Here is a 288,358-nt window from a genome sequence, read left to right on the forward strand (position 1 = left end):
CTGTATCTGTTTGTATCTGCCTTTAGCGCTGTCACTCTCTATGATGTATAGCTTTATATTGCGTAGTAGTTCAGTACATCTCTTTATGGCCTTGCAAGCAGGCTCTTGGCCAACAATGTGTAGACTTCTCAGTGAAGCTTTTGGAATTTCAAGTGCTTTACAACAGCTGGAGTTGAGCTTTGACTCCACATACGCCAAACGTTGTTTTCACACTTCGACGAAGGCACACATGGCAAGCATGAGCAAGATGGATACTCATATTTATTCATCTGGGTGTAACTGCAAACTCAACATTCTAAACCTGCATTCACTTCACTACACTCTGACACTTACACCACAGATCTACAGAGTCCATCAGGAGCCAAAAGGGTTCTGTCCTTCATAGCTCACATAACTCTACAGGGGTTGTTGGGGAGAGGGTGCAGAGAGCCTCTTAGGTAGCTCCGGTCACCAGGCCCTGATCCCCTACCTTAGACTCTGTCCCCTTCTCACACCATGAGATATTTTTGTAAGTTGGCAGGTCTGATATTATTAGAATAATCATTGAAGCTGTTGACTGAAAGCTGTATACTTGATTGCCACTTTCCATTCATAGTGAACTGAATTATATTCAAAGTGTTAATTCCAGGAGGTACTAAATCCTAGCTTTGAGCATAGTTGTGAGCGGTGCTTATTTTATTTTTAAAAAGTCCCTGTGACCAAACCTATGCTATAAGTTCTTCCCAGCACACTGAATACCAAGGCTGGTAGTCTTAAAACCACCTTGTTCCTCTTTAATTAACTACAAGACACTCCAAGCCCTTTTGTGACAGGTTTAGCATCTTTCTGATCTGTGCATTTGCCCACTCTTCTGGTGCCCCAAAATAAGTACAGGTGCCCCTCTTTGCCTCTTTGCCCCTCTTTTGCAATCACCAACTCAACTTAAGCACTGGTTGTGAGTCTTTTAATGGTAATGCACTGTCTAGAACACATACATTTTGTAAAAAAAAAGTGTACAAGTTTCAGACAGTGGAATGTCTTAAAACAAGGACACATCTCTGCTCTTTGCATCTGCATCTATAAGTAACCGGCTTAGGAGGTGCCACAGCCGTACTCTGGCCCACAAGGAGCTCCTGGAATTCACAGAAGATGCTGTGGATGGATGTTGCATCAAATTCACCTGATAAAACAGAATTTTTACTACGTATTTTAGAAATGGGTTCTCTAGTTGGCAGTAAGTTTGCACCCTATCAAGGAGGGACCCTCACTCTAGTCAGTGTAGGGGAGATACACAGCTCAGATAACCCCTGCTCACCCCCTTGATAGCGTGGTATAAGCAGTCAGGCTTATCTCAGAGGCAATGTGTAAAGCATTTGTAAAAACATGCATAGTAACACAGTGAAAACACCACAAGAGGACTCCACACCAGTTTATGAAAATAGTCAATATTTATCTAAAGCAAACAAGATAAAACAACAAAAACCCAACATACACAAGCAAAGATATGAATTTGTAAAGTAAAAAGAGCCTTAATCCATAGAAATCAAGGGATGCATTGTTTTAGCACAAAGTACCTGGTATGCATCAAAAATAAAGCCGCAAGGCAAGCATGCATCGAAAAACCAAGTGATGCGTCCATTCCTTACTCGCAAGTGAGGCCGTGTGTTGATTCTTTCTCCACCTGGCAGGCAATGTGTCAATTCTTTCCTAAGAGGGAAAAGATGCGTTGATTTATGAACAAACAGCCTTAGGTGCGCGCAGTGATGTTGCTGGTTTTGACGCCCAGGGACGATGCTTGGAAAATCTGGACACACTACAGCGATGAATCCGTGCTGAGCAGGCAATATGTCACTTTTACCAGCAATGCATCAATTTTTCAGCTGCACTGTGGGCGCTGCGTCGATTTTTCTGAAGCTCAGTTCTGATGCATGGATTTTCATCTTGGGTTCACCAGCTTCTCCTTTCAAGGGCCCAGGGACTGGATGCGGCACCACTTGGCAGAGTAGGGGTCTCATAAGAGAGCCCAGGTGCTGTCAAATGAAGTCTTTGTTAGCCTTGAGACTTCAGAACAGGGGGCAAGCTCAATGCAAGCCCTTGGAAAATCTCAACAAGCAGAATACACATCAAAGTCCAGTCTTTGCCCTCTCTGAGACAGAATCAGCAACTGCAGGCCAACCCAGCAAGGCACACACAGCAAAGGGTCAATACTCCTCCAGCTCTTCAGCTCCTCTCCTTGGCAGAGGTTCCTCTTGATCCATAAGTATTCTAAAAGGCTGGGGATTTGGGTCCACTACTTAAACTCATTTCTCGCTTTGAAGTAGGCAAACTTCAAAGGAAGTTTTCTGTTGTTCACAAGGCCTTTCCCAGGCCTGGCCCCAGACACATACCAGGGGGTTGGAGACTCCATTGTGTGCAGACAGGTACAGCTCATTCAGATGCAGGTGTCAGGTCCTCCGTCCCAACTCTAGCCCAGGAGACTCATCAGGATATGCAGGACACACCTCAGCTCCCTTTGTGTCACTCTTTAGAGGGACTTCACAACCAGCCCAACTGTCAGTCTGACCCAGACGTGGATTCCACAGGCAGGCAGAGGCACAGAATGGTTAAGCAAGAAACTGCCCACTTTCTAAAAGTGGCATTATCAAGCAGACAATCTAAATACCAACTCTAGCAAAATATGGCCCTCATTACAACCCTGGCAGTCGGTGTTAAAGCGGCGGTAACACCACCAACAGGCCGGCGGTAAAAATAATGGGATTACGACCACGGCAGAAACCGCCAGCATAGACAGCCACTTTAACACTCCGTCCGCCAGGGTGGTAGCAACAAACACCGCGGCGGTCACCACCAACAGACAGGCGGAAGACAATGTACCGCCCACCCTATTATGAGAGGCCAATCTGCCACCTTTTCCGGGGCGGTACCAATGACATCAAAAGCACGGCGGAAACAGTAGACTGAAGGGGAACCACTCACCTTCCGACACTCCACGAAGAACCAGGACGCCATGGAGCCCGAATTGCAGGTCCTCCCCATGTTGGTGTATCTACTAATACACCAGGAAGTAGAAAGAAGGTGGCGGCGACAACACCATACACACTAACACATCCAAAAACATGACATATACACCCTGTCAACTCCTGGAAGAAGGCAAGGACAAAAGGAAATGAGTTTAACCAGTGATATTTTGGAACATTCAGATATAGCAATCGAATAAAAATAAATCAGTATATACAAATATTTACATTATGTACAGAAGGCCGTACACTGTCCCTTGTAAATGTCCGTGGACCAGTGGTCCCAAAAATCATGGGCGAAGCCCACACATGACACCTGCCTCAAAACAGAGAGAACACTGCAGGGGCATCAGGTCGAAAAAACACAGGCACCTCAGGGGGAAAGGGGGGCACCTCAGCCGGAAGATGGTACTACACCACTGCTCCTCGAGAGGGCTCCATGCCCACTGCTTGGTCCTATGGAGTGCAAAGCCACAGTCTCTCAGGTGGGTGGTTTGCCCACTGCTTGGTCCTGGGGAGTGCAAAGGCAGTCTTTCAAGTGGGTGGTCTGCCCACTGCTTGGTCCTGGGGAGTGCAAAGGCAGTCTTTCAAGTGGGTGGTTTGCCCACTGCTTGGTCCTGGGGAGTGCAAAGCCACAGTCTCTCAGGTGGGTGGTTTGCCCACTGCTTGGTCCTGGGGAGTGCAAAGCCACAGTCTCTCAAGTGGGTGGTCTAGCCACTGCTTGGTCCTGGGGAGTGCAAAGGCACAGTCTCTCAAGTGGGTGGTCTGCCCACTGCTTGGTCCTGGGGAGTGCAAAGGCAGTCTTTCAAGTGAGTGGGATGTCCACTGCGTGGTCCTGGGGAGTGCAAAGCCACAGTCTCTCAGGTGGGTGGTCTGCCCACTGCTTGGTCCTGGGGAGTGCAAAGGCAGTCTTTCAAGTGGGTGGTCTGCCCACTGCTTGGTCCTGGGGAGTGCAAAGGCAGTCTTTCAAGTGGGTGGTTTGCCCACTGCTTGGTCCTGGGGAGTGCAAATTCACAGTCTCTCAGGTGGGTGGTCTGCCCACTGCTTGGTCCTGGGGAGTGCAAAGCCACAGTCTCTCAGGTGGGTGGTTTGCCCACTGCTTGGTCCTGGGGAGTGCAAAGCCACAGTCTCTCAAGTGGATGGTCTGCCCACTGCTTGGTCCTGGGGAGTGCAAAGGCAGTCTTTCAAGTGAGTGGTTTGTCCACTGCTTGGTCCTGGGGAGTGCAAAGACACAGGGGGTTATTCTAACTTTGGAGGAGGTGTTAATCCGTCCCAAAAGTGACGGAAAAGTGACGGATTTACCACCAGCCGTATTACGAGTCCATTATATCCTATGGAACTCGTAATACGGCTGGTGGTATATCCGTCACTTTACCGTCACTTTTGGGACGGATTAACACTCCTCCAAAGTTAGAATAACCCCCTGAGTCTCTCAGGTGGGTGGTCTGCCCACTGCTTGGTCCTGGGGAGTGCAAAGCCACAGGCTCTCAACTGGGTGGCTTCTCCACTGGTTCTGGAGGGGCATTGTGCCCAGTGTGCTTCATCCTGCCAAGGATTGGGGGAATGGATGCATCTCTCCACTGGTTCTGGAGGGGACATTGTGCCCAGTGTTGCTGCACCTTGGGTGTGGCAGTTCCCATTCCCTCACCTGGGTTTCTGAGCCACGAGATGTGCACGGAACAGGTAGCATGATACTCCATGGAGGCAGAGCCACACTCCATCCTGCGGCGACTTAGGCTGCAAACTGCTGGTACTGCTGGTGGTGGTGCCTCATGTGGTGTGTGCAGGGTCCAGGACGTCAACTGCAGCCTTGGACGACTGCCCACTGGGGATGTTGGTGATGTCTGATGTAGTGGCACTGGCTGGGCACGTGGCGGTGCAGATGGCGGTGCATGTGGCGGTGGCTGCTGCGGCAGCTGCGGCAGAGATGCTGCCAGTGCAGCCCGTGGTGCAGGTGTCTGGAGTAGTGGAGGGAGACGCCAGACCGTCTCCGGCAGCCTCGGATGGCTGATCACTGTGGAGGATGCTGGTGACTGTTGTTGTGGCAGCAGAGGTGAAGGGGGTGGTGCAGATGGCGGGCCAGGTGGCGGTGCAGGTGGTGGTGCAGGTGGCAGTCGTTGCGGCGGAGCTGACCCTGGTGCAGGTTGCTGGCCTGTCTGGGGAAATGGTGGTACTAGCCCCTCACCAGGAGTCTTCGTGCCCTGAGGTGACTTGCCATTCCTTTTGTGTCCCTTCCCCACCTTGGTAGTCGCTGCTGGGACCTTGGCACTGTCCTCTTTGGGTTTGGATGAGGCCTTGCTGGGTGGGTGGTGCGACTTTTCCCTGCTGCATGCCGGCCCCTTCTTAACCTTGGCAGGTGACGGAATTCGGTGGTCCTTACCATCTGTAGGTGGCACACTGGCAGCCCTGACGGGTGCCCCCTTCGATCCTCCCGGACTTGCAGGGACCACAGCGGATGGCGGTTTGGTGGCTGAGGTGCTGGCCTGGGACCAAGACATCCTGGCCCTAGGGGAAGGACGGGGGGAGGTGTAGGGAAGAGGTCAACATTAGCTAGGAAAAGTTTTTTTGACGCACTGGGAGGGGAAGATAGAGGGGGTGTGGGAGTGGAGGAAGAGGTAGTGGTTGTAGGAGGTGTACGTCTGCTGAGTTTGGGTGAAGGTGCATGGGCTGGAGGCTGTTGTGAGGTGGATGGCTGTTGGGTGGGGGTGTGCCTGCATTTCTCTACTTTGGGAGGAGGGCTCACAGACACACTGGGAGAGGACACAGGGGACGTGTGAATGGTTGTGAGGCTGGTGATTGCTCGTGAGAGGTGTGTTGTGATGGACGTGCTGGTGATGGAGGCAGTGGCTGATGATGTAGTGCATGCAGGTGTGAGTGGAGATGATACTGGGAGGGAGGAGGAGGAAGAGGAGGAGGGGTAAACAGTGGAGGCAGTGGATGTTGGTATGTGTGCATGGGTATGGTGCTTGTGTGAGTGCCTGTGTGATGATGTGTGGTGCTTATGTTTTCCTGAGCCACTTTTGTGTGTTGATGTGTGTGCATGGTGGTCTGAAGGTGTGTTTGGGATAGGCTGAGGTAGAGGGGATTGTTGTATTATAGTGGGAATTAGTTTAAGGTTCTATTAGTGCTTAGCAACTGGTGGAATGCTGAAGTAGAATGTGAGGTGGGCTCAGTTGCTCCTGAGATCGCCAGGGTTGGATGTGTACATCAGGGCTGAGAATAAAGAAGGTATTCATGTAAAATGTCGTGTTCCTGGCTCCTTTAATGGCAACGAGGATGGGATGTTGTTTATAAGGATCAACCCTGGCAGAGCATCTGGTTCTGATGGATGTTTTTTTTTGTCTTCTTTAATTGACAAATTGATTATTTTAGTGTTGCTGAACAAGATTTTTTGTTTCTTTTTTTTTTTCGGATCAAAGTCGTGTGGACTACGACTCTTTGGGGAAGCGCTAATTTGGACATTTGTTTATAACGGAGTTTAGATTTGCCCGAAGGAAACGAAACGAGAAGAAAAGAAAAACAAAAAAAGGAAGGAAGGAGATATATTTAGAGTGCTGCAATACGTGGGTGGTAGTACAGGTTGCAGTGCTGTATATCGCAACGTAAGCGGCAGCGTGTGGAGGAAGTTATACATTTTGTGTACGTTCGTTATTGCTCTCGCACGTTTGCTGTTAATATGCGCTCAAGCTGGCTGCATCTTACCTCACGTGTTGACACGCAGGGTCCGCGAGGGCACCGTAAGTGCGAACATTGTTGACTCGAGACAGGCTGCGTGGAACACGTCACGACGTTGTGCGAGGGAAACCACCTATAGAAACAAATCCATTGGTTTGTTTTCTTATAAAGACATGGATCGTTTGTTTTAATGGAAGAACATCGTTTTTTTTTTACGCGATTCCTGAAAAGAATTGACTAAATTGTTTTTGTTTTTTTTCTTTCTTGCCGATCGCGCATTGGAATTCAGGACTTGAATGTTATAAGACATTTTTTTTTTGTTTATGGTTCCAGGCGAATTTATCGAAGGACGACGGTGACTACGTTTTTTATGTCAGTTTGTTGTTTTGTGAGAATTATTGTAAATATTAAGTTCATTATAGGAACTTTATAATATAAAAAAAAAGGGGAGAAGATGCAATCTATAGCACCTCCACCTATATTTTTGGGCGCACCGGGTGAACCGAGCATGTCTTGGGAGGATTGGAGAGAGACATTTGAGGCTCATCTGGAAGCTTTAGTAGGGGCTATTTTCACTGATAAGAGGAAGCTTGCTTTGTTAAAACACAATTTGGGGGTGGAGGGTAGGAACATTTTGAAAACATTACCTTCTGCGAGTTTGTTAACTAGTGAAGGTAGAGGTTCGGATGAGGATGAGAACAGTGATGAAGATGATGTGTATACAAAGGCATTAGAAGCTTTGGAGGAACATTTTGTTTGGAAGCTGAACATTGTTGTGGAGCGACATCATTTTATTTCTAGAACTCAAGCTGCTCACAAATCTGTGGATCAGTTTGTAAGTGCATTACGCACATTAGCGAATACATGCAAGTTTAGAGACTTACATGAAGAAATTATCAGAGATCAGTTAATCAATCGTACGAAGTGTTTGAAGATTCAAGAGAAGTTATTAAACTTGAAGAATCCATCTTTGGAAGAAACAATAAGGGTTGCAAAACGGGTAGAAAGTACATCGAAGTATGTAAGGGAATTGAATAAGAAGGATGATGAGGATGCATTGATACAGGCTGTGAGTTCTGTTAAGATTTCTAAGAATGTGAACAAGTTGGATGAAAAAAAGAAATATTATAAGTGTGGAAGTACAAGACATTTGGCGTCTTCAGCAAGTTGTCCTACAAGAGATGCCAAGTGTTTCACATGTGATAAGAGGGGGCCTTTTTCAAAAGTGTGTAATCAGAAGAAAGGGTTATATAAAAGGAGAAGTGTGAATTATCTATGTGATGGTGCACAAACAAGAGTGGAACAAGGGAGTTCCAGCAGTGGTGAGGAGGTAAAAGATGACCATATTGTAATATTAATGCTTAATATCATGTCTATGAGTGAGCAGAAAAATGTTTCTGCATTGGAACTGAGTAAGTACATACCTCCTAAGTGTGAGGTCAGTGTAAATGGTGTAATGGTATGCATGTGGGCTGACTCCTGTTCACCATATACCCTTATAGATAAAACGACATGGGAGAGAGTGGGTTGTCAGGAGTTGGTTAATGCTGAAGTGGATTTGGTGGGCTATGGAGGCAACAAGATTCCTGTTTTGGGGTATTTCCAAGGGAATTTGATGTTTAATCGTAGACAGGCGATTTGTGATGTGTATGTAGTGGAATGTGGACGATGTTTATTGGGCTGGAATGAACAGAAGAATTTAAAGGTAGTGTTGGACCCGAACAGTAAAGAACAAGTTATATCAGTTGTGCAAGAGAATACTGAAAAGTGGAGGACGAGATTTCCAAATCTTTTTAGTAGTAGGTTAGGATGCTTAAAAAAATGTCAACACTCAATTGAGTTGAAGGATGGGGCGGTTCCGAGTGTGCATAAGGTGAGGAGTGTGCCGGTTGTTCTAAGAGATGAGCTGAGAGAGGAGTTATCAAGATTGCTAAACTTAGGTGTGATTGAAAGAATAGAAGCATCTGAGTGGTTGAGCCCAGTTGTTTTGGCCCGTAAACCGAATGGAAAAATAAGAATGTGTGTGGATTTAAGAGATCTAAATGAAAATATTTGGGTTGACAGACATCCAATTCCGAATATTAATGAATTGTTGTGTGGAATTCAAGGGAGTGAAGTGTATTCAACATTGGATCTATCAAATGCATATCACCAGATCATGTTCCATCCTAATTCTCGTCATCTCACGTCATTTGTTACACCTGAAGGGGCTTTTAGGTTTGTACGCATGCCGTTTGGGCTTGCATCTGCTTCGGCAGTTTTTCAGAGGGTTATGCAGGATTTACTGGGAGGTATGAAGTGTGTTAGGTTTTTTCAGGATGACGTATTGGTTTGGGCAGAAAATATGTATGAGCATGATCGTGTGTTAGGAAATGTATGTCGTATTTTAGAGGATGCAGGCTTAACAGTTGAACCGGACAAATGTAAATTTGCACGCCAGAGCGTTGAATATCTGGGACATACTATTTCTGGGAAAGGTGTTAAGCCTAAGGTCAGTCTAATGGAGGCAATTGAAAGAGCACCCAGACCGATCAATAAAGATCAACTGAGGTCTTTCCTTGGACTGGCAGAATATTATGCTAAGTTTGTAAGGAACTTTGCCGATATAGCACAACCACTGAGGATGTTAATGAAAAAAAATCAAAAGTATGTTTGATCTGAAGAATGTCAACAAGCATTTGATAAATTGAAGAAAAACATTGTTGATGCTGTTGAATTGAATCCGTTTGTGTCACATTACCATACGATTGTAGCGACTGATGCTAGTATGTACGGACTAGGTGCTGTGTTGAAGCAAGTGCATAACAGGAAAGAACGCGTAATAGCTTTTGCTTCACGTACGCTTAAAGGGGCTGAAACAACTTACTCGGCTGTAGAGAGAGAGGCTCTTGCCTTTTGGTGGGGTATACAGCATTTTAGAAATTATGTCTGGGGAAGAAAATTTGAGTTGCATACTGATCATAAACCGTTAGTAGACATTTTTACTACTTCAGGAGCAAGTCGTGCATATTCAAGGATTGCAAAATGGTTATATAGATTGCAAGAATATATGTTCACTGTGAAATATGTTCCAGGCGTGATGAATGTTGATGCTGATTGTCTTTCTAGATTGCCATTAGAAGGTATGTGTGTGGAGGAAGAGGAAGACTGGATTGTGGCTAATATTCAAGACATGAAGATAAACGCTATTAATGAAAAGGAGTGGATGAGAGCAGAGTTGGAAGATGTAGAATTGCAGGCAGTGAAAAGGTATTTGAACAGATGTTGGTCTGATATTGGTGATGAAGCGAATTTGGTAAGGAATTACAAGAATGTGTGGTCGGAATTGTCGATTCAGAATGATTTGATTAGAAGAGGTGATAAATTAATTGTACCTCATAGTTTGAGACAGAGAGTACTGGAAATATTGCACAATGGGCATGGAGGCATGTCAGGTATGAAAAGGAAAGCCAGGGAGGATTTTTGGTGGCCAGGTATGGACAGGGAAGTTGAAAGATTTGTCAGAAACTGCATGAGTTGTGCTTGCAGTGATAAAACACATCTGTGTGAAAAAACACCTGTGGTTCCGATACCATTTCCTAAGAAACCATGGCAAAAGGTAGGAATGGATATGTGTGGGCCGTTTGTATTTGGTGATGGAGTAAAACAGTTTTCTTTAGTCATGATGGATTATCATTCTAAATGGCCAGAGGTTGGTATGGTAAGGAACACAAAATCTGATGTAGTGATTGAATTTTGTGAGGAAGTTTGGAAGAGGGTGGGTTATCCCGAAGAGATTGTAACCGACAATGGCACACAATTTACATCATAAGAGTTTGAAAACTATTTAGCAGAGTGTGGTGTTAAGCATGTTAGGACTGCTGTGGCACAACCAAGGGAAAATGGATTAGTTGAAATATTTAATAGAGTTTTATGTGATAACATTCAACTGTCACTACAGAATAGTTTGAACTGGAGATCTGAAATAAAAAAGATGTTGTGGAACTATCGCACTACTCCACATTCAACGACTTTAGAAACCCAATTTGTGTTATTGAAAGGTAGGAAGCCTTGTACTAAAGCCGTTCCCGGGTGTAATGTGAGAAGTGTGTTGTCAGGGGGAAAAAAAACAAGAAAAATATGACGAGAGATGTCTGGGAAAATCAAGGGCATATAATTTTGTTGTTGGTGACTGGGTACATACTAGGTTGTGGCAAGGCACGAGGAAGGGTTCGTCTAAGTGGTCAGAACCTAAACAAGTGGTCGAGGTAAAGATGTACAGTGTGGTGTTGAGTGATGGAAAGAGGTGGAACATGGTTGATGTAGTTAAGTGTTGTGTTAAGGAGAAGGAGGAATGGGAGAAACATGTGCAGATGTGTGGTGGTTAGGCCAATAAGTGTCCTAGGAGGTGGCCACAAAGAGTGACTAAGAGACCTGAATATCTGAAGGATTACCATACTGAATAGGAAAAGGTGTTTAATTATATTTTACTGAAATATGTATTTGGTTAATTAGTTATTAAAGTGTCTTAATTGGTTGTTATTGTAAGGGGGGAGATATGTTGTATTATAGTGGGAATTAGTTTAAGGTTCTGTTAGTGCTTAGCAACTGGTGGAATGCTGAAGTAGAATGTGAGGTGGGCTCAGTTGCTCCTGAGATCTGCCAGGGTTGGATGTGTACATCAGGGCTGAGAATAAAGAAGGTATTCATGTGAAATGTCGTGTTCCTGGCTCCTTTAGGGATTGAGTCGGGGTAGTGGAAGTTGGAGGGGGGAGGCTGGACACAGGGACAATGGCTACCATCAGCACTGAGGCCAGAGCCTGAAATGCTCTCTGTTGGGCCGCCACACCAGAATGAATGCCCTCCAGGTATGCATTTGTTTGTTGCAAATGCCTCTCAACACCCTGGATGGCATTCAGAATGGTTGACTGCCCAACAGTGAGGGATCTCAGGAGGTCAATAGCCTCCTCACTGAGGGCAGCAGGGCTGACTGGGGCAGGGCCTGAGGTGCCTGGGGTGAAGGAGATGGCCACCCTCCTGGGTGAGTGGGCAGGGGAAAAACACTGAGGGGCTGCTGGGAGGGTGGTGCTGGTAGGGGGGGGTGGTGGCTGTACCTGTTGTCGAGGTGGGCACAGAGGTGTCTGCCACTGCCAGGGAGCTTCCATCAGAGGAGGAGTCGCTGTCACTGGTATCCCCTCCTGTCCCTGTCGTGGAGCCCCCCTCGCCCTCCGTCCCACTGGTGGCTTCCCATCCGTGGATTCACCCTCATGGGCCATGTGGGATGCAGCTCCCTCTGTCGCCGGTGCCTCTGCTCCTCCACCAGATGATGCTAATGCATACAAGGACAGGGTGACAAAACAAGAAGGGGGGGATAGACAGAGGACACACATGGTCAATGCCAGCAACACCACTACCTTTGGTGTACACAACACACACTGATCTGCCCTATACACTAGGCCATGCCCAACCACTCACTAAGGTAGTCACCAGCCCTTGCAGTGTAGGTCCTCTCCTTTTGATGGTCAGGTATCAAGTGAGAGAATGGGTAGAAAATGGCTGTGACGTCCACAGCGGTGCGTACCGTCACCGCCGGCGTATATCACCATTGCGCAGTTACCTCATTTCCCCTTGTCTCTCCTCACAGGTCAGGCAGTCGCCATTTCAGGGGGGCACATGGCATGGCACCTAACTGCGTCACAGCACATATTGGCACATATAATGATTCTCGATTTCACATACTGCTTCTGTAACATTAATTCAGACACAGTTGTGCTATCTATGTGGTAAATGACCTTCTGCTCACCGTCCTCCTCCATAGGCTACGACCGCTGAGGCAGATGATGAGATGGCGGCATCCTCCGGTGTACAGACCCCTGGTGGACCTGTCGACAATGGAGGACAGACACATTATAATCACATACAGGCTTGATTGGGCCACAATCCAAGAACTGTGTGGCCAATTGGAGCCAAACCTGATTTCAACTATCCGCCAGCCCACATGTATCCCCCCTCTAGTGCAGGTCCTGTCAGTGCTCCATTTCCTGGAAAGTGGCTCCTTCCAAACTACAGTGGCCATGGCATCAGGGATGTCCCAGACAATGTTCTCAAGCGTGTTGAGCATGGTGTTGTTTGCCCTGCTGAAACATATGCTCAGCTACATCGTGTTCCCCCAGGTGGAGGATTTGGCCACAGTGAAAGCTGACTTCTATGCCCTGGGACATATCCCCAACTTCATTGGTGCATTGATGGTACACATATGGCATTTGTCGTCGTCCCCCGCAGAAATCAATAGGTGTACAGGAATAGAAAAAGCTATCATTCAATGAATGTGCAAATGGTGTGTTTGGCGGACCAGTACATCTCCCATGTGAATGCCAAATATCCTGGCTCTGTGCATGACGCCTATATTTTGCGAAATAGCTGCATCCCTTATGTGATGGGCCAACTCCAGAGGCACTGGGTGTGGCTTATATGTGTGCCCAAGGTCCCCACACAGTATGAGTAGGTGTCTGGGTATGGGGTTGTCCCTAAGGTTTAGTGTGTGTCTAACAGTTGTCCCTCGATATTTGCAGGTGACTCTGGTTACCCCAACCTCTCATGGCTACTTACTCCAGTGAGGAATCCTGGGACAAGGGCAGAGGAACTTTACAATGAGGCACATGGGCGAACTAGGAGGATTATTGAGAGGACGTTGAAAGCCAGATTCCAGTGCCTCCATCTGACAGGTGGCTCCCTGTACTACTCACCCAAGAAGATGTGCCAGATCATCGTGGCATGCTGTATGTTGCACAACCTGGCATTGAGACGCCAGGTGCCTTTTCTGCTGGAGGATGAGCCCGGTGATGGTCTTGTGGCTGCGGTGGAGCCTGTGGACAGTGAGCAACAGGAGGCAGATGAAGAAGAAGTGGACAACAGAACAAACATTATCCTGCAGTACTTCCAGTGACACACAGGTAAGAGACTGTAACTCCCCTTCAAAGTCAGTATACTTTAGTACATTGTACATGGCAGCCTCTCACCCTCTGTCTATGGACACTGACTGTTCCCTTTGGGTTTCCTTTTTTCAGATTTGTGTACCCCATTCTGGCTTCTGCTATGAGTACTGCTGCCCAACAACTGTCATACATTGGTATGAGTAAAAGAACATATACCTTGCAATGCTTTGCTAATGTTGTACTAATACATTTGAGAATCATCAGACTGACTCCAGATTGGTATTTGTTTCAAGTGTGTTTATTTTGGTGCTAATAAGTATAGGGGTATGTTCAAGGGGCTGGGGTGATGGTGGAGGAAGGTCCATGGTAGAGTCCAGTCTCATGGCATCACAGGTGCATTGTCCAAGGGGGCATAGGAAGGGGAGCAATGGCAGTTCAAGGTGGACATGGTAACATAGTGGTACAGAAGGGTGACAATCAGGAGGGTCCTATTTCCTGGCAGGGGTCTTGGCAATGTTCTCTGTCTTCTGCCTGGATCGCAGGGACCATTTGTGGGGTGGTTCTCCTTCTGGAGGGGGTGGTGTGCTGGTGGCCTGTTGGTCCTGTGGTGGGGCCTCCTGTCCAGTAGCGCTGGTGGAGGTGGAAGGCTGTTCCTTGGTTTGGCTAGTGTCAGGGGGCCTTTATTGTGCCACTGCCTCCCTCATGGTCTTGCCCTTATCAGCCAGCACCCCTGCTATGGTGACCAGGATGGTGTAGATTTTTGTGAGGCCTTCCCTGATCCCCATGTACTGTCCCTCCTGCAGCCGCTGGGTCTCCTGAAACTTGGCCAGTACCATGCCCATGGTCTCCTGGGAATGGTGGTATGCTCCCATGATGTGCATCATGGAGGGTCGGTTCCCTGGGCCTGTTGTCCCCCTGTCGCACAGCAGTCCTCCCAGCTTCCCTGTTGTCCTGTGCCTCTGTCCCCTGAACCATGTGCCCACTGCCACTGACCCCAAGTCCCTGATCGTCCTGGGTTAGTAGGGTTGCCTGGGGTCCCTGTAGTGGTGGGCACACTGCTGATTAACGTGTCCTGGGGACTGTGGCATGGGCCCACTGGGTGGGTGCTGTGGTGGTGTTTCCTGAGGGGGGAGGCTCTGTGGTGGTTTGGGACTGTGGCAGGGTAACTGACAGTCCAGAGGTCCCAGATGGGCCAGGTTGGTCATCGTGATCCAGGCGTGCAGAGCTGCTGTCATCACTGTGGGCCCCTTCTGTGGGGGGACTGGATGCAGCTGGCATCTCCTGTCCGGTGACGTTGGGTAGGGGTCCTATTGGGATGCAAATGCATTGTTATTGTATCTGAGTGTGCCATCTTGTGCAATGGGTGTGTTTCCCTTATATATTTGTGTTTTCCCTGTCACCTTGGCCTTGTGTGATTCCTGATTGTGTGAGCTGGGTGAGTCTCTCTACTGGGCATGCTGTGGTGATGGGTGTCCATGCAGGGCTGTAATGGGTGTCCATGCATTGTTGTGGCATGCAGGGTTTGGTATTGGGATGTGTGGGTTGTGATGGTGGGGTGGATGTGAGGTGATGGAGTGATGGGAGTGAGGGTACGGGGGTATGTGATAGCATGCAGGTAGGGGGGGGATGAAGTAGTTAAGATTTGACTTACCAGAGTCCAGTCCTCCTGCTACTCCTGCCAGGCCCTCAGGATGCATGATCGCCAAGACTTGCTCCTCCCATGTTCTTAGTTGTGGGGAACGAGGCGGGGGTCCACCGCCAGTCCTCTGTACTGCTATCTGGTATCTTGATACCACGGAACGCACCTTCCTCTGTAGGTCATTCCACCTTTTCCTGATGTCATCACTGGTTCTTGGGTGCTGTCGCAAGGCATTGACCCTGTCCACGACTCTGCGCCACAGCTCCATCTTCTTTGCAATGGACGTCAGTTGCACCTGTGATCCGAATAGCTGTGGCTCTACCAGGATTATTTCTTCCACCATGACCCTTAGCTCCTCCTCAGAAAACCTGGGGTGTCTTTGTGGTGCCATGGCTGTGGTGTGAGTGATATGTGTGAAGATGTGTGAGGTGATGTGTGGGGTGATGTGTTGGGGTGTATACTGTGTTGTGCGTGGAAGGTGTATGGGTTCTGTGCCTCTGATTGAGTGGGTGCTCCTTGCTTGTCTCTCTGTGCTTGGTCTCTTTTTTTGGTTGTAAGGGGTTGTGGGTAATGTGGGTGTGTGTATTATATTGGATTGGGTGTGTGGGTGTGGTGTGTGTATGCGTGTCAGGTGTGTGTAGCTTGAATTGTCCAATGTGGTGTAGTTTTGTAATTGTGTGTGTATATTGAGCGTGTGTACCGCAAATTGTTTACAGTGGTTGAAAGACCGCCATGTTGATTCGTGGGTCGTGATACTGTGGGCGTATTCCTGTTGGCATGATGGTGTGGGTTTTGCTATTGCCAGTTTATCACTGACCTTTGGTCTGGCGGACTTGTGTGGGTGTCTGTATTGTGGTAGTATTCTCTGTGTGGGTCATAATACCCATAGTGGAATACCGCCGCAGTCACGGTATGTTGGCGGCCGTCGGCACTGCGGTAAGCGGGATTTACCACCAAGGTTGTAATGAGGGCTTATGTCTTTTTAAATTGTGAGTTCAGAGACCCCAAACCCCTATCTCTATCTGCTCCCGATGGCAAGCTGCACTTAAAAGATATTTAAAGGTTGTACCCATGTTGACGTATGGGAGAGATAGGCCTTGAAATAGTGAAAACCAATTTGGCAATATTTCTCTATCAGGACATTGAAAACACACCAGTACATGTCCTACCTCTTAAATACACTGCACCCTGCCTATGGGGCTACTTCGGGCCTACCTTAACTGTGACTTACATGCAGTAAAAGAGAAGGTTTGGGCCTGGCAAGTTGGTACACTTGCTAGGGCGAATTGTGGGCAAGACTGCACAGACAGACACTGCAGTGGCAGCTCTGAGACATGTTTATAGGGCTCCTGTTAGACCTGACAGCATTAGGGTGGTCACCCTCAACCTTTTTGCCTTGCTCCTTCTCCTTTTCTGATCTCATTTTTGCTGTCTTTAGGACTCTGCGCACTTTACCACTGCTAATCAGTGATAAAGTGCTAAAACATGGTGACATTGGTTCATACCCAATTGCCATATTTAATTTACTTGTAAGTACCTAGCAAAGTGCACTACATGTGCCCAGGGTCTGTAAATTAGGTGCTACTAGTGGGCCTGCAGCGCTGGTTGTGCCACCCACATGAGTAGCCCTTAATCATGTCTCAGGCCTGCCACTGCAAGGCCTGTGTGCCCAGTTTCAATGCCAATTCAACTTGGCATTTAAAAGTACCTGCCAAGCCTTAAACTCCCATTTTCTACATATAAGTCACCCCTAAGGTAGGCCCTAGGTAACCCATAGGGCACGGTGCTATGTAGGGAAAGGCAGGACATGTACCTGTGTAGTTTATATGCCCTGGTAGTGTGAAACTCCTGAACTCGTTTTACCCTGCTGTGAGGCCTGCTCCTTTCATAGGCCAACATTATGACTAACCTCATATCCTGTTTGAGTGGTAGATTCTGATCTGAAAGAAGTAACTAGGTCATATTTAGTATGGCCAAAATGGTAATACAAAAACCTGCTGACTGGTGAAGTTGGATTTAACATTACTATTTTAGAAATGCCACTTTTAGAAAGTGAGCATTTCTCTGCACCTAAATCCTTCTGTGCCTTACAATCCACGTCTGGCTGGGTTAATTAACAACTCCCTTGTGCATTTCACTCAGACAACCCCAAATACAGGATGCTCAGTCACAGCTGCACACATCTGCATACTGAATGGGTCTTCCTGGGCTGGGAGGGTGAAGGGCCTGACACGTACATGTCAAAGGACAGTGGCCTGCCCTCACACAATGGACTCTCACACCCCATACTGGGACCCTGGCAGACAGGATGGACCTGGAAGGGGACCTAGTGCACTTCTAAGCCACTCTTTGAAGTCTCCCATACTTCATAGGCACATTTGGGTATTTAACTAGAGCCTCTGACCCTACCAACTCAGCCACTTCTTGACAAGATACCTATTGGGAAAGGAACTCTGAACCAGAGCCTGCAACTTGCTAGGAGAAGCTGCCTGGCTGCCCAAAGGACTCATCTGACTGCTGCCCTGCTGCTCCATCTCTGCAAGGAACTCCTTGTGCAGTGAAACTCAACGCACAGCCTGCCAGAATCGACACACAGTCTGCCCTGCGGTGAGAACATCACTGCATCGCCGAACCAGAATGATGCAGCCAGACTCACTGAGTGGAGATCGATGCAGCACCAGCGTTGCAACTGGAACTCCGACGCACGGCCCACCAGATCGACTCATCGCCAATCTGGAATGACGCAATCCGACTTCCTCCGAGAAGAATTGATACAGCGCCTGCCATACTGCAGAAATTTCCCTGCATCGCTCACCTGATCGACGCAGCTCCTGTGACTTCATCCTGCACGCCCAGGATTTCTCTGCATCCTCCTCAGTGCGTCCAAATACCCTGCAACCCAAAGAGGATCCAAGTCTGCATGCCGGAAATCGACACAAAGCCCTTGTTGCATGGAAAAGCATTGATGGCTTGTCTGTGTGCGACTGGAGAAACCAACGCACATCTCCCCGTTTTCCACGCATCTTATCCTCTGTGGTCCTGTACGATAATTTAGATGCAAACCAGGTACTTTGTGCTCGCAGGGGACCATTGCTGTTTTAAAGAACTAAAGACTGTATTAATCATTACAAAAGTGATTTTTCAACTTGTATTTACCAAAACGTTATCATTTTGACCTTAATCTACTCAGATAAATATTCTATATTTTTCTAAACCTATGTGGTGTATTTTTGTGGTGTTTACACTGTTTTGTTGTATGATTTATTGCACAAAATACTTCACACATTTCCTTCTAAGTTAAGTCTGACAGCTCAGTGCCAAGCTACCAGAAGGTGGGGACAGGATAATTTTGATTGTGTGTGACTTACCCTGACTAGATTGTGGGTCCTTGCTTGGACAGGGGGTAATCTGACTGCCAACCAAAGACCCCATTTCTAACAGCTCCTCATGTGGGTGGCACAATCAGGGCTGCAGGCACACTGGTAGCATTTGATTTAAAGGGCCTGGGCACTTCTGGTGCACTTTACTATGGACTTACCAGTAAATCAAATATGTCAGTCATGGAAAAACCAATCACCAATACAATTTAGACAAAGAGCATATGTACTTTAGCACTGGTTAGCAGTGGTAAAGTGCCCAGAGTCCTAAAGCCCTAAAAAACTGACTGGTCAGAAAAAAAAGGAGGAAGGAGACAAAAAGTTTGGGGATGACCCTGTAAAAAGGGCCAGGTCGAACAACGTTCCAGCTGTTGGGTGAGTGAACATATTCGCTGGGGCTCTGCATTTGTCAACAAAGGCTCGGCCCCTTCAATTCTGTTCATATTTGTACAACAGCAGTGCAGAGACGACTCATCACCTTTACTCTCAAGTCTCTCCTGCATATAGACTAGTCATTTCAAAAACAGGACCTCCTGTAATAACCAATAATGCAAATGGTAGATGTTATTTTTTTTTAATAGGAATGAAACTCTCTTTCATGCAATAACCACTCGCCATACACCACTCTACACTGAAGGTATTTATTAGGACAGGGTTGCAAAACAGGTAATCAACTTTAACATAACCTTTAACATACATCAAAAACATCTTTGAAATGTCATTCCCTTCCTCACCAAACACTTCTCACATCTCACCAAACTTTCACCCCAATGCCCACATACCTTGCTTCATTCTTTCCCCCTTTCACTCACTGGTCTCTCAATTCCCCATTTCCTGCCTTCACTTTCCCTACCAAACATCTTCCAATGAAAACTCTTTGACCTGTTCAAAGGATCCTGCACACTGTCTTCCTTCACTTGTACTCCCTTCATCGCACCACGAGGGATAGATACTCCTGCATGTGACTATCTACCTCCCAAAATACTCACCCCTCCTCCTTCACTTATGTAGTGATCCTGAAAAATTATTTTCCCACCCTGGCTGTGCTTAGGAGTCAGGAAGAAGCTCGATCCACCTCTCCTGACTTCTACATACCATACTCTACACCCTCCAGTTCTCGCCGGCCTTACCTATCCCCTGTCCTGTGCCTCTCTCTAATATGAATACACTCGGAGAAGGCTAGTCTGTGACCGTCACTTCCTCCTGGGCCCTTCATTGTCCCTCACAAAACTCTCAACCTGTAAAATGTGCATGAACATGTCCAATCAGCATTGGTAAAACCAGTAGGTATGCCTTATTAATTAAAATTTGAGAAATCCTTTGTGTGAGGATACGCCCCTTGCTATACTGGAGGAGGCATTGGGCAACCCCAGGGACTTGAGGAGGTTTTATCACCAGCTGGTTCCAGTAAAATTACCTGGCTAAGATTTGTTAAGGTCTTCCTGCAGGAACTTGGGATGTTCAATTTAGGGACTTCACCAGGTGCTGCAGGGACGGTCCCTAAGTCTATAATTAAACACACCTTTTGGTCTTGTAGAGAAATCTCACTTCATTCACAGATGAGTTATGGTTCTTTAACCACCTACTTTTTCCTAGTTCAAGACTCCTTCAAGTGGGAGGACTGCCTAGATGAGATAGAGCCCCTACAGGCCAGGCACCTTTACGTACAGTTTAGGTATGGGACAATGCCTTTTCAGGAATTTACGGCCAGGTGGTCTGGCATGTGGAAGGACAGTGACACTTGTTGTCCGACATGCGGAGGCCCAACTTAGACTGTAGAGCATGTGTTGTTCTTTTGCCTGACCTACATGACTAATAGGAGGAGCTGGCTTATCCCCCTTTTGCCGGAACCTGGGTGTAAGAGAGCACCAAGTGTCCCTCAGGATTCTAAGGTATGATACAAGCAAATTGATGGTGTATGCACTGACTCGATTTCTACTTGGCATGTGGAGAAGAAGGTCAAAGGCTTGTTTACCTCCTGACACAGTAGGTAAGGGTGTCAACCACTCGTGAATGTGTCACTTTATGAGATTTACAATTACCACTTGTAGTATTTGTGTAGGCTAAAAATTCTTGTTTTATGGCTATTGAATTGTAACTACACCTATCAAATGTAAAATACCTTTGGTTGGGTTGCTTAATATTAATAATTCATTCTGTTGTGATTGGTGAGCTAATTATTGTTTTTCAAATTTTGGATTTATTTATTATCTTATGTTTTAGTCTGTGATTTTATTGTGTTATGCACTTTTATGGCTTTGTGCCAAAATAAAGTTTGTATTGATTGATTGATTGAAAACTTATGACAGGAGTAGCAGATTTGCCAGCGTTTGTTTTAACTGTCACTAGTTCCCAAGTTCAATATTGGGTACGGTATATGATTATGTACTGAGGAAACACAAGCCTTTTTCCTATATAAAAAACATTTCTTGTCATTGTGAAAACCCTTTGCTTAGACTCCCACAAAGCTTGAGGGTGTTCAAATCTCCTTCCCACCCTGGAAGGTGATATACTCCAGCTTTTTTCAGCACCATATATTTGGCCATTTCCAGGTGAGAGAGGATCATGGAGGTGGTTGGGAATACCTCCAAACGTACACATTTATGAACAGTCAGTAGGAAACTGCATACGGATCCACCCACTCCTTGTGTGAGGTTTACTAGTGTGTAATTGCAGTTGTGGTGTACAGTTACACATTATGAAATGCATTTACGCCTTTCAGGCATAATTTTTTTATTTTTATTTGGGCCATAAACAGAATTCAAAATGTTCTCTAAAGTTATGCTTGATTCACATCAGGGGCACCTGTTCAAAGCAATAGATTAAAACCTGTTGCATTAAGAAAAAATACAAAATTATTTAATAGATGTATCTATGTTCGCAAAACAGAGAAAAATGAAATCCTAAAAAAAAATATGAAACTTAGATGACCTTGGGCCTGACTTAGAATTGGGCGGATTGGTTACTCTGTCCCAACGGTAACGGATATCCCGTCCGCCGAAATATAAATCCCATAGGATATAATGGGATTTAGATTTTGGCGGATGGGATGTTCGTTACCGTTGTGACATAGCAACTGTCTGCCAATATTTAAATCAGGCACTTTGTGTAATGAATCAGCATCTGTTTTGAAGAATATGGCGTATATAAATATAAGGCTAATATGGGCTAGGGATAACACTGCCAGACATTGCCGTGGTCTATTTTCGTTGCACTTCCGATTCAAGTTTCTCTGTTGTTGTAATTTTTTTTAATCTATGCTCACTAAGGGGGTCATTCTGACCGCGGCGGTACAGCCGCGGTCAGAAACGGGAAACCGGCGGTGTCCCGCCGGTTTCCCACTGCCCAAGGGAATCCTCCATGGCTGCGCTGCAGGCAGCGCCGCCATGGGGATTCCGACCCCCTTACCGCCAGCCTGGCTCTGGCGGTTTTGACCGCCAGAACCTGGCTGGCGGTAACGGGTGTCGTGGGGCCCCTGGGGGCCCCTGCAGTGCCCATGCCAATGGAATGGGCACTGCAGGGGCCCCCTAACAGGGCCCCACCAAGATTTTCAGTGTCTGCCAAGCAGACACTGAAAATCCCGACGGGTGCAACTGCACCCGTCGCACCCCTTCCACTCCGCCGGCTCCATTCGGAGCCGGCATCCTCATGGAAGGGGGTTTCCCGCTGGGCTGGCGGGCGGCCTTCTGGCGGTCGCCCGCCAGCCCAGCGGGAAACTCAGAATGACCGCCGCAGTCTTTCGACCGCGGTACGGTCTTCTGGCGGTTCCCGCCAGGCGGGCGGCTTCCGCCGCCCGCGGAGGTCAGAATGACCCCCTAAATGGTAAACCAAAGACACAAAGTATACAGAAACAATTGTGGCCAAGGTAAAGACAAAGCTAAGGTCTTGTGCAAAGAGTTTTTCCCTATTTGTTTTGCAGTATTCCAAGGTATGAACCAAGGCATGAGTCATAGTGCCTTACAAAAAGTAGTACAGAGATTTATATAATAAAAAAAATGACATAGACAAACAAAAATGTGCAGATTACAGTTTATGAGGGAGCAAAGGAAAAAGCCATAAGAGACATCTTTTAGTGGATTTCTCAACAAAGCAGTAAAACATATAAAAAGAAGGATTCCAGGGCTTTTTGTCTATGGATTAGGAGAGAGTTCAGTTATTTCTTGGACAGATGAACTGATTGAGACTATGAAAAACGTCCATTAATTCTTATTCAGTGAACGAAAGAGTTCAGATGAGAACACGAACAGAAACCGGGTAAGAAGTGCAATTTTTTTATTTTAGTAGAACACTGTTTATTACTCGTTAAATCATTTTGATCTCCGGAATGTTATCTTCCTTAAAAGAAGTAACACTATACTAGGACGTGATGTATGCATGCAAACAGCATACATGTCTATGTAATATAAAAATACGTAAAGGCTTCAAAGCTTTGCTTGCATACGCTGGAAAGGGAAGCATGTTACATTATCGTTTTTTTCGATTTTCTGTAGGTGTGTTTGGAAGCAATAATCACCCTAAAATATAAAATAAGCATTGTTGGACTTTAGCCTTTTGGCAATTGCTGTTTTGTCATGATTTTCAAAAAACTTGTTTAGGAATCTGCCAGCCTTCATCCATCTAAACATAAAGATTGTCTTAAGGCTAAAATGTTTTTTGGTCTAAAATAAACACACATTGCCATAGTACTCTGTGGCACCAAAGGGAACTACCTTGTGAGTGGATGTACTCCTTGTGAGGTCAGCAAGCCGTAACTCACTCTGAAGTCAGCCAGTGGTTGAAATGGGCTGACACATTTTCACTTAATGCATGCTGGAATGGGTGGAATTAAAATGTGATTGACAAAAAAACAAATTAATGGACAACATTTGGCTGAAAACCATGTATTAAACATAATCTTAGTAAACACCAAGGCCCATATTTATACTTTTTTAGTGCCACAATTGCGTCATTTTTTGACGCAAAAGCGGTGCAAAGTTGCAAAATACAATTGTATTTTGTAAGTTTGCGCTGTTTTTGCATCAAAAAGCGGCACAAATGCAGCGCTAAAAAAGTATAAATATGGGCCCAAAGGTCTTGACTAGTACAGACTTAAAAAAAGCCATTCTATCTGGCATCGGCTGCTAGATTCTTGCTTTTGGAAAAGAAGGCAAGAAAGAAAGAAAGAAAGAAAGAATTACTAAAATAGAGAACCGTCATAAACTTATGTTCTGAGTTCATGTGAGCTGCTGCCATGTTGTGAAAAAGTAGCAGCTAGGTAAAAAAGTTCACTTTAAAAGGAATTTACAACATGATTGGCAGTAGAGCACTGATAAAGCTGGAATGTGTCCTGGGTTCTCATCTGGTAGAAGGTGTCCTGCTATCACAACAGGCTCTACAAACAGGGGCAACGCTAAAGTAACAACAATAAAGTAAAGACAAAAACACTGGCACTGAAGGGAACTAGCTTGTGTGTGGATGTGCTCCTTTCAAAAGGACTAAATGTAGTCACTTAAACTGAAGTTAGCCAATGGCTGAAATAGGCTGACTCACTGCCCCATGCTGTATATTGTAGTGGGTCTAAACAAAATGCTAATGACAGAAGAACAGACCAATGGATATAAAGGGTTAGCTGACAGCACATTTTATGTAAGTATAAAATACATATAGTTGTAGTAAAATCAAAGGTATTGCCTATTGTCGGACTTAAAAGCCCAATTTAATGTGATTATCCAAGTGTAATTGCCTTTTTTTCATTTCCATGTATGAAGATTTTTGGAAGTGGCTCAAAACACAAATGTGCGAAAATGACCATGTTGTATGTTTGCTATGCATCTTATTGACTCAGTCCTGGTTAGGACACAAGTCACCTAGCCACCTTTAAGGGGTGGTTTAGCCATCCACCCCGGCTGGCGATTGCGAGATATTAGGAGGCCCTTGGTGCAAAAGTATTTTTGTGCCACAAGTTGATACGATCAGAGTGGCTCTCCACGCTCACAAGGCTCTCCACGACGCAGGCCCTCCCTACCTCAACGACGAGCGTCTCAGCTTCCATGTACCAACCCGCCAGCTCCGCTCAGCCAACCTCGCCCTCGCCACGTCCCCCACATCCATCGTTCCACAACTGCCTGCAGATCCTTCTCCCACCTCGCTGCCAAAACCTGGAACTCCCTCCCTGTCAACCTACGTCTGACCTAGGACCTCCTGACCTTCAGGAAATGACTCAAGACCTGGCTATTCGAGCAGTAGCAACCCTCCCCCTCAGCGCCTTGAGACCCTAGCGGGTGAGTAGCGCACTTAACAAGTGATTGATTGATTGATTGAGTGCTGAAATAGCATTGCAATGTGTTGTGTGACACACCCAATAATGTATGGAATGGATGGTGGGCACAGCTAGCCTTCAAACATGGCCACATGACCTAAAGACACTCTGCATTCAGCTGGCTCATCCAACATAATCCAGGTGCACGGAAGCAGCTGTGCCCACTGCGCTCACACCAGCACTCCCCTGGAAGCCACTGGAAAGAAACACCTGCTCCTCAGGCCAGTCCGCTGGATGTCCATGAAGTTGCTTGTGTGGCAGCTGCCTAAGTTAGTGGTACCACAAACCCCACAGAGGGCCGGTAGAGTAACTTCACACTCAGTGTCCTACCCTCTGGCCTGTAAAGTAGGAATTGCTGACCTTCAAAGGGGACACGAAAACGAGGAGCCGAAGCTTTCTCCTAGTGGTCTGAACTGCGCCTCCTGGGCTTGGTTGACCACTCGACCTACCAGGCCTTGTACCAGTGGCCTTTCTTGGCAAGTCGTATTCCATGGTGCCCAGCACTCATCCCTGCAGTTAACGAAGATCCCACTACCCTACCACTGTAGCGGTTGTTGCTGATGTGGTGAGAGAAACTAAAAATACCCATGCCTCCACTGGAGACCAGACTTCCCCTTCCTCCCGCCAACTCATTCTTACCTCAAACCACCAGCATCATACCACAGGCCACAATCATGGAGATCCACCTGTGGGCCTAACATGGCCTATGCATTTTCCCAGTGCGAAGATGTTATGGTGGCTGTATTGCCTGGTGCTTTAGGTGCTGGTAGTGTTTGGGATAAGTAACATGACTTCGTAAGCAGCCAGTCCAGGCACTGGTGCAGCTTGTGGCCCATCCTACTACACCCTCTCTACCTCCTTCTCATCCCCTACACTATCAGACTGGCATGCCATCTACTAGGCCCCTGCCCCTCCAGTTACCACCAACAGATCACCAGCCAACGTTGTGCTTTTGAGAATCAAGTCTCCAAATTTAAATGTCGAGTGGGCTATTTTTCCCTTTTTTGGGTGTGGACTTTGTGGCCTCTTGTACATCCCATTGACTGGGGTGTGAGCCCTGGTCAAGTAGTAACCAACATTCTTGTCAGGGTAAGGCTAAAGCAAACCCCAAATTAACCTATGCTCACCCTTTGGTAGCTTGGCATAGAGCAGTCAGGCTTAAGTTGAACGCAATGTGTAATGTATTTCTACAACACCTCAAACAGTAAAGCAGTGAAAACACCATACAAAAGAATCCCACACCAGGTTCGAAAAATAGAAATTAGTTTAATAAATAAAACAAGACCAAAATGAAAAAGTCCAATAAGGAGAACTTGAGTTCTGAATTTTAAAAAAATAAACTGTAACTTAGCGCTTGGAAACCAAAAGCACCAACCAGGGATATCTGGTTGCGCCAGATAGGGACAAAGCCAAAAAAGTCCAGGCCCTTCGCAATTTAGCGCAGGCCAGTTACAGGGACCCAGTTGGGTCTGCTGAATTAAAGTACTTTCAATCCGGGTTGCGGAGCAATACATTGATCCCAAACCACTCAGTAGAGGGGATGTGTTGATGTTTTCCACACAACAACAGCTATGCATCGCTTCCTAGATGCAGTGAGGCTGCGGCATGGGATCCTGAGTCGCCAATGTTGTGGATATATTGGAAAGTTGAGGCAATGAGTCAACTCCAATGAGAGCAGACACTGCGATGTGGAGTTTTGTCATTGTTGAGGCTGCTGTTGATGGGGATGCTAGGATCTTGTGCTGAGAAAAGTGCACAATTTCAGTTCCAAAGGTGGCACACTGGTTTCAAGATGCATATGCAGTAGGATGTGATTATGGTTGTGCCAGTTCTGATCCACACAGTAGGAGTGATGCGTCGATTTTCTCCACTCATCAGCGGCTATGCAGCGATTCTGCTCCCACTGCAGTGGATGTGTCAGTTCCACTGAAGCAAGGAGTTTAAGCCCAATTCCAAGGGTCCAGGACCGGGCTGGCACCACTAGGCAGGACACACTCACAGATGGCAGAGTCCAGGTGCAAGAGCAGGGTGGTTAGGAGTCCGTTGTGTCTCTGAGACTTCAGATCAGGAGATCAGGCAGTTAGCCCTTGTTGTCACTCTCGGTTCTGGGTTGGAGAGATTCAGATCCAGTCTTTCTCACTCACAGGCAAGAAGGCAGGAGGTACAGGTCAGCTCCCCAAAGCAGGAGTCAAGCAAACAGCAGTAAAGCAAAGTGGCACGCTTTCAACAATACAGCAGTCCTTCTTCCTGTCAGAGTATTCACAGGTCCATAAGCATACTAAAGTGTTGGTGTCAGAGTTCAAGTACTGATACCCAGTTGGGCGTTTGAAATGGGGGAGACTTCAAATACATGGGTTTGAAGTGCACTGAGTCACTGACCTTCCTGTCCTGGCTCCAGAATCACTACAGGGGGTAATGCAGCCCTTTGTTTGTGGACGGGACAGAGTCTATTCTGGTGCAAGTGCGGCTGTGCCCAGCTCCTCCCTCCCATCCTGCCCAGGGTCCATGAGGCTACACCTAACTCCCATTGTGTGTGGCTGTCTGGGAGGAATACATAAAGCTCAGCTGTACCTCCCACCCCAGACAAGTGATTAGAGCCAGGCAGCAGGCATAGCATGGCTAAAGTAAAAATAAATGCCAACTTTCTAAAAGTGGCATTTTCAGAACTGCATTTTAAAATCCAATTTCACCATAAATTAGGATTTTAAATTGTGACTCCAGCGACATCAAACTCTAAAAGTCTATTTCTTCCAGATTGTGAATTAAATTTATAAGATGTAATAAAAAAATCCCTATGTTAACTTACAGGAGAGATAGGCCTTGCAGTGGTGAAAAACAAATTTAAGAGTTTTTCACCACCAGGACAAGTAAATAAAATTTGAATACACTGCACCCTGCCCTTGAGCCTGCTGAGGGCGTTTCCTTTGGGTGACTTATAGGTACTAAAATGGAAGCTTTGGGCTTGCAAAAAGTTTACTTTGCCAGGTCAAAAGGGCAGTACAAAACTGCACACATAGGCAGTACAATGGCAGGCCTGAGACATGTTTAAAGGGCTACTTAAGTGGGTGGCACAATCAGTGCTGCAGGCCTACTAGTAATTTTCAAGCCCTGGGCACATGTACTACACTCCACTACGGACATAAAAAGTAAATTAATTATGCCAATTAGGGTAAGCCAATGTTACCACATTTTAGGGAAAGAGCACAAGCACTTTAGCACTGGTTAGAAATTGTAAAGTGTGCTGAATCCTAAGGGCAGCAAAAAGAAGCCAGCAAAAACAGGAGGTCTGAAGGCAAAAGGTTAGGGGATGCTAGGGCTCACAAGGCCCAATCCTAGATGGCTCCTAGGGTCTCTGTTTCGGCCACTACACCACATCGATAATCTGCCATCCCAGGCCCAGATCCTGGTTTTTCACAAAGACAGACTTTGAACACATCTTGCAGAGAGGATTTTGGAAACTCATTATCCACACAAGACTCAACTATTGTGCCACAGTCAGTGGATGACCTGATCTGACCGTACACGCTTCCCTATTATTTTCGATTATAGATCGTTATCGTTTTCACTGACAGGCCTACAGCTGGGAATACTCGCTCAGGCTACTACTGTGGCTTTACTAGACCACCACCTGGCCACCTATGAGTCAACGTTAGTCATGGAGCGTATAGTGTGTGTATGTGTATATAAGCACCGTCGGAAACATTGTGCTGTGTTCATAACCGCATGATCCCTAGATGAAAATCAATAAAGTGGTTTTGAAAAAAAAAATACACCATAGGATTCGAGACAAAGCCAAAGCAGAGCAATCTGGCTTTGTGGATCCAGCACCAAATAAATGCAGGTGCAATTAAATAGCAGAATATATCAATGTGTACATTTGTAATCTCACGAAATTATACTTCGCACAGTTTGCACATGGAAGGGTGTCTGTTGTATAGATTCACTTGGGAGGATGAACATCGAAAACAGTACTTACTCATAAAAGACACTGCTCACTTTGGCTCTGTGCTGTGATGCAAATCCTATTTTGTGTTTAGCATGGCTCAAACAAGGCATCTTTAGTACATGCATGTGCAAGGACAACTGCAGCGTGCAACACAAGTTACACATGCCACACTGCAATGTTTTGCTATTTGTGCAATGCAGTGCTGAGAATTTCTGTGCATCGTTTGGAGGTTCCTCAAATCTGGGTAAATCTTGGCCCTTGTTTGCTAATAGCCACTTTACAGGTGTAAAAAAAAAAAACACGACGCCAAATTTTTTTTTCAAAATGCTTACATAAAGGCGGGCTCCACACAGTAATTGTTAACAAGAGGTTTATAGTACATATAACATATTTTCCTAATACCTCCTTAGAGGTTATAAATGTTAATGTTTTTTTACTTTTTTCTACTTACCATTAAAAAGGCTTTAGAACAATTGCGCGGGGCGATGCATCTTCCATATAGTGCCAAGATATTAATATTATTATTATTGCCATCAAAGTCACCATCGCAGCAAAATTCCTCCCTGTTCTGTCTACTTTGCTGGGTCAGCTGCGAGGAACAATGCAGAGGGAGTCATTATTGTAACTAAATTAGGCCGTTTGTTTTCTTTTTCCCTCAAATCGAATTGTGTAGGAGCAGCTTTATTGCAAAACAGACATTAACATTCCTGCAAGACCTGAGAGAGAAAGTCATTTCTATTTTATCAGCGCACTAAAGCTGTCGCTCTGCTCGGGAGCAGGAAATATTGCAGTGGTATTTATAGCAAACGCTGCTCCTGCAGCCAGTCTGGATAGACATGTTACTGCGGTCGGAGGAGCTGTCACACTGCTCAGCGGAGCGGAGAATTTTGGGGAATTTTAGTGAATTACTGCTCCCATCTTGACAAGTCTCTCAGTGAAGCCGCGTCTGGAGCTGTTTTGCGGTTTCGAAATAATGATTAAAGACCGAGATCACTTTAAGGGAAGATTTAAATGCTGTGTTCAGGCTAATCAGTCTCACTCGCAGGGCCTGGCTGGAAATAAACCTGGGGGCTCCCAAGCGAGAGGTGGGGAATTACTGTGTATGAAGAGAAGTGAGAGGGGCGAAACCGCCTGCGGAGGATTGTTTCTGAGGTGGGTGTGAAATATAATCAAGATGAAAGGTGAGGCACGGCCTGTAAGGGAGAGGATTCAATGCAAGCGAAGCATTTAAGTACAGTACAAGCAAAATAACATGTGACCTACACACAATAGAAAGTAAATAGGGAATACAGTGCAAATACCAGGAAGATGGGCCTATAAGGACCGGAAGTGCGTGGCTTGCGTAGTCAGTGCAAATACCAGGAGTGAAGACCGGAAGTGCATGGTTTGCGAAAGCAGAATGTAGGCTGACGAGGAGCGGAACTGCATGGTGTGTGAAGTCACTGCAAATAACAAGAAGATGGGCTCAAGCATACAGGAAGAGCATGTTTGCGAAGACTGTGCAACTTCCAGGAAGGTGGGCGCATGGGGACTAGAAGCGCATGATGTACTTCGGGACATACATACAGTGACACTCCTTGTTAGTGTAAAAGGTCATTTATTTAGGACAGGATTTAAACACAACATCAATTAACATTTTTAACTGTACATCAAACTTTTAACCAGACCTTAACTTTTACTATTCCTTTTCCTTCATTCTTTCCCTTCAATTCTCCTACCGTAGACGCTCCCCTATTCCTCCCAAGCCTTCCTAGCTTGTAACCTACCCCCCCGCTCTGATCCTTCACCTCCTTGTTTTTCCCCCTGGAAGGGTGGACAAGCCCGCATCTGGCTCTCCACCCTCCCCATCTCCTGCTATACACAACCTACCTCACCTGCCCTAAATGACAGCTAAAACTCCCAAATCCTACCCCCCCTTTCCTACCCTGAAACTGTATACGCCTCCCCAATCCACCTTGCTACTAAAGCTGGGTGGGTGGTCAAACGCTGCCTACGTCTATCTCCACAGTCGGCGCGGACAGAGGCCGACCCCACCCCTCCACCCCCCTTATAAGGGCCTGTCCTAAACCCTCCCCCACTTACCTGGCTGCCAATAGGGCGCCTCCGCGCCACTTCCTGTGTCCCGAAAAAGCCCGCGGAGAGACTAGACCGGGTCTCTCTCTCCGCGGGCCACCTCCATCCGGACATACATACAGTGACACTCCTTGTTAGTGTAAAAGGTCATTTATTTAGGACAGGATTTAAACACAACATCAATTAACATTTTTAACTGTACATCAAACTTTTAACCAGACCTTAACTTTTACTATTCCTTTTCCTTCATTCTTTCCTCAAATAGTTCCCTTCAATTCTCCTACCGTAGACGCTCCCCTATTCCTCCCAAGCCTTCCTAGCTTGTAACCTACCCCCCGCTCTGATCCTTCACCTCCTTGTTTTTCCCCCTGGAAGGGTGGACAAGCCCGCATCTGGCTCTCCACCCTCCTCATCTCCTGCTATACACAACCTACCTCACCTGCCCTAAATGACAGCTAAAACTCCCAAATCCTACCCCCCCTTTCCTACCCTGAAACTATATACGCCTCCCCAATCCCCCTTGCTACTAAAGCTGGGTGGGTGGGTGGTCAAAGGCTGCCTACGTCTATCTCCACAGTCGGCGCGGACAGAGGCCAACCCCACCCCTCCACCCCCCTTATAAGGGCCTGTCCTAAACCCTCCCCCACTTACCTGGCTGCCAATGGGGCGCCTTCGTGCCACTTCCTGTGTCCCGAAAAAGCCCGCGGAGAGACTAGACCGGGTCTCTCTCTCCGCGGGCCACCTCCATCGGGACATACATACAGTGACACTCCTTGTTAGTGTAAAAGGTCATTTATTTAGGACAGGATTTAAACACAACATCAATTAACATTTTTAACTGTACATCAAACTTTTAACCAGACCTTAACTTTTACTATTCCTTTTCCTTCATTCTTTCCTCAAATAGTTCCCTTCAATTCTCCTACCGTAGACGCTCCCCTATTCCTCCCAAGCCTTCCTAGCTTGTAACCTACCCCCCCCGCTCTGATCCTTCACCTCCTTGTTTTTCCCCCTGGAAGGGTGGACAAGCCCGCATCTGGCTCTCCACCCTCCCCCATCTCCTGCCATCCAGCAAAACCCATGAGGCGTTTTGCTGCCCCACCCCAAGGAAAAACAACTTTTCCCCTTCCGTATGCGCCTCTACCTGCCCCCCCCAACTTCCTTCTTTCCCTTTTCTTTTCCTTTTTTAAATTTTTTTTTTATTCTCTAATCCACAAATTCACCCCCCACACGCTTTCTAACATCAACCTCAGCTCTGTTATGTAGAACTCATTCCCTATCTGGGATAAATGAACCCCGTTGTCACGGAACAAGGCCTTCTCCTGTTCTTTTATGTCCCCGTGTCTTAAAACCTTGATCCCCTGAGCCCAACAGAAAACTCTCATGGCTCTATTCAACTTCTTCCGAGCCCGCTCAATGGCTCCGTGGTTGAGAGCCCCTCTCCATGCCCTTCTTGGCACAAATTCAGTCCATACCAAGCATGTTCCACATAGTTTCTGCTTCAAGAGTTCCAAATCTCTCTGCATCAGTTGTATCAGAGTGAGCCCCGATAGCTTCACTAAGTCATTCTCCCCCAGATGGATCAATAAAAGGTCCGGACATCCCCACTGAGGCATGTTACCCATGATAAATGGTAGCAAGCTTCCCCATCTTATACCACTCTTGCCCCACCAACGCACTTCATGCTGTCTGCTGGGCAGTCCCAATGATCTGCCGTAAATTTGCTTCTCCGCAAATTTTGCCGCCCAATGAACGAACGAATGGCCGACCAAACACGTTGTCATCTTGTCTGCCTGCGGCCCAGCCACACATCCTGCAAAGAAAAAACACTCTAAAGGCTGTATTGTTGTGCTAACCCCCCCTCCCCACCCTCCCACCTGCCTTGTTTTCTTCAGGGCCTGACATACCTCTTGCAGCACCTAGATTTCCATCTCCCTATGGACTTAATCTTAGCCCAATCCCATCCTAAATGTGCTGCCGCAGTCGCTGCGCCAATCCTGAATGAATGCGTTCCATAGTCCCCGGCACACCGCCCTATCCGTCCAAGTGCCGTTCTCATCACTTGTAACAGCTGATAACTGGTTATCTTCCTCCCTGATGCATGACTAAAAACCCCTGACTCACCTGCCCCGGGACATCTTGTCTTGAAACTGATCCACTCTGCTACCGGGCATGCCATTTCCACACCCCCTTTTTCAAGCCATACCCACTTGCCCTTGCCAAGCTGATCCGTCTTTGACCTCCTAAGCCATATCCCCAGCCTGTCCTTATGCAGGCACACCTCCTTCCTTCTCACTCCAATCTCTTTCCCCACCCCTAACAATTCAGATACTCGAAAAGCACCGAAAAACATCCACACCATGCACAGCCGAAACAAACCCCCTTCGTACTCGTCTGCGCAACACACCGGTAGCACCTGTAACAGTTCCAGCAATATTTAGAATGTGATGGGTGCTCTCGTTGGTCTATCCCCGCTGGCCCTGACCCTGCCCCAACCTTTCAACATTTTCCCCAACAAATCATTTCTCGCAGGATCAAAACCAAAAAATAGTTTCCCATAAAAAGAAACACCTGCTAGTTTTCCCCCTATTGTAGCTGGGGATAAACCCTCCTTGATCAGAAAAAGCACAAAACGTAATGCCCGTGCTTCTAAAATCTGCAAGCCCTGCACCCAGAAGTTCACCCCACATGGCTCAAAAGATTGAAACTCCAACCATGCCAGCCTGTAATTTCTCCACGTGGATACCGCTAATGACATCTCCACCAGCCCTGTGATCATCATGCCTCCCTCTCCCAAATGTCTGCCGGGACCATGGTCTTGCTCCGTTCCGCTCCAGGTGCCAATTCGCGAAAACGCCGCCACTGTGAACGAGATAGGGAGTCTGCAATCTCGTTGTGAACCCCAGGTTTATGCGCAGCTTTAAATATAACATTCAAAGATAAACATTTAAGCATAAACTGACGCAACAAGCGCAAAACTCTGAGATCCCTCGCTCTCTGTCTGTTGACTAACTCTACCACCGCCATGTTGTCAATTTGAAATTTCACCGTCCTGTTGGCTAGCTCCTGTCCCCACACCGCCAGTGCCACTAGAAGGGGAAAGAACTCCAGAAAAGCGATACTTCTCCCTTGTTGCAGCCAACTTACCGGCCATGTCTCTGCACACCACCTCCCATCCCAGTATAGACCAAAGCCTGTTGCTCCCGCTGCATTTGAAAAAAATTGAACCTGCCACACCGTGTCCTGCTCGCCAAAAGACATTGGTACCCCATTAAACTCCTTCAAAAAGGTCTCCCAAATTCTGATGTCTTCCCGCAAGGCCAGGGATACTCGTATTCTATGGTGTGGAAGCACTGCACCTGACATGGCCAGCCCCAAGCATCTACAAAAAGTCCTACCGCTCCTTACTACCCTACACGCAAAATTGAGGTAACCTAACCGCCTTTGAGCCGACCGTAAATCTATGTTACGTAATGCACGCACTTCAGCTAGGAAAGCCAGTATTTCCTTCACTTTTGCTACTGGTAATCTGGCCACCAACTCTCTTGCATCCAACTCATAGCCCAAAAATGTCAAGATCTGCAGCGGACCTTCCATCTTCTCTGGGGCCAAAGGTACTCCTGCCTGCTGTGTTAATCTCTGGAAACTGACTAAAGCCCGCTCACACTCCCCTGACGAGGCTGTTCCCAGAAATAGAAAATCGTCCAAATAGTGAGTCACCGACCGATGGCCACTTGATCTCACGAAAACCCACTGCAGAAAGGTACTGAAAGTCTCAAAATGCGCGCAGGATATCGCACAGCCCATAGGCAAAACCATGTCCACATATATGGCGCCATCGAGCTGCATGCCCAGCAAATCAAAATCTACTGGATGGATAGGAAGCAGTCTAAAGGCTGATTGAATGTCGCATTTTTGCCATTTCTGCGTTCCACCCGCACTTCAGTACTAACTTCACTGCATCGTCTACTGATGCGTATTCCACCTTTGAATCCTCTTGTGCAATGAAATCGTTAACTGACGTGCCTTCAGGCCATGACAGGTGGTGAATCAGACGAAACTCTCCCTGTGCTTTTTTGGGTACCACTCCTAAAGGAGATATCATCAGAGAGTCACTTGGCCATTCAAAAAATGGGCCGGCTATTCTACCCAGGTCTACCTCTTTCGCCAATTTGTCGCGCACTATCTGAGGCCGTTCTTTGGCAGACCGCAAGTTGTCTGCCCACCTTCTCTCTCTAGGACCCAGATAACCTACTCTAAAACCTTCCCTGAAACCCCACTCTAATATTCGCGCTTTGTCTGTGTCGGGATATATGCGCAACCAAGGCAGCAAAAATTCCAGTCAAACTGGCGTAGGACCGCTTTGGCGCAGGAGCGCCATGCGATCCCCTCCCTCTTGCCACTCTCTACTGCTCTGCGGGGCTGGAGAGGGTGAAACATTGAATGACTGGGTGACGACCCCCGCACTTGGAGCAGTCATGCTTAAACCTGCACTGAGCTCTGGAACAAAAACCTTTGTTAAAATTCCAGCATGCCCCGGAGGTTGACCCTGTAGTTTTTGTGTTTGCACCCGCCCCCCCCGGGATGGGGTGTGCCTGAAAGGGTTTATATAAAACTGGTAAACTGCTCGCCGTATGCGTGGAAGCCGCTGTCTGAGCTGATGCCATCCATTGCATCCACAACTCTGAATCTACGTCCCCCCAGGGCTTTTCGGGATTTACGCTCACCCGGGCTCTAAACTCCTCGTCATAGCTGAGCCATGCAAAGCCTCCAAAATGCATTTGAGCCTTTCTGATAATGTCCATGTACTTAAAAAGTGCAATTGCCCTGTCCGGGTACTTTTCGCAGTATATAATGGCGAATATCAAAAAGGCGGACGTCCAATTGTCCATCGTGATGGGAACCCTGGGCCTGCGCGCCAGTTCCCATTTCTCCTCCTTAGAGCCCTCCTTGGCCTGTATGTCCCTATGTAGTAGTTTGAACACATCCACGTATTCGTGTTTCCATATCTTAGTTTTTGTTTTTTCGGATATGTGTGACCCAAGTGGCATGGCTAAACCCATATATGGAAGGCGTTTCTTGTGACCTCCCCCCTCCTTTTCTTCCGCTGTTGCATCCGCCCCCGCCGCCTTACTGTTAGTGGTCGTGTCTACTGGAGCAGCGCCTACGTTTCCTTTGTTCTCAACCGTTCCTTGAACGGGGATAGGGGGTGGTGTGTCTAAAACTGAACCTTGCCCTACACCAATAGATCTACTCGTACTTGCCTCCTTCGGCGTCCCCCCTGCCTCTCCCCACACTGACCACCATTTCTTACCTCCTGCGTTCTCTCCAATGCTCCTCGGGACTCTCCTTGGGTTTCTACCGCATGGCGCGGCTTGTCGACCTCCCGTGGACCCATCAGTTACGATCGTATCCTGTAATGCATAAAACGAAGAAGAGGTTGCGCCGCTCTTGCGCCCTCGCCCCCCCCCTCTCGGGATGGCGCTCACCACCGTATCCCGAATCTCACCATCTTCCCATTCATCCCCTTCATCCTCGTAGTCCAGTTCCAAAAACTCTTCTCCTCCCCAGTGGCCCATGTGTTGGGCATAACCTTTTGTTTTGGTTGATGCCGTCTCCGACTCATCCGCACCCACATGGTGCACACCAACTTTGCGGCCCCCTCGCTCCCCCGGGGTGGAAAAGGCCGCCGCCGACCCTTCCAGTACTTCGTCCCAACGTGATTGGGCCGTACTGCGCCCAGTTGGTGTGGCCCTTTTCCTGCCAACCTCAGTCGATGGCATTGTGTTTCTGCTGCCCCCGGGACCGTATGCGTCACCAGGGTTCCCCGCGCCGACTTGCCCCTCGGCCGCACCAGCCTCTTGTCTCTGATTCCCTTCTACCTGCGGAACCCAAACCCAGGTGCCCCCTCCTGCCCCTGGCTGTTGCGCCCGTTTGTCCTCCCTGACCTCTCTGGCCCTTGCGGCCGCTTCGCTGCGTGCGCTCTCCTCTTCTCTGTCCCTGCACAGTTGGGCCCACCTGGCCTCTGTCTCCAAAACAACCCTACGCTGTTCTCGTATCCTGGCCTCCAGGTCCCAGGCCTCTGCTTGGTCCCGCCTCGTCTGCTACTGTGATTTTTGCCCCTCTGGCCTGGCGGGGGGTTGCCTTGGCTCTAGATGCCCCCCCCCTGATTTTTCCCGTGTATTTACCTTTTTTCTTCACTGGGGGCCCCGAGGCTGTGGCCCTCGTCCTTGTGGTATGACAAGTCTAATGGTGCAGCCTCCCCGCTAGGGCCGGGCAGGGGCTGCTCGGTCTCTTCACCCCAGGGCCGCAACCCCCCCTGTCGGCCGTTTGTCCCTCCGCGCCCTGAGGGGCAGCCCCTACTGGTGCGCCGCCTGCCTCTGCGTTCCCTGGCAGTGGATCTTGCGTGCCTTGCGCCTCCCCGCTAAACATCAGTGGGCTATGCGCGCTGCAGAGCTTTTGTTGTGTACTTGCCTCGGTGCCGGGGTCCGCGGGGACCCCGTCCCTGTCCCCGTCCGAGTCCTGAGACTCGCATGCCGCAATTGCCGCCGCAACCCGGCTGGACGCGGCCCTTGTCGGGCGTGACATCCCCACCCACGCCTGTTCTAAAACCCCTGGTCTGAGCAGGTCCGCCCGGCCTGCCTCTCCCAGAACGCGAAGCGCGGTCCTCACCGCCTCAGCATCGTGACTGGTTGCCATGGCAGCCCCTTCACGAAAAAATTCTTTTTATTCTATTGATTTTTTTTTTTTTTTTTGTATCTTTGTCACAATTAACAGGCTCCTGAATTTATTGCGTATAATACAAAGTGAAAGAGAAGGAAAAATATATATATATATATTTTTTTTTTTGGGGGGGCCCCGCGGGCCTGATTTAAATTATGTGCCTTCTCCCCTTCTTATCTTATGTAATTTGATACTGCGCCCATATATGTAGTTTTTCTTTTATATTTTATATATTTATGTGTTATTATTATTATTATTTTTATTTATTTTTTTGGACCCTTTGATCTATTTTAGGGGCCTCCCTGGCCTGCTGCCCAAAGCGCGTGGTCCTAGGCTCCCCAGCCCCTTCTCCGGCCTGGGAACCGGGAGCCCGGTCCGGCGCCGAAATGGTCCGCGCTTACGCGGTCTTGCGAGCCTGCCACCACGTGGCAGCTCGTATTCCTAAAACCTGCCTGCCTCCTCGCGCTGCGCGCAGCTCCCGGCCGAGCCTCTCACAGGCCGGCGCCGCCCCTTGTCAGGAGCCACGGGTGCCTGCCAGCCGTCCGCTCTGCCTTACAGGCTGCTGCTGCTCCTACCTGGTGCCTGGGCCTGCCTTTCCCCACAAAATCGCGGGCCTCCCTCACAGCCGTAATAACCTCCTCAAAAGCTGCCTTCAAACGCTGCCTACGTCTATCTCCACAGTCGGCGCGGACAGAGGCCGACCCCACCCCTCCACCCCCCTTATAAGGGCCTGTCCTAAACCCTCCCCCACTTACCTGGCTGCCAATAGGGCGCCTCCGCGCCACTTCCTATGTCCCGAAAAAGCCAGCGGAGAGACTAGATCGGGTCTCTCTCGCAGCGGGCCACTCCAAAAGCAGTGTAAATAGCAGAGTATAGGCTGGGGTGGAAACGAATCTCATGGTGTGCGAAGTCTCTGCAAATAACCGGAAGATGGGCCCACCAGGAGAGGAAGTGCATGGTGTGCGAAGACAGTGCAAATAACAAGACGATGGGCTCAAGTGTGCAGGAAGAGCATTAAATGAAAATTGTGCAAATAGCATGAACATTAGTGTAAATATTTAAGGAGTGCCTACTGTGAAGTCAGGATCATGCAAATAAGGAGGAAATGGGCTCACAAGAGCAAATATTTGGCGTGATTAATACCAGCATAGTAGGGGTGCCGTGGTCCACCTGTGCCCCACTTAGGGAACAAAGGAGAGAACAATTTGGGTGCAGTGCTGCTTTCACAGATTTGTCTTCAGTGCTCCTGCAACTGCTGCTTTAAAGATAGCTGCTCACTGACTACCATAGAAACAAGAGAAATATGTCCACTGAGGAACACAAAGTGCATGCGATTAATGCCGTGGGCAGAGGAAGTGCAGAGTGAATATAATACCAACTACTGAAATACAGCCTCATGTGGACGGGAAGCGTATGACGTAAAAAATATGTATGCAACAGAAAGATGGCCCAAGAAAAAAAGGAAGCAATAGACGTGAATGCAATGGTCATAACAGAAACATGGCCTCACAGACACAGGCAGATGGTTGTGCAAAGACGGTGGAAATAATCGGGGGGGCGGGGACTCACAAAGGAAATACATAGGGTGAATACAGTATGAACAACACAAATGAAATAAGGCTAAGGAAAGAAAATGCAAGGTCACCTATAATATGAAAAGGAGGTAAGAGAAAGATGCCTCCAGGATACAGTGTGAACGCAGTGTCAACAGAAATAGGACCTTTTCAGTAAGGAAACACATAGCCGCGCATAAATGTACTTAGCAGGATTATTGCCTTAGAGGGAAGGAAGTGATTGTCATGAATACGTTATGATAAAGATAATGGTGTCCTCCTATGTAGAGGCGATGCATGGGGTTGAATGAAGCAAGAACAGCAGTAACTTGATCTGAAAAGACAGGAAGTGCGTTCTGTGAATGCTATACAAACCTCAGAAAATTGTACCAGGATTAACACGAGGTGAAGCAGCATAAATACTGTACGAAAAGCAATAGCATGTCCTAATCCTCTCCCACTTGGATGAAGGTGACACTATGCTCACTGGCTTGCAACGTACCACTCTGGCATCCCTGAAAAAGCATCCTACAAACTGTGGCATGTCTCAGCAAGGGCCTGAAGAAATTTGACAACATCAACATCACTCAATGATAAAGGAAATTGACTAGCTTGGGTTGTCTTCAGCACTAAATGCATCACTTACGAGGCCATCAAAATGCCCTCCCCCAGCATGCTTTGCCAAGAAGCTTAACACTTTAGGTGGGCAGAGTCACACCAAGAGCAGAGACATCACCAGCCTGGAAATAAAGGAGTTCAAGAGAGTAAAAAAAGGGAAATCTGGCCTTCTCCATCTGTGCACACACAGGATCTGAAATAACATCCCTAACAATGTCAGTAGTGCCCCAACTCTACTGCAAATCAGGAAAAACTGAAAAAAACAACTCTTAAATGAGTACTGCCCACCTCCACAGCACTAGTCACATGATACCTGTCTCACTATTAATGTTCTGAGATGTTTTGGGATATCATCTTGGGTCTGACGCTTCATTGCTTTCCAGCTTGTTTTAGATCTCTGAATTACTACTACATGCAAACATTCATAGCCTTACGTGAGCAATTTAGTCCCTGGTGATATCAGCGTATGTAAACTAAAGAATGTTCTTACGTGGGCAGGAAGTGCCCGTATTGAATATGATATGACAAACAGCAGAGACTTCAAGTTTCACTCACATTTGAAGGTTCATTTATCTATCAACCGCCACTGAAAAAAGGACAAAATAAACTAGAAATAAGACTGTTCGCAGCTCTGCTGTGTGTAGAGCAGCTCATGAGTACTGGAGAGCAAGTAGAAGGCCCTCCCACCACTGGGGAATATTTCCTTCCTACTAATCTCTCTTTAGGAGGAGCATCTCTGGGCACATGAGTGCTCTACTCCAGTACATGACAATGATACATGATTTTCCACATTTCATCCGACCAGGATTTTTTAGCCAATCAGTGCAGCTGATAAACACCATTCGTTTATTTTAGTGACTTTTTAAAATAAAAATCTGTTTATTGAGTAACTTACAAACATAACACAATACCAAAGCAGAAAAAAGCAGAGAAAACATTTCCATCAAGCTTCATTTAAAAAAATATCCCCACTGTGGTAGGCTAAAAAGCAAAGGAGTGGGAGACAGCAGGGCCGCAAACCATTCCACAAACATATTCTGCAAAAACATTATCGAACATGACTGTTGAAACCTCCAAACCATTGAAGCACTTGTTTATAACATGACTCTTGAAGCATATGAAGAAACAAAGAAATAACAACAAACATAAAACTGTTTGTCAGTAGTTCATGCTTCACAGACTTCAGCAACTCTTTCCTTCTTTGGGCTAGTCTGCTTAAGTACAGAAAAACAGCAGTTTCCAACAACTAGATTTTAGCTTTTTTCGCTGCACCACCTCTAGTAACTGTTTTTTCTCTTAAAAGACTATCTCAGTCCAAATATAAAAGACCAAGTGCCTGTCCTAAACCCCCCATGGTCGGATTCTAGAAGTCCTATACAGTCCACCATGGTCTTGGAGTCGGCATGTGGGAAATTATACAAGACAGATGTAGAATCTTTGCCTCTGGAAAGGGAGGAATCCCTAAAAACTGAAAAATGTGACGCCTTGGAAATGTTCTACTGCCTGCCCCAGTTTCAGAACTGATATCTAACACAATTTATAAATTCCTCACAATCAGGCATTGTCTTCTCTTGTGACCTGACCCGCAGTTCCACAGCGAACAATCAGTGGTCGAATCCCAGGACCTTCAGTGTGACCGACTTTCCCTTCATCTTCTCTTGGTGGGTTTCCCTCAATAACACTTTGTAATCAGTGACATTGGTTGTTCCTCTCATGTCCCAAAAAAGGTTAAAAAAATATAGACTCTCCTTGAGTCTGCAAAGCCAGTAGCCCATCAAGTGCCTCCTGTGGATTTCTGTGTCTTCAGAGCACAGTCGTGTAGAAGATGAGGATGGGAAAAAAAATAGTTGTTCCTAGTCCCCTTCTGTTTTGCTTCCTTAGGAGGCATGGCAATTCTCCAGTAGCACACTGAAAATAGTGAAATCTGTTGGGCCCGATGATAATCAGTGACCCACGAGACTCCTCACAGCATAACAGTGCTCACTCAGCACCTCTGCAGGGCCAAAACCCTCAGCATCATGCCAGGCAATTCTCAGCATATGCTACTTTTGCAGGTTGCATTCAAATGTGACTTGCTCTATATGGCAGCAGATGATGAACCTTCTGGAACATTTCATGAGCTCGAGTTTCCACTTTCGGTTTGACCCTCATTGCAGTAGCTGCCGTTGTTGATCTCAGAAAAAATGAAGGGACAAGGTATCAACAGCATAGTGAGGATGTCACTGGCCCTGGTTCAAGCAAGGAAAATACCGCCGTACATCCAGTGGCTTAGTAGTAGTATGAAACACTCATAATTTGGGTGCAGTGGGACCTCAAACCCATCGGGCCATGGTACTTCAGCAGTTGCTGCGTTATTGTTAGCTGTGCCTCTGGAAGTTGCCTCTGTTTATCTCATTTAGCAGCATTTGATGGAGCAGTTCCCTTCAGTACTGCAAGCCAGAAATGTTCACCTATTCAATGTTCCTGTTATCTGCCCTACATGTCCTCATAATGTAGCGATGAGTCACAGAAAGAGATACATGCAAGAAATCTTGCAAGGAGATGTGGGCAGTAGGGATGGGTGATAAATTCCGCTCTGCTGGCAGAGTTGGTGGAATTTTGGCCATTCGGCATTACGATCGTAATGCGTAGTTCTGTGCAAATTCTGCCAACTACCGGATGGCAGAGTTTTTTCTCGCAAGTGGTTTGCCAACAGTAAGTTAGTGAGCGAGATTTGGTGTCCCCTAGCGTGAATTTCGCTCGCTAGGAAGGCACCTGGGGATGTTTTCCCTATGCAGACAAACACAACTTTTTGCAGGGAGAAATCTGCCTTTCGAGTACAAAATCTACATGAGTGGCAGCAAAATGAACTTGAGAAGCAGTGCTCTCTGGTGTGCCGCATGGTGACGCTGGATTTTTCAGCATAGAATGTGCCCCTGGTGTTAAAAATCGGAGCGAGCAGCATGATGTGTCTATTTCGGCCCATTTGCGGAGCTCCACGGAATCTCGCACATTTTTCGTGTAAGTGTGCAGAATTCCAAAGAGGGAAACTCCTGAGGTCCAACAGCTCCTAGTAGTCAGCTGGCCAGCTTGCACCACTCCCTATTTTAGCAAGGTTCTGGCGTTTATTTATTTATTTGACTTTTTTTCAAATTTCGACATTTTCACTTATTCTCATTGTCATAGAAGGGTGGATGATGTCGCTTTTTGAGTATGCACTCTTGAAAGTTTTCAAAAACTCAGCCAAGTGGCGGTTAAGCAATAACTGGCAGTCCCAATCACCATCTGATGTGGGCAAAGCTTCCCATTCCTCATGGCACACATGCCCATTGGTATTTATTCCGCTATTCATACAAGTCTGAGGAGGGCAAGCTTGGAAAGGAGGCAGAAAACTACACACTGCCAACACCATGTTATTGTTGGATGCCGGTCTACCCAGTGATTATGTTGTAAAACATTGAAGGGTAGTATCCCTCCCCCTACACCTTCTTACGGGGGAAGCTGTGGAGAGACTTTGACCAGGCGTTGCAGTGGAGCCAGCAAGAATGAGGAAAACACAAAGCAGTTGGCAACAGTATTGGCAACAACGTACTCTCAGCTGCGTCAGCCTGCCAGCAAGCCCTGATGACTGGCACTAGCTGTGCCCACGACTGGGGAAGGGGGAATTAGATGAATGTATGGACCAGGGATGAGGCCGTGGAATAAAGAGGCTTAAGAATTCATGCTGTTTTCTGTCTCAACTGAAACAGTATATTATACTCAAACCAAGATACTCAGGCCTAGTTCTAGGAAACCAGAGCAACGCATCAGATGGTGGTAAATACCACATATATATATATATATAAATATGTAGATGCAAGTCACAAAATTCCTTCCCGAGGATCCTGGGGAGCCACAAAAATGAGGGAACAGGTGCCCAATTCTCAGAGCCATATACATGAGTAAGTTCAATTCACTCATTCAGATGGATTGATTTACGAGTGGAAACAATTCATGAATAGTGAATGAACATGTTTAAATTTGTTTACTACTCGTTCGGAATGTTTGTGAATACCCACAGACCTCTCCATGTCCCAGGCCGGATTGGGAAACCAAAAGCAGCCCTGGCATAAATGCAGATACCTGCCCACGCCTGCAGTCTGTCTCTTTCCATCCACCCATTCTCTCCCCATCCTCCTCTCCTCTCTCTATTCATCCTCTCTGTTCACTTTGTCTCTACCTTCCTCCTCCCTCGTTTTCTCTCTCTTGAAGTCTCAGGGGCTCCAGCCCAGTGGTGGAAAAAAATAGACCTGTCCGGGTATGCAATGACCCTTTTCTGGTAGGAAAGGGTCATTGATACAACGCCAAATCATCTGGGGTTTAAACGAAAGTGTCAATTTGAGGAAGATATAGCCCTCTTTCACAAACGTTAAGACGCCTTTCTGCAATTGCACACTATGTGCAGTTGCCCATGAGGAAAAATATGCACACGAATGCAAGTGTGAATTCGCAACGTTTGTTTCTGAACTAATAAGGCTTTCAACCGTTCCTTTGGAAACTGTGAATCCCCGAACTTCAAAATCCTGCTCCTATGCTAGATAGCAAACCCGTACCTGAAAATATTCACATTTCTCTGTTAATCGGTCCCTGGAGCTACGATCGGAGCGCCCACAACCCTTTAAGCAACTGTTTACCTTGCTTGAAGGGCAAGTTCATTGCACACATGCAGGTCTCACCCTTGACAAGATTTCTCAATGAATGCTCCATGACGTAACCTGTTCACGTTTATATAGTTAGCCACTTAGAAAGCTTCGTTTTTATACAGATCTACCAAGCAAACCGCAGGTTTGCCTTTTCATGCCAGCTACAAATATAATCAGCGTTCTGCTTTTAAAGGTAATTGATTGCTGCTGTGTGAGGACTGTCAAGATAATTTTATTTTCTGGGAATGTACTCCCAGCCACCGAGGCGAGCCATTGAATACTTTATATAAAAACACTAATTCGGATGAAAGGGAACTTTCATAGATCATAAGACCACACATCTTGACATGCCACCAGCGAGGAGTTTGGTAAGTGGGTCGACAGAGGTACCCCAGAAGACAACTGTAAGTGGAGACGATTTTAGGGGTACCTCTCTCAGGGTACCACCAGGGTGTCACTGCTGAGCACTAGATTTGCAGTTTGGGAGTCTCTTGGTATTATCCTTCCAATGGAGACAAAAATAGTTAAAACAAACAGGATGTTTTTGACACGAAGTAAAAGTGTTGGCGCTGACACCGTCAATTAGGGCTCTATATTCTTAATATGACATAGGCCCAGTAGCAGGCGCCTGTTCCAAAATGTGTTCCGGAGGTGCACACCACTCAAGAATCTATGGTCAACCCGACCGAACAATGACGAGAGTACAAACACTTCTCAGAAGCACCAAAGCAGGAGTACAACAGCTGCTCAGGGAGTTAAACATGGAACTACTTTCCACTAGACATACATTTGATGGACAATCCATCCCTTTGTAAATCTATCTTGAAATCGTACTTCTTCCCTAGTGCTTAAATTTCTTTGTTCAAGTAATCCGACCCATAGGTTTTGTAGAGGTGTTTGGTGTAGCTTGTGTGTGGTAAACTTGCGCTGCATTCAGGGGCTCTTGTAAAGCCGCTACTTATGCTGCATCTGTTTGAGGAAAGGCGTGCACTCTCACTGCTTGTGATGACGCAGAAAAGAAGGTTCGACATATATTCATGTACACCGTGTAACCGACATATATATATTGAAGTGTGATTTTAAGTAAACAAAATAATGTACGAGGGAAATTGTGCCCTCGGGGTAGTTCGCCATCATTATAAACGAGCTTTATTAATCATGAAGTATTAAAATGTACTAATCCGTCATAATCGCAAATGTATGCCATGATTTCTTGTTTGAAAACTGTTTTTGCTTAGCTTAAATTTAGTACAGGCTTTGGCCTAGTTGCTTGGTTTCAAATTCTAACTGCGTGATTTTTTTTTACTGAACTAATGAAACATATATTCTTGCTTGAAGTTGTATTTTTCCAGTAGAAACTGGCTGGTACACTTATCTCCAAGGTTTCGTGCTAGGCCGGTTACATCCCTTTTGATACAAGGTCAGTCTCTGCAGGTGCGGACAATGAAGGTACAGATAGTAAAATAATTGGCAAACCATGATACAATTTGTGTTCCAAGGCGCCAAGGACAGTGTATGCATAAATGGGCACTAGTAAAAGACAATTTTTGATTGGACAATTTGAAGCCAACCTATGAACCCTCCAATGGAAGACCCTACAGAATTTGGAATGTTTCTCACTTAAAGCCACCGGACAAAGAGAAGTCAGCCATTTTCCTCGATGCCAGATTGAAGCCTGATGCCAGACTCCATTTTGGACGACACCCTGATGCCCTTTTCTCTATCTGAGAGAAAGAGACTTTGAGAATTCTCACCCTAGAGACTTTAACTTTGATTTGCCCCCGTCTTGCCCATGCAGTAACTTTGCCCCATTCTCCTTGCCGCTGCAAGGAAACTTGCCCTTAACTTTGCCCCATTGAAATTTGTCCCATGCTGATCAACCGGTACCTGAAGGACGAAGACTTTTCTTGAATGCTGATTGTATTTGGTAAATATGAAAGGATAAATGTATTATTCATTGTGTTTTTCCTTTTAGGTACCAACTGCTATTTTGATAGGATCCTAGCTAGAAGTTTTCTAAATTTGTGTTGACTAAATTCGTTTTGCATGAAGTCCCACATGCCAATGCTAATTAGAGGTTAGTTGAGGTATTCATTCAATGTACCATGAAGAATTGAAATCTTGTTATGCTGACCGAATGTACGCAATTAGTCAGATACAGTTAGTCACATTGGTGATTTGCATTGCTATAACAGAGTGTATCATTATTCAGATTTTGCGTAGATTGCGTTTCTTCCGCCGTTATAGACAGCTAGTAATGTTCATATACATATATCAATTGGTTTTGAGACACATATATATCGTGCTAGCTTTGTTAATATAGGGAAATAAATTCACTAACTTTTAATAAACTGGTGTGGTTATTCATGACTGAAAGGTCATGGTGCGCCGAAATACAAACTGTTATTGATTTCTGATGTGTTGTATTGATCTATTAATTGAGTACTGACTACCGATTACAACAGTTATTGATTATTGATTTGAGTGACTCGACTATTGAGGATGAGGAGAGCCCGACTCGGTTAAAAGATTCACTGACCTCCAACGTGTCCAGGTACAGGTAATTTATAAGGGCTGGACGCGTTATCAGTAGATGGTAGCAGAGGATGGTTTAGCCCTTTGGGACCTCATCCGAACAATAGACAGAGTCAGGTTAGAATTTTCTTTGTTAAAACAAGTTGGAGAGATGATGATGCCCTAAGTCCCCGATGACTTTCCCGGGATCTCGGAGCTTGGGAATGAGGAACATGGAGGTATGAGAATGGTCTCAGCATTTCTAGTGACGGTATGAGTGAAGTTAGGGTTTCGCGCTTGCACAGCTTATCGCCACAGATTAATTGAGAAGTTTGTGAGGATTTTAAGGGGGGTTAAAAGATATTAGAGGAGTGTTACTCCAAAGGTGTGAGAGTAGGGAAGTCGTCGAACTTCACGTGTGTGTGGCGCTTTGAGCAGAAAAATTGTACACGTGGTTGTTGATGTTGAGACGGGCCCTGCGAGGTCAAGAGACTCCGGAGTATGTTGAAAAGTGTATGTGACACTTGTTTGATGTTGTGATCTGGTCGGTTTAATAGGTTGATCGGGCGTGGTCAACAAGTTGGTATGAATGTTGCAGAGTGAAAGAAAACTTCGACTTTGAGATTTGACGAATTCTAAAGTGCACTAGAATAGTTCATTGATCAGTTGAGAGTAAAGTTTGCGGGTCAAATTTTGCTTGCGAAAGTGGGAAACCGAGAAAGATGGAATAACTGCCGAGGCTAGTGAAAAATCCCTAAGGTTTCTGAAGCGATTGTATTACCTTTCCTGTAGTAAACCGACAGATCTGTTTTATTCTTTTGGTTAAGTGCTCGCGTTATATTGCAGAAATTAGTTTATGAGTGAAGCCGAATGAAAAGAGGACAAGCCGCGGGACTTTGTCAGCCGCAGTGTGTGAGTGTGACGTCACTAGGAGCCGCGCTGGGATAGGTCAGTTGGCGAGAAGGGTCGCGCACGGATTGGACGCAGTCCGTGAAGCGCAATTGGAAGGGGAAAGGCAAGCGAAGAGTATTCCGGGAATTAAAGTCACTTATTAATTACATATTTTAGAAAAACAAAAGACGGAAAGATGAAATTTTTCAAAGCATTTAAGAGTGCCATGAGGGGAGATGTTTATATTACAGCGAATGTGGGAGAAGAAACACCGCCTGAGGGTACACCAGCTTACATCGTCATTGAAGAGAAGGGTGTAGCGCCATGTCTTTGGCTAAAACAATGGTGCAAATTAACAGAAAAACATGGAAGTGTAGCGTTCCCTATCCCTGGGTCGTTTAACCTAAGGGTTTTAGAAAACCTGAGATTTGCGCTATACGACATGAAAGTACCTCCAAGGCCGGCACAGTTTGAGGCATTAGCAATTTGGGAGCTAATAGCTAGAAACCAACAACAAAAGAAATTTGAGACAAGAATAAGAAAAGTAGAAAAGACACTATCGGATGCTAGATGGGACAGTACACAAAAGGTTTGGAGATCAGACGTATTACAGGGAATTAAATTGTTCCCAGCGATTACCGAGGAAGCGGAGACGGAAGGAAGGAAAGCCACCTGTAAGACAAACAGGAGTCAGTCCAGGGAGGGAGAGAGCAATAGGAACTCGAAAAGGTGGAGACGAGTCAGATGATGAGGAATTCATTATACAATTGCTGAATGATCGCCCACCACCATATGTGGAAAGCGAAAAAGGCTCGAGCATTAGTACTGCCCCTCCAGAGCCAATACAGGGTAATGTAACACCAAATTTGAGGGTATCTCAGAGACCGAGCAGCTCTGACATGCCTTTCTCACCACGAATACCACGGATTCAGAGAATGTACCCAGATGTGCCAACATTGAAACCTGCTGATAACTATCAACCACAGGTTCAAAGGCACTATTGCGATGAGCATAATGTGGGAATGACTTCCGATTCAATGGCGCAGGGAGGACAAAACTATCAGAGACCGACATTGATTCAAGCTGAATCAACACAGTTCTCGATGCCCCAAAAGCAGACACAAGAAGTGCGAGTAGTAGAAAGCCAGTTAGGTATGCCAGCAATGATGAACCACAATGTGGGGATTAACATGGCACAGAATTCGGGGAACAGACAGAACCCAGACGCAATATCTCTACCTATCACCGTAGGTCCACCAGTACCACTGTACATACAAGCAAATTCAAGCACCAGCGACCAAGGGTTAATGATACAAAATGGGACAGGGAAAAGATGCATAGAAATCACTCCAGAGACAACTCCGATAGCGGCACTGCCAAATGGATCTGGGTCCTTGTCGGAATTTAGTCCAATTCCAATTTGCGCTCCGTCAACCGTGGTAAGGTCACATCCACCACTATTAGTACTGTTAACCTCACAGACTGAAGCATTACAGAAACCGTCGATGGCAGTTGATGTAACTGCTACATTGATGGGACTAAACGCGCAACAGTTGACACAATGGTTCAACAGCCTGAACTCCCCCAGAGTACATCAAGCGGGAAGGGAGAAGAATACCTGAATAAAATAAGGTTGGGTATGGAGGCAGATGAACTGATAGAAGGGACAATGGGTTTGAACAGATTAGAATCATACACAGAGGAAGAACTAAGATACATGTGCCCTAGGATTACAAGAGAAGTGAGCAACATACATAAGAAATTACAAGAAATTGCAGACAGAAACGGGATCGATATAGGTAAGACCAAACATCTAAGCAGAAGCTACAGGTTAGACTTTGAGACAAAAGATTTTGAACACATGAGATCCGCAGGGATGAAAACACACCTTAAAGAGATACTGCAGAGTGCACAGGTTTGGAGATGTTTAGACAAGTGGGAAAGCAGATGGGTCAAGAAAAAGGATAAAAAGAAGAGAAACACTTCAGAACGAAGTGAGAAAAAACAACAGAATGACGATCTGATAACCATGTTACCAATGAGAGAGACAGCAGGGGGAAAACTTGTGCATGTACCATGGCACAGGTGCGATATTCAATCCTTTACGGATGACTTTCCCAAATTGAGAGAGAAGCCGATTGAGTGGTATCAACAAACGGATAGATTTGTGAAGCTCGCGAAGTGTCTCTGGGAAGACCTGAATACCTTATTTGAAATTGTGGTTCCGGCTGATTTGTGGGAAGATTGTAAAAGGGCTGTAGGTTGGCCGACGAGTGAACCAGAGAGAGATAGGGACACAGGTGCGCCATCACCTATGGTAATGAGTATGTACCACAAGGTGATCGAGCACTTGAAAACCAAGGTTGCGTCGAAAAATGTGGATTGGCAAAGGATTGACAGGACCGCTCAAGAGGTTAAAGAATCTATACACGCGTATTATGAGAGGTTGTTGAAAGCGTTTAAAAATTACAGTGGCACGGAAACGATTGAACCAAAAGACATGCTCCATTTTGTGTTCAGGTTTGTGGAAGGGCTGAGACCCGAAATTAGCCAGATGATTAAATCGCATTTGATTTGTTGGCAGTCAAAGTCGATCGATGAAGTGTTGAATTATGCAAAATACTGCAGTGATGAGATTGAGACAAAGCAGAAAAGATTGAAGGAAAAGGTGATGGTGATGCAGCTCAGAGCAGCTCAGACACGTTTACAAGGTTTGCAAGGGTTTCAACAACAGATGCCGCAGCAGCAGCAACAGGGAAATGTTATGTTTCAGCCGCAGATGAGAGGCAGAGGTCGAGGAGGTTTTGTGAATAATGGTCCTGATTTGAATACCGTTATGATTCCAAATGGTATACAGGCAATGAAGAAGGTGATGCCATGTCACACGTGCGGAATTGTCGGGCATTGGAAACGGGAGTGCCCAATGATGGTGCAGGAAGGTGTAGGTCAGCAAAACAATGATGTCAATGCTTTTCAGACTATGAGAGGACCGAAACTGAGAGGTCCGAACCCAAATTTTCAAAACAATGTGAACCAGATGCAGGGTCTACAACCCATGCAACCGCAACAGGTGCAAATGCCTCGTGTGCAAATGACACAATTGCAGCCAATGCAACAGCAGTTTCCTATGGTACCTAATCGGCAAATGCAAATACCCTTAGCACCAATGAATCAGCAGCAAGCAATGCTTCCTCAACAGGTCACGGGTCAGGGAATAAGTCAAAATGACACAGTACATCAATTCCCACTACACAGCGAGAATGGAATAAACGATGCATGGGAGAGTGAAAGTTCAGATGAGGAGGGAAATTGTGTGCTTGCAGCATCCTTGGAAGTTGATCAAAAGGGCCCGTATGTGGAGGGAAGAGTTATGGGCCATCGCGTTTCATTCTTGGTTGACACAGGAGCTACACGTTCCACTGTTAGGAGCATTGAAGTACCAAATTTGCCACTTTCAGGGAGAACAGTTCAAGTAGTGGGAGTGGCAAACAGGTACTTGACGAACCCAATCACAGACCCAGTACAAGTCAGAATTGGTAATCATCAAGGGTCACATAATTTTGTGGTATGTGACTCAAGCCCGATATCACTGTTAGGGAGAGACCTATTGTGCAAATTGGGATGTTCGATTATGTGTTCGAACAATGGAATTAGAATTCAGACGAGCAGTGATGGGGAAGAAGAGGACAGTGTAGAAGGGGATGAGATGGAAACTGTCGATGAAGAGTATCCTCTGATTACCCTTTTTCCGATGATCACTGAAGCAGATATTCCAGCTGAATTACGGGAAACAGTCGGAAAAGAAGTGTGGGATATGACAGGAAAAGAGGTGGGATTGGTGAAAGGAGTGGAACCAGTGAAGGTGACTGTAAAACCCAATGTAACCTTTCCCCAGACCCCACAGTACCATATGGCACAAGACACCCTCATGAAAGTCGCCCAACTCATTGACGAGTTTGTAAAACAGGGAGTACTGAAAGAAGTGTTAAGCAGTCCATGTAATTCACCAATTATGGGACTAATAAAACCAAGTGGAAAGGTCCGAATTGTGCAGGACTTGAAGAAAATAAATGACATAATAATCAAATGCTGCCCTGTAGTGCCAAATCCAGCTGTGATAATGTTTCAAGTCCCTTGCGATGCCGAGTGGTTCTCAGTCATCGACTTGTCACAAGCATTCTTTTCAGTGCCTCTTCATGAGGACAGCCAATTTCTCTTTTGTTACAAATTTTTAGACAGAGTCTACAGTTGGTGTCGAATTCCTCAAGGGTTTTCGGAGTCACCGTCAATTTTCAATCAGATTCTAAAGAAAGACTTGGAAGCGTTAGAATTGCCATTCGAGTCAACCCTAGTACAGTGAATTGACGACTTACTGATTGCATCCAAGACAGAAAGTGACTGCACAGCCGACACCATTGCCCTATTGAACCATTTGGGAAGGAATGGACACAAGGTGTCTCCTTCGAAATTACAATTCTGCCAGAAAAAAGTGAAATATTTGGGTCACCAAATAGAAAAAGGGTCACGAAAAATTATGAAGGAAAGAATAACAAGTGTACTTCAAATGAGTCCCCCAAAGACGAGGAGGGAGGTGAGGAAGTTTTTGGGAATGGTGAGCTACTGTCGCCAATGGATTCCCAACTTCTCAACCCTAGCAAAACCTTTACTGAAACTGACCCAGAAGGATGCATTGGATGAAATTGAACTGAAAGGAGAAGAGATGGATGCTTTTATTGAATTGAAAGAATGCATGTGCAGGGCTCCAGCTTTAGGTATGCCTGACTACACAAAGCCTTTCACATTGTTTTGTCATGAACGTGATGCATGTTCCTTGTCTGTCTTGACCCAAGCCCATGGTGGCGTAAACAGACCAGTAGCGTATTTTTCAGCTACTTTGGATCCGGTCGCAGCAGCACTGCCAGGGTGCTTGCGTGCCGTAGCCGCAGTTGGTATCAGCCTCACTCAGAGTGAAGGAATAGTGATGGGACACCCTTTAACAGTCATGGTCCCTCACTCAGTTGAGATACTTTTGACACGTTCCCGAACACAGCACATGACTGGTGCTAGACTCACAAGGTACGAAACAATAATTCTGGGATCACCTAATGTGCAGCTGAAAAGGTGCACTACGTTGAATCCAGCAACCTTGTTTCCCAGTGAAAATGCTGAAATTGAGAACGCTGAAGACATCGAGCACGACTGTCTTCAGGTGACTGAATTTTGCACCAAACCAAGACCTGATATCAAAGATACCCGATTGGAAGAAAATGATCAAATTATTTTTGTTGATGGTTCATGTTTAAGAGATGCACTGGGTGTATTGAAAGCAGGATACGCTGTATGCACAGTAACAGGTGTTTTGGAAGCATCTTGGCTTCAAGGTGTTTACTCTGCACAGGTAGCAGAATTGGTAGCCCTTACTAGAGCTTGCCAACTTTCTGCATTGATGAAAGTTTCCATTTACACTGACAGCCAGTACGGGTTTGGAATAGTGCATGATTTCGGACAATTGTGGTCACAGAGAGGCTTCATGACCTCTTCAGGGTCGCCAGTGAAAAATGGCAAAAGAATAAAAGAATTGTTACATGCCATTCAACTACCATGAGAAGTAGCAGTGGTAAAATGCAGTGCACACTCGAAGGGACAGGATTATGTTTCTTTGGGAAATGGATATGCGGATCAAGTCGCAAGGTTTTGCGCATTGAACTGTATATTGCTTAGGGATGAATGGAATTTGATAAGTGAACCAGAACTCGAACCAAGCGAAATATTTGCTCTAAAGGTGATAGATACGATGGACGAATTGAAATCCCTACAGAATGATGTTAGTCAGGATGAGAAACTTTCTTGGACCAAATCACAATGTGTAAAGAGACTAGATGAATTATGGGTTTCAAGTGAAGGGAAATTCGTTCTTCCAAATAGCCTTTTGACACAGATAGCCAGATTATACCATGGACAAGCTCATCTTGGGAGGGATGCCATGATTAGGTTGTTCAAAACTGATTGGTTTAACCCTAAATTCCGTCAAGTTGCTGAAGCAGTTTGCCACCGTTGCGTCATTTGCCAACAGATGAACGCAGGGAAGGGAACAGTAGTAAATTTGAGCCACATTGGAAGAGCAGGGGGTCCATTCAGCAGGATGCAGATGGACTTCATTGAGATGCCTGTGCATGGAGGCTTGAAGTATGTGTTGGTGGTTGTGTGCATTTTTAGTCACTGGATTGAAGCATACCCTACACGCAGAAATGACAGTCTCACAGTTGCAAAATTACTCTTGAGAGAGTTAATACCACGTTTCGGATTCCCGATCTCTTTAGAATCAGATAGGGGAAGTCACTTCAATAATGAAGTAATAAAATTGCTTTGTGCAGCACTGAACATTGAACAAAAGCTGCATTGTAGCTACCGCCCTGAAGCATCAGGTCTAGTGGAGCAAATGAATGGCACATTGAAATCAAGAATGGCGAAAATATATGCATCAACAAACTTGAAATGGCCTGACGCATTGCCTTTGGTACTAATGTCAATGAGAAACACCCCTGACAGAAAGACTGGACTGTCCCCACACGAGATTCTCATGGGCAGAGCTATGAGACTTCCAGCAGTTCCTGCAAATGCGCTTTTGAATATTACAGATGATATGGTGTTAGACTACTGCAAAGGTCTAGCTGATGTGGTTCGATCTTTCTCTCACCAGGTGGAGGCAACCACCTTGCCACCGATCCAAGGTCCAGGACACACCCTGAAAGCAGGTGACTGGGTCGTGATAAAGAAGCACGTGAGGAAGTCGTGTTTGGAACCCCGTTGGAAAGGACCTTTTCAAGTGATTCTGACGACTACCACCGCTGTGAAGTGTGCGGGAGTTCCCAACTGGATTCACGCCAGTCACACAAAGAGGGTGTTGTGTCCCACAGATGAGGAAGTTGAAGCGCTGAAACTGCCAGTACCTGATAACAGAGTGCCGAGCGCTGAGGCAGAACAAAACAGAACTAGAAGCGAACAGGCAGAAATAGAGGAGGGAGAAATATTCTCTGAGGACGAAGCAACTGATTCGCTTGGGGAAGACCAAGGAGGAGCCTCAGATAGCGACGAAGCAGCTGAAGGTAACAAAGAGCCTGAAGCAGCCGAAAGTGACAAAGAGCCTGAAGAAAGTAACGGTGACAAATGGCTCGAAAGAGGTGAAGAAGCAGGAGAGCCTGATCAGAGGAGGGCTTTCCCAGAAGCAGACGATACAGAAAAAGAAAAGGAAAACCTGATTGACTCCCCAGAAGGAGGGGACAAGGCAGAACAGAACGAAACTGCTCAAACTTCTTCAGAAGAGATCGCAGGTCCATGAAGTGGACCTAGTGCAAAAAGAAGACCAAGCATATCACCAGTAAAACTAAGAACTAGAGAAACGTTGAACGACAGTGAAGGGCCAAGAGTGAAAGAGAAAAGAAAGGAAGTGTCTGTCGTAGTACCAACACCAAGTGAAGAAAAGGACTTGGCCAAAGAGGAAAGTACCAGTGAGAAAGAATCAAAGAGAGATGCAAAACTGAAAAGAAAAAGGATACCGAGCAGGAGGTATTCCGATCCGGCGTGGTCATACGTAGCCAATAACGATTGGTCAGACGAATTCGTATCCCTCAGTCTTGAGAACGAAGAGGCAGAACTTAATTTTGGAAATAAAAACTTTATGGACTCTGTTGATTGAAACCATTGATCACTTGATTGATTTTTTAACCGGCTAAGACATTGCTAACTTGACATTGCTAACCTGATTGACTTTTCAACCGGCTAAGACATTGCTAACTTGATTGACTTTGAAACCGATTTTGAGACAACGCTGCTAACCGATAAGAGACTAAGCTGCTAAAGAAACTGTGTGAACATTGAACTCGTTCAGCTTTGTAAATACCTGCAACTTAGAAAAAAAAAAAAAAAACGCTTTGATAAATTGTCTTCAGCTTTCTGATTCTATACAGATCATGACTAGCTTCACTACACAGGGGCGTAAAATGAAGTATTGTAAATACATGTGTATAGGCTTACTGATCGCATGCGTACTAATAATTGTAGCAATAGTTCTTGGAATGCATGGTAAAAGCGAGAGTGAGACGAATGATGCTTCTACTTCTAAACCTATTATCGTTACTGAACTAACAGCTCTGAAGAGACTCGAGCAAGACGAGAGACACTTGCATGATAAGAAGGAACTTTCATCTAACGTTTTCTATCGCTTGCTGAGTGAGTATGTTGAGGCCATGGATGCGAAAGATTGCTATGTGTGTACACAAATACCTACCTCAGTAGTGGAAGGGGTAACGTATCACAGCATGCCTCTTACGTATGGAATTACATGTAGTATAGTAGCTTCCAGATTTTATGCTCAAAGAGACATTCATTATTTCTATACTAATTACGATGTTACTTTTGCATATGTCCCCATAGTAGGGTACCTAAGTAAGATAGCTAGAGATTGGTCTGCCACATTAATGAGGGAATTTTTCGAACCAATGTCACCTTTCCACACAGCTCACGCACATAGGGAGAACCTTACATTCTTGCTTTCACCAGTAGAAATAGAATTTTTAGACCGCACTGACGACAGAAAGCACGAAATGAGGGAGAAATTAGAGAAGGAATTGCACGAAAGGACATCTGTAGATAATTATGCTTTTGCCGCAATAAAGACACAAGGGAAAATAGCTTTAGATACATTGCATGTGGGTAGGTTTTGTATACATAGATTTCCATCATATTATGACACAGTTTTTGTGGGAACGAGTGAATGTAAACACACATACGCATTTCAACAAAAGTGGACGTTCATGCTGAATGGACAAGACCCAGTTATTCCTGGAGTATATTATATTTGTGGACTCAACGCCTATTATCGTCTTCCTAAAGGATGGTATGGGAGGTGTTATTTGGGAATATTGTTCCCAAAGGTTTACCAACTAGATGACTTAAAGAAATTTCCAAGGCTGTCTGAATCACATCGTGTTCAGAAAAGGGAGACAGCTGCTGGTGTGGTAGGAGATATATTTGGAGCTATGATTCCTTCAGTAGGAGTCATATTGAATTCAATCAAAATACGAAAGTTGTCTACTATTGTGGATAACATGTTAACAAAGTTTTCGGGAGCTATAATCCTGATGGATGCTGAACTCGCTGCAGAAAGAGCTATGACTCTTCAAAATCGGCTTGCCTTAGACATTCTTTTAGCAAAGGATGGCGGCGTTTGCAAAATGCTTGGCACGCGTCACTGTTGTACCTATATACCCGACAACAGTGGAAAAATTAGAACAATGCTTACAAATTTAACTAGAGAAAGTGTAGATTTAAAGGAATTGAAAGAACCCGGAGTTTGGGAGAAAATTGGAAAAGGATTTGCTTCTGTGGGAAATTGGCTCAGCAACGTTTGGAACGGATTGTTACTAAAAATAGTAAAGGGAATACTAATAATATTAATTTGTCTATTAGGTTCTTGGGGAACATGTAAAGCTTTCAAAATGTTAAAAGCAAGGAACAAAAGAAAAAGAGAAGAGAAAATAGAGAACAAAATGGTGGAAATTTATAGAGAGAAGTCAAAAGGGACTAAAAGAAAAAGGGAATTGACTGAAGTGCCAAATTACTATACAGAATTTTAATGGAATAAAATTTGTGGGTAGATTTGATGTGATGACATAATTAGTCATCAGAGGAGGGATTGATGACGCAGAAAAGAAGGTTCAACATATATTCATGTACACCGTGTAACCAACATATATATATTGAAGTGTGATTTTAGGTAAACAAAATAATGTACGAGGGAAATTGTGCCCTCGGGGTAGTTCGCCATCATTATAAACGAGCTTTATTAATCATGAAGTATTAAAATGTACTAATCCGTCATAATCGCAAATGTATGCCATGATTTCTTGTTTGAAAACTGTTTTTGCTTAGCTTAAATTTAGTACAGGCTTTGGCCTAGTTGCTTGGTTTCAAATTCTAACTGCGTGATTTTTTTTTCCTGAACTAATGAAACATATATTCTTGCTTGAAGTTGTATTTTTCCAGTAGAAACTGGCTGGTACACTTATCTCCAAGGTTTCGTGCTAGGCCGGTTACATCCCTTTTGATACAAGGTCAGTCTCTGCAGGTGCGGACAATGAAGGTACAGATAGTAAAATAATTGGCAAACCATGATACAATTTGTGTTCCAAGGCGCCAAGGACAGTGTATGCATAAATGGGCGCTAGTAAAAGACAATTTTTGATTGGACAATTTGAAGCCAACCTATGAACCCTCCAATGGAAGACCCTACAGAATTTGGAATGTTTCTTACTTAAACCCACCGGACAAAGAGAAGTCAGCCATTTTCCTCGATGCCAGATTGAAGCCTGATGCCAGACTCCATTTTGGACGACACCCTGATGTCCTTTTCTCTATCTGAGAGAAAGAGACTTTGAGAATTCTCACCCTAGAGACTTTAACTTTGATTTGCCCCGTCTTGCCCATGCAGTAACTTTGCCCCATTCTCCTTGCCGCTGCAAGGAAACTTGCCCTTAACTTTGCCCCATTGAAATTTGTCCCATGCTGATCAACCGGTACCTGAAGGACGAAGACTTTTCTTGAATGCTGATTGTATTTGGTAAATATGAAAGGATAAATGTATTATGCATTGTGTTTTTCCTTTTAGGTACCAACTGCTATTTTGATAGGATCCTAGCTAGAAGTTTTCTAAATTTGTGTTGACTAAATTCGTTTTGCATGAAGTCCCACATGCCAATGCTAATTAGAGGTTAGTCGAGGTATTCATTCAATGTACCATGAAGAATTGAAATCTTGTTATGCTGACCGAATGTACGCAATTAGTCAAATACAGTTAGTCACATTGGTGATTTGCATTGCTATAACAGAGTGTATCATTATTCAGATTTTGCGTAGATTGCGTTTCTTCCGCCGTTATGGACAGCTAGTAATGTTCATATACATATATCAATTGGTTTTGAGACACATATATATTGTGCTAGCTTTGTTAATATAGGGAAATAAATTCACTAACTTTTAATAAACTGGTGTGGTTATTCATGACTGAAAGGTCATGGTGCGCCGAAATACCAACTGTTATTGATTTCTGATGTGTTGTATTGATCTATTAATTGAGTACTGACTACCGATTACAACAGTTATTGATTATTGATTTGAGTGACTCGACTATTGAGGATGAGGAGAGCCCGACTCGGTTAAAAGATTCACCGACCTCCAACGTGTCCAGGTACAGGTAATTTATAAGGGCTGGACGCGTTATCACTTGTACAGTACCTGTTCTGGGACTGGCAGAGACGCTTGCAGTAGAGCTACTGCCTGTGCTGGGTATAATGTCGAGCACTCTTCTTATTTCATGTTTGGATAATAGGAGGTTGGAGATGCAGCTGTGAGTACCATGTTTGTGCCTCCGTCGTTACGTTTAGGCCCAGTAGTAGTCAATGCCCTCTATTAAACATTTTGCCAGACTGCATTATAAGGAAGAGGTCCAGAAAACCTGTTTTTACACAAAGGGAACCCGTTATGAACAAAGACTTAAAGATCAATACATTGTGAGTAATTGCTACTATAGTTATGTATGCATTGCAAACCTTCAAAGGCGTGTCAGTGCTTTTATTTCACATGTTTGTTCTTTCTCCTGACAACCGTTACCTTTTGAATCTAGTCTATCCATATTCCCATCACACTAAGGGAACAACTTTTACTCTACCAATGACAAAATTCACATCTCTGTAATAGTGTGACAACAACATTTGGTCATTTAGGAAAAGATGAATCCTTTCATAATTCAACGAGTCCAGGTTTTTCTTTTTGCATTCAGTGATTCCTAGTCCTGTCTGTTATAATAATTTAGCCCACAATGCAATGCAAAAACCTGGACTGGTTGTGCTACTCATGCATGGATCTAGGGATTTGGAGATCACCGATGAAGGGAAAAGTGCCTTTGCATTAATCTTTCCCTTGCACAGATTGCTGCCCAGTAGTTGTGAATCGGACCCCTTTTTTATCACCGACATACTAGTTGACTTCATTACATCATTGACTCTCAGGTTTGAGACTTTGAATCAACTGTAAAAGCAATTGTAATCCGAGCTTGATAAGAATAGTTCACCTGTTATTAGCTAAGACTTCAGCTATCAGAAACATTAGGGTCCGAAATCATTTAATCTCATTGGCAGAAATAATCGGTTAGCCCTATTCATGTGGGACTATCATCATAATTTATCTCACTGGAAGGATTCATTTATTTTTTATGAAAACAGACTGTTGGGCCATACCCCAGAGAAGTGGGCGGCTGGTGACATTTGAAAGTGGACAGGCATAAAAGTTGGGCATGACTTTTAGGTAGTGAATAAAGCAAGCAAGTTTAATGGACAAACGTGGGGTCCAAGGTAAGCCCTTCTCCCAAGAAAAAAAAGAAAAAAAGATTGACAAATGGTGCAATTGAAAGCAAATGAATTTAGTGAAAAAGCAAGGTTGATAAAGCAGTGGGAATGTACAGTCTTGAAATACTAAACACATTCATAGCTGCCCCATGTGTTACTACATTAATACGTTCAGCAGTCACTTTATTGTGTAAATTGTACAGCACAACAACTTCAGACTCTTTAAAGTGTGTGCTTGCCCAGTGTCTTGCACTGCATGCGGCATCAGCTTTGGAAGAAAATGCTCTAACCCTGCATCAAGAAGCACACACAGCTGCTGGCTGCAAGAAATCATTCAGAAATATGTGCAGATAAGCTCTTTAAGTGGGATGAAAAAATTGGGGTCTCTCTAAAAGGGAACATGTAAAATAAAATTCTGTGATTCCCATAGTATGCCATCCGGTCTGTATTTTGGTTTCTCTCTGAGATGCCATTGCATCCAGAAATATAACAGAACTACTGACATACACCTACAACCTGTTAGTGCTACTGGCTTTGGCAATGGTTGTTAGCTGTTTAAGATGAATGCATAAAAACAATGATTAGTTATAAATAATTAACGTTGGAAATGTTTCAATTCTGAAATTGTGAGACTGTGAATTAAATATTATTGAGGCCTATGGAAGGAGTCTGGCCTTCAGTTATGTGTTCTTTAAGTTAGATATGCATGCCATTTTTCTCTTCACCTATCATCTATCTGCACATTTTCAACATCCTTTCCTTCCTCTTCAGCACCCTCTTTCCCCTCTCCCCTGAATGCACTCCCTCTCATCTCCCTCATTTTACCACCCCAAACATACACTGCACCCATTCACATTTAAGCACTTTATTTCATTTTGCTTTCACCTTATAAATATTTTGACCTCTACACACCCCTTCACACACATTTACACTGAATTTAATTTGCAATTGGAATACATGACCATTGTTCTGTGTGCTCTACAGAGAGCACAACCCACTGTCAGGCACTTTGTTTTGCCTTCAGCCTCTGCACCGGCACTCTCAATCAAAGCCCCTTATAAACACCTGGCATTAGTCAAAGTATGCACTATTCAAGAGTAGTACCATGCACAGAAACACAGGATGATTAGACAGCTTACTCTCACTGGGGAGTGCAACATTTAGTAAAACACATGAAATAAGAGGAACTAAATGGCTGACACACATTACACACATTTTAACATTCATTGTTCGCATACCAATCCATGTTTGTGGAATTAATGTTACAGGTATGAAGATGGGGCCAGTTTTAACACCATCCAGCTGATAACTGCCTTTACTGCAAGCACATCTTTATCCCTTTGTGCTTGACTCGGATATTTGGATTCATTTCGCAAGGGAGCAAGAACCGTGCTCCTCGTCTGGAACAATTTCACGAGAAACAAATACAGCAGCTCCACTTCTGAAGGAGCTTGCAATCAGCAGCCAGGGCCTGGATTGTCATAAGAGGAAGCTTAGTATGACAAGGGGAATCAGTACAACAAAAATAACACAAAATTGGCATCATAACCCTTCCCGTTACTGAAGACAAGGCACTAAGGGCCAGATGTAGCAAGCATTTTGCAAGGTGCAAACTGCGAAAATCGCAGTTTGCGCCATGCAAAATGCCGAATGCGATGCTCATTCACAATTTGCGAGTCGGTACCGACTCGCAAATTGTGAATGCGACTCGCAAATAGGAAGGGGTGTCCCCTTCCTAATTGCAACTCGCATCGCTATGCTACAGTTACCACCAGTGTCACACTGGTGGTAACCCATTCGCAAAAGGGAAGGGGTCCCCATTGTGAATGTTGCCAAAAAGGGTTTTTCCATTTCCAATGGACCACTGCCTGCTCTGAAAAACCGAAACCAAATGGTTTAGATATTTTTTTTATTTTGCAACTCGTTTTCCTTTAAGGAAAATGGGCTGCACAATAAAAAATAAAAAATGCTTTATTTAAAAAGCAGTCACAGACATGGAGGTCTGCTGTCTTCAGCAGGCCACCATCCCTGTGAGTGCAGGGACTCGCTATGGGGTCGAAAAATGCGACTCACCTCATTGATATTAACGAGGTGGGTCTTTGCGACCCCATAGCGACTCGCCGAAGGTGTCTGCGACACCATTCTGAAAATGCTTTTGCGACTCGGAAATTGCGAGTCGCACCAACTCGCAATTTCCGAGTCGCAAAAGCATTTCTTGCTAAATCTGGCCCTAAATGACACATGCTTGCATACACTCCTACTACGTGATGAATGGGGAAAGTGTGGGATCTATGCCTGTTAATGACAGATGGCTGACCTCACACAGGGATGAAGATTCAGACACACAAAATCATGATGCTAAAAGCATCAGTGGCCTATAGTGGATACTGCCATAGACCATAATGGAAATGAAGGGCTTTAGAGCAGTCTGCCTTGCGTTGTGTGTCACAGTGTAGAAAGTTGATTTACAACCTGGCTTCTGTCACTTGCTTCAAAGCGAGATGGGGCACGCAGCCTGGAACAGACACCCAGACTTAAATGCATCATTTGTTTAGAGATATGATCGTATCTCTAAACAAATCAATCTATTTAAAAATGTTACTATGTGAATGTGCAGGAATTTCAGAGGGGCACAGCCCCTGAGCTCTAAAAGAGAAACCACTCCTGCCCCAGAGCCCAGAGGTGGAGCCTGCGGATAGGAGTTTGTGATGCAGGACTTGGGACATGACCATCTTTGCCTTTCTGAGTTTGATAAAGATCTTTTCATTCATAAATGTTCTCAGCTCAAATTTGTGTGCAGAGGCTTTATTCTTACACCTTCCTCCATTTGGACTCCACCGACTCCCTTCATTTAGAATTCACTGTCAAATGAACATAGTTGTTTCTCCATTTTTAACCACTTGAGCAGTTTGCCAAAAATCGTTTTAGGCTGTGTATGTCCAACATTTTAAAAGAAATGCTGACAGACCAGGAATAGAAATCAGTATTACGAACACAATTCTTTGATGTGACATTATCGAAAAGCTGAGAGCAACTAGTTGTACAAATAAAAAGCATTCCATTCCTGGAGACCACTTTCTCAAACATTTCTTGTTTTGTACTTGATTGATCGTGTCATCTTTTCCATTACCAATATGCCCCCGGTCTTTGAGTACCATGGGTCCAATAAGGGCTTTATCACTAATAGCTAGAAGTATACTGCGAGCCATGCTGCCAATAAGAAGAGACTAGTACGCATACTTGTCACAGAGCTCAAATTATATAAATTGTCTTGTGTAGCAAAAATATATTATTAGTGGCTTGGAGGCAGGGAGGATATGGTAATATCTTTAAACAGAACATCTTGATGAGTGTGCTGGCCCACCTTTATCCAACGTAGTACCTGGGCCACTGCAGTTACACAAAAAAGGTTGCTGAGTTATGAGAAATATTTTACCTATCCCGGTTAAAATTAAGTATCACCTACATAGGATCATCTGAGTTACGTGCCACCATTGGTGCATGTACAATGGTAAGGTTTCTGTAATTTTCTGAGACTATAGAGAGTATTTGATAGATCTTTAGATAGAAATATTTGATAGAACTTGGACAAGCTATTCTTTGGTTCAGTAAGTTCAAGAATGTTCTCAACAAGTGTCAGAAGTCTGAAACACTTTGCCTTATTTTTGTTGTGTGAGGGCCGGGGTTGTCATTGTAAATATCAGTAGTATTCTGCCATTTCAGGATTGAAGGATGTCTTCAAGTGTTCATATTTAAGGGGCATGCTTGTGTTGTACAGCTGGTTTAAAGTCAAAAGGCCTTGCACAATCTAACTGTGAATACATACTGAACACAAGTCAGTGTAAAGCCAAGACTGCTAAAGATCTGGATGCTTCAGGATGGGTAAGAAGTTAGACCACCTTGGCAGTTGGAGCTGTGAAGAGTTATAGTTTGATCTGTCAGACGTAGGAAGATGAGCAGTGGTGCTTATAGGAATGTAGGATCACATGTAATTTACTTGGGTTAATAGTTTTAATGCCTTCAAATGCCCAATGGGTCTTTCAAACCCAGTTCACAGCTATTGTGTATTTTTGAAGGTCAAAGTCTGCAAGATCTCAATTTGATGAGGCTCTGCAGAGGGCCTTACTGCATCGGATTATATAGTATTCCTATGTATGTGTGACGGGCTGGAACCTGTTCGCCCGCACTCGGACTTCGCTTGTGCTGACGCTGCCACTGGTGGGCCCAGGCAGCCCAGTTTACCTTCCCGTGATTGGCTGGACGCTTTGGAGTGGCGGGATGTCAGGAAGTCAAAATCGCCGCTACCCGAGCGTACGGCGTTCGGTGTTTGTGAGGAAGAAGTTGGAGGCGATAGAGGAACCGTGAACCATTACCCAAAGGAGGAGTCTGGAGGAAATAGGACGGACGCCGTAAGCAGAGGACGGAGCCAAAGTAATAACCGGAGGCAGTTGAAGTATTCGTATCCTGGAGGAGACGGCTGGAGACGAGCATCGGATGCCCCGAAACCGAGGAACCGGGAGGACGAGCTGCTGCATCCCACCACACTTCCGGAGAAGCGTGGTAGTACAGGTGCGTGGGACCCCGACCCTGAATCCGAGTGAAAGAGGGGAGAGAGAGAGAGAGACAAACAAGGGCACAAGCACAACACAAACGAGGGGAAGGGGAGGGAAAGGAGCGGAATCGAAGGGGAGGGGTAGGGTCAGAAAACTTACCACTGAACACTGTAGAACACAATAATAGCATAGGTCACCGAAGTCACCGCGCACAGGATAACGAGCACTGTAGAAGGAATAAAAACACAGAAAGCATATATGTTAACCATAAGAATCACTAGGAGAACTAGTACCTTGAAAAGAACAGTGGGATAAGACAGAAACAAAAGAAAGACTTACAGTAAGATCAAATCGACAGAAGTGCCTAGTCCACTTACCGCTACTGTTCTCTTCTTTCCGCATGTGCCTCCCGGGGAACCCCTACGGAAAAGGAACAGAAAAGAAGAGAGTGAAGACCAGACCATGGAAAACACCCTACCACCCTATACCCAGCAGTTAAACACAATAAATACGTACCTGCACTTGTTCACCTCTATCATTCAAAATAAAACTTCTTTGTTGTCACACCTGGAACTCTGTCGGAGTGTTTCATCCCCTACCATCCGGTCACAGTATGTAAGAGTATCCATAGCCCTCGAAAGGCTTAAAGGGCTTTTCAATTGTTTATAAAGTATTTACTCTGTATGCATGATTTATACTGTGCTTTGGGAAGCAGGGGCATAGCATGCATGCAATGTATCCTTATGCAGATAAGGGAATGGGACCTGATACCCTCCTTGAGGGATGTGAAAAGACAATGATTGAGAGGTGTACACTCTGACTATCGAGACCAGAATATCGATGAGACACAATATCAAGGATAGAATTTCAAAAATGAATATAAGTAAGTAAGTCAAGATGTTTGTTGGACCTGGCCCTTTTTGCAGGGTAATCTCCAAACTTTTTGCCTCCTTGATCCCATGTTTTCGGACCTGATTTTGTTGGCTTTAGGACTCGGGGCATTTTATCACTCCTAACCAGTGCTAAAGTGGCATATGCTGTCCGTCTAAATTGTACTGGTGATTGGTTTATCCATGATTGGCATATTTGGTTCACTAGTAAGTCCTTAATATAGTGCACCCTGTGTGCCCTGGGCCTGTAAATCAAATGCACCAGTGGGCCTGCAGTACTGATTGTGCCAACCACATGAGTAGCCCTGTAAACGTGTATCAGACCTGCCATTGCAGTGTCTCTGTGTGCTGTATTAAACTGCCATGTCGACCTGGCCAGTGCGCCCACTTGCTAGTCCCGAACCTTCCCTTTTAGTACATGTAAGGCACACCTAGGGGAGGCACAAAGTAGCCCCATTGGCAGGGGTGCGGTGTGTTTGAAAGGTAGGACATGCACTGGTGTGTTTTACATGTCCTAATTGTGAAATGTTGCCAAATTCGTTTTTCATTATTGCAAGGCCTATCTCTCTCATAGGTTAACATGGGGATTGCTTTGAAATATTTCTCAAGTGTAATTTCCCATTGAGAGCAGAGAGAATTTGGGGTCTCTGAACTCACAGTTCAAAAATACATCTTTTAGTGAAGGTGTTTTTTAATTTGTGTGTTTTAAAATGCCACTTTCAGAAAGTGGGCATTTTCTTGCTTATCCATTTTGTGCCTCTGCCTGGCTGTGGAATACATGTCTGGGTCAGGATGACAGTTTGACTGGTTGTGAATTCACGCTAGACAGTCACATATAGGGAGCTGGGGTGTGCCCTGCATATACTGATGGGTCTTCCTGGGCTAGAGTGGTGGGAGGAGTGGACACTTGCACATGAATAGGGCTGTGCCTGTCCTTACACAATGCAGTCTCCAACCCCCCTGGAATGTGTTTCCGACCATGGCAGGAAAGGCAGGGTCTTGGGCACTGCAAAGACTTTCCTTTGACGTTTACCTACTTCAAAGGCAGAAATGTGTGTAAGTATTGGACTGCTGACCTCACAATTTTAGAACAGTTTTGGATCAAGAGGAGACTCTGCCAAGGAGAAGAGCTGATTTGCTGTGAGGAGGAGTAGTACTCCTTTGCTGTGTGTGTTTTGCTGAGCTGGCCTGCAGTTGCTGCTTCTGCTTTGGAGAGAACAAAGACTGGACTTTGCTGTGTATCCTGCATGTGACATTTCTCCAGGGGCTTGGACTGAGCTTGCCTCCTGTTAAGAAGTCTCAGGGACATCAATGACTTAATCTGCCAGCTCCTGGGTTCTCTTGCTGAGGACCCTGACTTACCAAGAGGTGCCCACTCCAGTTTAGGCCCTTGGGAGTGAAGTCTGGCAGAAAAACAAGAAAAAACAGGCACACCAATTCTGGATGACTCCCGAACTGGCAGCGCTGCCCGAATGCTCTGATGCATTCAAAGCCGTGGTCCCTGGTGAAGTGCGACAACTGCGACTGACAGCAAGCTCAACAATACTGCAGCGCCTCTGAAGTACTGCAACATTGTGATTCCTGAGTGCTGTGTCACAGTTATCTGTGACACCCAACCCCGCCAAAGTGCCTGTGGCACAGTAGTGTGACCGCAACACTGCGAAGCTGCCGCATTGTGTCTTAACCCGCTGAACTCAACAACCCTACTGGATTGTAAGGAACCTCCTGACGCCAACTTCGCCTCACCTCTGCTGCCTCCATAATGAACCAGCGCCTCACCTCCCCTGCTTAGCAGTAAGGAACCAATGCCTCACCTCTTGCATAGCAGCATGGAACCAGTGCCACACTGACTCCAGCGACGCCTTACATCCCGGACTCCTTGCTACATCTTTGACTCTGCCTCATTTCTAAAGTACTGTACCTAGGGTCCGTGTGACTCCGTGACTGGTGCTGCACTCCCTCGTGAGTGGTGTAGGACTGTTGGGAATGACTCTGTCATGATGCTGTGAAAGCACCAGTTGGAGCTATTTTGTTTCTAAGTGCTTTTTTGGGATTTAATCTTTAAAAATTCAAATCTTTGCTTGTGTATGTTGGATTTTTGTTGTTTTAGTCTTGTTTTACTTAGGGAAATATTGGCTATTTGTCTAAATTGCTGCAGTGTCCATTTGTAGTGTTTTCACTGTGTTACTGTGTGTGGGTACAAACACTTAACACATTGCCTCTAAGATAAGCCTGACTGCTCGTGCCAAGCTACCAAGGGGGTTAGCAGGCGTTATCTTAGGAGTGTGCCCCCCTTACCCTGACTAGACTGAGGGTCCCTACTTAGACAGGATGTAAAATGACTGCCAACTAGAGACCCCATTTCTAACAATTTTCTATACCTAATTCCACACATATGTACCTATGCAGCACATATATCTTCATAGTACATAGATGTGGACTTAGGAATAGTAAATGTATACTTCCTTATATGCACTTACCTTTCAATATTTCATCCCTCAATAGTCTGTCCTCAATATTAGTGTTCCTCAATATTCTGGCGGTCGATCTTCAGCAGTACAGTCTAATTGGAATCCAATATGCCCATCATAAGCCAGAACCATGGAGAAACTGCATTGTATGCACCAGGCAAATCCTTGCTTTTGTATGGGAGGTTCTTCGGCTTTTTTGGCTGAGATGTTCCTGAGTATTTAGATTTGTTCTCTCTTTATTGCATAATGTGGGAGCATTATTTGTAAGGAACACCATATGCTGTAACTATTATACAAATGCCCTCTCTTTCTAGTTTGCCCAGACGGTGAAGGCCCTTAAATAATTGTTCTATAAGTTCCAAATACATTTGCACTGTGTTACAGGAGTTCTAGTCAAGTAAACTCATAACTGTTTGATGATGTGTTGTTTCCACACAAAATATCAGGTGGCTGACGAATACTAAATCATTTCCTGTTTTTGGTACCCCAATCTACCCCACTCTACCATAATTGATCCCACTCCACCAGATTGAGGTTGATTGGGTGGGGTGGATTGGGGCGCAAAAAAAAAAAAAAAGTAAACTTTGCACTAAAATAGTGCACTACTCACCCGTTAGGGGCTCAAGGCACTGTACGCATACTGCTGTGGAACCCCTCCTGGCTCTTCCCTGTGAGGCACCCACTCCTGGACAGCCCCAGGGTGAAGCCAAGCATCCAAGCACTGTGAGGGCCGTTGTGGAGATTAAGCAAGCTATTTCCCAGAGTTACAGAGTGGGACCCATTAATTAGATTAGGCACCGAGGTGAGAATTATCTGGTCCAAGGGAATTGAGCCTAAGACCCACCGCAGTGGGAATTGAACCCTGGTCCTGGACTAGATCTCTGCATCAGGGTCTGCTGCTCTAACCATTGTGCCACACTTCTCCGAATGTAGTGGGGTAGGGTGGGGTAGATCACAATGGGGTAGATTGGGGTAGAGTGGGGTAGATTGAGGTGTATTGGAGTGGAGTAGAGTAGAGTAAAGTGGAGTGAGGTGGCACGGTGTGGGGCTGCTTGGAGTGGAGTTGATTGTCATAGAGTGTAGAGGGTAGATTGGGGTAGAGTGGAAGGGTAGATGGGTATAGGGGAGAGTAGGGTAGAGGGAGAAGAAGTGGGGTAGAATGGGATGTGGTAGATTGGAGTGGGGTAGATTGGGGCAGATTGCAGTGGAGTGGGGTAGACAGGAATGGGGTAGATTGGGATAGACGGAAGTAGGCTAGAGTGGGCTAAAGTGGAGCAGAGCAAATTAGAGTGGGTATACTGGGGTTAGATAGATTGGGGTAGAGTGGAGTGGATAGTAGATTGAAGTAGAGTCAACTGAGGTAGAATGGGATAGTTTGAAGTGAGGTTGATTGAGCTAGAGTAGGGTAGATTGGAGTGGGGCAGAGTGAGTTACCAGGGGGCAGATATGAGTGGGGTAGATTGGTGTAGATTGCATCAGAGTGAAGTGGTGTAGTTTGGAGTGGGGTTGATTGGGGTAGAGTGGAGTGGAGTAGATTGAGGTAGATTGGAGTGGGGTAGATTGGGGTAGAATTCAGTGAGGTGGAGTGGGGTAGTTTGAGGTAGATGGTGTGAGGTCGAGTGAGATAAAGTGGAGGTAGAGTTGGGTAGATTGGGATAGTTTGAAGTGGTGTGGGACAGATTGAAGTAGGGTAGAGTGGGGAGGAGTGCAGAGGGGTAGATTGAGATAGGGTGGAGTGGGGTAGATTGGGGTAGTTTGGGGTTGATTGGGGTGGGTAGATTGGGGTAGAGTGGATTGTGATAGGCTGGGGTAGATTGGAGTGGAGTAGATTGTGGTACAGTTAGGGAGATTGGGTTAGATTGGAGTGGAGTGGAGGGGGACATTGGAGTGGGGTAGATTGGGGTAGAGTGGTGAGGGGTAGATTGGGGAGAGAGAAGGGGTACATTGGTGTAAGTTTGAATGGGGTAGAGTGAGGTAGAGAGGGGTAGATTGGGGTAGATTGTAGAGCAGAGGGGTAGATTGGAGTAGGATTGATTTGGATAGATTGGAGTGGGGTAAATAGGAGTGGTGTAGATAGGGTATAGTGGTGTGGGGTCGTGTGGGGTAGAGTGTGATAGATTGGGTAGCTTGGGGTGGGATAAATTGGGTAGAGTGGAGTCGAGTCGAGCGGGTTACATTGGCATGGGGATGATTGGGGTAAGGTCGTTTGGAATGGTGTAGATTTGTGTAGAGTGGGATAAATTGTAGTGGGGTAGATTCTGGTGGACTGGAGTGGAGTGGGGTAGATTGCATTGGGATCAATTGGGGTAGACTGGAGTGGAATAGCTTAGGGTAGAGTGGAACGGAGTAGATGAGGTAGAGTAAAGTTAGGTAGACTGTGAAAGGATGGAGTAGAGAGTGGTAGAGTGGGGTAGAGTGGAGAAAAAAGGATACAGTAGCTTGGGGTTGATTGGGATAGAGTGGATTGGGGTTGAATTAGGGAGATTGTGGTAGATTGAGGTAGATTGTAGCACAAAAGATTGGAGTGGAGTGGGGTAGATTGAAGTGGGGTAGATTACAATGCAGCAGCGATCTCCGTGGAACATGGAAATGGGCCATATTCTTGATAATTGTTTTAACTGTATGAAATTATCAGTTCACATAGATGCAGCTGGTCCTATCCGCAGGCTGCCTTCCAGTGACCTTGTTATTTTTCAGCCAATGTTACAGAATCTCCATTGTTCGAATTTGAAGTGGAATCATTGAAAGTACACTGGTAGCGTGGTTACTGCTGCTGACTAAAAACAGCACTGCCTGAAGCCCACCCACAGTGGTGCATTAATGGAGGGGTTTGGCTTACAAAACTCAAGTGGCGTCGCCTCAACATCCTCTTATTTTGGGCAAATCACATAATCTACCAGTACAAAAAATGAGTGTGAATATGTGTAATGTAGCTAGTGCTCATATAAAGCGCCCAATAATTTCAGGCCAGGCCGAGTCCGTGCTATATAAAAATAAAAAAATAGGACCTCAATTTACAGATAGAGGATGTGGAGAGACACTAATTGATTTTAAATCAATCTGTACTTTGTCCATGCTCCACACAAATACATGCAAGTCACATAATAAAAGTTGCCTTGCAAGTGCAAATGAATTAGAAGGCAGCAAAACAGAGTAATAAGGATGAAAACAACAGTAAGTAATGGGCGGGCATAAAGCCTTTTTTTAGAGAGTTTTTGTTTTAACGATACAATGGGCCATATTTAAGAAAAGTGGAGCTTCTCTCAGTTCAGCACCACTTTTCTTGTACCCCTCTCTTAGCACCTACCTAACCCCACCAGATTGATGCTAATCCTGCAAAGCCCATTGAGGCCCATTGTATATGGTGTGCCTCCTTTTAACGCCTGCTCTGAGCAGGCATTAAAAGTGCCAAAAAAAAATGACACAAATAAATCCCTTAGATTTCTTTGCAATTTTTTCCAGCACCCCCTAACAGGGGAACACTCCCTTTACATACATTATGCCTAGTGCAGGCATAATGTATTGCAAAGAGTTACAAAGTGGCGCATTGCATGCATTGTGCCACTTTGTACATTTGGTACAGCGATTTTGGCCTTGTTGGGCCACATTAGCATAAAATAGGCATTTGCAATGCAACGGGTCTTGCATTTCTATGAGTTAGAGCTATTAGCAGTTGTAAATGCCCAACCGGTCTTTTCTTGCCACATTAAATGGAAAAAAGAGCACGATCGTGCTTCTACAGTTCACTCGTAGTGAAACCTATTGGTAAAAGTGCAATTATCTACGTAACCGGCAAAAGTACAATTAACTATGTTACAGGGTTGATGTCATGGAAAGCGCTCGACTTCTGCCAAGCGAGATCACGCTACGAACAAAGATAAAAAGTAGTCCACGTACCGGATGGAAAACAGCGAGCCTGGCATGTTTTCAATACTTCGTCGCTGCGCTCAAGGAGGGCTAACCACCGGAAAAGGCATGACGCATGCATGCCTTCCACTAATGAAAGTAAGCAGATTTTAACAGGCAAGCCCACGAACCAATGAAAGACACTAACGTGACATGGATGGTGCTCCGAGCCCTTTTCTAACTCCTAAAGCGTCTCGCAAGTGAAACGCATGCGCAAGCGCATGCGGCACAGGCTAGACCATCCGTAAAAGTGCAATTATGTACGTAACCGGCAAAAGTACCATTAACTATGTAACAGGGTCGATGTCATGGAAAGCGCTCGACTTCTGCCAAACGAGATCGCGCTGTGAACAAAGATAAAAAGTAGTCTACAAACCAGACGGAGAACAGCAATCCTCGCATGTTTTCAGTGCTTGGTCGCTGGCTCGAGGAGGGCTAAACACCGGAAAAGGCATGACATATGCATGCCTTCCACTAATGAAAGCAAGCAGATTTTAACAGGCAAGCCCACGAACCAATGAAAGACACTGACATGACATGGACGGGGCTCCGAGCCCTTTTCTAACTCCTAAAGCGTCTCACAAGCGAAACGCATGCTCAAGCGCATGTGGCGCAGGCTAGACCATCCGTAAAAGTGCAATTATGTACGTAACCGGCAAAAGTACAATTAACTATGTAACAGGGTCGATGTCATGGAAAGCGCTCGACTTCTGCCAAGAGAGATCGCGCTGCGAACAAAGACAAAAAGTAGTCCACAAACCAGACGGAAAACAGCGATCCTCGCATGTTTTCAGTGCTTGGTCGCTGCACTCGAGGAGGGCTAAACCGGAAAAGGCATGACATATGCATGCCTTCCACTAATGAAAGCAAGCAGATTTTAACAGGCAAGCCCACGAACCAATGAAAGACACTGACATGACATGGACGGGGCTCCGAGCCCTTTTCTAACTCCTAAAGCGTCTCACAGAGAAACGCATGCTCAAGCGCATGTGATGCAGGCTCGACCCTAGAAATTATGCTAATGTGGCACAAAGAGGCCCTAGGGGCTCTTAAATCTGCCCCAGTATGTCGTTGCCAAGGGACAGTGCATGCGAGCTGCCTGCTGGCTCGACCTTAAAAGTTTGCCTCATGTCATCATGCCTGGTTTTCAGCCAACAACAGTTTGCATGCAGGAATTTGTGGTTGGCCGTTTGTTTTCCGTGTATGTATTGTACTACAAGTCTAAACATGGGTTGTTGGCTGAAAGGCCGGGACTGGATCACAGTGCCCCTCGTGTCAAGGGGCCAATTTACAACCGTTTTAATTCTATAACATCTATTTATAAGAGTTACCATTTATTAGAGAACACCTGGAGAAATCTGAGAGGCGCAGCACAGAACGCTTGAGACACGAGTCAATAGGGATATTTCCCTTCCAAAATGTGGTTGTTCCGTCTCATGACACCCTCGTTTCACGCCCCTCTCTCCCCTGGTTTCCAAAATTTGATTTAAGACGCATCAATTGTTTCTTTAGTGTCCATCTGCTGGTGCCAGCCGGTGTGTGAAAACAAGGCCTCGGAGACAGTGCGCAGCTCCTATCACTGACTTTCAAGCCGGCACACTTTCAAGCTTTCCACATCCGATTCAGACTGCAGCCAGGATATGGCCCAAGGCAGCAGATGAAGCGCCTCGATCTTTACGCTTCATTCTTTGCACCCAACTTGCCTAAAAAACCCTTTCTCAGTGATTATGCACAGGGCAACCAACATGTTACAATTTCCTTATGCAGCACGTTGTGATCCCGCCAAAAGGCCTTCAAGCATCAGAGATTGTTCACTGTCAGACCATGGTAAAACAGTGAGGTGATCTAGTGAGGCATTCTAGACAAAACATTCATAAAAGGCCTCTCAACTTCAAAACCCAATAATCAGGGCTGAAAACGGACGGAGAAATCTTTCTAGCAAGACGTACTGTTAGAGGTGCAGCAGAAAGGAGGTGTATTCTGACAGGTGGTGACAGGGACCCACTCATGGGCGTCAATTCACCAAAATGTCAAGGATAGAACTGACATCACATGCCACTTGATCTTTAGGCCCATATTTATACATTTTGCTGCAAAACTGCACTAACGCAGTTTTGCGACAAAAAGTTTAGTGCCGGCTTACGTCATTTCACAATGCCAGCCGGTTGCTGTATTTATTGAATAACACAAGCCAGCGCAAAAGTTGGGCTAGCGTCTTTTAAAAAAGATGCTAGCTGGGTGGGGGTGGTGGTAGGGAAGGAGGGGGTTTTGTGCATCAGAAAATGACACTAGCCTGGTTAGAGGCAAAAAAAGCCTCTAACCAGACTAGCGCCATTTCCTGGCACACAACCACTAAAAACATGACCCCTGTCTTAGGAAAGACAGGAGTCATGCCCACCACCACAATGGCCAGCACAGGGGACAAGTGTCCCCTGGGCATGGCCACTGCGCCCTGTGCCATGCAGGGTGCCCCAAGTTAGGGCCCCCAATGGCAAAAAAAATATTGAAAAAAAAATTCTTACATGGACTTGCCTGGCATGGGGGTCCCCATCTTCTGCTGTCTCTCTAGTGGGTGTGTCCCTGGGGCTCTGGGGGGCACCTTTGGACCCATTCCATGGTGTTTACCCATGGAAATGGGTCCACAGGTCCCCTAACACCTGGTCTGACCCAGTCATGAAATAATGGTGCTAAGCAAGCTTAGAACCATTATTTAGCCCCCCTGCCCCACCCGTGCGTCATTTTAGCATGGGGGATGAATATGGGGCTATGGGGATAGCACCATTTTGTGGATGGGAACGCCTACCTTGCATCTCATTGATACAAGGTATGTTCAATCATCCAAAAAATGGTGCAAAGTCCTATATTTTGATGTTAGAGGTGTCTAACATCAAAATCTAAATATGGAGTTAGGTTTGCTCCAAATTTGTTTTAAAAAAATGAGGCAAATGCAGCTCAAAAAAGTATAAATATGGGCCTTAGTCTTAGTCACACATGCTTACACATACACAAACATTCACACATTCTCGCTCACATAACCACCACACTCTTACCCGCAAGCCTGCATACCACATACATTTGAAAACATTTTTACTTACCTTAGCTGCCAGATAGAGTGATAGTCCAGTGAATTGTACTCCATTTTTATTACACATATAGTAAATACTATTATTCACTATTTGTGTTAGAAAAAAATTGACAGCAAACCAGGAGAGTGGAGCCTCAACTGACGTCCATTAGGACTAGCTATCCCTTTGTTTCAGGCACTGATTTTGCCCTCTCTGAGGTAAGGGGTCGCAAAGGCAGTGTCCGAGTTCGTAGCTGCGACCCCTGGCGACCCCTAAATGACGTCCATGGACCCATAGGTTATCCTCTGTTAATTATATAAGTTGCCCCTAATGAAATTGACGAGGAGGATAACTACTGTAACAATAATGAATTGTTCTTATAATTATTATTTTTTTGTATGTAGGACTTCATGCTTCACTCCACTTTCTAACCGCAAATTACTGATTGACTGTTCACACTTACAAGACTCAAACCTACGTGTTCTACTTTCGGCATGGGCCTGGTTAATACACTTTTATCTTAAGGATTTTAGAACAATAAAGGTTTTTGGGACCGTCCTACAGCTGTGAGATGCTCTGAGGAAGCTAGAGGAAATGAGGTTGACTACAAAACAGTCACTTTTGAGATCTTTGGCGAGAGTATCGTCATGAATTCGATTTGTGAGGTATTGGAATTTGGTACAAGTAGCGGAGTCACAGCAATCGTTATTAATTCCCTATATATAACAGCTACCCATAACTCGAGATGTAATACTTTTTGGTAGCTAGATTGAATGCCAGTGATAAGAACTTGATGTCTGCCATGTTTCAGTGAGGCTTAGTAGGTCTAACTGCTTAGAAGTTAAATGATCTGCTGGTCATCCATAGTGTTTGCCCACAGATGTAGTGTTGAGTAGGTTGCTGCTCAGTGTGTAGATAAAGACAGTCGTATTAGAAAGTAAACCAGGAGAGCCCGGGTGAAGTTAATATATATTTGAGATTATGAATGGCCTTAGTTTCTACATGGTTAAATCTGGTTAGTACATGGTTAAACCTGGTTAAACTTAGCGGTGAGATGATTTTCATCCAGGTCCTAATTAGCATGTAACTCAACATAAGGCTGTGCCAATAGAGGATATGTTTAGTAGTTTGGTGACTGAGGATGACCCCAAAATAGTGGTATTGTATGAGCAAGTAGTGTCCAGCAGTTAACAGCATGTAACAGCTCAATGTCCTCAAATCTCAACCTTTGCTGAATGGCCCACAGCTCCTGCCAGGGAGAAAGAATGTGCTTCTAGAGTGCAAGGGTGGTCAGAACACCATATATGGTGACTGCTTCCATAAGTAAAACTATGGTTAAGGAAACCTAGCTTTTCTTACCAGGAAGTTCTAGGTGCTGTGGTCAAATAAGGCCCCTTAACAAAGTTGTGGGCCCTGTCCCATCCCTATGCATGAGCCTGATGAAATATCAGCTTTCTGGTTGCAAGGTGTTTGTGACATGGAGGGTAGGGAGATTTGCGAGTGTTATCCTCACCTGCAAAAAGACTGACAGTGAGACAAATGTGGCCAACATAAGAGTAACCACCTGAGATGAAGGCTGATGACAAAAGCACATCTGAGCATCCTCCAATGGTCTGAGGAAGCCTGTCTTTTTTCAGGTAGGGAATTCTTGGCGCTGGAGGCCAGTGGGGGCCACATAGTCACACAATGTGGTCCTGCCCAGCATTGTATTTGTACCTTGATGAAATGTGAGCAGTCAGACTGCAAAAAGATTATCCTAGGAAGGGTCAGGACATTGGCAGATGTAATCCTCACAGGGGTCAGACCGCCATGCAAATGCTGGCGGAAACGTGGGTTGTAATCCAGAGGGCAGCGGTGCCCTGGCAGATTAAGACTGCCGGCACCGCCAGGCCATCAGCTGGTGGCAACCTGGCGGTACTGGTGTCGGGCTGTGGCAGCTCCGTCACAGTCATAATGTGGCGGACGGACCGCTCTTGTTGGCAGCAGACTCATAATGAGGCCCTAAATCTTTGAGGATACTGACATGTAACTGGATCCTCAGAGAGTAAATATTCTTGTGGTTGTACCTATTATATCAAAAGAGAACACAATACTAATGGGCAGTGTTGAACACATGGAATATTTCAAAAGAACAATATACCTCCACATTTGTACCTTAAAGTCTGTCAAGTCTGTCAAGATATGCTCCTATAAGAAGGGCAACCAAAATGATACCCCGAAGGCATTTCGTGCTTCTACCAAGTCACGGGTGGTCAAGCCTACAGTGTGAACATACATACGAGTCAGGGTCTAATACCCATAAAGGAACTTCCAAGTTATTGATAATTATGAGAGTTACAACCCTATTCACAGTGTTAGGTGTACCACTTCTGAGACATGAATAGTCAGGCAATTTCAGTATCCTACTAGGTGATATTCACGTAGGGTTTCCAATGCTGGCGGATCACTCCACCGTGTCTCTTTACTTCCCTCACATGCTACAGTGGGTAAAACATGGGTAAAACTCTACTCAAGTAACACTACAACCTCTCTCAGGGTGAAACACAAGCAAACCTCAATTTAAACTTTACTCAACCCTTTGGTAGCTTACCATAAAAGCAGTCAGGCTTAACTTAGATGCAATATGTAAAGTATGCAGCACTTAAAAACGGTAATAAAGCAAACACACAACATAGGGAAAAACCCACATATCATGCAGCGTTGCTAGTAATGGTCACCCTGTCAGATGGCCAGAGGGACCATAGATACCATAGTTCACATACAGAATATTTAAAACAGGGCATTATGGAAATCCGACATTTCATTCATGCTGTTTCTGGTGATAGTGAGGCGGGTTATAATATATGCCTCTACTTTTAAATTATGTATTTTCCACATTACCACCTGAAATATTCCTCAAAATGGTTAATTTTAAATCTGTTTCTGAATGCTTCTTTTCCTACAAATGTTGAGCCATAGGCGCATATTGTACTTGACGTTGAAATCAAGACTTATGTTGCACAGTTCTTTTTTTAATTTTCTGATTATCCTTTCCAACATACACCATTCCACAGGGACAAATAACACAATACACTACATTCCTTGTATTACAATTAGTGAATTCCTTAAGTGTTGGTTTTACATTTTTGTTTGAAAATATTCTTTTCCATCAATCATGCTAGCACATTTGTCATGTCCTTTAATTGCGAGGAGACCAAGAAAGCTTTGCATCTCTGATTTTTGTAGTGTTTTCATCGTGTTAAAATGCACAACAGCCTGAATATTTCTATTTCTCTTAAGGGCAAATAATGGTTGTTCATGAAATTCTGTAAATCCAGAAATGATATTTCAGTTTTTTAAATCATATTTTAAATCACATTTCTGCTTCCATTAAATGTGGTGACACAAACCAGTTTGGTGCTTTCCTTCTTGTTTTTCAGTGATAAAAGACTTTTGCACGGTGAATACCAGGGATGTTTCATTGCTGTTTTTAAGAGCTTCTTGGGAGATTGTCTTGTTTTTAATTTCTGCAACAATAGATTTGAATGATTAAAATAACCCTCCTTCCAGTTCAAAAATTCTTCTTATACTCAGAAACTGGCTGTATGGTGAATTATCTCTTAAATTCCATAGTTGGACGATGGAATAATGTAAGAAAGAGTTGCGAGCAGTTTGTTTTGTATGTAAGGTTGTGTATATCTGTCCTGCTTCATGTTTTATTGGCACATCTATCTAAAGGATCTCCTTTTTATTGTGTGACATGGAACATTGAATGTCAGTACTCGTTGGCTAAGCCAACTGAGAAATTGTGAGAGTTTGTCTTCCGGGCCTCTCCATATCAATAAAACATCGTCGATATACTATAGCCATAAAAAAATTCAATGTTTAAAGTGGGTGTCTTGAAAGACCCACTTCTCCTTGTATAAGGCCATAAACATTATGGCCATCTCCAGTGCAAAGGGACATCCTATCCCCATGCCTTCTATTTGTAGGTAGAGCTAATGTTTTAAACAAAAAAGTTGTTTTTCAGACAGATATTGGCCATTTGCTGGATGAATTCAGATGGAACTAAATGGGGCTTTTCTCTTGTTTCAAAAATATTCCATCACCTCTATTACAGACTCTTGAGGAATATTAGTGTAAAAGCTCACAGTATTTAATGAAGCTAATATATCTTCTGATTCATTAGATTCAATATTTTCCAATTGATTGTGTACTTCAAATAACTTGGAATGGGAATCCCTCTGAAATACCTTTCTAAAAGTGGCATTTTTTAAATTGTAACATAAAATTTTACTTTACAATTAAAGAGGAATTTTAATTACAATTTCGCTGACACTCAACGTGAAATGTTCACTTGTTCTCAAAATGGCAATCCAATATTATCTGGTTGGAGAGGTAGGCCTTGCAATAGTGAAAACGAATTTAAGATTTTTTGACTACCAGGACATGTAAACGTTAAAGGTACATGTTCATCTTTTTAAATACACTGCATCCTGCCCACTGAGCTGTATAGGGACTATTCTAGGGGTGACATATTTATTTTAAAAAAAGATTTATGCCTGGCAAAAAGGCTTTTCTTGTCAGCAAGAAGTGTCAGTATAAACTGCAACACAGGCTGCAATGGCAGGCCTGAGACCTGTTTCAAGGGTTAAGTGGGCAGCACAATTTGCTGCAGGCCCACTAGTAGCATGTCATTTACAGGCCCTGGGTACATGTAGTACCAGTTTACTAGGGACTAAGGGCCTGATTTAGAGTTTGGCCCGGGGGTACTGTGTCACAACAGTGACGGATATCCCGTCTTCCAAAATCCAAATCTCATTATGTCTGTAAAACTTTAAATCAGGCCATGCAAATTGGGTGTAAGACAATTTTACCATATTTTAGGGAGAGAACACACACACTTTAGCACTGGGTGCCAGTGGTAAAGTGTGCGAGGTCCTAAGAACTAACAAAAATGGGTTCCAAAAACAGGAGGGTTAAGGTACAAAGGTTGGGGGTGACCCTGCAGAAGGGCAGCATTAAGCAGTGCTCAGTCCTTTCTTACAACAATACTGATATAGCCCAAACTCTATTGTCTACTAGTTTTAAAGTATAGGTGTTATTGTTTGGCCAATTCCTGTATATAATTTAAACATTCTAGGGAGGATTAACTGCTGAGTTAACCTTCTTGATGCTTTAACCTCTGGTCTCCAGTCATATTAGTCACTGCAGCAGTAAATTGCATTGGCAGCCCTTCAGCAATGTATTATATTGTTTTTCACTTATTAGAGAACAAACCTGTATGTGCATACTTCAAGTAATAAAAAAACTGTGCCACCTTTTATTTTGCATCTCCTGTTATGTTTTAGAACTGGACCTTTATTTTCATTTTACACCGATTCCATACTGTTGACCTTTTGAAGCACCTTCTTCCATTAAGAAGCAGCCTTGTAGAACTGAATTTTATACTTCATATGTATAAAGTTTATATTTTTTAATAGGAGGCAGTGTAAGGCTCAAGGCATTAGAACAAAAGAACAACCAAATAAAATAAATGGTATTTTTGTGAACTAGCATTCCACTTTGTAAACAACTGCTTTGTTGAGCGGGGGTGGCTCCTCCACAAGAGCGGGGGAGCGTCGCTAGCTACAAAAAATTCCCCCAGAACTGAAAAATAAAATGGTAATACAATTTATTTGTTACCATTTTATTTTTCAGCACCCCATCCTGAACGGTGTGTCAGGACTGGGTGGGGCAATTGCTGCTGAGTGGCAGCAGGGAGATGTGCACTATGTTTAAAGTGTGCATGTCCCTTTGGCCGGCCATCTTGTAAAGGCCAGCCAGACATGCGCACTTTAAACTTCTCTAACCCAGCTGTCTTAGGATAGCTGGTCTGGAGAAAGCACAGGCCTCCAGTGCTCTTGTGAGTGCTGAGAGAGGCTGCTTCCTCCAATTCTGACGCTTCTTTCATGCTGGTTACCAGCATGAAAGCAGCACCAGGATTGGTTAGTGCAGTTTCCTGGGTCCCGTGTTGGAGCTTCCAAAAGAGAAGGAGAGTCGATGAGCGGAGAGGAGGATGATGTAAGGTAAGTGCCATATTTTTTATTCTTATTATTGTAAGCCCCCCCCAACCATTATTAATAAAAGCCAGTTACCACTTGTGTTGCGAACAGGTATGTGGAGATGCATGAATTTTCATGAATAATACAGTTATACATTTTCCTGGCAAAGAAGGAATTATTATTATCACCTTGTTTGAACTATATTTAAATACATTAGGATATATCACATGATAAGAGAGAAGCCCTTCTCCAGTGCATCAATTTGCTACATTAATACAATGGAACCAATGGTTTTGCCTCATTAGTACAATTGTAATACTTGAAGACAATGATGAACAACTGAAAGGTGTCCAACTAATATGTGAAAAGAGTCTACAACTGTGCATCATCACGAAGCACGTTTTCTTCAATAAAAGTTGATCATTTTGATCTGAATGTTTTTTCGTTAAATCAGTAAATTATGGGATGGAAGGTGGAGTACGTGACAAAAGCAATAATATAATTACAAAGAAACACCATTGTTCTACAATCATACTTATTTAGTGAAACTAAATATACTGTACTCATGCAATGAGAAACCAATATTTTAATCCACATTGGAACTAAATTAGTGACGAAAAGATGTGTTTCGTTTTCATGAGTCAATAAATGGAAATGTTTCTACTTGCCATGCTTTACACTTATTTGTCACAAACTGCATGTACAGTCTATCCCATGAAGCCCATATGCTTAACCAGCTACACTCATTGAAGAAAGAAAATGTATCCAATTCTACCTAAATAACACAAGCTGGGGGACAATGTTGCACAAACAATCAAAGCAGAATTGTAAAATAGACTGGATAAGAACTCTTCACTTTATTTAATGACCAGTGAAGGTATCCCGCCTGAGCGGAAAGGGGATAAGGCTAGAACTCAGAAGCATTCCCAAAGGTCTGTATTTAATACAGAGATTCCCTGATCTCCACTCCTTCATCTTCGTTCTCCCAGTCTTATTACTAACGCCTGTGCCAAAATAATCATGTAAAGTGTGCTATGTAAGATGAGTAATAAGTATTATTATTAGAGGTGCTAAGTCATGTGAGTCACAAGGTTGCAAGTGTATCTTTTGTACTTTTTCCAGGAGCAAAACTCAGAGCATTCGATGGGTGGTCAGTAAGTAGTCCTCTGCTGCTTTTGAGCTCTATCACTGTAAGATGAAACCTCCAATGGTCAAGAAGGATGATATTGATACTATCAGAATGGTGCAGAAGATGGACCTGTGCTTGGTGTCTAGGGCGCTGGCTGCAAGGTCACGTCAGCGAACGTCCTCCAACATTATTTTGTTGTTAAGACTTGGCAGTCGAGTTCTCCATCACTCACTTCAGGGTACTGGACCTGTTTTTGTTTTATTTTATTTTATTGACTTTTAATGGGTTTAGTGGTGTGTTGTGTATGCATCATCTCTTGCCTTCCTGTATTCCACCGCCTGATAAGTTATTTGGAGATGGTACGCTGTTTAAGACATATATGGTGCAATTTTGATTACAATTTATGTCTAGACTCTCAGAGTTTACCTCTGAGTAATCTAAAAGAACTTTCATTTTGTCCCAGGAAGCATTGAAGTCTGTTATACTCTTACCTAATTACAATCGTCCTTTGTTCGGACAATTTGACATTTTCATAGTTCACTTTTCATCTGTTTCTTTTAGGAAACATGTCACTCAGTCAGCCCACACTGGTACATCAGCTCTATAGCAGGCACTAGGGACCTGGTAACTTACATTAAGTAATTTCCAAAGGATAAAAACATGTTTCATTAACTAACACGCCTCTGCATCCTGTCCTTGGTTAAGATAAGATTTAAAGGAAGTTGTAGCTGTGGTAAGCGTTAGTCAAATACTAGGCCAGACCTAATTAGCTAGTACATTTGGTCATTCAAATTGATACCAAATCAAAGAACAGAGTGTAGAAAAAAGGAGGGCCAATCTCAGTCTTTCACAACACCTGTGGAAAAAGACAAACCTGATACTAGTTTGAGAGAAACTATAGCGGTAAGGAGCCTACGGCATTCCCTATCTAAAAAGCAAAAAGAGAGAACGGGGAGAGACAGGACCTGTCTTTACTGTAGTCAAACAGGACATTATGTACTCCATTTTCCCCAGGTAAAGAGAAACCAAAAAGTTCGACCTTGATGGTAAGGCAGGGTTTGAGCACTCTCTCAAACAAATATATAAAACCAAAGTTAGATTATATAACTGCATTAATTGGCCTCATATATCAAAAAGCACTTAACAAATCATTCCCCAAACAAAACTAAACGTATATATAGTCAGACCAAAACCTCTGAACTCTCAGAATTTATGTTTGCATTATGTCTGGGTATCAAGGGGTTTTTGTGGTGTTTTCTCATATTCAAAGTTCAGAGCAACCATATGGAAACCAAACAAGGAAAATAAAAAGACAGCAAACTAACCATAAGGGGGTGCAAACCTCCCACCCATTATTCCCAAAAGCTGTGGCCAATTACTACAATAACAGATTCTAATTGTCCTTATAAGTGGACAAATAACTCTTCATCCTGATTAAGCCCAAGCGGAGTTAAGGAACGAATGTCTAATATTTCTCTGGATTCCAACTGACGCAGCTTCTTCTCTCTGTCTCCCCCATGTTCCTGTTTTGGCACTTGATCAATTACATAATAATTCATGAGTTCCCATTTGCTACTGTGTTTCTGTTCCATATGCCTAGCAGTAGCATAACTCCTGTCCAAATTTATTGTTGCTCGGATGTGTTCTAAAATCCGCTTTTTAGTCTCACACATGGTGCTGCCTATGTATTTTAAACCACAGGGACACTCAATGACATACACTGTAAATCGGCTTTTGCAAATCAAATATTGTCGAATCAATCTCACATCTCCATTACTCACCAGATATTCTTTCTTATTCTTCCCAATTTTGCACGCTTTACAGTCACTACATTTCCAAAATCCCGACTTCTGTAACCAATTCTTTTTTTTAAACCTAAAGTGACTGTGTATCAACTTATCACTTAAATTGGGTGCTCTCCTGAATGTCATTTGTGGATATTGTCCCATAATTTCTCCCACTACAGGGTCCATTAATAATATTGGCCAATGATTCTCCAACATTTTGCAAACTTGTGCAGCGCTTTGTGAGTAAGTAGTTATAAACCGCAACTGTTTTTGTGTATCCTGTTTAAGGGGATGACCTGTGTTCTGAATTAACTGTTCTCTAGAAAACTGATTCAAGCATTGTTTGGCCTGAATTAGACTTTTTTTTAAATATTGTCTAGCTTCAAATCTATCTTCAGATGATTTGAGATATTTATCACATTCCAGAGGTTCCGAACAGATTTTCTTTATTCAAAGAAATTCACCATAGGGAATATTCCACTTTGTTTTAGGGGGGTGAAAGCTCTTTGCATGTAATATTGAATTAGAAGCTGTTATTTTTCTATGTAATGTTGTCTGAATTGATCCATCTTTTATATAAATTTCTGTATCTAGGAATGTCACCCGTATAGCAAGAATTTCATATGTAAAATTCAAATTTGCTCTATTAGTGTTCAATATCCTAAAATATGCCTCAAATTCTTGTTCTGTACCATCCCAAATCAGGAATAAATCATCAATAAACCTGAGCCAAGTCACCACCTTTTGCTGATATATGTCATTTTCTTCTGCCCATGCAATCCGCTGTTCAAACCAGCCCATTGTTAAATTAGCAAAATTAGGAGAAAAGGAGAAACCCATCGCTGTACCCTTCGTTTGCAGATACATTTGTTGATTAAAAAGAAAATAGTCATTGGTAGGACAAATATTAATCATCTCCAATAGCATATCATTATGTTGGAAGAAACGAATGTGTCTTTGACTCAAGAAGAATTTACATGCCTGAATACCTATGTGATGTTCAATGTTTGTATAATGTAAAACCACATCCATGGTTACCGATCTATAGGTATTCTGCCAGGGTATGCCTTCCAGATGTTGCAATAAATCCCCTATATCTCGCAAATAAGAATTCAAATTCCTTGCTAGAGGTGCTAGAAAAAATTTAATGTAATATGACATCAGTTCTAATAAAGATGCTTTGGCAGATATTATCGGTCTTCCTGGAGGATGTGTTGAATCTTTATGGATTTTGGGGAGGAAATACATAGTTGGGATTATTGGATGTTCCACTTTTAAGTATTTAGCCTCATCCTGATCAATAAGACCTGAATCCTCCCATGTTGTGATGAAGGATTGGATCTTCTCCTTCAGTTGTGTTAATGGGTTATCACCAATCAGTATGTAACACGTTGTATCTGCCAGTTGCCGCATGGATTCTTTCACATAATCCTGTTTATTTTGTATCACAATATTACCTCCTTTATCTGCTGGCTTAATTTCCACAGTGGTATCCATTTGTAATTTACGAAGCGCCTGTTTCTCCAATAAAGTTAGGTTATCCTTATTTTTGTGCCAGCACTTTTTATATAAATCATGAATTACTATTTCGGCAAACAAATCAATCTTATTACCCACTGGTAGTACCAGATAAAACTTGGATTGCGGTCTTTTTCCCGTGAAATCTGCTCCCAAAGGTACCACAACTTCAGTCTCTTCAAATGGTTTGTCTCCTGGTGTTATAGCTAAATTCCCCAAAGTCATCAAAGTTTCTTTATCTGACACTGTCAAATTATACTCCAATCCTGGTGAATCTTTTTTCTCCTTAGTCTTAGCTTCTGCAAATGTCTTCGCAAGTTTTATTTTGAGTATATATTTATATAAATCTATTCGTGTTTGTACCAGATCTAAATTGGTAGTGGAGCGAAAGTTTAATCCCTTTTTCAAAACAGTTTCTTCCGCCGGGGACATTTCCCTAGTGGATAAATTAATTATATGGAACTCTTGAACACTGCTGCTGTTTGTGCTCTGGTTTTTCTTTGTTTTCCCTCTTTGTCCCCTTCTTGTGCGTTTGTTCTTCTTGCGCCCCGTCCTCGTAATTGCCTTTGAGCTCGTAAATTAAAGTAAGAAAACGAACGAACAACTTCAGAGTACGGTTTTCTTTTTGTATTTCATATGTGTATATATATATATATATATATATATATATATATATATATATATATATATATATATATACATTCACTTAAAAAACTAAAGGTTACAGGGATGTTGTAGTTAGGTTCTGGATTTACTCGCACAAAACCATAGACTTTCAGTAGTAAAAGTTAGAGGTATTTCAAGTAACTATAACTCGGCCCTAAGGAAACTATAATTTGCACCCCTGCCATGCACAATTTGTTCTTCAATAATTTGACTGCTAATGTTTCACTATATTTTTAATAATGACATTATAGAAGTTTTCATGAGTTCTGTAATATATGGGGTGATTAGCCATGCATGGTGAGGGCATGAGTTATAGTTACCTTAGAATGTGAGTTATAGTTACTTGAAATAACTATCAAAATGGCAGAATTTCTATGGTTTTGTGCGAGTAAGTTCAGAACCTAACTAAAAAGTCCCACTAACCTCTGTTTTTTTAAGTGAATTTCTATGTCTTTTAAAATTCTATTTTCTAAATAAAACTTCACTGTAATCTTTGTTTTTTTCAATGATGTTCTATGGCTTTTTTAACATGAAGTAATACTGTACATGAATCCAACCATCGTCACTCATGGCCAAAGACCATGCGCTGTGGGGGTTGACTGTAGGGCCTGGGGCCAACCCCTGTAACCACCCAAATCTGTGCTGGGGGGGTTGGCCACAGGGCCTGTCTCTAGGTGTGATAAACATTGTGAGAGGGAGCCACTGGGGTTTCATATTGGGGAGGGGGGCTACACGCCCTCCGTCCCCAGACGATTTTGGTCCCAGAGACCCCATAACCCAGGGCCCGGCTTAATGCTTATGCAGGGCCGGCTCTAGAGCGGTGTGACAGGTACCACCTGACTTCATATAGCGACACCATGTTTGCAAGTTTATTATGGTTTCAAGTGCACCTGCTGTAGCATTTCTTGCCTCCAGCAGTTTTCAGGCAACAATAAAAAATTCAAAATAATTCAGTGATTGATGTTCTTCCTAGAAAGAGATCAGAGTTTTGTCTAGTGGAAGGTTTGAATCGTCATAAGATAGAGCTTGCACAGAGGGTTAATATGCCTGCTGCAAAGAACATCTGCCATGCAGATCACAAAGTGCATATAATGTGAATAGGTTAGCCAGCTACTCCTCTTGTCAGAGAGATCCTTTTGTTGCTTGCAGTTTAGAAGTGAAATTCCTAGTATAGAACAGTGAGCAATTAGCTGTCATCAAAGAACTGCATACAAACCTCAAGGTATAGATTAGAGTGTTATGATTTTTTCCCCAGTCTTTCATTAACCTAATGTTGCGAAGCGGGTTCATTTGAGTAGAAATCAATTCTTATTATTAAAGAGAACCCAGCCATGGTGTTACATTTTAAATATTGAGTTTATGCTTCTCCGTACCAAGCATTCTTAAAATATACTGCCTACCAGGATAGATGATGTGACTCTTACACCTTGTAGACCTCTGTCCTATGTAACATTTCCTATACACTGATGTACACACTTATGGTTAATGGTATCTGTTTAATGTGTGTGTGATGTAAAATGCTCTGACATCCTACACTGATATGAGTGGTGCTACAAAAATAATTAAATGCATCCGAGAGAGAGTGGTTATGGAGATTTACTATTTAAAGAATAGTAGTGAGGGAATCCGTGGCAGAGGTGATCATTGGGTGGCGCCAACAAACATTGTTGCACCGGGCACCACCAGCGCTAAAGCCGGCCCTGTACATAATTTATGTTTTTGGGGGAAGGACCCCATCCCCCAGGCCTACCCTCAAAATATATATTTTTTGATGTGGTAGATGGGCCGCACAGCCCCCCTCCGTGGGCTGATTGAGGCCCTGGGGACCCCATCCCTTGGGGCCTGGCCATAGGATATGTTTTATTTTCTTGGCGGAGGGGTGCTCTGCATCCCCCCCCCCCCCGGGCCAGTCTAACCATGTCCCCTGGGGCACGGACATGTCACCTGGGTACCCTCCAGAGCACCTAGTTACCACTGTTTGGGACCACAGGGGGAGCATGAATGCCCCTGATGTCCCAGCCGCTCCCTGCTTCTTGCAGGAGCCGGCATTGCTGTCACAGACAAGGAGCTGCTAAACATGCAGCTCCCTGTCTGTAAGAGCAGCAGGGAAACAGAAAAAAACTCCACTCCCAGCAAGCGAGAGCTATTTGACTCTGGGAGCAGAGTTGTGTATGATCTGACTTGGCAGAAGCCTTCAAAGCTCCCACCAAATTAGAGAAAACAGCTATGTTCTGGGGGTGGGCACCCCAGGCCACATCAGGAGCCATCCTTGGGGGTGGCAGTCCGTAGGGCCATTATTGGCTCCACAAGGGTGGGCACGCAGCCCCCTTCCAACCTTTCAAGCCCCGTGGAGGTGGTGGTCCACCGTGCTGTATGGGTGGGCCACATGGCACCACTTTCATCAAAGCAAGTTGCCCAAGGGAGATGGTGGCCCCAGGGCACATGGGGATCCATGAGGTCCGCCTGTTAGTAACAATTTGACCCCAGAGAGGCTGTTGTTCCTGGGGACCAGGGGGTCTGCCACCCCATTTCAAAGATTTAGCCCTAGCGAGGTGGTGGACCCCAAGGTCCCCCGCTTCCTTATTTCAGAAAGCCCCAGTGAGGTGGTGGTCCCCGGAGCTCCACAAGCCTCACGAAAGGGGCTCTGTGTGTCCCCCTACTTTCTTTTATACAATGCCCGAGGGACCTCGCCCACCCTTGGACCATTCAGAAAACAAGCATGGGAGCTTGAGCTTGGGTTAAATAAAAACATTTTTCATGATCCATAGTTGCCCCGTGACTCTTGGTGAAATTAAAAAGAAGCACCATAGCTAAGGGTTCAGGGTGTCCCTACTCTAACGCTTTTCTTATTTTTTATATTTTTTTCAGGGACTCAGCTGAATCAAAGTTCCAAAATGGCTGCCAACACTTCCTTGTTGAAGTGTTGGCAGCCAATCAGAACGCAGAACGAGATCTGGAGGGTTTGCAGACCCTTCATGTCTGCGAATTCCATCAGAATCACACTAAATACCAAAATACAAAGTAGAAAGCAATACTAAAGTGGGTGATGCTCATCCCATAATACCATCAGCAATGTGATTAGAGTCCACTTAACCTACTATACACACTATTCATGTAAATTAGAGAAGCGGTGCCAGCATATAGATGAAAACATCAATAACATCCCAGTATCTGGACTTACAACTAATTGCCATACAAAGTTGCAAGTGTAGGTCTACAATGGCATGCCAATATCAAATGTACATACAGACATTTACCACACAATAATTACATTTACGTTCCCATATATGGAATACAATCACAACAGGCAGAAAGCATTCAAAATTAAAGTCCATAAAAACATTTTGGGCCAGATGTATCATCACGGCCCTTTGCGATTCAGAAAGAGCGATTTTTAAGAAATCGCTATTTCCGACTCGCAAAGTGCCATGTATCACATTTGTGAATCGGTAATAGCAATTTCTTAAAAATCACAAATGCTATTACCGAATCTCAAATTGTGATACCGGCCCCATTCACAGCTATGGGCCTGTTGGCCCATATCGGCAAATTTTTTGCATTTCCAAAATTGCGATTTCTGGTTCAGAAATCGCAATTTTGGAAATGCAAAACCCCAGTGAGCTGGGGGGCTAAGGCCCCTCTGCTGCACCCCAAATTCTTTGGGGGGGACATGTAAGGTGCACTCATGCCAAAAGAGCATGTGTGCTTTACATGTACAATTTAAAAATGCATTTTAAATGCATTTTTAAATTTTGCACATGGTTACCACCAAGAATTAGCGATTCCTAAATGCCAAAATCGCATTTAGGAATTGCTTCATACATGTGCTAAGAAATCGCAAATAAGGAATCCTTATTTGCGATTTCTAAGTTAGAGAGTCGGAATTTTAGACTCTCTAAACAGGGTGGCAATTTTAAGGAAACGCTGTTTTAGTGATTCCTTAAAATTGCGTTCAGAATGTATTTCATACATTCTGAAATGGCATTTTGCATTCGCAAACGGGCATTCGCACTGTTTGCGAATGCAAAATGCTTTCATACATCTGGCCCTTTATTCTTAAAAAATAAAGTATCAGTCATGTGAACACACCCAAAAGCGATAGTAAATGCATACATCTTACCAATGTGGGCATATTTTCCACTTCAAAGATACAAGGAGTCAACACAGATATCCATGCCCACGATAATCATCACAGAGATCCATGCCCACAATAACATCACACATCCAGACCCAATGTAGATACCTGAGTGAAAACAAAAAAACAAAACAGATGGTTTCAAATGGGTTAAAAAAATCCCTTTTTCTGAAGATATTTGAGATTCACAGAAGAGAAACATCCTGCCAAATTACCACACTACTGTAAATGTACCACCATTTCTTCATCATGATTCAAGCCCTGAGGAGCCCGGGTATCAAAATCCACAATGCATCTGGATTTCAACTTGTGTAATGCTTTCTCCCTGTCACCACCCCTAATACAGGATAGAATGGTGTCAATCACAAAGAAGCGAAGTAAGCTTGTGTTACTGAAATGAGTAGCTGCAAAGTGCTGTGCTACTGGATATTGAATTTCCTTGTGACTTATCGCTCTTAAGTGTCATTGTAGATCATTCTACCAACATATAGAAGATTGCAAGAGCAAAAAAGAGAACATATACAATACTCTGTGTTGCAAGTGGTGAATTTCCAAATCACAAATTTCCCCTCACTATTGGGGACCATGAAACCAGAGACATCCAAACTGTTAATGCAAGCCTAACAATTCCTGCAACAGAGAAAACCTTGCAACTGTTTTTGGGTATCACACTAGTGATATGGTTCTTAATTAGATCATCCCCCAAGGAATGACATCTTCTGAAAGTTACCCGGGAGCAGTACGTCTGTAATTTCCGAGGGTATCAGTGCGCAACACATGCCAATGTGTATTCAAAATCCTTTTCAACATGCATGCCTGATTGAAGTACATACTAATGGATCTGATCCCCTCATTGCCCACCTCAGGTGATTCTGTACTGGGGTATAGTAAACTCTGTCTGATAACCTCCCCCAACAGCTTGTTCAATTATTTTACTGGGGTAACCCCTTGCATTAAATCACTCTGGCATGATATCTTTCTCAAACTTGTATGCCTCTGGGGTATTGCAATTTCTCTTGGCTCTCAACAGTTCACAATATGGAATGCTATAGACTAAGTTCTTGGGGTGGGCACTAGTTGCATAGAGAAGACTGTTACCTGCAGTAGGTTTGCAGAACAGCCTAATTTCCAACTTGTCACTTGCTACCATAACCTCTATATCCAAAAATTCCCCCCTATGCTGGCTGGTGTGTCCTGTGAAGTGTAGGTTGTACATGTTTTTGTTTAGGCTTTCAATAAACCAAACTGCAGAGTCCTTATCCCCCTTCCAAATGATAAAGATATAATCAATATATCTTAGCCACAGAACTGCACATTCTGTAAATTTTGTGTAGCTTCTAAGCACCTGCTCCTCCCACCAGCCCATAAAAAGATTTGAATAGCTGGGTGTGAAACAAGTGCCCATCGCTGTCCCTTGTCTTTATTTGCACACCTTGTCATCAAATATCAAGAATTTGTTACTCAGGCAAAAGTGGATCATATACAAAATTGCATCTCTGTGCAATAAGTAGGAAAGAGACCTGGCATTAAAAAAAATTCTACATGCCCTTACTCCGGCTTCATGCTCTACACAAATGTAGAGGCTGGTAATGTCAAGATAAACCAGAACATGATTTTCTCCCCGATGTATATCTTCAATAATATTCAGAAAGTGTGTAGCATCCTTCAAATAGGCAAGCAATGCTGACATACAGGGCCTTAGATAATGGTATTTGTACCTGGATGTGTTCTTTAACAGAGAGCCAATGGCAGGCACAATAGGTCTGCCAGGTGGATTATTCATATTTGTGTATAATTTAGGAACTAGGTATAGAATGGGAATCTTGGGTTTGGCACATTTTTAAAAAAACTCTTCCTCTCTCCCTCCAATCAGTAAACATCTCAAAGTAAACCTGTTCTGTCCTCCTGGAATCAGACTTGGTGGAGATCATATAGCATGTTGCATCAGCCAGTTGTCACCTGCCTTTATCCAGGTACATCTTTTTTTACATTAGAACCACATCCACTTCCTTGCCTGACTGTTGTATAAAAATGTCTGGGTCAGAGTCCAGACTTTCCAGGGCTCTAAATTGACTTATGGTCAACCTTTTTTTTTACCCATGGGGTGCGTTTGTATAGACTCTTCTTCTGATCCTAATAACCCCTTTCTCAAAGACATTAATTGCCTCATATGTAATCAGGGGTAGGAATGTTAATTTTGGTTTAAATTAATCCGGGTAGCTTAAGCCCACATCTATGTCAAAATTGAGTACATTCACATAAGGATTTTCATGACGTGATTGTATATCCTCAAGTGATGTTAAACTATGCAATATATCTGCATCACTGATTGCCAAATTACTGATCACATGATGTTCACAAGAAACATCAAAAGTCTTAGATTTGGTGCAGAACCATTTTTTCTGTTTCAATTTCCTAGTAAAGTGGAACAAATCCACCCTACTCTGGACATAGTTCAAATCAGTTGATGGACAAAATGACGGACCAAGAGACAACAGTTCAGTCTCTTCCACAGTCAAAGAGTGATCTGAGAGATTTACCACATTCGTGGTACCTGAGCTTTGCACCCCATTAGCAATCCCATGGTGGCCTTGGTTTCTTCTCCACAATATTTTCTGGGCCATCCTCTTTCTCTTCCTTTCTCATCCTCGGCCTCTGCACCTTTGATAGTCTCTGTACGGTGTCAATTCTGTCCTGTTTTGGTTTAGGAGCTGAAATTGCTTTGAAAAGTTTGGTGGGAACTTCTTATTTCATACATGCCATCATCGTTTCTGAAGCATCAGAGCCATTGCTGTCTGAAATTTCACTTTCCATTGTAGCCACAGCATTCTTCTCAGGGATTGGAACCTCAGGAGATTGTTCCTCAATATAAAGATGGTCATATTTCTTGTGAAAAGTTAGAATACGCTTGGCCTTATAACCCCTGTGATCTCTAATGAATGTCTGCTGATTTTTGTTTGTAATCTCAGTTTCCAATTGGTCTAATTTTGTTTGCAATTTCTTCAAGAAATGTTCCAAGAGTTCTTTAGTGACTTCATCAGATAATTCACTCTTCACTTTCTTATTTTCATTGACAAGTTTGGCCCTGCCTTTATTTACATATTTGACAAAAATGCACATCATGGTAATGGAACAAATCTTTGAGTTGTCTGCCCACTCTTCCTGCATCTCCGGGTCAGGGTTTTTAAATGCTGGAATCGTAAATATGCACAGGCCTCTGGGCACCCGTTCCACCTCAATATATTTTTCCAAAGATACAATTTCCCACAACTTAGATAGTTCTTTTTTACATAATTTCTTATAATATCAAACTTCATTTGTACTGGCAAGACTCCATCAACATTACTCCTTTTGTTAGAATTCCTATGAGTGGAGGAAATAGCAGAAGCCATCCTTGTGAAATTTACGAATAGCCCTGAACAGGTGAACTGATTAAAATCTGAAAAAGTTACAGCCACTGCCTTAAAAACAAACACTTAATATTCCATGTTCACAGCTCTGCCACTGTACTAAGCACCCAGATGCCAATGCAAACAAATAGGGTCAGAGTATCCAAGTAGAACTGACCGCATACTCCACGTGGCCATGGCCCGGGTCCTCCAATTCATACGTGATCACCATTGCAACTGCTTCGCCCGTGCTGGACTCTGTTAGTTTGTCAGAGCTGGTGTTGACCAGTCATACACTGTTCTTCCTCACGCGCTGTATCCAGCTGTCAGGTGTCAGGATGAAAATGTCTCTATTTCCAAAAGTACCATGCTCCAAGCAAGACGGCTGCCTCAGAACTCAGTTCCACATACTTCACTTCACCAAAAAGGCTGGTGGTCTGAGGCACAAATGTGATGGTCTGAACATGGTTCACTGAAACAGGGCCTTCAGGGAGTAACTTTACTGTAACTTTACTGTTATGCTTTGTAAATGGTTCCAAGATGGTTCCCGCTTACACCATCAGTTTCCAGCCTGTGTAATTGTTTATCCTTTGCCTAATTTTACTATTTGGTGTATTTCACTTCGAGGTTAGCTGAACTCCTGTAACCCGGGACAGCTCCCGCCAAGCAAAAGCAAATAAACGTGGCTTCATGATGGTGGGAGATGTTCTCAAATATGCATTTAGGGAACCAGAGGAAAACATTGGTCCCAGAAGCAGAGAGCTGCTATTTAAAGCAGCTTCCTGCTTCTGGGTGCAATGTCGGCTGTGGGGAGCCAGCTAGGACTGCAGGGGCCTTCAGGTTCCCCCCAATTTCCTGTCACACTCTCTCTCTTCCATCCCATGATGGGATAGAAGAGAAAAAGAGAGAGATAATCATTACAATTGTCTCTCCATGCAATTACTTCAAAGTCTTACACTGGCATGATGTTTGGGATGAATATTATACTTAAGTTTGGATACAGTGAGGAACAGAGTCACTTCTGGCCTAATGGTCAAGATCTTGTGCTGTCACTCAGGAGGCTGATGGGTCAAATCCTAGTATTGCTTGCCAGTGTGTTTGTTAATTCACTAGTGTTTTCACTGGTAAACCTTCCTAGTAATGGAACATTGACATTTCTTTCCTTTCACAAGCTTGTGTTGAATGTCAAAGGTATGCCTTCAAACAGCAGAGTAAGGAGTCACCTTTGGTGTAATGGTAAAGGTCACAGACCCTCACACTGAAAGTTGAGGGTTCTAGTTCAGGTATGTCTGTGGTCATATCCATGCTTCCATTTGTTTTCAGCTTCAAAAGTTTAAGATTTATAATGAAAGGTGTTTTCACTCTTTTTAATTGACCGATACATTTTTCTTTTCAATTTGTCCAGAAATATCTCATTGTAAGTATATCATTCCTCAAAGCCTAAAAAACTCTCTGTCTCTCTCCCTCTCACTCTCTTTCTCTCTCTTTCTCAATTTCTCTTTTTCAATCTCTTTCACCCATTCAGACCTTCACGTAACCACTAACAGACCCACTCAGACACTTAAACCCCTACTCACAGACCCACTCATACCCACATGCACCCACTCACAGTCCCGTTCAGACCCTCACACAACCACTCACAGACCCACTCAGACACTCACACAACCACTCACAGACCCACTCAGACTGTCACACACCCACTCAAAGACCCACTGAAAACCTCATGCACCCACTCACCGACCCATATAGAAACTGACGCACCCACAAAGACACTGATTCACCCACTCTCACCTCGAGAACAACACTCTCACAGACACTCTCTCCCCCAGATACATCCTTTTACACCTATTCTCACACCCAGGGATACAGGAAACTGCCAACTCCCACTGCACATGGCCAAAGGGCCATATGCAGGGTGGGGTTGGATGGTTAAGGGGCCAACCACCGCTGCACATGGCCAAAGGCATACATAGAAATTCACTTAAAAAAACAAAGGTTACAGGGACATTATAGCTACGTTCACATTTTCAATGTACCAAACCATAAAAATTCACCTGTGACAGTTAGATTTATCTAAAGTAACTATAATTTGTGCCCTAAGGTAATTATAACTTGTGCCCTCGCCATGTACTGCTAACTACCCCATAATTTACAGCACTCATGACAACTTTGATAACATCATTGATAATGTAATTGTAAGATCTGCAGTAAAATTATGGATCAGATAAATGTGCATGGCAAGGGCCCGAGTTATAGTTACCTTAGGGAAGAAGTTATAGTTACTTTAGATAACTCTAACCATAACAGGTGAATTTCCATGGTTTGGGACTTTTAAAATGTGAGCCTAACAATAACGTCCCTGTAACCTTTTTTTTTTTAAGTGAATATATCTATATATATATATATATATATATATATTTATCGCCATAGATACATAGATGCATATGTCTCTCTTACAGGGAGCTTCATTTGGAGGGCAGTACCATGGATATACTGTGGGAGTACTGTGGTAATCCAAACAATGGAAAAATTAGCAAACAATGTGGGTTGGGTATGCATGGGTGACGTGTAGGTGTAGTTGGTTGCCAACAGGGGGTTAGGCCCTGCCGCCGTACCCCTCTGCACACAGTGAAAGGTATTATTACCATACCTAACTATAATATCACTATAACCTTTGTTTTTTTCAATGAATGTAGACACTCCCCCCACACACACACACACACTTATTAACTGAAAAAGCAAAGGTTAACGTGACATTATAGTTAGGCGACAAGGAGAGTTTGGTCAAGGTTATAAACTAACAAAATACTGAATTTCACTAGTTATAGTTAACACAATTAAGTAGAAATCCTGTCATAGGTAACTATAACTCACACCCTCACCATGCAGTTGTCATCAATGATGTAATTTCAAATGTTGCAGTGATGCTATCAATGTCATAGAATATGTGGTGAGGTTTGTAATATGTGAGGTACTTAGCAGTGCACAACAAGTGTACGCGTCACAGTTTAGGGCACAAGTCACAACTTTCCTTGCTTGGAGCAAAGTTATATTTTCTGCCAGCAGTCTCCCAGGCAGGGAACAGCTGTGTTCTGGTGGATGGGCCCCTGTAGCCGATCTTCAGTAAATGCTGGTGCTACGCATGGCCCCTCCACAAAAAATGTTCTAGCTCCAGATGATGGGGCCCCTGGGGCCTCCCACAGGCACAGAAAGGGGGCCACATGCCCCCATCCCCTTACCTAATCAATTAGCTCCAGGGACGAGGTCCCTAGGGCCTTTGCAAGTCTTGGGGAGGGAGGATGCACACCCCCTCCCCTACATGAAAATAATCAGCCCTAGGAATGGTGACCCCAGGACCTAAGAAGGCACAGGGAGGTGGATTTGCTTCCCCACACATTTTTTAAAAGCCCTAATAGGTTTTGGGGGTCTAATACTGCTCAGGAAGGGGGGATGCAGATTCTCCTTCCAATATAAAATAAAAAGGCCCCAGGGGATCAAATTCCCTGGGGCCTAAGAAAGGCTTGACGAGAGGGGCTGCCTGACCCTTCCCCTCGAAACAATGTGATCCCTCAGAACAACTGTGGGACAGCACCAAACAAACACTTTTTAAAAACATTTTTACTCCCAGGGAATCTCTTTGGGACGTCTCCTACAAGGATACCATGACCCCTTATTTAATTTTTTTTCAAAAACATTTCAGGACATGAGATCAATCCCGGACCCCCTCAATGCCCTCCACAACATTTCTTTTCATGCTGTAACCATACTCCGATACGAAAAAAGCCCCCTCGGACAAGCAGAGAACTTTTTTTTTTATGTTGCGGGAATACAGGATTGACGTGAGAGTCCCGTTAACCCAGCCATCTAGATATACAAACTTTTTGAAGCTTATTTTCTCATAAACTAATGAACGGTTTTACACCCAATCACAAAAAGAACACTTTCTGCACTAAGATCTAGCTTTCTGCCAAATCTTGTGTAATATTTGGCATGTGGCCCCTCTTCTAGAGCTACTCTTGGGTCCCAGATTTATTTTAAAGGGAGGGGGATAATTACCCTACATAGTACATCACTCATGATATTTTCTATAACATTATTGATACAATGACTGCAACATCTGAACATCATTGTGGTTAAAACTGTGCATGGTGGGGGTGCAAGTTGTAGTCACTTTAGGGCACACATTTTATTTAGATGATATGAGCATCCATGGAAAGAAAAATTGACTTACCTGAGGCTTAAAAATCTTTTGCATAAGTGTTCAGTAAAAAGGGTTAGACACTTTACCGCCTCATCAAGATGATGATTGCAGTTTTGATTCAGTATCTAATGTGAAGATACTCAGAAGACTAACCATTTGAAAATGAGATATTGTACTCTGGGAACAGTTAAAAGAAAACTTTGAAAAATGATTAATTTGATATTCAACCTCAGTCTGTAAGACATGGCCAATTTTATCTGTTTGAAAAGCAAATGGGAAGCTTCATCCTTTCAGGACCATAGAGAATTGAACAACATTACCATCACAAATGAATATCCTTTTCCATTAATTTTAGTTTTCTTGGATCGGACTAAACAGCTATGGTATTTTCTAAATTGGACTTGAGACAAGAATATTATTCAGGTAGTTGAGTGAAAATAACTTTTAATACTTGTTTAATACTTGTTATGGACACTTGGAGTTTCACTCCTGCTGCATTCCAGCAGTTTATTAATGACACATTATGTGACATTCTAGATCTGTAAGTGGTAAACTATTTTGGTTATATTCTATTTTAACACATTACCAGAACATTGAAAGCACATAGAAGTATTGAAACAAATGAGACAAACTTGTATGTCAATTTGGAGAAGTGTTTTAAGGTATCCTCAGTATCCTTTTTGGGGTTTCAAATTTCCGCTACTGGTTTACAAATGTGCAGTAATAGAGTCCAAGGAATGAAAAAAGAGATGTGCAGATGTTTGTGATTTTCAAACTTCTAAAGAATCTTTATTAAGAATTTCTCTACGGTTGTCACTCCGCTTGGTCAGCTCACCAAGAAAATAGTTCAATTCAAAAGGGGTTGTGAAAGGGGATAAAGCTCTTAGGCCCAGATTTATACTTTTTGACACAAAACTGCATTTGCTCAGTTTTGCGTTAAAAAGTATAGCGCTGGCTTGCACCATTCCAGGATGCCAGCACAGTGCCTAATTTATGGAATGGCTCAATCCAGCGCAAAGGGTTGGCTAACATAATAAAAAATTACGTTCGCTGGGAGGGGGTGGTGGTATAGGAGAATGGAGTTTTGCACCCAAAAATGACGTATGTTGGTTAGAGTAAAAAAAGTAATTTCTTGATGCAAAACCATCCATACCATATGACTCCTGTCTTTTAAAAGCCAGGAGTCATGCACACCACCCCAGTGGCCCAACCAGGGGACAAGGGTCACCTGGACATTACCATTGCACCCAGTGCCATGTGGTGGGGGGGGGGGCATTTCAGGGCCCCCAAAGGCACTTTCATTTTATTTTTTAAATACTAACCTCTACTTACCTGGAATGGGGTCCTCCATCCTCTGTTGTCCCTCTGGTGTGGGTGGGGGTGTTCCTGGGGGCTTTGGGAGGGCACCTGTGGGCTCTTTCCATGGTGTTTGACCATGGAAATGGGTCGACAGGGCCCCTAATGCATAACCTGACCCAGGTGTTAAATAATGGTGCTAAGCAGGCTTAGCGTCATTATTTAGACCGGCCTCCCTCTCGTGCACCATTTTTGCACTGGAGGATGAATAAGGCGCCAGGGCCTTAGAGTCATTTTTTGGATTGGAACGGCTCCTTGCATCTCATTGACGCCTGATGGGTTCACACATCCAAAAAATGACTTTAACTCCAATATTTTGGCACTAGACTAGTCTAGCGGCAAAATATAAATACATAGTTAAGTTTGCGCTGAATTAGCATACAAAAATGATACTAATTCAATGCAAACAGAGTATAAATCTGGGCCTTAATGCCTTGAAAGTAACATTTGCTACAGAACCTATCTTGATACATCTGGATTGTTCATTGTCATTGTTGGAAATGGCCTTTCTGCAGGGTTATCCCCAGACTTTTTGCCTTCCTCCTCCTCTTTTTCTGACCTCATTTTTGCTGGCTTTAGAACTCTGCGCACTTTACCACTACTAACCAGTGCTAAAGTGCATATGCTGTCTCCTTAAAAAATGGTGACATTTGATCATACCCAATTGGGCTAATTAATTTACTCATAAGCCCCTAGTAGAGTGCACTATATGTGCCCAGGGCCTGTAGATTAAAAGCTACTAGTGGGTCTGCAGCACTGATTGTGCCACCCACTTAAGTAGCCCCTTAACCTTTTTCAGGCCTGCCTTTGCAAGGCTTGTGTGTGCAGTGACACTGCCAATTCGACTTGGCATTTAAAAGTACTTGCCAAGCCTAAAACTCCCCTTTTTCTACATATAAGTCACCCCTAAGGTGTGCCCTAGGTAACCCCTAGGGCAGAGTGCTCTGTATGTAAAAGGCAGTACATGTACCTGTGTAGTTGACATGTCCTGGTAGTGTAAAACTCTTAAATTCGTTTTTACATTACTATGAGGCCTGCTCCCTTCATAGGCTAACATTGGGGCTGCCCTCATACATTGTTTGAATGGTAGCTGCTGATCTGAAAGGAGTAGGAAGGTCATATTGAGTATGGCCAGAATGGTAATACAAAATCCTGCTGATTGGTGAAGTTGGATTTAATATTACTATTTTAGAAATGCCACTTTTAGAAAGTGAGCATTTCTGTGCACTTAAATCTTTCTGTGCCTTACAATCCACGTCTGGCTGGGTTTAGTTGACAACCCCTTATGCATTCACTCAGACACACCCCAAACACAGGATAGTCAGTCTCACTTGCATACATCTGCATTTTAAATGGGTATTCCTGGGCTGAGAGGGTGGAGGGCCTGCTCTCACACAAAGGGCTGCCACACCCCCTACTGGGACCCTGGCAGACAGAATTGAACTGACAGGGGACCTGGTGCACTTCTAAGCCACTCTTTGAAGTATCCCCCACTTCAAAGGCACATTTGGGTATAAAAACAGGGCCTCTGCCCTACCACCTCAGACACTTCCTGGAGAAGAAACTGAACCAGAACCTGCACCCTGACAAAAAGAACTGCCTGGCTGCCTAAAGGACTCACCTGACTGCTTTTTGAAGAGGACTGCTGCCTTGCTGTTGCCCTGCTGTCTTGCTGCTCTCTTGCCTTGCTGCAGAAGTGCTCTCCAAGGGCTTAGATACAGCTTGCCTCCTGTTTCCTAAAGTCCCAGGACCAAAAAGACTTCTCTCCTGCAGCTGAAATCCCTGTGCGGCAAAAATTCGACGGACCGCCTGCTAAGAACGACGCATAGCCTGCTCACGGTGAAAAATTCACTGCACGCTGAGTCCGGAACGATGCAGCCTGACTTCGCAACAGAAGATCGACGCAGCGCCAGTGACGCAACCGGAACTTCAATGCACAGCCCTACTGGATCGACGCAAGCCGAATCAGAACGACAAAGCCCGACTTCCTGAGAGGATTCAACGCTGCGCCTGCCATGCGGAAGAAAACTCCATGTATCGCCTACTGGAATCGACGCAGCCGCTGTGACTTCACTGCGCAAGCTCAGGATTCCACAAATCGTCTCCGGGTTGTATAAAAACCCTGCAACCCGAAGAGGATCCAAGTCCACACACCGGAAAACGACTCAACGTCTTCCCCGTGTGGAAAATAACGACGCAAGCCTGTGTGCGAAGGGGCAAAACCGACACACACTCACCTTTTTCCAAGCATCTCCTCCTCTGCGGTCCCTTGCGAGGATTTTGCAACGCAAACCAGGTCCTTGCCCTGCAAGAGACACTTGTTGTTTCTACGAGAACTTAAGACACTTTTTATTGCTTTTACAGTAATCTTTTAATACTAAAAGACACTTGATATCACTTTCAGTGATATCTCTATATTTGCTATTTCATCTTTAATTATTTTGACCTGCATTTATTCAGATCAATATTATATATTTTTCTAAACACTGTGTGGTTTCAACCATAAAAATGCTTTGTACTCCTGGACATGATTTAATCCGGTGTGCGTTCTAAATCTGCTTCCCAGTTTTAGCACCCTTCTAAGTTCATCAAATTATAGATAGCAAATAGATTAAGTTAGACCTTCCTAGAACTTGGAAGACCCACCCAGTAGTCCATATCTCAATAGTGAAGCCAGCACACACTATTAGAAGTGCCCCATGCCCTCTAGTGATAGTTGCCTGGATTTGAGGTAGAGACAATTCTGGATTTGTTAGTGTGGGTTTCTTGGTGGACTGGAAGGGTTGTGGTGGTTTGGATCAATCCTAGGCACCCTCTTTTCGTTCTCATGTCTCACATGTTGGTTCAACAGTTCATTCACAGGTTCTTTAAGGAACCTGGTCCAGTAAAAAAAAAAAAGTTGTGTGTGTGTGTGTGTGTAGGGTGGAGTGGAGGGAAGGGGTTCAGGAGAGACATACCTGAGTTGATGAGGTTGTGATGAGCACACCTGAAATGGTGCTGATGATGGACCTGTTATTGTCAACTTAGACATCTCTTGCAAGGTGCATCGGCCAAATATTCACTTCTGGGGCAGTTTAAAAGCTGCTATATATATCTTGAATTCAAAGAAATGTTACTTTGTTGTAAGGCTTGTGTATTGAGTTTTCCACCTCCAGCTTCCAGGTCTTGCATCTACTTTTGTATTTTGCCAGTGTGGGGGAGGGGGCATTTACCAATAGGGTGTCAGGGAGTTCATAGCACCTTTTGCAGTGCCTTTTTTGTAGTAATATTTTTTTACAAATCTGCTTTGTTCCTCAACCCAGCACTGCACTCAGGCCTTCTTCAGGTGCCTCATTATGTACCAGGGTCCAAACTACACAGTCAAGGTCTTTGAAAAGTGACTGTTAAGACTACACAACATACACGTATTGTTACTTAAACTCTTTGTGTAATGTTCATACAGTGGTTTGGCTGTAATCTGTAATAGCTGTCATTGAAAGAAGTATTCCCCCCTTGTTTCCAATGTGTTACAATTACCTTAATTTTAAAACTTCTCTCCAGAGATGGCAAATCTTGTCTTTCCCCCTTCTCCATTACCTAATTCTTTCCTATTTGCCATACTGTGAGTAGTTTTTTTCTGTGCTGCTTGTTGGACTTGGCCATCTCTGCAGGGTAACCCCCAAACCTTTTGCCTTCACTCTCCTGTTTTTTTAACCTGTTTGTGTTGGCTTGTGTGACTGCACACTTTACCACTTTTAACTACTACTGAAATGCTTGTGCTCTCACCTCCAAGCATTGTACAATTGTCTATTACCCAATTGCTATATTTAATTTACCCAAGAGTCCCTAGGACAGTGGTACTATGTGCACTCAGGGCCTGTTAATTACATTTTACTTGTGGCCCTGCAGCAATGATTGTGCCTCCCACTTAAGTGGCCCTTTCAAACTTGTGTCAGGCCTGGCATTTCAGCTTGTGTATGCAGTTTTAAACTTCCATTTTGACCTGGAAAAAGAAACCTTTTGCCTGGTCCACACATTCCTTTTTAATACATATGTCACTCCCAGGGTAAGCCCTGGACAGCCTAGAGGGTAGGGTGCAGTATATTTTAAAAGTTGGAAATGTATGTTTAAGTTTTACATGCCCTAGTAGCGAAAAACTCTCACATTTGATTTTCACTGCTGAATACACACGGGAAAACATTGAAATTAATGTACTACATTCAATAAGAAGTAACTTCCAAATGTAAATAGGTGACTGACCAGGTCATGTTTTGTCTCTTTGGAATTGTAATGCGAAATCCTCTCTTATGGAAAAGGCGAACTTTAAATTACAATTGTGAAAATGCCACTTTTAGAAAGGTGACATTTTCCTCCCTTACCATCTTAGTGACTACAGCCTATGTTTGGGTCACATAACTAGGTGTAACTGTCAGTTGACCTTTGTGTATTCCTTCTAGATAGTCACTCACAACAGAGAGATAAGATGTGCTTGGATGGGCCAACACTGTTAGGATGGGAGGGTGGAGCTGAGCACAGTCTACTTACACTTGAATCGGCTGTGTCCTGCCTCCACACAAAGGGCTGCAGTTGGTTTGGAGCCAGGGCAGGTGAGGCAGGAAACCTATGCACTTCAAAGCAAAACCTCTAGAAGCTCCTCTAACTTCAAAGGAAGGTCCGGGTATAAATATTGGACCGTAGACACCAACTCTTCAGTACACTTCTGAACCTGTAGAAACTCTGCCAGGAAGAAGGACTGCTGTGCTGCTTAAAGGACTGCCACTTTACTGTGCTGCTGCCCTAAAGTACTGCTGCTCTGCTGTGCTGACCTGCTGCCTGCTGCTGTCTTGCCTGGGTGAGAAGGACTGGACCTGCATCTGTTGAGCCCAAGACCCCAGAGTGACTCCAATGGCTATTGGGCTGCCATCCTGACTAGAGCCTCAGAGACAGGAGGCTCCAACAACCTTGAACCCAGCACCGGGACTCTGCCATCTGTGAGTCGTACCCTATCAAGTGTTGCCTCCTCAGTCCTGAACTGTTGGAAATGGGCCTGAGGGTAGTCTGCCAGCCCACCTGTGGATCCAACAGAACTGACCCATCTTCTCTGCTGTGCAATCCCAATCAGAACCAATGCATCGCCTCTGCTGCAAGGATTATCTCAGAGAAAGGTCTCCCCATCGATCTTGCAGCCTGCATCTAAAACAACGGATGTGTGAAGCTTTGCCAATGCATGCCTTCCCATTGCAAATCCCTCATCAATGGGGACCACCAGCTCCTCAGAACCAAAACATCACCTCAACTGCGCTGTGCATCCTCTGCACACAAACTCGCAATGCTCCACAATCAGGATTTGTTACCCTTGTTCAGCTGGCCTAACTGGGTTCCTGTAGCCTGACACACTCCATCACGTTTGGCCTGAAGTTGTTACTTTGTCCTGGTCTAGCATGACCAGATATACACAGTTGATTCTTTGTGCATTTTGGCGCTATATTCACTGAAATCTTTAAAACTGCATATCTCCTGTTTAGAGTTTTGTTGTATTCACATTTACTCTATTTTTCTAAATTGGTCTGAGATTTTCCTTGCATTGTGTTTTCATTTTATTATTGTTTGAAGAGCTGTATAATTACTTTACACATTGCCTCTGAGTTAAGCCTGACTGTTTCTTGACAAACCGCTAGAGGATTGAGCACAGGTTAAATCTGGGTTTGTTAGTGGCTTCACCCTAACAGGGTTTGTAGTTTTTTACTTAACCCCCCTCAACCAGTAACTCAATCTCTCACACTTCTACAGTATTATAGTGCAGGAGTTTTGAGCCTTACAACGTGAGTCCAGATCTGTGTCATTTTGATGTCTGAAAATCCCAGCTCTATCAATTCCATAGCCCCAATCTCAATTTCTGCAATCGTCCCTGCTACATCCAGACCCTTAGCTGCCTTCCTGGTTGCTTCCTGACACCATTCATCTCCACCTGCCCTATCCCCACTCATCACTTTATAATGTCTAATATCACCTCCACAGTGCATCTTTTGATTTTAGGGAGGCTTGGTGGTAGACGTTTAAGAATGCCTCCTCCAGAATTGTCCCTCTGACTGGACATTCCAGCTAATCAAAAGACAAGGCAGACACTTTCAACTTTTCTCTGGAAAAGTCATAATACTGTGACCGGGTTTGCCAGTGTGCCAATGGCCGAAGTTGTTAGACTTCATTCAACAGACTATACTGAAAATTAAACCTTTACAACCTCTTATTCTACATGGATGAAGCCCAGATTAACATCAATTGCATATCTCACTCGGATTAGTTAGGAGCTCTAATGCTGCTAAAATTCAAGCCATGAGAATGACAGGCATTGCTTGAACTCCAGTTTTCTGGATTGAAATCAAATTGACTGCCTTTGTTTGGGCAAACCTTTCATACTCTTGTATGCACAATTATTTGAAAAACTCCACTTGTGCCTATTATTTTGACAGGACTTCTTTTTATTGTGCCTTCTGTGCTGTAATCAGAAAATGTCGAGACTCCTGACAGGTACTAGTGGCTTTCCTCTGTATGCAACACCTCAGCAGGAGTTGTTATCTAAGTTTGTGAAACAGAAACGTGAAGAAAATGGGGTAGCCCAAAGGACTACAAAACTCATGCGTTCTTGTGTATTTATTTATCCATTGTATTATATGATGATAGAGAATTGTTTAGAGTTTTCTAAATTGTCTTCATCCGCTCTATTTAGAGTTGGGCAGACAATCATGTTTCCGCTGGCGATTGCCCCTCTGGCTGTGCAATGGAAACCTTCAACTAACAGCCAAACGTACTGAAGACCATTGGTTTAAGTGCCTCAGAAGCAAATGTTGATACATACTTTCTTCCTGCTCCAGGAAAGGTCTGGCAGCCCTTCACAGATACAAATAAAAATTACCACCGGACCCTGGGGGAAAAAAAACAAAAAAACAGTGGGTGTCAAGGCTGTTATTTTTTTTTAAACTAACTCATTATTTGGGAGTTTGTATTTGAAAAAAATGAAAAACAACGTTTGAAGAGGTACCAGTATGTTTCACATGGCTCTTTCAAATCCATCGGAGGAATTGCCCTTGCCTGCTCTGCTGTTGCATCCACTCCTTCGAAGAATTCTCCACCAAGCAGAGATTTCTACATATGGCAGGCTACAGACCTCTGGGCAGTAGGGTACTGCCCTCCTGTGCCCTGGTGGAATGGGACACAGCTCGCCAAACCTTAAATAACCCCCTCATCCTCCAGCTTTACCCTACATTTATGATTCTCTTTGAGCGGTGGTAACGTTACAATGCTTCTTCCTTCCTTGGTATTCAGCCATATCCTCTGCTGAGATTTCCAAGTTGTGCCAGTTGTGAAAACCACCTTGCACGAAGAAGACACACACCCCTGTAAAATGGATTGCGACCAGAAACTCATTTTACACGTGTGTCGTGCTATTCAAAGAATTCATCATTTTCTGTCGACCCACGACAGCACAAACCAGCAGCTAACGGAATAATGTTTCTGTAATTAAAAGTTAAAGAATCCACATGCCAACTCGTCTGCTCCTTTTATATAAAGTCGAATTCCTTACAAAATGATAATCTCACGAATAAATTCTGTGGGTTAAGAGCCATCGCTGCGTTTCTTTTTCTTTATCCACTACAGAGTGTCACCGTTCCGACTTGTCTGAAAACATTATGGTCAGTTTCTTCCCATTTTGCATCCTCAGAAGCAAGAGCTACCATGTTGATGGCCGCTGAGTCCATCAACACTGATGGACCTTGAGCAGAGCTGTGCATGACCTGTCTCAGTTACCACAGGGGGCCTGATGGCGACCACTCAAAGGTCAAGGTCTCAAAAACCTTTTGGTCCCATTTCTGCTCAACAATTTCTCAAGAAGCGCCGAATCTCTTACCCCTTGGCAACTTCTCGGTATGCACAGAAGTAAGCCTGAGAACCGAAATAAATTCAGGCTATAGGCTCATCTATAAATACTAGAGACATTCCATTTGTTTTCCTACAGGATCTATTAATAGATCTGAACGTTCATAGTTATATCAATCCTTTCTGCCTTTTCTTGGAATTACTTCCTTTCCACTCGAAGAGCTAAACCTGCGAGGAATTGAAGTGTGTCTTGATCTTTATTGAAAGTGACAAACAGCTGCTACCAGATCCGCACATTCCTAGAAGGCACTTTCAATAGTCATCATGTTGTTCTGTACTTTTAAAGTAAATAATGTAACTGAAGTTTGTCAATCTGATTCACATTCCGGCCACCCGGACCTCAGTCACGAAAGTACTGGAGCAAGGTGGTTAGGGAGCAACACCGGGTTGCTGAACAACAATAGTGTGTTCTCTAATAAGTGTGTGCTATGCAAATAATTTTCAATAACAAAATGATTTTGATTTCCTGACCAACATCTTTTCTGGATTTAGCATCTACATTAAATTAGCAATTTGCAGCCGGATGTGTTACTTAATCACTGTTAGTAATTGCCATCATTTTATCATATAACATGTAGATCCAACCATAGTATCTTTCATAGTAAAATTCGATCTTAATTAGATGATCCTGATTTTGACGAACTTTTTTTCTTTACGCTAATCAAAAATGTTATTGCTTTAATTTCTCTATTTTTTAATATACTTATTTGATTAGTGATTCTGTAAGATTTGATCGCCCATCCCCAGACCTTGTTTCCAAAAGCAAACCTAAAACGTTTTTATATCACTCTACTTTTGACACTTGTGACTTGTGCATTATGCAACTTGATTTGTGACTTGTGCATTATGACCAATAATGCCATCTAGGTGTTTTCCGATGACTCTTACAAAATAGTCGATAATTGGCCTTGTGGTTTAGTTTCATGTCCCCGGTTCCTTGCTAGTACTGCACCGTTATCTATTAAGTATTGTATACACTCCATACTTATAGAATATGTGAAACAGAAGTATCTGAAGAAAATCTCAGGCTCTTAAACTCTTCAGTCATCTCGAAGCAGCTTTCTACAAATTAAGGGGGTCATTCTGACCCCGGCGGGCGGTGGGCAGCGCCCGCCGGGCGGAGACCGCCAGCAGACCGCACCGCGGTCAAATGACCGCGGCGGTCATTCTGACTTTCCCGCTGGGCGAGCGGGCGACTGCCAAAAGGCCGCCCGCCCGCCCAGCGGGAAAGCCCCAGCAACGATGAAGCCGGCTCCGAATGGAGCCGGCGGAGTTGCTGGTGTGCGACGGGTGCAGTGGTACCCGTCGCGATTTTCAGTGTCTGCTATGCAGACACTGAAAATCATTATGGGGCCCTGTTAGGGGGCCCCTGCACTGTCCATGCCTGTGACATGGGCAGTGCAGGGGCCCCCAGGGGCCCCACGACACCCATTCCCGCCATCCTGTTCCTGGCGGTTTTTACCGCCAGGACCAGGATGGCGGGAAGAGGGTCGGAATCCCCATGGCGGTGCTGCAAGCAGCGCCTCCATGGAGGATTCTTTGGGGCAGGGGTAAACCGGTGGGAAACCGCCGGTTGCCCTTTTCTGACCGCGGCTTTACCGCCGCGGTCAGAATTGCCCATGAAGCACCGCCAGCCTGTTGGCGGTGCTTCCGCGGCACTCTGCCCTGGCGGTTTTCAACCGCCAGGGTCAGAATGACCGCTTAAATCACTCAGGGCTGATATGAACCTAGTTACATTCTCACGTCCTTCCAGCATCCAACGGGCCTAAGATACAAAGTGGCACTTTCTTTTCTGCCTTTGTCTTAAACATTCTGCAGTTTGCATAATGTGACGCGGCCTTCATTTTTAATTACAGACGAAAGGACTCTTTGCCGTGAGCAGGCTTATATGACACCATTGCTTGAATCGGCTTTGACGAGTGATGTATGAAGAATGTCATAGAACAGCTCAGGACCAATGACTGCAATTAGCCGTCGAATAATTCCAACCATTATTCAGCTGAGCACAGTAGCCAAGAAGCACTCTTCAACATGGAGCAAGCATAGGCTAATGCTTACGGTGCAAAGGGAGTCAGAGCTGTAACTCGTGTGTGTTCTTTGTCTCTTTTCATTGAGCAAAATCTAGCACCATTTATTTCAGTGTTCGGAAATGTACGAAACCCATTAAGAATCGACGACGAAACATAGGCGTGCACAGAAATGCCAACCCCATAGTTGAATAAGCAAAATCCGTTGGGCTACGAGTATGTACATCTACACTTGAATATTACCTCTACACTTGAATATTACCTCTACACTTGAATATTACTTTCCTGTCTGTCTTCTTCATGTCAAACCTTCCGTGTTGAGCGCCCGCTCTCTGTTGGTAGAACTTGTACCAAAAATAAAATTTGATTATTCCCACTCCAAGGTGGCTTCCTCTTTCTGTCAGACTTTCTATGACTCCTCAAAAGTAGAAGCTGTTCATGCCAATTTCCTGTATTTTATTTTCTGCACAGCTATGCCCATGCTAAACGTAAGTGCAGTGCATGTTTATACATTTTGGGGCATATTTACAAGCCCCTTCCTCCACCTTGTGCCATTATTTTTTAAGCTAAGGCGGCGTTAAGGAGGCCTTCCTCACCCGCCATTCTTACAAAGTGGCACAATACATGCATTGCACCACTTTGTAAACCCTTGCGCCACATTATGCCTGTGTCACGCATAATATATGCAAGGAGAGTGTTCCAACGCAGGGAGGCCCAAAAAAATGGCACAGTGAAATTTACATTTCATTGCGCAATTGTTTTCCATCATTTTAACGCCTGCTTTGAGCAGGTATTAAAATGACACACCCATATTAACCTATTAGTCTCCCTGTGCTTTTTTTTTTATGCTAGTGCAGCAGAGCACCACAATAGTGTAAAAAATGTTTATGCTATTGTGCTAACATCTGACCTGGTGCACCATATTATAAATACAGCACTACCATGGGGTTGTTTTATGGCAGGAGGGGTATGCAAGAAAAGTGGCACATCAGAATCAATGCACCACTTTCTCGTAAATCAGCCCCTTTGTGTTTTGGCTGATATATTAAAAAGAAGGGTCACGGAGTCTGCTATAACGAATTCATGCACTTGTGGATAATGTACACTTGGTATGTCACCTTATATCAGACCTGTATTTGGTGCACATTTTCCTCAGTGATAATTGAAAACCATAGCACTTGCTGAACAGTGCACTGTGGGCACCCAATTTCCAACTCAGTAATTGGGTTGGGGAGTATGCTTTATAGGCATGACAGCCACTTGACTTAAAAATGGTGGCTGTCTCACGACATATGTGACCAGTGTTTTATTTAACCAAAAAGAGAACTTCTGTCTTGCTGGCAGTGTTTCTTGTTACAGTGTTGCAAGTTGTTTGCCCTGTGTGTTCCTTCAATGTCAAAGAGACCTGAAAACAGGAAGGATGTGGAGGTCAATGTCTCTGGTAGTGAGAAGGAGGAGATCGTAGCATTGTGCGACTCCAGATGTAGTTGTGTATCTTTATTAACGGCCCCAAACACCGTAAACAAACCACACTAATGACATTGACTACCTTTATCCACTCATGCTCCTAGAATGCCTCCTCGACATTTACACTACTTATAAATAAAAGATATACATTAAATCACCCCATTAAGCCCACATCTTCCCTACATAAACAAAGGTAATCATCTTCCCTATTTACACATAAATAAAGCTCCAATTTGTAAAGCAACTTACCCATAAAGAGATAAAAAAAGAATGTTGAAAGTACTGTGCCGATCGTAAATATGCAATGTGAAAAAAAACTGTAACTATATATTTCTTAATACATTATTAGATAGCTAAAATGTGTACAGTTTGCTACACACTTGTTTCTGAGCAAACATAGGGCCTAAATACGAGTTTGGCGGTCGGACCGCCAGTCCGCCATGTTGGCGGCCGCCAAAAAACGACACGTTGGCGGTCAACAGACCGCTATATTACAAGTAAAACATACAGGCTCGCCAAAAGCCAGGGAAAAATCTGACTTCACCGGGACTCCAGAGGGTGGAAAATAGGCGGGATAACCACCGACACCACCAGCCCTTCAACCAACCACCAATTCTATTACAACAGCCATGGCGGTCTTCCAATTGCGATGAGAACTGCGGAGGTCACCACAGTAATGCACAACTCCACATTGACTGCGTTTGAAGACAACACAGCTGACACACATCCATACACTCGACACACCTACAAACCACACTATAAAATGCACCCCTTCACACACCACAATCCTTTGTTTCTCCACACCGAACACAAGCCAGAGCACTGCCCTAAAACATCAAAAAACATAGAATCAGCACCCACTAACTTGCAATAAGCACACATCCTACATCCTCAACAAACTCCCACCACACATATTTGCACCGCTACACTCCATTTACTAACTGTCACCTGCTAATTACACAGCACCAGACCAGTAAATCTATTTTTCAAATTCATTTCAACGACCATGTCACCACGGAAACATCCCCGTTTCACTGATGATGAGTTAAGAGTCATGGTGGATGAAATCATCAGCGTAGAGCTACAACTATTTGGAGCCCAAGTCCAGCAAACTACTATCACTAGGAAAATGGAAATGTTGCAAAGGATAGTCAACAGAGTGACCTCTGTAGGCAGCTACCCGCGCACAAGGGACGACATCAGGTAGAGGTGGAACGACCTCAGGGAGAAGGTTCATACCATGGCGTCCAGGAACTGGCTTGATGTACTGAAAACTGCCGTCGGTCCCCCACCTCCTCCCCTACAACTGAAATAATGGGAGGAGAAGGTCTTGGCCATACTGCATCCGGAGGGCTTGACAGGAATACCTAGGGGAGTGGCGTCGGGTAAGTCACAGGAACAAAAATTGACCCAAAATGTATTGCCATGCATGCTCACTGATCATCTCTTGCCACCTACTATGTCACCCGACTCAACAGACCAGTGTCCATCTGTCCATAGAACCATGTCTGGCCTCCAACATATCAGGTAGACTCATCTGGAGAAACAACATCTGTGTATAGTGCGTATAGTACATGGATTGACAGCACTACATGTCCCAGCGGGCACTGTACCACATCACTAAAACCAGCACTGTGTAGCATAATCAAAATTACCTTGTTAGTCAAATTACCATCGGAGTGTACCCACCTGAGAGGATGACATCAGTATAGTGTGTTTGTAGTACAGACAATGACAGGACTGCTAAGGCCAGGAGGCACTGGGACTCTCCCTACACTCTGCCACAACTGTGCGCTCTGCTACCATGACCACTCTCCATCTAATCAGCCATACAACTGTACTCACCCGAGAGGATCACAACTGTATAGTGTGTATGTAGTACAGGTAATGACAGGACTGCTAAGGCTGGGAGGCACTGGGACTCTGCCTACACTCTACCACAACTGTGTGCTCTGCTACCATGACCATTCTCCAACTAGTCGGCCATGCAACTGTACTCACCAGAGGGGATAGAAGCTGTATTATGTGTGTGTAGTACAGGCAATGAGAGGACTGCTAAGTCCAGGAGGCACTGGGACTCTCCCTACACTCTGTCACAACTGTGTGCTCCGCTTCTATGACCATTCTCTTTCTAGTCAGCCATACACCTGTACTCACCTGACAGAAGAATAACTCTACAGTGTGTGGAATACAGGGTTTGAAATGAATAGTACTCATAGGAAGATCCCTTACTGACAATCCAAGCAACAGAACACTGTATAACTGTAATAATACCTTTACCTGAAAACACACTCATGACGTGTACACACCTGAGAGAGTATAACTGAAAAACTGCATGTAGTACAGGGTCACATGACTGCTGAGGCCAGGAGGCTCTGTCTACCAAATCCAATTACCCAAACCACTCTGCATATGATCAATTAACCCTGTTGATATACTTATTACATAAGTCCACACACCTTAGAGGACAGACAATGTGAACTGTCAGTTGTGTCAAGAGCAATTTCAGAAAAAATTTGAGGAGGACCAGGACATTCAACCCCAAACACCAGCCAACTGTCCAGATAATATTGTGCCTCAGTCCCTGAACCCATAATGAACGTGATACACCTGAGAGGGACAAGGATTCAGGTCATGGTAAACTCTGTGATGTGGTAACACACCCAGATCCATCTAGAACTGACATGCCACGATGACAATAGTGTAGACAGGAAGGACGGCTCAAATTGTCTGTTTAGAACTTTCCACACAGACCAAAGCCTCCAAAATGTGGCTGTGGTATGCCATTGGCAGCACTGACTTGCAAACTGCACTGGCCACAGGATGACAACAATCCACATTAGCCAAGGTCCTGACAATGTCTGCATGACAAATGAATAGCTTTCAAGATGACTCAAACAGCATCCTGCCCAGCCAATGTCCTGCCTGCACTGCTGGTAACACATGAGTCTACTACCATCCCTCCAACAGCTAAGGATTCCAGACAGTCTGAGGCTAGGTCACTGGACAGGAATTGGTATGTGGCTACAATGTCAGCTCATTACAAATGACAATGGGGGTCATTACAACATTGGCGGTATAAGGCGCTTACCGCCGTGCAGAAGACCGCCAATACACTGCTGCGGCGGCGGTAGACCGCCACAGCTATTATGACACACATCACGGAATCCGCCAAAATTCAGACACCCACACAACACCGCCACACCAAAGGTCAGCGATAAACATGCGGAAACAAATCCTCCACCTCCACGCCAACAGAAACATGCCCATGCTATTACGACCCACGAATCCATGCGGCGGTCTTTCAACTGCGGTATTCCATTGGCGGTACACACCGCCGCGCTCAAAATACACACACATCTACAAAACACCGCCACATTGGACAATTCCAAATACACACACCTGACACACATACAAACAACACTCCCACACACCCAACACAACATAAAACACACACCCACATCACCCACAAACCCCTACAACCAGAAATTCTGAGAGAAGGCCAGAGAGAGATCACAGCTATTGACAACCCCATCACACAGAGGCACACAACACCATCACCCACACAACATCCACGCACAAACACCACATACCACTACACTCACCACACTCATCACCACATACACCACCCCACACCTCACACACACCACCCCATGTCACGCCAAAGACACCCCCGCTTCTCTGAGGAGGAGCTCAGGATCATGGTGGAGGAAATCGTACGGGTAGAGCCACAGCTATTTGGCTCACAGGTACAGCACACATCAATAGCCAGGAAGATGGAGTTATGGCGCAGAATAGTGGACAGGGTGAACGCCGTGGGACAGCACCCAAGAAATAGGGAGGACATCAGGAAGAGGTGGAACGACCTACGGAGGAAGGTGCGCTCCACGGTATCCAGGCACAACATCGAGGTGCAGTGGACTGGCGGTGGACCCCCACCTCCTCCCCCACAACTAACAACATGGGAGGAGCAAGACTTGACCATCTTGCATCCTGAGGGCCTCGGAGGAGTTGGTGGAGGATGGGACACTGGTAAGTCAAATCTTAACTATCACATCCCCCACCCTACCTGCATGCTATCACACACCCCCACCCTCACACCCTCCCCTATCACCCCAAATCCTCACTAATCTACCCATAACACAAACCACCCATCCCAACACCAAGCCCTGCATGACACAACTAAGCATGGACACCCCTCACTAAAGCATGCTCACTGCACATACCCAGAACACCCCCCCCAACCATCATCACACAAGCCCCCACACAGGAATGCTTGCACTGGGGTACACAAACACCCACCCATTGCACACCATGAAAGACACACATGCAATAATCATGTACTCATACCCCTGCAGAAACCCGAAGGACTGTCACCACACCAGAGGGTCCAGACAACACCACTCCACCCCCAGAAGAGGCCCACAGTGACAACAGCAGCTCTGCCCCACTGGATTTTGATGACCAGCCCGGACCATCGTGGGCCTCCGGACAGTCGGTTCCCCTTGCCCAGCCACAGCCCAACACCGAGCTGCCACCCTCTGGTAACAACTACACAGCACCCACCCAGTGGGCCCAAACCTCCCTACCCAGGACAGGTCAATCAGCGGTGTGTCCACCACTACAGGGCACCCAGGCTAACCCACCACTCCAACAACAACAGGGACCTGGGGGCAGTGGTAGTGGGCACACGGTCCAGGGGACGGAGGCACAGGAACACCGGGGAACTGGGAGGGCTGCTGTGCGACAGAGGGAGGACTGGCCAAGGGAACCAACTCTCCACGAGGCCCTTTCCTCCATCATGGGAGCATACCACCACTCCCAGGAGACTATGGCGACGGTCCTGGACAAGTTGCAGGAGACCCTGCGCCTCCAGGAGGAGCATTATATGGGCTTCAGGGAGGAACTTAGGACCATCGGCTCCGCCCTGGGCACCATTGTAGGGGTGCTGACGGACATTCAAAAGACCTTGAGGGACACCGTGGCACTCCAAGGGGCCCCTGACACTGGCATGGACGATGAACTGCCCACCACCTCCGCCGGCGCTAGTGGACAGGACACCCCGCCACAGGACCACCACACCAGCACCCCACCCCCTGCAGACGGACAACCACCACGCAAGCGGTCCCTGAGATCCAGGAACAAGACAGAGCAAGATGGCAAGACCCCCGCCAGGAAATATGATTGTCCTCCCACTGTCCCACTTTGTTACCCTGTCCATATTCGAACTGCCCAAGCTCCACTTCCTATGCCAAGATAGGCAGTGCACCTGTGAGACTAATAGACTGGACTCTGCCATGGACATTCCTCCACCATCACCCATCACCATTTTACAACCCCCCTTCATTTTTTGAGCACTTAAATAAACACCCTTGAAACACCAAAAATTCTGGAGACAGTCTATGATTTGGTACTTTGTATTATCAATCACAGTGTTATAATGGGTTACCCATTGTAAGGCTAACATACCTATGTCACACATCACAAGCCCTTGAAGGATGCAAGCAGTTGACACGTAGTTTACCACACTTGTGAAACTGAAATGGAAGGGTACAACTCAATTAACAAATAGTGAGTGAAATGTAGGTACAGGATAGAGGCAGACGTGTGAAAGTTAATGTAAAGTTAAACCAGAAAATTTTCTTACCTGTGTGTCACTGGAAATATTGCTGTATGACTGAATCTCTGTTGTCGTTTTCTTCTTCCTCAGCTTCATCCTCATCACTGTCCACAGGCTCCACAGGCTATACAGCTGCTACAACACCGTCATCTGGATCATCCTCCTGCAGAAAAGGCACCTGGCGTCGCAATGCCAAATTATGGAGCATTGAGCAGGCGATGATGATGTCGCACACCTTCTTCGGTGAGTAGAATAGGGATCCACCTGTCACATGGAGGCACCTGAACCTGGCCTTAAGGAGGCTGAAAGTGCGTTCGATAACCCTCCTAGTCCGCCCATGGGCATCATTGTACCGTTCCTCTGCCCTGGTCCTGGGATTCCTCACTGGGGTCAATAGCCAGGAAAGGTTGGGGTAACCAGAGTCCCCCAATAGCCATACACGGTGCCTCTGGAGTTGACCCATCATATCAGGGATGCTGCTATTGCGCGGGATGTAGGCGTCATGCACTGAGCCAGGGAACATAGCATTTACCTGCGAGATGTACTGGTCTGCCAAACAGACCATCTGGACATTCATAGAATGATAACTCTTCCTGTTCCTGTACACCTGTTCACTCCTGCGGGAGGGGACCAGAGCTACATGGGTCCCATCAATGGCACCTATGAAGTTGGGAATATGTCCAAGGGCATAGAAGTCACCTTTCACTGTAGGTAAATCATCCACCTGAGGGAATATGATGTATCTCCTTACGTATTTCAGCAGGGCAGACAACACTCTGGACAAGACGTTGGAAAACATAGGCTGGGACATCCCTGATGCCATGGCCACTGTTGTCTGAAATGACCCACTTGCAAGGAAATGGAGCACTGACAGCACCTGCACGTCAGGGGGGATTCCAGTCGGATCGGTGACATCAGGTCTGGCTCCAACTGGGTACATAGTTCCTGGATAGTGGCACGGTCAAACCTGTAGGTGACGATGACATGTCTTTCTTCCATTGTCAACAGGTCCACCAGCGGTCGGTACACCGGAGGATTCCGCCATCTTCTCATATGTCCCAGCTGACGGTGCCTACGAAGGACAACAGCGAAGAACCAGTCATTAATCCTCCTGGTGTGTACCCACTGTTACACACAAGACTACACCAGACACAAAACCCTTCCTGTATGTGTGTTGAGTGTAGGCCTGGCTATGTGTGACGCAGTAGTAAATGAAGCCATGTGGGCCCCTGAAATGGCGGCTGTCTGACCTCTAAACTGGGACAATGGGATTGTGGGGTAACTGCGCTGGCATTGCACACCGTTGCTGTAGGCGGTCGTAGACCGCGGCGCAATGCTGCATTGGTTAACATTGGACCCTATGGGTCCCAGGAGCCAATGAACAGGTGCGCTGGCGGTGATGATGCGCACCGCCGCGGACGTCACCGTCATTTTCTATCTGTTCACTCACTAGATACCTGACCTTCGACAGGAGAGGACCTACACTGCTAGTGCTGCTGTGACTTCGGTCTGGAAGCGACGATGGCTGCTGCGTCTGGGGAAAGGGCCCCTGCCTTCACTGCACAGGAGTTGGAGAAACTTGTGAATGGGGTCCTCCCCCAGTACACGCTACTCTACGGTCCTCCAGACCAACAGGTTAGTACACAAGGTGCACGTTGTATGGGCTAGGCCTGGGTGGAGAGGGCTGGGTGGAAGAGGGAAGGGGGCAAAGTACATAGAACAGTTATGCATGGGAATGAATGGGCCACATGGCCAGAGTAGGGAGGGGGCCACTCACATTGATGGTGCAGTTGGTAATCACTGTACCTCTTCCTTTGTGCATGTCATGTAGGTCAGCGCCCACCAGAAGAGGGACATTTGGCGTGCCATCGCCAAGGAGGTCCGGACTCTGGGGGCCCACCAAAGATGGGGCACCCACTGCCGTAAGAGATGGGAGGACATTCGCCACTGCAGCAAGAAGACGGCGGAGGCTCAGCTGGGGATGGCCTCCCAACGTGGGAGGGGTGCCCGTTGCACCATGACCCCCCTGATGTTCCGGATCCTGGCGGTGGCCTACCCGGAGTTGGATGGGTGCTTGAGGACATCACAGCAGACACAACTGGGTGAGTACAACCTCATTCAGTGGACTTTGTGTGCAGTGGAGGGGTCTGGGTGGGGGAGGTGGGCTGTGGGTGTCCCTAGGCCAGGGCGAATTCGGTAGGCAAGGCCCCTCCGTAATGTAGGCCATGTGGCACTCTACCCCACCTCAGCAGAGTGCCAAGTTGAGGTATAGTTGCCCCTGTGGCATTCATGTGCGCAGATGTCCACCATTGCCATGTAGGCCATATCCCAGAAATTGCATGTGCAGAGGGCAGGAGCACGGCGTAATGCAGGGGGCTGCTGCATCTGTCTTGTCCGCCAACGGTAGCGGAATGCCATGCACTAAAACTCTCTTTCCTCTGTCTCCCCCCTTTTTCCTGCTCTCCCTGTCCTTTTGTACATCATTATCATCAGGCGGAGGTACAGTGGCACCGGAGCACGAGAGAGCTGCATCCCACATGGCCATGGAGGGCCACACCACAGACTCTGAATGCACCAGTGGGACGGAGGGCGAGGGGAGCTTCACGTCGGCCACCGGATGACCAACCAGCGACACGGACTCGTCCGCCGATGGGAGCTCCCCTGTGGTGGCGGCACCATCTGTGCGCCCCACTTCTACAGGTACAGCTGCCACCTCCCCTACCAGCACCGCCCTCACAGCAGCCCCTCAGCGTTCGCCCCGTGCCCGCTCACCCAGGAGGGTGGGCATCACCTTCGCCCCAGGCACCTCAGGCCCTGCCCCAGTCACCCCTGCTGCCCTCAGTGAGGAGGCCATTGACCTCCTCAGGTCACTCACTGTTGGGCAGTCTACCATTTTGAATGCCATCCAGGGTGTAGAATGAGAGTTGCAACACGATAATGCATTCCTGGAGGGCATTCATTCTGGTCAGGCTGTCCTTCAGAGAACCCTGCAATCTCTGGCCTCAGCACTGATGGCAGCCATTGTCCCTGTGTCCAGCCTCCCCCCTCCAACTTCCTCCACCCAGACCCAATCTCCTGTACCCCAGCCCATCCCAAGCACACCTACAGACCAGCATGCACACAAGTCAACACACACAAGTAGCTCAAGCAAACATAGGCACCACACACACCACAGGCACTCACGCAAGCCTCACCCACATACAGACACAGCAACATCCACTGTCTCCACTGTGTCCCCCTCCTCCTCTTCTCCCTCCTCCCTCCCAGTCTCGTCTACACAAACACCTGCATGCACCACATCTACAGGCACTAGGACTCGCACCAGGACACCCAGCACCACAAGCCGCTCACCTGCACTCACCACCTCCACTGCCATTTACACGTCCCCTGTGTCCTCTCCCAGTGTGTCTGTGACGCCCCCTCCCAAAGTACACAAACGCCGGCAATCACTCACCCAACATCCATCCACCTCACGACAGCCTCCAGTACCTGTACCTGCACCCGCACCCAAAACACCTAAAGTGACACCTCCTACAACCACCTCCTCTTCCTCCACTCCCAGACCCCCTCCAGCTACCCATCCCAGTGTTCGTCAGAAACTGTCCCTATGTCAAATGGATCTTTTTGCCCCCACCCCCCCCCTCCAATTCATCAGTCCCGTCGTAGCGCCTCAGCCAAAAAGCCTCCAATACCAGTGGTGCCTGCTCAAAGTTTGTGGAGTGCACCGGCCACCAGGGTAGGCAGTAGGACCCGGAGCCAAGGCACTGGCAGCCCACCCCCTGTAAAGGCTCCAAAATTGGAGAGTGGACGACAGGACCGTGTTAAGACTCCTGGTGGGACAACAAGTGACATGGGTTCGAAGGGGATTGGTGAGTCAGCTGTAACTCCAACAAAGGCGGGGAAGGTCCAGAGGAAATCTGCCCAGCCTGTTGTGAGTGTCACGGTGGAGAAGTGCGCCATCATTTCCGGCGGTCCAGACACAACCACCAGCACCGTCGTCACTGGTCAGGAGACCACCGCCACCGCCGGAGTCACAGCCCAGGAGGGCCCAAGTATCCTCACTGGTCCAGAAACCACCGCCAGAGTCACAGCCCAGGAGGGCCGAAGTATCGTCACTGGTCAGAAGACCACCGCCACCGCCGGAGTCACAGCCCAGGAAGGCCCAAGTATCGTCACTGGTCCAGAAACCACCGCCAGAGTCACAGCCCAGGATGGCCCAAGTATTGTCACTGGTCCAGAAACCACCGCCAGAGTCACAGCCCAGGAGGGCTGAAGTATCGTCACTGGTCAGGAGACCACCGCCACCGCCGGAGTCACAGCCCAGGAGGGCCCAAGTATTGTCACTGGTCCAGAGACCACCGCCAGAGTCACAGCCCAGGAGGGCCCAAGTATCGTCACTGGTCCAGAGACCACCGCCAGAGTCACAGCCCAGGAGGGCCCAAGTATCGTCACTGGTCCAGATACCACCGCCAGAGGCACAGCCCAGGAGGGCCCAAGTATCGTCACTGGTCCAGAGACCACCACCAGAGTCACAGCCCAGGAGGGCCCAAGTATCGTCACTGGTCAGGAGACCATCGCCGGAGTCACAGCCCAGGAGGGCCCAAGTATCGTCACTGGTCCAGAGACCACCACCAGAGTCACAGCCCAGGAGGGCCCAAGTATCGTCACTGGTCCAGAGACCACCGCCAGAGTCACCGCCCAGGAGGGACCCGGATGCCACATCCCCGCTGGGCAATGATGGAACGTCATGCCACCCACCAATGCTCATTGTAGAGAACGTCATGCCACACACCAATGCCCAGTGTAGAGATCGTCATGCCACACACCAATGTCCGTATCAGAACCGCCATGGCAAAGCACCGCTGAACAGTCCATTGACCGCCATGGCAAAGCACCGCTGAACAGTCCATAGACCGCCATGGCAAAGCACCGCTGAACAGGGCAAAGACCGCCATGGCAAAGCACCGCTGAACAGTCCAAAGACCTCCATGGCAAAGCACCGCTGAACAGGGCAAAGACCGCCATGGCAAAGCACCGCTGAACAGTCCATAGACCGCCATGGCAAAGCACCGCTGAACAGGGCAAAGACCGCCATGGCAAAGCACCGCTGAACAGGGCAAAGACCGCCATGGCAAAGCACCGCTGAACAGGGCATGCACCGTGTAGGAATGAAAAGGCCGCTACATCAGGCATCCTTCTCCCATGTGCAGCTGGGACAGTGACCGGACATGAACTTTCACGGGGAGACTCATCCAGTCTGGGCACCAGTCCCCCCCAGTACCAGTAGAGAACTGCATCTACTTGAGAGACTGTGGCCTTTTACTCCCCAGGATGGCACAGTGGGCAACCCACCCACTGGAGAGACTTGAGAGACTGTGGCTTTGCACTCCCCAGGATGGCACAGTGGGCACTCCACCCACTGTAGAGACTTGAGAGACTGTGGCTTTACACTCCCCAGGATGGCACAGTGGGCAACCCACCCACTGGAGAGACTTGTGAGACTGTGGCTTTGCACTCCCCAGGATGGCACAGTGGGCAAGCCACCCACTGTAGAGACTTGAGAGACTGTGGCTTTGCACTCCCCAGGATGGCACAGTGGGCAACCCACCCACTAGAGAGACTTGAGAGACTGTGGCTTTGCACTCCCCAGGATACATCAATGGGCATGGAGCCCCGTCGTGGATGTAGCTTCGCATTCATCTGGCTGGGGTGCCCCCCCTTCCCTTCCCCCTGAGGTGCCTGTAGTGTTTCTATCTGATGCCCCGGCAGTGTTCTCTCCGATTTTGGTCAGGTATAGTTTGTGGGCCTCGCCCATGCATTTTTGGACTGTTGGTGCACGGACATTGTTGTGTACATATCTGCACTACTTCTCGGATTGTATGTGTAAATAAGAGTGATTTTGAGATTTATATATCTGTATATTTTTGTATGACATGTATATTGGCATATTACAATGTTTGACCGAATTTCGCATTGTCTTTTCATTCTTCCGGGGGGATTGTGGGTTGTTACTGTGATTTTTGTGAATGCATTGGTGTGTATGTTGTAATATGCGAGGGTGGGGGTGTTTGGTGGGTGTCCCCCTAACTTTTGGCTCCCCCGTGTCGTAGATGCAGTACTCACCGGTGTCTTCGGCGCCTACGTAGCTGATGGTCGTAGAGGAGCAGAAAGACAAGGGCAGGTAGGATTTGTAATTCGGCCTCCGTGGTGTCCTCCTTCCTCGTGGAGTATGTTGAGGTGAGCGTTTTCCCATAGCAAAAGCTGTTTCCGCCGTGTTTTTATCCAGTGTGAATCCGTCCCGGAAAAGGTGTCGGATTGGCGGGTTGTAATAGTGTGGGCGGTACATTGTCTCCCGCCTGTCTGTTGGCGGTGACCGCCGCGCTGCTTGTCTGTACCGCCGTGGCGGGCGGTGTGTTAAAGTGGCTGTCTTTGTTGCCGGTTACCGCCAGGGTCATAATTCCCTTTTTTTGTCCGCCGCCCTGTTTGCGGTATTTCCGCAGCTTTAACACCGTCTGCCAGGGTTGTAATGACCACCAATATGTGTACTTGTGACACAAGGCAAATCAGCAGTTACAATGTGCACATGGCCCTAGTCCAATTTCACTGTCAACTATCAGAGGTCACAATACAACCACTAATACAATCTCTCCACATCAACAGATTGTGCTTCCACTGCAACTGGGAATGCTAATACCAACACTAACAGGTCTTAAAAGGATGAATGTCATCACAATGTGAAAGTAGAAGGAATGGATTGCACAGGATGACATGTTACAAGGCCACATGATCACACACATGAGACCATTGAACCAACACACCACAGCAAACAGGTCTATTATGTAGCTCAGATTCCTGTTCTCTCACTGTCCATGCAGCCTGGGACTCATACACCCCAAAAATGCGACCAACAGTACATGGATCAATCCATGTCCATTTCACATGTCAGATCATCAACAGCCACCTGCCAATGACACAACTCTGAAATGCCCATATGAGGATAGCATGGTGAAGACACCTGGAAGGAATGGGTGACATACAGAGAGTTAAGGTAGGTAAGGGCATAAATAAGACACAAACCTCATTTCAAACTTCAGTTGTTTTACTGACAGTGCAATGTTACTGCCCAAAACAAAGAAGATTCTCAAGAGAGTCACATCTTCAAGCTATATAAAGCCAGCAAACCAGGGCTGTAGGATGCAAAGCATGAGATGCCCTTTCTCATGGTGACAGAGATACCCTTCTCAACAAATAGTGACCCCTATAGTTCCCCATGCAGTCACACTAATCACATAACATCACATACTTACACTCAAGTGAAGTACTGATTGATGACATCTGCCCGCATGTCTCCACCTTCATCCTCATCGCTGTAATCCTCACTTGGCATTTCAGGAAGCTCACCCGTTGGCACTGCTAGCTCCCCCTCATCAGGGATGTATGGGATGTTTCTCCTCTGAGCAAGGTTGTGGAGCATGCAGCAGGCCACAATGTTCTTACACATTTTTGCGGGTGAGTAGAGGAGCACTCCATCAGTCTTGTCAATGGCCGGAAACCTTGCCTTTCAGGAATCCAAAATCCCACTCCACGACATGCTGTATTCTTCCATGTGTCTCATTGGAGCAGACTTTCCCTGGCTTAGTTGGGTTCCTCACCGGTGTCAACAACCAGGGACGGTTTGGGTATACAGAGTCTCCTGTAAGAGAATGCGAGGTGTGCTACCATGAGTCCAAAGCATAATCTCACAAGCAACAGGCATAGCATACAAACAAACATGACATATGTTACTTACCAACCAGCCAGGCCATTTCTGGGTACAGTCGTGCCATCAGCTGTGGAATTGTGCTGTTCCACATGACGAAGGCATCATGGACTAACCCTGGGTACCAGGCACAGACTTGGAAAATGTAGAGGTCTGCCAGACAAACTTCTTGGACATTGATGGAATGGTAGTTCTTCCTCTTAAGATATACCTGTTTATTGCCATGCAGTGGAACCAAGGTTACATGGGTACCATCAGTGGTTCCCACAACATGTGAAATGTGTGCCGAACCATAGAACTCAGCCTTCACATGGCCAAAATCCTCATGTTGAGGAAAGCAGATGTAGCGGTCCAGGTGTTTCAACATTGCTGAGAGAACATCCTAAACATAGGTTGAGACATACCAGCAGTTAGGGCCACTGTATTTTGGAAGGACCCTCTGGCAAGGAAGCACAACACTGACATGACTTGTGCAATGGGAGTTATGCCATTTGAATGATGGATGGCTGGCATCAGATCTGGCTCCAACTGATGACAACATCTGCCTATCCAGGCGGTTAATTTGGGTGATGTGTCTGTCCTCCATGGCCTACACGTCTGCTAGCGGACGGTGCACAGGAGGTTGCCTTATCCTTCTCCTCCCAGGGTAGCTATTTGGGAAAAACAGGAAGTTGTGGATATCTTTCATTGCGTACTTTGCATGTTACATTTTGCATGTCATATACGAACTGTGACATGTCATGTGAGTCACTGAAAACAAGATACACAGCACTCATCAAGACTAACATTTCTCATTTTGGCAACACCTTACCCCCTTGCTTTTAAACATATGTGTATACATCCTCTATCTGGACAGCAACAATATGTGCATCTAACTTGCAGCTCTGACTGTGATTCAATGCCCAAAATCCTGAAATGCCCATGACGAAGATGGTGGTGACTCTTCCCCAATCTATGTTGTTGGATGTGCTGGACCACGTAACATTATGTACTCTGAAATGATTGACCTACAAAACAGGACAAGGCCAGCACTCAAAATTCACCAGGATATCACTTTTCAAACTTGTGACACATCTAAAATTGTGTTACATTCCAATGTATGTGTTTAAAATGGCGACTGCCTGACCTACTTCACTGGACATTAGAAACCCCAATGACCGCCGATGGAAGTCGTCATGGAGGTAGTGGGATGCAACCGCGGTGGGCCTTGCCATTGGATAACATTTCTGCCTGTGGTGTTCTTGGGCCTATGGCAGTGTCCTCCAGCGGTGACGGTCATGTACATGCCGGACGTGACCAACACCTTTAGCTGAATCCCTCACTTGACTCCTGAAACTGCTGCCAGTAAGACCTCATCTGCCTGAGCTGTTGTATACCGCCTCTGGGAGCAATCATGCCTCGTCCAACAGGTGATATGGCCCCTGCCTTCCTGCCAGAAGAACTTGAAGCTGGTGGATGAGGTACTACTCCTGTATGAACAGCTCTATGGTGCAGGTAAGTGCCCCATGTGCACATTTTTCTCTGGGCACCTACTCATCTTAGTTTTAGATGGCCTAGGTTTAGGCCCAGTTTGGCAGATAGTGTCCTCAAAGCCTCGTGGGGGCTGACAGTGTGCAATTATTGTTGAGTCCATGGGCATGTACCTATGTCAAGTGACAGGTTTCAAGTCCTGAGACACTGTGGTGTGTTTGTAGTGGGTGTTTCCTGACCCATATTGTGTTGGATGCACATGATTAGGTGAGGTGTCATGACATCCATCCCCAGGCAACCCTTGCAATAAAATGAGTATTGTGTGTGGTCACATGTGATTGCAGGAGGTGTGGATGCATGTTGTATGTCTCAGTTGATCACTATTTGAACTCTTTCTGTGTTTGCACAGTGATCTTTGGCCACACCCGACCTTGTACTGTTTTTCTGCAGCCAGGTAATGACTCACAATGCCCCCCAGCTTTGCACATAGACAACCAATGGCAATTGGCTGTATGCTGCATGATGTACTGTAATGCATGTCATTTATCAGAGATGGTGTTTTGTGTAGGTCTGCCTGCTCAGCTTGCAGAGACGGAGGCCTGTCTATCATTGCTCACAGCAGAAGTCAAAATCTGGTTTGGTATTGATTCCCTTTTGCAATGCAAATGTGAGACTGTGCCCACACCCTGGACCCCCGCACAGCATGTGATGTTGCTACATCATGCCTCACTGCCAATATACAACTTATTGAGTCTCTGTCCACTGATTAATATGGGAATTCCATTGGGGACAGGCCGGTGATCTGTGAATGATGTGCCAACTCTGACAATCTGTGTCATATAGCCTTGACAGGTCCCTTGATTCCACAGCCCCGTTGTCTCTTTCATCCAGCTCTGATGTGTCATGTGTATGCTCCTTGAAAATGTGAACATTGTACATCTGCAAACAGTGTGTTGTTAACTGATTTGTCATGATATCGGACTCTGGTTCGGGCAAAAAGCTGGACATGCACAATACATGGCTTGCCAGTTTGTGTGATGTAATGCATGGTGTTCCTGGTCAGTGTAATGTGGCTAGCTCATGTCCCACAAAAGTCACAGTTGGCCTACCTGGTCAGTGCAGAGCCAGAGCTGGGGTTATGTAGGGCACCCTATTGGGGAGCATTTGTTGTCAGGTCCCTGTGTCCAATGGCTGCTGTATGCCACTAGTGGATATGATGGTCAAGACATGATGTAATTAGCTTGGTGCATTGGCATGTATGTGACTCAGCCATTTTGTGGGTCCACAGCCGGCGGCGCACCCACTGTCAGAAAAAGGTGGGAGGACCTGAGTCGTGGGCCCGGAAGACCGCAGAGGCCCAGCTAGGGCTGTCCTCCCAATGAGGACGGGGTGCCTGCCAAACAATGACCCCCCCTAATGGCCCACATTTTGTGGTGGACAATGCCGAGTTGGATGGGCATTTGGAGGCAGCACAGCAGCCACAAGGGGGTTAGTACAATGCTAATTCATGCCTGACCCTTTGCCAGGATATTGAATGAGGGACAGACTTCTCCCCCTGATAATGTGGGATGTGGCATGTGTCACAATTCACATTGATGTAGAGGGGCCATGTGTTTCCAATTGGTGTGTTCAACCTTTTGGAGCTTGGATATGGGACTAAACTATGGGGCAAACACAGTCCAATTGCACAGCAGAGAGCACAAATGACTGTGCTTAGTGTGCAAATCTTTTGATTTCCCTACTGTGGTGGTGTTATGTTCCAACAACAGATCACTACTCCCAAATGCTACAATCCAAAGGTAGGCTGTGGCTCATAGTCCACTGCCATGTGTCTGGGGTTATGTGTAGGCTGACATCTGCAAACCATGTGCAAGTTTTATCAATTGTATGGTGGGTGCTGGTGCCTCACAGCAGTCTGTGAGGCATGGCTGTCCATCATACATGTGGCATGCTCTACAAGACAAAAAGGTGGCAGCTGTAACATGCTAGTTTCCCTTGGTTAGAGGGAAATGTGAGTTGCCATGGGTAATCTGTCATCAGTGTAGCCAACATTTCAGTTGCCTACTTGTTAGCATGTAATCCATTCCCACTAGTATACATGACTATGCGTTAAATGTACCCGTGTGCTAGCTAAGCAGATGGGAAGATGTCTGGAATCTCTAACATAAATGTCCATGGTGTCCTGCTGCCGTAAAGATACATCTGCAATGGTTGTCGATCTACTATGATGGCCCAGACAGGACTGTCAGATTGTCAGACAGATATATTCATGCCAGATAGTATATAATTTGTCATTTATATCTGCAGTATCCATGATGGACATGACAAGTGGGGCCAGGGTGTGGATCCACTTCATGACCATTTGTACCCATGATGTGGAATGTTGGTTGTAGATGAACAGCACCTGTGTGTTGTTTTGAAATTGTGTACTGACTTTTGGGATGCATCATGAATTGACTTGAAGTTATGTTTGTGTCAAATGTGTTTGAGCTCAAGGATTCCTCCACAGACAGATGCCATAGTTACCATGGCTGAAATGTGGATAGTGATGTAGCTTCTCATTGTGCAACAATGTGATGTCCTTCAGTTAGTGGTTGCAAGGTTGTGTCCCTCCTTCCTGCATGGTACAGAAATGGGTGTTAGACCCTGGTGGGGGCTGTCCTGGGCCTTAAAGGACAATTCTTCCATATAATCAGGAGACTTCTCTCCATAATGGTTAGGACCTGACTTCATTGTTGCTCCTTACATCACCACATATGGGACATATCTGAGTGGCCTTGCTACTACTTCCTGGACTCATTTTGGGCAGGTGACAGTAGTATGACTGTACATTGTTGGGATGTGTCCATAGTGACATGGAGGTTTCCATGTCTCCTAATCTAGGTATGGCATGTTTGTACCAGTGTTGTCTGCACTTCCTTAGCAGCATCTCTTATTGTTGATACATTACATCAGTGCAAGTTGGATGTGTTTGTAGGCTTGTGTCTGTGTAATTGGTAGGGTACCTTACAATGGGATCCAATTGTTGCCTACTGGTTCACTGGGGTGTACTCTATGTAACACAGGTTTGGGGTGTAGTAGTTACGTAGTTGTGTTATGGTTAGTGTGCTATTGCAGTTGTCTGAGACAAAGTTTTTCTCATGTGTTACCTTTGTAGTTCCAGATGGCATGCATGGTTTGGTACGGGCACATGATGGTGCCACTTTGCTTGCACTTCATGCAAGGAGCCACTTGACATGATGATATGTTGTGTCTCTCAGAGTTGTGATTGAAGTGTTTTCACTTCACTTTCTTTTGGCAGCATTAGCACCAGCAGGAGAAAGAGACAGGGCAGAGCAGAGGGGGGAAGCATCTCACCACGGGACCTCCTATCATGACACCACCAACACCAAGGGATCTAGTGGCCCAGAGGGTGACGGGAGGGCTACAGGGGAGACCAAACATTTTTCATCTACATTGGATTCCTCCTCCAGTGGCCACACCCTAGTGGTGGCAGACCCATTGGGGATGCCCCCAGTTCCATCTTTGTTCACCATCCCCATTCTATCACCACCATCCCCGTTGCTCCCACCCAGTTAACCATGCCTGCTCACCCTAGAGGGTGGACTCCTACTTTGCTGCAGGCACCTTTGCCCTGGCCCATGTTACCCCTGCTGCCCTCAGTGAGGAGGCTATTGACTTCCTGATGTTGATCTCTGTGGTTGAGTCTGCCATCATGAATGACACCCAGGGACTGGTAACCCAAATGCAACAGAGCAATGCATTCCTGGAGGGCATTCACGGTGCAATGGCTGGCCTGCAGAGATCTTTTCAGACACTGGTCTCCACACTGATGGCAGCCAGTCACCCCTTATCTTCCATCCCCCCTCCACCTTTCTCTTCCCAGTACAAATCCCCCTTCCCCAACCCACTCAAAGCACACACAGACGTTCATGCATCCACTTCAATAGACAATGGTAGAGCACACAAACACAAACACCACAAGACACACCGGCACGCACACAGGCAACATCCACCCGCAGACACAGCAACAGCCATGACTTGCCCTGACACCCACCACCCCCAGCATCACACACATGACATCTAGCACTCCTATAGACACCACATCAACAGCCACTGATACATCCACCACACCCATCCTACCCACAGACACCACCCCTGCAGGTGAATGTCTTCCTTTATACTGTATGTTTCCGCCTTCTGCTATGTGCAGCATAGATATCGTATATGGCATCTGTAAGGAATCCCTCTGATAGCCTTGTCTCTGTGAGATGTAGTTATACAGATTATGTAGGACCCCTGACACAGGTATGTTCACAAACAATTGATAAGGAGGCAGACTTGTGGCAGCAATTATGTAAACAATTCCCAACAACTGTACATTATGTTCCTGTCACATGTAAGTGAGAAAGGGACATGATCTGAATACCTACGTACATCACTTGATTGTGATGCTGATAGTGATGCCTTCACAGAGTGGCACTGATAAGGCAAATCAAAACTGTATAACTATAAATAACGCAGCAATTTTAAAAGAAATAATAAAATACATGGGGTAAAACAGAGCACGCTCAGTATGTTAGAAGTCACTAGGTGAGTGGGACACAGGTCTGCAAGCCAAAAGGTTAAGCTAACCGCCTGAGTACGAATAAAAGCTAAATTGGATTTACCAAACCCTCCCCATTGCCGGAACAAGGATGCTAACATGCTACAGAGGGTGCTTTAGTCGAAAATAAAATGCTCTGGGCTAAAAACAGGCTAAAATCTAATTAAAAACTATGTTAAAAACATACAAAGAAATGAAAATGTCGACCATGAAAAGCACAGCAGGCCTAATGCGAATGGAATTAATAAGGCAATTAGGCATGATCGTAATATTTTTTAATAGGGCCAATGGTCAAATCATTTAACTATAATCATATCTTAAAGAATGTCTCTGAAGTCATCAAATGGGAGCACATCCAGGAATGACTGCACATCATCAGATGTCAGATCCATCATAGGATTGTCAGACGGATCCACATAGCGCAGAAGACTCAAGCACAGGATCACCCGCAAAGGCAGCATATTCCATAGTGTCTAGTGGAGCCAAATAGTACACAAGAGGTGAATCATAAGTAACCGCATTCTTAAGGGGCACAACTGTGAATGAAGATTCATTGGGAACATCTGCAGGAGGCACTGGCTGAATAGCAATACACACCAAAGGTAGACACTCGAAGAGGTACCCTGTGCAATGAAAGACAGGCAGCGTGCACCACAGGACTGGTCAGAATGACAATGACCAATCATGCTCCAATTCCTCCAGCAACAGAGCACCAAAGAACTTCATCATGTGATCACGACACAGGTTGGCTGGTGGTAGTAGCTCCATCATTCAGCTTAGCTGAGAAGGCACAACCACAGCATATTAGGAGCAGCAGCAACAGGATCTCTCCAATCAGTGCCAAAGTCCCAGGAAAGCCACCAAACACACTTGCAAAGAGTGAATGGAAAGCTGATGGAATGACTCCAAAGACAGTCTGGAAGATGGAAATGAATCCAACAGGCTTAAAGAATTGTACAATCCCTGCAGTGCTCAAAGAGTTGAATATTCTGAAGACCAGCTCTCCAAAATTATTGTGGAAGATGGTATTTAATAAGGATTGTATCTTGGCTGATGATCTTGCTATCTAGAGAGCATACGTCTCTCTGGCCGATGTCACCGCCATTTTTTTTTGGAACAGTAGCACCTTTAGTCTGCTCAGCTTGCCATAATGTACATTAGTAGTATCAATGTGAAGCCACATTTCTACTACTCTTATCTCATATGTCTGGGGGAATAAAACACGTCCGCAACAAGTTACAATTCGAGAGACTGAAATTGCATAGGCAGTTCCTGGTCTCATTCAGCTACAGCTCTGATCATTCAGGACCACTAACTTCCATTTGAAACTATATGAAATGCTGGACGAATCAAAGGGACGGGAGTACAGAAAGCGTACCAAGCTTGCAACCCCTGCATTCCAAAGGCTGTGAAGTGACCCCTGTGTGCAGATCATTGAATGACTAACAGTAGCCTCACATTCAGTTTACTGCTCTCTTTCGCCGTTCATACATTTGAACTCGAATGGCAACTCCCACTCTTCTTTCGTGTTGCTGTCTTCTAGCCACTCGTATCTGCCCAAAGCAAAATGTTTCAAACATTTTGTGAAACGTAAGGTGGAAATTGGCAGATTTATAATGCCATGTATAAGCCATACTGTCGATGGTGTCTTTGCTATGGTGAGCGGCAGCTTTTCTAACTTTTCCATGTTGAGCTGGTGTGACTGGCTTCCTTTTTAGCCATTATCTGTTGCTCCCTGGACAAATTAAAAACAGCAAACAAGTCATTGTACAACACTGGTCATGTATTTCCATGGGACGCGGCCACATGTCAGAATCTATAACGTCCAACCCAACTGCATGATGGAACGCAGCTGACTTTGCCCATGTTGTAAAAGGGACGTCATTCTGAATGATATCAATCGCAGATGACATATTCTATTAAGAGTGTATATTCTGTTGGACATTCATGCCATTATTGACAACAGCTAAAGCCTTTTCCATATTTTCCTTATCTATCTGCCTTAAACGTGCAGCAGCTTCAATTTGAGAAAGTTTCCAGATTTCATTGTATATACCATACAAAAATCGTTTAGAGCGGAGCTTTCTTGGGTCTAGCAAGAAATCTTGGAAAGCCTACTTCCTCTGATAGGAGAGTTAGATGTTCCTTAGCTGCTGCTAAGGTATTAGTGTATAATCCCTGTTGGCACAGTTTACCCACACTGTATGTGGTGACTATACACAAGTGTTGACCAGAGACTTAGCAAAGGTCCAGGGGGCTAATATTGAAACCCCCTAAGGAATTAATGCACCTGGGAGCCATTTGTGTCTATTGTCCACAATAAACACCCACTGGGACTTGAAAGTGTGTAATTATAGGTACCATCCTGAATCCAAGCATTTAAGTCCTCCTCTGTGACATTTAGGAATGATTGCCAATTGGCGAATTTGGGAAGAATGGGCGCATGCATTTCTTTTATTTTTACTAACCCCAGGCAGGATGTTTGTTGAACCGTGTCATTTCAAAATATCATTTGGACAGGAATAAGGCATGCTGTAAGCAAAACTTCTCTACCCTGAATTTGTTTATCTTGTGTTTCCCATACACTTTTCACATCAATAGCGCTCTTACAGTATTCATAACCTTCAGTAGCAAGTCTGGAAAAAAAGGAATCTGAATAGATCAATTTGATGTCAGTTAGCAAAATCTTTCGCATTTTGGAAGGTGGTAATTTGAAATATTGTGAGACTGCATTTGCAGTGTCATGCCCGGAAAAAGGATGTAAGTTTGTCTACATATGTTTTAGGACTCCCCACACTTGGTATTGACCAATGTTTCCAATGTGTGTAATTAAATACTGATCTATGTCTCTTTGCTCGGTGCTGATAGTAATGTCCCAAATGTTTATAACAGAACATTTCCCCATAATTTGCTGTGTTCATGTATACATCATCACTTTCAAATACAGTGTAATCCTGCAGCTCAGTAGTCAACTGTTTGAACATCACAGGCATTAGAAACAACATCAGGTGTAACTATATCAGTCATTGAAGTTCTGAATACATATGGAATTTGTCTGACCTCAGTAGGCCTGTAAATATCAAAAGGAACTTTATCCCAAACAATTCTATCTGGAATTGGTACTGTTGAAATGTACACAAGGAACAAGTTTATTCAGACCTTATGTGAGGAAAGATATGGTGTTAGAACTTCATCTACTGGCTCGACAGAAAAAAGTTCAGGAAGATAATGACCATTTATAAAGAGAAAAAAAAAACAGTCACAAAACCAATCTATAACAGAAAGGCAAGTAATGTCAGAAATATCCACAGATAATACCATGGATAAACCAAATAATTATTTTTAAGCCATATTTACAGCTTCGCGTCTTTAAACCAACTTCAGTTTCAGATGTAGATGAAGTTGTAGAAAAGTCTTCAATGTCAATAAAGTAACTACAAGGAGTCTCTGCAAGCACAGGAGCTGGTGCATTACTGGTGGTTGTATCCACTTTGCATCGAGGTTCATAGTAGATGGTGTTGTCAGTTTGCATTGCATTGGAGTAAAAACAGCCACATCTTGGACAGGAGCCTTCAAAGTTTCTTTGTTTCTGAGATTATCTCTCCTTTTGGAGCTCTCCAGATGTGGAGAGTCAGCTCTCTGACTTCGTCTGTCTTCATTTTGTTTATGTTGATCCCAGTGTTTTTTAGAACCCTCTTGTGCTTGTTTAGTACCGTTCTTAGGGGCAGTACTCTGAATTTCGGGCTTTTTTGGCTTGACTGCCAAACTAACCCGTTCTCTACTAGCACAGGTGTCGAAAATCATTTTCTGTAGTTCAAGTTCCTGTTCCAACTGTGGAATCTCCCGGTGTTGGTGGCGTATAGCCAATGCTACCCTTCTTCTTTAATATTACTGAGTATTATTGAGGAGACTGTGTCAAGTTTACCAATCAGTTTCATCCCCAAATCCAGGGTTGGAGCAGCCCGTGCTCATGTTTTAAATTTGTTTTAACACTTACGGTAAATTGGCAAGTGTCAGGGTAAATTGTAGTGTAAATTGCAGTGAAGACTGTACCCCATGTGGTGCAGTTGTCCAGTGAGGGAACCATGCTGAATGGCAAGCACATTGTGAGAATTCCACGTTTATCTTGGGGTCCTGTATGTGGAAACAGTGTTTCCAGCTGGTTCATTTTTTATGCTATTCATAATGGAATTTTCTCATTTTCTGTGGGCACTTTGCCCATGATAGAATGTACTGTTTGTGGGTTAATCCCAGTAACGGCCAATTGGTGACCAGCTGGTGCAGCACGTGCTGGGGCGGTGTTCAAGGTCCGCATAGCAAATTAAACTAATCATGTGTAAATTTGTATTAGATCATTGTAAGGAGTGCGTACATCAACTATTTGCATAGCCTGTACGCTAGGATGTGGTGTGTATGTGGCAAACATGGGCCTCATTGGTCCGTCATTACTTAAGAAACCTAATCTCACTGGTTGTATTACAGGTGGTTGGGCACCATTGAATACATTTTGATGTTCTTGATAGGAAAGCGTATCCCTAAATACCGGTAAGCTTGGTGCTGCTGTGGTGCGTTAGCTATTTTATATGTGTGAAATGTATGTGTTCTGTCATATTCTTCAGGAAAAGTGACCCAGGAATAGAATGATTCTGTTTGGTAAGCTTCATTAGCCTCTACTATAAATGTGACATCCCCGCCTTCATCTGTTAAGCATGGGCTTTTATGTGTTGTTTTAATGCATGTCTGACATTTTCTGGAATGTCTGTTGTGTTAGCAATGTTGAATAATGGGAACAGAGAAGGAACACCAAATGGGGAGAAGTCCATTTAAGAGTTCAAGCTTGAACAACTTACAGCTTAGTTAGGTGCTCCCTATTTAGCTGCAGAGGATTATCCCTACAACCACAGATGTCTCTGCATAATGGTACTTAGGGTGCCTGCGGTGTGTGAGACAATGATACTCAGGATATCTGTAAATTAGTGCCAAAATACCATCTTTGGTGGTGCCATGTCGTAGTTGGACTCTCGCTCCTAGGCGAGATGGCTGGTTTAGGGATGACATCACTTTTGTTTGTAGGTGACTAGGTCACTCACAACAAGTCGCAACTGTTGCCCCAAACCTCCCGGCTCACAAGCAGTACCTCATCAAAAACCCTAACAGTAAAAGGTGAGTTCTAGCAGCCTTACACATGGACTCTAGATTGCAACATCGCAGGGAAGTAGTGGTGGAAAGAAAGTTAGCCTTTTCTCACGCTAGCAATACGTTTCAGTCACACACAGGCAATGAAGGAGATGCAGGAAAGTTTTCAAAAGGTTTATTGAAAAGACTGCAATTTATGGTAAAATGCATGAGCTGCAAGGATTATGATAACTAACAATAAAAGTAGCATAATTGTGAGGATGAGAGTCGTGAATACAAAGACCCTCACCATCTTGCAATAAACATGAAAAGTGAAATTCCTAGCATGGAGAACATAAGCTATAACCTAATGAGAGCTTGGTGTGATAAACCTAATCTGCCAGTACCATGTCCATGAAAAGCATCAACAACCCTCGTTACCTTGAAATGAGGTCTCTAGGTCAGACTCTGTGGTGACACGAAAGCTGAGTTCTGCGGCGAGGTGACTTGCAGCAAAAATGGCATAAATGGCATCTGGAAGGAATCCCTCTGATAACCTTGTCTGTGTGACATGTATTTATACAGATCACATAGGACCCCTGACACAGGTATGTTCCCAAACAATTGATAAAGAGGTAGACTTGTGGCAGCAATTATGTAAACAATTCCCAACAAGTGTACATTGTGTTCCTGTCACATGTAAGTGAGAAAGGGAAATGATGTTACTACCTATGTACATCACTTGATTGTGATGCTGATAGTGACGCCTTCACAGTGTGGCATTGATAATGCAAACCAAAACATCTTTATAATTATAAACAATGGCAGCCATCTTAAAAGAAATAATAAAATAAATGGGCTCAACAGACCACACTAAGTAGATGAAAAGTCACTAGGTGAGGGGGGCAGAGGCCTGCAATTCAAAAGGCTAAGCTAACTTCCAGAGTCCCAATAAAAGCTAAATTGGATTCACTACACAGTTTCCCATTTTATCCCACTACTCATAGTAATTGTATGAATGCTTTCGTCACACATTTAAAGCACTCTACTAAAGCAATTCCTTCGGGATAATACACTGAAGTAGTTATGTGAACAATACTGTTTGTTTCCCAAAATAACTTAATGCAGACAGTTTAACTATCTGCTTTGTTTACAATTTCAATCTCCAACCATTTTGAAAAATGGTCCATGTTAGAAATGCGGTCTTTGGTTGGCAGTCAGGTTACCCCCTGTCCAAGCAACGACCCTCACTCTACTCAGGGTAAAAGAGAAACATACTCAGTTAACCCTCCTTCACCACCTTGGAAGCTTGGTACAAGCAGGTAGGCTTAACTTCAGAAGCAATGCGTAAAACATTTGTACCAACACACACAGTAATACAGTGAACCACTACAAAATGACACAACACAGGTTTAGATAAATATTAAATATTTTATCTAAATAAACAAGACCAAATACGATAAAAATCCACAATCTAAAGTTAAAAATACAAATTTAGCACTTTAAAGCAAGAAAACAGTGATCTGAGGTGAAAACACTGCAAGTTGGTAAAACATGGCATTGTAACAGCGTAGTTTCCTACAATGCAACGCCAATAGTGCCATTCACGGAGTCGGTCGAGCCCCAGTTACTTTACCTTCAGAACAGGTAGAAAACTGTCCGGTGCACGGAGTCGGGGAGAGTGGCTTCGCTGGATCTGATACGGCATCGGTTCCGGTGCCAGGGGGCAGGAAGACTGCGGCGTTGTGCAGCGATGTTGGGCCCTCTCTACAGGGCGGTGGAGGTAAGGCAGCATCGGATGCGAAATTTGTCCCTTAGTTCCAGCAGATGGCAAATCCGGCGGTGTTATGAAGCTTTGGGGCGACCTCACGTGGTCGCGATGATGTCACAGGGTCACAGGCGCTGCAACAGCATCGGATCGCCACAGAAGTTGGACTTACGACACTCCGGTGTCAGCAAAGTCGGGCAGGATCAGTGATTGCAGAGACGCGAGGCCTACAGGGTCTGTGGACTTTTACGAGGTCCATGGCCTCGGGGCAGGTGGCATCACGGTTCCAGGGTAGTGGCGTTCAGCTCACAGGGTTGTCGAATTCGTACTCAGCGAGGTCCATGGTCTTAGGGCAAGCGGCGTTGTGGTTCCGGGCAGCGGCGTCCTTCACGAAGTTGCACAGTGTCGGCTGACGCCTGTAGACAGTTTTTTCTCCAGGAGTTCTCTTCCAGGGGTCCAGGAACTGAAGTGGCACCCTCTGGTCCGCTAGAATCCACAGCAAGTAGACTCAGGTCTGGTTGGTGAAGCCTTTGCTGTCCGTGAGGCTTCAAAACAGGAGGCAAGCTCTACTCCAAGTCATTGGAGTCACTTCACAAGCAGGAAAGCAACAAAGTCCAGTCTCTGTCCCTTTGCACAGGCAGAAGCAGCAAGGGTTTTTGTCTCCAATTCTCAAGGAAGAAGTTTGAGTTTTTGCCTCTGCTCTTCAGCTATTCTCCAGGCAGAGGTTCCTCTTGAATCCTTGCACAGAGCTGTCTTAACAATGCTGATGAGCAAATGGAAAGAAGTGGATAAACTTACCTTTCCACACTTTTTGACAATGAGATCTCCAATTCAAGGATTCTCTGAGGAATTTCCCCCAGTAGCCAAGGTGGATTCCTAGATGGATGGGCTATACTCATAAGGGACAAATATATTAGAAGAAGCTACTCGGTCAGACTCATTGATTAAGAGGCTTGAGTTAGAGGTCAAAAGTTGCTATGCTGTAGCCACCTTTGTGGTTCATGCATTGACCTATACAAATTGTAGGTTGTGATTCATGGTAAAGGAGTTTTAAAGGCTGGCAGAGCATGTCAACCAGATGGATGATTTTTCAGCTGCACTGGAGCAGCAGCAGTGATACTAAGTTCAACAGTGACTGAGAGGAACCGGATGTGAATAGGAGCTGGAAAGAAGCCTTCTCTCAGAAGAACCTATTGATCCATCTTCCCTCTATGGGTTTGAAGCTGTTCGCAACACAGCTAGAGACCATGGTGAAAAAGTCAGTGGAGGACAGGAAATTGATGCCCCAGTGGAACTGCTCTATAAGAAATCGTTTTTTGCTTTTCGAACAGCATTTGCCTTGTCCTTCTAGTCAATGGCAATAAACCAAACGTAAACTGTCTACCTCAGCATCCACTTCTACTCTTCCTCCAACGGGATCACTCTTCCACCAAAGGGATCACTATGCCACTAAGATGCCTGTGTGGGGAAAATTGATAGTTTTCTGGAGAGGTAGACATCCTCTGTGTGTTGTACATTTCCAATAATCAATCATAAGTTATGGGTATAAAATAGTTTTTCAATATATCCCTGGCAAGTGTTTTAATGTTACCCCTCTTTTGAGGATTCCACAGAAATCCATGCACTGCTGTAAGGGATCCAGAAGTCGCAGGAAAAAAGGACAATAGTTCCAGCACCACCTTCTCAGATGAGAGAGGGATTCTGCTCAATTTTAGTTCTGGTTCAAAAGGCTTCAGGTGACAACTGGTCTATCTGGGATTTCAATTATGTCAATAACCATGTCCTCCATGTAAGGTTCAAGATGGTGTCACTCTTTAGTATATTACTATATCTAAGAAAAAAAGATTTCCTTGCAGCTTTGGAAGTTCTGGACATGTTACAATTCACAAGGATTCTCTATGATTCTTGAAGTTTTGCATCCAGAGCAGACATTTCCAATTCTGAGTGCACTTATTTGGACTCACAGCATCTCTGAGTGTATTAACAAAGATGCTATGGCCATTTGTAGATGTGATTCATGCAAGAGGAATTAAAAAATATCCATACTTGAATTATTGGCTGATGTCTTCTTCTTCTATTAAGGTCAGCCAGCATGTGAAACAAATCTGCGACCTATTTAAAGATTACAGTCAAGCTTAGTACCCACATAGGACCTCCAGTTTGAAGGAGCGTGATGGAGAATAGTCTAGGGGTAGGAGTAGCTTCCGGAGCTGAGGAAGGAGAAATAGATGTCATATCTCTCTTCTTGCAGTGTTGGCTCTGACAGTCTTTAAGTAGCTAAGGGGACAGTTACTGATGGACACAATGGTGATCATTTGTCCTTGGACCTGGTTGTATCTCTATCCCATAGTGAGTCACCTTTTGGGGTTATGGGATACAGCGATGCAGGAGTTCCTCTAGTGGTGTCTGGACCAAAATAATCTAGCCAGTGGTCTTCCTTTAGAAACCCTTCCATCCCAGATTATAACAACAGATGCAAGTTGGACTGCCTGGGGAGCAACTGTAGGGCAGTAGGCAGCCAAGGGGGGGAGGGTGTATTGGCATGAAAAAACATATCCTCAAACTGGAGAGAGTTAAATATTGTTCAGAAGTCCCTATAGCATTTTGCCCCAGATGTGAAGGATTAAGATGTTGAAATTAGGATGAATGTCGTCTTTGCTTATATAAATCACAAGGGGTTTCTTGAGTACTAAATCTTGGTATAGTAGCACAAAAGGTAGGAATGTGCGCAGAGAACAATCTCACCCCTTCGTCTGCAGTATGTCTTCTAGGGAGGGAGAATAGGCTTGCGGACCTTCTCAGTAGGGCCCCCTCCCTCACCCCAAACACTCTGGCACAGTCGGTGTTTTGTTTTTGGGGAATCGCATCCAAGGAGGGTGGAAGCCCAGACATTCCTGAAGCTAAAGGTATAAATGTATGTCTGTCCTCTTATCTCACTCATCCTAAGGGTTATTAGAAAAATTCAGGAGGATCAGACAGACGTTATCTAAGTGGTCCAAGGATTGCAACGCCATCCTTGGTTTGCTATTATCCTCCAAATGGCTATGAACAGTGCTTAATTTGAGCTGCTGGTTGCTAGTGGGGCCTACCGGCACTCATTTTTGGAGATTCACAATTATTTTTCATCATCAGACGTTTCCTGTTAGCAAGAGAGAGAAAAGCAAACAAAGGAGTAAGAAGAAGAAAACCATCAAAAAGGGAGTAAGCAGAACCTGCAAGAGTGCGATAAAGGGGCAGAGAGTGTCTTGTGGTGGATTGAAGTGACCTGAGGTGGATTCAGGACTACTAAGCCTTGGTATTCAGTGTGCTAACATGTAATAGCTCTGGCCATGTGTTTCTGAGCACAGCTTCCACACCCTACCCCAGAACATCCCTCTTTAGTTTTGGGTTTATTGAGAGACAGGTTTGTACTGGGTTAACAGTCTCTAATTTGAGGTCCTATAGTGCCGCCATTAAGGCATTCAGGAATCCCTAGTGGGACTTATTAGTGCCCTTGGTTATAGAGGAGTTTATTTTTAAAGACACTGTAATAGATTTGCTAGTCCCTTTTTGGGATTTGGCCATAGTATTGCAGGCTCTGCAAAGGGAGCCCTCTGAGCCATTGAGGAAGGTGGACCTCAAACTCTTGACCTGTAAGGTCCTATCATTGGTGGCTTTTTCTTTGGGCAAAAGGAAAGGGAAGTTGGGAACTATGCTCAGTTCTGAATTCTTTTTAAGATTCTACCTGGAGAAGATGGTATTGGGCCCTAGTCTGAATATTGTGCCCAAGGTGCTTTGAGTCTTTCACTTTTCTTATAATTTAGTGTTGCCCAAATACCATCCGAATCTTTCTTCCTCTGAGAAAGAGGTGCTCCACATGTTAGATGTTAGTAGAGCATTGGAAATTTACTGAGTTAGAAAAAAATATTTTATTAGTGACCTTGTTATACATGACCTTTTGTTCCTCAAGTAGAGGTCTGAGGCAGGCAGCAGCAATGTTTGGCACATGGCTGAAGCAAGCTATTGTCCTAGTGTGTAAGGAGTGTCCCTTCCCTTTCAACACAACTACAAGGGAAGTCAACAAGGAGTTTAGCAACAAGGGGCATCATAGATGAACAAACGCAATGCAATGACTTGGTCTACTCCCCACATGATTATGGAGCATTACAGACTACAGTTCTGGAGGTAATGTTTCATCAGCTTTTGGTTTAATGATGTTAGATGCGGTGTCAGAGTAATAAAGAAGTGAGTAAATTTCAATTCAGTGGCATGACTAAGTTTGGAGTTTTTTCACTGAATTGCTTGAAGCTAAACTAAGGGCTTGGGTATTAAACCAGCATATAAGGACTTGAACGGAGAAGACAGATCAGGAGATAATGGCCTTGTTACCTACCAGTAATCTTCATTACTCCGAGACTTGATCGTCCTTGTCACAGTTCTTGCTTCCCAATCACACCCATTCCTATTTGTGCAGTTTTGGCTTCAGGGATGATGGATATCAAGATGTTGAAATGGACAGCTTCCACTTTTGAGGAATCATGGGAAGTGGGAGCCATATTAGAATGGGAGCTCAACATTTGAATATAACGAAGAAGACCATGACACAGAATATTGAAGATTACCAGTAAATAAATGGATCACATGCATAAGGGGAGAAGTAGATACGTGGATGTCTTTAAATGACAATGTATATGCATACGTTTAACCAAACCTTTAAACATTATTGAGGAGTCTCATTTATGCAACTTTGGCCTAGCGGAATTGACTTAAAATCTGTGTTGGATGACAATGCAGAAAATGTGCATACCCACTCATAGCAGAAATCACTGAAACATCTACATTCCAAATGTAGGTAAGATTTTTCCTGCAGTGTGCTATGCATTCGTATCACCACTATAAAAGGCAAAACTCCAAAGAAGAGGAACTTTACGCTGAAAGAGACAGACTGTGTAGTGGTTCATCGTGGTGGGAGAAAGCAGTCTGTCATCTCATATAACTGCAAGTCAGTGATATTTGAATGTCTTGGGGTGAATCAGTGCACCATGGAAGAGTTTAAGATGTGGCAAGACAAGAAGAAGTATGTGAAGGAGAGAGGTACCAGGATCTCCTTGCCAGTTCTTTTTCCTGCTGGTGGACCATGATCACCTCTTTTACTTGCTCCCATCGAGCTGGAGCTGATGACCATCAGTCACACATAATGCATTGAATTTCCATTTTACAGGCAATAATTATATGGCCTGGTAGATTTAACAACATTCAGCACCTAATACTCCTACCACCACATCCTTCCCTTCTGCTGCTCAAAAGTATCCCCTGTCAGCCTCTTTTCCTTAATTGCCCGGTTTTATTTTCTCATTTTACATCCCGTGCCCATTTCAGGAAACTCCTCCCTTACGCTGCATCCACCTCACCCTCCCCTCTCCATCTCCCATGTCCTCTCCTTCCCCTCTGTCTTCCCTATTTTTCATTCCCACAATCCTGCTCACCCAGCCTCTCTATATATTCAGTCTCCCTGTTTATAATATTTTCCCACCTTCTTTGTCATCCGTTTCCCTTATCCTCTGGTCTCCCCATTTTCCACACCATCTGGTAGGTAAATTCAATTTCCTCCGTTCCAAATTTACCCTTGTGGCCATTCACTTTATAAAGTCTGGTCTCCTCTATGTATAGCACAGGGCATTTACAAAACTAATGTTGAAGCTGAAGCTGGAAAAGTTTTTTCCATGCAGAAATACTGGAAGCAGATCCTAACCTCATTTCCCGTCTACCATTTGTGATTGCCAGGGTCGTAGCTCCAAGAAGGCTAATACATGTATTTTTTTGAAAATAGTTTGGTACATGTGCTTTCAGTCGGGTATGTGAGGTGTCACACACAGTCTCTCCTCCTCGACTTTAAAAGTCTTCAAAAATGTTGGTTATTTTACAAAACATTGTTTTTTCTCCCATAGTGCTCTAACCAATCCACATTTGTCTCCTTTTCCACTGCCCTTTTAGCCCTTGATGCATTGAAGACATATGGTCATAGTTCTGTGATTGTGCAATTTATATCAGTATGCACTCAAATAATTTTTTTCACAATTGAGAACACCACGCAGACTGAAATCATCACTCCCGGATGTTAGAAGTGAAATTTTGGGCAAAGCAGGGTTTGTCAAGTGGTTGAAAACACTATAAAAAATAATTGCAAGATCATTAACTTATAATTGGGCATAGACGAATGTGTGAAATATAAACATTGAAAATGGCAACATTATGAAGTGTATAAGTTGAGGAGTAAATCCAGAATTGTTCTGGCACCACTATCTGTGATACAGACAGACATTGAGGCTATTGGATCATGAACCAGGGTACTGGAAGCTAACTACGCAGAGCTTGAAAAGCACATGGCACCACTGGAAAAGGACACCGAACAGATCCACGTCCAACTACAGGCTGCCATCCTTAATTGTGAAGATTTGGAGAACCGTTCTCAGTGGGATAACATTTGTATTAGAGGGCTGGAGGAAGGAGCAGAAGGGCCGACTTGGAGACATTCGTGGTTGGGCTTTTTTCCATCCTGTTGGTAGAGGATCGTCCAGAAGTGAAAGTGGAACGTGCACAGTATTTTAGGATGTGACACCCGCCACTCTGATGAGGAGAATGCAATTTAAGCCGGTCACAGATTGCCTGCAACAGGAACAGGTAAGGTACAGATGGACATATCCATTCAGATTTCAACAATAAACTTCACCACTTTATGGACCTGGAAGATGTGGCAACTTGTCCAGGGATCACTACTTCAAACGGCAGTGATGAAACTGAAGCAAGAAATGACCGACCTACGAGCCACACACAGGCAATGACAAGTGGACAGTTGCAGCAGCAACGTAAAGGACGACGAATGGGCAAGTGAACAAAAGGCGTCCGCAAGCACAAGACACTATGAGCAGGAGGCTAGTCCAGAGAGGACTATCAATCCCAACCGAATAGAAAAGGGAACATTAAAGGACGGAAGTTGCCCCAAAGCTCCATTATCAGAACAATGGATGGAGACTCCTTGGAGGAAGTGTTGACCCTGTGTGGCTCTCTCCATTTGATCGATATATAGGTCCCTAATAACTGTAGCCTATGTCTCGTTAAGCATCTACTTTATCTTCAGCAGTAAATGCTGAACTGGACCGAAGTCCCCAGGAAATATACTGCAAAGGTTAAATTAATCTGTTAGTGAGGAGCCTTGGCTCCTCAGTATGCTACAGCTTTTAAGTTTTAAATGGTTTATTATGGTATGTCAGGGGTGGTGGGCTAGAAAGGAGGGGAATGGGGGATGGGGCGGGGGAGCAGGGTCAGACGCAATAGAGGGGAGCGAGCCACTGTTCAACATCATCACCTACAGGACCATTACACTTTAGAAGGAAGATTCTTCCCCTATATATGGCAGTCACACTAGGTACCTGGAATCTTAAAGACCTCAATTCCCCCCACAAACACAGTCAATTCTGGAAATATCTACTGGATCATAGGTTGGACATTGTGGCCCTACAGGAAACGCAATATGAAAAGATCAGAAGACCACAGGTTAAAACATAAGACTTACCCCTTGATTTATAGATCATCAGCCACAACCAAGCATAATTGAGTGGCCCTGCTGTTTCACACTTCACTTACGGTTCACACAACACAGGTTAAGAGAGACAAAGAGGAAAGGATATTGATGATCAAAGGAACTGTTGACGCTGTACGTATATGCTCCAAATGCACACCAGTCAGAATTTATAACTGCATTTCTTAATCAGTTGGCTGGGTTCGCCGAAGGGGAGATAATAATACTTGGAGACTTTAATCTAGTTTGGAACCCCGAGTTAGATAGTACCCATCGACAAAGTTCACAAACAGGAACATTTGTTCATTTCCTGCAGCAAGAAATCATGGTGTTAGGGCTCTTAGATGCTTGGCACATAGCCCACCCCACCACTAAAAACTGCACATATTTCGCTCATTCCCATAGGACATATTCCCAAATAGACTATATATTTGTGAGCCAAACACTACAACTGGACATATATTCAGCCACTATCCATGCTATCACGATATCAGACCATGCATTGGTAGAAGTCACACTGGACTGGCCGGGACCGAGATCTGCTTTCCGCAGATGGTTCTTTCCGACCCCACTGACAAGAGACAGCATTCTTCGTAACAAACTTAGACTAGCAATCAGGGAATATTTCAGACAGAATGACCTGCAAGACACCACTTTGTCCAATACATGGGATGCTTTCAAGGCAGTGATATGAGGGAAATGTATCTCACTAATGAGTAGCCTTACGAGGCAGAAAACCAAGAAGCGATTAAAATTGGAGGCAGAACTCATAAAAGTGGAAAAGGCCATAAAGAATCCCTTACTCTTGCACTCTAGTGGAAAGTCACAGCACTAAGGGGTAAAGTTTTAGCTATTTATGCCAATAGAGCTGAGCTAACATTATGACGCCTCAGACAGACTACATACGAAAAGGAAAACAAAATAGGTACAACTCCAAAAAAAAACAATAAAAAGACTACATTGGGACAATCCAAGCCATACCGGGGACAATGATTCACATAGAAGAGGGTAAGGTGAAAACCTTCAGAGCCTTCTACAAGACATTATACTTTGAAGACCGGGGATCCTGGCAATTGCAAAAACACTGCCTGGCTAACACTAAGCTACCTAAACTCTCCCCAGCACAACAGGAAGAACTTGAGGAACCCATTAGACTGGACAAGGTTCAGAAGGCTATAGACTCTCTCAAGCTTAATAAATCCCCCAGCCCAGATGGCCTGATGGTTCATTTTTATAAAACTTTTGGAACCAACCTAGTCCCCCATCTGACAACTCTTTTTAACTCCTTCACATATGTAAGAGCAGTCACCCCTTCGATGGGTGAAGCCTTAATAATAGTGATACCCAAAGCTGGTAAGGACCTGACGACCTGCTCCTCTTACAGACCAATAGCCTTACTTAACCTAGATGTGAAAATATACACAAAAATACTGGCTAATAGACTTGAGGACCTTATGTTGGACTTGATTCAACCAGACTGGTCAGGGTTCATCAAAGGCCGCCAGACCCCTGATAATCTAAGGCGGGTGATACACCTAATAGAAAAAGTGAACACAAAAAAGATACCAGCAATTCTCTTGGCCCTGGATGCTGAGAAAGCTTTTGACCATGTAGATTGGTCTTTCCTATTCCAGACACTGAGACTATTAGAGTTTGGGAAAAGAATTAGGGCTCAAATTCAGGCCATATATGCTAACCCCCGCTCGAGAGTCCTGATAAATGGTCATGCCTCTGAGTTCTTCATGCTGGAGCGCGGTACAAGATAAGGGTGCCCATTATCTCCACTTTTATTCACCCTAAGTATTGAACCCCTTGCAGCTAGAATCAGAGAGTCACTGGAAATACAGGGCATACCTTTTGGGACACTAACCCATAAAATCTCACACTTTGCAGATGATGTGCTGCTCACTTTGAGTTCCCCCCATACATCGCTGACAACAGTCCAGGCTGAGCTAAAATAATTTGAACAGGTGGCAGGATTTAAAGTAAATCTTACTATGTCCTTCCTACTCAACCTGATGATTGCACCAAGAGAAATGGGAAACCTCATCAATAATACACCCTTTCACGTATCTAAAAAGGAGATTACTTATTTAGCGGTCAACCTTACACCGAGAGTAGAAGATCTCTATAAAGACAACTACCCCCCACTCCTACACCGACTAAAATAAGATTTGAAAGCCTGAACTTCCCATATATATTTCATGGTTAGGACGTATAAATGCCATCAAAATGACTACCACGTCTTTTGTACCTCTTTCAAGGGCTCCCAGTGGAATTCGATAGGCAGTTTTTCACAACGCTCTGAACAACGATTATAGAATTTCTCTGGCAGAAAAAAAAGGCCAGGATCTCAAAGAAACTATTGACTCTACCCACTCCGGAAGGATTATCACTTCCCAACTTCCCGCTATACCATAAAGCAGCACAATTCAGATTGAACACTGGATGGTCACTACAAGAATCAGACAAACACTGGCTCCAGATGGACAGAGCGGTTGAGGGGAAAACGATTTAGGAATTAATTTGGAAGCCAAGGGCAACTCGCCCCCCAACGCATACTTGAGTACCCCGACTAGAACAACATTGAAAGTGTGGGATGAAGTGGCAGCTAAACATGATTTGACATCCTTCCCCTCCCCGCATACCCTGATACATTTTAATAAAGAGTTTCCCCCAGCCCTCACCCTGGGACTCTTTGATGCCTGGAGAGTAGGGGGCTGTTGCACAGTTTCCAACTTATTCCACTGCAATGACACTCTCACATTTGAGAACTGCCGCTGGAACTTTAACCTATCGGCAACTGAGCGATATCACTACAAACAACTTATGCACTGGGTATCTGACCCCACGATCAAACAAGTGGCCACAAGGGAATTATCCTAGCTCAAAAAGTTTGTACAGAAACATACAGGAACCAAGGGGACCAATTCCTTCCTATATTTGCTGTTGACTTCCACAGGCACACCCCGTGCACTAAAGCACAGGAAACTCTGGGATCAAGCCCTGGGGACGAAGATAACTACAGAGCAATGGTGGACCCTAGCAAGAGATCTTAAGAAATTTAATAGATCAATGGGCATTCAGGAAGCTCACTAAAAAGTCATCTATGACTGGTACCACCACCCAGCTAAGTTACAGAAGATTTTCCCAGGGTCATCTGATAGATGCTGGAGGGGCTGTGGCCTGCTGGGGGACTTCCGTCATATATGGTGGGACTGCCCCACAATTAATCCATACTGGGTGGAAATACTTGCTCAGATGAAAGACATCTTAGGATACCCTCTCATGCACTCGCTAGAATTCACACTACTGAGCCTTCGGGACCACACTCTCAAACACCAGACTGTAGGGGACAGATCCATTATGTGGCTATGTTTGTGAGCTGCCAAGATGGCCCTGGCTGCAGCCTGGAAGGGAACATGTGCCCCTTCAGTATCACAGGTGCATGCGCGCCTATGGCAAGGCTTCACCATGGAGCGTTTGACAGATGAAATTACAAACATGCGCAAAGATTTTGTATTCATATGGGGCCGTTGGAAGATATCTATCTGTTGGCCTCCCTCTATTTTCCTGCCCCACACCCACAACAGCTCTCCATATGTTCCAGATATAAGATCCCCATACCCACTGCACCACCACAACACAGACTGACTACTATAAGGTTTTAATCCAAACATAGCCACAGCACCACTCAATAGAAACGACTAGTATATGCTCCACCTCGACATGCCTAGTTTGTTAGTTATTAAAGTTTTCACCCTTTCTCCCCTTTGTAATTGGTTCCCCTTTTAGTTTTTGGATCCGTACTGGTGATACTACCATGTAATGGTTCCATACTCAACTCTTCCTCCCTACTTTCTCAAAGGGCTTCTTTACTGACTAATTAACGGGGAAAGAGGGGATGTAGATTACAGTACGGATTCTGTTTATTACGTGAATGTATATGCACTGCAGATGATTACGGTAATGTACTTTTCATATGCAATTACGATGATATGCTGAGTTGTACAATAGCATAATTTTGACTAACATAGTCATGGACTGTCGCATCGCAAAGTGCCTCTTTGTAATTGTATTAATCAATAAAAATAAAAAAAACTTGAAAAAAAATAGTAACACAAAATTACAGAAACAAAATCATTTTGTATTATGTTAAGTGGTTTTGAATACATGTGACAAATTGTCATATTGTTCTTGTGCTCTGCTGATTTTTGCTATTGTACTGACTTGCCTTTTGGTTTTGTTAGTTTGTTGTGTTCTATAGTGCTGTGTGGGGGATTTGTTTCTGTCATTTAGAGTAATGCAGAGTCCTTTAACAAGTGCTGCTGCATTTACAGACAAAATCAGTGAAAAACACAATTGGTAATGTAGAAGATGCTACAATATCACCACCAAAGCCGTGTTTATTAACATAATATAAATCAGTCACGAACAACGTGACAGATTAAAGCTTTAAACTGTAATTGCAAAACATAATGTGTGAGATCTAGACTACAGCCTGACTAGTAAAAATACATTTTTAAGGTAATTTGCATTTTCAACAGGTGCTTAATGTTGGAAATCGGGTTACAGGTTATGGGGAGTGAAACCCTGATGAAGCAGCAACCACAATCTTTGTCAGGGTGAAACACAAGTGACCCCCAAATTAACCTTTGCTGAACTCTCTAGTAGCTTGGCATAAACCACTCAGGCTTAACTTAGAGGCAATGTGTAAATATGTATGCAGCACTTCAAACAGTAATAAGTGAAAACAGAACACAAGAAAAAAAACATACCAATTTACAAACATCGAGTAAAATGTATTAAATGAATTGACATCAAAACAACAATACTCAAATCAGTAGAACCAGAGATATGTCATTTTAAAGACAAGTGAAAATAGCTCCAATAAGCGCAAAGTACCAACTGCGGTTACTTGGTGATGCTACATCAGGACAAAGTCACAAGTTCAGGCCGACTTCGATCGAGCGCGGGCTGGCTACAATGACCCACTTAGACCCACTTAACAAAGTACCTTAAATCCTGTTTGTGAAGTGATGTGAAGTCCTGCATCGAGTATGTATCGTATAGCAGGACAATGCAAGTGGCTTGCATGGAGATACGTTGCGCAGTTGTGGTTCCAGGGATCTGTGATGGGTGATGCGAGGTCCTCACGTGGAGATGCACAAGGCAGCAGTGGTTCTGTGAAGCTATGATGGGTGATGTGAGGTCCACGCGTGTAGATGCATTGCACAGTGGAAATTCTGATGAGCTGTGAGGCGGCAATGTGAAGTTCTGCAGCAGGGATGCAGTATACAGAGGTTGCTGTGTGGAGACTTGAGAGGAAATGTACCATGTTGTTTTTTCTGATGCAGAGTTTTGGGAGGCAATGGCTAGCGCTGCCTTGGTTTTGCTGGTACTACATCTGGGCTGGTAAGGCCCCTTCAGGCCTATTTCCAAGGGCCAGGCCCCTCGAGTGGTACCACTTGGGAGCACAGGACTCATCGCAGGCAGAGTTCAGGTGTAGAGTTCAAGGATGTCAGAGCCTGTTTTGTCCTTGAGGATCTGATCAGAAGGGCAGCTAGCTAGCCTTTGAATACAATCTGGTGGTCATAGGTTCAAGATGCAGGACCAGTCTTTCTTACTAAGGCAGGAAGGCAGCAGGGCATTATGAAAGCACAGCAGGTCAGCAGAGTGGCAGTTCATGCAGTAAATCAGAACATCAGTCCTTCTTCTGAGTCATCCACAGGTCAAGATGGGTACTGAAAGGTTGGGAGTGAGGGTCCACTATTTAAACCCAACCGCCACTTTAAAGGAGGAGAAGATTCTGGAGGTTTCCACTTTCCACCACCCTGATGTGTCAGGCATCCTCTTCCTCTGTGTCCTGGCCCCAGCTAGTCTGGGGACACAAAAGACTAGTGACAAACACTGTGAATATGTTCAGACAGGACCTTTGTGATGTGCAATTGCTCCTCCTCCTCGTTAAGTCAGAATGGCCCATCCTACCAACACGTATCTTTCCTTTGTCTCACAGTCTGGCGCAACTCACTAAGACCAACTGCCAGCTACACCTAGGTCGGTGACCCAGAGACAGGTTGCAGGATCAAAGGGCTAGAACAAGAAAAAGCCAATTTTCTAGAAGTAGCATTTTCAGAATTGCGAGTAAAAATAAAACTTTACCATTAAAGAGGGTATTTATTTACAATTCCTTATATATCACACCTGACCTGTCAACCTGTTTCCAATTGAAAGTTATCACTTTTAAATGTAATAAGGAAAACCAATATTATTGTGGAGAGGTGGGCCTTGCATTTGTGAAAAACAACACCAGGACAGGGAAAACTTTAAAGTACATGTCCTACTTTTTAAATTCACTGCACTATGCCCTATGGGCTGTTTATGGGCTACCCTATGGGGACTTATATTATTAAAAAGGAGGGTGTAGGCCTGGTGCAAGGCTTATCTTGTCTGGTCAAAATGGCAGTTTAAACTGCACGTACAGACTAAAGTGGCAGGCCTTGGACATATTTACTACTTGAGTGGGTGGCACAATCATGTAGTACCACTTTACTAGGGACTTAAAAGCAAATTAGCTATGCCAATTGGATGTAAGCTATTGTCACCATGTTTGAACGAGAGAGCACAAGCACTTTAGCACTGGTTAGCACTGATTAATTGTGAAGAGTCCTAAAACCAGTAAAACCAAGGTCAGCAACAACCAGGGGCTGTAAGGCAAAAAGTTGCGGGAAAACTATGCCAAGAATGTGGGGTCCAAACCTTAATGATTATGCAGACTTTTTATTGCAAGACCATTGTAAAAAATCATTTGAAAAAAACAATAGTTCTGGTGGTTACAAGCTGGTGTGATAGATAATATTTTCTTTTATTTTTTAAATTAACATACACCAAATAAGAAAAGAAAAACAAAACATATGATGGTCGCCATATGCCAAATGCTTGAGAATAAATGTCTCACTGAATTTTGCTAGTGTTGCTTTTTTATAAACACACCTTTTAAGGGAACTTGCATTTTTTATTATTTTTTGTTGGAGACAAGTATAAATTGTCATGCAGCCAAGCACCCGAACCACAGCCAAGTACCATGGTACACTAACATTTAAATACTTTTTAGCATAAACTTTAAAAAGACAACAGAAAGTAAATCAACATAGAACTGGGCATCTGCCACGCAGGCAAAATAAATAGCCAGTATGTAATGTTATATAAAAATAAATAAAATGTTAAGAGCATGCTTTGAACCAGCATTTTCACTGTAGTGAAGGCAGAAGTGAACAATATGCATAGGCTTTGTGTGGTCGACAGTGAAAGGAGCAAATTGGTAAAGAAGACGAACACATAACTGGATTCTGGGGTGGGCTGAAGCAAAATGTGAATGATCACCAAACAATGGATAAAGTCCACTGACCAAAAGCCTCTCTATAAAAGTATATTGCACATACTTTTTTGAAAAAACAATAGATGATAAAACAAGAATTGGCGACAGCGCTAGAAGTATTTCAAAGGACGAACCTAGAAACATTTGGGTGCACTGATCTGGTCAAAAACAACATTTCCCTACAGCACCGAAGCCTAGTCTAATTACAAAAATGAATGCATAATTTCCTTGGAAATGTGCAACCTGTTATCTGGTCCTTCATCGTTTCGTTTTACGTGTTGTAGTGCGCTTATAATGTAACCCCACCTCTCTCTGCAAACGTTTCTCCATTCCTTCTATGTATATAAAAATGTGTATTTATAACCAATTTATCTATTTTACTTTCTCCATTTAAACATAGATTGTGTGTACATACAGCATACATAACAGGTGACCATTATGTGTAAGGTAGATCTACTGTTGGTGTACTTTTATATCACACGAGCTTTTATTTGTGTTACTTTCTACTGATCGAGTAATCTTAAGTAGCGCACTGACATCATACCCTGAAATTGACGGATTTGGGGAGAGCATCCGTGGCTTGAGTTCATTGTCCACTCTCAGGTCTTGGTTTAGCAGAGAAAAATCTAATACACCCCCAAAATTGTCCACAAATGCCATCTTTACAACATAAGAGCCAGAACCTCATAGTAAACCGCTTCTCACACTGGTAGCCACAGAGAAAACTTGCAGAAAAAATACTAACGTCGTACACACTATATTTATATAAAGTGCAAACAAATTAGGCAAAGTACTTCAATCTCAGGATGAGCTACTGGCCCGTTCCCCTCAGGGACTTCATTTTAAATTAAACGCTAATCAGATAGACTGGAGAAGCGCAGCCCACTAATCACATTTAGATGTAAAGTAAGTGCACTTAGATGGGGAGTTCGTCTTCTGAGTAAATCTCCAATAGTGATGCGAGCCGAGGTTCACGCAAGAAGGGAGTAAAAATCAATGCTCACTTGACCTGCCAGATCAGTGGGAAAACGCCGCAGATGCAGGAGCTCCTTGCAGAATTAAACTTCTTATTGTGTGGATATTCTATATCAATGCGGGTAAAAAACGACAGAGGCATAGAAATGAAGATGTGGTTCTGAGCTAGAGACGAGAGGAAGTTGGTGTGCCGCACTGGGTTTTGAAACGCGCCCCTTTAACCTGAAAATCAGAATTTGTAGCTGAGCAGATGTGTGATTGTAAGGTGAGGTGTGCATATGTTTTTGTCTGTGTATCCTATCTCCTCGGGCACGATTCACAGAGTAGTGATGAAATGAGCCTGCATCTACGCAATGATGTCCACTGAATGTACATAATGCGTATGTTGGAGTGAATAACAGTAATGAGTACAGATGCTGAAATCTACGAGTATGGAAGCAGAATTGTGGAATTTCCACATTTTGACCTGGATCCGCATCCATTCTTCATACGGAAATTTACTCCGTGTGAACTAAAGCAGAACATGAAAGCTTTTTTCACATAAAGTGACTTCAGAACTGCCAGTTCAAGTGCAAGGGCAGCTCCTCGACAGTGGTGGAGGGGCATCGCCCACCGGCTGAGCCAGCAGATGGAAAATAAATCGATCGCTTGCTATCGTTTTATTTTTCTTAATTTTTCTTCTGCTGGCTCAGCCAGCAGAGTGTACAGGGAGAGACAGGGCTGGGCCATGGGAGAAGGGAGGGGGGAGGAGGGGAGAGTGCACTAAGTGTGCATGTGTTCCAAACACACATGCGCACTTAGGTTTCTCCAACTCGCCTGTATATGCAGCCGGACTGGAGAAAAAGCACAGACCCCAGGCTTTTGTCAGAGCGGCACTCAGACCAATCCTGATGCTGCTTACATGCTATGTTTAGCATGTAAGCAGTGTCAGGATTGCTGGGGAGCTTGTGCTGGTGTCCCAGCGAATGCTAGGACAGCACAAGAGCAGCGAGGTGGCTGTGGTTGTCGGGAGATGGGCGGCGCCAGGGAAACGTTGAGTGTTTTCTTTAAAAAAAAAATATATATTGTTTCCCCCCTCACCCCTTTTCATCCCCCCTCAAAATCCCATTGACATATTGCTGTTCAAGTGCTCATACTTTTACATCAAGATCATGGCAACACCTTGTCACTTGGCCTCCCAGACTCAATGGTATCCCCCTTCCCTTTTAAGGGCATTCTATATGCCACAGACGGCATTAACAAAAAAACAATATGTACAAAAAATTCACCCTGATGGAACTCCACTGGGCTCAGTTGATAAAATCAGTAGCATAACTTGGAAGCCGTGAGCCGTGGTGCAAGTTTCCTTGACTGCTGTTGGGCTAGTAAAATAAAGCAATGATTGTGGTTCAATGGGCTCCTCGCGGCACCAGGCACTATGTCCCGGTGACATTGGTTCTACTGCACCGATGGTAACTAGGTCCCTGTCTGAAATGCTCCATCTTCAAAACCAGCTACATCATCTAAATAGCCTTGCTGGACGATACCCCCAGCTATGTGGCTTACAAGCTCACCAGCTCCGGTGGCTCTTGGGCACACTCGCAGCCGGAACACTATCAGAATGGAGATGAAGAGGTGTGAAAAGATAAAAATAAGCAAGATGACTTCTTTGTCTATGCAACTAATATTTAGAATGGCATTCCCCTATTCAAAAAGACTGCCCCAGCACTAATCCAATTTAGGAAAGAGCTGAAGACAAAACTTCTCATGATACAACAGAAGTCCATTTTTGCTCTTAGAAACCAGCTAATCCACCATGCACACATTGACTATATCTTTGTCTTTGACCCTTGGAGCACTGTTTTTAGACTAGGTTCACACTACATAATTGCCTCATACATACATACATACTAATAGAGGAGGAATCTTAGTCAAGTCAATCCAGTGACCAGCATCAAGTGCTGTATTGTCTGAACAATGGTGTGCAGCAATACATCACTGTCTTACATTCCATGTAGGACAGGCAATTTGAGGCAAAGTAATTTTATTCCAAGACATATTTTTGATTTGTGAATGATAGTTTGGACCGGATAAATATCTCAGTAAATCTACTTCTGGTCATTGACCATCAGAATGTAAATTGTTGCTTGAGACATTTAATCACTGCACAACCACACACAACATTGGCAATGCCTGATATTATCACACCTGTGGTTAGGCCCATATCTGAGGTGCAACATTTGAAATTTTCTTCTGATGTTGACCAGCAATGTTGACACAACTGTTGGATGTTCATTATGGAGACATGCGAATGCTCTGTATGTATTAGAAGAAATTATAGCAATGGATTTGCACACATTGCATGACCCATCTACTAATAAATGTTGCCACCAATGTGGTATATATATGCACAATGAGTGAGTACATAATGGAATGCATTAGCCTTGTGAGGGAAATACCTTATGTCGCAATGACAAATAATAGTGTTATGTTCTTTTCACCCACGTGACTCCTCTTAGACTTCACTCTGTATTTCCTTGCTGCTTTCCATCTAGCTGTTAAATTCCAAAATGTCAAAAGTTATTTTAGGAGAAAACACTGTATATTAGAGTGCTTCACAAGTCCTGATACAAATATATGCACAACTCTTTCATAAGCACTAGTTGCATCACATGTGATAATATTCATTTTTAGGCACAGATTAAGTGATTTGTCCAGAATCACAGGTTCTTGAAGCGAAGCTGAGACTTGAACCTAGTTCCCCAGCTTCAAATTCATCCACTATAACTACATTTCACATCTGCCTGGAGCATTTTTGTAGCTCCTACCAGGTAGGAGTGCACATTTTTGTCCCTGCCCGTGCACTTGTGTCCCGGTAATACGTTCCCCAAGACACATAATTGGAGCCAGCCATGAGGGATAGAGACCCCAGAGCCCTCTCAGGCTCAGGGACGAGGGTCACGTGCCCTCCCTTATATATATATGTTGGCCCCAGGAAATGGGAATCTGGGGCCTCACTAAGGGGGCTGCACATCCCCTCCCCTTATTTAAAGATTTGCCCCAGTAGATGGTATCACTGGAGCCTTATGAGGCTATGGGAGGGGGCTGAGCACAACCCTCCTATCTGAAAAATTTGGCAAGCTTTGGGGGATAGGGATCCCATACCAAAATTGGCTCAAGGGGGCCCATGCATGGCCTTCCCCCCGAATAAAGATACATGTCCTGAAATTTCTGGGACCTCCCACAAGAGCTAGGGGTAGTGTATTCCTACACTGCCCTTTCATATCGTTTTAAAAAAAAACATTTTCATGACAGGAGATTATGTCCCAGAAATCCAGTAATGGCTGTGCAACATTTGTTTTTATTAGGGGTAGGACAAAAATTCTGCTCCACCGGTGGACTTTGTAGAGTTTGTTCCCACTTTGCATTACGTTTGGAGCATGGAGTTCCAGCTAACCTCCATCAACCACCACAAGGCAGATTTTTCCTCACATGTGGTTCACCAATGTCAGTTGGCGAGGGAGAATTGTGATCCCCTACCATGATTTTGAGGCACTAGACTGCCTCCCACCGAGATTTCTCAACACAGGCAGTTGTGGCAGGTTGCAACCATGCACGTTGAGAAAGATGCCACTTCAATAGAAAATCTACTCAAGTGCCAAAAAGAAGCAGAGCCCTCTGACTTTCCACATGATGAAGTTTGCGCTGATTTTACAGCACTAAACAAGCTCCCATCGTTAAACATCAGCACAAGCAGCACAATGTGTCTGAAACCACCTGCTCGTGCAACTCCATGGAATCTCACTGAGTTTTTATCTAACTAAAATTCTAGCTTCCTATTGAATTTGTAGTAATTCCTTCCAGGCGTTTTGGCTATTGCAAGTTCCAAACATTCATAGAGAAATTGCATAGAGATTTTGAGTTTTTAGACCCCAATTTTTCTCAGACCCTGCTTGATGGATCACCGTGAAACTGATAAGGAAGGAGCTCAGCAAATCAGCAAAAAATATTTTGCTAAGTTTAGTGAAGATTCGTCAAACAATGTCAAAGTTACTAATAGACCAGAGAAGCCATTCTTATGGAAACACCTTCCTAAATAAAACTAACCAGTGATGACCACAACTGAGTTATTATTAATACATATATATCTTTCTGATTCCCATTTGCAATTTACAAATTTACAATTGGCAAATCAGTCTGAATAGTAAACTGTAAATCAGGTGTCACAAATTGTAAATGTCTCTCTAACAGCGAATGATGACATCACAAGAAGGAAGTAACTCAAACCTATCACATTACAGCATACAATAGATCACAGGAGAGGAGCTGAGTGTGAGCCAAGGTGAGAGAAAAAATGGCATGTTGGAAGATAGAATGATGAATGTATGGCTGATTGTGACCAACTTTTTGTAAAAGGGTTAATTATTCTCCTTTGAGCTGCAAAGGAGAGAATATGGTAGAGACTACAGGAACGGATAAATGAGAGAAGACCATTGAGATTTCTGCTTCCTCAGACAGTCAGTACAGTCAGTGAAATCGGCACACCAGCAACTCCCCAACAACCACCAAGCTGGTACCTATGTTACGATGCCCACTATAAAAAATTACAAATGTCACCACCATACATATACTGTTCATCATTATCCAGTCCACAATCATGTCACAGTTAGCATGAACATTGTATGAATTGTATTTTAACAGCTATTAGTTATCCCAGCGAAGTGTTTAAAGGAACTCTTTATAAAGTGTTAACTAACAGAGGGTTCTTTATTTGCGCACATTATAATTCCTAAAACCATGGATCATTTGAACTGTTGCTTTTTACATCAGCATAAATGCCCTGTAGCACATCCTTGATACAATGTGTTTTCTGCCCCCAAAGACATAATGCATATTAATAAAATGCATGAGTTGCTTAAGCATGGAGTATTGGACACAGAAGAGTTCAACAGGTCGCAAATTGGTCTGCTGCAGGACTTCGCCACCAGTGCTTGGAAGAACAACCATCCAACCTCGGATATTGTCCACTGCAACATGTGGATTATTTCCACAGAGAAGGCACCAAAGAGTAGTCATTACCCCCGGAATAAATGTGGCACACGAGAAGAAGGAAGTTAACTCTGGAAAAAGGAAGTTCATGGTTCTCAAGGAGTTTGTTAATCGTTAAGTGCCAGCTATGACAAACTGTGCAGACACTAGATAGTAAAGTCGATAGTAATGGATTCATCCAAACGTCAAGGTTTTGAATCAATTAATTCCTTGACAGAGGAAGTGACTGAATAATCTGGTGCCCTACATGATGAAAGAGCATAAAGATTCTGCCAGTGAATATGCTGACCAAGCTTCAAGGATATTCGATGGGGATTCGTGGGGTGGTTAGACGATAAACAGGTAACAGCCACTGATGTTCTGTAAACAAGCAAAGTGGAATGACACACTGCAGCCAGGATGGGGCTAAGATATTGGTCCAGGTGAGGGCTGCCCTAGAAGAGCTTCCCACACTGTTAGTTCATGATTCAGAGCAGAGAATGCCTGTGCAGGAAAGTAAGGAGGCATCAAGCCTCAGTATAAAAATACAGAAAGTTTAACTGTTGCACATCTCATGTTGTTTACTTTGTGTACTCTCAGAGATTTATCATCATAGAGTGTGAACAACAAATGGCAGTTATTGCATTTTTGCTGATATGTGGACATGATCCTGTGAATAAACACAAATCTGCTTTTGTTATAGATTAATTCAGTGCTCATGCCTCATTGTTTAATAGAATGGCATGTTCGTACCTCAGAAGTGATTCATGTGAGATCTGTCCAGCGTGCCTTTCCTTCAGCCTCCTTTCTGCATGCTGCTCAGGAATTTGAAGTGTGTGGTATTAATTGTCATCTGAATTGTATGGGGCAATGAGAAGTCCCTTTTAGTTGGCAACATTGCACAACAACAGTGATTTTGTATCCAGACTCAGTGGCTTACTGATAAGAACCCCAATGATATGTAGGCAGGTGAATCTTTTAAATGCAAGCCAAAACAAGTGCTTAACCACTGTCCTTGCAAATCTTTGTCAAATGTTACACCTATTTCCGTGGATATCACAGCATTGAAGCAGATATGTAGGCCACAGTGCTTAAACATTAAGACATTTCCAGGTTTCTTGCAACGTGGTCTATAATCAAGCACCTCAGCACTCTGCACTGCAGACTACTTATATGTTAAGTGAGTGTTTATTTTCTTTTGTCTGCAGTAGCACTTGGGATACAAATCAGGGTACGTGTTCCAATCATGGAACATATAATTTATGGAAAATACATTACTCTCTAAAACTTCAGCATGACCTGCTGCATTTCTACAGGGAAGCTGGAAAAGGCAACGTATTTGTAAATATTTGTCGACATGGAATACAGGAATTTGCGAACGAGTGTTGCTAATAGGATGAATTGCTAGTTAGACGGTTTACTGTGCTTTTTGGGATGAGTACACTTTCGCCTTATCTTATTTTGCGTACGTAACGTTTTGTGAATGACTGATTTGCGATTTACAAATCGATCTCACATCCTGTCTCAACAGTTTTTTTAGAGCTCAAAATCCTTGAGTAAGACAAAGGTTGGAGCCACACCTTATCAAAACACCACAAATTTAGATTATTGAATACCTGATTTCGGAAGCAATTAAGATGTCGTGAGCTAACGACACTCCCGAACCGCCGTTATTTCCCTGGGGGAGTTTATTTGGCGACTGGCACATTTCTTCTTCAGAATGTGCAATGTGAACATGCAGGGAGCAGTTTGGTGAGATTTTTCATCTTTTAAACTCAGTTTTTTTCACAGAGTTTACTTCTTCAACCCTGCTGCTCCCTTTCTCACAGAAATGTCAATGCCATTTTGTAGGGATCACTTCTCTTCTTAAAATTTTTGTTTTTTTTTGGTCCTTGGCCACGCGCTGTATTACCCACTATTATTTAAATTCATGTAGGGACCTCTAAATTCTTTTTTTTTTTTTTTTTTTGGGCCATTTTGAGATGTTGACTCCGAAATCATTTTAGATTCTTCTTTCTGGATTTTCTTCTATAATTTTTGACATTCATCCTTCGAGGTGGCCTAACCGACGGAGAGAGAACATCAATTAAAAATACTGTATTAAGTCTACATTGCATCACTAAAATGGAGATTCCTCATACTTCAAAAGTATCTGTATCCTCTATATCTAATTCTAACGGTCATAAAGACTCCAGGGGTAACAAAAGAGCTAAAAAGGACCCATCCTCTCCAACTAAGTCTCCATTGCCTCTTACGTTGGAAGACATAATGGATGAACTCAAGTTAATAAAGCCTTTTGTTACGGAAACAAATATTGCACTACAACGAATTGCAGAGAAATGGTCATGTCTGGATTCTCGACTCTCTATGTGGAGCAGAGGATCAGCGACATACAAGACGCTACTATTAAAGTTGATAATATGTCTAAGGAAGTCACACTACTTAAAAAACAGACAGAAGATTTGGAAATTCGTAATCGGTGCAATAATCTTCGCATTTATGGCATTCTGGAAGGTTCAGAAGGCCAAGATTTAATAACATTTTTGCCAACTCATATTCAGAAGATTGTTGGTCTGCAGAATACCACGGTCCTTAACATTCAGAGAGCCCATCGTATTGGTCCTTCTTCTACATCTAAACCAAGAGGAATTATCGCTCTCTTTCTAAACTACTCAGATTTAATGACAATCTTGACCGTCGCCAAACAATGCACACAAATGTTGTGGTTAGGCCAAAAAATTTCTTTAGTCAAGACGTGGCCACGGCGACAGCCAAAAGAAGGAAATAATTTCTGGATCTCTGACCAGCTTTAAGATCCATGAATGCTAGATTTGGCCTTGTTCATCTTTGTTTCTTTAAAGTTACCTTCAAGGACTGAACAACTACTTTTGAAAATCCCTCTGATTTGAAACAATTTACATATACCCACAAAGGGGAGGCAATGGACGTCAGCAAGACTTGATTGGTTAATGTTGGATTTTTAAATAATTTATACTTTCTTTACAGGTATTGAAAACATTGAAATGTCAAGCAAAGAAAATCCCTTTTCCGATTGTGTCTATATTCTTGTATAACTCAGCATCATAGTGTTCTTTCCCTTGTTGGTAAGTCACATTGTCAGTTGTTTATACTGTAATGTATTTATTCTGTTTTAACATCTCTCTCCCTTTTGCTATATAATTATTTTAAATCCTCTGGGGTGTTGTTTTTGATTGGCCTCTGGTTTTCTTGCTCCTCCCTTTCTTCCTTGCAAAATATATTCTTCTTGTCAGGATAATTATGACTGAAGCCTTTTGGCTTTTCGTCATCTTGTTTTTCTTCTATCAATGGGGTGCTTTTGCCACCTCTTTACTTCTCCATCTCTTTCGTCTTCTCTTCTTCTCCTTTTGTCTTTCTTTCTTCTTTTATATTTTGTTTTACCTTACAATGCAATGTTGGCATCCACAAGCACCTCAACTGGATATGTGTTCAGAATTTTCCCTTCTACCTTACTCTATGATTCATATGTTTTATATATCTTAGATTCCGTAAAGGGTCTGTTGTCTATATGTCTTCCCCCGGTTAAATGACCAGTCTTCGTATTATTTCATGGAATGTTAATGGTTTACGTAATCCGGTTAAGAAACAAAGAGTGCTTCAACATCTCTCTAAATTAAACTGTCAGGTAGCTCTTGCACAAGAAACACATCTTAAGGAGCAGGACTTTAAAAGTTTAAATAGAAATTGGGTTGGTCATGTTTTTGGTTCCTCTGAAGTTCATAACAAGAATGGGATATTAATTTTGGTTTATAAATCTTTACATATACAAGTTATAGAAGAGTTTAACGATGTTACTGGTAGATGGATATTATTGACAGTTGAAATTAATGGGGTGCTGTACTCCATTTGCAATGTCTATGGTCCAACTGGAGTAGAGCCTCAATTTTGGATTAATTTTTCTTCTTTATTATTATCTTGCAATTCTGACAATCTTGTGGTAGGAGGTGATTGCAATCAGCTTATGGATCCTTTTGTTGATCGTCGTTCTCAAACTCGTTATATCCCTAATAAAATGCAAAAAGCATTTCATCAAGCAATCTCCTCTAGAGGTTTACGTGATATATGGACAATTGCACATCCAGATGTCATAGAATTTACATTTTATTCTACAGTACATCACTCATATTCTAGAATAGATTATATATTTGCTACACAAAATATTTTACAGTCAGTCTCACATACTTACATTGGGTCTCTTCTTATATCAGATCATGCCGCAGTAATTATTGATTTGAACTTTCCAGGTACTTCCTCATCTTCTAAGCTCTGGAGATTTAATAACGTCTTATTGCAAGACCATTTATTTATTGAACAATTTACAATGTTTTCTAAATACTTTTTTAGCCACAACTTATCTTCCGATACTCAGATGAATTTTATATGGGATGCATTCAAAGCTACTGCCAGAGGTTTTATGATAGATTATGTTGCCACTAAAAAGAAAGAACATTCTAAAATTTCCTCTCAATTACTTGCACAAATAAAGCGTCTAGAGCATGAATACTTCTCCTCTGACAAACCAGATACTCTGTCCAGGTTGATTGATGCTAAATTACTATACAATAAGCAATCTTTGGATAGTGCATGTGGTACTCTGCTCAAAATCAATTCTAAATATTATGGGGGGAAAATAAGGCGGGTAAACTGTTCGCAAACTACTTAAAGATTAAAAAAACAAAAGTCTAAAATTACTGTTATCACAGACACATTTGGAAACAGACACACTAATGACTTAAAAATTCTGGAATGTTTTGCTGATGACTACACCACATTATTTACTCCTGAAAATACTTGTAATATATCTGAGGTTGATGCTTTCTTCCACTGTATTCCTAAGACACATAAAGTAGACTTGTCTCTATTAGACTCTGAATTATCTGAGTTAGAAATTAAAAATGCCATCACCAAACTTCCTAAAGATAAGGCCCCGGGTCCTGATGGCTTTTCAATTGAATTTTACTCAACATTTGCATCAATTTTAGTTCCAAAGTTATTAACACTTATACAATATTTCTTATTGCAAGACCAAGCAAAGGGCCCTTTTCCTGAAGCTATGTTGTGCTTGATTCCTAAAAAAGATAAAGATTTATCCAAATTTGGTAACTATAGACCCATATCCCTTATCAATGTTGACTGTGAATGTTTTGCAAAAGTCCTTGCCTTACGTATTAATCATTTTATCCCAGATTTAATAGACATTCACCAGTCAGGTTTTGTTAAGGGGCGGTATATATCAGATAATTCTAGGACTTTTCTCAATATTCTCCATCTTGCTTCTAAGTCCAGGGACCCTATAGCTGCTATTACTCTCGATGCTGAAAAAGCTTTTGATCGAGTTTGTTGGGATTTTATGTTTGGAACATTAAAATGGCATGGTTTTAGTCCTCATATTATTAAACTCATTAATATGTTATACGCCTCACCTTCTACATCTATTTTATTCAATGGTGAACAATCCCATTACTTCCCCCTACAAAGAGGTACTAGACAAGGTTGTCCTCTATCACCCCTTTTTTTTATATTAGCCCCTGAACCCCTTCTAGAGAAAATACGTAGGTCGTCTGATTTTTACGGCTTTAAGTACAAAGACTTAGAGATTACATTTGCAGCATGTGCTGACGATATTCTGCTCTTTATCTCTAATCCTCAACAGACTATTCCGGATTTTTTTTTCTTATTACAAGAATATTCAAATATCTCAGGATATAAGCTTTAATCAATAATTTATAAAGCGCGCTATCTACCCGTTAGGGTTTCGAGGCGCTAGGGGGTGGGGGGGTGGTGCTGCTATTGTTCGAAGAGCCATGTCTTGAGGAGTCTCCTGAAGGTGAGGAGGTCTTGGGTCTGGCGTAGTGAGGTCGGGAGTGCGTTCCAGGTCTTGGTGGCGAGGTAGGAGAAGGATCTGCCGCCAGAGGTCTTGCGCTGGATTCGGGGGACGATGGCGAGGGCAAGGTTGGCAGAGCGTAGTTGACGTGAGGGAACGTAGAAGTTGAGTCTGGTGTTCAGGTAGGTGGGTCCGGTGTCGTGTAGAGCCTTGTGTGCGTGGGTGAGGAGTTTAAAGGTGATCCTCTTGTCCACGGGGAGCCAGTGGAGGTCCCTCAGGTGAGGGGAGATGTGACATCGGCGGGGTATGTCGAGGATCAGGCGGGCGGATGCGTTCTGGATGCGTTGGAGTCGTTTGATGTCTTTTGTTGGGATGCCTGTGTAGAGTGCGTTGCCGTAGTCGAGTCTGCTACTGACGAGGGCTTGGGTTACCGTCTTTCTGGTTCCTGTTGGAATCCACTTGAAGATCCTGTGGAGCATACGGAGGGTGATAAAACAGGAGGATGAGACTGCGTTGACCTGTTTGGTGAGGGCGGAGTCGAAGATGAAGCCGAGATTTCGTGCGTGGTTGGCTGGGGTGGGTGGAGGGCCTAGGGCGGTGGGCCACCACGAGTCGTTCCAGGCCGATGGGGTGCGCCCGAGGACGAGGACTTCCGTCTTGTCGGAGTTAAGTTTTAGGCGGCTGTTGCTCATCCATTCGGCGATGGATTTCAGTCGACAAATCAGAGGTTTTGCCATTAAATGCTTATTGTCTACCCGACGTGTTTAAAGATACTGGTTTTACTTGGAACTCTAAACATATTAAATGCCTGGGCATATCCTACTCCAATTCTATTAAATACACTATTCACAATAATCTCAAAGAAGTCGAGTCAAAGATTTTGAAATTGACAGATGGTACCCTCTTTATTTAACTTGGTGGGGAATATTGGCCACATTCAAAATAATGTTGTTGCACATATTACATTTTTATCCATCTATGCTCCCAGTTAAACTCCCATCTGTTTTTTTAAAACCATAAATACACTATTTATGAAATTTTTATGGAACAAGCGTAAATCTTGTATATCTTTAATCAAACTACAAGAACCTAGAGATAATGGAGGTGTACATTTTCCATGCCTTAAAATATACCATTCTGCATTTGTTTTAAAACAAATATGGATGTCCCTCTATCCCACTTTTCACAATGGAACCTTTCTATGGAGTCAATTGGAACACTCACAAATTACACCATTTACTCTTAGAGATGCAATTCGGCTTTCAAAACCCCCTAAATCCCTTCAACCTCTGATAATCACTCATTCTTTCTCTATTGCCAAGCCATTACTTATTGCCTCTCACTCCTAATCTGAGAACCTTAGGCAAAATCCCATATGGTACAACAAGGATATTAAAATTCCTAATAAAACTTTAGCCTGGAAGGAGTGGATGCACAAAGGCATTATAATGCTGGATCATTTATTTTTAGATAATGCTGTACTTGCATTTCAAGATATTCAACAGACATTTCATATTTCCTCTCATTACGCCGTGCAGTACCAATCTCTCTCCGCTATCCTTTATAAATTGTTATCTCATACTTTGGATACTCCCTTTTCCACACAGCCTATTTCCCAGCCTTATAATTTCGCCTCACAAGTCCCAGCATCCTTTATATACAGAACTATTACACATACCAGTCGCGTGAGACCAAAGTCTAAAATAGAATTGGCATGGGAACAAGATTTCAATAAAGTTTTTCCTATATCTACATGGAAACAAATACGGTCAAAACTTCATACAACATCCCGTTCAGCATCTACAACCCAAACATTATTTTATTTTTATAATTGATTGTATTATACTCCTATGTATCTTTATAAATTTAAACTTGTTACAGACAATAAGTGCTGGTCTTGTTCCAAAGAAAATAGCCATTATATGTACATGTTTTTTAATGTCCTCCAGTCCATACTTTCTGGCAAGTTTGGGATAAAGTCAATAAAATTTTGTCCATCAATGTACCCTTCAGTATATTACATATTTTTCTGGGTAGTACCTCATCTATTTGGCATTCCCAATCCATATTTAGTAAACTGGCTGATTTACTCATTGCTAGTGCACTGCAAATTATAACTTCTAATTGGAAAGATGCCACAAAAATATCTGTTGTAGCTTGGTGGAATCTGATTTGCTATAATCACAGTATGGATCGAGCAAATGCTAATACTACTCAACTGTTAATTAAAGGAGACAAGTTATGGCTTCCTCTTACATCTTTTCTTTCACAACACAAGATCCTTCATACTACTGTTAATACTGTTTTTGAACCTCCTTGAATGTCTTTTATTTTGTTTGTGCTCTTTAACTTTTTTCTCTTTTTTTCTTTTTATTTACAATTAATGGTTGCTCTACTGAGAACAAGTGATCTTCATTTTGCATAGTTTTTACTTTTCTTTTCTTTTTCTTTTCTCTCTTCTCTTTCTTCTTTACTAAAATATAACAAAAATGCTATTATTTTATGGTACAATACTTTATTCTGATTGTGTATAAAATTGTTTTTATAGGCATAATTATCCTTATGATTTTTTTTGTTCCAATGTAGTTATCTTATTGTACTAATGTTTGTTAACTTATTCAATAAAGCATTATTAAACACAAAAAACCCTCAACATTCACTGTAAAAAATCGCTGAAAGGACACAACCTCCACTATTCACAACCTTCGGCCATGTGCAGTGTTGGGTTGGGCTTGTTTTCAGGAGGGCTTGGTCAGCAGCCTGGCCCTGCACCCAACCTCCCGTGGGGTTGAACACTCCCCACAGACAACCACCATTTTTTTAGGTCCCAATTCCTGAGAGACTCCTGATCGCAGTGGCCCCTACAATTTTGTTTGGAACCCAGGCGAGGACGTACCCCAACCCCACTAGTGCCAGGGGGTCGGGGTACCACTCTGCTGCTCCCTTATTTGATATTCTTTCTAACATTTTCAGGACTGACAGCCTGATTTACATTTTGGCAGATGGGGTGAACTCTGTCAAAGCAACTGAGTATGCTAATCCGTTCCCCTGACAGAGTCCTCACCAGCCAAATTTACAAATGACTGCCAAGCCGGAGGTCATTTCTAAAGCATTGCCAGGACCCATTGTCACAGCCAAATTTGATTTAATGTTGTTCAGCTCTTTTTTTCTGTTTTTTTTGTCTGATTGTCTCTAAGCAAATTGCATGGGGAAAGTGCATTTTGGGATCTCCTTTTTCTCTGCTTTATGGATCAACCCAAAACTTTCCATAAAGGAGCTGAGGTGGATTGATTTTTCTTTTGGAAAGTTTTGCAAGGATTTGTCAAATAGTGACAACGTTATTAGCAAAACCAAAAAACTCTCTTGCTGTGGAAAGTCTGACATAAGTATAACTACACAGTGGTGACACTCTCGGTATTAATATTAATGTTCAGATCCTCCCCTGACTGTCAATTGTCTGCCTCAGGCAGAAACAGAGAACCCACAGAAAGAAAGAACACAACAACCTGCAGGGGAAATGGAAGGGAAATGGTGATGCCAGAGCAACTGGGGGAAAGGACTACAGGAGTTCGGGAGGGTTGGAAAGCAGACAAGGCACAATTGCTACAGTCAAGAAGGTGAGGGGGTACTTGATGTTAGTAGTTGCCCTGAGACCATTTCTCAGAGCATTCAAACTGCTTCCATAATGTCATGGATGCCAGAGAGAGCTCTTTCGGAGTGTTTACAATTGACATAATCACCTCCTTGAAAGCAGCCACTGGGAGGACGGGGTTGATCATCACAGGGGGGCTATCGGGTTTTGGGGGCAGAAATGTCCCTTGATTCATAATTCTTCCAGGTGGGCATTGGGATGAGAAGTGAATGTAGGGCAGCAGCTGAAGGCCCAGAGGGAAGTCTGTAGATATGGAGAGGCAAGTCCAGACAGTGTTGAGGCCTGCTCTTGGAACTGCTCCAGGAACACTATTTCTTTTCTTGTTCTTGAAGGCCAGGAGGACAAACTCAATCTGTCTTCTACTGACTGGTGGTGACCACTTCCACAAGCCACCCAAGAAGACTAGAGCCTTCGCCCAGAGTCTCTTGGTGGAAGATCTCCTAATTATCCGGGTAGGTGCACTACACCTGCTCGTGATTGGTTTCTCCTTGTTGGTGGTATCAAGGCATTGGGCCCACCTCTGAGCTGAGGATCTCCATTCTCGCCCCTGGTTCTGCTGTCGTTTTGACTGACCAGACCATTCTGCTGAAAATAAATAAACACAAAAATAGATACTTTGTTAAATCATGTTTTCAACAGTACATGTCCTTCATATTATTGCTGACACTGGGGTCACTTCACAGTTATTCCTTGCTTTCATCTGAAGAGGATGTCAATTAGAAGTCCTTTCATTTAGTATTTCATAATGCCAAAGGTATTTCACCCAATTGTGTGCAAAGTTAGTTGAGTGCAAAAATGAACACCCATTGGAAACGTAGGTTCACAACAGGTTTAACACACAGTTTGCCTTAAGGTAAACAACATTTTAGTACCAGCCTACAAAGCAGCATAACTTATGTAAAACAGGCTTATATTTTTAACCAACAAAGTTCAACACACTATTCATTAAAGTGTGAACCTATTATGTTAAATATCATATGCATATGTTGTTTTGGTAGTAATGTGAATTGTAACATTGACAGCCTTTCCCTAATGGCAATAACCAATTATTTGCCAGGACAAAGAAAGGAATCAGCATGCATGTTATTAAATATGCACTTTATAAACTTTCAATGGTTATCAGATAGCTCACAGTGAACACGTGCCCGTACAGCACTCTCAAAACTCATGTCTACCTACATATCTAATAAAAATGTTCATGTACTTATTGCCTCACTGCTGCTCAAACACTTCCAGCTAAGCATGGGCAGTCAACTAGACAGCTTCAGGACACTCCACTACAGTTGTGCCAATGTGGGAGTGCTGTGTATATGACTAGTTGGACAAACCCATAATTTACTGAGCCTTAATACTAACCTTGAGTGGAACTGCAACTCCGCAAGTGGAAGTGAGAATTTGGCGACTGTGTTATTCTTATAATGCAAAGTTCCAGCCAAAATCCGCCAATCACCATACGGCAGATTTTCTTTCCAGGTGAGCAACATGATGACAAAGGGGAAGATGCAAGGCTTTAGAATGAGAGAAGGTGAGGCCAAGCAAGATTTGCTTCCCCGTAGTCAATTTCGGCCACTAGGAGGACTTACAGTGAGATTTTACTAACATAGGCAGGTGCAAGCAGTCATGGTCAGAGGGCTGCTCCTCAAGTAGATTTTTTACTCGAGTGGCATCAAAATCAACTCAAAAATAGTTTTTCAAGTAGGTATTCTACCTGAACAGATGGTTCATGTATTTTTTTTAGTTTGTAATACTTTTTATAATTTCATTTAGTTTTTTAACAGGACACGCCATAGAGAATCCAACTTCCTATCCCAGTCCAGAAGGCTCCTCCCACTGCTTTGTCCATCTCTTGGTCAATTTTCATTTGTATTTGAAGGGAAAGGATCACTCTCTCTGTCTTCAAACCCTGCTGAATTTATATATAGTGTGGTGTAAGGGAGCATCTTTGGTGGTAGGCAGCAGATTGTGCACCAGCACAGGCAGACAGCAGGAATGCACCATATATTGGTAAACATGGCACATTTCTACCCTCTCCCTTTGAACCAGCACAGCAAATTGACTTGATGCATTGCATTGCGTGAAAGATTGATAATTCTGACCCTTGGTCTTCATCCAGTGGATGAATTCAGTCATGAAAAATAGCATTATTTTTTCAGACTTTTGTAATGTAAAGTAACTCCTTTTAACCGTCCCTAATTATAATGTCACCTCAACGTTTGTTTTTTCAGTGAATTTCTTGTTTTTTTTATCATATTAATTTATCTCCCTGTGCTGCGCACAGCTTTTAACTATGTGTGGAACGGTTTTGAGTGGTCCTGCACCCAACCCGTCCATGGGCAGCCCACCCCCACTGCACACAGCCTTGTGCCTAACCCCCTCTAGGCCCAACACCCTGTGGATGGCTACTCCCCAGCAGATTCCTATCCCACATGTTTGACATTTAAAAAAATATATTTTTTGTGGTATCACTGTACTCCTGTGTACTCCTGTTGTACCTCAATCAAGAGTCTCCTCCATGGTACTCCGGGACCATTCAGACTACACCCGGTAAAGCTTGCATGGTCCTGCAGGATTACCGCAGTACCACTTGGAAGGGTCATGCTTGGTCCTGCCTGAGTACCACAGTACCTGCAATATGTTTTTCTGTTTTGACCCATTGGGTCCCTCTACATATATATATATGTATATATATATATATATGTATTTATATATATGTAACATGGTGGTGGTCACCACTAGGTACTTACAGAAAGGACCATGTTTCCGTAGAAAAAGTGTTTTTGGCTTGCCTATATCTTTGTCACCATTGAATGATTCTTCACAAAATCTTCCTGATGATTCTCATTGTGCATGGAAAATTTCAGGGAGATCTGTTAAGTGGGGGTCGAGAAAAAGGGGGGGTCAAAAAAGTTGTGTTTCTATGTTAATTCCCATAGTACTTTTAGAGAGGACTACAGCCCGAACCGCTGGACGGAAATACACCAAGTTTGGCAGAAAGCTAGCTTTTGGTATGCAGATTATGATTTTACTTATGTGGTATAAATCAGTAGTTTTTGAGAAATGTAAGCAAATCCAAAGTTGTATTTCTCTGGCCGTGACAACTTCACGAATAATGACAAACTCGTGCAGGGAAATGCACAGCTCTGATTGACTACCAACACTTTAACCAGGAAGCATTGGCAGCCATCTTAGGACTTTGCTTCGGCCGAGTCCCTAAAAAAAAAAGTGAAAAACATAAGGGTGCCAGGGTAGAGATACACCACCAGGGCAATAAAGATTTTTTTAAACATTTTTTGGAGTGAATCTGTGAAATTAAAAAATTTCCGGCAAAACATTTTTAGAAAAAGAAGCGCAAGCTCCACTGCTTGTTTTTTTAAAGCCCCCGGGTGGGCCAGATTCAGGGGGCAAAGTAAAAAATAGGAGGGGGACACGTGGAGCCCGCCTCCTGGGCTTGCTGCAGCACCAGGGAGCTCCACCTCCCCTGGGCAATTGCTATATTCAAAATGGAGGGGTGCTGGGGGGACCACCACCTCCACAGGGCTAAAATAGAAAAAAGAAGGGGGTCCAATTTGGACCCCTGCAGCCCTAGAGAAAACCATCTACCTGGGGCTTAAATGTATTGGTTATCGGGAGGCTGCATGCCCTCCCTGCAGTCCTGAGGACTTCCATCTCCCCAGGGCTTCAATACAAATCTGTGCAGGGGGGCTATGCCCCCTCAGCACCGGTGACCACCATCTCCCTGGGGCTAAAATAGAAAAATTTAAGACAGTTCCATTTTTGGCCCCTGCAGCTGTGAGGACCACCCCATCCCTGGGGTTTAATTGTACTGGTACGTGGGGGGACCACACTCTCCACCACAGCACTGGGGACCGCCACCTGCCAAAAGCTTCATTTTAAAGCTTTATTCTAGATTTTTGATGCATAAGAACAAAGACAGCACATCAAGTATGAGTATGCAAACAATGCAAGTAACTCAACCAGACACAATAGACTAGTACAATTAGGATACATTGAAAGTTATGGTGAATTGCAATACATAAGGGCAACGTAGGGCACTAAAGTTCACCAAAGTCAGCAACAGGCAAAGATTTGAAATAATGGAATGAACATTATCTGCTATAGGAGGAGCGGTCACCAGGGTTTGAATATATGCCCTTAGAAGTTGCCATATATCCTTCAGGCGAGAAGCTGGAGGTTGTAGAGAGACATATAGTTGACTGGTGGTGTCACAATAGGTGAGGTCTCTTAACCAGACCATCTCCGTAGGACGGACAGCACTATCCCACTGCAAGGCAATCCTACGTTTAGATAGCAGCAGTGCTATAGCAACAAAGCAGACGTTGGAAGTGGTTTCACATACCTTAACAGAGACTGGAGGGGGTCAGGGGTAAGGTCTTGATTAATCATACAGGAAAGAGCAGAGTAGATGGCACCCCAGTATGTAGAGACAGAACAACAGGACCAGGCCAAATGTAGAAAATCGGCTTGTTCTGGTTTGGTTGGACATTGGTGAGACTGTGTAGGATCTAGTCTAGAGAGAATGAGTAGGGTGGTGTATGAGCAATGTATACATTTTACATTTATGACAATAGTTGTTAGATGCCAGTTTGACCTGTGTGCAGCTATAATACCAAGTTTTGTCTGGCAGGGAGCAACCCAGATCCCTCTTGCAGGTGATCCTCGACTTTTCCGGCCCACTGGGTTTTAAGTGCAAGGATGAATGATACAGACAAGAAACTAAATGTACAATGTCAGACGCCGTAATGATAAGGGACAATGGGGGGAATCTGTTGGTTACGTGCGGTATGTGGGTAATATTGTGCGCAAGGCACTGTATAGTCTATGCACAGTGAATCTGTCCAGTGCTGAGGATAGGTGCCCATCGGTCACGTTCGAGGCTAAACATAGCCTGGAGCCTGCAAACAGATCCCCGACTGTGCATAATTGGAGAGAAGCAAGATTACGCTGAGTCAGCTGCTTGCACATGAGCAGGAGCCACGGATTGCTAGATAGGGGAATGTCTGGTAAATTAAGGGTGTAAAAACCAAGGTATTAGAGTAGTTTTGACCATGCCCAGCAAGATGTTGGAAGAGTTTGTATTTCCGCAGGGGTTTCTTGGGAGGCCACTAGGCAGTATGATGGAAAGAGATTCAGAAGGGGTCTGTGATCGCTCCGGTCTGAGGTATTGAACCCTGCTATCCGAATGATACCAATAGTAGGCAAAATGTGTTGGGCAACTAGGTAATAAAGATAGAAGTTTGGGACGCCAAAGCTTCCACGTTCAAATGGGAGCATCAGTGTGGACCAATGCACCCGGGGATGCTTACCCGCCCAAATCAGTCATGTGAGGAGTCCACGCAGCGAGTCAAAGAAATGCTTGGTCAAAGCAATGGGAATGTTTAAGAATAAATAAAGGAATCTTGGAAGAACACCATCAGCAGGATACAGGTGCAGGGTTATCTATTGCTCAACTTGAGTGGTGAGATTATCAACTGCCAGTCCATAGTTGCGCCAAACAACTTTGGAGCTACACCGGTGGAGACGAATACCAAGGTATTTTGTAGAGTCATCTCTCCAGACTAAGGGGTATGAGAGCTGGCAGGGTACCATAGCATGAGTGAGAGGGTATAATTCAGATGTGTTCCAATTAATGGATAAGCCAAAGAAAGCTCCAAAGCAGACCACTTCTTCTATCAGTGGGGGAAGATTGGTGACCGGGTCATGGACAAATAGCAGGCTGTAATCTGCATACAGGGAAGCAAAGGGGGGCCGTGGCAAAAATGGAGCCCTCTATGCATATGCCAATCCTGAAAATGGCAGACCAGACGGTCCATACAATTGATAAACAAAAGAAGAGAGAGTGGAGCTTCTCTGGCTCGTGCCATGGGTTAAAGTAAATGAGTCAGACAATGCTCCATTAACCCGAATCTGGGATGGTGGGGACATGTAGAGGAGAGCTATAAGGTCCCGGAAGCTTTGTGGAATACCTAATTTATATAGCGCCGCATAAAGAAAAGACCGTTTGAGGGAATCAAAAGCCTTTTTCTGCATCAAGCAGAACTTTGGCTGCAGGAAGTTCTGGAGATATCTGATTAAGCACAGCAAGAAACGTACACAAATTAGATGAAGTGGATCGGTGAGGTACAAATCTTGATTGCATGGTGGCTATTATACTTTCCATTAGTAGGGACAGAATTGTGGTGAGGATTTTGGATAGGATTTTATTGTTGTGGTTGAGTAATGACAACAGATGATATGAGGTGCAATGCTTGGGGGAGCTTCCCAGACTTAGAGAGAAGTGCAATCACCACCTCGTGCATAGAAGGGGCGAGTATGCCCTGATCGAGAGACTCAGCATAGACCTCTATTAAATACGGAATAAGAACCTCTTTATATGCCATATAAAATGCACCCATAAAACAATCGGACCCGGGGGCCTTTGAGCTGCCAAAAGAGTCAATAGCCTGGGACACCTCCTTGGCACTGATGGGCGAGGCCAGGAATTGCTGCTGCTCAGTTTGGAGCCACACCATAGCAACCTCAGCCAAGTAATCAACAAGTTCAACAGAGTCTGCAGAAGTGTGCATTATGTGTAAAGGTCGGTAATGCGCCATGAAAGTAGACAGGATTTTGTTGGTGCCTGTAGCTATTTCCCCATTGTCCATCTGGAGAAAAGTAACATAGAAGGACTGGAATGATGGGCATGGCAGATGTACAAGTGGGCGGCCAGGGTGTTCACCCTCCTCATAATGCCTCGCTGTGGCATATTTGCTGACATATAGCACCTCTCGATCAGCAATATCTCGAAGGTCCTGCGTCAAGAAGCCTTTCCATGGGTAGTTCTGAGTTGTTGGGGTCGATATAAACTGTTGATCCACCGCTTGTAAGTCACTCTCAATTCAGGAAAGATCTTCCCTAATAGAGCAGAGTACCTCAGCGTGCTTAGCAATGCGCACCCCGCTGATGTAGGCCTTGAAGGAGTCCCAGAGTGTTGCATATTTTTGAGTGGTACCCTTATTTAGAGTGAAATACTCTGCTATAGCATCATGGGTTTCGGAGCGGAACACTACAATCAATTAATGATTTTGAGGGAAAGAGCCGTATGTGGAGAGGGGGAGTCTGGGTCAGAATATGCAGCATAGCTATCACTGGGGAGTGGTCTGATAGCATACTGGATAGATCGCCACAAGCCAGAGGGAAACAGCTGGGGTTACATACCAATGATCAATTCAGCACCACACATTATGAGGGCTGGAGCAGAATTTATGAGAAGCAGCAGTAGGGTTGCGGCATGCCACACATCAGTGAGGTGAAAGGTTTCCAGCAATGTGTGCAATGTCTGAGTAGAATGGGGTTTAGAGATTAAAGTCTCCGTCTAATAGGATATGTTCACAATGGAAACGTTTTCTCTGTGCCAATAGGTCCTGGAAAATCACTAGGAAGTCTGTATTTGGTGCATAAACATTGACCAGTAGAAGGGGAACACCAATCAGAGAGACACAAACGATTAAATATCTCCCCTCAGTGTCAGTTAATAATTCATGGCACACAAAAGGTAGGTTCTTATGAACCAGTATGCATACTCCCCTGGAATAGGACCTATAGTTAGCAAAATATCGATTCCCCCAACTGCGAAGCAAAAGTGCAGGTCACATGCAGTGACTTGTGAGTTTCTTGTAAAAGGCAAACTTGATGCCATGCCTATCTAAGCATGTAAGGACCTGTTCACCCTTCCTGGGATTGTTCAGCCCACTGATATTCCACATTGCAAAAGAGATGTCAAGGGCAAAGTCGCTCATGGGATAGCATGTCAGAGGTGTGGTGATGTAGCAATGAAGATAGACCGATTGTCGTACTGTGCTTTATCATGTAGGTAGGTAACTAAAAAGAACAAAACAAACAAAAAAACATCAAAAATAGTATAAGCAACATCCACCCCCCCTCCGACACCAGATAAACAGAATTCCAGTGAGATCCCCAAACCCAAGAGTAACTCAACAAACAATAAGGCTGAGTATACCTTGGGGATGTAGCAAAGCTCCAATTAATTTACACTCGTACAACCATATGAAAGAAGAGTTAAGAAACAATAGTCAATATGTGTCCGCCTGTGGAAAGAAGAGGTTAGCAAAAAGCATTTCAGAGGGAACAGCAATTAACACTGGACATAAGCGTGCAGCAGTCCACTGAATAGGCATATCAGCAGGTAAATGCCATTGGCACCTAGACAGCGCGTCTCCAGCGAGGTGCTGCGCAACACCGCCGGTGAGCAGTGTGCGGAGTCCCCCGACGGGTGCCTCTGCAGTGGTCTGATCTAATTTCTGCTGTTTGTCAAAAAGTGCTACATCCCCTGGGGTGTTTTGCCGTTCAGTTTGACGTACAAACGTGTGGCGTACAGGATCCTATAGCATAGGCCCTCCCATTGCAGCAAGTTGTTTACATCAGCATATTTACGTAGAGCCTCCTGGACCATAGGAATTAAGTCTGGGTATAACACTAGAGTCATGCCCTGATACTGTAGCGGGCCTATTGGCAGACTTGGAAAAGAGCAGCATCATGGTCCCAATAGTTTAATAAGTGAGCAATAATCGGGTAGGGAGGAACTCCAGGGATAGGACGTGGGCCCAGGGAATGATGCGCCCTCTCCACCATGAAGGAAGAAGTGAAGGCACCTCTGCCAAATAGTTCTGCATGGAGATTTTTTATAAAGGTTCACATGGGTCCAGTATTGGTGGATTCAGTCACACCTGTGATACGGATATTATTGCGCCATAAGCGAGCCTCCAGATCTTTATTTTTCACTGCCACAGTCTTCAACAATCACTCAGCTCGCTCCACGCTTTGGTCAGGGCCACTATGCCGTCTTCAATGTCTGCAGTTCTGTGGTGCCTAGTCTGGTGGAGTGCTCATCTAAGCGCTTGTGCATCCAATACAGCCACATCGTAAGGGTATCAAAGAGTGTATCTATGGCCTTGAAGCCCGCCTTCAATTCTGCCATTATTGCTGTGGCCCCCTTCTGTGGGGTGATGGAATAAATGCCATCTGCTAGGTCCATGCCAGGCAGTTCCTCAACCCACTGGCATCTATGGATTCTGGCTGATTCAAATTAGATTTGTTACTGTTTAGGGTCACCCCCCCCCCCCCATTTTGCTCCAAATATAAAGAAGAGCCTGTATAACGTAGGGCAGCAAAAAAAGGGGGGGTGAGTGCAATCCCCAGGAAGGGAGAGACCTTGGCAGGGCACAGCCATAATGTTGAGTGCAACAGTAAGTCACACGCTCCAGCAAGTAGTCAGCCACACAGCAGGATGCCTACAGCAAGTATTTTTAATGCAGGAAGCCCACTGTGTGTTGGACAATGGTCCCATAAAGTTATGCCGGTCTGTGTGATTGTCAATTAGGGACCGAGTCGCAGGTGCCCAATTTCCATGGCACTCTGTGCTGTAAGGACCTGGCATCCAAAGTCACCCCGTGGCCTCACCTGATCACAGTGCCATGCTGCCCGGGGGAGGCTGGCCCAAGGCTCCAGAACGAGGCAGCAGGCCTCCATGCCGCAACCTGCCTGGGCTGCACAGAGACCTCAAGCCGGTGTGAGGCCCAACTGCACAAGCCCCAGCGGCCCACACCTGCCCAGGCCCTGGAGCACGGGCAGGTAGAGGAGCTGAATCCCCCACGTGAAGATCAGCAGTAGCAGGGTGCAATAGTGACAGCACAAGGGCAAGCAGCTGACTGCACTGCGGCCCCACCCCCTAGGCTCACCAGCCACCTATGTCGCTGCAGGGCCTCTGGGGACCACATTAGTCCACAGCAGCTGGCCACCTGAGCCTCAACACCCCAGTGTAACTCTGGGAGATGCCCAGCAGTCAGCTGGAGGATCGAAGGTCCACAGGGACAGAGTAAAGGTAGGAGATGATGGCAGACAGCATTTAGTGGTATTGATATCTTGGGAGCTTCACAGCAGCACAACCATCTTGGTTGGCAGTTTGGCCATGCCCCACTGCCGGGGGCGTCATTAGAAATCTGTGCATAAGACCTGTGTGGCCCTCCTGCAGTCCCAGTGACCACCACCTCCTTGGGGCTAAAAGAAAAGAATGAAGGGGGTCTGTTTTGGACCACCGGCCCCTGGGACCACCACCTCTCTGGGGCTATTGATATTGGAGAGGGGCCCCGTGGCCCCCCTCATGGAGCCTGTAATGGCCTGAGGACTGCCACCCCCCAGGGCCACTCCTGCTATGTCCCAAGGTGCACACTCCCAGGACATAGCTGTTTGCTTTTGCTTGGTGGGAACTGACATCTCCCACCAAGCAAAAGCAAACAAATTCCACTTTCTGTCAAACAGCTCTCACTTGCAGAAAGCAGAGTTTTCATCTGTGTTCCCTGCATGCAAATATGCCTGCAGGGAAGACAGATGAAAACATTGCTCCTGCAAGCTGGGAGCTGCTATTAAAAGCAGCTCCCAGCTTGGAGGAGCAATGCTGGCTCCCGCAGGACACAGGGAGCTGGCTAGGACCACGGGGCCCTTGAGGCTCTCCCCACATTCCTGTCACTCACTGGCTCTCTCTCTTTTTCATCCAATAATGGGATGGAAGCGAGTGAGATTGTCATTGCAATGGTCTCTCCATGCAATTACTTCAAAGAGTAAGTCTAGCAAGATGTTTGGGATGAGTGTTATAGTTTTGTCTGGATGCAGAGGAAAACAGAGTCACTTATGGCCTCATGGTCATGATCTTGTGCTGTCTCTCAGGAGCCTAAAGGTTCAAATCCTTTTATTGCTTGGCAGTGTGTTTGCTTATTTACTGGTGTTTTGGCTTTTAAACCCTCCTAGTTATGTAACATTCACATTTCTGTCCAATCACATGTGTGGGTTTGACTGTCATAGGTATGTCTGGGAGCATCACAATAAGGAGTCACCTATGACCTAACAGTTACAGTCACAGACCCTCACACACAACCTTGAGTCATTGACTGTTGTAGATTTATAAACGCATATTGTTAATATTGGCAAACATTTCGGGAAACTGTGATCTAGAGTGAATCAGTTTATGCTCTTGGTTGGATGGGAGATGTGCTTTGAATTATCATTTCTCCAGACCAAGACCACAAACACCTGAACGCATTATTTTGTCAATTAAAAATCATTAAATTCAATTTGTGCAAACATGAGCTGTATTCACAAGTTATTTTCGACTGTACACATGTTTATGGCTGAAAATACCTACATTTACCCATGCCAAAAATTCACAAAAGGATTCCAGAGATGAGTAAATATACGTACTACAGAAGATTTCTCCATCACAAGTGTGGAGAAATCCACAAGTGACTTAGTAGGTATCAGCCCTAGCAACCTCTTAGAGACTTGGGCCTGGTGATGCCCTGGTTACTTACTGGTAATCTTCATTACTCAGAGTCCTGGTCTCACACTTTAGATCCTTCTCCCCTTCAGCACAACATGTTCTCCAGCAGAACATTACAAGTTCTCCCAAGATGGCCGACGTAACCAAGGCACCACCACACAAGGGAAACAAACTATATCACATCCTGTACATACCACGCAAAAAGGAAAATAATCAGAAATTCAACAACATTTTACCCCAGAACTCGGAGTAATGATGATTACCTAGAAGTAAGTGGGGCATTGCTTCCTTGTCCATCTTCTTGGATGCAGTCTTCGCGCTTGAGACACAACCCAAACCAAAAAAATAATGAATTTCTACCACCATCACAGTAAAACACCAAAACATTTGAAATGCAATAATCCACAGTTTATTACATGATACATAGGAAAGAAAACAAATACAAAACAGGTCAAGCATCAGAAACTGCTGACAGCACACTGTTTCCAAAAGCTATTGAAAAATTCCCATCCAACTGTAGCTTATAGGGAGAGAAAAGCGTGTGAGGAGACTGCCAAGTAGCTGCAGCATAGACATTCTTTAAGGATGAACCTTTAAAAGCCAGCCAAGAAATTGAAAAGCTCCTGGTGGATAGCACCTGAACCTGTGAAGAATCAGCTAACACAGTGACCTTAGAGGCACCCATGATAGTGGACCTAATACACGAGAAATAGCTGAAATAAATGGGTGAGAGCCCTTATTCAGCATCCCAAAGTTGACTGTCAACCCTCCAAAAGGCAGCAGTACGCTCCAGATAGATGGTAAAAAATCTACAGATTAAGAGAATGCAAAGCAACCTCTTCTGCTGAAGAGGGATCAGGAAATAAAACAGGCAGCAAAATATCTTCCATGCAGTGAAACTGTGAAAGAATCTAGGACTGGGTCGCAGAACAACCTTGTGCAGTAAAAAATGAATACATGGAGAAACTGACAACAAAGCCCCAATTTCCCCTATTCATTTTCATGGACACACTGCAACCAAAAGGAGCACCTTCTCAGTAAGGAACTTGAGAGGAACAGTGGTACAGAGGTAAGTTGTTTCAAAAGGAGGAACAGACAGGACCTGGAGCACCAAACGCAAATCCCAGGGGAGAAACAGAGCATGTGAAGCCAGCCTCTGCAGAAAGAAACTGTGAAGAAGGCGGGAAGTAAAAGGAGCCACTTCCGATATACAATCCCCCCCTAAAAACTTGGAAAACAACCCAATGAGCCCTCTGAGTGGAAATGGCCAACGCCAATAGAAAAGAATCCTGCAGAAAATCCAGAATGTGCAGGAGAACACCAGAAGATGGATGCAATCCATTCTCCTGACACCACCTTGTAAAATGAACCCAGTGACAATCATAAGACTTATGAGTTGAAGGCCTGCGAGACAATGGGGCTGCCTCCACAATTACCAGAGAACACCCCTGTGCCAACAGCGTCAGACTCTCAGCAGCCAAATGCCCAGATGGAGGCACTACAGTAAATCCTGGGAGAGATTGGTTGACTCACGGGGAGGGGTGTAGAGGAAAAACCCAAGAATGACAAACAGTCAGCTGAAGGAGTAGAGGGTACCACGATCTCTAAGACCACCCTGGAAGCACTAGAAGAATCAGAGAATGGTCAACCAGTAGTTTCTGGAACATCCTGGCAGTCAAGAGGATGGAAGGGAAGCAGTACAACAGGTCCTCTGGCCCGAGAATCGAAAGAGCATCTGTTGCCTGAATGGGGAGATGGAACTATGGAGGAAAATTGAGAAAGCAATACATTGTCCTCTGTGGCAAACAGGTCCAACCACGGGACCCGATCCTCCAAAATATTTCCTAAAAAACTCAGGGGCAGAGACATATTGACATTTATGAAGGGAACTCTGAATTCGCTTGTTGGCAGGCCCATTCTCCCTCACCAGGAGATAAACTGAAGTCAGAAACAGAAGGTTCCACTCAGACCACAGCCCAATTTCCTGAACAAGCAGAAAAAGGGAGTGAACCATCCTCCTCCCTTGATGACAACAGTAAGACTTCTGCACTCGATTGTCCGGGCACAAACCCCCTGAACTTTGATAAAAGGGAGAAAATGAAACACAGCCCCCCTCATTGCAGCCAAATCTTACCAATTGTAAGAGTGAAGAACCTCCCACTTGTCTCAGACCCTCTGAGCTGTGTGACTCCCTAAGACTGCCGCCAACCTTCTCTGCTAGCATTGGTCAAGAGGACCACAGGGATGTGCGAACACAAAGGATACACCCTGGTGAAATTCATAAGATTCAACCACCATTGCAAGTCCTGAACAATCTGAGGGGAATCTGAGGTTTGTATGCTCGTGAAGCCAGGTTCCAGTTTTGACAGATATGAACTACCATGGGGTAGAGATGTATGTAAGCAACTCCAAGGAACCAGAGTCAGAATCGATGCCATCTCACCCTGGCTCCTGAGCCACTGCCTTGCTGGAGCCTCCATATGCACCACAAGAACTGATAGGTGACACATCAATCTGTTTAAACAATACTGAGCAAGGAACACAATCCCCCAAATCCATCCAAAACATGGCTTCTGGAAACTACAGACACAGGGAAGGCAGTAGATGGGACTTGGTGTAGTTTAGCAGAAAGCCATACTCCAGCAGAGGGGCAAATACTTCTTCAACATCCTGCACACCCTTTAAGAGAGAAGAAGAGGCAATTAACCAGTCATCGATGTATGGAAAACCTGAATAGCTGTAGAATGTAAAATACCAACTAAAGGAGCCAGAAGACTCTGGGTGCCAAAGCGAGTCCAAATGAAAAATCCAGATCCTGGAAATGCTAGTTCCCCTCAGAAAACATTAGAAACTGCTGATGGAAAGGAAAAATGGAAACATGAAATCTGCATCCTGCATGTCCAAAGATACCAGATATTGGCCTTTCTGAGCAGAGGAAATATGCTTTTGAGGGTAACCATTTAGAATGTGCGCTGGAACATAAATGATTCAGGGACTTCAAATCCAAAACTGTGTGACATTCCCCGGACACCTTGTGTACTAGAAATAAAATGGAGTAGAGGCCCTTCCCCTGCTGCCTCTGTGGTACAAGAACAATGGCTTGCTTACTGAGCAGTTGCTGAATGCCCTGAAAAAGCACCTGAGACCAAACTGGGTCTCGTGGGAGAGGAGTGCTTTGACAGTGCTGCCTCAGAGGGTCTAAAACTTACAGTGGCTACCCCTCAGACACAACATGAACCACCCATGTATCCGAGACGCCCTATTGCCAGTAGTCTTGAATGTCCAGAAGGAGCCTCCCTACTGGGGATGACCCCAGATAGTCATGCCTTGGGAGGAGGAGTAGTGGAGTAAGAGGAGGTGGGCTGGAGCCAGGTTTGTCAAAGCTTGGGGTGCCCCAGCCCTGAAAGGGCTTCGATGTCCTTTGGTTAGGTCTTGGTGGAAAAACCCTCTTATATGCAAACTCTCGGCCCCTAGAAAATGTGCGAGAAGTCATCATCAACATTTTCCACTGACTTCTAGATCAGATCCTCCAGTTGCTGACCAAACCCCTTGGGGAAATCAAATTGGAGCTTCATAAGAATGCCTTTCTGCACCACATCAGCATTCTAGGAATGCATCCATACATGTTGCAGGGCAGCAATAGCAGTTCCAGAGGTAGCTGCAGAGGCACAAAGATTGTAAAAAAAAAAGGTCTGAATGAAAACGAATCTGTTGTTTCACGAGCCATAAAAGTGATGAACAATCTGACCATTCCATCATATGGTCAACCAAGGCCTGAGAATCCTTAAAAAGGGATTGGACATTGTATCTGGTGTAGGTGTTGGCATGAATAGAAAAACTGGTGGCCCCATAACAACATTTAATTACGCTCTCCACTTTCTTTTCTGCTGCGTTTGGTGGGTAGATCCTCTGACACCACCTTACCTGGGGTGGACAAACCAGCCATCAGATTGTCCACTTTCACCACTGGTGGAAACTCATCAGCAAACTTATCAGCAGGATACATATGTGAAAGAAACCTGGGAAAGGACATCTTGTTAACCTCTTTCCACTCATGGGACAAGACAGACCTGATAGTGTTATGTAAGGGTACAGTCTCTGGCCCAACATGCTGATACTGAACCAAAGTCATCCTCATCAACTGAAGGGACTTGTGAAGGAAGGATGATTTAAATTATCTCTCCACTGTGTATAATGTGCCTGTTTTCCTCATCAGGGTCCACACTCTCTTCCACTTCATGTCTCAGGATGTTTGGAGAAGACTGCCCGTCACGAGCCCTTAAAGCTGTTTCCACTGCAGTCTCAGTCATAGCCTGGATAGAGTCCAAAGAGAGCGGAGAGGGCAGAGAGGAGGGCCCAGCCTTCTCAGAGGTAGCCTCTATATTCTACAAGGAAGGAACAACTTTCTCCACAATGAACTCCAAGGATGTCAAAAGTACAAAGGGAAACCGGCCAAAAACGTTGTGTTCTCGGTTGCAGATCTGCCAACTCACATGGTGCCTCTGTGTGTCACACGATATCGGCTCCCTTCACACTGTCACCCGGTAAGGAGCTGATATCACATGGTGTGCAAACGATAAGCTGGAAACCCCTTCAGAGAGCAAGTTTCCAGCTATTTGTTTTGAGGTTAACAGCCGATGTCCATGACGAGGTGTGAAACTTTCTAAAAACTTTGGCGGGACCCTCGCTAACCTTTGTTTTGGGCAAATAGCGTGATATATATTATGGGCTGTAAATTTTTAAAACAACAGAAAACTGTAGAGCAGTTCTCAAACAGCAAGGAAGGAAAAAATAACATACTTACCTGAATATGTTCTGCCGGAAGAGAGAAGGATCTCAAGAATGAGTATTGCATTAACGGAAGACAGACAGACGAGAAGGTAATGCATCTGTCGCCAGAAATATTTTACCTATGTATGTGTGAACAGTCATTATGAGGCGATGTCTTCACAGCGAGATCTCTGACCCCTAATAGACTTTACTATCTAATGATCCATTACTGATAGCAATACAGCATCCTGGCGGCCAAGGCCTGCCAAGATAACTCACGCGACCATACGCACGCTCTCTGGTCACTTGATGGCTCCAAGTATTCTTAATGCCTCACCTACAGGCTTCTATTGTTTATTGCTTCAGTCAGTTAAAGCCTTTGCCCTCCGAGGAAGTATTTAATTTCCACTCACGGTGCCCTCTGGCGAAAAGTAAATTACTAACTATCTTTGGAAGCTCGCAGTATGTGAAATATATGAGGTGAGCTAAATTGTCTCCTCTAAAGACTCTGTTTAGTACACCACTGAATATTTCATTTAACACATTTTATGTGTATAATTTTGTAGAGTGCAAATCAGGATTTAAGGGACACTGGAGCGCAGTACAAAAACAATTATAATGAAATGAGTAACAAATATTCCTTGAGAAGGAATTAGTGCGCATATGAGGTGTTAAAAAGTATATTTTTAGGGTTGACCCACAGATTGTTTAATCTGTATGATGTCAAAGACTTGTTGTGGACAGTAATAATATATACAGTTGCCTGTGGGTCAGCTCATTTAATTTCATTCGTTGTTTTTCTTATTTTTCTTGTTTTTTCTTAGTCAGATGCTTTCCCTTTCTTCTTGAGTTAGTCCCTCACCTGGGACATCACTTCTTTACCATGCTTTTGAATAGCTCTTTGCATCTTTTCACTGCATACATCCAGGGAGATTTCTCTTTCCTTTTATCACTTCATGTGAGAGCATGTGCCTTCTTGCTCTGTTCCCCCTCTTCTATGTGCTGCTTAGAAAGTCACACTCCGACCCTTGCTCTCTCTTTGGTGTTCTCCAGGGCACGTCATAAAACAAGAAGTAGGGGGACTAACTAAGTTAGGAAGTATGCAAGTGACATCATGGCATGTGGCATCCCAGCGCAACATCAATAATCGGCATCACAGGAAGTGACACCACAGGAAGTGACATCACAACCCAGGACCTCACCGGATGTGACATCACAAGAATTGACATCAGATCTTAACACCTCACACATATGTTTCACAGGTCTATTATGAGTACATTTGAGTGCATTATGAGATTTAAAAATTTAGATTTTGTGTTGGGTTGTGCCAAAAAAGTAACACTACCCCAATGCAAAATGTAGGCCTCAACTTATAAAATTATTTTTTATAAGAAATTGCCTCAAAGAAATTGGCAACAAGGAGAATCTAAACAGTAAATTAGTTCTGCTTAAATGGTTGAAAAGTCTGCATTTTAAAATATCTTATTGGGTTAAGGCACCTGCTGCAGAGATCTCTGTGTGCCCAGTAAAGCTCAGGGAACAATAATAATGGTAAGGTAAGCTTGGAGGGTAACAAATTAGCTGGAGAGATCTGTGCTTTCCCTAGTCCCAGTTTTGAATCAAATTAGCATAGAGGGTTAATGCGTCTCCTGCAAAGCACATAATCTAACATGCAGGTGACAGATTTTTATTTTAGGTGGATTAGTAAGTGGGTTTCAGTTTTTAACACAGAGATGCTTTTGTTACTTGGAGTTTATAAATTGAAATCTTTCTTATATAACACAGCGAGCTGTAGTGGACATGTGACTCCTACACCTTGTAGCCCTGACTGTCTTATGTAGCACATCCTGTACATTGATTTACACATTTATATGAGTTCTTTTTAATGTATAATATGTATCAGTGATGTAAAGTATTGTGACACCCTGCATTGGGTTAAGCAGCGCTATAAAACAAAATAAAGCAACATAGTGGTATTTAAATTGTTATTTGTTTAAATACTGGAACAGACCAACATTTCTGACATTCTTACAATCCTCACATATCTCTTATATACAGTGATTGAACAAAGTAAAAAGTGTGCCTCTTTTAAGTATCTGCGAAGTGTTAGCAATCTGTGAGACTTTGTTTCCACATCCCTTTTTTTTGCAGTTAGTTGTGAGGCTCCGATAGCTCCTAGCCAGGATACTGAAACAAAAAGAGGCCTGATGGCCCCTTCAATTCGGCCCTAGTTATGGGCCCAGTTGGAATCTGAAATAGGAAAGCACCCTCACCACACAAATCAAAGCAGGCACCATGCAGGTGCTGCTATACATGTCCTGGTGCCTGAAAATAACACTGAAACAACTTCAGCATATTTCAGTGGGGTATCAACTGCTAGAAAGAGGAAACAGAGTCCACACGGTGAAAATAGTCTGAAGATGCTGTCTACCTGCATGTACCCTCGACTTGTGCCCTGGTGCTCTTCAACCATCTATCCAGTTTAGTTTCTTTACTCTAGCTTCACCAACTGTAGCTCCCTTACCCATCCCTTCTCACAGCCACCAATTGGAAACAATGTGTACGTGATTCATAAACATCCCTACCAACCTCTCCCTTGACCCCTCTTCCTATACAGTTTTTTTTTTTTTATTACATTTTTTCTTTTGACTTTCAGTAGGGCTCAGCAGCTGTATCTTGTTGCTGGACCACTGTCTATAAAGCTGCGTTTACACGCTGTTAAAAAAAAAAATAGATATTGTGCCATGATTATTGTTCAACGTCTTGGATCTATAAATACATGCATGTTGATACCTGCACAAGCATATGTCATCATGATGGGGCAATCATTGCTTTATGACACATACATATGCATGCGCGCTTAGAATATCATCTTCTCTGGCATTATTATTTGCTTTTTGGGTCAGCACAATGATAACCATTTTGTATCTTTCTTTCTGTGAATGAGAAACAGCAGTGGCAATAAAGCACTTGGAAAGCCAAAAGGCGAGGCCTGTTGGCTTTGCCAATGCTTGTGTGGCATGGGAGGTATCGTTTCTTATGTAGTAACACATGGTCACATGTAGCGAGTACAAGTAGGGATAAAACTAATGAGGTACCATATAGTACGCGTTAGGCAATTGCATTTTGTTTCCAAAGCTAATATGGCTGGGGCAACGTGATTTTCATGAAACCTTAATATGGTGAGAACACCCTCTGCTGCAATGAAGAAGAAACTCATACAAAGTACTTTAAGTGGTCACCACACTAGAAAGGTTGTCAACAAAGGTGAAACGGCATTGTTCTGAACAGAAACAAATACATAGGTTCAAATCAAACTTCCAACTAAATGCAATACCTTTCCAGAAAGACACACACAAAACAATAAAGCAATTTGGATCGCCATCAGGTTAATCCTGAAGCACAGAAATCTTGCAATTAAACTCTGCCTATGTAGGATGAGTCCAAGAAGGAATAGGTATAAAATGCAAGTTATGCAAGCAATGCTAACCTGAAACCTTACCTTCGTAATTTCAGTTATCTAAAGGTGTACTGTCTTTAGATATCATTAAATGTTGTGCATCAGAACCAATTCCCGTATTCTTCTATGTGAAATACGAATTAGAACGCATACAACATATCTATTTTCATAGAAACACACTCACACACACACCCTTAGGGCTAACTAGGGCCTAACTTAGGGGTGTTTTGCACATAATAAAAATGAATGTTTGGGCCTGGCAAGAGGGCACAATTGCCAGGTCAAAATGGCAGTTTCTACTGCACACACAGGCTCTGGACTGGTAGGCCTGAGATGTTTGAAAGGCTATGGTACAAGGTGGCACAATCAGTGCCGCAGGCCCACTAGTAGCATTTGATTTATAGCAGTGGGCACACCTAGTGCACTTTTGGGCACTTATCAGTAAACCAAATATGGCAAACAAATGGAGAAGCCAGAGTTACCATGTTTTAGACACAGAGCGCTTGCAATTTAGCACTGGTCAGCAGTGAAAAAGTGCACAGTGTCCTAAAGCCAGCAAAAATGAAGTAGAGCACACAGTCAAAACAAGAGGTCAGAAAGCAAAAAGTAAGGGGAAACCAGCCAAAAGATGCAAGGTCTAACAAATGTCATTAGTAAAAGGCAGCCTATGACCTTCTGTTTAAACAGTCTATGTGCATCAGCTAAGAGCAAAAACATGTCTAAAGCAATAAAATAAAAGGTGAATACCTCCCTTCATTTGTTTAGAATGAGTTCTCTATCCAGTGTGACAGACATTGCTCTTCTAGCTTTGTGAATGAAACTCCGGTATTATGAGCCAAATAAATTCAGCTTCCTGGCACTTAAACAATGCTTCTATGCCCTCCTTCTTCTAGGAATTCTCTTGAAACTCAGAAAGAGTGAGTAACTTTATGAAGAGCTCAAGGAATAATTTCCATCTATCTGCCTTCTCTGTTTTGGGGCATTTTCCCCTATACGTTAGACCAATCTCCTCTGATCCATAGCCCTGGGTGAATAATAGTTATTTGTTCTGCAGTTATTAGTGATTCCACTTTTATAGTGCAGTCTGTCAATTAGCTTGCAATGCCAGTAGGAGCCACAGATTCTATGCTTCCTAATTCAAGGTGACTTCTGGAAAATCACTAAACTGCTCATTCCTTGGTTGAGCCAAAATTACAATGTTTACCAATTCACATTGTCTTAAGTCCCTGTTTGCCTCTTTTAAATGATTCACAATGTTGACAAGTTCACTTTGGCAGTCAGTGTTCTACATATTCACCAGATGAAAGTGGCCTAGCTGGCCAAGATAGGGGCTCAAAAGACTTACAAGATCTCATAGCCGACCAGTTAGATTTTGACATTGCATGACGATATTATTCCTCTTGACGTACACTTCGATGAGGACCATGTTGGGGCATCAGATATAATGGCATGGGTCAGATAGTTAATGCCTCCATCATAAGGTTTGTAAACATAATAGCCTCCAGCCAGGTTACAGAGTATTCTTGCAATTATCCTCCTTATGCTAACTTCACTACATGTATTGTGAAGGTAAAAAGAAAAGAAGTTGATAATTCTTAACTTTCCCGAACATCATCAGGCCATCATACAACACCTTTTGCTGGGGAGAGTGGATCTTCTTGTATTAGAAGAACCTCTGTTTTGGCTGGCACTTCACTGTAGATATTAAGAAAATATTGTTACTTCTTGTCACCATTGAGACCCCATGTTGTGCTGGGAAATTTCATGTTTTAAGCCCTAGGTACAGTGGAGGCCCACAATGTTCAGTAATGAGGGGGGGCACACACAAGCACACTGTCTTCCAGAGTACTTTTGGAATTGGGACTGAACCTCTGTCTGAAGGACTACTGCCCAGCTCAAAGGACTCATCTGGACTGCTCTTCTGCTGTTGCCCTGCTACCTGCTACTGCTGAGTGGCATAAAGGACTCACTGGATTGCATTTGCTTCCTGACTTTGGCCTCACTGCTGGACTGCCAGGAGGAACTGCCATACAGCCTATTGGCTTCATGTTCTGGCCTGCTGTCTGCTCTAGTGCCCAGAGGTGTTCTACTGGGACTCGCTGCCACAGAATTAGCCATGGGTCTCTGAGTCTGGCCACTGCAGTCACTTCCAACCTAGCTCTTGGTGAGCACTCACCAATTTCCCTTCACCAGAGTGTGGTGAACAAGGGTTGGGCTGCTGACCTCTGCATTACCTCATGCATAGAAAATGCTTCAGTTGCCATTCCTGGTCAAAAGCACAAAATGAGTGCTTCATTTTCTGCCTGTGCATGCTGAGTGTTTACTGGCGCTGACAAGGAACAGCTTGCCTGAGTCTCCCCACCTGCGTGCCTGGAAATTGGACGTGAAGGGACCTGATGCGCAAACTTCTCCTGCACTCTGCGGATGTTGTAGGTAGGATTCCACACCTTCCTGACTCCAGATAAGTGAGTCCCTGGGTGGGGCCCACCCTCATATCTGCAGCAGCCTGGCTGCAGCCTCCAGGAGTGCTGAGGGTGAGCTGGACCCCTGGGGAGGTTGGTAGCTACCTCATGCTCCTTTTTTAAAAATAAATGTCTTTATTAGTTTTTAAGAATAATAAACAGAAAACAGTAACCAGCTGGGGAAGGTCACATCACCAAGTCTTGTCAAGTGAAGAGTATGGCAGTGCAAGACATAATCACATTCAAGAATGTAATAAAAAGCAGCAGTCACATAAAAAAACATATTGTGGATGAGTAGAATTGAAATGACAACGTGTCAGCATGTATAAAGGGGAAGAAGGCAGATTAATCTGATGATTTATGATCAAGGGTGCAGAGGTAGTCTTGGAATGGCTGCCAAATATCTATGGGTCAAGAGGTGGGAGGTTGTAGAAGGGCATAGTTGTCACTAACACTGTCGAAGTAGATCATGCTTAAAGCCACTCTGAAGAGGAGGGAGCCTTGCAACCACCCCAGTGCAATGCAGTCTCCCGTTTAGCCAAAAGGGACATGGAAGCAAAACAGTTGTCGAATGCAGGATGTCTTTGGTATAGCCCAGGAGTGCAAGTAGGGGGTCAGGCATCAGTTCAAGATCTAGCATGATGGAAAGGTGTGTGAAGACTGATGCTCAGTTTTCAGAGATCCCCGGACATCTCCAGGTCAAGTGTGCGAAGTTATCACCAGGAGAACAATACTTGGGCAGTGTTTGGACCTAGTCGAGTTGAATTTGGCAATGTCTGATGGAGAGAGGTAACAGTGGTGGAGGAATTTGAAATGCAATAATTTGTGCCTATAACTGATAAAAATGTGCTGAGTTTGGGAGCAGCATTATGTCCAAATTTTGTCGGTAAGGGAGATGCTCAATTTCCTTGTCCACACCTCCTGAACCTGGACAGTCGCGTCAGGTATCATAACAATGCACAGATGGTATAGCTTTAAGATCAAACTGTCACTTTTCATAGCCATGACCACATGTGTTGAGATCAAAGGTTGTTATGGAGGCGCCGAAAGACAAAAAGGTCCATGTAGGGCAAAGTCCTCATGTGTGGGTCAGCAGTGGGCTGCACAACATGGCCTTCGGGAAAGAGGTCTCCCATAGTAAATAAATTATGTCGGTGAAGTGTACACTGCACTAGCATCTCCCAAGAATGAGGGAGCCATGGGTTATTATGTAGGGGGAGGGCAGTAGAATAGAGAGGTCCTCCACCCAGTGTCCGTCGCAGTCAGCCAGAGCCCAGCAGGTTGTGGATACGGTTTAAATATCATGTGGAAGTAGCATAAAAACCCTAGGCAATATTTATGAATGTATGAGCCCATACAATTCAACACGCTCAGGCCTCAGTTATGGGAAACAGGCATCTGGGGGATACCACCAATGGTAATACTGACACTGAACAACAAGATAACATAGCTGAAGTCAGGCACCCCAAAGCCCCTGCGGTCCAAGGGGAGGGTAAGTGTATCCCACCAAATCAGCAGGCGATCACCAGCCCAGATCAGGCATAGGAGGTAACTATGCAGAGTGTGGGAAAAAAGTTGTTGATTGGGGTATTGAGATGTTTAAAAAGAGGTAGAGAAATCAGAGGAACACAACCATCTTGATAATGGCCACCCTCCCGGCCATAGATAACAGGAGTTTAACCCATTGGGTCACCAGGTTGTCCAGAATGCATCAGCGCTTTCCGTTGTTAAGTTGCAGAATTGGATCTTTGTCTCTGTGGAGCTGAATGACTAAATATTGGGTACCATCAGCAGTCCATTTATAAAGATACTGCAAGGGCACAGGCTGGGCAGAGTCAGTTAGCAGGAATAGCTCTGATTTGGGCCAGTTAATATGCAGTCCAATAGCTGACCATACGGAGTAATTTCCTGCATGAGGGTAGCAAGATTGTCCAGAGAATGACAAATGAAGAGCAGAACATCATCTGTATAAAGTGAGAGCAATAAGGGCCTACGGGTTAATTGAAGTCCCCTATGAGCATGGAAATCTTGCAAGCAAAGGACCAGTAGGTCCATCACATTGATGAAAAAGAGGGGGGACATTTGACATCCCTGCCTAGTATCACGCATGATATGAACAGCATCAGTGAGCGAACCGTTTACCCGGAGGCAGGCCACTGGGTTGGTGTATAACAGCATGATCAGAGAAACAAAAGAGGAGTGGATTCTCAGTCGGCCCAGTACCACCTTTAAGAAGGGCCATTCCAGAGAGTAAAAGGCCTTTTCAGCATCCAACAAGGCCACAATTGCAGGAATAGAAGGGAAGATCCTGTGGAGGACAGAAAAGATGGTGCGCAGGTTGAGGGAGGTTGACCAGTGAGGAACAAAGCCAGATTAGACAGGTGATATGAGCTGCTCCGTTAAGAGGGATAGTCTGGTGGCAAGAACCTTGGCCAATATTTTGCTGTTGAGGATTAGAAGGGAAAGGGGCCGGTAAGAAGCACCTAGGAGAAGGTGCTTGCCTGACTTCAGCAGTAAAGTGAGGACAGCTTCCCAGAGCATGGGGGGAAGTGCACCAATGGTGATGGATTCATTGTACAGTGCCAAAAGATTTGGACCCAGCTGATATTTGAAAGCTTTGTAGAATACCCCCGTCAAGAAATCCAGTCCCAGTGCTGTGGAGTCATTGAGGGATTCAATGGCCTGAACCACCTCCTCCAGCATGATTTGTGCCCTAAGGATTTGGCGTTGTCCATTTGCAACCATAACAGTGCCACCTCATCAAGGTAAGCAGAAATTGCGGGTGGGGTGTCAGGCAGGCAAGTGGCATATAGACACTCGTAATACTGTCAAAACTGCCAGGACATTAGCACTGCCCACGATGTGTTCCCCGCCATCCGCTCTCAACTCAGTAACATAGTTATGAAATCTATTTGGGTGCAACAACCATGCAAGGGTGCGACCTGGGTGCTCATCCTCCCCAAATCGACGTGTTCCGGCATTCTTTGCCAAATATGCAAGCTCCCTGTTTGCGAGGTCAAGGAATTCTGTTAGTAATTCAAACCATTGTCATAGTCTGAGATCTCTACCGGTGCAGTCGGTACTGTTGGTGTTCCCTAGGATTGCCTTGATGCATTTCAGTTAAGCACAAATGGCACAGAAGATGCTTGAGTATTTATAAATGCATACCCCTCATATATAGGCTTTGAAGGCCTCACAATGGGTGGCCTGTGTGGAGACCGTGCCAGTGTTCAATGTGAAATATTCCATTATTGATGCAAGGACCTCGCCATGGAACACCGGGTCACAAAGAGCTTCGCCATAGAATCTCCAGGTGCACTGTAGGCTGCAATCATAGGGGACCCATAGCTTATGAAGGACAGGGTTGTAGTCAGATAGCATCTGGGGAGGACAGCCATCTCAGAAACCAACAGGTAGGTATTGACAGAGAGAAACCAATAGTCCAGCCTGGACCAGATCATGTATGGAGCTGAATAAAACAAGTATTCCGGGGTGGATGGGTACTGGGCGTGACAAGCATCATGCAGCCCATAAGTGCCAATGATACAGCAAAGACGTCCTGAGCATGAGGTTCATCACTCGGTTGTGAGTTAGTGTTGTCAGTGTGCAAGCATTGAGGCATATTAAAGTTATCCCCAAGTATCACATGATCAATGTCTCATCGTCCAAGATGGGTGAAGTAATCCTGATAAAAAACAGGGTCATCCACATTAGGGGCATATACTTTTAGTAACATACTACGGCTGTCCACCAGGATGCCCTGCAACAGCACATATTGGCCATCTGGAACAGTGACTTGCCGGAAGGGGACGCATCTGTGTATAAGAATACATGTGCCACAGGAGCATGAGCTATAATAAGAAAAATACCATTGGGGTCCTTATCTTTTTTGTGAAAGGAGGGTCAATACTGGGAGACAAGTGTGTTTCCTGGAGGAAAGCTAATCCCACTCCATGTCTATTGAGGTAAGATAGTGCCTGCTTTCCTTTGTGTAAATTGTTTAGTCCACGTATATTCCAAGAAATAAACTTGAGGTCAATTTTTCTACTCATATGCAGAGGGCTAGTAACAGGAGATAGGGGTAATGTAGTGGTGATGAAGCAGGGGTGATGATGTGTAGGCTGTTAGAAATTGGGTCTTTGGTTGACAGTCAGGTTACCCCCTGTTCAAGCAAGGACCCTCACTCTAGTCAGGGTAAAAGAGAATCACCCTCAGCTAACCCCTGCTTACCCCCTTGGTAGCTAGGCAGAGCAGTAGGCTTAACTTCAGAGTGCTAGGTGTAAAGTATTTGTACCAACACACACAGTAACTTAATGAAAACACTACCAAATGACACACCAGTTTAGAAAAATAGGAAATATTTATCTAAACAAAACAAGACCAAAACGACAAATTCCACAATAACCAAGTCAAGTTATCAATAAAAATGCAAAAAGAATCTTTAAGTAGTTTTAAACACACACTAGCGCTGCTAGCGTGAAAATGTACCTGGTGGGTGTCAAAAATAACCCCGCACGGGTGAGTGTGTGTCAAAAAGGGCTTGTGAGGCGTTGATTCCACTCACGAGCGGGGCCGTGCGTCATTTCTCCTTTAGCCGGGTCGGGCACGTCGTTTCTTCTCTCTGCAGGAGAGCGATGCGCCGATCCGGTCAGCACTCTAGGATCCGGGCAGGCCTTGCATTGTTTTTCCACGCACAGAGGTACTTGAGTTGGAAATCCAGCCGCACGATGATCTGAAAACCCCGCAGCGTGGGTTGTGATCTCCCAGCCACCGTCAGCGATGCTGCATGCCATTTCTCCTGCTCCGTGTGTCGATTCTTTGATTGCATTTCCTGCGAGCGTCGTTTCTCAGCTGCTGAGCTGGCGGCGTGCCGTTTCTTCATCCACAGATCAGACTTGTGTCAATCTTTTCCCCGAACGGCACTCTGTGCGTGGATTTCCTTGTCTTTATGCTGCCAGCTTCTCCTTTTAGGGTCCCAGGAACTGGATGGGCACCAAAGGGCAGAGTAGGAGTCTCTCCAGAGACTCCAGGTGCTGGCAGAGAGAAGTCTTTGCTTTCCCTGAGACTTCAAACAACAGGAGGCAGGCTCTAAATCAAGCCCTTGGAGATTTCTTCACAAGATGGAAGGAACACAAAGTCCAGTCTTTGCCCTCTTACTCTGGCAGAAGCAGCAACTGCAGGATAGCTCCACAAAGCACAGTCACAGGCAGGGCAGCACTTCTCCTCGGCTCTTTAGCTCTTCTCCAGGCAGAGGTTCCTCTTGATGTCCAGAAGTAATCTAAAGTCTGTGGTTTTGGGTGCCCTTCTTATACCCAATTTCTCCTTTAAAGGAGGCCTATTTCAAAGTAAAATCTCTTTTGAATGTGAAATCCTGCCTTGCCCAGGCCAGGCCCCAGACACTCACCAGGGGGTTGGAGACTGCATTGTGTGAGGGCAGGCACAGCCCTTTAAGGTGTGAGTGACCACTCCTCCCCTCCCTCCTAGCACAGATGGCTCATCAGGAAATGCAGGCTACACCCCAGCCCAACTGTCAAACTGACCCAGACAGGGAATCCACAAACAGGCAGAGTTACAGAAATGGTATAAGCAAGAAAATGCCCACTTTCTAAAAGTGGCATTTTCAAACACACAATCTTAAAATCAACTTTACTAAAAGAGGTATTTTTAAATTGTGAGCTAAGAGACCCCAAACTCCACATGTCCATCCGCTCAAAAAGGGTATCTACACTTTAATCAGATTTAAAGGTAGCCCCCATGTTAACCTATGAGAGGGACAGACCTTGCAACTGTGAAAAACAAATTTAGCAATATTTCACTGTCAGGACATGTAAACCACATTACTATGGGCCTGATTCCGACTTTGGCGGGCGGCGGAGGCCGCCCGCCAAAGTCCCGCCGACAAATGACCGCACCGCGGTCAAAAGACCGCGGCGGCCATTCTTACATTTCCGCTGGGCCGGCGGGCGCTCTCCAAAAGAGCGCCCGCCGGCCCAGCGGAAATGCCCCTGCAACGAGGATGCTGGCTCCGAATGGAGCCGGCGGAGTTGCAGGGGTGCGATGGATGCAGTGGCACCCGTCGCGTATTTCAGTGTCTGCATTGCAGACACTGAAATACTTTGTGGGGCCCTCTTACGGGGGCCCCGCGGCACCCCCTACCGCCATCCTGTTCCTGGCGGGAGACCCGCCAGGAACAGGATGGCGGTAGGGGGTGTCAGAATCCCCATGGCGGCGGAGCGTGCTCCGCCGCCATGGAGGATTCTGTAGGGCAGTGGTAAACCGGCGGGAGACCGCCGGTTTACCCTTTCTGGCCGCGGCTGAACCGCCGCGGTCAGAATGCCCTTGGGAGCACCGCCAGCCTGTTGGCGGTGCTCCCGTGGTCGGTGACCCTGGCGGTCACCGGCCGCCAGGGTCAGAATGACCCCCTATATGTCTTACCTTATCCATACACTGCACCCTGCCCTTGGGGCTACCTAGGGCCTACCTTAGGGGTGTCTGATATGTAAGAAAAGGGAAGGTTTAGGACTGGCAAGCGGGTTCACTTGCCAAGTCAAATTTGCAGTTAAAACTACAAACACAGACACTGCAGTAGGAGGTCTGAGACATGAATACAGAGCTACTTATGTGGGTGGAACAACCAGTGCTGCAGGCCCACAAGTAGCATTTGATTTATAGGCCCTGGGCACCTCTAGTGCACTGTACAAGGGACTTACTAATAAATCAAATATGCCAATCATGGATAAATCAATTACATACACATTTTGTAAAGCAGCACTTGCACTTTAGCACTGGTAAAGTGCCCAGAGTAACAAAAACAGTTATATCAGAATCCAGCACACATCAACAACCTGGGGAACAGAGGCAAAAAGTTAAGGGAGACCACGCCAAGGATGAAAAGTCTAGCATAGGCCATGTGAAGTGATGCAGCAAACATACAGAAGAAAACGATTTAATATCAACCAGAACAAAACATTAAAACCCTCTCCCCCACTAACACAAGACACTGAAACATCCAACTGATCCCAACAAAAGAAAACCAAATAGAAAACAATCCCATTGAGACAACTTTGGTTTTCCCCATGACGGAGTAACAACAACTCGTCAGGCAGAGGCCTGTTAAGAGAAGAAGTCATGAAGAGTTAGTGCAAATCAACCACAATCATACAACAGTGGAGGATGCATATACATATTCGAAGATTTAAATGTGGCAAGAAATGAGAGTACAAAAGCAACATCACATGCAGGTGACAGTCATGTATTGATTAGCAGTCTTCATGGCTAAGGAGGATCCGGTGTGGGTGACCGCCGGGAGGCCACCAGTCTGGTATGTTCCAATAACTCCAGGCACGGAGATGAAAGTTTAGATGACAGGGCCTTACAGACGGTGACCACATCATAGGATGTATGAAAGATACGGGAATTCCCATTGTGTTCTACTCATAAACATGCATGAGAAAACATGGCCTAGCGGAGTCCCAGCTGCCTGAGAGTGTTCTTAACATCACCAAACTTCAGACGAGCCTCCTGGGGTGAAATCAGGATAAATCGAGATGGAGGCTCCTTGGTATTGGGGTGGGCCCTGTTCCCGATCAAGACGGAAGACAATGTCTCCACCTTTATAGTTAAGGAGAAGAGCAGTGAGATAGTTAGTTGGGGCACCCACTTGAGTCTAGAGTCCCAGGGAGCAGTTGGCACACTCCTCAGCGAAGGTGGGGGAGAAGCTGGAGCAGTTGAAGAGGTCTAGGACAAGTTTATCTGCCAAGGAATCAGGTTGGCCAACATCAGTGGTCTCCACGAAGCCGACAATGCAGATTTGATTTCTCTGGGAGAGGGCCTCCAAGTGCTCACACTTAATTGCAGCTTCTTTTTGGATGCGGTCTGTTTTATCTAGATGTTTCTACATGGCGGTGGCACTGTCCTCCAGGCCCAAGATACTCTCCTCAGTGCCGTTGAATATCACCCCCTAATGATCCAGGTGCTACCCTAGCTTGTTAATGCGGCCAGCAAAAGTTTCAAAGCATGCTTCCATAGCACGGAATCCCACCTTTAGCTCAGTCATAATGGCGGACATGTCATTGTGGGGGCTGTGTCTGGGTCACAATCAGCAGTCTTGTTTGTGTTGGAAGAGGGGCCCCTGCCCCTCCCCCCCAGTCTGGTTTCATCAGAGGTGAGTGTGCACTGCTTGGAATCCATCCTACCCATGCCGGTGGTCCTGCACGTTGATGTGGTAGTGGTGAATGGTGGACACCTATCTACCAAGACAGAGGGACCTTATAGTAGGGTGCCAGCAGTAGGAGAGTACCCAATCAGGGCCCATGAAGCAGACCAACCACAGAATCCTCAGTGAAGGTAAGGTCCCTAGGCCCCTGGGGGGCCCTCCACTAGCAAACGCAAGCAGCGTAGAGCCGCATAGTGGGAACCGTGGGCGCACTAGGGTAGGTGTGGGTTGGAGGCAGTACCACTGCACCAGGACAGGAATGTCCAATATCATTAAGTGAGTAGCAGAGATTGCAATCAGCAGTGTTTGCAATTGTCATGCCCTAGTATAACTCATGCCTGTGGCCAAGGGACCCATGGACCAGCTAGCTGTACGTCCAGTGGCCTAGTGGACCGCGTCAGGGATCAGGAGGCCAGTGCGACAATGCCATGAGGAGGGAGGCATACAGCAAGCAGTAGGGGGCATACAGCATCAAGGATATCAGGTGTTGCCTCCAATGAGCAGGTAGGTGGGCAAGAGCCTAATGAGATGCCACCCAGAAGAGTAGAGGTCATATACCTGCATGTGCGATGTCTGCAGCAGGCCACCCCCACAGTAGGTTGGCGGCTCAAGGCCTCCGATGCCACACCACAAGGCCTGGCCACCCTCTTCTCACGTATCTAATGCAGGTCACATGGGTCACAGCCCAGATGACTGTGGCTGTATGCTGGTGATCCAATTTCAGCAATCCAGGGCAGCGGAGGGGCATAACGGGAGGCAGAAATCCAGCTGCCAGCCCCAGCAGGGACGAGCCGCATTGTGTAGCAAGTGGCAATGAGACGTGACCCCATCACCGCTCATGAGGCTGAGGAGGGCCGGCCTGTACCAGGCACGGAGCCGACAGGGAGTACACCTGCCCCTAGCCTCACAGAGATGCTGGAGGCAGAGACGGGTGGCACGCAGCACTGGTGAGGTCGGGTAACCTCAGGCTCACTTGCGGGCTCTGCTACCATGGGGCCTCCAAGGTGGGCCAGGCCACCCAGCCACCCGCTAGTGAGGGATCCATCGACAGACTGCAATTGCAGCAATAATTAGCTCTGGCAACTGTCCCAGTCCTCAGAAGAGATCTGCAGGCCATCCCACTCACCCAAATGGTGATAATTGCACAGTTCCAGGCGATTATAAGGCTGTCTCCACTGGAGCCTCAGAAGCTGGTGGCCATCTGGGAGATGGTTGTGGCCACCCCCCCACCCCACACTACGTTGATGGCAGCCCACTGGGAGGCAGGAGGCTGCACTGGAGTAAGCTGATGCACTATGCACTCACAGGCAATGGGCCCTTTTTAAACCTCACATGTTGGGAGTTGCCGAGTGGGTGCTCCCACCACCTTTACCATGGGGTGCTTGCTCCATGACCCATGTTGTAAGTCAGGTCCTCAACAGAGGCACTGTTTGCCACAGGGTGGTGGCTACTCTTTATCCAAAATGACCATATCACTTGCAGTAGGAGCGCAGGTGCTCCTGCGGCCACGTTTTATACCAGCAAGCCATTTTTTTGCAATCAGGCTTCCAAAGACTACCATAACTCCGCTAATAGGAGCTAAGGTGCATCCCCTTGCCAGCCAGAAACCCCATTTGTAACATAGTTGTATCTACAATATTCGTGCACAAAAGGGGACTATATTCCTGGTCATGTTGCCTTGCAAACACACTGCTCGTGCAAGCACTGAGCTCATTAGGAACAATAATCTTACACTGTTTGCTTGCAGGGAAAGTCTCAGCTTCCACCCCTAGTCTTTAGTCTAAGACTTGCTGCTCTTTCACAGCGTTTTCCGAAAAGGCACGTAAACGGGCAGAAGGTAAAGGTTCCATATTGAAATATGAATTTTAGACTTTATTATTCCTTTGTAGTTACTGTAACACTATTTGAACGAAATTGGTCCCAAAGTGTTTTTGACTGACGCAGCAACGCTGGATAGAGAAACATGGAAGTCAATTCGAATGTGGAGTACTCTGCTTACAAGTAAATATAATCGATAGAGTCAAAGATATTCTAAAACAATACACATTGCAGGTAAGGGCGCCATTTTCAGTGCTTTCTAATAACGATTCAGGTGCAAATGTGACCCTGCACCCAAGTTATAAGAATCTGGCAATATTTTTTTCAAGGAAAAATAGAAAGACGCAAATGTAATTAAGTGTGCACACTTTAATTCCGTCCGTTGTGCTTTATTCCTACCTGCCGAACTCCGAATGATCCGGTACTACCACCTGGTACATACTGTACAAAGTGCAAAGGGGCAAGCAGGATAGCCTGTAACGAGGCCCTTATTGTGTTTTTACCACCGACATAATGAAAGGTGCATCTGGTTAATATATTCCCAGTAGCAGGCACTTTCACATGTATTCTGTTTACCTAGGTATTTATAATCAAACACATTCAACGGAGAAGCGATAAGCATAACCATGCTCCAGGATGGAGAGAACACGCCATAGTGCATGTACAGCCACTGTGAGTACTTAAGTGTCACTTCTGACCTTGCACAAGCAGGATCTCCCCCACTTACCCTGCTCGGGCCTCATGGCTATCTCAGTCCTTTCGCACAGTAGCTTTGCCTCTCAGTTTGATGCGTTGCAGACAGTCTGCCCTTCATTCAGATTCCTTCCTGTCAAAGTGATGGTGACATTAACAAGTACACACAGTGGGGGGCTCTGTGCCAATTAACCATTCCTCGTTAGCCTAATTAGGGGACACATGTTTTTAATCACAGCTAAGAATGCCGAGTGATTGAAGAATTGATTTTGAGCTTTTGAAGGCATCAATGTCAGTGCGTTGAATTAAATTCAGCAGATGTAGCGGAAAAAGAAGAAAGGGGACGTTTTAAGCCTATAATGACTCTAGATTAATGAGCTTAATATTAAGGCTGATGCATTAAAAAAAGGCTGTTGCAGGAACAATTTGATCTTCATGTGTTTTGATTTTCCTGTTAGTTTCCAGTTATCGATTTCATTGGACTTGTGCTTACTGGTTATGCTGGAACAACACAGCTGTGATTCCGCCTGCATGAAAACGACAGTGTGGGATGCATGTTATAACACTTTTGCAATGTATAACAAGACTTACCCATACAAACATACATAACTACTATTTTTAGATTAATATAAACATGGACCGAATTTGTGTGTTGATGTCAGTGATGCTAGCATGTCCTTTTTTAGGTTGAGCATAGCAGCGCGCAAGCGCTGCTTTTCCGACGTGTTGGTATGTATCCGGGCTTCTATCTACGCCCACTGCACGCCCATCATTATCACTGGGTTGTAGGCTTTCCTTTAAAAAATCCTTTCTTTTCGTTGATAATTGCTTTAGGTTTGTCCATCCTTAGGGCGGTTTTTTTACCGCCTCGGCCATCGGCCCTGTTACATGGATAATTGCACTTTTGCCAATCACGTTCACTGTGAGCGAACTTCTTTCTCCTTTTGTGTGTCTCCTTCACACTCACAGTGGTGCTTTGAATTGGCTTCATTATGTCAACTGTTTTACTTTTTATTTTCAGTGTGTGTGGCAAGAAAAGTCCAGTTAGTAGTTTTCAACGCAAATAGCTCTAACTCGAGCAAACGTGAGACCCATTGCATTGCAAATGCTTGTTTTCTAATTAAATCAATGGTCGCCTTGTGTTAATATCACTTTTCTGAGTGCCCATTTGCTTCTAAGTACTCCTAATTTATGCTGATCAGGACAGTTAAGAGCAATGAGAAAAGTGGATTACTCAGGATCACCCATTTTTGTTAAGTGGGCCAGGATAGTAAATTAGGTGTCTGCACCATCGAAAGCTTAGCCATTTGAATGGATTGGCAGAAAGTCAGTCCCCACAATCCGCTATGACTAGAAGAAGTGTACCAAAAGCCTTTGCACACCAAAGTTCAAGATATAAAGATCTTACCGTATACGGTTTATACAAAATAGCATCGAGAAAAAGACATGCATGAATCCACCCTCTAGTTCTAAGGCCACCTATGCTGCTGACCTCATTCAGATGCACGAGAAAGGTGCAGCCTCTCAGGTTGTGTTGGGGATGGCCTCAGCAGGGTCATTCAGGACTGCAACTCTGTTCTTTCACTGACACAGGTCCTTATCTACAGGCTTCCAACATGTCACGTGAGGTGTCTGCCAAGCAGAGTCACATGAAATGCCATTCATGAAAGCCACTTACTGTACTCCTGGTATAATTTGCCTTTTCCCAACAGCTAAAAAAGGGTGCAGAATGACACCTACAGAATGTCAGTACCAGCAATTCCAACATCTGTAGTTATTGATATTACCACTAATCCCCCAGGTGCTTCCCTGTTCTGGAAACAAGAGCGCAGGGAGACCCGTTGACAGCAGAGTCCTTTGGGCTTGTACAATCAATCAATCAATCAGTAATTTGTTAAGCACGCTACTCACCCGGAAGGGTCTCAAGGAGCTGGTGGGGGGGGGGAGGTGCTGCTACTGCTGGAAGAGCCAGATCTTGAGGCGCTTCCTGAAGGTCAGAAGGTTCTGGGTCAGACTTAGGTTGATGGGGAGGGAGTTCCAGATTTTGGCGGCAAGGTGGTGGGAGAAGGATCTGCCGCCAGTTGTGGTCCGGTCGATGCGGGGGACAGTTGTGAGGGTGAGGTTGGCGGAGCGGAGCTGGCATGTCGGGATATGGAAGTTGAGACGCTCGTTGAGGTAGGCAGGTCCGGCGTCATTGAGAGCCTTGTGAGCGTGGATCAGGAGTTTGAAGATGACCCTTTTGTTGACGGGGAGCCAGTGGAGGTCTCTGAGGTGGGCTGAGATGTGTTTGTGGCAAAGGAGGTTGAGGATGAGTCATGCTGAGGGGTTCTGGATGTGCTGGAGTTTCTTCTGGAGCTTGGCCATTGTTCCCGCGTAGAGGGCGTTGCCGTAGTCCAGTCTGCTGCTGACGAGGGCGTGGGTGACCGCTCTTCGGGTTTCAACGGGGATCCATCTGAAGGTCTTGCAGAGCATGCAAAGGGTATTTAAGCATGAGGATGAGATGGCGTTGACTTGCTGGGTCATAGAGAGTGGTGAGTCCAGAATGAAGCCGAGGTTGCGTGCATGTGTGGTGGGCGTTGGGGCAGACCCCAGACTGGCAGACAACCAGGAGTCGTCCCATGCTGATCTGTTGGAGCCGAAGATGATGATCTCGGTCTTCTCCGAGTTCAGCTTGGAGAGACTTGCTTCCATTCATTTGGCAATGGCATGAAGTCCGGTGTGGAGGTTGGTCTTAGCGGCTGCTCCTGATGTCGTCTGTGCAAGCGATCATGGTGGTATCGTGCTGTTTTTCTTGAGAAAGCCAGACTGGGAGATGTCAAATAGGCTGTTGTCCTCCAAGAAGCGGGATAGTTGGTTGTTGACTATATTCTCGATGACCTTTGCAGGGAAGGAGAGTAGGGAGATGGGTGAGATGGGTCGGTAGTTTTTGAGTTCTTCAGGTCGGCTTTAGGCTTTTTGAGCAGGGCGTTGACTTCGGCGTCTTTCCAGATCTCCGGGAAGATGGCGGTCTCGAAGGAGCTGTTGATGGTGGTCCGGAGCTGGGGAGCGATGATTTGGCTGGCTTTATTGATGATGTGGTGGGGGCAGGGGTTGGCGGGTGAGCCGGAGTGAATGGTGCTTATGGTCTTGGTGGTTTTCTCTTCATTGGTGGGGGTCCAGGCACTCAGGATGTTGGTGTGGATGGGTGCATTGGGGTCGACCTTGGCAGTGGTGGTGGTGGGGGACGGCGGTGTGAAGCTGCCATAGATGTCTGTGATCTTGCAGTGAAAGAAGGTGGCGAGAGAGTTGCAGAGGTCTATGTGAGTGGGGGTGTCGGCAGAGCAGGATTTGGGGTTGGTGAGTTCCTTGATAATGCTGAAGAGCTCCTTTCTGTTGTGTCCATTGTTGTCAATTCGTTCTTTATAGAAAGATCTTTTGGTGGTCCGGATAAGCTGGTGATGTTTGCGGATGGCGGATTTGAGGGCGGCGTGGTTGCTTTCTGTTTGTTCTAGACGTCAGATCTTTTTGGCTTTCTGGCATTCCTGTTTGGAGGCCTGAAGGTCTGTGGTGAACCAGGGAGCTTTTTTGTTGGCGCAGGTGTTGGTGGTTTTCCTGAGTGGAGCACGGGTTTTGGCACATTTGACGAGCCATTGCTTGAAGTTGAGGGTGGCGGTGTTGGGGTTGCTGGTGTTGGGTGGTAGGGTGTGGGCGAGGTTGGAAATCAATTGGTCCTTGGAGATCTTTTTCCACTTGCGGGGAGGGATCTGATGCTGTTGGCGGTGGATGGTGGGTTTCTGGAAGGAAAAGTGAACACAGCGGTGGTCGGTCCAATGGAGTTCGGTGGTGTGAGTGAAGGTGACGTGGCTGCTGGAGGAGAAGATGGCGTCAAGTGTGTGGCCGGCTGAGTGGGTGGGCATGGTGACCAGTTGCTTGAGGCTGAGGTTGGCAAGATTGTCAAGTAGGGCTGAGGTGTTGCTGTCGCCGGCGTTCTCCAGGTGGAAATTCAGGTTGCCAAGGAGCATGTAGTCCATGGAGGCAAGGGGGTGGGTGCTGATAGTGTCGGGGATAGTGTTGCAGAATTGTGGGGAGGGGCCTGGAGGTCTGTAGACGAGGGTTTCTCTCAGGGTGGTGCTGACGTATATCTGGAAGTGCAGGTGTTCAGCGGCATCTAGGGCGTCGTGGGTGTCGGTTGAGATCCTGATGGAACTTCTGTGGACTAGGACGATTCCTCCTCCTGGTTTGTTGGTGCGGTCTCTTCGGGTGATTTTGTAGCCCTCAGGGATGGCTATGGCGATGTCGGGTTCCGATGAGAGGTTCATCCAGGTTTTGGTGAGGAAGGCGATGTCTGGGGAGGTTGATGTGAGAAGGTCCCAGAGTTCGACAGCATGCTTGAGGACAGAGCGGGTGTTGAGGAGGATGCAGCTGAGGTGGTTGAGGTGGGTGACATTGTTGTGGTGCTTGGTGGCTTGAGTGCAGGTGAAGTGGCACGTTCGGCAAGAGAAAGGTCCATGGGTGTGCCTAAGGGAGGTCTGGAGGCAGACGGTGGGGTGACCTGGGTTGAGCGCGATGAGTTCTGTTGCGGTGTAGCGGCGCCTGGTGGTGTGGGAGGTGCGAGGGGCAGGGGAACTGCACTGGGTGAGGTCCAGGCACAGACGGGCTTGCCTCTGGCCCATCCGCTGCGTGGCCGCTTATTGGCCACCATTAAGAAGCGGAGGTGGGAGGGAGGAGCAGCTGAGAGGCGGGAGGCGGTGGCAAATGGGGGCGCAATGGGGGCGGAGCCGCAGGGGACGCAGCAGCGGGACAAGGGAGAAGGAAGAGGTCAGAAACAGAAAAAGGCAATAAACAGAGACAAAACAGGGAAGGCACAAGACAGAGTTTTACAAAACCAGAAAAAGGCACAGAAAAAGGGCACAAAAAACACTAAGATAGATTACAGGACAGACACACAATACATACGGCAACCACTATGCAGGATGCCCTGTGAATGACCTGACCACTATATTCCAACTTTAGAAAGAGAAACCCCTGATGTCAGTGTATGAGAGGTATGTGAGTGACTCAACTCCTTGGTGCTGCCTCAACTATTCCAAGAGCAGATGGCCAGACTGGACAAATGCAGTCTCCTCTCCAGCCATATTCGCCATCTGCACACTGCTTAAAATTTGGTGTGCTGGTTGCCCATGGTTACTGCATTCTTGAAAGAGCACAACATTGTTGTTGAATTTCTCTTTTTATGGGAAATGAAGTTCATAGGCATCTTGCAGACGGTGTAATACACTACTGCATCGAATTAGGCCATAGTAAATACCCATCTAAACTCAGGGAGAACACTGTTTAATGCCACACTTTACTTCGTAAAGAGAAACTTTTCATACACGCAAAATCTGAAACTCTGTTCCTACTGCTAAGGCTCAGTTCTACAGAAAAGCAGACTCAGACTGGTAAAACAAGAGAGGGTTGTGGAGGCCAGGGAGTTTTAGTAGCTGCCATCATAGAGGTGTTTGTGAGGGAGGGGAGATAGGTTGGTATTTGGAGATCTCATCAGAATCAAGGATGTGACTTTTGACAAGCAGAGAGATTCTACCTGTTATTAAAGAGAATGCTTGTGAGGTAGGTAATGGCAATCTCCATGATAAAAGTGAGGGGGTAAGTGTAAGTGATTTGATGACTGAGATAAAGAGCTTGTAGTTATATAAGAGGTCACTTTTAGATCACGTAGGATGCATGTCACCAGTTTGATTCCAAAGAGTTAAAAGTATTGAGGTATTTGAAGGAAGGGGAAGAAGGGGAATGGGAGGTTTTAGAGTTTCTGGGTCAGAGGTGACTATGTTATGCCAGGCTTTGTTGCAAGTACTATTATTATTTTTATTATTATTATTATGATTACTATTATTATTATTATTATTATTATTATTATTATAGTTTTTGCAGTTATAAATGAAACGTTCATAGATATCAGTGAAATGTGCGGACGTTTGAATGAAAAGAAATAATTAGGTTGGGGGTATTTTTAACTGCACTTGCTCACACTTTTTAGGAGCTAGACTGATACAATTGAGAAGGTCAAGATTTTTCCAAGGATGACAGCCAGTAATGGTCAATGTGTTCTGGTACTCCTAGCACTGAAATCAATCAACCTCCTGGCAGTATTTGAGTCTCTTCAGCAGCATTTGCTGCATAACCTAAAGGGAATGGTGGGAGATTATGGAGACAAGGTGAAAATAAAAAAAATTAAAAAAAAACACTTATCTTACCTCCGTCCCTGCCACCTTGCTTGTGCCTCCTCTTGTGGTGTCCCAGCATTCACTGGTAGGACACCAGCACAGGCACCCCAGCAACCCTGGTGCTGTTTTCATGCTAAACGTAGCATGAAAGCAGCACCAGGATTGGTCTGAACAGCTTGGAGTGCCACTCAGACACAGCCCCGGAGTCTGCAGTTTCTGTAGCCTGATTGTTAAACACAGCCGGGCATGCCGTGCTGAACCTGGATGCCAAATTATACTCTAAAATCCTGTTGCAGAGGATGTGATGCCAGAGCTGACACATCCAGACCAGTCTGGCTTTATGAAAGGTCGCCAGACTCATGACAACTTAAGGCGCGTCATACACTTAATGGAAAAGGTACAAAAGAAAAAGGTCCCAGCACTCTTATTGGTTTTAGACGCCGAGAAGGCGTTTGACAGGGTTGAGTGGTCTTTTCTAGTAGCAACCATGAGACAGTTTGGATTTGGGGAACAACTTATTTCCATGGTGATGAGCAACTATGCCTGCCCCAGATCCCGCGTGTTGGTCAATGGGGTGACCTCTGAATTCTTCGATCTATCCCAAGGCACAAGGCAGGGATGCCCCCTTTCTCCTCTGCTCTTTGCACTCAGTGTTGAGCCCTTGGCGGTACGGGTGAGTGGGTGCACAGAGTTCCCAGGCATTACATTTGGTGCAGACTCCCAAAAAATGTCCCTATTCGCAGAAGATATTTTATTATTTGTCACTGAGCCCCGTACATCTCTCTCAGCCATAAAAGAAGAATTGACTCAGTTTGAACAAGTCGAGGGGTTTAAGGTAAACACAGGGAAATCCTATCTCCTAAACCTGACACTGCCCGAGGGTGTGATGACTCAGATAGCCTCCCTGACCTCATTTACTTGGGCTGAGAAAGATATTACCTACTTAGGCATTTGGATTGTTCCCCAGGTAGCTGGGTTGTTTAGAGCAAACTACCTCCCCCCCTGATTAGGTCTCTACGAGAGGACTTCAAGAGGTGGTCCCCGTTATGGATATCCTGGCTAGGGCGCATCAATAGTATTAAAATGGCGGTGCTCCCCAATTACTATACCTCTTTCAGAGCCTCCCTGTTGAGATCCCGCCAGATTTCTTTGCGGAGATTTGAACACTGTTCACAAAATTTATTTGGCAGGGTACTAGAGCCAGGGTTTCATACAGGGTACTGACGCGCTCCAGAGAGAGGGGAGGGTTGGCGCTACCGGATCTCCTGCTATATTATAGAGCAGCACAACTACACGTCCTAGCTGAGTGGTCCCTCCGAGAGTCGGATAAGATCTGGCTGCATATGGACAGAGCGGTGACAGGCAAGACCTTGTGGGATATTCCATGGAAGCCCAAGGGGGCAGGACCACCAAACGCATTCCTTAGCACACCCACCGCTACTACCCTCAGAGTGTGGGACAAAGTTACTAAACTCTATGGGCTTACATCCTTCCCCTCACCACACACCCCTATCCACCTTAACAAAGCATTCCCACCAGGGGAACTACCAGGACCATTTGATCGATGGAGAGAAGGGGGCTGCTTATACATTGCAGATCTATATCCATGGAAACCACCTTAGGACCTTCAATAATTGCTGTAGGGACTTCCAACTCCCCAATCTGAACATTACCATTATACACAGTTAGTACATTGGGTCACACAGCCACATATAAAGGAAGCAGCCACAAGGGATCTTCTACCAGTGGAGAGACTTGTGCAAAGGGGAGGAGCGACAAAAGGCAGTATCTCTACGCTATACTCTATATTAGCTACAGCACAAACAGCGCCAACCCCTTGACACATCCCCTTTTGGGAGCAAACCCTGGGTATCTCGGTGGAGGAGGAACAATGGCGCTATCTTTAGCACGATATACACAAGCACAACCGCTCCATGGCAGCTAGAGAGGCTCACTATAAACTACTCTATAATTGGTACCTGTATCCTGAGAAACTTAAGAAGCTTTATCCCCAGGTTCAGATAGATGTTGGAGGGGCTGTGGCATGTTGGGAGACTTTAAACACATATGGTGGGACTGCCCTTTGATCCGCCCCTATTGGAATGAAATTCTCTCTCATTTGAAAGAGATGCTGGGATATCCCATTTCGATCACGATGGAACATGCCCTCCTGGGCCTTCGAGCCCAAGAACTACAGCATCAAACATACGGGCTATCTTGTGGCTGGCTTTAGGGGCGGCGAAGACAACTCTAGCCTCCTTCTGGAAAAAAGCGGACCCACCGCCTATAACTCTGTGGCTCACGCGATTATGGAAAAGCCTTGCCATGGAGCGTCTGGTTGATAAAGGGGAGGGTACACGTAGACGTTTTGATTACGTATGGGATCCCCTGGTCGGGTTCCTTTCCAGGGGACTTCCCCTCACGACTTGTAGCCCCAAACTAAGGGCCTTTCACCTCTTCCATATTTAGAAACCGGAGTCTGAGACGGGGGAGACTAGAGAGGACCCCACATAGGCCCAGAGAAGGGGACAAGCAAACACCGACTTCTCTTAGCTACTCTTGATTTGACCAGAGACGGATGGTTTGTTGTATGTTAACTTGTTTAATGTTGTTTTTTTACACTGTTTCACTTATGGTACGAGCTGGCTATACTTACAACCTTGCATGATGATAAATGTCCCTTAAAGTAGAGTATTCTTAGTGCACAATGCAACACATACTCCAACTGAGGAAAAAAGACAAAGGAAATGGAGTTGTATGGAATAGCCTATGATGCTTCTTGATTAAGTATGCTTGTACTGTATCATAAAATGTCAATAAAAAGAAGATTACAAAAAAAACCTGCACTATACGTAACTCCACTGTGGCCAGGCTCTTGTACCAATCCTTTGACACTCAAATAACATTCTGAAGAATCATCTTTAAGCTAATTTTCTCCCTCAATGGACTGACCCTCCCTTTTCTGTTTTTTATCTTTTGAGGACTGTGTTGTACATGGACTTACTTCAGTGGTGTGCTCTCTTCTGTTATCATTGTAGGCCATCCAATAGGCTTTTAGAAAAACCTGTGTGCCAATTCAGGGTTACAGTCTCAATACCAACACTGGAAATCTGCTAAAGGTGTCTTCGTGCTATCCAAGCCCAATAGACAGTCACAGCATAGTGTCTACATGCACATAAACTGTCGGGGTGCACTTCTGCAGAGTTTGTGTCATTGCAAACTCAATTTGCAATGCATGAAGCAGCTTTGAAAAACGCAGTAGTTGTTTGCAGTTCAGTTGATTTCGTCACGGGGTTGAGTTGAGCTTTCATGTCAGACATATACACAAACTGTTTAAGCCTACTTCTGGAGTCATTAACAGTGCATCGGTGGGAGTTAGCCAACAGCATGTTGAAGGAGTTGAACACGAATACGGCTGTCCAAATCCTTTTAATGGTGACAGAATCTACGGACGAGAGAATTAGATGGCCGTTAGCATAAACCGCTCATAATGCCTTAAATACTGATAGTATCAAGTATACCTGTGACCTGTGAAACAAATGAGTCGCAATGGCATCTGTATTGCAGCACCAAAGCATGGGTGGGTGACCCATGGTCCTGAATATGTCAATGAGGATTCCTGAGTGCGCCTTTTGGACCCTGTCTCTTTTTGCAATTACATCATCTTTACTGCAATGCCGTTTTGTTAATTGTAGCTTATTTTTTATGGAAGTTATATTTCGCCCGCAACCACCAGCAGTTATCAATGGCTTCCAAGCTTAGAATTTGGCAAATTTTGAGTAATTTGCAGCACGTTTTTGTAATTCATTACTCCAGCATGATGAATCCTGCGGCCTTCCACTTGCAACCGCGCATTACACCACGGCGCCCGCCTTCATTATTTTAAATGTAATTCTGCGGGTGGGGAGAGGACTATTTAACACGTTCACCAATTCCGCCAAAAACAATTAATTTGCCCTCGCAGTTACAGTTGCGTATGTGCGTTCACTGATGTATGGAGCTGTCCAGATGCTGACAGAGACTTAAAGTCTCATTACGTGCAAAGAGTTTCCTATGTTATTAGCAGATGCCGGGAAGGAATGATGGCCTGGGTTCCGCCGGACCCACCCGGAAGCTATTCCCTCCCATCGGGAGCTAGGGTTACGAGTCGTAGATCTGTAATGCTATCATACACTGCTTTCAATATTTCTAAAGTCAAGCAAACTCTATTAGTCCTTCTTCGAGCCTTACGGTAAGCGGAAAGAAACAAGTTGAAAACACTAATGATCCTGAAACGGTACTTTCAGTAGGTGTCGTTATAATTATCTTTAAGCATGACTTGTGTTGTGAGCCTGGTTTTGTGTAACTGAGGGCAGTGTCATCTTAAGAATTTTGGGGAGCCCTCAAAAGACGTATTTTGGAGGCCCCTGTTTGCCACAACTTTTAATTTTATTACCCATTTGTTGCTAATACAAGCTCTATGTGCCTACCAACACTGAAGTATTTGTTTAATGTTTGAGATACACAAATACATAGAAGCGAGCTTTCGAGAAAGTTCACTTTTAAAGGAGGCCCCTTGGACGGTGGGGGCCCTAACCAATCGCCCACTTTGCCCATCCATGCCTTAAAACGTCTCTGACTGGGGGAGTGGTCTACTAACCTAAAATACACCTTTAGGAGAGTTGGAGCTAGCACTGTGCTCACCCTGGTGTAAAAAAACACATACAGGCATGTAAGGGTAGATTCAGTGTTTCATTTGAGCCAGTGATGCCAGGTGGGGGACATCGGCATTTAATTTTGGGTGTGGCACTTACTTTTCCTTTTCAAATATATACCGAGTGCACGAGAGGGAAAAACGCACAGATTGGGAATACAGAGGAATAAAAAGATGGTAAAACCATCACAAACAGAAAGCCGGACCCTGAAAGATTGAGATGAAGGGGCAAGGAGTGTCTGGTAGTGAAGTAAAGACTTCCAGCATCGGGGTTTAGTGAGCGAATGTCTAATTGTACCGGTTTCTGAGCAGAGTTTTGGACACCAGCAGTCTTTCATTCACAAATTAAGCACTTGGGGGCATATTTATACTCCGTTTGCACCGAATTTGCATCTTTTTTTCGACGCAAATTCGACGCAAAACTAACTCCATATTTATACTTTGGTGTTAGACGCGTCTAGCGCCAAAGTTCATGGAGTTAGCGTAATTTTTTTGCGTGAACACCTTCCTTGCGTTAATGATATGCAAGGTAGGCGTTCCCGTCTTAAAAAATGACTCCGATGCATATGGGTCGTATTTATACTCCCGGGCAAAAATGACGCCCGGGAGTGGGCGGGTCTACAAAACCCGTATTAGTGCCGGATTTTAGCGCCTGGGTCAGTGCAGGCGTTAAGGGACCTGTGGGCTCAGAATGAGCCCAGAGGTGCCCTCCCCTGCCCCCAGGGACACCCCCTGCCACCCTTGCCCACCCCAGGAGGACACCCAAGGATGGAGAGACCCACCCCAGGGACATTAAGCTAAGTCCAGGTAAGTATTTTTTTTTATTTTTTTTTGTGGCATAGGGGGGCCTGATTTGTGCCCCCCTACATGCCACTATGCCCAATGACCATGCCCAGGGGACAGAAGTCCCCTGGGCATGGCCATTGGGCAAGGGGGCATGACTCCTGTCTTTGCATGAGTCATTTCAATGGGGGATGGGCGTCGTAAAAAAAATGGCGCAAATCGGGTTGTGGCGATTTTTTTTGCCTCAGCCTGACTTGCACCATTTGTGGACGCCCATACGCCATTTTCCCCCTACGCCGGCGCTGCCTGGTGTACGTCGTTTTTTTTAACGCACACCAGACAGCGCCGGCGGCTAACGCCGGCTAACGTCATTGCATAAATACGGCGCCCGCATGGCGCTTCAGAATGGCGTTAGCCGGCGCTAATTTTTTTGGCGCAAAACTGCGTTAGCGCAGTTTTGCGTCAAAAAGTATAAATATGGCCCTTGGTATATTTACTAATATTTGCACACACGGTTGCAGGCTGAAGCAAAATTTTGGACCATGCTCACAGGTCGGTTTAGTGTGTATTAAACAGACTTTAGGTTTTTGTTTGAAATGGGGTTTTTGGTTGACAGTCAGGTTACCCCCTGTTCAAGCAAAGACCCTTACTCTAGTCAGGGTAAAGGAGAATCACCCTCAGCTAACCCCTGCTTACCCCTTTGGCAGCTTGGCAGAGCAGTAGGCTTAGCTTCAGAGTGCTAGGTGTAAAGTATTTGTACCAACACACACAGTAACTTAATGAAAACACTACAAAATGACACAACACCAGTTTAGAAAAATAGGAAATATTTATCTAAACAAAACAAGACCAAAACGACAAAAATCCGACATACACAAGTTAAGTTATGAATTTTTAAAGATTAAACTCAAAAATAGCACTTAGAAACACAAAATGCTTCAAAGAGGTGTTAACACAGCATCGTGACGGAGTAGTTCCCAACAAACCGACACCAGTGGCGCCGGACACGGAGTCGCATAGACCCCCAAGTACAGTACCTTTGGTAAAGAGTGAAAACAAGTTGATGTGCGAAGTTGGGGATCGTGGCGTCTGTGCGAAATGTTGAATCCGCGCACTTCGAGCGGCGTCGGTCACAGCGTTCCAGCGAAGATCACGGAGTCGGTTGCAGGCGGCGTCACTGGATTCAGCAGCAGCGGTGGTCCGAAGTCGTCCAAAGTCGATTTCCTTGGATTTCCACCAGCTTTCCTTTCAAGGGCCCAGGGACTAGATAGGACACCACTTGTCAGAGCAGGAGTCTCTACAGAGACTCCAGGTGCTGGCAGGGAGAAGTCTTTGCTGTCCCTGAGACTTCAAACAACAGGAGGCAAGCTCTAAATCAAGCCCTTGGAGATTTCTTCACAAGATGGAAGGTGCACAAAGTCCAGTCTTTGCCCTCTTACTCTGGCAGAAGCAGCAACTGGAGGATACCTCCATAGTCACAGGCAGGGCAGCACTTCTCCTCAGCTCTTCAGCTCTTCTCCAGGCAGAGGTTCCTCTTGTTTCCAGAAGTGTTCTAAAGTCTGTGGTTTTGGGTGCCCTCCTTATACCCAATTTCTCCTTTAAAGTAGGCCTACTTCAAAGTAAAGTCTCTTTTGAAAGTGAAATCCTGCCTTGCACAGGCCAGGCCCCAGGCACTCACCAGGGGGTCAGAGACTGCATTGTGTGAGGACAGGCACAGCCTTTTCAGGTGCAAGTGACCACCCCTTCCCTCCCTCCTAGCACAGATGGCTCATCAGGAAATGCAGACTACACCCTAGCTCCCTTTGTGTCACTGTCTAGTGTAAGGTGCAACCAGGTCCAACTGTCAAACTGAACCGGACAGGGAATCCACAAACAGGCAATCACAGAAATGGTATAAGCAAGAAAATGCTCACTTTCTAAAAGTGGCATTTTCAAACACACAATATTAAAATCAACGTAACTAAAAGATGTATTTTTAAATGGTGAGCTCAGAAACCCCAAACTCCACATGTCCATCCGCTCCCAAAGAGAATCTACACTTTAATCAGATTTAAAGGTAGCCCCCATGTTAACCTATGAGAGGGACAGGCCTTGCAACAGTGAAAAATGAATTTAGCAATATTTCACTGTCAGGACATATAAAACACATTACTATATGTCCTACCTTAACCATACACTGCACCCTGCCCTTTGGGCTACCTAAGGCCTACCTTAGGGGTGCCTTACATGTAAGAAAAGGGAAGGTTTAGGCCTGGCAAGTGGGTACACTTGCCAAGTCAAATTTACAGTTAAAACTGCACACACAGACACTGCAGTGGCAGGTCTGAGACATGATTACAGATCTACTTATGTGGGTGGCACAATCAGTGCTGCAGGCTCACTAGTATCATTTTATTTATGGACCCTGGCATCTCTAGTGCACTTTACTAGGGACATACTAGTAAATCAAATATGCCAATCATGGATAAACCAATTACATACAATTTACACCGAGAGCATATGCACTTTAGCACTGGTTAGCAGTGGTAAAGTGCTCAGAGTTCAAAAGCCAACAGCAACAGGTCAGAAAAAATAGGAGGCACGAGGCAAAAAGATTGGGGATGACCCTGCATAAGCAATAAAAGTCCAGCACATGGGATCTGTGGCTGGTTCTCATTTGATGAGCAACATGCAGTTCCCTTTATATCGATCATATGTACTATGTCAAAGGGGGGTATGTTTAATAAAAATGTTCTTGCAAAAATCTTTACTACCCACTTACAATGCTTACCATTTTGAGGAACATCTGTATTAAAATACTGGCCTGCCTCTATCAACTTTCCTATTCTACTGTCCAACTTCATGTTGTCAAAACATTTGAGAAATTTGTATCAGAAATTTAACATGCAATGAAACACTGATTATTTTAAAAGCTGTCAGAATATTTCAGTAATAGAGACAGACAAGTCTGGCAGGAACAGTGACCTTGGGAACAAGACTTTATGATTAAATGTACATTTGTGTAGTAATATACATTAGTGAAGTGGATGGGCCTGAGGTCGACTGCTAGGTAGCTGGCTTCAAGTTCTCCATTTATCCACCATTGGAAGAGTTTCATGCTGACCATGTAACAGATCATTGATCCACCATATCAAAGGTGTTTGCAAATGCTGAAGATAAGGTTTAATATGAGGCCCTTTCACCACTTCTCCTATTTTGAAAGCATAGAAAATATGCTGTCCAGTGAAAGAGAAAGCATGACTTCTGGCACCATCTAGTGATTTGGCCACATATCTGGCTTGTTGTTAATGTTGATGGCAGGTTTACTTGCAATTAAAAATCTATAAATAAACCGTGATGAAGGAGGGTGAGGTACTCGAAAATGCTGGGCCTGTGGACCTTAAGCCTCCTCTGTCTCCTTTGTGACAGTCATACCAATGATTCCTATTCCTAACAACCACGTAATTGGGATGACCCTCAAGCAGTGTGGTGTATGTCAGTAGCCATCAACAATCTGACAGCTCATACTCACAAACAGACTATAATATGTGTGTGTGTGTGTGTGCATGCATGCACACACATGGGTATGTGTATGTGTGTAGCGTTATAACCTATTGTAGCAGTGCCTACACAAGAATCTTTGTATCCAGACACTTGATCCTTAACCACATTTTACTCATATCTCCTTTAGCACAATAAACAGGGGATATTTGTACAGTGGGGCCCAGTATAGGGAGGCTTGAAGGCTACACACCACAACCAATCTAACTTCAGGTACTCTCACCCTCCAAACTTTCACTTAGGGAGTTCGCTTACCTACCCAAGAATGACTAAAGCTAAGAAAATTCAACAAAGCAGAGCCCTGTGAAGAGAGGTGAATCATTTATCTATGACCCCGAGGGGTCCACCAGCATTAGGTGAAGCCTTTGCATCTTGTGTATAATTGTGGCACTTTTCTAGATGTGTACAAGGCATGAGTCAATCCCACACTACAAAAGCAAAGCATCACAGTTACACCAAACTCATTGTCATCGACGAGGGCGGTGGGCATGTAGGATATTCAGCTGTTTCTTTGGCTGAAGAGAGGACTGAGTAAGTGTTAGTCCCTTGGGAAATAACCTGCTTGTGTGCCAGGATGGTGCTGTCCTGATAAATCCTTGAGTCACTGAGGGTTCTGAACTCCCTCTAGAGAGGACCTTACAGATTAGAAGGAACTTACTCAATCACAATGACACTCATGCAAGGCCAATATGCCAAGCAACACACCCACTCAGGATTAATTCAAGAAACGGTTTCTCCTTAGATATACTCAACCACCCTGTTGCAGTCACACAATGAGCTACCTGCATGTATTATAAGCCACAGCAGGCTCTTTCCTTGCTCAGCACATATCTTCCTGGTCAATTAGCAGTGACACCCACCATCATTTAATAGACACACTGATGTTAGCACCCCCTGAAGGGCTTAACTCAAATGCATACATAAACACATACACAGACACGACCCTGTTCTCAGTATGCACTCACCTACTCTCTCCTACAGAGGTACAACATACCTGTGCATCAATCCCTGGATCATTTTGACCAACTTTATGAAAAGTGAAGAGTTTTACCGGCTATTGGCACAAAATAACATCACAGAACACCACATATGAAGGAGTGATAATGGTTAAAATTACATCACAGAACATGTGCTAATAAATAACATTAGAGAACCCGTTTAATAGTACGAAAATGTTGCAGCACAATGAATTAGGAAGAGACATACAAAAGCACGTGCCTGTATTCAAACATTGTGCCAGTGAGGAATAGACTTGAAGCTTTCTGATTTGAGCCTAGGCACACTTTCTGTAAAACCATTAATCCAAGAAAATAGTTTCCCTCAATTTTGCTCAAAGAAAAAATATAAAGTACCGTATACCCAGCCAACCACCTATTGTCTTTGGGCTATCTTGTAGTGCTTTCTCACAAACCACAACTGCTAGTAGCCCTAGATAAGTATATGAGTGTGTGAGCATTCACCATATTATGTGATTCTATACCGTCCTCTTGCTAGAAGCTAGTCACTTCCAGTACAGTAACCAGGTTGTTTGAGTCTGAGCCTCGTCCACTCCTGCAGCTCATAAACTTGTGTCTCCATGATGGAGGATGCTTGTGACATAGCAGCATGACTTGCAACATCAGACGATGTTTCTCGGCTGAGGAGGAGACGGGAGACGATTTGAAAGCGGGGACACTGACTTTCTAAAAAAGATCCAATGTTTTACCTCAAAGTGGATGTTGATAGGAAGCACGTTGAACAGATGAGGTGCAAAAGCATGTTTTAGGAATGTGAATCATCTTTTGCTTGACGAATCAGAATGGAGGTTTTTTTTAAGTTTTTGTCGCCAAGGTTATTTAGGGCCGTTCCGTGGGCGATTTATGGGTGAAGCAGAGAGCCTGAGAGCAACATGGGCATTGACAAAATACCAGTCAATTATTCTCAGGAGTTGGGGTGATGTAAATTTGGGTGCCCGCCTTTTCCAACATGAGAGGAGGTATCTAATTTGAGTCTTAGGATGTGACTGACATTGTGGAACACTCAGTTTGAAGATGCACAAGGTCACCCATGCTTCACGGAGGTCAGTCAAATAAGTGACCCAGTGCATCCTGGGATTGTATTCCTGTGTTATCTAAAGAGGGCGATGAAAATCCTCTAACACAATGAAGTACCAGTATAAAAGCTCTATTATAATAGCTCTGAAGGCTGAAAACTATTCAACGTGTATACCCACCAAGTCTTTGTGTATCCACTTATCTCCGGTGACACTTGTTTCATTACATTTTGAGACATATTGACATATCTTTGAAAGCCATGATGTTGTTTTCAAGGGAAACCGCACGATTTGACCTAGTGTCTCCTTGCTTGCTCCTTCCTTACCATCTGTTTCTCTCTCATTCCCCCAAGGCACGAATGAACAAACAGAAGACACATTTGTTGGAAAAAAGGCTGCGGTTTACATAAAAACGTCAATAAAAAATTAATCTATACAACACAAGACATTCTTCAGTCAATAGCAATTGACAATTACATTGATTTCCCCATGGAACAAAAACATTTACAGAGCTACTGATGTTGTTTGCTGCCTAAGGGGTGACTAAGGTATCATTTTGCTAAATTGCTTTATCCATCATGGATACCGACACCATGCACTGCCCAGGGCTTTGGGCGAGCTTTAGCATACACGTTCCTGAGTGCTTCAAATTTGTCATGGCCAGCCACCTACCTGGTCATTCAATTAGGTCACACTTTCACAATACGTGGACTACTAGGATGCAACAAATCCCCACGGCTGCTTATTCAATAATTCTCAAACTCAAACGATGAGATTTCACGTTGAAATGAGTGACTCGCACCATCACTACGATTGACATGAGTAGGGTGCAGTAGTCTTAGAGAAAAACAGCATTAAAATACTTCAAGCGGATAAACTCTAATAACCTCATGAAGTGGGCGGACGGAATCTAATTTTTGCCTGCAAAGTTTTATAAACTTTACAATCTTCACACTTCACAAAAGTTCCAAAGTTTCCTAAACATCAAAAAACGTTGCCTCTTGATGAACGTTCTTGCAAAAATGCATTATTGAGGTGTTTTCCCGTGAAACATTGTTTTGTATAGGTCTTTCCCAATCAAGGACATTTTGCTTAGCAATATTTTTGCAAAAAGTACTATAGTGGCATTTCCCCTCAATATCTTGTCAACTTTGCAGTCTTTGCAAGGATTGCAAAGGATGCAGTGCTTTGAAAAAATGGAAGAGGCTTGCAGAAAGAAAGCTCCACAGTCATTCACATGCCTAAATTGTACCTTCAAAACAGTCAAGATGCTGTATCATAATGGGCTGAGTGTGGAGATCTCTTCACAAAAAATGACGTCTCAGACATATGTATGTGGAAGAACGACTTTATTGTAGTTACTCATTCCAAACACCAGGAAGCAACTGACGAACTCAGTCAAATCATTGCATTCCATACAGAATGCAGAAGACACTGCCTAAACATTCTATTTACAGGCAATCATGACAATACATTACAGTACACTTACCTAAATATTACCTTACTTAAACTTAACATGTACCTCCATAAACAATATAATTAATAGAAATGTAAACAATGCATATTTTCATATGCGTATGACTAGATTCAAAATATATATCAAAGTGAACCGTATAAATAATAGACATATAATAATATACACTTTGATGTAAGCATCATCTCCACATTAAACATGAAAGCATATAGGTGTTCACCTAAATGTCAACATCATATCAAGTACGAAAACATAAAGGTTTCTTATCACTCTCTTCTCTCTGACCTACTTTTGGTAAACTCCTTTCTGAGATGACCTTTCATTACTCCCGTCATGCTTAGTCTGACCAATATTTTGTGAGCCCCCTAATAGTCACTTTGACAACTCTACTTAAATTCCACCATTCATTTCCATTTATCTTTACAATATTGCCTTTGACTGCTTCTACCAAAACATCTTCCCTGAACTTAGAAAACCCTTTCGTTACATTATTAGGTTCTTGAATTCGTACCCAATTACCCACCTGAACTTTCGTTTTGCAGTTTTGACACCATGTTGGCTGTCAAAATATCATTTCATTTTCTGTTCAAACATTTCTGCCTTGGGATGTATTTCTTTATCAATAACAGGTTCATGTTCAGAACTAGATTTTTGTTCTTTCAACAATGGGGGCCAAATCATACACGCTGGCAAGCGACCTCTTAAAACTTCAAACAGTGTTTTGTCTATTACACTGTTTGGACTACAATGATGAGAGAATATCATGCTGACTATTGCTTTACCTACATCCACTTTGTTCCTAACAGCCCTCTGTATGCACTCACTAACGTATGGTTCATTTTTTCAACCAAACTGTTGACTCAGGGGCAATATAAAGCCAGCCTTTCATAGTTATGCAGCATTTGGTCAAGAAATCTGTCATCTCTTTCTAAATGAACTGAACTCCATTGTCTGAAACCAATTCTTTAGGGAAACCTTCTCTAAGGAATATTTTCTTGAGAAAAGAGATGATGGACCTGGTGTTCGGTTCATGAACAAACTCCACCTCCCACCATTTGCTATAATAATCGATAAGCACCACCGCATATCTCAGGTTGTAAGGAAGCACTCTGGATGGACTGATAAAATCTGTGGCCAATTTTGACCAGGAGCTTTCAGGCAACCCTACAAGATGCAAAGATGGCATTTCCACTTTGAGTGATTTATCGCTAGTTGAACATATTACACATTCTCTTACTGCTTGAATAATCTCAGTATCCATCAAAATATTGATCATAACTTCCTCTTAGCAACAGTCTGCCGCAATGCCCTTCACGACCAACTTGAATGATTTTGTCATGTAAAAGTTTTAGGAACACAATTTATCCCATTCTCATTGCCAAAAATCGTGGAGATGTCTTCTCAATAAATGACGTCTAAGGCAGATGTATGTTGAAGAGCCACTTCATTGTAGTTACTCGAACAACACCAGGAAGCAACGGACAAATACAGTCAAATCATTTAATTCCATGCAGAATGTAGAACACACTGCCTAAACATTCCATTTACAGACAATCATGACAAAGCATTAAAACACAGGGTTTGCTCTTTAGTGAGCAACAAATTGAGGGGTGGGTTGCTTGAATGACTCACTGCTCATAACTTGAAGATGCAATCGAGTTAATCACTTTTCTTGCCCAGCATGTCCCTTCAGATAAGACTCAGCCATATGCAAATCAATCTTTATCTTGCTCCAGTACGAACAGTCCAGCTCGAACTGCCAAGCCAGATCCTCTCTGAATGAGAACAAATGCAACCCAAGACTGAAAGTGCCCTAGATAGGGCTCCTCATTTGGGTGCAGCTTGCTTCCAGTGGCATGGAGAGCACATGAACGACACTTAGGATACTTAGAGCATCACATTGAAGTAAAACAATAAGTGATGGGTGAAATGCTTGAAATAATCTCTGCCACTAGTAATTACTTGGGCTGCATCTCAATCTTTTTTTGCCCTCTATGCAGCTTCAGATTAGACCAATGTATATGCAAATCTTCTTTGGTCCTGCTCCAGTAGGAACAGCCCAGTCCAAAATGCTAAGTCTTCTGCTGGTGTTCTGACTCAGAGATGACGTAGCTTGATAGTTCAGACTGGGCTACACCTATCAGAGAAGTACCAGGTCTAAATTGCAAAGAGCTGGTCATGATCTCACCCTTATTTGACATTCATGTCCTATTTATCAGAAAGAGCCAAATAACCTGTTGCTTGAAAAAACAAAACACAATATAAATATTTCAGTTAAGCTGTTTCTCTAAATGACAGTATATCTGGCAAATGCTCAGGATTTCTTAATCAGTCTTGGGAGAAATCTCAATTGAACAAAAATATTGGGCCATATCTTAATCCAATTTTCTACGTGGTGCTAGTACGAAGAGGTTCTTGCATTTCTGTTTTGCTTCTTTGGCACATACATGAACTAAAAATATTTAAATTTTCAATTATGGGCCTGCCACTTCTTCATCTTAGTATTTTGCTGAGGCCCCAGTGGTGTGGATATGATCTGTTCCTTGCAAGAATAGATGGTTCCCAGGTCTTAGTGGAGCCTGAGGATGGACAATTCCTTTACTGATATATTTTCCTCAGGCAGCTCCTGTATTACAATCAGACTGGAACGCTATTAGGAGACAAGTCACATTCTTGACCCCAGCTGTTATTGAGCTCCCACCTTGCTGAAGTAAAGGGAATGAAAGCATGGTTTGGTTTCTTACAGGGACCCTAGGCTTGCCCTTGATAACTTGGCCAGATGAAGAAGGCACATACTCAGAGAAATCTGTGTGAGGTATATGGCCTAGCAACAGGCACCATAAATATAAAGCTCAGCATTCCACAAATAGATTTTTAAAAAATCTAATGGGTAACCCAGTGCCACAAATATGAAAACATCTTATTAAGGATTCACATTTTATTTCATGAAATATAATTCCTCTTCATGGATGAATGGAGGAAGTAAACATAGTAGGCAAATACCCTGTAGAAAAGTGTAAAATTGTTAACTCCAAGAAGCTGATACAGCTGAAGTGAATCAAGCAAATTCAAGAAGAATATGTCCACAAGTTTCCTTTTGATGCTAGAGTTTTAATTAAGAGTGGCAAATGCAGGTCAAGCCTTTCCCCTCGCTGTTATTTTTTTTTACAATATTATTAGAATGTTCTTTTGTTTATCTGGCGCTCGTGATCGATGGTTTATGTCAATGGCGCAATGCAGTTAATCAGTAGTTCTTAACATTTGCGGCAAAAGGTTTTAGGGATGGATTTTCTCTGAGTGGGACATGGTACTGTACCGCTCAGTTCTTCTGAGAAGTTGCACATTTTCCTGGTGCTGCAGAATACCCTCAGTGTTCTGATGAAAATCTGTAAAACTCAATGTTTTCCCTGTTGTGCACGATGGCAGCCTACATTACTGTATTGAAGGGTAGGAGCAGTTCTCTCTTACTTGATTCTGGCAGTACTTTGGGGCTTTTTAGAGTAAACACAGTCTACCTACTGCCTCTCTGTGATTATTACAAGCTGAAGAACTCCTAGGAGTGGCAAGCAGACAGACATGCAAAATCAGGCTTTCAGTGAACAACATTCTCCTCTGTCCGTTAACTCTTCATCTTAAAAGCCCTGAGAGACCTAAAGGCTGTATCCACAGCAGCATGCAGACTATATCCGGGAAGAGACGTACTGTCCCTGGCTGACTTTTAGAATTTTGCCTTCATCAGACCTGGTAGCAGGTTCTTTCCGAAAGTGAGTCAAATGAAAGAAATGTCAGTTCTTTAATTTCCTTTAGAAGATGATATAAATATTATTCACTTTGTTAGACTTGAACTAGGTTAAGCAGATCCTTGTTGGTTCTTAAAGGCAAAAGGCTAGTAGGTCATTTGTAGGTGCCACTGAACCATCACAAAAATCCATCTGTCTTTAATGTGCACGACTTCCCCTTTCCTGGGGACTGTTTTCAGCAACGACCAATGAGAACTGAGATATGATTGGGGCAACGTTGCAGAGCTGTTCAAACCCTAAGATTGTATTTCCACTAAAGACAAATCAGTCTCAGACCCTCCAATTTTGATGACGGTGTGTTAAACAAGATAAAGGCTGCCATTGCAAACATCAGAAAGAAGATGTAGAACACTTTAGCTCATTCTGCCCAAGTGAAGTCTTGAGTGGTAAAGACGATGATAAGTCTTTCGATGATCCATAAGCTGAGAATCTTGAAATTAGCAATGATCTTTTGTCCTGTCGGACAACTGTGGCTTAAAGACCCGTTTTCTGGGGACATCCAAGAATGAAAGGGAGACTAATAAGAAAAGCACAATGGAATTATCGTCATTAAAAATGTATTTTGGTTGAGTGACAACAGATGAAATAATTATGAATAGAGTGAATTATTTGAGGAATCGGAATATGATCAGCAATTCAGAGAGAAAATTGTGAACTGTATAAGACAACCATCCTTCATATTTATGTTGTTTCATTTTTTTTAAAAAGAGGGCTTGTTATTTCTTCCTATTTTATTGTTTAATTTCAATGTCTTTTACTTATCCTTGCATGAAAAGCTACTCGGGGATGATAGTGCTGAATAAATATATTACATCACATCTCTCAACAGTAATCCAACCTTCTGAACAACAAAGCAATTACACACTTTCCTGTGAACAACACTTTCCTGTGAACAATGTGAGCTGTCCCCTGTGGCTGTTGGAGTCTCAGTTTCCGGGACGAAGGAGACATGAATTTCACTTCATACCCATACAGCTCGCATCATTAGTACATCAAGTGCAACGGGTGCAATTGCACAAGGACCCATAGATTTGAGGAGCTCACTGCTCACCAATCCTGGCTGGGTTTTACTTTCAAAATAGGGGCAGATGAGGCCCTTTCCCTGCTTTCATTAAGGCCTCTAACATCCTTTTCTTCACTACTACTCTTACCTTCTACAAAGGTAGCTGCTATGTATTAGGAATCTCCCCCACTAATTCCCCTCTTGGGTAGGAACTCTTTGAAAGTAAGAAGAGCTGATTGGTTCTTTCGAAGACAATGTGGCATTGCGAGACGAGTTAGAGACAACACCATCTGTGGGAAATGAAGGTCTTAATCACACGCTGTCTGAATAAAATTATGAAACATACAAATCAGTTTTTGATTATGGTCACTGAATTCAGGTTTCACTTCTGAGACTTTTGGTTCACAATCTAAAACTATCTCAAAATAAATAGTTGTCACTGGTCCAGGGGTCTCAATGCATTGGATTTTTTATTAATGCGGCAGGCAGGCAAGCACAACTCCTCTCAGCTGCGTAAGACAGCCACACAAGGAATTAATTACTATGGCTCTGGTCACTCGTGGAGAGGAATAGTAATATCTGGGATACTGCTTCACTGGACTAAAAATGGTCCAGTGATAATCTGGATCTAGGCAGTAAAATCACAAAAGGATACAGGAGGAGCTGTGGAAAGAAGCAGAGCCAGTGACCAGTCCTATCCCACGCAGGAGGCCCATGGAACATTTCGTTTTGCCAGTGTGGGCTAGCCTCATCTGTTAGCTAAACCCACTCCTTCCAAACATCGCCCCTGTTTCCATTTACCACATGCTTAAAAGAGGTGAAAAATGGGATGGTTAATTAATATGCAGTGGCGGCTGTTAATTTTTGGAGGAAGTGGGGCAGCGGGACACACAAGCACAGATTCACACTCATTCATTCACACATGTGCGCAAACACACATCCATTCACAACACTTTATTAAGTATTCAAACACACATGCATGGACCAAACATTCATTAAAAAAAAAAAAAACATACTCACTAACCTTCAGCTTTACATCGGAGGCCCCAGGAGGGTTGGGACTGCTGCCTTCCCTCACTGGCTAACCTAAGGTCAGCCAATGAGGGAAGGCAGCAGTCCCAACTCGTCACAGAATGGGATGGGTCAGTGAGACTGCTGAACCCACCCCACTTTGTGACGAGGTGTCACTGATTGATACTTGACTCTGGGCACTTAAGAGCTTAAAACTGAACACCCAGGTCAGACGTAATCAGTGACGTTCAACCTCGTCATGAAGAGGAGGGCCTGGAGGCACCTTTGCTAGGCTGAAGAGGGCATGCCCACAGAGCTGTGACTTCTTTAGCCCTGCACAGTTCAGCTCAGGCAGCCAGGAGCCTGCACAAATAGCGCATGTCTAACTCCTGCCTGACCTGAAAATGAAGGGTGTCGTGCAGGCTGAACTTTGCTCAGCCTGACAGACACTCTTCTTAAGGGGCAAAGGGTGGGGTGTTAACCAAAAATCACCATACTTGTTAAATTCCGATACCAGGGGTATCAGATTTTAAGAAATGTTAATATATTCACAGACCTCAGCAGACCAGTCATAGTGAGGGGCTTTTACCAATGTCTTATTGACTCGACAGTCGATTGACCCCAGTCTGCTCCAGACCTCACTATTCGACCAAAGTGTCTTGGTGGCGGAAACATTACTGGCCTGATACTGCTTGCTTTGATGGTGCAGCATGGCAGTTTGATCAATCACATTATTTCGAGAGGTGAGCGAAATCGAAACATTTTTCCTTGCTAATGCTAATTTTTGTGAATATTACTTGCTTTATACGAAACACGCTTGTGTACTCATGGAAAGTGTACCCCTTTGTACAATAGTCATACAAGATACATGCTCAGTCTATTTTGTTTCCAGTTTCCAAAGTCTTGCGGTGATGGCACACAACCAGTTTCACACTTTACGGACGGCATTAACTGGTCAAAGCAGTCTCCTGTAGATGAAAAAGATGCAAAAAATAAACAGAATTAAAAATGTAGGCGAAGTACAAGGTAATCACCTAGTCCTACTTGCTACATGATATTAATGTAGTGTAACACTAGGGACTGTATTTAACGGTGGAGGAGTAGAGAATGCCTGGAGTGAATTTATGACACCAACAGATACGCATGAGGTAATGGACCTCTGGAGCAGAAGGAAGTCCTAAATCCGATACTTTGTGTTTAAATATTTTCATGGAGTTTAGGACATACATACAAAATAGCTTACATATACGAAGCTGTGTACAAAAGAAACAGGTCAATCTAAACCAAATACAGTGAACTTGAGAATTGTTTGGGGACACAACACACTCACCAGTATCAGGGGCGACATAAAAGCATATAGAGAATACCCAGAACAACAAAGGAAGGGGAACACACAAATATGATAATCACAGATGAGTTGTAGAGAGCTCAAGGGATGGGGAGCCAGCCCTGCCGCGGTGGAAAGAATCAGGGGCGCGAACAGGAATAAGGGCCTCCGGGGACAAAGACAGACAGGCCCTGGACTTTAATGTGCAAAGCAAGGAGACAGAAAAAAGGGGGGAAGGATGGATAATGGCATCGTGACTGGACGACAGGGCATTATTTCAGGATCAAGAGAGCGGCCATCGGGCAGGAGGGGGCTGGAGGGACGGTGTTCATGAAAACAAGCAAACATGCAAACAAGCAACCAGACCTCTAAGGACAAACACAAGGGGGAGAGAAGTGATGAAATCCATATAACTTTGTGGCATGCCAAAATTAGCCAGCGTAGTCTAGATATTGTTGAGGATTCAAGGTCATAGGATAAGTCTGGAAGAATTACCAGGTGCTAAGCTCTGCTTTGCATGCACTTAAGGCTTCCTTTGCAGAGTAGTTGGTGAAAGTGTTAAAGAAAGCAAAGATCACCAGCAAAATTAAAAGGAGTTCTCAATGGAACACCGGTGGTGGTCAGACGTAGTATAAATTAAGGTCTATTGAACAAAGTGAGGGTTCCAGTTGCTATGGAGCTCACCGCATCAGTCGCATATTAATTTATAGGTTGTTTTGAGAATCTGTTGCCCTTTTAGATCACTAGGTCGTTTATTGCACATAAAAAGAAACACAAAAATAAGTGCTAAATTAACTGTTATATGAACTGGCCACGTGCTTCTTCTCCTTTTTGGGAGCAATGCAGTGACTTAACATCCCAGATGTGGGCAATTGTTCTATTTTTGCAGAAACACTACTACAGTTTTTCAGAGGCATTCCTTTTAATTATGCTTTTCATCAGAGAGCCGCTATCCTGTAATTAATGGGTGGTGAAGTGAACACGAAAGGAGGGGAACGGGGGAGGCAATTGTTACATCTCTGGGCGCTTCCAGCCTGCAGATTTGAGCCAAAAGCATTGAGATTGTTGAAAGAGGGAGAGGGAGGAAAATAATGAAAAAATAGAACAAAAAAAGGAAATACAAAATGCCTTTTGGAAACAAAGAAAAACCTTGGGAGACAAATAAATGACATTAAGGAAAAATGAATTCGGTACAATGGAGTGAAATAAACAGGATCCTTCAATAAAGAAAAGGGGATTATGAAGTAGCTTGTCTGAGAATATGATAAAAAAGCATTATTCTGGCAGCCCCCTGTGTATTGCGCCATTATTAAAAGCCAGCCATGTGAAGAAGCAGGCAATGGCGTGCAGTAGCACTTCAATCTCGCGTTTTTAATCAGTGTCAGTCAAATGAATGGCGTGGGCACGGGAATCCATTTCGGGTGTTTATTCTGTACACAATTGAAATTAAAATGTCTAATTTCTCTACAGGCAAAATGTCCCGCATTATTCTCTGCCGCGATAACAGAAATACATACCATAATGATGGAAAAGAATGCTAAACCAGCTTTTTCTCATTTTAGGGAGTGTATTGTGCTAGTGTTGTAAAGAGGAGATTTAACCCTGTGCTAAAGAACCAGTCAAATAGTGCCTGTTGATTTCTAACAGTGACCATATGTTCTCTGTTCGCTAGGCCCATTTCTGCTAATGCCACCCTGGTTCCTGCATCACTTTGAAGACACGTATGTGGTGACAAATGGTTAAAAAAACCTGACTGTATTTCGTAGCATTTGGATAGTGCATAGAGGGCAAAGACCCCTGCTTGGAATTGATATCTAAGATCACTTACCCTAGGCCCTGGGGGCCGTAGAAAAATGGCATCTTTTGCGTGTCTAAGCTGCAAACCAAAATCAGCACTGGCAAAATGTGCAAACCATCTCTCTGCTGCCGGAGGCCATGGAAAGCAGGGTCCATGAAGAGGGGGGGGGGGGGACGAACGGTTGAGTCATGGCAGCCCCCCCTAGCACAGACACCAATCCCATATTCTGCAGTTGACCAGAAATATGCCAGGATGTCAACATGGCAGTTCTTCCTCTAATGTGATGACATCAAGGAGACGGAATCCACAACAAAACCTGAGTTTGTCCTCGTAAACGGAGGACCCACCATGCCCCTCAACCACAAATAGCTCAGTTGAATGGGCTTTGAAGGGTTCTGCTTCTGCCTTAATCCCTTACTAAAGTCCCTGCAGGATTCTGTTGTCCGAAAGTTCTCATTAACTCCAGTCAAAGCAGATCTTCCTGAAGGGAAGGGGACACCAAACAACGGAAGACCAGTTACACCCCCATACCTAAAAAAAACCCTGACAAAATGTGAAAGTCACTGTATGATCTAAAAGAGGGGACTTCAGTGGTGCAACAAAACTTGAGGGGACCCCTTCGCAAAGTGCTTGGAGGGGCCCCCTCTCCGGACTTACTCAGGAGGTCTCAGGTGCGGGTAAAGTGCTCAGAAGGTCCCCTTGCAGCTGGCCCCCCAGGACCGAGGGGGCTTCGAGGGCCTTTGTTACGCCACTCCACTTGAGTAAACCTGACTATCTTGCCTAACTTGGCCCACACCACTAGGAACACATTACTGGCTAAGCTGGAAGTTCAAAGGACTCACACTTACCATACTCAGTAGGAGGCTTCTAAAATATGGACCAAGACTCTGAAATCACTTATCTTTGCACCGTAAGCTTACATCTTCAATTGTGCAATGAAGGACGTTCTCAAAACTCACCCCTTCGCAATCTTCTTAGCCTCCTGAATGTTTCCTTTGCCCCTACAGCATCTCCCCGCTGTGTTGCTGCGTTTCTTCTGTATTTATTATCCTGGGTTCTCAGTGTTTTCAAACCAGGTTCTCTGTAGCTATAAATTAGTTATATATTCGTTTGCCACTTGCAGTGGTGTGCCAAACTGTAGACGCAGGTAGTATTGGGTAAATACTCTCAATTCAACAAGATAAATAAAATATTCCCTTGATTGGTGCTAACAGTGCCGCACAGACTTAATTCAATGAGTCCCTGCTTGAGACATTTGACACTAGCAAGACTGTCATAAATATTTTTGCTCTTGCAGGTTCTCTACCTCTAAAGTTTCTGTGAGTAGAAGAGGCACAGAGAAAAAGAAAGGGACTAATTTAGATTTCTGTGCAGGGGTTACTCTGTCACAATAGTGACGAATATCCTGTCTGCCGAAATCTAAATCAGGGCCATAGACTCCCACTTCACCATAGGGACATAATTACAAGAAAGTGGTGCATCGGTCCTGATGCGCCACCGATCGTCTACCTTTCTTGCGTGCCCCTACTGCCACCCAACAACACCATGGTTACGCTATGTTTACAATACACTGCACCATGGCAGTCATTAGCACAATAACATTTTTGACTCTATTGTGGTGCTTTGCTAAATTAGCATCAAAAATGTTGATGCTATTACAGCAAAGTGCAGGGAGGCCTATAGATTTGAAAGCGCGTGTTATTTTAATGCCTGCCTTGAGCAGGCATTAAAAATCACGTAGAGAAATGGGGCGGAGATATATAAATTTCACTGCTCCATTTTTTCAGGCCCCTTAACGGGTGCAGGCATAATGTGACACAAGTGGTTACTAGGTGGCGCAATGCTTGCATTGTGCTACTTTGAAAATATGGTGTGTGGAAAAGGCCACCTTTGAGCCGCCTTAGTGTAAAAAAAAAAAATGACGCTAAGGCGACACTACAGCAGCGCAAGGGGCTTGTAAATATGCCCAATAATTGTTCCCAAATAAATGTACATTTTCAAAAAGGTCTTGAAGGTACGACACATATTGAAGACCTCGCACTTGCATGAGGCTGTCTTTAGGCACAGCCCATGCATTGCATTAATGGCATTATATGGAGGATTTCTGGATTCTCCACTCACAATGCAGATGGTATGTGAAACTTGGTATTTAGCAGCAAATCACGGTAGGTGTTCCATTTGTGCTACAGCTGTTATGTAGAAATGTATTAAGGAAGGTGCATGTGAAGAAAAATGGTAAGAGTGTTGTTCATCGTCCAAGTGGATTGTGGATTTGGGTGGCCTTCTTTACTCAAATCATACTAGATAGTAGACAAGTTATGATGTTCCCATGACTTGGGCATCCTATACAGTGAATGATACAACTTTCCTTAGTACATGAAGGAGAATGAGGGAATCTTGAAGTCCCAGCATTGGCCACGAGGAAGAGGTCTCGTTAAATGAAAATGTGAATTTCGAAGAAGGGTAATGGAACGTACAAGACGGTGGCCCTAATGCAGAATAGTGTTAAGCTGAGGTGCGTCATGGGTAGCTTTGAGACCCAGATGCACAATATTTCCCTTTTCCAATGATATGAGGACATGGAAAAGGTGCACTTCAGCAAAGATGACAAAAGGATTGTACTTACTCCTCTGCTGCACCGCCCAGCAGTCTCCAAAAAATGCTGTACCACTGCGTGGCAAACTGGAATTTTGTTACAGTTGTCCCCCCAATTTGTGCCCCCTTTTTAGCTACTAGATGCTGGTTTTCGACTATGACAGTGCACTGAGGCATACCAAACAGAGGCTCAGTGCCAGTGCTCTTTCTTTAAAAATATGTCATGTCTAATTGTGACCCAAGTGGCATGTCCGTAGTAAATGGTACAGGTGGTACCTAGGGCATAAGCACTAAAGAGGGTCCCTAAGGGCTGCAGCTTATCTTATGCCATCCTTAGGGACCCACACACAAATTCCACCTAGACTACCATTGCAAGCAATGTGACATCTTGCTAACCATGACTGAAAACACAAGATGGCACACTCCAAACACACTGTCTGGGATATATGTAACACACCTGTTAGACCTGTCATACTTGGCGTGCTTTCCCCCTCTCTTTTTGTCTCTGCATCCTGTATTTTTTACAGTGTGCTGGAATTTGATTTTGCTGTTTTGGTACTTTGGCAATTTACCACTGCTGTTCAGTGCTAAAGTGCAAGTGCTCCATGTGTAAATTGTGATTATGATTGGTTAGCCATGCTTAGCATATTTAATTCACTAGTAAGTCCCTAGTATGGTGCACCATGTGTGCCCAGGACCTGTAGATCAAATGCTTCTAGTGGGCCTGCAGCACTGATTGTGTGACCCATATGGGTAGTCCTATAAACCTGTCTCAAACTGGCCATTGTAGTGTCTATGTGAGCAGTTTTAAACTGCCATGTTGACCCATCAAGTGCACCCACTTGCCAGGCCAAAACTTTCCCTTTTAGTACATGTAAGGCACCCCTAAGGTAGGCCCAAGGTAGGCTCATGGGCAGGGTGCAATGTATTTAAACGGTAAGACATGTACTAGTGTGTTTTACATGTCCTGAAAGTGAAATACTGCCAAGTTCAGTTTTCACTATTGCAAGGCCTATCTTTCCCATAGATTAGCATTGGGATTGCCTTGAAATATCTTTAAAGTGTAATTTCCCATTGGGAGCCAATTGAGATATGGAGTTTAGAGTCTCTAAACTCACACCTTATAAGTACATCTTTTAGTGATTGTGGTTTTTAAATTGCATGTTTGAAAATGTTACTTTTAGAAAGTGGGCATTTTCTTGATTTTACAGTTCTGTGCGTCTGCCTGGCTGTGCAATACACGCTTGGGTCAGGATTAGGCCTGGGCAGAGTTCACGGAGTTCCACTCCACAGAATTCTGGGGAGTTGCTTGAAAACTCCCTGGAAGTCTGCAGAAGTGGAGTTCCATGAGCTGCTGAGTTATGAATTCACCCGATCTCAGAAGCGCTAAGCAGAGTTGCGCTGGGTTAGCCCGGCAGACCCAACCCTGGCCTGGTTAGCCTGGCAGCTTTCGCTGCTATGGCCCTGGCCTGAAGTTAGCCAGGCCAGACCCTGCTTAGCGCTTCCGAGATTTGGTGCATTCAGGATAGGGCTGTAGCAGTGAAAGCTGCCATTTCACAAGCCTTCTGTGCACTGGCCTGACCCATGTGTCAGGCCCCTGCACAAGAGACCTGAAATGGACGCTTTCTTTTGCTGCCTATGGCCTGAATTCAGGCCAGGGACGTAGGCAGCGAAAGCTGCCATATCAGTCCATGTTTTTTTCACCAGTGTGTACAAATAAGGAAAAAAAAGAAAAGAGATGAGGACTTAACTGGATCCTCCAGGGGGTCCTCGTCGTCGTCTGTTGTGGCCTGGCTCTCTGCCTCCCTCTGCCCCCTGCTCCTGGGCTGTTGGCAGAGGGAGGCCTGGCCCTGGATCCATTGCCAGTGCATACTGCAGCCCAGTTATGGGCTACACAGCACAAGCATAGACGGTCTGCACTTGTGCCGTGAAGCCCGTAACTGGGCTGCAGTGCACACCTGGTGAGCTCTGCTCCGCTGGCAGGCTAGCAGAGTTTTTGGGCAAACTCTGCACTCCAAGCTGATCGTGGAGAGACAAAAATTCCATTAGTTCTGCTAGTGGAGCTAAGCTCCTTTCCCACCCCTAGTAAGGATGACTGTTGGGCTAGTTGTAAATTCACTCTAGACAGTCACACAAAGAAAGTTGAGGTGTTTATCCTGATGAGCCTTCTTGGGCTAGAGCAGTGGGAAGAGCTGAGACTTGCTCCTGAATAGGGCTGTGCTTGTCGTTACACAATACAGTTTCAAACAAACCTCTAGTGTGTCTTGGACCAGGGCAGGAAAGTCACGGTCTTATGCACTATAAAGACTTTTCTTTGAAGTTTGCCTGGTTCAAAGGCAGAAGTGAGTATAAGTATTGGACCCCAAACCCCAGACTTTTAGAACATTTCCACATCAAGAGGAGTCTCTGCCAAGTAGAAATGCTGAAGAGCTGTGAGGATGAGTACTGCCCCTTTGCTGTGTGTGATTTGCTGGCTTGGTCTGCAGTTGCTGCTTCTGCTCTGGAGAGGACAAAGACTGGACTTTGCTGTGTATACTGCTTGTGAAGTTTCCACAAGGGCTTGGACTGAGCTTGCCTCCTGTTAAGAAGTCTCAGGGACATCAAAGACTTCACCTGCCAGCCCCTGGGTTCTCTTGCTGAGGACCCTGACTTGCCAAGTGATGCTGCAGCCAGTCCCTGGGTCCTTGAAAGGAGAAGCTGGTGAACCCTAGGTAAAAATTCACACACCAGAGCTAAGCATCAGAAAAATCGATGCAGCTCCCACAGTGCAACTGAGAAATCGATGCATCGCTGGTAAAAGTGACAAATCGCCTGCTAAGCACCGATTCATCGTTGTTGTGTGTCCGGATTTTCCACTCATCGCCCCTGGGTGCCAAAGTTCCTGGGCCCTTGAGAGTGAAGCCTAGAAGAAAAACAAGAAGAACCAGGTGGACCGACTCCAGACAACTCCAGAACCAGCACTGCTGCCTGACATCTGCATCACTGTCTGCACCTGAAGTTGTGGTCCCCACTGAAGTGCGACGACCAACACTGCAGACTCAAAGCCGCTGCAACACCTCTGAAATCCACAACATCCCGAGTCCCGAGTGCCGTGTCGCTGAGGTCTGTGACAACCAACTCCACCCCGGCACCTGTTGCCCTGTGGTGTTACCGCAACACTGCAAAGTCACTTCATAGCACCCTGACTCCCTGGACTCATCGACCCTGCGAGATCATAAGGAACCAACGCCTTGCCGCAAATGCCGCCTAACCCCCATTGCCTCCCTAAGAAAGCAACACATCACCTCCTCTGCATAGAAGTAAGGAACGGACGCTTCACCTCCTGCATAACAGTGTGGAATCGATGCTGCCCCGGCCCTGGCGACGCCTCACTTCCCCGACTCTGTGCCACGTCTTTGACTCTGCCTTGTTTCTAAGGTACTGTGCGACTCTGTGACCAGCACTGCACTCCCCTGCAAGAGGCATAAGACTGTTGGGAACAACTCATTCACTATGCCACAATAGCACCATTTGGAGCTATTTTGTTTCCAAGTGCTTTTATTGTGATATCATCTTTTAAAATTCATATCTTTGCTTGTGTATGTTGGATTTTTGTCGCTGTAGTCTTTTTTTACTTAGATAAATATTGGCTATCTTTCTATACTGGTGTGGTGTCCATTTGTAGCGTTTTCTTTGTGTTACTGTGTGTGGGTACACATACTTAACACATTGCCAATGAGATAAGCCTGCCTGCCTGTGCCAAGCTACCAAGGTAGTGAGCAGGGGTTATCTTAGGAGTGTGACTCACTAACCCTGTATATAGTGAGAGTCCCTACTTAGACAGGGTGTAAACTGACTGCCGGCTAGAGATCTCATTTCTAACAACACCCCTACTGCAGGCCTTGATGCCCTAAGCCTAAGGCAATGTGCATTATAGCCCATATGTGAACATGTATGCCCCTGTAATGTTCAATTCCATTGCTAGATATTACAAGTGAGCAGGGAAGCCATCTTAAGGTACGTTGTGGGCACTGTTGAAAACAAGTTTACTAGCTACCTAATGTTTTCATTGAAACTTATGGTGTTTGGTATCAAACACCTCATATTAATAAACCCACACTGATTCCAGTGTCAGAATTATTAATACCTACACCAAGAGGGTACGTTAGAGGTACCTCCTGAAACCTACTACCCCTCTTGTGTGCTGGCTGACTGGTACTTGCCAGCCTGCCACCACCGACACGTTTCTGACTCTCCAGAAGGTGAGAAATCTGCTCTCCGAGGTCAGAAACAATACCTGCTCTGGCTGGAGGTATTTACACCTCCTTCACCATGCAAGCCAGCAACTTAGCATGCCAAGGTAGGGAGCTTCAAAGAGCACACCACCTTTGATATGCGAGCATGGTTTCCCCCAGACCTGGAGGATGCCCCCCACCCTCAGGCCATACGGCACCTGAGCAGGGGTGAAATTAGATAGCCAGGAGGCGAGTTTCACTTACATGCTAGTCACACTAATAGGGTGGGTACCTGAAGTGAACACGAAAGAAAGAATTCCACCATTTTGTGTGTGTGGAATTAGGATCTTTGGGATAGGGTAATGCAAACTCCCCATAGGAAGTGGTCATCTAGGGGTTGTAGTGACCCCATGGTTAAGTAGCCCATTGGCTACTACCCTTCACCCCCCTTAACTCCCCTAAAGTCAGTACTTAGGTGGCCCCATGACACCAGGAACTCAGATTCGACTGGCTCCAGAAGAGAAAGGACAAAGAAGAGCCCAAAGGAAGCAAGAACTAAGGACCTTTAACTGACTCAGTGACAACCCTACTGGCCTGTCTGCTGCTTCTAAGATGTCCTGCATCTGATGACCTCCAAAAGCCTGGGAGAACTGCCAGTACTTCACTAAACAGCCAGCATCTCCTGTGGAGTAGAGGAGCTACTTCCTTGCCTCTTGCAGGCACCAAAAACCAAGTGCCTCTGACCACTGCAACCCTCCGGAGCAAAGACCTTAGCACCCGAGCCCCACAGCCTGAGACCATGAGAACTGATGGTGTCCTTTGCAGCCAGGGAACCTCAAGAGCTGAGCCACCTCTTTTGGGTTTGGCTGGACTGGTCCCCCAGTCCACGCCTGCAACCTGTTTACAAAGGCTACTACAAAACCAAGAGTCTTAAGCAGCGTGATATCCATCAGATGAAGCACCATTGCACACAAGCCCCCCAGCCTGAGTTCAAGTGGAACAATGGTATCCCTGCAGGCCCAAGACCCTCAAGACCTGAGCCCCCCTGTGGGGTTGCCCAGACTGGCCCCAGTTCATGTTTGCAGCATCTTTTCAACCAGGCCATTCTCCATTGACTATATCAGGGCACCCGGCATGGAAAAGGACCTCCGTATCTGGATGGCCTAGAGCCAACCAAGGTGAACTGCTGGTACTGCTGTGGACTTTGCCCCATACTTACCTTAAGCCCTGAAGAACAATCCCATAAGTCGCTGCTAAGCACCCATATGCAGGATATGTTTCTTTCCCATAGGATAACATCAGGGCACCGGACACTGAAAAGCACCTCTGCATCCTGCTGTCCCAGAGCTGAGCAAGGTGACCTGTGGGTACTGCTTTGGATCTTGCCCCAAACTTACCTTAACTCCAGAAGAATAGTTCTGTAAGTCATTGCCAAGTACCAGTATGCAGTATACATTTCTTCCCCATAGAATAACATTAGGGCACCCAATGTTGAAAAGCACATCTGCCCCTCAATGCCCCAAAGCCAGCTTCCTACACATTGCATAACAGATTACTTATAAAACAAATATAATGTTGGTTGCCCCAAAACACAGTGCATGTGGCTGTAAGAGCTGTATATTCATGTTCTGTGGACTCACATTGAACCCTATATGAAATCACACAAGTGAACTAAGCCTTTTATCATCTGAAAAATTGTAGGATGGTGTGGTATGTGCTTGGTAATTTTTACTATCTTTTCATATTGATATGTGTGAGGAAATATGACTTCTATGCAATAAACTATGGTTGCAATGCATTGTGGCTAGAAATTTCAAGTGCAATCAATATTGGTTGACACTGCCTTCAATCCTTAGGGTGTATATTATTGGAAGGAATAGTTTACTGCATGGTTATGGATGTGTACCCTTGCCCTGAGTGTCCAACTGTACTGTTGTCTGTAACCCAAATGCTGATTTTTATTGTCATCAGCAAACCCGGATCATGTGTGCGCTCCATGGCATAGGCCTGTCTCACAGATTGCTATCTTGTTGAACCGAGAGAGGCTCCCATATCACTACCTTTATAGTGGTGGAATGCTACTGTCTTCATTAGGACTTAAGCAGCACCAGGGCAGTGGTGGGAGCATAGAGGGAAGTGATCAGTAGTAGTAAACAGGTCCTTTTTACCCTTTGTCACTGGAGTGAGGCCTACAGACTCACTCACCTTTTTAAAAGTTCTAATTCAGTGTGCTTAGCTCGCCCTTGGTCTATATTAGTTATCTAGAGTGCACCACAGTGCAGGAGTGGTGTATCTGTGCTGGATATATGTGTCCCTGGGAAGGGTACAGTACAAAGATAGAGTAATTCTGTGTAGTGCATGCATGGTGAGTGCATGTACTGCGTGTATGTACACCAGAGAGAAATATATTACATGAAAGATGTAGTGCTGTGCATGCATGCATGCACAATGAAAGTACTTCCTTGGTGTGTGTGTGTGTGTGATGACGAAATGTACAATGCATGAAGGTTAAAATGTTGTACAGTGTGGGCATGGGGAATGTGCATGCAGGCAGTGTGTGTGTTTGCAGGTAGCACACTATGGCATAACACAAAATCTGTGTTCTGAGTAGTGGACAAGAATGTATGTGTGGGCTGAATGTATGTGTGTGTGTGATGTCACGTTGCATGGAGGTCCCAGTACTGAATAGAGTATGTGCTATGTTCATACACTGAACTTAAGTGTGCCTGTAATGTTCCATTACAAGACATTGCCTGGTTTTAATTTTGAGAAGCTCAGGCCTGCTTGGTAAAGACCTGAGGAATAGAGGAATCCCCCCAGAGAACTTTGGCCCTTATTACAACCCTGGCGGTCGGTGTAAAAGCAGCGTTAATACTGTCAACAGGCCGGCGGTAAAAAAAATGGAATCACGACCACGGCAGAAACCACCAACACAGACAGCCACTTTAACACTACGACTGTCACGGCGGTAGCAACAAACACCGCATCGGTAACCGCCAACAGCCAGGCGGAAGACTATGTACCACCCACTCCATTACAAACCTCCCATCCGCCAGCTTTTCCGGGGTGGTGCCAATGCCATCAAAAGCACAGCAGAAACAGTACACCAAAGGGAAACCACTCACCTCTCGACACTCAAGGAAGAACCAGGATGCCATGGAGCCCGAACTACAGGTGTTACCCATGTTGGTGTATCTTCTCATCTACTAGGAGTATGAACTGCGGCGTCGACCAGGGTGAGTACTGCACCTAGCACACAGGGGAGGGGGGGAGGAAAAAGAGAGTGACACATACATGCAACACGCAACACCCTCACTCCCACCCCCAGCCTCAACCCCAACACCACACACACAAACACATGCATCAACATTACATATACACCCCGTAACCCTCTTGAAGAACGCAAGGACAAAAGGAATGGAGCCAAATTAGTGTCATATTAGAAATAGTCAGATATACGTTACAAATTCAAAAACAGTATTTACAATATATACAATGTGTACATAAGGCAGTACATTGTACACTCAAAATGTCCGTGGCCCACTGGGCCAAAACGCATAGACCAAGCCCACACTTGACTCCTGCCTCAATACAGAGAGAATACTGCAGGGGCATCAGGTTGAAAACACACAGGGACCTCATGGATGGGGAAGGGGGGGCACCTCAGCCGGAAGATGGGGCAATACCACTGCTCCTGGAGGGGGCTCCATGCCCACTGCCTGGTCCTGGGGAGTGAAAGGCCACAGTCTCTCAAGTCTCTCACCCTCTGCTCACCGTTTTCATCCCTACGCTTTGACCGCTGAGGATGAATATAAGATGTAGACATCCTCCAGTGTACAGACCCCTGGTGGACCTTGCGACAATGGAGGACAGACACATTACCCTAACCTACAGACTTAATTGGTCCACAGTCCAAGAACTGAGTGCCAAATTGGAGCCCATAGGTATACCCCCTCTAGTGCAGGTCCTGTCAGTGCTCCATTTCCTGGCAAGTAGTTCCTTCCAAACAACAGTGGCCATGGCATCAGGGATGTCTCAGCCAATGTTCTCAAATGTGTTGTCCAGAGTGTTGTCTGCCCTGCTGAAACACATGCACAGCTACATCGTATTCCCCCAAGTGGAGGATTTGGCTACAGTGAAAGCTGACTTTTATGCCCTGGGACATATCCCCAACATCATTGGTGCTGATGGTACACATGTTGCATTTGTCCCCTCCCCCGGGAAATGAACAGGTATTCAGGAATAGAAAAAGCTATCACTCAATGAATGTGCAGATGGTGTGTTTGGCTGACCAGTACATCTCCCACGTGAATGCCAAGTATCCTGGCTCTGTGCATGACGCCTTTATCTTGAGGAATGGCAGCATCCCATATGTGATGGCTTAACTCCAGAGGCACCGGGTGTGGCTAATAGGTGAGCCCAAGGTCCCCACCCAGTATATGTTGGTGTCTGGGTATAGGGTTGTGTCTAAGGGTTAGTGTGTGTCTAACAGTTGTCCCTCGATCTTTTCCGGTGACTGTGGTTACCCCAACCTCTCATGGCTACTGACCCCAGTGAGGAATGCCAGGACAAGGGCAGAGGAACGTTACAATGAGGCACATGGGCAAACAAGGAGGATCATTGAGCGTACCTTCGGCCTGCTGAAGGCCAGGTTCCGGTGCCTCCATCTGATAGGTGGATCCCTGTACTACTCACCCAAGAAGGTGTGCCAGATGATCATTGCATGTTGCATGTTGCACAACCTGGCCTTGAGACTCCAGGTGCCTTTTCTACAGAAGGATGAGCCTGGTGATGCTCTTGTGGCAGTGGTGGAGCCTATGGACAGTGAGGAAGAGGAGCCGAAGGAAGAAGATGTGGACAACAGAAGTAATATCATGCAGCAGTACTTCCAGTGATACACAGCTAAGACACTGTAACTTCACTTTACTTTTCAGTTTTCTGTTGGACATTGTACATGGCAGCCTGATTTCCCCATGTCTATGGCCATTTACTGTACCCTTTGGCATCTCTATTTTCAGATCTCTGTGGCCCACTCTGGCTCCTGATGTGTTTACTGCTGCCCACTAAAGGTCATACCAATGTATATATAACTGTATATATGACTTGCAATGTTTTCAGATTGTTGTACTAATGCATATTTCAATCATTTGACAGACTCCAGATTTGTATTTGTTCCAAGGGTGTTTATTTAAGTGTTAATAATTAGAGGGGGATGTGCAATGGGCTGGGGTAATGGTGGAGGAATGTCCAGTTAGAGTCCGGTCTCTTGGTATCACAGGTGCATTGTCCAATGGGGCATAGGAAGGGGGAAAATGGCAGTTCAAGGTGGACAGGGTAACAGAGTGGGACAGAAGGGTGTCAATCAGGAGAGTCTTATTTCCTGGCGGAGGTCTTGGCAATGTTCTCTGGCTTCTGCCTTGATCGCAGGGACCATTTGCGGGGGGTGGGATGCTGCTGGCCTGTTGGTGCTGTGGCCTGGCCTCCTGTCCACTAGCGCCGGCGGAGGTCGAGGGCTGTTCATCATTGTAGCTAGTGTCAGGGACCCATTGGTGTGCCGCTACCTCCCTCATGGTGTTGGTCATGTCACCCAGCACCCCTGCAATGGTGACCTGGCTGGGGTAGATGTGTTAGAGGTCCTCCCTGATCCCCAGTTACTGTCCCTCCTACAGCCGCTGGGTCTACTGCAACTTGGCCAATATCTGGGCATTGGTCTCCTGGGAAGGTTGTATGCTCCCAGGATTTTGGTGAGTGCCTCCTTGAGAGTCAGTTCCCAGGGCCTGTCCTCCACCTGTCACACATCAGCCCTCCCAGCTTCCCTGTTGTCCTGTGCCTCTGTCCTCTGAACTGTGTGCCCACTGCCATTGACCCCAGGTCCCTGTTTGCCTGGGTTTGTGGGGTTATCTGGGGTCCCTGTAGGGGTGGACACACTGCTGATTGATGTGTCCTGGGGACAGTGGCATGGGCCCGCTGGGTGGTTGCTGTGGTGGGATTGTGGCAGGGTAACCGACTGTCCAGAGGTCCCTGATGGGCCAGGTTGGTCATAGTGATCCAGGCGTGCAGAGCTGCTGTCATCACTGTGGGCCTCCTCTGGGGGGGGTACTGGATGTTGCTGGCAACTCCTCTCCGGTGACGTTGAGTAGGTGTCCTGTGGGGATGGAAATGGAGTGTTATTGTATCTGCGTGTGCCATCTTGTGCATGGGTGTGTTGCCCTTTATGGTTGTGAATGCCTTGTCAGCTTTGACTTGTGTACGTGGTGATTTTGTGGGATAGTTGATTCTCTCTAATGGGCATGCTGTGGTGATGGGTGTCCATGCAGGTTTGTGATGGGGGTCCATGGATTGGTGTGGCATGCAGGGCTTAGTATTGCGATGGGTGGTTTGTGATAGTGCGGTATATGTGAGGTGGTGGAGTGATGGGGGTGAGGGTAGGGGTAGGAGTTTGTGATGGCATGCAGGTAGGGTGGGGGATGTAGTAGTAAAGAATTGACTTACCAGAGTCCAGTCCTCCTGCTACTCCTGCAAGGCCTTCAGGACGCATGATCGCCAAGACTTGCTCCTCCCATGTTGTTAGTTGTGGGGGAGGAGGTGGGTGTCCACCGCCAGTCCTCTGTACAGCTACCTGGTTTTTGCAACCATGGAACGCACCATCCCCCGTAGGTCATTCCCCATCTTCCTGATGTCGGGCCTTATTCTTGGGTGCTGTTCCACAGCGTTTACCCTGTCCACTATTCTTTGCCATAGCTCCATCTTCCTAGCAAAGGACATCTGCTGCACCTGCGATCCGAATAGCTGTGGCTCTACCTGGATGATATCTTCCACCATGACCCTTAGCTCCTCCTCTGAAAACCTGGGGCGTCTTTGGGGTGCCATGGATTTGGTGTGAGTGATATGTGTGAGGATGTATGGGGTGATGTGTTGGGGTGTGTGGTTTGAGGTGCGTGGATGATGTATGGGTGATGGAGTTCTATGGGTCAGATTGTGTGGGAGCTCCTTGTGTCTGTTGACAATCTTTTTTTTTGTCGTAAAGGGTTGTGGGTAATGTGGGTGTGTGTTTTATATTGGATTGGGTGTGTGGGTGTGGTGTGTGTATGTGTGTCAGGTGTGTGTAATTTGAATTGTCCAATGTGGTGCAGTTTTGTAAGTTTGTGGGTATTTTGAGCGCAGCAGTGTGTACTCCCATTGGTTTACCGGGGTTGAAGGACCGCTGCGGTGATTTGTAGGTCCTACTACTGTGGCCGTATTCCTGTTGGCATAACGGTGTGGGATTTGGTACCTCCAATTTATTACTGACCTTTGGGCTGACAGACTTGTGTGGGTGTCTGTATAGTGGCGGATTTCTCTGTGTGGGTCATAATACCGGTAGCGGTATACCGCCACGGTCACGGTATGTTGGTGGTCGTCAGCACGGCGGTAGGTGGCATTTACCGCCAGGGTTGTAATGAGGGCCTTTGTGTTTTGCTACATTCCTGTTAGCTGGGTAGGACACACTGGAGGGAGAGGGTCAGAGACTTCCTCTCTACACTTCATAGGGTGCTCTTTGATTCTGTGATAGATCACAAGGAAAGGGTCTGGCCACATCTCAGGAAGGAAATGGGACTGATAAGTGAATCATAAAGAGTAGGGCTCGGAGCCCCGAATCAACCTTGCACATGTCACTGTGTCTGGCACAAGGTGTGAACTCTAGTCACTCCCTTGGCCTGTGTTGTGGAATTATCAGCTTTGGAGTCTCCAGTAGTGATAGTAAATATGGCACAGAGATTCTGGCCTTGTTAGGCCACATTAGCATTAAAAGAATTACGCTAATGTGGCACAAGGAGGTGCTAGGGGCTCTTAAATATGCCCCATACTCTTTCCGAGTAAGTGCACATAGCGGTTCATGCTTCTCTTGCTAGACTTATAATTCGTAGATGCCCTTCAGCTAGTGTACATTCCAAACACTGTAAATAATGCTTCTTCTTAGAAAGGAAGTGTTCCGTCTGCATCGTAGCTGTAACCACAATACTCATTCATGCAGACACGACAAAGTCAAAGACCAAATACATGAAATAGAGTCACTCTCCAACTCATACAATTTAGATTGCCAGCAGGAATACTAGACTATAGTTGTTTGTTAAATGTGCGCAAGTAATGCAACATTATGATGTGAAAACATAACACATAGCCACAACAATAGGCTGAATCAACTTAATCAAACCATATAGCTTAATATGTGGTGGCAAAAAGAGATATTCAGTCTGTCTGGCACATTGCTCAAAGCATTGATGCACAGTGATGACTGGACACATCTGGAAAAAAATAACCAAGTACTAAGTCAAGTTTGATGCAAAATCCAAGAAACAAATTGCTATTCCTCATCTCGCTCCTCCTGTTCCCCACCAAAGTCCTGGAAAAGGCCATCAACTGCCAGGTGATGGACTACCTCCAAGAAAACAACATGTTCGAACCATCGCAATCTGGCGTCGAGCCTAACCACAGCACCAAGACTGACTTGATAGCAGCAACCAACAACATCAGACGCCTCCTTGACCTAGGGGGAACATCGGTCCTGATCCTCCTTGACTTTCCAGCAGCTTTCAACACCATCTCCCAACACACTCTCATCGCAAGACTCCACAGCACTGACATCCAGGGCAATGCACTCAACTGGTTCTCCTCCTTCCTCTCTGGCCGAACACAGAGAATCCTCCTCCCTCCCTTCATCTCTGCACCCACAAAAATAATCTATGGCATCCCCCAGTGCCCCCCCTCAGCCCCATCCTCTTCAACACCTTCTTAACTATACTGGAAGACATTGCACACACCCACAGATTTAACATCCTCTCTTACACCGATGACACCCATCTTGTCCTATCCTCACAGACTACAATGCCAACACTTGAACCAACTTCCAAAACACCATGACTGACAGCATCACCTGGATGAGGACCAACTGCATTGAGCTAAATTCATCTTCGGGGACGAGCCCTCCCCATGGGGGACACGTGGTGGCCCACCACCCTCGGTCCCACACTCACACCCACCAACCACACATGGAACCTCGGGATTATCCTCCATACCCAACTGATCATGAAGCAACAGATCAACACTGTCTCATCTGCCTGCTTCCACATCCTCTGCATGCTCCGCAAGAAGTTCAATGGATCACCATCTCTACCAGGAAAACAGTCACCCAGGCCCTCATCACCAGCCAGCTCGACTACTGCAGCACTCTCAACGCCAAAACCATGAAACAGCTCATGAACTGCCTCCAGACCATCAAGAACGGGGCAGCAAGACTCATCCAGAAGAACCAGTGTCACTCCCCACCTCAGGGCCCTCCACTGGCTCCACATCCATCAAAGATGCCTCTTTAAGCTCTGCATGCATGCATAGAAGGCCCACCACAATGTGTGGTTCTAAAAATTCTGGACCCATGTAATTTACTTTGCCACAGCAGTACGAATTTAGTATCAAAAGACCGATAATGACTAGTACACTAAGCATGAGCATTTTCGCTCAATTCCAGCAGCGTTTTCACCTCAAAATCGCCATTTTCGTCCTGCACTCGTGGCTCCCATTTTATACACAGCAGCCATTTTTAAAAGTTGCCCTCACATAGGCTTATAATACAGTCAGATTTGATTCCAAGGACACGTACACCTTGATTGACTTCTCTCTGGCCTGGGCAAGCTGGAACCATTGCCTCAGGCCAAACCTGTTTGGTCAGTCCCTCTCCCAGTGGCCGAATCAGATAGCATCAAGGCACACCATGCCATAAAACCCTTATTATCGCTCACACACCCTGCCTAATCTTGCTCACACCTGCACCTGCTCTTTTCTTCTTCTTACTTTACGAGGGGGAGGTGCCCGTTTTTATTGGGGGTCCACACTTATCTGATGTAAAATACTAGGCCTTGCCGGGTAATTTATTATGGGTTGGATGACATGAAATATAAGGTTTCATCATGACACTGTTTTTTCCTTTGTAGTAAAAACATGTGAATGACCAACCAAAATGTCAAGAATGTTTGCCTGAAGCTTAAAAAACTGTATATAAGGAAACCTGACTTTGCATTGAAACACAGTCTCCTGAGAACATACAAATCGTGCTGTTGTACTTCTAGGACACTTGTCAATTGGTTGCAGCCAATAAATTCGATCTTTGACTTCACCTAGAAGACTCTGAGTTTCTGTAGTCTGAATCAGGAAAGTACCCGAGGTCTTTGGGTGTACCCTGGCACCGCTGGGTTACCGGATCAGTACCGGTTTTGAAAAACCCAGTACCACAAATGCCGGACCTGCCTACATCAACAACCGCCTCACATTCCACTGACCAAAGAGGGAATTCTGCTTAGCTTCCCTCACCCAGGCCCACATCCCCCACATCTGCCGCAAATGCTTCAAAGGTCTCTCCTTCTCCCACCTCACCCCCGGAAAAACCTCCCCCTCCATCTGCACACCTTTCCTTCTCTGAAGGCCTGCAGAGGGCAGCTTAAGATTTGGCTCTTCGACCGCCATCGCCAGGGGGATGAGGCCCGCAGCATCCCTACAGTGTCTGGAGACCCCCTGGGTGACACTTTTGCATTCTACTAGTCCCCCTTGGTTGATTTATTGAAATACAATTGTGAAAAGACGTAAAGGATATATGTGAACCTTAATTGTTAAAAGAAAGTTTAAATAGAGTAGGGATTATAGCAGACAGAGGAGTAGTTGAACAATGAGAAAAACAAGAGGGGAAAAGTGGAACGTTGTTATACACAGTAGGATGAACCAACTACTGTAGTGGTTGAAAAAGAAATGGGCCATTTCAAATTAAAATCAGTAAAGATGAAAATTTTTGATAATGACCATCTCAAATGAAGCTGTAAAAATCAAATGCCAAATGAGAACAGTAGATAGTGAGATTCGGTAGTAGTACATAGCTATTGTAGCTTGATGGACTAGCAAAGGCCTAGGGCCAAATGTAAAAGCATTTTTCTGGTCATAAATAGTCTGCTTTGCAGAGTTGAACCATTTGCGACTAGGAAAATGCTTTTTAAATGTCCAAAATGAAAAATGTGATTCAGTAACTTGTTACCAAATTGCAATTTGCATTTGTGATTCCATATTTGGAAAGTATGTTTTGGGCGTTCTTTCCAAATACCAAATTTGCATGGTATATATTACTTTTTTGCAGCTGAATTCCGGTCATAAAACAGTAATACTTTACCACCATTTTTAAACTGATGGCAACTCATTAGCAAATGGGAAGGGTTCCCTTGAGGATCCCTTTCCCTTTGAGAATATTTGAAAAATATTTTTTCGGAGCAGGTAGTAGTCTTGTTTTTTTCTATTTAATTTCATCCTGTTTTCCTTTAAGGAAAATGGGCTGCAAAAAAAGACCATCCCTGTGATGGCTGTGATTCCTAATGGGTCACACATTGCAACCTACCTCATTAATAATCAAGATATTCAAGAGGTAGGTCAAAAGGTAGGTGTACGTTGGATTTCCAGGCGCACACAAACGATGCGTCGATTCTTTTCCAGCAGGCAAGGGCTTTGCGGCGAATTCCGGCATGCATGTTTGAATCCCCTGTAGCGATGCAGGGTCTTTTGACACCCAGTGATGATGCATGGAAATCCTGGGCGTGCAGGACAAAGTCACAGGTGCTGCGTCAATCCAGTGGGTGATCCGTCGGAGTTTCTGTTGCACAGCAGGTACTGCAGCGATTCCTCTCGCAGGAAGTCAGGCTGTCTCATTCCGGCTCGGCGATGCGTCCATCCGGTGGGTGGTGGGTCGCAGTTCTGGTCGCAACGCTGGCGCTGCATTGATCTCTACTTTGGGAGCTGGGCTGCGTTGTTCTGGTTCGGCGATGCAGGCTGTGCATCGTTTCCGGGAGGCTGTGCATCCATTTTTCACTGCACAAGGAGTTCTTTGCAGAGATGAAGTCTTTTTGTCCCTGAGACTTCAGGAAACAGGAGGCAAGCTCAATCCAAGCCCTTGGAGAACACTTCTCAGCAGAGCCAGGCTGTAAGGCACAGAAGGATTTTAAGTGCAGGGAAATGTTCACTCTCTAGAAGTGGCATTTCTAAACTAGTAAATAAAATCCAACCTCACCAGTCAGCAGGATTTTATATTACCATTCTTGCCATACTAAATATAACATGTCTACTCCTTTCTAATCAGAATCTACCACTCAAACAGTACATGAGGGTAGCCTTAATATTAGCCTATGAAAAGAGCAGGCCTCACAGCAGTGGAAAATAAATTTAGGAGTTTTCCACTACCAGGACATATAAAACTCATATGTATATGTCCTGCCTTTTACCCATACAGCACCCTGCCCTATGGGTTACCTAGGGCCTACCTTAGGGGTGACTTGTATGTAGAAAAAGGGGGGTTTAAGGCTTGGCAAATACGTTTAAGTGCCAAGTTGAAGTGGAACTGCACACACAGGCTTTGCAATGGCAGGCCGGAGGCATGGTTAAGGGGCTACTTACGTGGGTGGCACAACCAGTGCTGCAGGCCCACTAGTAGCATTCCATCTAAAAGCCCTGGGCGCATGTAGTGCAATTTACTAGGGACTTACAAGTAGATCAAATATGCCATTTTGGTGTGGACCAATGTTAATATGTTTTAGGGAGAGAGCATATGCACGTTAGCACTGCATAGCTGTAGTAAAGTGCTCAGAGTCCTAAAGCCAGCAAAAACAGTGTAAAAGAAGTGGAGGGAGGCAGGCAAAAAGTTAGGGGTGACCACCGTAAGGCTGTCTGGTCTAACAATTACCAAATAGCAATTCAGAAATGAAATGGGAAATCCTTATTCTAGATATGAACATCTGGCCCCTAGTTCTGAAAATAGACATCAGAATTATCCAATTTGTTTTAGGAGGTATGAATTTACTATTCTTAACTCTACATCTATGTACCTTGAAGAAATACATCTATAGCACGAAGGTACTTCTATGTGGAGTTAGGTATAGAAAATAAACTTTTGTTTTGCTGTCCCTTGATATTCTGCTCACCATATTGTGATTCTGGTTACAATATTCTCGCCCCACAGCATGACACAACACAATGTAAAAATCCATGTATAGTCATGAGGCATAGAAGAGGCTCATAGAGAAGTACTGTCCTCAATTTTATCCAGGAAATAAAAAGCAAAGTAATCAGTGAGCAGTGGTGGCTTACATTTGCTTATACTATTCATCACTTTCCTAGATCTCTCAAGGAAGGTAGTAGCTGGAATTAACGACTGTGGAAAAATAAAATGTGAAGTATTTGTAAAACAATCCGCAGCAACGTTTAGTGATATAGGAAAGGAATGTGGGGACATTCACATAGGTTTCAACACTAGTCAGTTACCAGAGATGGAAGAGTGAACAAAGTGGAAGAAACAGAAAGAGCTCATTGAAGTGAGAGCATGAAATGTACAGACGGAGAAGTACAGGCACAATGGGTAGAAGAATGAGAGAAAACGTGGGAAATAATAAGAACTAGATCTAGAGTACTCTCACAAATGGTTTGGCTGAGAGGGTGGAAAAGAGAGGTCAAAAGAACCAGTGATGCATTTAATTGGCAATGCAGACAGCAGTGGCTCCTCCGCTATGGTGGAGGAGCACTGCCCCCCCACCAGCAGCAACTGCTGCAAATCCTTTAAAAACAATAGGATAATAAACAAGGTTTATTATCCTAAACAAGGTTTACTATCCTTTCGTTGTTAAAGGGCACTGGGGATGATGGGCATAAATGGAGTGCACTGTGCACTCCTCTCAGTGTGCATGTGTGTTTGGCCAGCCGTCTAGGGCTGGCTAAACACACATGCACACTGTGTTCTCTCCAGCCCGGCACAGTGTTGCCTGGCTGGTGAGCAGGCACAGGCTCCCACTCTGCTGGGGAGCACCCCGGCTGGGTGCTCCCAGCCAACCGTAACGCTGCTCTGAGCAGCGTCATGATGGCTGCAGGGCAGGCTGGAAGCCTGTGCTGCCTGCTGAGGAGACGGAGGAGATGGAGGATTGGCGGCGCAGCATGCAGGTACTTTTTCTTTCTTTATATTTTAATATTAATAATATCCCCCCACATGCACCGTCCCGCACCTTGTAACCCCATGAGCCACGACTGAATGCAGACATTTCTTGTGACAGCCTAATATTGGAGTTACCAGAGACACTCAGCACAGCAGAGGGGAAGGTATGGGACAAAATAATGAGCAAGATCTTCTTAAGAAGGAAGATGGCTCAATGGCACCATCAGATTAAAATAAAGGATACAAGAATGAGTTTTTGTAAAAGACACAATGGGAAGCAAATACAACAACATTTCAGAAGATACTTCTTATGTCGAGATGGAGCTCAGTGAGAAAGGACAAGACAGGAGGAAGCGCTGATATATGTGCCAAATGCTGTGGCCACCACTCTATATTATGGTGGTATCTATATTTTTGCAGTGCAATGAAATTCCACTGCTAATAAAGTGTAGAGAACAGTTACGATCTGGCATTTGAAAAAAAAACAAGTGAGAACGAAGTATGAGCATTAAATATATAATGAATGTGAATTTATTTTTGCGGGTATCACAACCCAATTGTTCACGGAGTACGATGAGACATAATTCGGCTATGCATGTTTTCAGAAAAGGCCAAAGACAGACAAATCATCCTGTCCACAAAATCGACTTGATGGAAATTAATGTAACTCTAAAATGAAATGATTAAGGAGGCTTCGACTCACATGGTCCTATAAGGTGCTGACAGGTGCACACAGTTAATTGCCTGTGTCTTATGCTTCTATCACAAGGAGAACAAACTGCTAATTTTGCAAATGGGCAGTGTAGCAATGAACTCACAAGCTGATCAGCTGAGAATCTAAGTTAGGATCCACAAATCTGAAATTACAGCCTTGCACACTAAGGGGGTGATTCTGACCGCGGCGGACGGCGGTCGCCGCCCGCCAAGCGGTACCCGCCGAAAGACCGCTTCGCGGTCAAAAGACCGCAGCGGTCATTCTGGCTTTCCCACTGGGCTGGCGGGCGACCGCCGAAAGTCCGCCCGCCAGCCCAGCGGGAAACACCCTTCCCACGAGGAATCCGGCTCAGAATGGAGCCGGCGGAGTGGGAAGGTGCGACGGGTGCAGTTGCACCCGTCGCGAATTTCAGTGTCTGCAAAGCAGACACTGAAATTCTTTGTGGGGCCCTCTTACGGGGGCCCCTGCAGTGCCCATGCCATTGGCATGGGCACTGCAGGGTCCCCCAGGGGCCCCACGACACCCCATACCGCCATCCGGTTCCTGGCGGGTGAACCGCCAGGAACAGGATGGCGGTATGGGCTGTCAGAATCCCCATGGCGGATTCCCATGGGCAGCGGAAAGTCGGCGGTACACCGCCGGCTTTCCGCTTCTGGCCGCGGCTGTACCGCCGCGGTCAGAATGCCCGGCGGAGCACCGCCAGCCTGTTGGCGGTGCTACCACCAACCTCCGCCATGGCGGTAATTACCGCCAGGGTCAGAATGACCCCCTAAGTCTAATCATCTGGCATGGAAGCTGTGAGATCACAGGGTAACGATCCTGTATTCTATTTATGGACTTGTAGTTCATCAATGTGCCACTGGCTTTAAATCTTCAGTCTAGTCAACGGAGATCTGTTGAATCTTCTAGTCTGCTGCTCTTGAGCTCATTTTAACCACTCTGTTGTAGAAGGTATATTGGGCAAAAGGGCTCTAATTGTGCCAAAGTAAGTTGCCATTACTTTCCTAAGGCCTAGTCCACTAGTAGACCAAGTACACACTTTTATACTTGGCTCTCAGGGAAGAAACACAGAGCAGTGAGGTGTTAGAGAGACAGAACTGAGCACACATAAGCAACACGTACGTTAAGGCAATCTGTGCTTCTTAGAAAAATATGTACTTTTCTAGACACAATGAAATATTACAACATAATAAGGCAGATACAAATATCTCCACAAGTTATTCGAAGCAGTTCAAAGTCTGTGGGTAGAGATAGTGGTTCAGACTCAATAGATTTGTGAGTGGACCCTCTTCCCTTTAAGTAAATAGGTCCCATCTATCCTGTGACTCGTGTTCCGTTAGCTAGGCTGTTCTTGGGATCAGGTCTTCAAACCTTGATGGAAGCTAACCCAGGTGCTTCTCTACAACAGGATTTGTGGTACAGTTAGTCATTTATGCCTTTATTTTACAAGTCTCACCTTTCCATATTGGTCACACAAGGCTGTGGGCGACAATGAGCTTTCTTAAGCAACGTAAGGCTAAGATGCATGCATGCAGACCACTCAAGGGTTTTGTCTAGATCCTGCACTGGGAACAGAAAACAGGTATGCCCTAGCAATGCTAGTTATATGTGGGTCTTAGTGCTTAGTGCCCCGGAGGATGGAATCATCTCTGCATGGTTTTTGAAGAGGTCATGCATGCCAAAAAACTTACCATCCAAAAATCACTGATGCCCTCCATCAAGGTCAATTATCCAAGGTCTGTACAAGGTTGAGGCATTTTTGAGAGTGTGACTGGGAGCTGGTGTTGACACCTGTTTCCTACACACCAAGAACCCTGTGCTGCAGTGGTCACTTACACTTCAGCTCAGACTGAAAAGGCAGTAAAGGAGTGGGGATTTTTAAATTTCAGACATTGGGTATAATCGTCATATAAACCCTGGTGCTAGTCTTGGGGATCGTTTTCCATTGACAAGGAGAGAGAAATAGGAGCAATCATTTGTATGCATTTCGATAATCAGTGAAAAGTAAAAGGGCTCAGTGGGAAACAACATAGATATTTGAAGTGAATTTAAAAGGTTTTATTAACACATTTGATTCAGGTTAAGGTCATTGAAAATCAGATATTTAAAACTTAAGCACTGTTAGTAAAAAATTTAATTGTTAAAAAGATGATACTTTAGCATGAGATAGAACATGACAGGAACTAGAATCCCATGAAGAATACAGAATACAGAGAAAGTGTGTTCCAATAAAGACAATTCCTAATCTAATTGAAGGAAGGACAGGTCAGGTCAGATAAAGCCTTTGATTTAGGCAAATAAGGTAAAGTGTGAGCTTCAGGAAACCAAATGAAGGTTTCTGACGAGAGAATAGGAATATGTAGGAATGAAACCTTTGCACTGAAGCAGTGGAGATTACCAGAGGAAAGATGTCAGCAGGCATCCTCTGTACCTAGTGTAGAGAACACACAAGATTATAATTCAACAAAATAATTAATTGGAACATCACAGCCCATTCCCACTCTTGATCACACAGTCTTTTCCACATACATCAAAAGATTATTTTGTTAAGTCACTTGTTATCCTCATGAGTATTATTTTCGAAAACATGACTCACATGAGTTCTTACTATTCACACATAAATCTCCTTGACATATTACAGTTATCAGTCTTTTATTATAATCAGTCTATTTTTCTAAAATGTTGGGAATGACCTTGCTATTGTCATCAATTGTCATCATTTAGTCAGCCACGCATCAGGCTTTCAGAGTATGAACCCAATGACAGAACCTCGGGCAGCATCTCCTGACGTCATCAATTCTCCCCTCGCATCTCCTGCATCTGAAGTTTTAGCCCCTTATCATGACTTTTTATTAGGGTCTTCCAGTCCATCCCCCTAATTCCTAATTGGGCAGTCAGTCAGCAGATATGACTTTAACCTAAAGTATTTGTTTACCGAATCTACTATTTTCCATATTAGTCCTATCACAAGATGTGGATTGGTCCGCTAAAAGATGTCCTCATTATCTGGCTCTTCAGGTATCAAAATTGTTGCATGTTCCTCTTCAGTCAGTGCCTTCATTGTTCAAGTCCTGGGAAAGTACATTTAGTCTACTCACAAGATAATTGTATCAAATTGTCTTCATCATCTCCTGTCCGCCGGTACTGTGCAGAAAATTCTAGCTAAGCAACTTCAACATCGGGTGAGTCAAGGACGGATAATAGCAGCTTCTTGCAAATGCAGTTATTGTTTCTGCTCTGTGTGTGCGAGGCCTAGGAAGACTAGGCCATAAATTCAGCTAAGTTAACACTACAAATTGAAGTAAATCATAGGTTATATATTTTAATATGACATATTATTACATTTCTCTCATATATTTTAATTATTTCAAACAGTTTCAGTTATATTAGTATAATCTCGTACACATGGCTGCCATGCCCGAGGGCACAATTTCAAAACGTGCACATTATTTTTCTCTACGATTAATTCTTCTACAACTTTTCATTATTTAAGCACATAAACATCATTAATGATTTTCTAATTAGTATATCTGCTTCAACAGTCTCTCCTCTGATGACTAAATATGTCATTACACCTTTCTTTACCAACATTTTATAGTTCAGTTTCTGATGTATTTTGTCTTCTACTTAAATTTTCCCTATATATCCTTTCCTTGGGTTGTTCTTTCCTCCTCTGATTATTTTGAGATCTCCTTAATTTTATCCTTTGCCATAATTTGCACATGCCCCATAATCCTAATATACAAGCAATCACAATTAATATTCCCTGTACAATTTGTAATAATACCCCATTCCAAATTTGACTAAACCAATTACCCACTGTAGCAAATTCGTTTCAAACTTTCTCCCAAACCCCTGGTTCATTCAATTCTTTCAAATCCTTACTTGAATTAGTTAAGTTAGTTACTAAGGGGTCATTACAACATTGGCGGTAAAAGCTGCTTACCGCCGTGCAGAAGACCGCCAACACACTGCCGCAGCCGCGGAATTCTGCCACAGTCATTATGAAACACAGCTCGGAATCCGCCAAAATGTAGACACCCACACAAGTCCGCCACACCAAAGGTCAGTGATAAACTGGCAAAAACAAAACCTCCACCGTCACACCAACAGGAATACGCCCACACTATCACGACCCACAAATCCACGCAGCGGTCTTTCAACCGCGGTATTCCATTGGCCGTGCTCAAAATACACACACTCTTTCACAACACTACCACATTGGACAAATCAAAATACACACACCTGATACACAGACACACACCACTCCTACACACCCAATACAATATAAAACACACACCCACATCACCCACAGACCCTTATGACACAATTGCGACTGAAGGCCAGAGAGAGACACTACAATCTACAACCAAGCATCCACAGGCACACAATACCATCACCCACATAACATCCACACACCTCACACAACACACCACTAAATATCACCCCACATATCACAACACACACCACCCCACACATCACCCACACCACCCCATGGCACGGCAAAGACACCCCAGGTTCTCTGAGGAGGAGCTCAGGGTCATGGTGGAGGAAATCATCTGGGTAGAGCCACAGCTATTCGGATCACAGGTGCAGCACACCTCCATAGCTAGGAAGATGGAGCTATGGCGAAGAATAGTGGACAGGGTCAACGCAGTGGGACAGCACCCAAGAAATAGGGATGACATCAGGAAGAGGTAGAATGACATACGGGGAAGGTGCGTTCCGTGGTCTCAAGACACCACATCGCGGCTCAGAGGACTGGCGGCGGACCCACACCTCCTCCCCCACAACTAACAACATGGGAGGAGAAAGTCTTGGCTATTCTGCATCCTGAGGGCCTCGAAGGAGTAGCTGGAGGAATGGACTCTGGTAAGTCAAACCTTAACTACAATATCCCCCACCGTACCTGCATGCCATCACATATCCTCACCCTCGCCCTCACCCCCATCACTCCTAATCCTCACAAATGTCCCAATATCACAAACCACACATCCCAACACCAAGCCCTGCATGCAACAACAAAGCATGGACATCCATCGCCAATGCATGGCCACTGCACATACACCCCCCTAAACCATCATCACACAAGATCCCACACAGGAATGCAAGCACTAGGGTACACGGTCACCCACCCATTGCACACCATGCTACACCCAGATGCAATAATCATGCTTTTACACCCCTGTAGGACCCCTACCCAACGTCACCGCACAGGAGGGTCCATACACGTCCACACCACCAACAGAAGAGGCCCACGGTCATGACAGCAGCTCTGTCCAACTGGATCTAGATGACCAGCCCGGCCCATCTGGGACTTCGGGACAGTTGGTTCTCCTCACATTGGCACAGGCCACTACAGAGCTTGCCCCCTCTGGAAACACCAGCACAGCATCCACCCAGCGGGCCCATACCTCTGTCCCCAGGACACGTCAATCAGCAGTTTGTCCACCACTACAGGGAACCCAGGCTAACCCACCACCCCAACAACAACAGGGACCTGGGGGCAGTGGCAGTGGGCACACCGTTCAGGGGACAGAGTCCAAGGAACACAGGGGAACTGAGAGGGCTGCTGGGAGACAGGGGGAGGACAGGCCCAGGGAACCCACTCTCCACAAGGCCCTCTCCAACATCATGGGAGCCTACCATCATTCCCTGGAGACAATGGCAACGGTACTGGCCAAGTTTCAGGAGAAGCAGCGGCTGCTGGAGGAACAGTATTTGTGCTTCAAGGAGGAACTCAGATCCATCAATTCCACCCTGGGCACCATCGTAGGGGTGCTGAAGGAAGTCCTCAACACCAGGAGGGACACTGTGGCACAACAAGGGGCCCCTGACACTAGCCTGGACAATGAACTGCCCACCACCTCCACGGGTGCTAGTGGACAGGAGGCACTGCCATAGGACCACCACACCAGCACCCCACCCCCTGCAGAGGGAGAACCAGCCCGCAAACGGTCCCTGAGATCCAGTACAAAGACAGAGAATGATGCCAAGACCCCGCCAAGAGATGAGACCACCCTGAATGTCATCCTTTTGTCCCACCTTGTCACCCTGTCCATCCTCAAACTGCCCCAGCTCCACTTCCTATGCCCCTTTAGACAATGCACCTGTGAGACTGATAGATTGGACTCTGCCATGGACATTCCTCCACCATCACCCCTCAACATTTTGCAACCCCCTCCAATATTGAGCACTTAAATAAACACCCTTAAAGCACAAAACAATCTGGAGTCTGTCTTTGATTTCGAAATAGTGTATTAGCAATTACAGTGGCAAAGTGCTCTTTCAAATGTAATGTCAAGGTACCTATGTCGCAAAGCTCTAGTCCATGAGGAAACAAAGCAGTTGTAACACAGTAGGACCCACATCTGTGAAATCGTAAGAGAAAGTGACAACTCAGTGACCATACACTGGGTGAAAACGACAGACAGTAGAGAGGTAGTAGTGTTAAAGTACATGTAGTAGGCAGGTTTGTATTCTTACCAATGTCTCACTGGAAGGATTGCAGGATCACAGAGTGTTGGAAAATGGGTTATTGGTAGGGCAGGTAGGTACCTACACCTAGCAACAAGCCACTAACCTCCACATAGGTACAGTTAGGTCTCAGTAAATTAATCCCAGCTCAACCCTTGGTAGCTTGGCAACGAGCGTCAAGGCTTAACTTAGGAGACAAAGTGTAAAGCATTCAAATATCACAAAACAGTAATTAAATAAAACTCAGGAAACAGTTAAAAAATCCAAAACCAATTTATAAAAATAGCTTATATTTTTATCTTTAAAATGACACAAAAACGATTAAAATCGGTTCAGGGGAACCGGAGATATGAATATTTAAAGAATTATTACTTTTCTAGCGCTTAGAAACAAAAAGCGCCAATCGGGTCATCTGGTTGCACCTCGACCGGGGCAAAGTCAAACTTTCAGGCCGACCGCGATGGAGCCCTGCTCGGCTACAGGTCGCGGGAGGCCTCGGTTAAAAAGTTACCTTCTGACTTAGTCTTTATTTTGAAGTTTTTCTTCACCGGGACGAACCTGCCAGTTGAATCCGACCTCCTGGAGCCCTTGTCCGGATACGCGATGTGGGTTTCCTCGGTGGAGACTTTTACCTTCGGACTTAGTCGTTTTTTCGAGATGAAAATCCTTCGACCGGGGTAAACCTGGATCTTGATCCGACGTCCATGGAGCCCTTCTCGGATACAATGGCTGGGAGGTCCCGGTCAACTTTTTACGTTCGGACTTAGTCTCTTTTTTGAATGTTTTTCTTTACCGGGACGAACCATGAAGTCAGGCCGGGTCGCGGTTGAAGCAAGCCGGCTAGAATTTCCGCGGCGGGTCGATCACTTTATGGAGCTTTTTTTCAAAAATTCTCCAATCTTTTCCAAACTTCTGGGGCTTCACCCAGATGTTCTTTTAAGGTTCTTTTGGGGTCCACAGCTCACCCCAAGGGTCCAGAAGTTCTGTGATGGTCCTTGGGGGTGCGGACTTCAACTCCCAGAATGCACCTGGCGCAAACTCCTTTTTGGCCACTGGACAGTGGTCAGCTGGTCGCTTTCTTCAGGAGTTGGTGCAGGGGACTCTGGTTTAGCAATTTTTCACCTGTAGCAAACAGGGAGTCCCTCCTTGAACCAGTTGAAGCCAGGCAAAGTCCTTCTTGTGGTGAAGCCCAAGTGTGCAGCTGGTGCAGTCCTTCTGAGTGCAGGGTCCAGGTGCAGGCCAGGGGTCCAGCAGGGCAGTCCTTCTTCTTCTTTAGTTCCTTTCTTGTTGAATTCTGGAGGGGATCTGAGGTGTGGGTGCAGGTCTGCCAGTTTTATCCTTGCTCCTGGGTGAAAAGCAGGGGGGCCCTGGTTCTCCAATCAGGGACAGGGTCGTCCCCCTGTGATGACCACTTCCTGGGAAGTGTGGCAAAAATCCATCCCAGAAGGCAACAGTCTCTAAAAATCCAACATGGATGAATCTGATTTTTGGAGGTTACATCTGGCTGAGCCCACCCACTGGTGTGGCTAAAAATCATAAACACACCCCTCTCCTGCCCCCTCCTAATCTAATCAAGGGGGCACCTAATTGTCTGGGGTTGCAGGATGTGGGGGTGTTGCTGGGTGCTGCAAATGTCCTTCTCTGCCTTTGAAGACCAGTTTGGCCGCCCTCCCCCTTCCTGCCTCACCATCTGCTGAGGGGAGATTTCTCTCCCCCAAGCACATTCCTTTGTGTGAAGTCTGGCCACTTCACACCTCATCAAGGCAGCCTGGCAGAAGCTGCTGCAGGCTGGCCAATCAGAGCACAGCAGCAAAAACAATGCAGAGCTGAAATTGGCAACTTTTTAGGTAAAGTCTAAACTTTTTACCTGCACTAGTTATATTAAATCCAACAACTGGAAGTTGTGGGATTTATTACAACAATCAATTTGATACCAAATTATTGGTATGTAACATTTAAGGAGACTTTAAAATTTAAAATAGAGTCTGCCCATTCTAGCCTATGAAGGCCATTTACTTCAATGAGGGAAAAACGAATTTGGCTGTTTTTACCTCACCAGGGCTTATAAATCTATTTTTATAAAATCCCTGCTTATAGTTACATGGCACCCAGCCCTAGGGGCACATAGGGCACACCTTAGGGGTGACTTATATGTAAAAATAAGGTAGTTTAAGACTTTGGAAGTACCTTTAATTCCAAAGTCGAATTTGCATATAACTTTAATTTAAAAGCAGCCAGCAAGGCAGGCTTGCTTTTAAAATGACACTGGGCACCTCAGCAATGCACCTAGGTGTGCACCACCTATGCTGTGGTCCCTAAACCTACATGCCCTACCATATACTAGGGACTTATAGGTAGGTTAACTTAGCCAATTATAATTAGCCTAATTTGCATATCCATTTTACACAGAGCACAGGCCCTGGGACTGGTTAGCAGTACCCAGGGCACCATCAGAGTCAGGAAAACACCAGCATAAAGTGGAAAATGGGGGCAAAAAGTTATGGGGCCTCTGCAATCAGCCCTAGTTTATCACACAGAGTTCCTGTTGTCGATGTCCTCTTCTTCTGCTTCCTCGCCTTCACTGTCCACAGGCTCCACAGCTGCCACAACACCTCAATCTGGACCATCCTCCTGCAGAAAAGGCACCTGTCGTCGCAAAGCTAAGTTGTGAAGCATACAGCAGGCCACGATGATCTGGCACACCTTCTTTGGTGAGTAGAATAGGGAACCACCTGTCATATGGAGGCACCGGAACCTGGCTTTCAGGAGGCCGAAGGTCCGCTCTATAATCCTCCTCATTCGCCCATGGGCCTCATTGTAGCATTCCTCTGCCCTTGTCCTGGGATTCCTCACTGGGGTCAGTAGCCATGACAGCTTGGGGTAGTCAGATTCACCTGCAAATGGCGAGGGACAACTGATAGACACACACTAACCTGTAGGGATATCCCCAGACCCAGACAACTATTCCCACTGATTTGGCTCCAGGTGCTCACCAAGTAGCCACACATGGTGCCTCTGGAGTTGCCCCATCACATAAGGGATGCTGCTATTCCGCAGGATGTAAGCATCATGCACTGAGCCAAGGAATTTGGCATTAACATGGGAGATGTACTGGTCTGCCAAACACACCATCTGCACATTCATCGAATGGTAACTCTTCCGGTTTCTGTACACCTGTTCACTCCTGCGGGGGGGACCAAGGCCACATGTGTCCCATCAATGGCACCTATGATGTTGGGGATATGTCCCAGGGCATAGAAGTCACCTTTCACTCTAGGCAAATCCACCACCTGAGGGAAAACGATGTAGCTCCGCATGTGTTTCAGCAGGGCAGACAACACTCTGGCAACACGTTGGAAAACATAGGCTGGGGCATCCCTGATTCTATGGCCACTGTAGTTTGAAAAGACCCACTTGCAAGGAAATGGAGTACTGACAGCACCTGCACTTGAGGGGGGATTCCTGTGGGATGGCGGATAGCTGACATCAGGTCTGGCTCCAACTGGGCACACAGTTCCAGGATTGTGGCACGATCAAGCCTGTAGGTGATGATTACATGTCTTTCCTCCATTGTCGACAGGTCCACCAGCGGTCTGTGCACCGGAGGATGCCGCCATCTCCTCACATTTCCCAGCGGAAGGTGCCTATGAAGGACAACAGCGAGCACAGAGTCAACCAACTCAGAGGTACGTAAACACAGCTTACTCAGAAAACCATTCATAACCTGAATTTTGCCTGTATGAGTGTTGAGGCAAGGCCTAGGTATGTGTGACGCAGTTAAAAATTAAAGCCATGTGGGCCCCTGAAATGGCGGCTGCCTGACCTGTAATGTGGGACAAGGGGATATGAGGTAACTGCGCTGCCGTTGTACACTGTCGCAGTAGGCGGTCGAAGACCGCGGCACAATTCTGCATTGGTTATCATTGGACCCTATGGGTCCCAGGAGCCAATGACGATGTACTCCGGCGGTGACGGTACCCACTGCCACGGACGTGACTGCCATTTTTTCTCTGTGCAGTGCCTGATCTTCGACAGGAGAGGACCTACACTGCAAGTGCTGCTGTGACCTCAGTCTGGAAGAGACAATGGCTTGTGCGTCTGCGGAAAGGGCCCCTGGCTTCAGCACGGAGGAGCTGGAAAAACTCGTGGATGGGGTCCTCCCCGGTACACGCTACTCTACAGTCCTCCAGACAAACAGGTAAGTACACTGGGAGCATGCTGTAGGGGCAATGCCTGTGTGGAGTGGTGTGGATGAAAGATGGGGGGGGAATGATGCGTGCATGAAACGACGGTGAGTGCATGTGCCACATGACAAGGATAGGGATGCGGGCCAATGACTGTGACAGTGATGTCGGTAATAACTTATTTTTTTCCCCTGTACAATTCATGTAGGTCAGCGCCCACCAGAAGAAGGATATTTGGCGTGCCATCACCAAGGACGCCCGGACCCTGGGGGCCTATCACAGACCGAGCACCCACTGCCGTAAAAGATGGGAGGATATTCGCCGCTGGAGCAAGAAGCCGGTGGAGGCCCAGCTGGGAATGGCATCCAAACGTGGGAGGGGTGCCCGTCTCACCATGACCCCCCTGATGTTCAGGATCCTGACAGTGGCGTACCCGGAGTTGGATGGGTGCTTGAGGGCATCACAGCAGCAACAAGGGGATGAGTACACTCTCATTCTGCTGATTCAACGTGCAGTGGAGGTGTCTGGGTGGGGGAGGTGGGCTGTGGGTTTCCCTAGGCCATGGTGAGTGTGCTAGTTAAGTCCCCTTTTTCAGGCAGACCCTGTGGCACCCCACTCCACCTGGGCACAGTGCCAACTACACCTAGTCAGGCTCCTGTGACATCCATGTGTGCAGATATCGGCCATAGCCTTGTGGGCCATGTCCCAGGTATTGAATAGTGGACCCCAAGTGCGCAGCGTAGTGCAGAGGGCTTCTGTGTCTGTGTCTGTCGTGACCGCCAACGGTAGCGGTAATGCATGCACTCAACATGTCTTTCTTCTGTCTTCTCCCCCCTTTTTGTGGTCACACTGTACATGTGTGCATTAGCATCATCAGGCGGAGGAGCAGTGTCACCGGAGCAGGAGGGAGCTGCATCCCACATGGCCCTGGAGGGTGACACTACGGAGTCTGATTTCACCAGTGGGACGGAGGACTCGTCCTCTGATGGGAGCTCCCTTGTGGTGGTGGCACCATCTGTGCCCCCGCATCTACAGCTACAGCCGCCACCCCCCTCCAGCACCGCACTCCCAGCAGCCCCTCAGCCTTTGCCCCGTGCCCGCTCACCCAGGATGGTGGGCATCTCCTTCGCCCCAGGCACCTCAGCCCCTACCCCAGTAACCCCTGCTGCCCTCAGTGAGGAGGCCATTGACCTCCTCACGTCCCTCACTGTTGGGCAGTCTACCATTTTGAATGCCATCCAGGGTGTAGAGAGACAGTTGCAACAAACCAATGCATTCCTGGAGGGTATTTATTCTGATCAGGCAGCCCTTCAGCGAGCTTTTCAGACTCTGGCCTCAGCACTGATGGCAGCCCTTGTCCCTTTCTCTAGCCTCCCCCATCCAACTTCCTCCACCCAGGCCCAATCCCCTGTACCTCAGCCTACCCCAAGCACACCATCAGACCAGCATGCACACACCTCAACACACAAGGGAAGCTCTGGCAAACATAAGCACCACACATCCCACAGGCACTCACGCAAACAACACACACATGCAGACATAGCAACATCCACTGCCTCCACTGTGCCCCCCTCTTTCTCATCTCCCTCGTCCCTCCCAGTCTCGTCTCCACTAACACCTGCATGCACTACATCTACAGCCACTACTTCCATCACCAGCACACCCACCACCACACCCCGCTCACGTGCAGCCACCACCCCCACTACCATTCACACATCCCCTGTGTCCTCTCCCAGTGTGTCTGTGATGCCACCTCCCAAGGTACACAAACGCAGGCACACACCCACCCAACAGCCATCCACCTCACGACAGCCTCCAGCGCATGCACCTTCACCCAAAGTCACCAAACGTCCACCTCCGACAACCACACCCTCTTCCTCCACTCCCAAACCCCCTCCATCTACCCGTCCCAGTCTTCCTAAGAAACATTTCCTGGCCACCTTTGACCTCTTTCCCTCACCTTTCTGACCCCGTCCGTCTCCAAGGGCCCGACTCTACCTGAGGTCCCAACCTAGCACCTCAGCCACAACATCAGCGGGACCAGTGGTGCCAGTAGTCACCGGACTCTGGAGTGCACCAGGCAGCAGGGTAGCCAGTGTGGCAAGGAGCCACAGCATGGACAGTCCCCCACCTGTCAAGCATCAAAAGTTGGGCAGTGCCCGGGGGGAGAGGGGGAAGACACGAGCCACCAATCCGCTCCCAGGGGTACAGGTGGGAGTGTGGAGTTAACTGTGACACCTTCCAAGGTGGGGAAGGGGCACAAGAAACCCGGCAAGCCTGGGAAGATCAGCATGGCGGAGAAGACCGTCCTCAGCCCCGCTGCCCAGGAGGCGACCGCCAGCAGCCCCGCTGGCCCAGACAGGACCGCCAGCATCAGCCCCGCTGCACAGGAGGCGACCATCAGCAGCCCTTCTGGCCCAGACAGGACCGCCAGCATCAGCTCCGCTGCCCAGGAGGTGACCGCCAGCAGCCCCGCTGCCCAGGAGGTGACCGCCAGCAGCCCGCTGGCCCAGACAGTACCGCCAGCATCAGCCCTGCTGCCCAGGAGGTGACCGCCAGCAGCCCCGCTGTTCAAGAGGTGACCGCCAGCAGCCCCGCTGTTCAAGAGGCTACCGCCAGCAGCCCCGATGTCCAGGAGGCGACCACTAGCAGCCCCGCTGGCCCAGACAGGACCACCAGCATCAGCCCCCCTGGCCCAGACAGGACCGCCAGCATCTGCCCCGCTGGCCAGGAGGCGACCACCAGCAACCCCGCTGGCCCAGACAGGACCGCCAGCAGCTGAAGCGCTGCCAAGGACACCGCGGCCACAATCACCGCTGCCAAGGAAACCGCTGCCACAAGCACCGCTGCCAAAGACACCGCCGCCAAAAGCACCGCTGCCAAGGACACCGCTGCCACAAGCACCGCTGCCAAAGACACCGCCGCCACAAGCACCGCAGGCCCATGAGCGCCAAAAGCACTGACGCTACTGAGGCCGCCACGAGCAGGATGAACACTCTGGGCACCAAGCCCCCTCCAGAACCAGTGGAGATTTACATCCACTACCTCAGTCCTTGGCAGGATGAAGCACTCTGGGCACCAAGCCCCTCCAGAACCAGTGGAGATTTACATCCACTACCTCAGTCCTTGGCAGGATGAATCACTCTGAGCACCAAGCACCCTCCAGAACCAGTGGAGATTCACATCCACTACCTCAGTCCTTGGCAGGATGGAGCACTCTGGGCACCAAGCCCCCTCCAGAAACCAGTGGAGAATGTTATCCACTTGTGAGACTGTGGCTTTGCACTCCCCAGGATTGAACAGTGGGCAACCCACCCACTGTAGAGACTTATGAGACTGTGGCTTTGCACTACCCAGGATATAGCAGTGGGCAACCCACCCACTGTAGAGACTTGTGAGACTGTGGCTTTGCACTCCCCAGGATTGGACAGTGGGCATGGGGCCCCCTCCTGGATTTTGCGTTGTGCACTCAACCGGCTGAGGTGCCTCCCCTTTCCCTTCCCCCTGAGGTGCCTGTTTTATTTCTATCTGATGCCCCTGCATTCTTCTCTCTGTCATGTTCGGGTATTTTGTGTGGGCCCAGTGGTCCACGGACTTTAAGGGTGGAATACGCTGGACTAATATTCATGGTGTATATATTTGTAAATAGTGTATGTATATTATTTGACTACTGAATTTTTATATATTACAATCGTTCACCTCATTTCCTTTTGTCTTCGCATTCTTCAGGGGAGGTTGGGGGATGTATCAGCAATGTATCATGCTGTATTGGTGTGTGTGTTGTCATTGGTGAGGGTGGGGGTGTTGCGTGTGTGTGTCACTGTTTTTTCCCTCCCCTGTGTCGTAGGTGCAGTACTCACCGTGGTCTTTGCCGCCGGCGTTCATGCTCCTGATAGAGGAGCAGGAAGAAAAAGGCTGGCAGAATTTGGCACTCGGGTTCCATGGCGTCCTGGTTCCTCGTGGGGTGTGCAGAGGTGAGCGTTTTCCCTTCGAAGTCCTGTTTCTGCAGTGTTTTTGTTCACAGTGAATCCGCCCCGGAAAAAGTGGCGGATTGGTAGGTTGTGATACTGTGGGCCGTACATTGTCTCTCGCCTGTCTGTTGGTGGTGACCGCTGCGCTGTTTGTTTGTACCGCCGTGGCAGTTGGAGTGTTAAAGTGGCTGTCTTTGTTGGCGGTTTCCGCCACGGTCGTAATTCCCTTTTTTTCCCCGCCGGCCTGTTGGCGGTCTTACTGCCGCTTTAACACAGACCGCCAGGGTTGTAATGACCACCTAAGTCTCTTACCTCCTTATCATTATTGGGAATATATGAACAGCAATGCCCAGCATTAATCATCCTACAGACGCCGTGGTCTTTCGCTAAAAGTATGTCTATAGCAAGCCTATTTTGAAGCATCATAGCTCTATCCACAGCTAATTCAGTATCTAACAGGAGTATTGCCCCTGTAAAATTTGTCAGCATGTTATCCACAATAGTAGACAACTTCCGCATCTTAATGGCATTCAAAATAACTCATACAGAAGGAATTACTGCACCAAAAATATCTGCCACAGTTGCAGAAGAGGTTTCCCTCCTCTGTCACTTATGATGCAATTCAATAACTATTGGGAACTTCTTTAGCTCATCTATCTGATACATTTTAGGGAAAACTATCCCCAAATAGCGTGTCCCATACCAACCTCTAGGAAGACAGTAATAAGCATTAAGTCCACAAATATAGTAGATCCCAGGAATCGCAGGGTCCTGACCATTCAGCATAAAGGTCCATTTACTCTGAAACAGAAACGCATGCCTACATACACTCGTACCCACAAATAAAATGTCTGAGCATGATTTTGGCCTATATATATATAAAGCTTCCCTACATGTAATGCATCTAAAGCTAACTTCCATTGAGTTTTAATAGCAGTGTAAGCATAATCATTCTTATAAGTTCTCTTTTCTAATCCTTTCTCTAACTTCTTCAATGCTTTTCTCCTGTCATCAGTATGCCCTATAAAGCTCTTTTCTAATGGTGTAAGCAAACACGTTGAGTTATTCCTGTGTGCATATGCGGTCCCAAATGTTATTGTTGGTTCAAAGAAGCCTCTAACTAATACTATATCATGCTCCTTAGCTACTTTACTCAGATATCTAATAATAGGAACAAATGAAAACACTAAATCATAATTGGAATAAAAATATTGTATATACTCTTGGTTATAGAATCGTGTTAGTAGCAGACTACAGCTTATGCCATATGTTAATGGCAGACTATGGCATGTATCCCCTTCTTCCACTGAGGAAGGAATTTGCATACATACAAGACAATTCCGTGCATCCATCATCTCAACATGCTCACTCAACAAGCGATAGAATACGTCAGAAGAAAGCTTTCATTAGTATAATCATGCAAATATTTCTCATCTAGCTTAAACTTCTCTAAAGCTGTTAGTGTAGTAGTTTCAGGAACAGAAATAATAGTAGCCTCTTTCATATCATGAATAGACATCCCTACAATTATTATAATAAACATTATTCCACACATAACTGCCACTTCAACACTCAAATACCTACAATACCTAACATTCCTAACTATCTGGAAAAAATCAAAAATGAAGACAATATCTCTCTCCTCACAGTTCAGTTTCACATCCAGGAGCCCTTTTTGCTTTGCCAAAATCAATTAGCAGCTTGTCACATCCAGTTTTCAATTGTCATATCAGGTTATCAATGTCTCTTCCGGTTTTATACCAACAGTCTTTTCTTAGGTTTTCTTTAGATCTGCTCAACAATTTCTGTCTTTTGATCGCCTTCAGGTTACAACAAAGTACTGACTCGGAACTTCTCTATCAAAACAAAAGGACAAAAACTCATGTTGCCATTCATTTGTAGTTGCATATGCCCACTCAGGACCTGCGTATCTTCGACTCGCTATTCTCTTTCTTTTCAACCTACGCTCACCACCTTACTCTCCTTCACTCAATTCTTCCTTTCTCGTAGTATCCACTTCTTCTTCTATTGTTTCATTTATGACCAATTCCTTCTTCTTTCCAATTTGTGATTCAGGCCAATTATCTCCTTTTCTCATTCCTTCTGTCAATATCCTCCTCAGGATTGGACTCTTTTCCTTTTCTTTCTCTATGGTGTTTTCTCTTGATAGACTTGCAACGGGTTCAGGAGGAGTCGAATCACTTTGGCTTTGATCTGTCTCAACTCTTTCACCCTCTTGATTTGGCACTCGTTCTGTTTGCTTTTCAGCACCGTTTGCTTCTGGGAGAACCCCTGCTGTTCTCGGTTCTCCTGCTGTATCCATTGAGATAGGGTCTTGCTCACCCTCCTGCAATTCTTCACTCTCGTCTCTTACAGGGGGGATAGACCCATCTTCTGCAAATTCAGGCTCAACTTTAGGCTTAGTTTGCTCTTGTTCTGGTTCGAGCGTAGCTACTTGTTTCACTGCTGTTGGTGCTCTCAACAAGACTTCTTCATGCTCTTGCGGACTCACCACTCTCTTTGTATGGCTTGCGTGAATCCAGTTCGGCAGTCCTGCACACTTTACAACTGTAGTAGTTGTTAGCACCACCTGGTAGGGACTTTCCAACTTGGTTCCAAACAGGTCTTGCGAACATGCCTTTTGATGACGACCCAGTCTCCAGCTCTTAGATTGTGACTGAGTCATGGATGGGTGGCAGGGTAGTGGCCTGCACCTGCTGAGAGAAAGAGCGAACCACATCAGCCAGACCTTTGCAGTAGTCCAACACCATATCATCTGTAATATTGACAAGTACATTGGCTGGAATTGCTGGCAATCTCATTGCTCTGCCCATGAAGTTCTCATGGGGCGACACCCCTGTCTTCCTGTCAGGTATGTTTTGCATTGACATCAACACCAAAGGTAATGCGTCTGGCCATTTCAGATTACCAGACGCATTTTGCCAGCACACATCTTGGCAATTCTTGATTTCAATTTACCATTCATTTGTTCCACTAGTCCTGATGCTTCAGGGCGATAGCTACAATGCAACTTCTGCTCAATGTTTAGTGCTGCACATAAGAGTTTAATCACCTCGTTATTGAAGTGAGTTCCCCTATCTGATTCTAAAGAGATCGGAAATACGAAACGTGGTATTAATTCTCTAAGTAACAGCTTTGCTACTGTGAGACTGTCATTCCTTCGTGTGGGGTAGGCTTCAATCCAATGACTAAAAACACACACAATCACCAACACGTACATGGGACCACCACTTGCAGGCATCTCAATGAAATCCAATTGCATTCTGCTGAATGGACCTCCTGCTCGTCCAATGTGGCTCAAATTCGCCACTTTCTCTTTTCACACGTTTTGTTGCTGACAAATTATATATCGATGACATACTGCTTCTGCTGCTTGCCTGAATTTAGGATTGAACCAATCAATGTTAAACAACCTGACTATGGCATCCCTTCCAATATGTGCCTGTTCATGATAATAGCAGGCCATCTGAGACAATAAACTATTGAGCAACACCATCTGACCCTCCTCAGAAATCCAAATTTCATCAGGCCTTTGAACGCACTTTAGTTTTACCCAAAGTCGTTTCTCCTCCTTATCTGCATTTCCCTGCAATGTTTTCAATTCTTCCAAAGTATCAATCACTTTTAATGCAAACCTTGTGCAAATATTTTCATCCTCAGACTTCAATTCCCACTTTAAACGATATACAGTTCAATACGCAAAATCTTGCGACTTGATCCGCATATCCATTTCCCAATGAGATGTAATCCTGCAGAATTTGGTGTACACTGCATTTTACCACTGCAATTTCTTCAGGTAACTGTATTGCGTACAACAACTCTTTTATTTTGTCGCCATTTCTTACTGGTTTACCAGTAGAGGTTAGAAACCCTCTTTGCGACCACAATTGACCAAAATCATGAACAATTCCAAATCCATATTGACTGTCTGTATAGATTGTGACTGTTAGTCTCGCGGACACATGGCATGCCCTAGTAAGAGCTACCAATCCCGCCACTTGGGTAAAATATATACCTTGAAGCCAGGAAGCTTCCTGTGATTGTGCATTCTACGTATCCTGCTCTCAATGTCCCTGTTCCATCTCTGAGACCAGAACCATCAACAAAGACAATTTGGTCATTTTCTTGGTTTTGTACACAGCTCAGTTACCTCAAGAAAAATAATGCTCAATGGCTTCCTCTTTTTCAATTTCGACAGTATCACTTGGAAGCAATGTCGCTGGATTCAATACTGTACATCTTTTCAATGTTACATTTGGAGCACCCAATATGCTTGTCTCATACCTTGTCAGTCTTGCACCAGTCAAGTATTAAGTTTCATCCTTGTCAGTAAGATTTCAACAGAATGTGGTACTATTACTGTCAAAGGGTATTCCATGACTACCCCCTCACATTGAGAAAGACTTTGATCAACTGCGGCTACTGCACGCAGACAACCTGGTAAAGCTGCTGCGACTGGGTCCAAGGTAGCTGAAAAATAAGCTACTGGGCAATAAGCACCTCCATGGACCTGTGTGAAAACAGACAAAGAACAAGCATCCCGTTCATGGAAAAGCAATGCAAATGGCTTTGTGTAATTGTCAACATCAGGACAGTGTGTGCTCTATGGGGACTAAAATGCAAAAACCCAGACTTTATGCAAAGGCATAATTCATGCATTATGTTTATATGCAGTTTGTTAACCTTTTGCATTGCAGATTTTAACCTTGAAAACCACTATTAATGATGTTTGTAATAACTGTCCATTTGCAAGGTATTGCTGCAGACTTACCGAACGTGTCAGGGTGTTGTCCCTTTCTAGGACCTTCTAGAAGCTTTCCCTGCCCCATGACTGGGTGTGGTCTGTGGGCTGGGCTTGACTCTATATAAGGGAGTCAGCCCAGCTCCACGTGCTCACTATTCAGAGGTCCCGGTGCAGAGCAGCAGCAACTTCCTGGGTTCCGGTCCCAGGGGCCTACAATGATATTTCCAGGCCTTCCCTCATTATATTGACGATCCTTTAGCAGGGTGGTAAGGCGGAGGTCGGGCTGAGCCCCGACCTCCGTTTTCCAAGACATTCAAGTTTTTGGGCCTTGTTGGACTTTTTTGCTTATGCAGGGTCATCCCCAATCTTTTTGCCTCCTGCCTCCTATTTTTTCTGACCTGTTGCTGTTGGTTTTTTAACTCTGAGCACTTTACCACTGCTAACCAGTTATAAAGTGCATATGCTCTCTGTGAAAATTGTATTGGTAATTTGCTTATCCATGATTGGCATATCTGATTTATTAGTAAGTCCCTAGTACAGTGCACTAGAGGTGCCCAGGGCCTGTAAATCAAATGCTACTAGTGGGCCTGCAGCACTGGTTGTGCCACCCACATAAGTAGCTCTGTAATCATGTCTCAGACCTGCCACTGCAGTGTCTGTGTGTGCAGTTTTAACTGTAAATTAGACTTGGCAAGTGTACCCACTTGCCAGGCCTAAACCTTCCCTTTTCTTACATGTCGGACACCCCTCAGGTAGGCCTTAGGTAGCCCCAAGAGCAGGGTGCAGTGTATGGTTAAGGTAGGACATATAGTAATGTGTTTTATATGTCCTGACAGTGAAATATTGCTACATTCGTTTTTCACTTTTGCAAGGCCTGTCCCTCTCATAGGTTAACATGGGGGCTACCTTTAAATCTGATTAAAGTGTAGATTCCCTTTGGGAGCGGATGGATATGTGGAGTTTGGGGGTCTCTGAGCTCACAATTTAAAAATACATCTTTTAGTAAAGTTAATTTTAAGATTGTGCGTTTGAAAAGGCCACTTTTAGAAAGTGAGCATTTTCTTGCTTATACCATTTCTGTGACTCTGCCTGTTTGTGGATTCCATGTCTGGGTCAGTTTGACAGTTGGGCTGGTTGCACCTCACACCAGACAGTGTCACAAAGGGAGCTGGGGTGTAGCCTGCATATCCTGATGAGCCACCTGTGCTAGGATGGGGGGAGGAGTGGTCACTCACACCTGAAAGGGCTGTGTCTGCCCTCAAACAATGCAGTCTCCGACCCCCTGGTGAGTGTCTGGGACCTGGCCTGGGAAAGGCAGGATTTCACATTCCAAAGAGACTTTCCTTTGAAGTAGGCCTACTTCAAAGGAGAAATTGGGTATATAAAGGGCACCCAAAACCACAGACTTTAGAAACACTTCTGGAACCAAGAGGAACCTCTGCCTGGAGAAGAGCTGAATAGTTGAGGAAGAAGAGCTGCCCTGCCTGTGACTGTGCTTTGTGGAGCTATCCTGCAGTTGCTGCTTCTGCCAGAGCAAGAGGGCAAAGAGTGGACTTTGTGTGCCTTCCATCTTGAGAAGAAATCTCCAAGGGCTTGATCTAAAGCTTGCCTCCTGTTGTTTGAAGTCTCAGGGACAGTAAAGACTTCTCTCTGCCAGCACCTGGAGTCTCTGCCCAGTGGTGCCCACTCAGTTCCTGGGACCCTGAAAGGAGAAGCGGGCAGCCTAAAGACAAGAAAATCCACGCACAGAGCGCCGTGCGGGGAAAAGGTGTGCAATTCAATTCTGGGATACGATTCTTGACATTCAGATCAGCAACAGTGCGCAATCATTTCATGATATTTGCATTGTGTATTTCGAATCGTCAAGGTGCGCGATAATTTCATGACATTAGCATTGTGAAACCTTGGATCTGCAGCAAGGTGCGTGATTCTTTTCTGGCATTAAACTCTTGATTTTCAGAACAGCTGTGCACACGATCTTTTCATGGCATTGAATACTTTGGTGTGCAGTGTTTGTTGAGGTGCACACGTTTATCCTGAGCTTTTAGTTTTCTCGAAACGCTTAATTCAAAGTGCGGCATTCTTTGTGCTAATTAAGCTCCTAGTACATTTTCTGTTGTTTTTTCATAGAATGTTCAGATAGCCTTTGCCATCCTGTAAAAATGCAATGTTTATTCTGAAACTATTTTGAAGAAGGTTCTTGTATTCTAGACAGAATATGATATTTCCTGAAAAGCTCAAATGAAACATTGTATTAACCCATTCTTGATTTTTCCAGGTACCTACATTTCTTGAGGCCTAGTTATAGTCATGTCCTAAGTTATCCATGATTACAGTATCAGAATTCTTAGAACCATAGTCTATTGAAAGTCAATGTGATTATATCTTGACATTGTGTTGTTTAACCTCTTGCTTCCTACAGGTCTCCTTCCCAGCTGTTCCCTACCTAATCCCCTTTTCCCCCACTTGGACTCTCTCAGGCTCTGTGGTATATCTATTTGAGTTTTGGAGCTGTCTAGTGGTGGACATGTTGGGGACATGTGCAGGCCTGGAGGATCTGGTCTCCCTGACAGTAATCAGGCATTCCCAATACTGGAGCTCTGCACAAACTTTCTCTCAGTTCAGTGAACGCCTTCATCTGAGCTTCATCTACGGTACTGGGATCTGTAAATTCCTTATGAGTTAACTGCTGCAAGCGTTTGGCAATTTCAGCAAAATTTGGAAACCACTGTCTACAATATCCCACCATTCCCAAGAACATTCTAACATCGCTCTGTGAAGTTGGGGGACTTCTCTGCAATATAATGGTAACTCTTTCCCTGGAGATTCTCCTTGACCGTTTCTCAATCTGATGTCCCAGGTATTTCACTGATTTTTGACAATACTGCAGTTTTACAGGTGACACCTTATGTCCAAAATTTCCCAAATGATTCAACAGGGCAATCGAATCATACTTACACTCGTCCCTTGTTCTGGATGCGATCAGCAAATCATCAATATATTGCACTAGAGTAGATTGGTATGGTAATTGCAATGATTCCAGATTCTTTCTCAAGATCTGAAAAAACAGTGATGGTGTCTCCGAATACCCTTATGGGAGCCTGCACCAGCTGTAGACTCTGTCTAGGAATTTGAAACTAAAAAGAAACTGACTATCCTCATGAAGAGGCACAGAAAAGAAAGCGTGTGACAAGTCAAACAATGTGAACCACTCTGTATCGCAAGGAATCTGAAACAGTATCACTGCTGGATTTGGCACCACTGGACAACACTTGACCACCAGATCGTTCACTTTTCGCAAGTCCTGCACAATGCGCACTTTCAAACATGGGTTCTTTAAGCCCTTTATCGGTGAATTATATGGACTGCTCAACACTTCCTTTAAAACCCCTTGTTTTAGAAAATCTCCAATCATTTGTGCCACTTGCATCAGGACATCCTGCGCCATGATATACTGTGGAAGTTGCGGAAATACTACGTTTGGCTTTAAAGTGATCTTAATCAGTTCCACTCCATTAATCAATCCCACTTCTTTACCTGTTAGGTCCCAAACATCTTCCTTCATTGTTCCCTGCAAATCCGCATACAATTCTCTCACAGTAAACATTGGGAAAAACTCAATTAATGGGTATTCTTCATTAGCATTGTTGATCATCGCCTCAGCCACCTGTTCTTCTATGTCATCACTATCATTTTGTGCTTCGATTCCAGTGTCTGAACAGTTAATGGAGCACTTGGTCTTACACAGCAAGTCTCTTCCCAGTAGAGACACTGGACTCGAGTCACAGACTACAAACCTATGCAGTCCCTGGTAATTACCAATTTCAACCTGCACTGGATCTGTGACTGGATTTGTCAACTGTCTATTCTCCACTCTCACAACTTGAACTGTTCTGCCTGAAAGAAGTAAATTCGGGACTTCCACATTTCTTACTGTTGCTCCTGTATAGACCTTCCCCTTCACAAAGGGTCCTCTCTGATCTACTTCTAGGGACGCTGCAAGCATACACAATCCTTCATCCAAACTGTCACTCATCCATTCTTTGTTTACTTCATCCTCACTCTAAAATGGGAATTGGTGCACTGTGTCATTACTTCTGTCTTGTTTCTGACCTATGACCTGCTAAGTAAGCATCATCTGTTGCTGTTCCATCAGCGCTTGAGGTATCTGCATTTGCTGTCTAGGTACCTTGGGAACCTGCTGCTGTATTGGTTGCAACTGTATTAGTTTTGCACGTGGCGTTTGCATCTGCTGCATGGGTTGAAAATTCTGCACTTGGTTCTGAACATTCTGAATAAACCCTTTCATTCTAGGGACTTTCACAGTTTGAAATGTATTGACATCACTACCTTGCTGAACAACACCATCCTGCACCATCAATGGACACTCCTGCTTCCAGTGTCCCAAGTTTCCACACAAATGACACAGTAACATCTTTTTCATTCCCTGCATGTCATTCTGTACTACCACAGTACCCAAAGCCGGACTATGCATCATGTCCATTCTACGACCCCTACCTCTCATTTGAGGCTGGAACATAATGGTTCTCTGCTGCGGCGGCATCGGTTGCACTAAAGCTCCTTGTACTCCTGTCTGAGCTGCCTTTATCTGCAGCATCATTAATTTCTCCTTCAGCTTTTTCTGCATTTTGCATACTGCAACACCTCATCAATCGGCTTTGCCTGCCAGCAAATCAAATGACTTTTAATCATCTGTCCTATTTCTGGTCTCAACCCTTCGACGAATCTGAACACAAAATGCAACATGTCTTTTGGCTCAATTGCTTCCTTACCACTGTACTCTTTGAATGCTTTCAACAATCTCTCGTAGGTATGTATCGACTCCTTAGTTTCTTGAACTGTTCTGTCAATTCTATGCCAATCAATGTTTTTGGGAGAAATTCTCATATTTAGGAATTCAATCACCTTATAGTAATGTTTCATCACCTCAGGTGAGGGTGCACCAGTTACTCTATCCCTTTCCGGTTCACTTGTTGGCCAATCCACTGCTCTCTTACATTCGACCCACAAATCAACTGGAACCACTATGTCCAATAATGTATTTAAGTCTTCCCACAGACATTTAGTGAGTTTCACAAACCTGTCTGTCTGCTGATACCACTCAACCGGTTTTTCTCTCATTTTTGGATAATCATTTGTGAATGGATCACTCACTCCCCTCCTCACGAGACTGTGTGACATTTCACTCTGATCTCCTGCACTCGCTTTCTTTTGTGCAAATAAAGGTACCACTGGATCAACAGTAATTGGTAGCAATATCTCGTCTGGAGCTGCCCTGACACTTGCACCTTGTGGGAAAGTCACTCCCATAGCCTGGTTCATTACTGGTGTAACGTCTGACTGTGCTTGTGTTATCAGTGTAAACTTAGGCAAACCCTGTGGCTGTGCCAAAGGCAATAACATTGGAGTCAGCTCAGTCTGAACTAGTTTTGGCATCGGGAGCACTTGCTCCAATGGCACTACTAAGTTCAAGATCATCTCAAGAACTGTCACATCTGGATACATTCTCTGTATCAATGGTGGATGCATCTGTGCTTGTACCACAGTAGTAGTCCCAGCATTAGGTGTACTCTGTACCACCCCTAGTATCTGTCCACTATATGTCTGCACTGGTCCCTCTGTCCCCGATGCTTGAGCTGGAGCAGTTGTGGAGGTACTAGTACCCGGACCCCCGGATGAGTCACATAGGGTGGAGTTCGATCCCTCAACAACTGTGTAATGAGGTCCTCAACATCTGAGTCCTCATCGTCTACATAAGGCTTTTTCTTTTCCTTGGTTCCTGTATTTTCACCTCCTTTAGCAGTATCTTCTTTCTCTGACTCATCTTCCTCTGTGATTGCAGGAAACAAATTAATTCCCTGTAATGTCTCTGCTCTCCACCTTTTCTGTTCCCAATCCCACCTAGCTTCTGCTAAGGATTTCTTTATTCTCCTCTTAAATTTCATCTCTTGTTGCTGTCTGGCCACTAGCTCCCAAACTGCTAAAGCCTCAAACTGGGCTGGTCTCGGTAACAGCTTGGTCTTATATAATAACATTCACAATTCATCCAAAATTCTCAAATCAAATGTTCCATGCTCTGGAAACACTAAAGCTCCTAATATCTTTGTCATCTTACACCACTGCTTTAACCAAAGACATGGTGCGACACCTCGCTCCTCCATCACTATATAAGCCGGAGAATTTTCTGGTGGGGTTGGCTCCCCCACTCACACCTTGTGTAAGAATCACCTTTCATAGCACTTCTGAATGCCTTGAAAAACTTCATTATGTCTATTGTTTTTATTTCGATTAAAAAATTTAATGACTTTTACTCCCAAGATTCCCTTCGCCAGCTTACTCAACCAACTGCCTCTTACGGACATCTGCCAATCCGCTCGCGACTCTTCTACAATCCTATCCCAGCGCTGCACACTCTGATGTCACACCCACACACTGCGGCTGATAAAGTCTTGCAGCTTGTCCTCCTAAACTTCAATTCATGCAAAAAGTAATGCAAAATTTTGCGAGCACTTTAACCAAATACCAATAACTAAAACAAACCTGCTGGTTTACTACAGAAAGGGACACAATCGCTTCAAAGACCTTACTGATTTTCACTAATGGCCCTCTCGCTCATATAGCTATTTCTCTTTCTCAGTCTCCCACATTCACACGCAAAATTTGACCCGCAAATTTAACTCTCAACTGATCAATGGGTCGGTCCTGGTGCACATAGGACTCGCTAAATCTCAGTCGCAGAATTCTCTTGCTCCTTTAACTCACACACCGACTTGTTGATTATGCCCGATCAAACTACTAAACCAGGCAGATTACAACATATAACCAAGTGTATCCTACACTTGTCAATATACTCTGGAGTCTTAAACTACGCAGGGTCCGTACATCACTAACAACCACGTGGACAATTTTTGAGCACAAAGCGCCACACTCATATGAAGTTCGGCGACTTCCCTACTCTCATACTAAGGAGTATGCACACTACTACTAACCTTAATTGGAGTACGCAAACTCCCTACTTTACTTCACATACATCACAATTCACCTACAATTTGCCTAAGCCTGTGCAAGCGCAATCTACCACTTTCATACTATCACAAGAATGCCGAGAACATACCCATCCTTACTAGCGGGATCAAGGATCTGGGAAAGTCATTTCTGGGCTTAAGGGGACATCATCTTTGCTGCAATTGCAGTTCAGAAAAACAAAATTCAACCCTCATAAAAATACAAACAACTAACCCTAACTTAAACTACCACCATAACCTATAATCACCACATAACTAGTTCTCCAAGGAAACTAAACCTCAAGCTGCTACCAAAAACTGCAAGCGTGCCTGGTCCTTAGTAAGTAAACTTACAAGGGGACACATTTAGCTCGATGAACCTTTGAATCACATGGAGTATCCCATTCATGCAGTGACCATTGAAATCAATCATCAACATAAACTACCATTAACAAAACATCTTCTCTTGCATAACCACAACTCGGTGAAGAGTCAAACACATTTTTATTTCCCTATCGATTACAATTCTAATTCATCTGTTAGACCAATCTTTACTCAATTAGTTCAATTATTAAAACATCATCTTATAACTTGGAGCAAAAATATGCGTAAATGCACCTTCATACGCCAAAAGAATACCAGCATTAATTGCAGAGCAGGTAGCTCATCAGTCATTTGTCACTGTCAACGTCACCCCTAACAGCCTATCTAACCAAGATTAGTATCAGCATGTGGGGCTTCGAGGAAAACAATTTAGAGAAAAAGCATTAATTTGGAAAAGATCTAAGTAAGAATTCTACAATCAGTGCAGTTGGTACCTAGAAGAAAAGGCACAATTAGTCAGTCACATTTTCATAGCTACCTATCCACAGAATGGATCAGCAACAAAGTCAGTCTTCGTCTTCAGGTCATCAGTTAGTCAGCCACTCATCAGGCTCTCAGAGTATGAACCCGACGACAGAACCTCGGACAGCGTTTCCTGACGTCATCAATTCTTCCTTCGCATCTCCCACATCTGAAGTTTTAGCCCCTTGTCATGACTTTTTATTAGAGTCTCCCAGTCCATCCCCCTAATTCCTAATTGGTCAGTCAGTCAGCAGATATGACTTTAACCTATAGTGTTTGTTTACCAAATCCACTATTTTCCATATTAGTACTTTCACAAGATGTGGATTAGTCTACTATATGATGTCCTCATCATCCGGCTCTTCAGGTATCAAAATTGTTGCATGTTCCTCTTCAGTCATTGTTCCAGTCCTGGGAAAGTACATTTAGCCTACTCTACACATAATTGTATCAAATTGTCTTCATCATCTCATGTCCACCAGTACATTGCATAAAATTTTAGCTAAGCAACTTTAACATCGGGTGAGTCAAGGACGGGTCGTAGCAGTTTCTTGCAAATGCGGTTTTTGTTTCTGCTCTCTGGGTGTGAAGCCTAGGCAAACTAGGCCATAAATTCAGCTAAATTAACACTACAAATTGAAGTAAAACATAGGTTATATATTTCAATATGACATATTACTACCTTTTTCTCATTATATTTTATATATATATATTTTCATTATGTCACACAGTTTCAGTTATATTAGTACAAGCTCGTATACATGGCTGCCATGCCCCGAGGGCACAATTTCAAACATGCACATTATTTTTCTCTACGATTAATTCTTCTACAACTTTTCATTATTTAAGCAAATAAACATTATTAATGATTTTCTAATTAGTATATATGCTTCAACACTATGAACCTAATTCTTCAAGAAATTGTTCCTTTGAATTTTAGAACATTAACTCCTATTGGGAGCAAACTCAAAACTTTCCTTTAAAACACCAATCTCTCTTTGGATTGTGAGTTTTCTAGAATTAAGGATAAGCAACAGACTCTCTGACCAATCATGGGATGATCTTCTCCAGTTCTGTTCCAACATCTAAATAATTGTGGAATAGCAAAGCAGATTAAATTCTCAATTGTGATGTCTTTGTGCTGAGGGAAATGTTGGAAAAACAAATGGTTGTTTTCACGGTGTGCCCTTATATATACTGGCAGCGCCACAATAGCTGATGAGAGTTCCTGACTTTTTTGTGAGACCTTCAAGTTTCTCATTCATGATTACTCGCTTACCACCGCTGCCACATCACCTTTTTGCATAGCCACCAAGGACTCCAGGTGTTCTGAGCACACCCAGAAATCTGATTGAATTTCTGTATTGTCATGCTTTTCTCAAAAACTGCATGCATGCTGGGCATTAAAGAAGGTGCCCAGGACACATCTGCACACTATGGACCAAAACGTGTGGACTAAAAGGAAATTTTAGAAGTGAACGACTTAGTGTTAGTGGTATGCTTGAAATCTGTCTAATGTTTTTTTTCTTTTTCTGGAGAGCATAGTGTGACATTGGATTGAGGTTATCACTTCCGAAGGGAGCGTCCCATCCTGAGAGATGCTGTGCTGATTTGCACAGTTCAGTGGGTTGATGGTAAAATTGATTGTAAAAGGCTATAATGAGTAACTAACCTGGAGAGGGTTGGAGCATTGAGGCCCATGATGCACAACTGAAGGGATGAAAATTCAGCATGTTGATGAACATCGTCTTCACCCTTGCACTTTCTAATATGTAGCTCATCCTATTTTTATAGGCCAATAAACCCTAAAGAGCTGTTAAGTGACCATCTCACTTCATGTCATAACAGACACTGCTTCCAGTCTTGATTGATCCATCTATAAATGACTGCTCTCACAAGTGTCACCCTAATTATTTCAATGGAAGAAAACTAAGACTACAATACCCAGAATGTATTATGGTAACACATGAAAGCGAGGACTACAACTGTGCCCATAATTATATCAGGTGAGGTGGTCATTTGAAAGCATTGTGAGTAGGTGGGAGCTGCAGGATCTTGTATGACAGAGGCTATAGTCCCAACAGATAAATGGTGGGAATAACCAGTAGAATGGCAGGTAATGGGTATGGTGTACCAAAGGCAAACCCGTCCACACCCTTCTGGGCCCCAAACATACACACCAGTAGCTATGATGCTGGTAATTCCAGCCATCTATCTAATCACCCAAAGTACTAGAAGGGCTTTTAATTATCTAGATCACAGGCTTGCTGTATTCATTTGCACATGGGGCCAGGGAGCAGTGCTGAGGAGAAGAAGGAAGTAGAATATTCTGACTATCACTTTCTCTTTTAGCTCTTTACCTGTTACTGCTGCCCCAAACACAACTACTGGCTACTCTTTGGAGCAGCTAATGAAAACAACCTTGCCTCATAGTCGCTCCTTTTTGGTTTCAGAGCATAACCTTAATGTGCACGCTAATAAATGCACTTTCATTTGTGACATTTGTGAAGCGCTGTGAAGACATTCACGGCTTACTCACTGGAATCAATCTTGAGCTTTCATGTCTTCACCAAGAGGGTGGAGTTCTGGCCATTTTTTTCAGGGATTTATGGTTTCTTCAAGCTCTATACCCAAAGGTTTGTCTCTAGGCAGAATTACTAAGCTTCTGTTTGCAAGTCTCAGGGTCAGGTCCCTTAAGTGGATAAATTTGTTAGCACTCACTGACAAAGCCAAACAATGTCCAAAACCCTTTATGGGATTCATTATGCCTTTACTCCTATCTCATTCTACATTTCTGCTATTAAGCCACTTCCGTTTTAGGACAGAAATTTAAACCAATTCACAAGTTGTTGACTTAATCAATTCTTTGTCAGCTGTCAGGCTGAAACAATTTATTAGAGGACCTATTCACAAGGGGCATGCACTAAATCTCATATTTGGCCAGGAGATCTGATTGATCTGAGGGCTATCTTGCTGCAAATCTTGCCTGATAACTGTTCATACAAGTTAAAACCTACATGCAAAAACAGGTTCCTGCAACTGGAGATCCAAAACTGTTCTCTACATTGATACACCCTTGGGCAAAGTTAAATGATGATGCCTTAATGAATTCATTAAAAAAAGACAAGTGTGTAGCCTCCATCTGATTCTGGGGTGTACTATTTGTTGGAAGCCTACCATCACTGGAGAGAATCTGCTCTTAACGAGGTTCTTTCCAAGAGGTGCACATGCTTACGAAAGCGACTTACTGCTCCCTGATATAATGACATGCTATGAACAGCCAAGATTAATTGTAAAAAGCTTGAAAAATTGTGGAGTATAAAGTACGACTTGGAGGTGAAATTCCTATTTAAAGACACCCTTAAAACCTATAAAAACGATCATTGCCTCAGCTAAAGCTGAGTTCTATCCTAAAGGCGATACTTTCGGTTTCCAGACTTTTTTTTCCATCACCCATTCTTTGGCCTATACGACATGTATTGCTCAACCCATAATATATTATAAGTCACTCTGCAATAACCTTACCTCTTACTTCGAGGATATGATGAACTGTATGGTGAACAGCTTGCAATCTGGTCCGTCTGACCTTCCTACAGGGAGCTCCTAAAGCATGGGCCAGCCAGATGTGACCGTTTTTTATATGGAAGCTGGTTCAGTGTCACCTTCCTTTAGGGACTTTAGTCTCATAGCTTCCCTTGCCTAAGAGGATTATTTTCAAGTTTCAGTGACCTGTACACAGAGCTATTCATAACGTCAAACCCATCTTTTTAAAGAACAATTTTTGGCGTTAGGACCCGAGTTGGCTGTATAGCATTTTTAGTGTAGGCCTCCCACCTTTGGAACAGCATGCCTCTTTTTCATTGCTCGGTTGCTGATTTGAGCCAATTTAGAAAGTTACTAAAGACTTGGCTGTATGCCCTCTGAGTCTGCATGCTGCTCAGGAAGTTGGATGCTGCTTGGCACCACTTTTGATAATTGTTGAGCTTTACAAGTAACTAAATTAAATTTAAAAAAAGGGTTTTTTCATATAGGTGATTCTGGGTGATTAGAACTCCTGTTGGAGTGTAGCTATTATAATAAAAAATTAACATGAAATGTTTGCAAATTAACGTATAATGATGTTGCATAAAAAATGTTTTAGTGGGCTTTTAGCATACGCGCTTGAAATGTGCCCACGGGGAATGGCCACCAATGTATACAATGATGAATGAAGTTGACTAATAATGAATTATTGATGTACTAATTTGTGGTTTAATCTGCGTCCCCTGTGGCCCCTCCCGCCTCCCCCCTCCACCTCACCTTCCGTTCCTCTTGTTTTCTCCAGCTTCCCCAGCCGCTGCGTCCCCTGCTGCCCCTCCTGCCTCCCCCCCCACCTCACCTTCCGTTCCTCTTGTTTTCTCCAGCTTCCCCAGCTGCTGCATCCCCTGCGGAAACTCCCACCACCCCCCTCCACTTCACCGTCCATTCCTCTTGTTTTTACCAGCTTCCACAGCCGCTGTGTCCCCTGTGGCCCCACACCCCTAGCCTTCCCATTCGTCCAGCCCTCCCTCCTCCCAGCTGCCACTCCCTCCCTCCCCCCCATTTATGGCAGCCGCGGCGCGCCAAAGGCAAGCCCGTCAGCGCCCGTCCGTGCCAAGACCGCGCCCAGCACCCGTCCCCCTGGCCCTCGCAGACAAACCTACTGCCCCTCATCCTCCACTTACTCAACCTAGGCCCTCGCCTCACCTGCACCCTTTCCAGCCCCACACACACTCATGGCCCCTTCACTTGCCACACCTGTCATTTTTCCTGCTCCTCCTCCCTCACACCACACACCAACCATAGTGACCCCGACAACACACACAACACCCCCAACGCAACACACACCTGCTCTGTCCCCACCCCCGCCAACCAGCCCCGCAGCACACCACCCCACAACCAGAACACACCCTGCAACAACACCCTCATGCACCACACCAACGCCTCCCACCACAACCACCTCAACTGCCTGCTTCTCAACACCCGCTCCTTTCACAAACATGCCATAGAACTCTGGGACCTCATCACATCACACTCACCTGACATCGCCTTCCTCACGGAAACCTGCACCAACCCCTCCTCGGAACCCGACATAGCCATCGCCACCCCCAAGGGATACAAACTCCAATGCAAAGACCGCCTCAACAGGCCAGGTGGTGGCATCGCCATCCTACACAGGGACACCATCAAAGTCACCACCAGCTCCCAAGACACTATCGACAACACAGAACACATGCACTTCCTAATCCACACTAACAACAACTCCACCCTCAGAGGCACACTAATCTACAGACCACAAGGACCATGCCCCGCCTTCTGCGACACCATCGCCGACACCATCAGCTCGCACGCCCTCACCTCCACAGACTACATCCTCCTCGGTGATTTCAACTTTCACTTGGAGAACCTTACAAGACCACAACTCTACCTCCCTCATAGACAACCTCACCAACCTCGGACTCAAACAACTGGTCACCGCACCCACCCACTCTCAATGCAATTTTCACCTCAAGCCAACACATAGCCTACACCCACACCACCGAACTCCTCTGGACTGACCACCACTGCGTCCACTTCTCCTTCACCAAGCCCCCCACACACTGCCATCAACACACCACACCTTACCGCATGTAGGACAAGATCCTCACAGAACGCCTGAACTCCCAGCTGGCTCACAATCCCCCCACACCAACGACCCCAGCGCAGGAGCACACAACCTCTCGAAATGGATCACTACCTGTGCAGACACACTAGCCCCCCTGAGAAAACACATCGCCACCCGCAACATCAAGAATGCCCATGGTTCACCCCCGAACTTCAAGACCCCAAGCGCAAATGCCGCCAAGCAGAGAAAATATGGTGACAAGAACCCTCTACAACCAACTCCTCCACCCTCAAAGCCACCATTCGCACCCATCACCAACTCATACGCACCACCAAAAGAGATCACTACAAGACACGCCTTGACAACAACTCTCAAAACAGCAAAGAACTCTTCACCATCATTAATGAACTATCCAAACCCAAAGCCAGCAGCATAGACCTCTCACACACAGAGCCCCTATGTGACGCCCTCTCCAACCACTTCCACCACAAAATCCTGGACATCCACAACAGCTTCATACCACCCACACCCACCACACACACCCCTCACTCACCTAGCTCAACCCCCACTCATGACCCCCCCACCACACTCACCACCTGGGCCCCCACCACACGCAAAGAAACAGAAAAAACCATGAACTCCATCCACTCCGGATCCCACTCTGACCCCTGTCCACATCGCATCTACAACAAAGCCAGCCCAACCATCGCCCCCATACTCCGTGACATAATCAACTCCTCTTTCGACTCCGCCACCTACCCAGACCCCTGGAAGCACGTGGAAATCACTGCTCTCCTAAAAAAAAAACAAAGCCGACCCAGAGACCCTTATCCAACTATCACCCCATCTCCCTCCTCCCTTTCCCCACCAAGGTTGCAGAGTAACTAGTCAACGCCCGCCTATCCCACTTCCTTGAAGAAAACAACACTCTTGACCCCTCACAATCCGGGTTCCGCAAGAACCACAGCACAGAAACCGCCCTCATCGCATGCACTGATGACATCAGGACCAAAGTCGACAAAGGCGAGACTGTTGCACTCATCCTCCTAGACCTCTCCGCAGCCTTTGACACTGTCTGCCACCACACACTCCACACACACCCCCACAACGTAGGAATTCACCACAAAGCCTTAGACTGGCTCACCTCCTTCATCACCGACCGGACCCAGAGAGTCCGCCTTCCACCTTTCCACTCCACCGCTACCAAGATCATTTGCGGAGTCCCCCAAGGGTCCTCCCTCAGCCCTACACTCTTCAACATTTACATGATCCCCCTAGCCAACATCCTCCGATCACACGGAATCACTATCCTCTCCTACGCAGATGACACCCAACTCATCATCTCCCTCACCGCAACCCCACCACTGCCAAAACCAACCTACACACTGCTCTCCTCGACACCGCCAACTGGATGACAACTAACCACCTCAAGCTTAACTCCAACAAAACCGAGATCATCATCTTCGGCCCCAACAAAACGATATGGGACAACTCCTGGTGGCCCACCGTCCTAGGCCCAGCACCCACCCCTGCAAACCATGCACGCAATCTCGGCATCATCCTGGACCCCTCCCTCTCCATGACACAGAAAATCAATGCTCTAACCTCCTCCTGCTTCCACACACTCAGCACAAAAAAAAAAATCCTTCAAATGGATTCCCCCAGAGACCAGGAAGACAGTCACCCATGCACTCATCAGCAGCAAACTAGACTACGGTAACGTCCTTTATGTATCGGCACCACACTCAAACTCAAACTCCAGGAGAATCCAGAACACAGCCGCACGCCTCATCCTTGGCCTCCCCGCCACGAACAAATCTCACCACACCTCAAATCCCTTCACTGGCTCCCCATAGACAAGAGAATCATATTCAAGATCCTCATCCACGCACACAAATCCCTCCACAACACTGGTCCAACCTACCTCAACAACAGAGTGAGCTTCCACACTCCCACTTGCAATCTCCGAATAGCCGACTTCGCCCTAGCCACAGTCCCCTGCATCCAACACACCACCACAGGAGGTAGGTCCTTCTCCTACCTCGCCCCCAAAACCTGGAACTCCCTCCCCACATACCTCAGCAAAACCAAAGACCTCATGCTCTTCAGAAAGAACCTCAAGACAGGGTTGTTCGAACAGTGACCCTCCTTGCCCCCCCTTTGCCCCCCCAGTGCCTTGAGACCCTCATGGGTGAGTAACGCGCTCTATACATTTATTTGATTGATTGATTGGTTTTATGTGAGCGTTAAGAGTTATATGTTAAGATTTTTCTAAAATTAATTACTAGGCCTTAATTAGCATCAGTCGGGGCCTAGCTGCCGGTCTCATATTAAATGTTATTTTCTAACGTGCAATGTGCTGACTTACTGAAGGACATGTAGCTGTACTTTTCCAGAAGCTAGAAGATGTGTGTAACCGTAGTACATTCTTTCTCATGAGACCCGACTTGCTCAAGGAGACATTCTTGCTGAATGCAACAGTGTAAACTTGCAACAGGTACAAGGTCGCCTGAACTGGTAAAGACAATGGGATTACTGACTGAGCCTGCGCGAATAAAAGTTGGTACCTGACATTCTACCCATTGGAGACATCAATTACAGGAGCCAATGAACTACGTGAGAACTGTACTAAAGTGAAAATCCCAGTGAGGTGACAAACCAATTATTGGTTGGCGAGAATGATGCACCAAAAGTTGCCCAGTTGGAAATTAGGAGACTGTACAACAAGATTAATATAACGCCGTGTCACAAGGAGAAATCAGCCATTACGTGCCATTCTTTGCTAGTGCCTAGCCACTTTGTCACTCTGTCTTAAAGGCTTTGCTGTTTGACTCTTCAAACCATCCTTACCCTCGCCTTGCCCGTTTCATACTTTTCCTCCTTATGTGGGAACTGTTCCTTATTACCTGTCCTTCTGAACTTTGCTGAGTTTCCTGGCTGATGGCGAATCAACTGATGTCCTGAGGATGAAGACTGACTCTGTATGCTGACCCATAATGGAGGGTAACTATATGATAATGAAATTGTAATTGTCTGTTTGCCTTTTCTTTCTAGGTACCAACTGCTTCTTTTGATAGAGACCATAGATAGATGTTTTCTAAATTTGTGTTGCTAAATTGTTTTGCATGAAGCCCAACATGCTAATGCTAATTTGAGGATAGTTAAGGGGTTCACTAAGACAGAAGCAAATAGACAAAGGACTGAATCGATGCTTTGTTGAATAATGCGCTAATGATACTCTGCTACAGTTAATCCATATTGACGTCGTTCTTTGTTCTAATGTTTATGATCTTTGCTTTGATGAAATCTTATTCGAGTTGCCATATTGTGACATTGTTGATGTGTTTTTTGGTATTGAGACTAATAAACTTGCTGGTAGAGTGTAATCAATAGGGAATAAATATCATAAATCGTACTAAATTTTGTGTGGGTATTCATGACTGAAAGGTCACGGGGTGTCTTGCTTTCATCAATATCACTAACCAATTTGATTGATTTGCTATTGTGAATATTGATGAGGTTATTGATCTTTTGATTGACATGCTGATTAGTTATCTCGTCTTAAGGTGTCTCCAATCAGGGTCAGAAGATTCATTGGCCTAAAACGAGTCCCAGACTAAGTAAATTAGGGATGTGTTATCAGTTCTGGTAGCAGAGGACGGTTTAGGCCCTTTGGGTCCCTAAGACGAGGGGCCATTGTTTTAGAAATGTTTTCAAAACAATGCAAATTGAAGAGATGAGGTGCTCCTAAGTCCCAAATGACTTTCCCAGAATCTCAGAGCTTGCTGAAGTGAGTTGGGCATGTTCTCGGCGTTCTAGTGATAGGTATGCGTGATATAGAGTTTGCGCTTGCTCAGCTTCTGCATATCACAGGTGAATTGTGAAGGTTTGTGAGAATTTAGGCCAGGTAATGTTTTAGTAGGACTGGGCGTACTCCGCAGTATGAGAGTAGGGAAGTTGGCAAACTTTATGTGAGTGTGGCGCTTTGTGCTAAATAATTGTCCATTTGGTTGTTGGTGATGTAGGGACCCGGCGTGGTCTAAGCCTCCGGAGTATATTGATAAGTGTATGAGACACTTGGTTTATGTTGTAATTTGCGCGGTTTACTAGGTCAATCGGGCGTGATTGATGAGTCGGGTTTGAGTCAAAGTGTGTGAGTGAAACCTTCGATGGAGATTTGGTAAGTTCTAAAGTGCACTAGGACGAACCATTGACAAGTCGAGAGTGAAATTTGCGGGCCAAATTTTGCTTGCGAGTGCGGGAGCTGAGAAGGAGAGAGTAGCGGTCGAGGCTTCAAGTGAAATCTATATAACGTTCTGAAGCGATTGTGTTACCCTTCCTGTAGTAAACCAGCAAATTTGAGTTTTGTTGATAAAGTGCTTGCAATATGTTGCATTAGGTTGTGTGAATAGGGAGTGAGGAACGCAAGCCGCAGGACTTTGTCAGCCGCAGTGTGTGTGAGTGTGACATCATTGGAGCCGCGCTGGGATAGGTCAGTTAGTGAGAAGGGTCGCGCACGGATTGGCAGCCGTCCATGAGAGGCAATTGGTTGAGAAGGTAGGCGAAGAGTGTTCTTGGAACTAAAGTCACTTCCTGATTAGATTCCAAACGAAATAAAAGACGCAACAATGACGTTTTTCAAGGCTTTGAAGAGCGCTTTGAGGGGAGATGTGTACATTACAGTGAGTGTGGGGGAGCCTACACCACCAGAGGATACTCCGGCTTATGCCGTAATGGAGGAGAAGGGAGTTGCGCCATGTCTTTGGCTAAAGCACTGATGCAAATTAACTGAAAAAGATGGGTGTTTGACATTTCCAGAGAATGGAACCTTTAACATAGGGGTTCTAGAGAATTTGCGGAAAGCGTTAAATGAGCAAAAGCCGCCTCCGAGACCAGCTCAGTTTGAGGCGTTAGCGATTTGGGAATTAATGGCCATTCGACAGAGGCAACAGAAATTCGAGAGGAGAATGAGGAAAGCAGAAAAGGCTCTAGCGGAGGCTGGATGGGATAGCGAGACCAGGATGTGGAGAAGGTAAATAATAGACGGATTTAGGATGTTTCCCAGCAATAACTCAAGAAGCCGAAACACTGGGGAGAAAGGCCACTTGTAAAACAGATAACGGCTCTAGTAAGCAAAAGGAGACTCAGAAGTCTTGGATATATGCAGATGATTCGGATGATGATGAGTTTCTCAATCAGTTGTTACATGATTGACCACAACCATATGCCATAAATGACAATAGACGAGTACTAGTGCATGTCCTGTAAGTTCGACACAGAATCAGGGGACCACGAATACAGCAAAGACAAATAATGTTATCACATCAGCTCCAATACAGAATGGTGTTAGTGTATCCACTGCACCCGAGACACAGATACAGTTGCGGCCACCACCAGTTCAGAGGCTCTACCCGGATGTCCCAGTATTAGAAACGACTACGAATTTGATAGTGCCGTCTGATCCAGCATACACGAGATCAAAGTTAGTGCAGATTGAGTCAACTCCACATTTGCTGCCCCAGCCGCAGCAACAGGTGGTTCCAAATTATACTTTGGTCACCGGACCGCAATCAGTTACAGCACCTATAATGAATCAAGCTATGGGAGTCAATGCCCCACCGGGATTGGGAAATGGACAGACGCCAGCTGCTATATCTTTGCCAATTACCTTTGGTCCTCTAGTACCTCTGTATGTGCAGGCGAAGCCCAGTGTGTGTAACCAAGGAGTAATGAGTCAAGAAGTAATAAGAGGAGGGTTCACAGAAAGCTCTCAAGGGATGACCCCGGGGGAACAGACAGTGGAGAGGTCTAGATCCTTATTGGACTTCAGTCCGATTTGGGTTCCATTAGAAACCATGAGACAAACAGGCTTGAGCCTACTGACTCCACAGGTACTGAGTGCAAATACGTCACAAACTGCGATTGTGCCAGCTGGAAATATCTCGTTGCAAGGCTTGACAGTGCAACAATTGAACAAATG

The sequence above is a fragment of the Pleurodeles waltl genome, chromosome 6 (assembly GCF_031143425.1).
Source record: "Pleurodeles waltl isolate 20211129_DDA chromosome 6, aPleWal1.hap1.20221129, whole genome shotgun sequence".
NCBI classification, from domain to species: domain Eukaryota; kingdom Metazoa; phylum Chordata; class Amphibia; order Caudata; family Salamandridae; genus Pleurodeles; species Pleurodeles waltl.